This window comes from Heterodontus francisci, chromosome 26 (genome assembly GCF_036365525.1).
Source record: "Heterodontus francisci isolate sHetFra1 chromosome 26, sHetFra1.hap1, whole genome shotgun sequence".
NCBI classification, from domain to species: Eukaryota; Metazoa; Chordata; class Chondrichthyes; order Heterodontiformes; family Heterodontidae; genus Heterodontus; species Heterodontus francisci.
In genome coordinates this window covers 62030505-62318862 of record NC_090396.1, presented here as the reverse complement: position 1 = coordinate 62318862, position 288358 = coordinate 62030505, and the positions used below count along the sequence as shown (strand labels likewise).

Here is a 288358-nt window from a genome sequence, read left to right as displayed (position 1 = left end):
CAGTAGTACGCTGCAGCATTGCTGCAAGAAAGATTGAGAATAAATGTTCTGATGAAAGGTCATCGACCTGAAACATTAACTCTGCTTTTCTCTCCACAGGTGCTGTAAAGGTCTGGGCAGTTCTGAACCTTATTTGGGTCGTTGGACAAGTCAAAACATTTGGCAGATTTAGTAGTTCCGGTGCAACAAATTAAGAGGATTTATTAAGTAACAAAGTTATACTTAACAACCAGGCAATAGTTTACAAGTCACACACAGCCTTTACTGTCCGGAACAGCTTGGACACAGATAGACGCTAGTTCTGGTCTTATTTCTTACTACTTTCCTCTGAGAAACTGTGTGCTAAAGACTACTGGGCATAGTCTTTTAACCCTTTCTTGGAAGTTTACACCCCTAACCAGATGAACCTCCCCAGTTCTTTTGATTAGTCTCAATGCATATGAACACCTTCTCATTGTTTTCTTAAAGTGACAGACACCTAGGGGCAGCACTATCTATTACATGGTCACTCTGTTCTCTAGGGATAAGGGGTACATGTATTACAAGAAGTAGAGTCATGAGTTTTCCAGGAATCCTGCTTTTCACTGATATTCAGGATATGATATTCATGAATCCCAAATCTGAGATCATGTGGTTTCCAGAAAAAGATCTGTACAAATGGTTCTCCTAAAAATGAAATTGTTGTTACGAAAGTGCCTCTGTTTTGTTAAATATATTTTTGAGGATTCATTTTTGAAAGATTGAAGAAATGTTAACCCCCTTTGAAAACCCCAAAGTTTATGTAAAGGCCACTTGACTTTGAAAAACAGTTCCCGGAAATGTTTTATAAAAGGGGCACTGAGAGGTCTTGTGAGGAAAACACTCCTTTCCAGGAAACCATCTGACTTGCAGCTCAAAAAACAACAGAGAACTTTGGACACCTGGAGAAGTTGTTTACAAAGAAGTGACAGGTCAAGATTGATGGAGGTCAAAAGGTTGACCTCCTGTTGTCAGTTTTGGTTTTGAATGCTTTGAGTTGGGGTTGAACTGTATAAAAAGGGACAGAACTTCCAAGGAGAGAACAGAATTCCCAAGGAAAGAGAGAAGACCACAACCCAGCTCAGTTTTCCTGCACCTTTCTAAAAAGACCCTGAGAAGTCCACTATATCAACTCATCAAGTCTCCTGTCTTTGAAGAAAAGCCTGCTAAATTAATTCTCAACGACGCCTGAAAAGAACTGTTCTAAAAGATCCCAGTGACTCGGAGATCTGACTATATGCCAGTTTTGGAACACAACATATCCCATCTGCTTTTTCTTCAAGAATGAGCAAGTATTCAGACAAGGTTTTTTTTGTCTGTAATAAAGCTCTAAAAAAAGTTCCTTTTTTGTCTGGTTAACCAGTGTGTGTGTCTATGAATGAGAGGGAGGAACTAAAGTAAAAAGAGAACTTTAATGTCTCAATCTGCATTTATGCTTTACTTCTTTACTAGTTAAGACTTGTTTTATAATAAACTGATAATTTTGTTGTTCATTAAAGAAACCTGGTTGGTGTGTTTTATTCTGGGATAAAAATAGAGTATACAATTGATCGTGCTGGTAAGTGGGGAAAAAATGTCAATATATGTTGTGACCAGTGGAGAAGTGAAACTACAATGAACAGTGCACTCCTCCCACCTTGGTCATCACAATATCAAAGGCCAATAATGTTTTCAACCATGAGAAAGTTAAGGTGGTAAGTTACATAATCTCAAAACTAGAAGTGAGCTCATATAACAACTAGGAAGTATAAAAGGACTAATGTATTGTCATGGTTCTGTATTTTTTTTTCGGAATATGCGGTTTGCCTTTAAGATTTGCAAGGGATCAGTATTGCTTTAAGAGCCGGCAAGCCTTAGGAGTTTTAGGAAGGTGCATTTTCGTTGCCTTAGAAACAGCCACTGGGAGTAAGCCTGATGCAATACATTTGTTACAATTCAGTTTTGAACTGGCTGTTAGGAAGACAGTTTGTGCTGGCAGAACACAGACACAGAGGACACAGCTGTGGTGTTCAGACACCTGAAAAAGAGCTCTCAACCACAGTGGCGCAGTGGTTAGCACCGCAGCCTCACAGCTCCAGGGACCCGGGTTCAATTCTGGGTACTGCCTGTGCGGAGTTTGCAAGTTCTCCCTGTGACCGCGTGGGTTTTTGCCGGGTGCTCCGGTTTCCTCCCACAGCCAAAGACTTGCAGGTGATAGGTAAATTGGCCATTGTAAATTGCCCCTAGTGTAGGTAGATGATAGGGAATATGGGATTACTGTAGGGTTAGTATAAATAGGTGGTTGTTGGTCGGCACAGACTCGGTGGGCTGAAGGGCCTGTTTCAGTGCTGTATCACTAAATAAATAAAAAATAAATAAATAAAAATAAACTGAATAGGATTTTAGTCTGTTCAATTATCTCTCAAAATTCTAAAAAAAAGTTAAGCCAAAACAGAGATCTCTGGTAATTTAAATTGAAGAAAGGGAAGTTAGACTGTGACAATCTTTAATCCCTCAAAAACTCTAAAGTCAGATTGATTCTGTTGAAAGTATTTGCAAGTCGTTAATTGTTGAAATTTACTGGAGAAGGAAAGCAACGTCCTGTGAGGACTTCGAGCAACACTGGACTGTAAATTTGCAAGGCCTCAAATTTTTTCTATTTTAAATGCTGTTTATATCTTCTTAGTGTTTAAGAATTTAGTTCTAATTAAAGAGTTAATTTGTTGATTTAAAAGTTTGGTTAGCCTCATTCGGGGGTTAATAGATGGTACAATTTGGTTGGGTCTCTCTTTAATTTGGAAAGTTTTAAATGATATGTTAGCCGACCTGCGGAACGACAGGAATGAATTAACAGTGCATTGGTCCTACCACAATCAGAATCGTATATTTTGATTGGGGGCTTTGACAGGAGCAGTCAGTTGTAACAGTATAAAAGACTAATGCATAAAAATATGGTGTATAAGAATATTGCAGCAAGATTTCAAAATACACTTGATTTATCCATGTGTATGGATAAATTAATTGGAACATGGATCGCATTCTTTCAAATCAAGTGGGAGAACAAAAGAACAAACATGAGCATTCTCCAAGATACAGATATGCTAAGTATAGAGGCCATGATAACCTCACATCAGCTGAGATGAACGCGACACGTCATCAGAATGCCTGACTCACGACGACACAAACGGGCGCTCTACTCAAAGCTATGTCAGGGAGCCTGTTAACACGAGAGCCAAAGGAAACATTTCAAAGACAATCTCAAAGCCTTCATGAAGGTCAGCTCTATTACCAACACATGGGAAGCAGATGCCCAATCACAAGCAAAATGGCAATCCATCAAAAGTGGTGTCAAGATCTTCCAATCAACAGGAGCAGCCACTGAGAGAACAGCATAAGGAATGGATAGATAGGGCAGATACTCAAGCCAACAACGTGCCAGCACCTCTACCAGCCAACAACCAATGTCCTCACTATGGGAGAGCCTACAAAGCTAAGATAGTGCTCATAAGCCATCTGCAAACCCACAGCAACACTAACATCTCACTTTCACCCAACCATCCACAAAGAAAAATCATCCTCAACACGAGGGACTGACAATTGAAAAATATAGATTAACTTTGATTACATTAGCGTTTAAAACTATATGTACAACCAATAAAATGTGGATATTTGTTACAATCACACAATAATTTCTATTTCTAACAACACCTTTGCTATAGTAATAAAGCAGACATAGCCTGCTATTTGTTTGTGCCCAATTGAAACTTAAGTTTCCAAATAATTTGTGTTATTGGCTATAAATCTCGCCGTGTTTTGTGCCAAGCCAGTTCTCAGGATTTTTCTTAAATTGAGGCCTCTGCCCTCTGTAAACTGTAACTCGTGCAGAGTGCCACAGCCTGTCCCTTCACAAGTCTTGCACTTTGTTCATAGCCATCTATCTTCCCTTTCTCTTTAGGTCGTCTCTATAAAAGAAAAGACTGAAGGGTGACCCGAGAGAGGTTTTTAAAATCATGAAGGGGTTCAATAGGGTAGAAGCAGAGAAGATGTTTCTCTTATGGAGAATCTAAAACTAGGGATCATAAATATAAAGTAGTTAGTAATAACTCCAACAGGTAATTCAGTAAAACTCCTTTACTCAGAGAGCAGTGAGAATATGGAGAAGTGCTAACACGCAGAGTAGTGAGGTAAATAGCATAGATGCATTTAAGAAAAAGCTAGAAACATACATGTGGGAGAAAAGCATAAAAGGTTATGCTGATATGAAAAAGTGAGAAGAAGAGGTGGGAGGAGGCTCGTGTGGAACAAGAACACTAGCATGGACTTTTTCTGTGCTGTAAATTTCTATGCAATTCCCAACATTCCCCTTTCCCTAACCAAGATCTCTCCCAATGCCACTCAAAACTAGCATAAGGGTTGGAAGAATAAGGCCTAGCATTTATTTCGAGCCTCATCATGTCTCGGAGGCCCTACAAAAAGCCAATGGGGCAAGGAGAAAAGAAGATGCAACAGATCTTGAACAAAGCTGCAGGAGAATGAGTGGGGTAAAAAAACAAGCAGAGGAGGAGTAAAACTGGGAAAAATTGCATGGCAAGAGCTGTTGCAGCTACAACTTCTGACTCACAACAGGACCATAAATTGTGATTCAGAAAACCACAGACGGCCTATCCCCAAATAACAGGAAAGTATAAACACGCAGTATTGCCACAGCTTTGACAGTTGGCATCCTTCCATCTACAAAAGATAATGGACAAGCAGCAAACAATCCATTTAGGTGGGATGACTTCTCTTGGTGCACCTTTGGTAATGGCTGTGAAGGCCAATCCTTGAGAGGCAGGTTCTGCCACAAGTGCTGCACGTGAAGCTGCCAAGTAACACTGCGGGTTTTTGGTTTTGACGTTGGCACCTGTTGCCAAGCTGCTTAGCAACTGGTCATCGTGGTAGTGCACACTAGTCCACAGGATGTGTTGCCATTTCCCTCTTTCACCAGCTAGTGACTCCCAAGTGTGATAATTTACATTTGGGGCCTTCATGTCACACTTGCAAGCATCCATGAAGTGGAGCTTTGGGTGCTCCGCTAGTCGTCTGACCCCATTAAAGTAAACAGGAAAAAAGTGATGAGTTAGGTCAAAGCATCTGGATTCAGAGGACAAGTAGCAGATTAGATAGCAATCTGGCTAAATAATAGTTGGGATTAAAGCTAGTTACTCAGGCTGACAAAACATGGAACATAGTGCTCCACATGGATCAGTACTGGGATCGTTGTTGTTCACCATATGCATAAATGCACAAATGATTTGGACTCAGGAATCAGAAGTACAATTCCAAAATTTACAGACACCAACAAATTGGGGGATGTAATTAATAGAGGACTGTGACAAAACACAGGAAGACATTAATAAACTTGCAAAATGGACATGTAACTTGCAAATCAACTTCAATGTAGTTAAGTGTAACGTGGTATATTTTTGTAGGAAGAATAAGGAGGTCACATACCCCTTGGAAAATAAGTGTCTAGAGGATGAAGGCTCTGGGAGTCTGAATGGAATTTACCCTTCCCATGAGCAAATAATTCTCATCATGTTTACCTGCCCTGTTCCCACATCCCTTCATCCCTTTCCTTTCATCTACCTATCCAATCTAATCACAATTGTTTACAGTTTCTGCCTCAACTACTAACAAGGCAATGAAAAGCAAACAAAGCACTGGGGTCCATTTCTAGAGGAATAGAAATGGAAAGCAGTGAAGTTGTGTTAAACTTGTATAGAATTTTGTTTAGACCACACACGGGAGTACCTTGAATAGCTCTGGTTCTATTAGTAAAAGGATAGAGAGTCACTGGAGAAGGTTCAAAAGATTTACTAGAACGATACAAGAACTGAGATGTTATACCTATTAAAGACTGAATAAGCTGGTGTCTGTTCTCTAGAAAAGAGAAGACTGAGGGGATTCCTGATAGAGGTCTTTAAGATTAAGAAATGGTTTGATAGGGTAGACGTAGAAAGATGTTTCCACTTGTGGAGACCATCAGAACTAGGGGCTATAAATAAGATAGTCACTATTACATCCAATAGGGAATGCAGCAGAATCTTCTTTACCCAGAGAGTGGTTAGTGTATGGAACTTACTACCACAAGTAAGTGAGACAACTAACATTTAAGGGAAGCTAGGTAAACAGATAAGGGAGTAACAAATAAACGGAAATTAGAATTAGAACATTACAGCGCAGTACAGGCCCTTCGGCCCTCAATGTTGCGCCGACCTGTGAAACCATCTGACCTACACTATTCCATTTTCATCCATATGTCTATCCAATGACCACTTAAATGCCCTTAAAGTTGGCGAATCTACTACTGCTGCAGGCAGGACGTTCCTCACCCTTACTACTCTGAGTAAAGAAACTACCTCTCACATCTGTCCTATATCTATCACCCCTCAACTTGAAGCTATCTCCCCTCGTGTTTGCCATCACCATCCGAGGAAAAAGACGCTCACTATCCACCCTATCTAACCCTCTGATTATCTTATATGTCTCTATTAAGTCACCTCCTCCTCCTTCTCTCCAACGAAAACAACCTCAAGTCCCTCAGCCTTTCCTCGTAAGACCTTCCCTCCATACCAGGCAACATCCTAGTAAATCTCCTCTGCACCCTTTCCATAGCTTCCACATCCTTCCTATAATGCGGTACCCAGAACTGCACGCAATACTCCAGGTGCGGTCTCACCAGAGTTTTGTACAGCTGCAACATGACCTCGTGGCTCCGAAACTCGATCCCCCTACTAATAAAAGCTAACACACCATATGCCTTCTTAACAGCCCTATTAACCTGGGTAGCAACCTTCAGGGATTTATGCATCTGGACACCAAGATCTCTCTGTTCATCTACACTACCAAGAATCTTCCCATTAGCCCAGTACTCTGCATTCCTGTTACTCCTTCCAAAGTGAATCACCTCGCACTTTTCCGCATTAAACTCCATTTGCCATCTCTCAGCCCAGCTCTGCAGCCTATCTATGTCCCTCTGTCCCCTACAACATCCTTCGGCACTATCCACAACTCCACCGACCTTCGTGTCATCCGCAAATTTACTAACCCACCCTTCTACACCCTCTTCCAGGTCATTTATAAAAATGACAAACAGCAATGGCCCCAAAACAGATCCTTGTGGTACACCACGAGTAACTAAACTCCAGGATGAACATTTGCCATCAACCACCACCCTCTGTCTTCTTTCAGCTAGCCAATTTCTGATCCAAAGCTCTAAATCACCTTCAACTCCATACTTCCGTATTTTCTGCAATAGCCTACCGTGGGGAACCTTATCAAACGCCTTACTGAAATCCATATACACCACATCCACTGCTTTACCCTCATCCACCGGTTTGGTCACCTTCTCGAAAAACTCAATAAGGTTTGTGAGGCACGACCTACCCGTCACAAAACCGTGCTGACTATCTCTAATGAACTTATTCTTTTCAAGATGATTAGAAATCCTGTCTCTTAGAACCTTTTCCAACATTTTACCCACAACCGAAGTAAGGCTCACAGGTCTATAATTACCAGGGCTGTCTCTACTCCCCTTCTTGAACAAGGGGACAACATTTGCTATCCTCCAGTCTTCCGGCACTATTCCTGTCGACAATGACGACATAAAGATCAAGGACAAAGGCTCTGCAATCTCCTCCCTGGCTTCCCAGAGAATCCTAGGATAAATCCCATCTGGCCCAGGGGACTTATCTATTTTCACACTTTCCAAAATTAATAACACCTCCTCCTTGTGAACCTCAATCCCATCTAGTCTAGTAGCCTGAATCTCAGTATTCTCAACAACATTTTCTTTCTCTACTGTAAATACTGACGCAAAATATTCATTTAACACTTCCCCTATCTCCTCTGATTCCACACACAACTTCCCACTACAATCCTTGATTGGCCCTAATCTAACTCGTCATTCTTTTATTCCCGATATACCTATAGAAAGCCTTAGGGTTTTCTCTGATCCTATCCGCCAATGACTTCTCGTGTCCTCTCCTTGCTCTTCTTAGCTCTCGCTTTAGATCCTTCCTGGCTAGCTTGTAGCTCTCAAGCGCCCTAACTGAGCCTTCACGTCTCATTCTAACATAAGCCTTCTTCTTCCTCTTGACAAGCGCTTCAATTTCTTTAGTAAACCACGGCTCCCTCGCTCGACAACTTCCTCCCTGCCTGACAGGTACATACTTATCAAGGACACACAGTAGCTGCTCCTTGAATAAGCTCCACATTTCGATTGTTCCCATCCCCTGCAGTTTCCTTCCCCATCCTACGCATCCCAAATCTTGCCTAATCGCATCATAATTTCCTTTCCCCCAGCTATAATTTTTGCCCTGCGGTATATACCTGTCCCTGCCCATCGCTAAGGTAAACCTAACTGAATTGTGATCACTATCACCAAAGTGCTCACCTACATCTAAATCTAACACCTGGCCGGGTTCATTTCCCAGTACCAAATCCAATATGGCATCGCCCCTGTTTGGCCTGTCTACATACTGTGTCAGAAAACCTTCCTGCACACACTGGACAAAAACTGACCCATCTAAAGTACTCAAACTATAATATTTCCAGTCGATATTTGGAAAGTTAAAGTCCCCCATAACAACTACCCTTGTTAACGGGTTAACAGAAGAAGCATGGGAGAAGGCGCGTTTGCATCATACACACCATAGATCATTGGGCCAAATGGCCCGCTTCTGTGCTGTAAATACTATGTAAAAGGTATGATGGAATGGTGGTACAGAAGTATCCATTAGAATAAGAGGAAGTGAGCAAATTTGCAAGACTTTTAATGTGTACTCGTATACTGTCCCTGACGTTGCCCCAATCAATGCCTGGAAGACTTTTGTAGATCCAAGATGGCAACTAAGTTGCGACAAATAATTCAGCAACTTGTTCTATAAAGCCACCTAGTGCCAAGCCTGCAACTACAGTGTGATAGATGACAGCAACATTGAATTGAAAAAACTGGCGTAACAATTCACAAGGGTAAATATTGATCTAAAGTTCGACACGGAGGGGCTGAATGTCCAAACGCTATTCCTATCATGACAATGAACAAGGTTTGTGTAAACCAAGGCAGATTTAACTTTAAGATGGCTGGTTAACACCAGAGAAAGACCACCTTCTGGCTACTAGAGGCACTCCTTGTCCTTGACATTCACACTTGATCGATGCGAAAGTTGACTTTGGAAGGTCTTGTTTTATTCATTCCACTCTTCTTCGGCCTCCTTGTCTCGAGATACAATGGGTAAGCGCCTGGAGGTGGTCAGTGAAGCAGCGCCCGGAATGGCTTTAAAGGCCAATTCTAGAGTGGCAGACTCTTCCACAGGTGCTGCAGATAGAATTGGTTGACAGGGCTGTTACACAATTGGCTCTCTCCTTGCGCTTCTGACTTTTTTCCTGCCAACTGCTAAGTCTCTTCAACTCGCCACGCTTTAGCCCCGCCTTTATGCCCGCCAGCTCTGGCGAACGCTGGCAACTGACGCCCACGACTTGTGATCAATGTCACAGGACTTCATGTCGCATTTGCGGACGTCTTTAAAGCGGAGACAAGGACGGCCAGTGGGTCTGATAACAGTGACAAGCTTGCTGTACAATGTGTCCTTGGGGATCCTGCCATCTCAGGCGCCGCTGGCTTAGTAGGGTGTATATGCTGGGGATGTTGGCCGCCTCGAGGACTTCTGTATAGGAGATACGGTCCTGCTACCTGATGCCAAGGATTCTCCGGAGGCAGCGAAGATGGAATGAATTGAGACGTCGCTCTTGGCTGACGTACGTTGTCCAGGCCTCGCTGCCATAGAGCAAGGTACTGAGGGCACAAGCTTGATACACTCGGACTTTTGTGCTCTGTGTCAGTGCGCCACGTTCCCACACTCTCTTGGCCAGTCTGGACATAGCAGTGGAAGCCTTTCCCATGCGCTTGTTTATTTCTGCATCGAGAGACAGGTTACTGGTGATAGTTGAGCCCAGGTAGGTGAACTCTTGAACCACCACTTCCAGAGTGTGGTCGCCGATATTTATGGATGGCGCATTTGCGACGTCCAGTCCCATGATGTTCGTTTTCTTGAGTCTGATGGTTAGGCCAAATTCGGTGCAGGCAGCCACAAATCTGTCGATGAGTCTCTGCAGACACTCTTCAGTGTGAGATGTTAATGCAGCATCGTCAGCAAAGAGAAGTTCCCTGATGAGGGCGACACAGTGGCGCAGTGGTTAGCACCGCAGTCTCACAGCTCCAACGACCTGGGTTCAATTCTGGGTACTGCCTGTGCGGAGTTTGCAAGTTCTCCCTGTGTCTGCGTGGGTTTTCGCCGGGTGCTCCGGTTTCCTCCCACAGCCAAAGACTTGCAGGTTGATAGGTAAATTGGCCATTATAAATTGCCCCTAGTGTACAAATTTCTCTGCAGCATCTGTGGAAGAGCCTGTCACTCCAGAATTGGCCTTTATAGCCACTCCAGGCGCTGCTTCACAAACCACTGACCACCTCCAGGCGCGTATTCATTGTCTCTCGAGATAAGGAGGCCCAAAAGAAAGTGTAGGGAGGGGAATAAGGGGACAGGTGGGGATGTGGTAGGGATATGGGATTAGTGTAGGATTAGTATAAATGGGTGGTTGATGGTCAGCACAGACTCGGTGGGCTGAAAGGCCTGTTTCAGTGCTGTATCTCTAAATAAATAAATGAGAACTTTCCGTACTTTGGTCTTCGCTCTTCGACGGGCAAGGTTGAACAACCTGCCACTTGATCTTGTATGGAGGAAAATTCCTTCTTCTGAAAACTTGAACGCATATGAGAGCAACAGGGAGATGATCCCAAACAGTGTAGGTGCGAGAACACAGCCCTGTTTCACGCCACTCAGGATAGGAAAGGGGTCTGATGAGGCGCCGCTATGCTGAATTGTGCCTTTCATATTGTCATGGAATGAGGTGATGATACGTAGTAGCTTTGGTGGGCATCCAATCTTTTCTAGTAGTCTGAAGAGACCACGTCTGCTGACAAGGTCAAAGGCTTTGGCGAGATCAATGAAAGCAATGTGGAGGGGCATCTGTTGTTCACGGCATTTCTCCTGTAGCTGGCGAAGGGAGAACAGCATGTCAATGGTGAATCTCTCTGCTCGAAAGCCACACTGTGCCTCAGGGTAGACACGCTCAGCCAGCTTCTGGAGCCTGTTTAAAGCGACTCGAGCGAAGACTTTCCCCACTATGCTGAGCAGGGAGATTCCACGATAGTTTGTTGCAGTCACCGCGGTCACTCTTGTTCTTATAGAGGGTGATGATATTGGCATCGCGCATGTCCTGTGGTACTGCTCCCTCGTCCAGCACAGGTAAAGAAGTTCGTACAGTGCTGAAAGTATAGCAGGCTTGGCACTCTTGATTATTTCAGGGGTAATGTCGTCCTTCCCAGGGGCTTTTCCGCTGGCTGGAGAATCAATGGCATCACTGAGTTCAGATTTTGTTGGCTGTACGCCCAGCTCATCCACGACTGGCAGAGACTGGGCTGCATTGAGGGCGGTCTCAGTGACAACATTTTCCCGAGAGTACAGTTCTCAGACAGTTATAATACAAATCCACATTTCTGGTTGCAGTGAATTTGCTGTAAATTGAAAGCATATCTTGGAATACATTCGTCATTTTGCTTCTGATTTCTACTTATTTGCAGTTTTTTTGCTTTTTATGAAACAGGACATCACAGTTTCACAGTGGGACTGTAGGAAAAAGACCGAACTGTAAATGGGGTGGGGGAATGAGACTAACTGTCTGAGGAACTCTATCAAAAACTTGCACTAGAGGAAGATAAAATGATGCAAGAAACTTTCTAGATTTACTAGTGGAGCAGAATGTAGCTTCAACATTGCTAGCAAGTTAGCACAGTTGGGATGTTCTGTATGTAATGTGTCAAAATCACCATAAACAAACTTGGTAACTAGATCAATTAAATGAACTTCTGAGTTGTTACTACTTTAATTCATAAGAACAAATTTATTTTATACATCATTCTCAGTTACAATTTTTTTTAAAAACTTCTCCACCACTTTTGTTCCTTTTTTGAAAAAGGAAATTTCCTGAGCTCAGTTCTCTCGAAGTGAGTACCCATTCCCAATTTTCCAGTGTGTTCTCACTTGTCCAGATAAATTCACAACATACCCAGAAATTAAACAGAGAACCCTCTTTGCCTTACTTACTGTATGCCTTCAGAAGGCAGCAAAATAGCACTACACTAACCTATGACTAGGGGACATAATCACTGACCAACACAAACAAATGGACCGCTGGATTGAGCACTACCTAGAACTGTACTCCAGGGAGAATGCGGTCACTGAGACTGCCCTCAATGCAGCCCAGCCTCTACCAGTCATGGATGAGCTGGACATACAGCCAACCAAATCGGAACTCAGTGATGCCATTGATTCTCTAGCCAGCGGAAAAGCCCCTGGGAAGGACAGCATTACCCCTGAAATAATCAAGAGTGCCAAGCCTGCTATACTCTCAGCACTACATGAACTGCTATGCCTGTGCTGGGATGAGGGAGCAGTACCCCAGGACATGCGCGATGCCAATATCATCACCCTCTATAAAAACAAAGGTGACCGCGGTGACTGCAACAACTACCGTGGAATCTCCCTGCTCAGCATAGTGGGGAAAGTCTTTGCTCGAGTCGCTCTGATCAGGCTCCAGAAGCTGGCCGAGCGCGTCTACCCTGAGGCACAGTGTGGCTTTCGTGCAGAGAGATCGACTGTTGACATGCTGTTCTCCCTTCGTCAGATACAGGAGAAATGCCGTGAACAACAGATGCCCCTCCACGCTGCTTTCATTGATCTCACCAAAGCCTTTGACCTTGTCAGCAGACGTGGTCTCTTCAGACTACTAGAAAAGATTGGATGCCCACCAAAGCTACTAAGTATCACCTCATTCCATGACAATATGAAAGGCACAATTCAACATGGTGGCTCCTCATCAGAGTCCTTTCCTGTCCCGAGTGGTGTGAAACAGGGCTGTGTTCTCGCACCCACACTTTTTGGGATTTTCTTCTCCCTGCTGCTTTCACATGCGTTCAAGTCCTCTGAAGGAGGAATTTTCCTCCACACAAGATCAGGGGGCAGGTTGTTCAACCTTGCCCGTCTAAGAGCGAAGTCCAAAGTACGGAAAGTCCTCATCAGGGAACTCCTCTTTGCTGACGATGCTGCTTTAACATCTCACACTGAAGAGTGCCTGCAGAGTCTCATGGACAGGTTTGTGGCTGCCTGCAATGAATTTGGCCTAACCATCAGCCTCAAGAAAACTAACATCATGGGGCAGGACGTCAGAAATGCTCCATCCATCAATATTGGCGACCACGCTCGAGAAGTGGTTCAAGAGTTCACCTACCTAGGCTCAACTATCACCAGTAACCTGTCTCTAGATGCAGAAATCAACAAGCACATGGGTAAGGCTTCCACTGCTATGTCCAGACTGGCCAAGCGAGTGTGGGAAAATGGCGCACTGACACGGAACACAAAAGTCCGAGTGTATCAGGCCTGTGTCCTCAGTACCTTGCTCTATGGCAGCGAGGCCTGGACAACGTATGCCAGCCAAGAGTGACGTCTCAATTCATTCCATCTTCGCTGCCTCCAGAGAATACTTGGCATCAGGTGGCAGGAGCGTATCTCCAACACAGAAGTCCTCGAAGCGGCCAACATCCCCAGCTTGTACACACTACTGAGTCAGCGGCGCTTGAGATGGCTTGGCCATGTGAGCCGCATGGAAGATGGCAGGATCCCCAAAGACACATTGTACAGCAAGCTCGCCACTGGTATCAGACCCACCGGCCGTCCATGTCTCCGCTATAAAGACGTCTCCAAGCGCGACATGAAATCTTGTGACATTGATCACAAGTCGTGGGAGTCAGTTGCCAGCGTTCGCCAGAGCTGGCGGGCAGCCATAAAGACAGGGCTAAAATGTGGCGAGTTGAAGAGACTTAGTAGTTGGCAGGAAAAAAGACAGAGGCGCAAGGGGAGAGCCAACTGTGTAACAGCCCCGACAAACAAATTTCTCTGCAGCACCTGTGGAAGAGCCTGTCACTCTAGAATTGGCCTTTATAGCCACTACAGGCGCTGCTTCACAAACCACTGACCACCTCCAGGCGCGTATCCATTGTCTCTCGAGATAAGGAGGCCCAAGAAGAAAAAGAAAAGAAACCTATGGCTAGGCATTAACTCTCTAATTCTCTCCAAAGGTTTCCAGCATACTCTCCAATTTGAACCAGAGGAAAGAAATAACTTCCTGAAAAAAAAATGAAGTAAATTTAAATAATTGTGTGTAAACTTCAAAGCAGCAAATATGAATTCAATCAGATTCCAAAAGATTTTCTTTACTTACCCCATAACCACTCCCTTTAGCCTTGCACTATGAAAACTTTTGTCATCTAATCTCTCCTATCCTCTTTCCTTTTCCCACCCTCCCCACTTTCACTTGTTCAAAACCTTTTACATTTCTAACTTTTCCCAATTCTGAAGGGTCACAGGCTGGAAACATTAACTCTGTTTCTCTCTCCAGAGATGATGTCTGACCTGTTGAGTATTTCCAATATTTTCTGTTTCATTTCATATTTCCAGCATCCACAATATTTTGCTTTTGTCACAAAAGATTAATATTTGAAATGAATGGGACTCTTTATTCAGAACTATTAGTTCAAAATAAACGAGGGCAGTTGTGTGTGAACAAAGCAGTTTTTGAACCCCTTATTCATCAAAGCAAAACTAAAAGATGTCAATGTCAACAATAACTTATTTATATAGCACCTTTAACATAATGAAACATCCCAAGGTACTTCACAGGAGCATTATAAAGCAAAAATTAACCACAAACATATTAGGGCAGGTGACTAAAAGCTTGGTCAGAGGTTGATGTTGAGGAGCCTCACAGAGAAAGAAAGAACGGTAGAGAGGTTTAGGGAAGGAATTCCAGAGTTTAGGGCCTAGGCAACTGAAGGCATAGCCACTAATGATGCTGCAATTAAAATCAGGAATGAGCAACAGGTCAGAATTAGAGGGTTGTGGGGCTGGAGGAGATTAAACAGAAACAACTTGCATTTCTGTAGCACTTTAACATCCCAAGTTGCTTCACAGCAATATTATAAAGCAAAATTTGACACCAAGTAAAGGTAACGCAATATTAGGGCAGACAGCCAAAAGATTATATAAGAAAAACAAGCAGGAGTAGGCCATTTGGCCCCTCAAGCCTGCCCCAACATTCAATTAGATCATGGCTGATCTGCCCCAGACCTCAACTCCTCTTTTGTGCCAGCTTCTTATATTCCAGATATTTCAAAAGTCTATCCACCTCCTCTTTAAATACTTTCAGTGATCTAGCCTCCACAACTCTCTGGGATAGAGAATTGCCGACATTCAGATTGATCAAAGAGGTATGTTTTAAGGAACGTCTTGAAAGTAGAAAGAGAGGTGAGAGAGTCAGAGAGGTTTGAGATTACAGAGATAGAAAGGACTGAGGCCATATAGACAAAAAAAAGTAATTTCTTTCTCAACAGCAATGATTCTCTTTCCTAATCCTTACCATTCTCCACAACGTTTTCTATCAGTCTGGTTCCACATTCGCTGCAGAATTTGGGTGCTTTCTCCATAGTAACATGGGCACAACGGTGGCATTTCATCTTCAACCACTCGGTGTCCATCTCTATCAGGCGCAAGAACAAACAGTGAAACCCAACAAGAACTCCAGCAGCATCCCGCCTAACATCGGCCTTCAGAAAGCAGACTTTTGAAAGATTTACTCTGTTTTCTTTGTAATTTTTTCCCCTTTTGACCCGCTATTTACTAAGCGCGGCCTCTACATTAAAATGTACGCACACACTTGTCTGTTTATTATTGGTGAGGAGGGGCGTGGCCTTGCTGCCCTTCATAAAACCATTAGAGTCAGGCACCGCTACCGGCCCGAACTAACCGCCACCCATTCACCCGCGGGCGGGACACCAGACAGGAGACATTGACTGAATAATAACACTCCCAAATAATAACAAAGCGATGAAAAAGATGCCGGGCAACTGGGGCAAAACTCTATGTACCACAGCATCATACGCAAGCACAGACTCGCCCGGCGCACACCTGCGCAATCCTCTTCGGGAGGGGGCGGGAAAATATGACGGCGCCCTACAGGCGCATGCGCAAACGCGGCCGGCGCGCACCTGCGCAATCCTCTTCGGGAAGGGGGGCGGGGGAAAAGGACAACACCCTATAACCGTGGGCGCATGCGCAGACGGCGCACACCGGCACAATCAATCCATTCCCGGAAGAGGAGGGGGGAAAGTCGTGTATGCGCAAGCGCGTCACGATCCGGGCTGGAGGATTGAACGGGTGCGCGGTTTGTTGAGGCTGAAATTTATCGTGATTTAAATTACTGCGCTTGGCCTCAGCAGGTATCCCGACAACTTTAAGCTTAAACCTGGCGATCAGATTATTCATGCAAAACAAATAAGATGTTTTTTATGTTTATAAAAACCCACCTGGCGGAGCAGCCTGACGCCGGCTGCTGAGCAGGAATCTGTCTCCAGTGTATTTTCAGAGTTGCAAAATACTTTGCGAAAGTTGCAGCTCTCAGTCTCTGCCCAAGACCAAGCGCACCTCTCACTGCAGCTCTGGCCGCTTACTGACTGCAAGAGACAAGATAAGTTTCGTTTCATCACGAAATGCTACTTTACTTTCATTTTCGGAACGTCACCTGCGAGGAAACGACTGTATAACTGGAATTTGGAACACGACCGTTTTCACTTCATCACCCAGCAGAAAAAGGGGAAATTCAGATGTTTGCATCTCATAGAGATATACAGTACAGAAACAGGCCCATCGTGTCTGTGCCGGCCATCACGCACCTAACTATTCTAATCCCATTTTCCAGCACTTGGCCCGTAGCCTTATATGCTATGGCATTTCAAGTGCTCATCTAAATACTTAAATGTTGTGAGGATTCCTCCGTCTACCAACCCTTCAGGCAGTGGGTTCCAGATTCCAAACACTCTCTGGGTGAAATTTTTATTCTCAAATCACTTCTTAACCTCCTGCCCGTTGCCTTAAATCTCTGCCCCCTGGTTATTGACCCCTCCGCTAAGGAAAAAAGTTTCTTCCTATCTAATCTATCAATGCCCCTCATAATTTTGTATACCTCAATCATATCTCCCCTCAGCCTTCTCTGCTCTTAAGGAAAACAACCCTAGCCTGTTCAGTCTCTCTTCATAGCTGAAATGCTCCAGCCCAGGCAACATCCTAGTGTATCTCCTCTGCACCCTCTCCAGTGCAATCACATTCTTCCGAAAGTGTGGTGCCCAGAACTGTACACAGTACTCCAGCTGTGGCCGTACTAGCATTTTATACAGCTCCATCATAACCTCCCTGCTCTTATATTCTATGCCTCGGCTGATAAAGGGAAGTATCCCATATGCCTACCTAACTACCTTATCTACCTGTGCTGCTGCCTTCAGTGATCTATGGACAAGTACACCAAGGTCCCTCTGACCCTCTACTTCCTAGGGTCCTACCATCCATTGTATATTCCCTTGCCTTGTTAGTCCTCCCAAAATGCATCACCTCACACTTCTCAGGATTAAATTCCATTTGCCACTGCTCCTCCCATCTTACCAGCCCATCTGTATCGTCCTGTAATCTAAAGCTTTCCTCCTCACTATTTATGACACCACCAATTTTCATGTCATCTGTGAACTTACTGATCATATCTCCTATATTCTCATCTAAATCATTAATGTACACTACAGTACTCCAGCTGTGGCCTAATTAGTGTTTTATACATCCGAAGAAGGGTCACTGACCCGAAACATTAACTCTGCTTCTCTTTTCACAGATGCTGCCAGACCTGCTGAGTGGTTCCAGCATTTCTTGTTTTTATTTCAGATTTCCAGCATCCGCAGTATTTTGCTTTTATTTTATACATCTAATTGGGTTGTTCTAGTTTTTCAAATTTTGTTCATACTATCTCAGGACTCAGGGCAGCATTGCACAGGTCCTGTCCGTCTTGCACCGAATTATTGGCAGAAAATTCTAGCCCACCTAATATCAGGCCTGAATTTGCTCAGCACAAGCTGGAGGAAGAGCGACGGGGCACTTTGCAGCCTTCCAGGCTCAACAGTGAGTTCAAGAATTTTAGATCATAACCTCTGCCCCCATTTTTCTCTTTTTTTTGCTGGTTGGTCCCTCCCGCACCACACATTGTTTCTTTCTTAATCCCTTTACTTTGTGTTTGGGCAACTGCTGTCCTGTCATTTACACATCATCCAGACACATCTTTTGTTTCTGTCCCAATATGACTCTCCTTGGCTTTGTATTCTACCATGAAACCATTTGTCATTTAATGTGTCCTGCCCTCTGCCCTGTTGTGACCTTTTTTGTTGTTCTTCCCTACAAGATTATAACAGGCTTAGATAAATTAGACAAGGAAAAACTGTTTCCATTAACAAATGATACAAGGGGACACAGATTGAAATTTGTGGGCAAAAGATACAGGGGGAATATGAGGAAGCACTTTTTTACACAACGAGTGGTAATGACCACTGCCCACAAGGGTGGTGGAAGTGGAGACAATCAATGAGTTCAAGAGGAAGTTGGATAGCCACCTGAGAGAAATAGACTTGCAGGGCTATGGGAATTGAGCCTGGGACTGACTGGATAGTGGAGAGCTGGCATGGACTTGATGGGCCGATTGGCCTCACCCTGTGACGTAAATGACAACCTTCCCTGCTACCTTCAATGATTTGTGCACATATACCCCCAGGTCCCTCTGCTCCTGCATCCCCTTTAGAATTGTACCCTTTAATTTATATTGCCTCTCCTCGTTCTTCCTACCTAAATGAATCACTTCATACTTCTCTGCATTAAATTTCATCAGTCACTTGTCCGCCCCTTCTACCATCCTTTCTATGCTCACTTGAACTTTATCACTATCCTCTCCACAGTTCACAATGTTTCCAAGTTTTCTGTCATGTGCAAATTTTGAGATTGTGGCCCGTACACCCAAGTCTAGGTCATTAATATATATCAAGAAAAGCAGGGGTCCTAACGCTGACCCCTGGGGAATCCTGTTATATGCTTTCCTCCATTCTGAACAACAACCGTTCACAACTTCTCTCTGTTTCCAGACAATTTTTTATCCGTACTGCTACTCTCCCTTTTGTTTCTTAGGCTCTAATTTTGTTGACAAGCCTGTTATGTGGCACTTTATCAAATGCCTTTTGGAGGTCTGTGTACACTACATCAACTGCATTATCCACATCAACCCTGTTAACTCATCAAAAAACTCAAGCAAGTTAGTTAAATATGATTTGCCCTGAACAAATCTGTGCTGACTTTCCTTAAGTAATCCACATTTGTCCAAGTGACTATTAATTTTGTCCCAAATTATCATTTCTAAAAGCTTTCCCACCACCAAGGTTAAACGGACTGGCCTGTAGTTGCTGGGCTTAGCCTTACACCCTTTTTTGAACAAGGATGTAACAATTCTCCAGTCCTCTGGCTCCACCCCTGTATCTAAGGAGGATTGGAAGATTATGGCCAGTGCCTCCGCAATTTCCTCCCTTACTACCCTCAGTATCCTTGGATGCATCTCATCTGGTCCTGATGACTTAGCAACTTTAAGTACAGCCAGGCCATCTAATACTTCCTCTTTATCTATTTTTAGCCCATCCAATGTCTCAACTAGCTCTGCTTTAACAATGACTTGGGCAGCATTTTCTTCCTTGGTAAGGACAGATGCAAAGTAGTCAGTGAGTACCTTAGCCACACCCCTTGCTTCCGTGTGTAAATACCCATTTAGGTCCCTAATCAGCCCCACTCCTCCTTTTATCACCCTCACAACTATTTATATGCCTATAGAAGACTTTTGGATTCCCTTTTATGTTAGCTGCCAGTCTCTTCTCATACTCTCTCTTTGCTTCTCTTGTTTGTTTATTCATTTCCTCTCGAATCTTCCACATTCAGCCTGGTTCTCAATTGTATTATATTTTTTCTGTCCCTTTCATCTTCTAGGGAGCTCTGGATCTGTTTGCCTACCTGTGCCTCTCGTGGGAATGTACCTTGACTGTACCCAAACTCTTTAAAGGCAGATTAGTGTTCCATTACAGTTTTGCCTGCCAATCAATTTACCTAGGCCAGTCTGTTTTCACCCCATTGAAGTTGGCCCTCCCCCAGTTAATTATTTTTACTCTGGATTGCTCTTTCAGAGAGCCAGTGTGAACACGATGGGCCAAATGGCCTCTTTCTGCGCTGTAACAATTCTGTGATTCTGTGACATGACTCACCTCATTTCCCAGAACCAGATCCAGGTCTGCCTCCTTCCTTGTTGGACTGGATACATACTAATCTAGTGGAAAGGCCACTGTGTAAGGCCCTCCCACCATAGTATACCGAGGGGCTGGTAACCGCGTAAAACCCCTCAGACTATGTACCAGAGAATGTGTTTGGTATGTAATGCAAATGGACGTTGTATATAAGATGGAATGGCAAGAGTAATGAGGCACTTCATGTTCTGTATCAAAAGAAACTGATCTTTATTGCACTTTCTGAAATGTCCAATTTGAATTGTTTTGTAATGTATTTTTAATGAATTTTATGAATAAAGCATATTTTTGGAAAAAAAGACATACTAAAGTAGAAAATTCTCCAGAACACACTCTAGAATCTCTTGCCCCTCTCTGCCCTTGGGAGACAACTTTGTAGATACAGGTCCCTTCTTAACACTGATTTATTTACTTATCAATCAAATAAAATCAAATGTGGACCGACCGAGACAGACTGGACAAACTGTTACCATTCCTAATGTTATCAGATTGAAGCCATTGCACATCCCTGTTAAAATAAAGAACTTGCATTTATATAGCACCTTTCACGATCTAAGAATGTCCCAATGCACTTTACAGCCAGTGCGATATTTGAAAGGCAGTCATTGGTAATATTGGAAATAAGGCCGCAAAGCAGCATCCAGTAAGGTACTACAGAAATGTGATAAAGACCAAGTTATCTAATTAAGTGATATCTACTTGAGGGATAAATATTGGCCAGGGAGAACTTCCCTGCTCTTCTAAAATAGTGGCATCTGCCTAAGAAGGTCTCAGTTTAACATCCCATCTGAAAGACAGCATAGACACTACAGCACTCCCTCAGCCTAGATTTTGTGTTCAAGTTGCTAGAGTGGGGTTTGAGCCCATAGACTTCTAATACAGCAGTGAGTGTGCTACCACTGAGCCACGAGTACTAGCGAAACAAGTATTGAACATTTCATTGAACACAGCAAAGTCGAGTCTGCAATCTTTGTTTATTTTTTAACGGAATCCCCTCAAGAACAGGAATCCTGTAGAAATTGGAGTATTGGCAATCAAACTGGGAGTTCCTCATGTGTCCCTCCTGCATTTCTGTCAAATTGGTAAATCTGTTTTCAAGACATTAAAAGACCAGAAAGAGAAAGCGAGAAGCGTTTTGGGGAAATTGAAACTCATGATTTACTGTAATGACTGGTAAATACTTCACCTATGAGTCATGAACCACTGATGAATGTTATCCAGTTACTTAATCATATGATAAAAGCAAAATACTGCGGATGCTGGAAATCTGAAATAAAAACAAGAAATGCTGGAACCACTCAGCAGGTCTGGCAGCATCTGTGAAAAGAGAAGCAGAGTTAACGTTTCGGGTCAGTGACCTGAAACGTTAACTCTGCTTCTCTTTTCACAGATGTTGCCAGACCTGCTGAGTGGTTCCAGCATTTCTTGTTTTTATTTTATACTTAATCATATGAATTGAGATGACTCACCAATTATCATAAGAAACAAGATACTGTGTACCTCAAATGTGGCAAAATATATCTCACAAAAGCAGTTGAAGCTATGGATTCATGCTCAAACTGTATTCCTGTGGACCTGAACTGCTTCAGTACTGAGTGCAGATCCAGTACTGTTGCACTTCATCTGAGACTACCAGAGATTTGAGCATAAAATCTAGGCTGACGCTCCAGAACAGCTTTGAGGGAGTCCCATGCAGTTGGTGGTGCTGCCTTTCAGATGAGATATTAAATTAATGCTATGTCTGCCTCTCAGGTGGGCAAAAAAGATCCCATGAACATTATTCAAAGAAGAGCATGGGATTCTCCCAGTGTCCTGGCCAGTATTTATTCTTCAGCCAACATCACAAATTGCCCAGTCACTATCTCATTGCTGGTTGTGGGAGCTTGCGTGCGCAAGTTGGCTGCTGCATATCTTATGTTGTAACACTTGGCTTCATGGGTGCACCAAGTTGGAAACAAGTAGTAAAAGGATGAGGAGGTACAATATGTGGTGAGGTGGAGGAAGCTGGGAGATGAGCAGGGTTTTTGTGGGGTCTGGATTAACATTCCTGCTCCTCCTGACAATAAAAAATCCACCAGGCCCAAAACTCCCAAAAAGCACTAGGTCTCACCCCGGTACAAATAGGCAGAGTTTCTTTTTCCAAAATTATACTTTATTCATAAAAATCTGTAAAAAGAAATATTACAAAACAGTTGACATTCCAGAAAGTGAGTTGCCTCACAACCCTTCCAGTCCATTTTACATGCAATGTACATTTGCGTTACACAGCAAAACCATATTTTGGTGCATACAGCCTGAGGGGTTTTACACGGGTTCCAGCCCCTTGGTTCACTATGGTGGGAGCACCTGACACCATGGCCTTTCCCCGCTGAGCCTTTGTGGCATCTGCCCCAGGCTTTAGTGCGTCCCTCAGCACGTAGTCCTGGACCTTGGAATGTGTCAGTCTGCAACATTCTGTCACGGACAATTCTTTGCACTGGAAGACCAGCAAGTTTCGGGCAGACCAAAGAGCATCTTTCACCGAATTGACGGTCCTCCAGCAGCAGTTGATGTTTATCTCAGTGTGCGTCCCTGGGCACAGCCCGTAGAGCACAGACTCCTGTGTTACCAAGCTGCTCGGGATAAACCTCGACAAAAACCACTGCATCTCTTTCCACACCTGCTTTGCACATTCCAGAAGGAGATGAGCAACAGTCTCTTCCCAACCACACTCACCTCGAGGGCAATGTGCGGAGGAGGCGAGATTCCAGGCGTGCAGGAAGGATCGGATGGGGAGAGCCCTTCTCACCATCAGCCAAGCTACGTCTTCGTGCTTGTTTGAAAGTTCTGGTGATGAGGTGTTCTGCCAAATGGCTTTGGCAGTCTGCTTGGGGAACCATCTGACAGGATCCACCATCTCCTTCCTTTTCCCACAGGGCCTTGAGGACATTCCGTGCAGACCACTGCCTGGTGGATTGGTGGTCAAAGGTGTTTTTCTGCACCAACGTTTCCACGAAGGATAGGTGGTACGGCACAGTCCAACTGGATGGAGCGTTCCACGGCAATGTGACCAGACCCATCCTTCGCAACACCGGGGACAGATAGAACCTCAGCACGTAGTGATACTTGGTGTTTGTGTACTGGGGTTCTACGCACAGCTTGATGCAGCTGCACATGAGGGTGGTCATCAGGATGAGGGTGATGTTGGGTATGTTTTTTCCCCCTTTATGCAGAGGTTTGAACATCATGTCCCCCCGGACCCAGTCCATTTTGGATCTCTAGATAAAGTGGAAAATGGCTCGGGTGACCACTATGGCACAGGAGTGGGGTATGGGCCAGACCTGCACCACATACAGCAACAACGTGAGCACCTCGCACCTGATAACCAGGTTCTTACCCGCAATGGAGAGAGAACGCTGCTCCCACATGCTCAGTTTATGGTGTACCATAGCTACTCACTCCTTCCAGGTTTTGGCGCATGCCCCAGCCCCTCCAAACCAAATCCCCAGCACCTTCAGGTAGTCTGACCTGGCGGTGCAGGGGACAAAGGATCGGTCGGCCCAGTTCCCGAAGAACATGGCCTCACTCTTGCTGTGATTTACTTTGGCTCCCGAGGCCAGTTCGAACTGGTTGTAGATGCTCATCAGCCTGTGAAAGGACGACAGATCCAAGCAGAAGACGGCGACATCATCCGTGTACAGGGAGGCTTTAAACTGAGTGCCTCCGCTGCCTGGGATTGTCACCCCCCTTATGCCCGCATCCTTCCAAATGGACTCAGCAAAATATTCGCTACAGCAAACAAACAAGACAGGGGAGAGAGGACAGCCCTGTCTGACTCCAGATTGGATAAGGAAACTTTCTGATTCCCACCCATTGATTGAGACTGCGCTACTGATGTTTGTGCAGAGCAGTTTGATCCAATTGCAGATTCCCTCCCCAAACCCCATTTTGGAAAGCACGTCCATCATGTAGGTGTGCGATATCCTGTCAAAAGCCTTCTCCTGGTGCAAGCTGATGAGGCAGGTGTCCACCCCCTGTCTCGTACATAAGCGATCGTATCCCTGAGTAGCGCGAGACTATCAGAGATCTTCCTGCCAGGTACAGTACAGGTCAGGTCAGGGTGAATCACCAACTCCAGAGCAGACTTGACCCAACTGGCGATGACTTTGGGAATGTAGACCCAGTAAAAACACATATAGCAAAAACACATAAGAACTTAATTAAAACAAAGGGGCCAGTAACACAACAATTAACAGTGTATTGAAGTGGGACGAGTACAAAGTGGGCGGCACAGTGGCGCAGTGGTTAGCACTGCAGCCTCACAGCTCCAGGGACCCGGGTTCGATTCCGGGTACTGCCTGTGTGGAGTTTGCAAGTTCTCCCTGTGGCTGCGTGGGTTTTCTCTGAGTGCTCCGGTTTCCTCCCACAAGCCAAAAGACTTGCAGGTTGACAGGTAAATTGGCCATTATAAATTGTCACTAGTATAGGTAGGTGGTAGGGAAATATAGGGACAGGTGGGGATGTTTGGTAGGAATATAGGATTAGTATAAATGGGTGGTTGATGTTCGGCACAGACTCGGTGGGCCGAAGGGCCTGTTTCAGTGCTGTATCTCTAATCTAATCTAAAAGGGGAACAGCACACAGATAGCTGAGGAATTGTAGATATGATTAAAGGAAAGGCATTGAGGAGGATCCCAGAAACTGTCCTTGGACTTAGCAGATATAGGGAGTCGTCATGGACACCAGAGTTGATTAAACTCATAATAAATAATGGAAAACTGTGAAGTTTGAACAGGTTCTCACTGAGCCAAATAAGGAATTATCATTATGTCATTATACCAGACCCTTATGAGTAAGTAAGAGGGGCGGGTCTTAGAAACAAGATTTAACCCCTGACTGAAACTGAGGAAGGTACGTGAACCCCGGGGAAGAACTCTCGCGAAGATACCCTGAGCCAGGGGCAAGAGAACAGAAGAGCAGCCGCAAGTCTAAGACTGATCACTTCGTGTCTTGACGAGTAGTATACTGTACAAGTAGTGAGAGCTTGTACTTTGATGAGTTTTGATGCTGTACAAGTAGTGAGAGCTTGTACTTGATGATTTAGTGTGGGAATAAAGTATTGAGATACCTTTCACCAATCGGACTCCATGGATTCTTTAAGAGTAGCGTGCATGTGTGTTAGGCACAACAGGGAGAATCTTGTAGTCTACATTAATTTTTAATTTATTTTAGTTAGAGGTACAGCACTGAAACAGGCCCTTCGGCCCATCGAGTCTGTGCCGACCAACAACCACCTATTTATACTAACCCTACAGTAATCCCATATTCCCTACCACCTACCGACACGAGGGGCAATTTACAATGGCCAATTTACCTATCACCTGCAAGTCTTTTTTGGCAGTGGGAGGAAACCGGAGCACCCGGCGAAAACCCACGCGGCCACAGGGAGAACTTGCAAACTCCGCACAGGCAGTACCCAGAATTGAACCCGGGTCCCTGGAGCTGTGAGGCTGCAGTGCTAATCACTGCGCCACTGTGCCACCCAGAAAGCAGTGGGATAGGCCACCAATTTCTGATTTCCGCCCTCTCCCACTTCAGCTTGTAGATGAGGGTGATGATGCCTTTCCTCATGGATTCTGACATGCTGCCGGCCAGAAGCATACTCTCGTATACTTCCAGCAGGTCTGGCCCATCCAGTCCCACAGAGTCGAATACAACTCAACCGGTAAGCCGTCACTTCCGGGAGTTTTACCCATCTCGAAGGACCTGATGGCCTTTGCCAGCTCGTCCAGAGTTAGCAATTTGTCCAGACTCTCCCGAGTAGTCATCTAAGACCTCCGTGATAGATGACAGGAAAGACTGGGAGGCCATGCTGTTTGTGGAACAGGATGGCTCGGTGACGTCATCGCAGTCTGACATACTAATCCTTTTATGCTAGGCTGTATGACGTGAAGCCCACTAAAACCCCAACCAACAAGAAAACAACAACCACGGTAGATCTCCAATCCCAAAGGGCGAAATGCCGTAAAAACGGTGCTGAAAACCCCCCCCCCAAAAAAACCACAAAAAGAATACCTGCAGGATCAGAGCCCACAGAAATAGGCAGAGTGTGAGCGACACTTTCTCCAGCTTGTTGTATCTGAGAATTGCAAACAGGTTCCTACATATATAAGCAATTTCAGGCAAACGTGCTGTGTGCCTATTTACAAGCCTGCATATAAAGTACATCAAGCAGTAGCATTGCCAATTCTAATTGGACATATTCCTGGAGGTATCGTCACGTGACCTCCTGCTTCCAATTGCCCTGCCCCCACACTCCTGCCTTTGGTGGCCTGACATGTCCATACTCACAGTGCACCGCCTTCCCAGGTTGATTGGAAAGTGAATAGACCCTTCATTACCCAATTGGTGATTCTTGACTGTCAGCCAAACAGTTCTTTTTTCCAGTGTCCAATATTTTTATAACTAATAAAAAATTGTTCAAAGAAAATGAAAAAAGCACCAATTTTTTAAAAGTCCCTATGACCTTTTTTTCTCCAGGATTACTTGCTACAGTGTCTTGGAGATTCCTGAAGACTCCAGGGCAATCCTGAAGGGTTGGCAACCCTCATGCCTTCAATATCCAATGGGGCAGCCGAGGTGCACTCTCCATCTTTCACTGCCAGACACTTATTTTCCAGCAAGAAATAAATAGCTGTCAGTTGAAAAATGACCTTCAAATCGTGTAGCAGGAATGGAGAGATTATGCTCACTTTTCTCTGTCATTGTGCAGTTGTTCCTTAAAGTGTATAGTTTCAACAGTTGTTTATGTAGAATGTACAGCATGGAAACAGGCCATTCAGCCCACTGGTCCATGCTGGTGCTTATGCTCCACACGAGCCTCCTCCCATCCCTTTTCTTATTGGCATAGCCTTCTATTCCTTTCACCCTCATGTGTTTATCATGTGTTTCCCTGAAATGCATCTATGCTATTCGCCTCAACTACCCCTTCTGGTGGTGAATTCCACACTCTAACCATTCTCTGGGTACTGCTTTCATTAGTGACTATCTTAAATTTATGACCTATTGAACATGGAAAGCAATAAAGTGACAGGTTATCAGAAGTAGACAAGCAGGGGAAGAATGAATTACTCAATGCACAATTTAGTTGTTAATAGCAATAAAAGTAGCAATTTTCTGACAGGCAGCCATCATTGCTGGTGACTCAGTCACATCATGTGGACAAGCTGGCTAGTTGCTTCTTGTTGTATTCTACTTACCAGGACTGCTGTATTCAGTCACTGTTCATATTATCAATTGTGCAATGCTGTTGGAGCTCAAAAGTTGCATACCCATGTGGTCATTTATGTTTGTATTTTAGTATTTTGTATTTGCATTGGCTGCAAGCAGCTTTGTCTAACTTGAATTTAGCTCCCAGTTGTCTGATGCTTAGAGCACAAAAGAACACCGAATTTGCATTTTTGTACTACAAATGCCGGGAGCGCACTTAAGGATGGCAGTCTCCCAGAATGAGACCTAAGCAAATACCAGCATAAAACTGATCAATGAATAACCTCTCACCTGGTTTCAGTCAGTTTCCTCTGGTCTCTTTCCACCCCCCCACCACCACCACCACCACCACCAACAATAACATCACCTGGCTGCTGCCTGAGTGCCCTCGTAAAATTCTGCACCTTTTCATACTCTGTTCAGGATGAAAGTTCGTAGCTTTCGGGTGAATTTGGGGGTGTTGAGGGAATGAGATTGTGAATTTCAGACACACCAGCTATGGGTAGCTCTCTCAAGTAGTGTTACAAAAGCCTGAAGCCACTTATCAAACCCAATCACCTCCACCTGCGTATTTAGCACGTTGTGTATTACATTAAAGACTTCCTTCGTTCTCCAAGGCTGACCTGACAACATCATTTTTAATCCTGTGCCATCTGGACGCAATAGAATCTTTGTCCACCAAATAGCTGCTCATCCATTTACAACAACCCGGTTCTAACCCCGCCCTCGGCTCAAGATAAACAAAGCAGCGTATTAGCAGATGTGGCATTTTCTCTGCTGTTCTACTGCAAAGCCAAAAGACTTGCAGGTTGATAGGTAAATTGGCCATTATAAAATTGTCACTAGTATAGGTAGGTGGTAGGGAAATATAGAGACAGGTGGGGATGTTTGATAGGAATATGGGATTAGTATAAATGGGTGGTTGATGTTCGGCACAGACTCGGTGGGCCGAAGGGCCTGTTTCAGTGCTGTATCTCTAATCTAAAATCTAATCTAAAGAATTCAGAAGAAACTTATTTTCCCAGAGAGTGATTAGAACATGGAACTTGCTACCACTATCATTAGTTATGGGAAATGGCATTATTGCATTTAAGGGAAAGCTAGATAGATGAAGGAGGGGAAAAGGAATAGAAGGTCCTTGGGACCTGTTTCTGTCTATTATTAAAGGAAATTCTACTTTTTGCAAACTGATTGAGTTACTTATGCTTATAATTCAGGGTAATAACAAGCACCTGAGGTGTTTCTTTGGGTTTCATCAGTTCTGGCTCTGACCCTGGTTTCACACAAATGATGTATAGCTGTTTCTGTATAAATATTATCAAATCGCAGCAGGGCCTGTTTGGGACACTTCCACAGCATTTGTCTCACAGCTGCAGGTTAAAACAAAGCTCTTCATGTTTGACTGAATTCAACCAATTACATCATAGGAAACATCACTTAATTCAGACTTTTTATCACCAGATAGCTTCATTCCCAGGCAAGTCGCCACTAACTAGAAGCATTGGTAAATGTTTATGTCTGGGATTAATTATGATTCGAATCTTTACATTATAAGTTCTTCCAGATTGTATGGCACTGCATGCTATGGGCAGCAATTTGTGTTCTGATAAGAACTCCAACCCACAACGTGCAGTGGCTTTCAATACCATGAAGCAGATACAGGAGGTAGGAGCTGGAAGCAGTGCTGAGTGAAGAGGAGTCGTGCTGATCTTCATCCATGGATAAGCAGACACAGCTGTGGAAATGATTACCTGAAGGTGCTGGGGATATGGTTCGGAAGGGCCGGGGCATGCACCAAAACCTGGGAGGAGCGAGTAGCCAAGGTATGACAAAAGTTGGGCATGTGGGGGCAGCGATCTCTCTCCATTGTGGGTAAGAACCTGGTCATCAGGTGCGAGGCGCTCACGTTGTTGCTGTACGTGGTGCAGGTCTGGCCCATACCCCACTCCTGCGCTGTGGCAGTCACCCGAGCCATTTTCCGCTTCATCTGGGGATCTAAAATGGACCGGGTCCAGAGGGACACGATGTTCAAATTTCTGGACAAGGGCAGGAAAAATGTACCCAACGTGGCCCTCATCCTGATGACCACCTTCGTGTGCGGCTGCATCAAGCTGTGTGTAGATCTCCAGTACGCAAACTCCAAGTGTCACTACGTGCTGAGGTTCTATCTGTCCCCGGTGTTGCGAAGGATGAGCCTGGTCACATTGCCGCGGAACACTCCATGCAGTTGGACCGTGCTGTACCACCTATCCTTCGTGGAAAAGTTTCTGCGGGAAAACACCTTGGACCACCGGTCCATCAGGCAGTGGTCTGCACGGAATGTCTTCAAGGCCCTACGGGAAAAGGAGACGGGGGATCCTGTCGGATGGTTCCCCGAGCAGACCGCCAAAGTCATTTGGCGGAATGCCTCATCACCAGAACTTTCAAACAAGCACCAAGATGTAGTTTGGCTGTTGGTGAGAAGGGCCCTCCCCATCAGATCCTTCATGCCCGAAATCTCGCCCCCTCTGCACGATGCCCCCGCAGTGGCTGTGGTGGGGAAGAGACGGTTGCCCACCTCCTCCTGGAATGTGTCTTTGCAAAGCAGGTGTGGAAAGAGATGCAGTGGTTTTTGTCGAGGTTCATCCCAAGCAGCTCTGTAACACAGGAGTCTGTGCTCTACGGGCTGTTCCCAGGGACGCACACCGAGACAAACATCAACTGCTGCTGGAGGACCATCAATTCGGTGAAAGACGCCCTTTGGTCTGCCCGAAACTTGCTGGTCTTCCAGCGCAAAGAGTTGTCCACCACTGAATGTTACAGACTGGCACATTCCAAGGACCAGGACTACGTGCTGAGGGACGCACTAAAGCTTGGGGCAGCCGCAGCAAAGGCTCAATGGGGAAAGACCACAGTGTAAGGTCCCCCCACCAAGCTGAACTGAGGGGCTGGATCCATGGGAAACCCCTCGAACTGTATCGGAGAAATTTTGTGTGCTGTAAATGTAAAAATGTATATGGCATGACAATGAAATGGAAGGGTTGTGAGGCAACTCATGATTGTATAGAAGGTAACTGATCACCTTTGCACTGTCTGTATTCTTTGACTTGATGCTGTTTTAAACTGTTTGGGAATGTAATTTTTACAGATTTTTATGAATAAAGTATATTTTGGAAATAAAAAAAAAGCTGTGGAAATGCTGACTGTTCACACAATATACGATGGTTGCCATGTACTACCCCTCCACCACCCCCCCCCCCCCCCCCCCGCCCCTTACCCAGTTCTCAGAGGCACTCAGAGAAATGAAAAAACATTGGAACAAAGTGCCAACTGTTTCAACCAGATCCCACGGTGTGGTAAACAATGACAGATTTTCCACCCAAGGGAATAACTAATGTACATGTTTGAGCAGAAAGTGAACCCGTTCCAATTTTGTAGAAGGTGACACTGAATTTTGTAAAGGTGATTGATACAATTTCTACTGGGAAATCGCCAGCAAGGATAGAAATCATGGAAATTTACAGCATGGAAGGTGGCCATTCAGCCCATTGCGTCCATGCCGGATTTTAAGAATTTTGCTCCCTCTGTGCCTTTCACACTAATTCTATTCCAGTTAATATTAGGGTAGTTGAAATCTCCCATTATTACTGCCCTATTGATATGTGCACTTCTCTGAGATGTGCGTATACATTTTCTCTTCTATCTCCCTCTGACTGTTTTTTTGGGGGGGGGAGGTGTTCTGTAGTACACGCTCAGTAGTGTGATTGCCCCTTTTTTATTCTTCAGTTCATCACATATGGCCTCATTTGATGATCCTTTAACCATATAATCCCTCCTCACAGCTATAATTATTTCTTTAATCAAGATTGAGACCCCCCCCCCCACTCCTTTTTATCTGCCTCACTATCTCGTCTGAAAACCCTGTAACCAGGAATATTGAGCTGCCATTCCTACCTTTCTTTCAGCCATGTCTCAGTAATTGCTGTAATATCATATTTCCATGTGTCAATCTGTGCTGTCAGCTCACCTGCCTTATTCCTGAGACTTTTTGCATTGAAGTATATACCATTTAGCACTGTGAAACTCCCTTGTTGTCTATTTTCTAGCCTTTGTTTCCCCTGCTTTCCAAACACGCTTACTAGTTTTCTGTCTTCCATTTCCAACTTTTCTCTCTTCCTTCTGAATCTACTCTCAGGTTCTCATCCACCTGCCAAGCCAGTCTGAACCCTTGCAACAGCACTAGCAAACCCACCTGTGAGGATATTGGTCCCAGTCCTGTTGAGGTGCAACGCATCCGGCTAGTACAGGTCGCACCTCCCCCAGAAGCGGTCCCAATGTCTCAGGAATCTAAAGCCCTCCCTCCTGCACAATCTCTCCAGCCACATATTCATCAGCTCTATCTTCCTATTTCTGCACTCACTAATACACGGCACCCAAAGTCTTTCGGAGAATACTACCTTTGAGGTCCTGCTTTTCAATCTCTCTCCTGGCTCCCTAAACTCTGCCTTCAGGACCTCATCTCTCTTTGTACCTATGTCATCGGTGCCAATATGGACCACGACCTCTGGCTGTTCACCCTCCCCCCTCAGAATGTCCTGCAGCCACTCCATGCATCCTTGACCCTGGCACCAGGGAGGCAATATACCATCCTGGAGTCAAGCCTGCGGCTGCAGAAATACCTGTCTGTTCCCCTCAGTATCGAATCCCCTACCACTATTGCTGTTCCACTCTTCTTCCTCCCCACCCCATGCAGCTGAGCCATACATGGTGGCGTGGACCTGTCTCTGCCTGCATTCCACAGAGTAACCATCACTCACATCAGTATTCAGAATTGAATACCAGTTGGAGAGTGAGATGCACTCATGGGATCCCTGCCCTGCCTGCCTGGTCCTCCTTGTCCTTCCGGCAGTCACCCTTTCCCTCTCTGCCTGCACATTTTTAAGCTGCAAGTGACCAACTCCAGAAGCATGCAATACACAAAGCTCGCAGCCTCATGAATGTCCCGTAGTGACTCCAGCCACCCCACAAGCTTCGAAACCTGAAGCCCGAGCTGTTCTAGCTGATGACATGTCCTGCACATGTGGTCGTGCAGGCCATGAGAAGTGTCCAGGTTTACCCACATGCCTGAGGATGTATATTCCACAAGGCTAATGTTCCCTGCCGTGCCTTTACTTTCTAGATTATTATCTAGAAACACTTACCAGCTACTCACCAGGTCTCCTGTCTCCCGTTCCCTCATTCGGACCACAAAAAGGCCACAGCATAGTTCAGTATACACTCTGGCCAATTTCCAACAGCTTTTTCTCATATAAAAGGCACGGTGGCCAATTCCATTAACAAACTGAATCTCTGACAAATTGAATCCTGTGGTTCATATTCACTACTGTACTGTTAGCAGAACCTAATAATGACAACTTTACTTTGACATAGTGCCTTTGAGTAAAGCATCCCAGGGCACTTCACTGGAGCGTTGTTAAACAAAGTTTGACACCAAGTCAAATAAGGTGAAATTAGGACAATTAAGTGGTCAAAGAGGTAGGTTTTAAGGAGCATCATAACAGAGGAGAGAGAGGTTTAGGGAGTGAATTCCAGAACTTGGGGCGTAGGCAGCTGAAGGCCATTGGTGGATTGATGAAAATCCGGGATGCTCAAGTGGTCAGAATTGGCTGCACACCATTTCTCTGGTGTTTCTGTTGATCTTACAGCAAAGTTACAGTGGGAAATTGGGAATATTGCTGTGGAAATTACTGGTGTATGTCTTTATTTATTGGTTTTAACAAACTGGAAGAGGTTACCATGCCATCTCTGGAACATGTGAAAATAATAAGACTCCTTATTATATGTAATTAGAGGTAACAACACCATTTTGTGGAAGAATTATTTGCAACATGTACTTTTGCAGGGCTAACCATTGAATTCAATGGACTGATGCACTAGATTGTCACCAATTCAATGATTTTATTTCAAACAGATAGGTGGATAATAATCTGAACTAGATAATGAAATATCCTACAGTTCTACAAATATTTCCAGTTCTACTTTCGAAGTGGACTGCTTTGGTACATTATTGTATTTCATACCATATTTTGTGTCACTGAAATTAGTTGTTTTTTTATATTTACTTAATTGTATTACTTAAAGCTAGTTGCAAACTGTGAGAACAAATAAAACTGCTCTGTTTTTGATGAATCATAGACTTCCTCTTATCCTGTAGACCATCTGAATTGTAGACCATCTTATCCTGTAGACCTGTGAATTGTCAGACAAGAATCCATGAAACTGATAACTCTAATGAGATAGAAAGCTCTTTAGAATCAACCTAGGGGGAAGTAAAACAATTAAAACACTGACAAAACTGTAAAAGGAACCTTGAAAAAGCTTACAAGGAGTAAAGATAGCTCACTCCCAAATGTTTGGGTTAAACCGAAACTCATTGTTCATGACTGTGATAATTGAAAGATAAATACCTGCTCTGAAGAAGAAAAGATAACATAAATAAAATAAAATACTGCAGATGCTGGAAATCTGAAATAAAAACAGGAAATGCTGGAAATATTCAACAGGTCTGGCAGCATCTGTGGAGAGAGAAACAGAGTTAACGTTTCAGGTCAGAGACCCCACATCAGAACTGACAAATATTAGAAATGTAAAAGGTTTTAAGCAAGTAAAGCTGGGGTGGGGCAAGAGATAACAAAGGTGTTGATAGGACAAGGTCACAGAGAATAACTGACCAGAAGGTCATGGATCAAAGGAGAACGGTATGTTAATGGTGTGCTGAAAGACAAAGCGTTAGTAAAGAGAGGGTATGACTGATTGTAAAGCACAGAGCACTCCAAGCAGCAACATAAAAAAAATTTAAAAACCATAACAGTGGGTAAGCACAGTGGAAACAAACTGAAACACCTAAAATAAAATAACCAAATAAAAAAGGTAAAAAAAGAAAAAAAGGAAAAAATAACTAAGCATAAAAAGGGGGCTCCGTCATGCTCTGAAATTATTGAACTCAATGTTCAGTCCGGCAGGCTGTAGTGTGCCTAATCAGTAAATGAGATGCTGTTCCTCGAGGTTGCGTTGATGTTCATTGGAACACTGCAGCAATCCCAGGACAGAGATGTGAGCATGAGAGCAGGGGAGAATGTTGAAATGGCCAGCAACTGGAAGCTCGGGGTCATGCTTGCAGACTGAGCGTAAGTGTTCCACAAAGCGGAGGGAGACCACATTGTGAGCAGCGAATACAGTATACTACATTGAAAGAAGTACAAGTAAATCGCTGCTTCGCCTGAAAGGAGTGTTTGGGGCTTTGGATAGTGATGAGAGAGGAGGTAAATGGGCAGGTATTACACCTCCTGCGATTGCAGGGGAAGGTGCCGTGGGAAGGGGACGAGGTGGTGGAGGTGATGGAGGAGTGGACCAGGGTGCCACGGAGGGAACAATCCCTTTGGAATGCTGACAGGGGAAGGGAGAGGAAGATGCGTTTGGTAGTGGCATTATGCTGGATGTAGTGGAGGATGATCCTTTGGATCTGGAGGCTGATGGGGTGGAAAGTGAGGACAACGGGAACCCTGTCGCGGTTCTGAGAGGGAAGGGAAGGGGTGAGGGTAGAGGTGTGGGAAATGGGCCGATTACGGTTGAGAGCCCTGTCAACAACAGTGGGGGGGAATCCTCGGTTGAGGAAAAAGGAAGACATATCGGAAGCACCGTCATGGAAGGTAGCATCATCAGAGCAGGTGCGTCGGAGACGGAGAAACTTGGAGAATGGAATGGAGTCCTTACAGGAGGTAGGGTGTGAAGAAGTGTAGTCCAGGTAGCTGTGGGAGTCAGTGGGCTTATAATGAATATTCGTAGACAGCCTATCCCCAGAGATGGAGGCAGAGAAGTTGAGGAAGGGAAGGGAAGTGTTGGAGATGGACCATGTAAAGGTGAGAGAAGAGTGGAAATTCGAAGCAAAGTTAATAAAGTTTTCCAGTTCGGGGTGGGAGCAGGAAACGGCACTTATACAGTGATCAATGTACTGGAAAAAGAGTTGGGGGAGGGGGCCTGAGTAGGACTGGAACAAGGAATGTTCGACATATCCCACAGAAAGACAGGCATAACTGGGACCCATGCGGGTATCCATAGCAACACCTTTTACTTGCAGGAAGTGAGTGGAGTTGAAGGAGAAGTTTTTCAATGTGAGAACAAGTTCAGCCAGGCGGAGGAGGGTGGTGGTGGATGGGGACTGTTTGGACCTCTGTTCCAGGAAGAAGTGGAGAGCCCTCAAACCGTCCTGATGGGGGATGGAGGTGTAGAGAGATTGGACGTCCATAGTGAAGAGGAGGCGGTTAGGGCCAGGAAACTGGAAATTGTCAAAATGATGTAGGGCATCAGCAGAGTCACGGAGGTAGGTGGGAAGAGACTGGACCAGGGGAAAAAAGAGAGAGTCAAGATAGAAAGAAATAAGTTCAGTGGGGCAGGAGCAAGCTGAAACAATGGGTCTGTCGGGACAGTCCTGTTTGTGGATTTTGGGAAGGAGGTAGAAGCGGGCTGTCCAGGGTTGCAGGACTATGAGGTTGGAAGCTGTAGAGGGAAGATCTACAGAGGAGATGAGGTCAGTGACAGTCCTGTGGATGGTGGCTTGATGTTCGGTGGTGGGGTCATTGTCCAGGGGGAGATAGGAAGAAGTGTCTGAGAGTTGGCGCTGAGCCTCTGCAAGGTAGGGGTCAGTACGCCATACAACAACAGCACCACCCTTATCCGCAGGCTTGATGACAATGTCGGGGTTAGACCTGAGAGAACGGAGTGCGGCAAGTTCAGAAGGGGGTGCAGGTTAGAGTGAGTGAGGGGGCAGAGAAATTGAGACGGCCGATGTCTCGCCGACAGTTTTCAATGAACTACACTCCTCCACCTCCCCACTTCCTTTGACCAAGCTTTTGGTCACCCCAATACCTCCTTCTTTGGCTAAGTGCCATTTTTATTGGATAATGCCTCTAAGAATTGCATTGAAATGTTATTCTATATTAAAGTCGTCATATAAATGCAATTTGTTGTTGATAGCTAGGCCTTTAGAACACGTGCGCTTGAAATTTTTCAGCTTCAAAAAAAAAATTTACCTTCTGCCCACTTTGAACCCAACACCGGTGCACTAACATGCACTGGATGTTTGGGTTCAGAAATTTCTACATTGAAAATTGCCTTCTCACCTTTCGCGGCCCATTAACAAGCTCCTCTTGCCTCTTGCCTCTGCTTCCGGGCTCACTTCTTTGACCAGGAGTCCTCCCCCCGACCAGCAGAACCATTCACCCGCCTCCAGCATTCTCCCTCTACCTGGACATCTCCCCCTGGCCTCTTACCCGCTCTTGATCTTTTCAATGAAAACTGTTGGCGAGACATTGGTCATCTCAATTTCTCTGCCCCCCTCACTCACTCTAACCTGTCCCCCTCTGAACTTGAGACACTCCATTCTCTCAGGTCTAACCCCAACATGGTTATCAAATCTGCAGACAAGCGTGGTGCTGTTGTTGTATGGCGCACCGACCTCTACCTTGCAGAAGTTCAACGCCAACTCACGGACACATCTTCCTACCTCCCTCTGGACAATGACCCCACCACCGAACATCAAGCCACCGTCCAAAGGCCTCTCACTGACCTCATCTCCTCTGGAGATCTTCCCTCTACAGCTTCCAACCTCATAGTCCCGCAACCCCGGACAGCCCGCTTCTACCTCCTTCCCAAAATCCACAAACGGGACGGTCCCAGCAGACCCATTGTGTCAGCCTGCTCCTGCTCCACTGAACTTATTTCTTTCTATCTTGACTCTATCTTTTCTCCGCTGGTCCAGTCTCTTCCCACCTACATCCGTGACTCTTCTGACGCCCTACGTCATTTTGACAATTTCCAGTTTCCTGGTCCCAACAGCCTCCTCTTCACTATGGACGTCCAATCGCTCTACACCTCCATCCCCCACCAGGATGGTTTGAGGGCTCTCCGCTTCTTCTTGGAACAGAGGCCCAACCAGTCCCCATCCACCACCACCCTCCTCCGCCTGGATGAACTTGTTCTCACATTGAATAACTTCTCCTTCAACTCCATGCACTTCCTTCAAGTAAAAGGTATCGCTATGGGTACCTGCATGGGTCCTAGTTATGCCTGTCTTTTTGTGGGATATGTCGAGCATTCTTTGTTCCAGTCCTACTCAGGCCCCCTCCCCCAACTCTTTTTCCGGTACATTGATCACTGTATCGGTGCCGTTTCGTGCTCCCGCCCCGAACTGGAAAACTTTATCAACTTTGCTTCCAATTTCCACCCTTCTCTCACCTTTACATGGTCCATCTCTGACACTTCCCTTCCCTTCCTCGACTTCTCTGTCTCCATCTCTGGGGATAGGTTGTCTACTAATATCCATTATAAGCCCACCGACTCCCACAGCTACCTCGACTACACTTCTTCACACCCTACCTCCTGTAAGGACTCCATTCCATTCTCCCAGTTTCTCTGTCTCCGACGCATCTGCTCTAATGATGCTACCTTCCATGACGGTGCTTCTGAAATGACCTCCTTTTTCCTCAACCGAGGATTTCCCCCCACTGTGGTTGACAGGGCCCTCAACCGTGTCCGGCCCATTTACCGCACCTCCACCCTCACCCCTTCCCCTCCATCCCAGAACCGTGACAGGGTTCCCATTGTCCTCACTTTCCACCGCATCAGCCTCCATATCCAAAGGATCATCCTCCGCCATTTCTGCCACCTCCAGCGTGATGCCACTACCAGTCGCATCTTCCCCTCCCTTCCCCTGTCAGCATTCCGAAGGGATCGTTCCCTCTGCAACACCCTGGTCCACTCCTCCATTACCCCCACCACCTCGTCCCCGTCCCATGGCACCTACCCCTGCAATCGCAGGAGGTGTAATACCTGCCCATTTACATCCTCTCTCCTCACTATCCCAGGCCCCAAACACTCCTTTCAGGTGAAGCAGCGATTTACTTGTACTTCTTTCAATGTAGTATACTGTATTCGCTGCTCACAATGTGGTTTCCTATACATTGGGGAGACCAAGCGCAGACTGGGTGACCGCTTTGCGGAACATCTCCGCTCAGTCCGCAAGAAGGACCCTGAGTTTCCGGTTGCTTGCCATTTCAAGACTCCCCCCTGCTCTCATGCTTACATCTCTGTCCTGGGATTGCTGCAGTGTTTCAGTGAACATCAACGCAAGCTCGAGGAACAGCATTTCATCTACTGATTAGGCACACTACAGCCTGCCGGACTGAACATTGAGTTCAATAATTTCAGAGCATGACAGCCCCCAATTTTACTTTCATTTTTAGTTATTTTTTCTTTTTTTCTTTTTTACATTTTTTACAATCTTTTTTTTGCATTTATTTCATTTCATCTTAGTTTGTTCAGTTTGCTTACCCACTGTTTTTTTTTCAGGTTTGCACTTGCTGCTGTTCAATATTCAGTCCATTAACACCTAATCTGTACTAATGCTTTGTCTTTCAACACACCATTAACATATTGTTTGCCTTTGCTCCATGACCTTTTGGTCGGCTATGTGGCCTTGTCCAATCAACACCTTCTCCTTTGTTATCTCTTGCCCCACCCCCACCTCACTTGCTTATAACCTGTGACTTTTCTAATATTTGTCAGTTCCGAAGAAGGGTCACTGACCCGAAACGTTAACTCTGCTTCTCTTTTCACAGATGCTGCCAGACCTGCTGAGTTGTTCCAGCATTTCTTGTTTTTATTTCCTCTTGGAGCCTATTGGACCATAAATTGGATTGGTTCCCTGTTGTAGACCCAGTAAAAATACATAAGTACTTAGTTGAGACAAAGGGCTAGTCACACAACAATACACACAATGTGTTGAAACATAGGGGGATTGGGTAGAAAGGGGAGCATAGCACACAGATGGCCAAGGAATTGTAGACAGTACAGAAAAACAAGCTGAAACAAGAGAGATGCTGCCAGACAGTGGCCTTGCATATGCCAGATAAAGGAGTTGCTATGGACACAAGATATGATTAAACCCACAGTAGACAATGGGAGAGTGTAAAGAAACAAGAAGTGCGGACCAAGTTCTCACTGAACCAAATAAGGAATTATCGTTGTCATTCTACCAGACCCCTATGAGTAAATAAGAGGGGTGGGTCTTGGAAACAAGATTTAACCCCTGACTGAAACTGGAGACGGCATGAAAACCCCGGGGAAGAACATTCGAGAAGCCACCCTGAGCCAAGGGTTCAGAGAACAAAAGAGCAGCCGCAGGTCCGAGACTGATCACCTCATGTCTTGATGGGTAGTATACTGTGCAAGTAGTGAGAGCTTGTACTTGATGATTTAATGTGTAAATTAAACCCGTCCGCTTTTGTGAATTCTTTAAGAGTAAGTGCAGATTAAGCACAACACCGTTTCCCCGCTGCTCCCACTTCGAAAACTGTGTCGCATTCCGGAGGCAGAGGGATCTAGTGCCATCCTCCGGAATGTGATTTTCAAATCGTGACCATACCCTTTCCCGAGCCCGCCACTATTTGAAAATCCCGGCCATGGTATCAGAAATTGTGAAGTTTATGCTGTTCAATTACAGCATAAAAATACCAGCCTGATGGGTCTACAGTGCTACAGGCGTTTGGAAGCTGTGCTTGTTTACACTATAAAGTGCAACTAATGGAAGCAGACCCACATGCCTGCCATGGTTTGCTATGTTGTAAAAGCATCTTGGAAGTCCCCATCTATTATTTAATTCCTGCGAATTCCTCTTGTTGCAAAGTGCTGCAATTACCTCATTTTACAGTGCTTCTCGAATAATATATTTAAGTAATAAATTAGCTTTAGTTCCTGAGATAATGTAATTTAAAGAATGTTGGATTGACTATCAGTCAATCAGAAGAGGACCCTCATTCTGGGCCCTCATTCTGACAGCAACAACTGAACCTGGTAATGGAAACACGCTTGATTCATAGTTATATTTTATGATCCCCAGTAAATTGAAGATCATGTAAAAAAACTTAAATTTTGCTAGTGCCGTTAATGCAGAAAAACATCTCAAGGTGCTTGACAGAGGCACAATCAGACAAAAATGTAAGCTGTGCCAAAGGAGGAGATATTAGGAAGGGTGTCACAAAGTTTAGCCAAAGGGGTGGGTTTTAATGTCTTAAAGGAGAAGAGGGGAGGGTGAAAGGGTTTAGCGAGGGAAGGTGTGCAGGAACATAGAGCAATAGAGTTTGTAATGACATAAAATTGTACTTAAAACGAGGGATGCTGTTCATTTTTTTGGACAGTCGAAGGCGACAGCAACTCTTGGCAACTTCTTGATCTCCTGCCTCCAATTCTCCAGCATCTTGCACTGCTGCTTAATACAATTTATCAAAGCTTAGGCCCTGCACAAGCAGAATTTGTTTTGAAGGTCTTGTGGCAATGTCCATGAATGGAGCATAGAAGCATAAGCTGGGAAATTCCTCACAGTTGCTCCCACTCCGCTGGCATTACTTTGCTGGAAGTTTCCGCTGCACTGCCAGTTAATTTGGCCTCTTCCGGATGGTCACTAATTATTAACCTTCCAATCTCTGGTAGATACCAATTAATATTGAGATACTGTGAGGGTGAGGCTCTTTCAATAAGGCATCTTGTACTGTTTCCTTTGTGCCCATTCTTGTTTCTCCCCCCAGTCACACCGCTGAGAGAATGGAGAGGAGGTCTGCTCCAAGACCTGCCATCAGTGGGACGCTGAATCTCAGTGGTAGGAGGTGAATGTGTGAGTGCAGCATGTGGCATCTCTCCTGATCCCTCTGGGCATCTTGCCACCTCTCGGCACCAGTCCATGCCAGTATAGGTGGGATTGGGAACTGCATGAGTGAGTCAAATCAGGGGTATGAATGTGTGCCCACCATCCTGAGTCACATTGGTATGTGCACATCTCGACAGAGTTGCACTTTCTGACTGATGTGATTTTCTTTCAACATTCTAGAAACAATTTGCAAAAAGGTTATGTATGAATGAGTTTATTGTAATTGATACATTTCTCCCATAAGCATCATGCAATCAAAAATGTGCAATGGCTTCATAATCTACATGTAAATGTACAGTTAAATGGATAATAGCTTCACAAAATATATATGGAAATGCACTTCAGCGATAATTCAGTTAAAAGCACTATGTGTGTACAATGCTAACTTCAAACTCAGAGTCAGAGTTTATATATTTATAAAAAAAGACTTGTTATTTATATAATGCCTTTCATGACCATTAGGCATCTCAAAGCACTTTACAGCCAATGAGGTTTGTTGATTCTCAGGAAGGAACCATACTGTCAAGCAAAAGCTGTGTAATTTATTTTTATTCAGTTTGATAGCAAAGAGTTGCTCCAAGCAATTAGGTTTTTACTCGATGAAACTTGACTGTACTTACTTAGTATGTGTGCATGGACCAACAGGAGAGGCCAATTAATGTCCTTCACACCCATGTTTTCTCAATATATTTCCAGCTGTTTCATAACAGCAGCTCATTCAAGAAGAAGCACGATTACTCTGGGAAGTCAAACATTAAGGTATGAGGACAAGTTGACAGAAGTTGACTTGTTTTCACTGGAGAAAAAATAATTATTCCAGTTCAAATAATGAAAGGCACAGAAAATATGAAGGTTATTTAAATTAAGCTCTAACCACAGGACAGTGGTAGAAGTTCCAAATTGGCATGTGTGATTAGAAATGAGAAGAAAGTCTTGGATGTATCATTGATGAAATGCAAGCTGGTACAAACCAATATAAATGCTATATATTTCAAATATAATTTGATGTTTCTCATCCAAAACGTTGCTGCCCATATCCTAACTTGCACCAAGTCCTCTTCACCCATCACTCCTGTGCTTGTTGACTTACTTTGTCTCCCAGTCCAACAATGTCTCAATTTTAAAATTCTTATGCTTGTGTCAAATCCCTCCATGGCCTCATTGTCTCTGTAACATCCTCCAACTCTACAAACCTCTGAGATTTCTGTGGTCTTCCAATTCTGGCCTCTTGTGCACCTCCATATGTTTCACTCTAGCATTGACGACCATGCATTCATATCTCTGGGGCTCAAGCTCTGGAATTACCTCCCTAAACCTGTTTACCTCTCGGTCTGTCTCTCTCTTCTCCTTTAAGACCTTCTTTAAAAACTACCACTTTGACCAAGCATTTTTAGCACCTATCCTAATGTCTCCTTATTTGGCTTGGCGTGAATCTTTGCCTGATTACACTCCTGCGAAGTGCCACAGAACATTTAACTCTGTTTGAGGGACTATATAAATGTGAAATAAAAACAAGAAATGCTGGAAATACTCAGCAGATCTGGCAGCATCTGTGGAGAGAGAAGGAGAGTTAACGTTTCTGAAGAAGGGTCACTGACCTGAAACATTAACTCTGCTTCTCTCTGCACAGATGCTGCCAGACCTGCTGAGTATTTCTAGCATTTCTTGTTTTTATTTCAAACTTCCGGCATCTGCAGTATTTTGCTTTTACTATATAAATGTGAGTTGGTGTTGTAATCACACATACCCTCTTGATGAAACTTATATCGGTCATGGAGATTTTGTACTCTTATGAAATAAGATGCCTAAATGGCCATTGTATGAATTATGCTGCCTTTGAAAAGCAATTAGCATTTGAGAAGCAATGGGTTCTCCATTCAAGGCTGTATTTGGGAACGATTAGCATGGAGACCATTATTTTTCTAATTTCTTGTAAATTAGCATAACCACAAGCTGTAGTTAGAAGCAATAATAACAGGATGGCATCATCAGCAAACAGATCAATACTACTTACATTATCACATTACTAATGATAATGAGAAGCAAAGTGAGCTTGAGCACGTTTCCTGCTTCAGTAAAAGAAACGCTTGCTTATCATGACCTGATGTTTGCATCCTCTGAGAAAGTTGTATATCCAGTTCAACAGCTCACCATACTTGCTGTCTTAGCCCAGCTTCTCAATAAGACTGGGGTACGATGCTCCACTAAAAATTATTGAGATGCGAGGGCTGCAATTCAAACTCCATGCCGGGCTTCAAGAGCATCATTCTCTTTCTGATTGGGGCTATCACAATTTGCCCAATTTATAAGCCTATAGCAGGTTGTCGTGTTGAGATGTTGCAAGAGATTTTCGTTCAATGTGATTTCCATGTCCTTTCAGGCAGTAGGGATTAGATTAGATTAGTTTAGAGATACAGCACTGAAACAGGCCCTTCGGCCCACCGAGTCTGTGCCGACCATCAACCACCCATTTATACTAATCCTACACTAATCCCATATTCCTACCAAACATCCCCACCTGTCCCTATATTTCCCTACCACCTACCTATACTAGTGACAATTTATAATGGCCAATTTACCTACCAACCTGCAAGTCTTTTGGCTTGTGGGAGGAAACCGGAGCACCCGGAGAAAACCCACGCAGACACAGGGAGAACTTGCAAACTCCGCACAGGCAGTGCCCAGAATCGAACCTGGGTCCCTGGAGCTGTGAGGCTGCGGTGCTAACCACTGTGCCACTGTGCTGCCCTATTGGCTTGTAGGTGACAGTCTGACCCTTCATGTGATGATACAATATTTGTTCTTCTTTACTCAAACATGACAACACGAGTTGACAGGTAATGTTGAAAAAGATAAGACAGCTGGTAGCTAGCTCCTCAGATGGGGCTTTGATGCCTATTAGGCCAATAACCTTTTTTGGAATCAATCTTTTGAAGGAGGTGTTTAAGTTTCTTCTGCTTGATCTCTCCTGATTGGGAAGCCATTCCGTGATGGAAGCCTTGCAACCTAACCTTGTTTTTCAGATGACCTTTCAACAAATATCTTCATCTCATTCCCAGACCCACCCCTTCTTCATAGTTGGTTTAGGCCTGAAATTAGAAACACTCTTTCATCATCCACCACTAGTTTTTTGACAATTGTGTAGTTTGAACCCAATCTCAGGGACTGTTAATGGGACTCAGTATGGAGATTGGTTTCTTTGTCTGCTTGGTTGTCTGATCTTCCTGAGCTGCTAAAATATTTCTGTTGCTTTTTTCTAAAGTAGCCTTTTGTTAGAGTAGAACGATATATTAATTGCAATGTTTAGCCATTAGGATGGAATGTGCTGCTCTGCGGTACTAATTGGCACAAACTTAGTGAGCTCACCCTTTTATTTTACAAAGGGAAACAAGGATGTAGTTATAAGGTTGTGTTTTAAGACTATAGGGCTGACATGCAGAATTAGAATGATGGAGAGCAAACTGCATAGTATGGCATGTCTTATATATGATGAAAGGCTGCTTGATCAAGTACAAAATTATAAAAACTGTCCATTCTCCAGCACTAACATTTCCCACCTTGATGAATGGGGAAATTGATTTGACTGCAGAACAATATTCCAGTATGACATGACAAAGCCTACAAGTTTCTACTCTTACTGCGTGCAATATGATTTGCTGCCTGAGTACCATTATTTTGAACAAAGTATCTGGAGGCAGTGAACATGTCAGGTTGTGTGTGGATCTGAGTGATAACAAATCACGAGTCGCATTGGCAAGCACATACAAAGAAAACTGCATCAGCATTCAAACATGAGAGAGACAGGGCACTTTTACCAATATAAATTATTTATTAATCAATACAAGGTTTCCTACCTACACTGTACATGTACCTTTGCTGTACATGTATTATACATTGTAGGATTCTAACTACAATTTGAAAAAAGGTTTGTTTTTAAATCTTCTATACCAGTCACAGACACAAATTCATCTAAATATAATCTTACTTTGACACAACTATTTTAGTTCTGCACTGACAAAAGTTTTATTTGGGCAACAAGAACTATTGAGGGATGAAGTGTTGGGCAGAATTGAGCTAATTAAACTTCAGTCAAATATTTTCTCATGGGTTAACAGGGTATAATTGTCAGTCTAATGGGTAAAAGTTTGCTTGGATGGTAGCACAGATCAGGCCATATCACATCAGCCTGTTACACACCTCACCAGTTGTTCAATTCATTTGAAGTCAATGGAACTGACTGTCAGGCGAGGCGTATAACAGTCGGACTATATGGTGCCACCTACTTAGTGCTATTGCGAAAGACAAACTTTTACCCTTAAATATTTTTGTTAGTTGCACACATGGGAAGATTACCATGCCATGAATCACAACCTTTTACAAAGTGTTATCTACTTAATTATTCAACACCTCCTGGACAAGCACTGGGTAGCAGCATGCACCACACTACAATATGCACTAATACTGCATTCTTTGCAGTTCAATATTTTCTATGTAAAATTCGGAAAACCTTCCCATCTAGAGACAGCAGACAACACTATCTTTTTACAGGCCTGTGAATACTACTGGTAAAGAAGCTACAAAGAAAAAGACTAAAAGGAGACCTAGGGCAGAACTTCCACTTCCATATGAGGCCAAGTACAGAGGCAGGCGGGCGAACTCCCTGTGTTCATTTGAGAGTGTGGAGCTGTGCTTCCACTCCAATGGCCATATAAGTGGATAGTGTAACTTCACACCCTGCTCAGGCAACAGCTGAAATACTGTCAGGACCAGCCCAGTAACAAGGCAACTTATGTATATTCACTAACAGAAATGTCTTGTTAAAAAGCCTAAAAGATCACAACAAAATACTTGGTTATAATTTCCTACTTATAGTTATCAAAAAACTTGGTCAACATATTTGATGTTTTGCAACGTGCAAAGCAAATTGAGTTTGCAAAGTGTCGCCTATTCAAACGATCATTGCCCTGATATTCTCACACTTTCTTGCATTTGATCTTTAAGTGCAGAGGTTGGAGGAGCTGTTCTGAAAAATGACCCTAAAAGATACAGAGCCAGTGTACATACAAGGGTCTGTCTCTCATATGTTCAAACTGAATTTGGACAAAGACACACAAGATAATCCATATATTGTTTAGTGCATCAGCAACTGATTGGTTAATAGCCAAGCCAGTTAATAATATGGACACTGGCATGAACATCCTAAATCGATGTGTATGTTAGACGTTTTTTCTTACAAATGAAGTCTTGAGCTGTCACTTTTTCTAGTTTTATTGTCATTAAAATCAGAAAACTCATTATTTTGATTATGTCTCTGCAATTCACTGAAGGTTATGTTTTGGTAACTTTACATCACCTATTTATTCTTGCATTTCAAACATTGTATATTAGTTGAAGTAAACACCTGGACAATGATATAATCCATGGGTGTAAAAAAAAATACCTTTTATAGAAGGCCACAAATGGCCTCAATTTTTATTTCCACACCTCTTTGTAAATTATAAAGGTGGGTGGAATAGATCATTAATTATGTGATTTTGTGGTTCAGATAATAAACCACTGAAGTATCTCAACTGCTGAATTTTCTTTGTAATCGCTCCCATCTATCTCATATCATCTATGTAACAAAATATATAGTCCAAATTTGATTGCTAACAGACTCTAAATTGTTGAAAGACATAGGTAGGTAGGATTGTATATCAATGTTAAATATGTATAGATCAATCAAGGATTTTTGGAATGTCAGTAATGAGTGTGAGACGGCCCCTGTACCTTAAAGGACACATTTCAAGAAATGAGGGATTCCTTTTTTATAGGACAGCTTTATACTTTACTACATGCACTTTACTTACTGAGGTTGTTGTAGACACACCTCTTCCACAGAACAGAATCATTTTATTGCTTTAATCAATGATTGGTAAATTGGTTTAATGATAATGTGAAGGTAAAGGGAGTTATCAATCAGGTACTCTGAGGAACGTTTCTGGAGATTGGCCTGGAGGAGGAAGTCCCCTATTTCTTCAGTACTTTGATGGAAATCATATACGTGTTTTACATATGACCTGCCATCCTGCTTCACTTTTACTAGGATTGTTTTCTGAAAATTGACGCCTGCAAAGCTAACACTTTTAGTCGCTGGAGTGATTATTATCCTTGGCCTACCATCTTCAGGGTTGAAGGCCTGGACTGCTCCATAACCTGAATAAGAGTAAGAAGGCCTCACACTGACTGGCAGCCACCTTGGTGAAAACAGAGCATTCCAGGTGACCTTTTTGCTGGCATCATCATTACTAGGAGCGAGTTGGGTTTGGAAGCTTATGCTGCGATCATCTCGAGCTGGGTTATTGATCACCCAAAGGGAACCCCAGGAACCAGACAAATAATTTCTTGGTATAAATAGGCTACAATTGACATCAAAATATTTGGCAAACACCAGGGGAGTGGTAGAATGAAACTGGAAAGCAAGGAAAAATAATTTGTGGACCGAACTATAATATTCGCTCATGACGGAGGACTGCTTCTGAATGTGGAACAGGTGTTGGGGGCTGATCATAGTGTAACGAATTAATTTGAGAACAGTCTCGGCTACCGTGACATCGGGCTGGTTTTCCATTATCCACTCTTCGACTCCATAGTAAATCTCCAGTTCGTTTTCCACAACCAGATCAGAGCGTTGCAGCAAGGAGATCATCAGGTCGTCACTAATGGTTTGCCACTCTTTGCTGTGAATGACAGTGGACATATTCCAAGCCAGAAACCGCTTGCAACTTTCCTGCAGGCCTTCGTCTCCTATTCTGAGCGAGTAGTGGTACCAGCTGACCACATGACCTCGGGGAGAAGCTCTGGCGAGTTGTTGGCTCATGTACTCAGTAATGCCTTGCTGTAGGGCAGTAACATGGTACTTGCAGGCTAATTTATGCAGAGGAACGACTTGATTCAAAAGGATGGTGACTTCACCACAGTACAAGTATCTGGAAAACAAAGCAGAGTTTTCCTGTTACATTTTTTTGTATTTTATATATTTACACTAAACTGTAGTGCCACAAATAAAACTTAGTGACTATTTTCAGAACTGTATTTTACTGCTTCTATTTGCCTTTCACATAGTTAATGTAAATCCAGATTTAGACATGAGAAACAATTACATTCTGATGAATGTTTCCCTTCATGACTTAAACACTCAAGGAAAATACACTGTTACAGGTTTATGGCTGCAACCTTCAGCTCTGTAGAACCGCAAGTGCTGGGGCTAAAGAAGCCCGAAACTCAAAAAGTGTCGGCCAGAATGCTTCCAGCCACTTCCGTAGCAGCTCACTTGGTGCATCCTGAATGTGTGTATTAACTAATGGCATAAAGTGTAACAGTTTCCATTTGTAGTTTTTGAAATTTACCATCAAAAAAAGTTGGTCCAATCCACATTTGCGCTTACATTTAGTGACACACTTAGTGATTTTTTTTGTATTGTTAAGATGTTAATGATTGATTTAGGAGGTGTCTCAGATAATATGAAAGGGCATGGGGTCGGAGAATTGGTGACAGTGGGGGGAAGTCAGTGTGGGTGGGAGGGGGTGAAATCAGTGTCCAGGAAAGTGAAGCGGACTGTGTTCTTTTAATAAAAGCAAAATACTGCGGATGCTGGAAATCTGAAATAAAAACAAGAAATGCTGGAACCACTCAGCAGGTCTGGCAGCATCTGTGGAAAGAGAAGCAGAGTTAACGTTTCGGGTCAGTGACCCTTCTTCGGAACTGACAAATATTAGAAAAGTCACAGGTTATAAGCAAGTGAGGTGGGGGTGGGGCAAGAGATAACAAAGGAGGTCTAGATTGGACCAGGCCACATAGCTGTCGGCGAGACATTGGTCGTCTCAATTTCTCTGCCCCCCTCACTCACTCTAACCTGTCCCCCTCTGAACTTGAGGCACTCTGTTCTCTCAGGTCTAACCCTGACATGGTCATCAAACCTGCAGACAAGGGTGGTGCTGTTGTTGTATGGCGTACCGACCTCTACCTTGCAGAAGCTCAACGCCAACTCACAGACACCTCTTCCTACCTCCCTCTGGACCATGACCCCACCACCAAACATCAAGCCACCGTCCAAAGGACTGTCACTGACCTCATCTCCTCTGGAGATCTTCCCTCTACAGCTTCCAACCTCATAGTCCCACAACCCCGGACAGCCCGCTTCTACCTCCTTCCCAAAATCCACAAACGGGACTGTCCCGGCAGACCCATTGTGTCAGCCTGCTCCTGCCCCACTGAACTTATTTCTTCCTATCTCGACTCTATCTTTTCTCCGCTGGTCCAGTCTCTTCCCACCTACATCCGTGACTCTTCTGACGCCCTACGTCATTTTGACAATTTCCAGTTTCCTGGTCCCAACCGCCTCCTCTTCACTATGGACGTCCAATCGCTCTACACCTCCATCCCCCACCAGGATGGTTTGAGGGCTCTCCGCTTCTTCCTGGAACAGAGGCCCAACCAGTCCCCATCCACCACCACCCTCCTCCGCCTGGCTGAACTTGTTCTCACATTGAACAACTTCTCCTTCAACTCCACGCACTTCCTTCAAGTAAAAGGTGTCGCTTTGGGTACCCGCATGGGTCCTAGTTATGCCTGTCTTTTTGTGGGATATGTCGAGCATTCTTTGTTCCAGTCCTACTCAGGCCCCCTCCCCCAACTCTTTTTCCGGTACATTGATCACTGTATCAGTGCCGTTTCCTGCTCCCGCCCCGAACTAGAAAACTTTATCAACTTTGCTTCCAATTTCCACCCTTCTCTCACCTTTACATGGTCCATCTCCGACACTTCCCTTCCCTTCCTCGACTTCTCTGTCTCCATCTCTGGGGATAGGTTGTCTACCAATATCCATTATAAGCCCACCGACTCCCACAGCCACCTCGACTACACTTCTTCACACCCTACCTCCTGTAAGGACTCCATTCCATTCTCCCAGTTTCTCCATCTCCGACGCATCTGCTCTGATGATGCTACCTTCCATGACGGTGCTTCTGATATGACCTCCTTTTTCCTCAACCGAGGATTTCCCCCCACTGTGGTTGACAGGGCCCTCAACCGTGTTCGACCCATTCCCCGCACCTCTAACCTCACCCCTTCCCCTCCCTCCCAGAACCGTGACAGGGTTCCCTTTGTCCTCACTTTTCACCCCACCAGCCTCCATATCCAAAGGATCATCCTCCGCCATTTCCGCCACCTCCAGCGTGATGCCACTACCAGTCGCATCTTCTCCTCCCTTCCCCTGTCAGCATTCCGAAGGGATCATTCCCTCTGCGACACCCTGGTCCACTCCTCCATTCCCCCCACCACCTCGTCCCCGTCCCACGGCACCTTCCCCTGCAATCGCAGGAGTTGTAATACCTGCCCATTTACCTCCTCTCTCCTCACTATCCCAGGCCCCAAACACTCCTTTCAGGTGAAGCAGCGATTTACTTGTACTTCTTTCAATGTAGTATACTGTATTCGCTGCTCACAATGTGGTTTCCTCTACATTGGGGAGACCAAGCGCAGACTGGGTGACCGCTTTGCGGAACATCTCCGCTCAGTCCGCAAGCAGGACCCTGAGCTTCCAGTTGCTTGCCATTTCAACACTGCCCCCTGCTCTCATGCTCACATCTCTGTCCTGGGATTGCTGCAGTGTTCCAGTGAACATCAATGCAAGCTCGAGGAACAGCATCTCATCTACTGATTAGGCACACTATAGCCTGCCGGACTGAACATTGAGTTCAATAATTTCAGAGCATGACAGCCCCCCATTTTACTTTCATTTTTAGTTATTTTTTTCTTCCTTTTTTTTACATTCTTTTTTACATTTTTTACAATCTTTTTTTTGCATTTATTTCATTTCATCTTAGTTTATTCAGTTTGCTTGCCCACTGTTTTTTTTCAGGTTTGCACTTGCTGCTGTTCAATATTCAGTGTATTAACACCTAATCTGTACTAATGCTTTGTCTTTCAGCACACCATTAACATATTGTTTGCCTTTGCTCCGTGACCTTTTGGTCAGCTATGTGGCCTGGTCCAATCTAGACCTTCTTTGTTATCTCTTGCCCCACCCCCACCTCACTTGCTTATAATCTGTGACTTTTCTAATATTTGTCAGTTCCGAAGAAGGGTCACTGACCCGAAACGTTAACTCTGCTTCTCTTTCCACAGATGCTGTCCGTGTTCTTTTAATATGGGGTCGAGAGGATCACTCCTGCTCCTCCCAGCTCCACATTCAGCTAACTATAGGGGGTCTTCCTGTCAGTTAGTGTCATGTTGTGCTGTGCGAGCTCAGCACATGGCGAGTGAAACTGAATTTTCGTTTGAAAATCTACAACGGGCTCTGCAAGTAGTGCAGGACCCTTACTGCATTACTCTTCACTTTCAATATTCCTGGTATGCACTCCTCATATGGCGGGTGGTGCACTTCCAGCTAGGAAATAGCTGCACACTTCCTGTCTACCATATTGCAGCTTAGCCAGTTGGTTAGCACCCAAATGCTAGGCACTCCACTGCCCAATTTATAGGCCTGTAACTTTCAATGCACCATTCACTTGGTTCTGGCGAGTCCAAAACCCGTTAGAAAATTCACAGTGGATAAAATACTTGTTCGTTCTGGTTATATTTCAATACAGAATCACAGGGATACCTCAACCGAATTTACCCACCTGAGCAACTTCTCGAAAAGGGCAGCACATTCAGATGTTTCCCGTAAAATGAGTGTAGTAACACTTTGATTCAGCAAGAGGTCCTCAAAGACCTCGCTCTGCAGGATGAGAAGGAGATGATGAGTGTGGAACACCTTGACTTCATCCGAATTACCTGTGTAGACTTTCAACATGATGTCGCTGGAGTTGGAATTATGCAACAGGTCTTGGAGGTGATCAATGAGGATTGAAGAGTGATTAATTGTTGCCACGGAGTTATCTTCATTTAAATCTATTTTCTGAGCTATGAAGAAAAGGACAACAATGAAAAAGTTAATCCTTTTTTAAATGATTAACAAATTCTGCAAATTTGCTTTTATCATTATGTTATTTCATTCAATTTTTGAATAATGAGAGAACCAAACCACACGTAAACACACACACACTCAAATCATTTCCCACAGGAATAGTTGTGTGAGAACAATATACATAATTAGTCAGGATGTTCTTAGATTTCTTTTAACAGTTTCTACCATTTGCTACTGAATGTCTCTTTGAACTATCCATCATGAAATACAAAAGAGAATGATTTATATGTAAATTAAAAATACATTCTACCGATTTATGAAAATAGTTTTGTTGAGCACAAGAATCTTTAATCAGAGTAAGATCACTGGAGATTCTTGTTTACCATTGGTCCTTTCATACTGGACTGACCTCAGTCACCTAATCAATTGTTTATTTTTAAGAAAATCAGGGGGCAGGTTGTTCAACCTTGCCCGTCTAAGAGCGAAGTCCAAAGTACGGAAAGTCCTCATCAGAGAACTCCTCTTTGCTGACGATGCTGCTTTAACATCTCACACTGAAGAATGTCTGCAGAGTCTCATCGACAGGTTTGCGTCTGCCTGCAATGAATTTGGCCTAACCATCAGCCTCAAGAAAACGAACATCATGGGGCAGGATGTCAGAAATGCTCCATCCATCAATATTGGCGACCACGCTCTGGAAGTGGTTCAAGAGTTCACCTACCTAGGCTCAACTATCACCAGTAACCTGTCTCTAGATGCAGAAATCAACAAGCGCATGGGTAAGGCTTCCACTGCTATGTCCAGACTGGCCAAGAGAGTGTGGGAAAATGGCGCACTGACACGGAACACAAAAGTCCGAGTGTATCAGGCCTGTGTCCTCAGTACCTTGCTCTACGGCAGCGAGGCCTGGACAACGTATGCCAGCCAAGAGCGACGTCTCAATTCATTCCATCTTCGCTGCCTTCGGAGAATACTTGGCATCAGGTGGCAGGACTATATCTCCAACACAGAAGTCCTTGAAGCGGCCAACACCCCCAGCTTATACACACTACTGAGTCAGCGGCGCTTGAGATGGCTTGGCCATGTGAGCCGCATGGAAGATGGCAGGATCCCCAAAGACACATTGTACAGCGAGCTCGCCACTGGTATCAGACCCACCGGCCGTCCATGTCTCCGTTATAAAGACGTCTGCAAACGCGACATGAAATCGTGTGACATTGATCACAAGTCGTGGGAGTCAGTTGCCAGCATTCGCCAGAGCTGGCGGGCAGCCATAAAGACAGGGCTAAATTGTGGCGAGTCGAAGAGACTTAGTAGTTGGCAGGAAAAAAGACAGAGGTGCAAGGGGAGAGCCAACTGTGCAACAGCCCCAACAAACAAATTTCTCTGCAGCACCTGTGGAAGAGCCTGTCACTCCAGAATTGGCCTTTATAGCCACTCCAGGCGCTGCTTCACAAACCACTGACCACCTCCAGGCGCATATCCATTGTCTCTCGAGATAAGGAGGCCCAAAAGAAGAAAAAAAAAGAAAAAAAAAAGAAAAAAAAAAAAAAAAGAAAAATCTATATTTCCACAATCTGTTTAAAAATCAGTTGTTTACTGTCATAACTAAAGATGCAGTAATAGAGCTAAGATATACAGAACTTGCTTACAGTTAAAGTAATCTAAGTAAAGTAAAGTAAATCTTCCAAACCCGCGACCTCTACCAACTAGAAGGACAAGAGCAGCAGATGCATGGGAACACCACCACCTGCAAGTTCCCCTCCAAGTCACACACCATCCTGACTTGGAACTATATCGCCGTTCCTTCACTGTCGCCGGGTCAAAATCCTGGAACTCCCTTCCTAACAGCACTGTGGGTGTACGTACCCCACATGGACTGCAGCGATTCAAGAAGGCAGCTCACCATCACCTTCTCAAGGGCAATTAGGGATGGGCAATAAATGCTGGCCTGGCCAGAGACGCCCACATCCCGTGAATGAATAAAAAAAAAATATTTTACATAGGGTCAAATGCTTCAATTTTTGGCACAGAAGCCTTAATTTAAGCAGACCTGTTAAAACATCAGTGTAGGTTTTATGCTCCTGGTGCACATTTGAGCAGAGAGGTCAATAGGAGCTACAGCACCTTCAGTCCATTAAAGCTACATCAAGGAGCATAAGTTCATAAAATCACCCCCGACTGACTTCACATGGAAATCGGTTCAAGGTCAAAACAAATTGAAAGGCATTCTCTTCATGGCTTCTAGAATTCTTCAGTAGAATGTATTTGGGGAGTTTCAATCTAGTTCCCAGCAGATGCAATTTAATAGCAAGAAACTGTCCATTAAAGCACAGCAATTAGGGAATCTCATCTCCCAAGGCACTTAGTGGCTTGGTGAGGGAATTGGATTTATTTTTAAACATGCAGGGCTATGAATAAAGAGCAGGGAGTGGGACTAATTGGATAGCTCTTTCAAAGCACGATGTGCCTTCTCTGCTTCAGGATTCTACGACTAATGTAGAGAATGGATTCGGAATATGAGTAGTGATTGGTCAAAGGTGAAAGTCCAGATCAGTTGCTCTACCTGACCTGAGGATTCTTAGTGTTAATATTGAGCAAAAAAAAAAAATTGTCAGGGAAAATGATAGCTTAATGCGTGCAGACAGCAGTTGAGTGAGAAGCTATTACACTCCCATTGGTGCTGAGTTTAAATCCTGTTCGGGGCAGACTGTTAAAAATTAATTGATCTGAAGGGATATGTTTGAATTGATATAAGTCTGAGCACCTGGGGAATTTAAATAGTTCGTGAGCATTTTGGCTCTTCCAGTATCTTCTGGCAACATCTTTTAGCTTTTGGACTGTTTCAGAAAATCTGGCTCATTTGTACTGCTCTTGCCACATTGTGGGTTGAATCAGCAATGTTATGCTCATTTGAATATCCAAGGAAACCCTTACAGAAGCACATCATGGACTTGAATAGATTCAAACTCATTTGCATTGAAAACTGATTACACATCAGCCCCACATTTAGCTGAGAAATGCCTTTTACGTAAAGCAACACGACGATTGAGATTTCTGTTGTGATCAATAGCAGAACACTTGGCAAAGTAAGTACTTAATAAGCTGCAAGAAAAGAACAATTTAAATCCATTTAACTTTTGAGATGCAAAATAGGAGGATTTGAACTGACTTTCAAGTGATTTGGTTCTCATTTCTTTGCTGCCCACATTTCAGCTTTTCAATCAGTATATCATTGTATGGCATGTTGAAGAATGAGCATATTATTACTTAGCAGCATCAGCAATGTCTAATTAATCCCTTTGAGCCTATTCCAATCCATATATTTCAAATATAATGTGGCGGAAGTAGCATTGCCTAGAGCCCTGAAACAATTCTTACAGATCATGCTTACTAATGTGTTGCAGGGACTTACTTTAGTTTTTGTTCCTCTATATCTATAAGCAGATAGGATTCTCTTCCTCTCAATCTCAGCATCTGAGAGATAGCTAAACTGAGACACCCAACTTAGTAAATGCATGTTGTTCTTGATTAATTTCTATATGCAATAAATTTGGTGATATTAAGAAAAACACAAAACAAAAAAAGGTTACAATCGTTACTTTATTCAAGTGGTTCTAACTATGTTAATTATAGTTGCTTTCAAGTGTAAAGTCATACTTGTGGATTTGAGCAGCAGCAGGATGCTTAGTTGAAGTAGACCGGCTACATATTGGGTGGCCAGAACTTTGCTGAAGATGCTAAGGACATTCAATTGGTTCTGCAGTGGGGTATGTAAAGGCTGTCCCAACCCCTGGAACTCTGACTACCAATGTTTGGCAAGCCACAGTAACACGTACAGGAGGTCTGTGCTGACACATGGTATTCATCATGGAGACATATTAGTAGGTCAAACCAGCTCCCCCTACTGCACAGTGTTGAAAATTGTTTCACATCCTGTCGACTATCTGCTGTTTATTATAAATCAAAACCAAAAAAACTCAGTAGGTCAGACAGCATCGGTGGAGGGAGAAATGAAGTCTTCAGCCTGAGTCATTGGCCCCAATATTGTCAGGGGCAAGTTTAGTAAGGGGTGAGAGTGGGAGTGGGGTTAGGGAGGGAGTGCTAGGGTGGAGTTTCAGGACTCCACTGCATTCAACATTCCTCTTTGACAGGATCCCTGTCATGACGCCAACCAGAATGACAGGTTTGGCTTCCAGTCAGGTGAGAAGCACTCCGGAGCAGGCTGCAGCCAGAGATGACAGTGCCTGTCCCCAAGAGAGGGTCTAATCCCTGACCCTGGGGGTTTGGATCTGATCCGGGATTACTGATGGATTGGGGCTCCAATTAGGTCCCAGGGAATGAGATAAGCTTGGGGGTGCTAAGCAGAATCACTCCTGTTCCTTCTGGCTTACAAGCAGTTCTGTAGAAGCACTTAGCTTTGCCTCCTCTCTTGAGCTGCCAGGTTCCCTAAGGCCTGGAAAAAACGCAGCCGGCCAGGGTTAAACCTGTAAATCAGGTTAAATGTGAGGTTCCCAGCCTCATTATATAATTTAAATAGCCAGCCAACTACCTGGAAGTGGGTTGGCTACCTGCCCAGCCCACCTCCATTTAACCCGGAAGTGGGTGTGCTGGGGTTGGTTTCTGAGATATTAAAAATTTTGCTATCTCACCTGACCCCAACCCACCTGTTTTTGGGGCTAAAGTTATCCCCATTAACTCTGTTTCTCTCTCCACAGATGCTGTCTGACCTGCTGAGTATTTTCAGCATTTTCTGTTTTTATTTCAGAATTCCTGCATCCGCAGTATTTTGCTTTCATTCTTCTGCTGTTTATTGATGCCCACAAAGGCATGCCACAATGGCAGTGCCCTATTTCAGAAATCACTCCAGCACAGACTCACTTCTAGCCCAGGGAGATGATCTCCTGACTGCCATCTTATGCCTCAATGTATTCCAAGAAGTCACTTCTGGGGAAGGAATACTGGAAGAACCGTTATGATTTTCATCATCAACATTACTGTCGTTTTTGTTTGCCAATTTGGTGCTCTTTTCCTCCTCGACCAGAGGAGATTCCCATACTATTGTTTCGTCTGACATTGCGGGGATGTCAACATTATCGTTCTGTGTAGGAATTTCGCTGCTGGTTTCTGATTGGAAAGTGAATACTCCTAGTGATTTGCTGGAACCTACAGAAAACATGGAGAAATCCTTGAAAAAGTGAAATCTGACTTATGGCAATATTATTCAAAGATTTACAAGAAACAATGATGTTGCCTTGAGCTGAGAATTTATCTTTGCAGTTGTGAGCCCATCTTCTACATTCAGTAATTTGCTTTCTGGCCTCAGCTACCCTATAATGGAACAGGATAGGGCTCATGTGCACACTTAAACCAATACTTTTATGTATTAGGTTAAACTCTGTATTGTATCTATGCTTGCAGTTTGAGCCCATTACATATCATTTACATTTAACAGCTTTTAATACTAAAGACACCTGCAGTTGTGATGGTTCAGAACCATATTTGGGCAAACAATAAGGGTAATCTCAACCAAAAGCAACATCAGATAATGAAGCCGGACTTACCTTCATGAGTTCCTCCACATGAGTTCCTTTCTTACCTACTTCACTATTTTCTAAACCAAATTTGATTCCTGCAGTGATGAGTTGGCTGGATAGCCCCTTAGTCTGTGGCAGCTGTTCATCAATGCCTTGACCATCACTGGCAACTTATCGCTATCCATAACCTTACATCAATTCATAGCCTGGTATTTCTTCCCAGGCAAGTTCCTTGCAAAGCCTCCAACTTGTCTAGTGTTTGAATGGATGCCCCTTGTTGTCAGACTTCTTTATTTTTTTTTGTGTCTTAAGAAAAGCAAATCTTTGTACATTTATATGAAAAAGTTGAACTATTTACCCTCCCTTCCCTGCCATGACAATGACCCATTTCTGGCATCCATCGATCTCCTCCCTACTGGACATTTCTGCATCTGTTTTGCAGTTTGTACTCTATCCACAGTTAGTTTCTTGAGTTAGTTTTAAAAAATATACCTCAAGATAACAGGAATCTGACCTTTGAAAAGTATAATAAATGGGAAAAGTGTTCACAGTACAAAATCAAAAGTAGACTAACTCTACAGTCATCTGCAGATTCTCAAATAGATATGCCCATCTATTTCTTTGGGCGACATATGGACAGAAAAGCAATTAACAGAACATTGGAACCAAAGTTAGATAATCTCATGTAAGAACACACTCTTCACCAGCTATGGCATGGTTTTATATATCAGAGAGTCAAAGACAGTACAAAGGTAGAATATTTGATGTACTACATGCATTCTTAAAATTGTTACCCTTTTACAGCCCAACACTGTCCTAACTGGTTTAGACGTCCACCAGCACATCTGGTTGGACCACTTAAAACTCTATTGTTTCACCTAGAATGCAAAGATAACCTCCGTCTTCTTTTCTCTATTGTAAACTATCTTCATAATACCCTCTTCCCTGTCCCCTCCACTCTCAGCAAGTGTGAGGAGCTCATGGACTGCTTTGTCACTAAGACCGAGACCATCCATTCAACTGCTTCTGCTGCGTCCCTCCCTTTCACTAGCCCATCTGGCCAAACTTCCTATAATGTTCCCCCGGCCCTAGCCCTGAACTTGTATCTTTCTTTAGTTTCTCTCCTCATGCCCTCTCCGAGCTCATCTTCTTCATGTGACCACTACCCCTACCCCACCCCCCCCCCCAGCTCCCTCTGCTGACCGCCACCCGCCCCCCACCCCTCCACCCCCAACTTCCCCTCCTGTGCTCAAGGTTAGCTGATATTGTAAACGGTTCCTTTACTTCAGGTGTTGCCCCTCTCTCCTTTAAATTTGCTGTCATCACCCCTCGCCTCAAAAATAGCAAGCAACCAGAAGCTCAGGATCATGCTTGCAGACCAAGCAGAGGTGTTCCACAAAGCGATCACCCAATCATCGCCATGTTCTCATGCCCAAATTTCTGTCCTCAGCCTGCAGCAGTGTTCCAGTGAAAATCAATGCAAGCTCGAGGAGCAGCACCTCATCTTCCAATTAGGCACTCTACAGCCTTTTGGACTCAATATTGAGTTCAATAATTTCAGACCATGAGCCTCATTATTTTTTGTTTATTTATTATTTTTAGTTTTATTTTATTTATTTATTATATTTTCATATATATGTTTTATTCTTTTTAAATTATTTATTTTAATCATGTGCTAGTCATAAACTTATTTTTCCTGTTTTGCTTTCGTACAGAGCTGTTCGTTATTCTGCCATGAGCACCCTCTCTGGCCTCATGCTTTGTCTTTCGCTACAACTATTTAGTACTCCATTTGCATTCTATTCTATGCCATCTCTGTCATTTAATCTCTCCCCCTCCCTGCATCCTATCACAGTCCTTCCTTCTTGTTCTTCTTCCCCACTCCCCCCTTTCACTTGCTCAAAGACTGTTACATTTCTAACTTTTGCCAGTTCTGATGAAAGATGTTACGACCAGGTGAGGAAGGGGGCTCAGGCTCCCCTCTTGCCCCTTCTCGGGTTTGGCAGTAACAGGGTTTATATTTTAAAACAAGTGATTTTAGCTTATCACCTCAGTGAGCCCTTGCTCACTGCACTCTCTTTACAATTGCAAATGAACCAATCAGACAGGTCTTCTTCGGTTTAGACAAGAAAGATGTAAGTTTATAAGCCTTATCACTTTAACCTGGTTAAAATTACTAAAATACGCGACACAACCCGCTCGCATGCATTTGAGAGGTGCACACACACAAATAGATACAGAGGGGAAGAAAAAACTGGTGGGGTTGAAGTAGAGTTTGTAATAAATGGAATACAGATACGGTTCTTAGTGTCCTTGATTGAAGTGAAGGTCTTGGAGTCCTCGCTGGGGCCAGGTGCACAGTTCCAAGCTTGCTTCTCTGGCATCAGAAGGCCAAAGAAGGACTTTGTCTGTAGTCTTGAAGTTTAAGCTGCCACCGTGGGCTCACTGGGACTTTGCTGGAGAGAGAGACAGAGAGAGAAAGAGACTTTTCTTCTGCCAGTCCACTTGCAGTCTATTTCTTCTCTATGAGGCACAATTCAAAAATCCCCAGTCTGGCCAGCAGGTAGGTCATGTGACCATCTTTTTGTTTGAAACAGCAACTTCTTAGAGGGTTGTTGGATTTCAAAACTTTTCAGACACACTTGGTGAGGGGTGGAGTTCTGGCTCTTACACAGTCAAAGGATGTTGATCACCACTATTGACAAAACCCATCTCACTAATTGAATCAGCGAGCACTCCTAATGTCTCTCTATTTGGCTGTCTCTCAGCTATTCCTTGTCTTCTCAGAATGCAAATGTGCAACCATGTTTTCAGCTCGTCAGTTCAGCTTTTTTTAAACAAGTTATTTTCAATGTCCAGTAAAAAAGTTTCAAGCAGTGTCCCATATAAAATTAATGTTTCCATATGGCAGGTGTGATTTCTGTCACAAAGTGTCACAGACCTGAAACATTAATTCTGTTTCTCTCTACACAGATACTGCCAGACCTGCTGAGTATTTCCAGCACTTTCTGGTCTAATTTCAGAGTTCCAGCATCCACCGTATTTTACGGTTTGTAACCTTGGTGTCACATTTGACCCTGAAATGAGCTTCCGAACTCATATTTGTGCATCACTAAGACTGCCTATTTCCACCTCCCAAACATTGCCTGACTTCGCCCTGTCCCAGCTCATCTGTTGCTGAAACCCTCATTCATGCCGACCATTCTAATGCACTGTCAGATTATCAATCTTTAGGATTAACAATTTAGGAGGGACTGCTGCCAGTTTCCTATTAGCAGTGGTTCCTGCATCTGTTATAAACATGTAGGAAAATAGGAACTGTAAAATTGGATACTTGAGTACTATTGTTATGTTAAAATATAGCCATCGATCTGTATCGGAAAGTTGGGATTAGCTCAAAGAGCCTCAGGTAGTGAGAGGTTAGGGGCCAATTCTTATTTTAGCAGTCTTCAAGGATGTCTGAAAAATTGTACAACCCAATTTTGTGTGAGACATTTATTTAAATCATCCTTCGGCTGTAGGACATTGGTCCCTAGCTTTGAAACTTGTTGCACCCATTTTATTGGCATAAAACAGACTTAACATGGTCAAATTTCTTTGTCTTAATATCCTGTAATCAATATTGAGCTGTGTTCATTGTTTGAATGGCTGAAAAAGACATTTAATATTGTGCTCTTCTGTTTCCACTGAAGTTAAGCTACATCAGAATAGTCATGAAATATCACAATTGGGACATTTACTCTTGAGTTGCCAATCTCATTGTATAAGAACAGACACATTTAAACACAAGGACAAATTTACCATATTAAATTGTACAGCTCAAGATCTATTTGCAGTCTTTAGCTCTCTAACAACAGTGCACACCTATTCTTACCCCAAACTAAATTAAATATGGGAAAGCATAACTTATGTATGCTATCGGCATTTTACACAACACAGGTCCCAATCATGTAGAAGGAACTTCTAAGCTGACAAAGTTTAATGCGAGTCAAACAACATTTTGAAACTTTAGCCCTGTGAAATTAAAACATTCCTGATTAATCATTGTAGTTGAAAACAATGGTTGTGGGCAATCTTTTTGACTCGATTAATTATATATTCAGACAACATTTTGTCCATTATTATGATTTTTAAACTGGAGGGAAAATGGTTTAAAAAATTAAAGACTTCCACTTTCCAGACATTCATAAAGTCTTTCAAACATTTTTACACGACAAACAAGCCATCATTTCTGAGCTTCCCCCAAAAAGAAAATATTGATTGAAATTGCATCTCGCTGATACAACAGTGAAACATATGTTGAGCTCTGCTTCACCAACAAGGATTGATGTACAACGCTCTTCAGAGTACTCTACAAAGCAACAAAAGAATGATTCAAACTAGAGCGGAATATCTCCACAACATCACCCCTACCTCCTTCAGTGATGGCACTCAATATAATCAAAGTAGCAAAGGGAAGAAGACAGCTCATTTTGCTTAGACTTTTACTGTAGAACATTGTCACCATAAGCTTCTTCCAATGTCCGAGCAGAATAAAACCTCACTCAGAATACATCTGGATCACTGGACACTTATGTAGGACACAGCTCCTTTTCGGCTGCCCCTTGCTGAAATGGCTTCTTTTATTGGTGGAATCTGGCCTTTGCTGCCATGGTAACTGGTTCGATTCTGATTTCTGTTCATCGTTCCGCTGTGTTGGATGAATCTGCACAAAGGAATGTGGAAGAGAGTTAAAAAATGTGAATACATTCAGAATACGTAGAAGCAATCATTTTCTTTTCAAACTTTGGTAAATGAATAGGTAAGAAAAGCAGATTAGTATGAAAAAGCTGAATACAAATTAACACAAGGGACAAGTGCTACAATTATATTTGAATATTCAGTTAAACAGAAAATATGCTCTTTCACTGGCTGCTGCAGACTGCGTATAAATATTAGTACTAGCATTCCTACAAACTTTCACGTTGGTTTGCACTGGTGCTACTGTCAAAAACATTTAATTCACAACATTTAGATTTCAGTACATCCTCAGACAGCTAAGTGAACTTATATCTGATAGGAAATAATTTGCCTTTGCGTGTTCGATCTAGTTTCCAACTAAAAAGTTCAAATATGAAGTCTTGGAAGTTTCTAATGTTAGAAAGATTTTACTAACTGATTCAGAGAGTGTTTCATACACTTTAGAGCAGTGTGACTAGGGCATTGCTGCCTGCAATATGGACAGTAAAACCAGACCATTAAAGATGAGCCAGAATTGAGAAACACCCTGAAAGAAGGGGCAGGATTTTCCTGCAGGCTTCAGGACCCCGACATTAGGACTAACCGGGGGTCCTGAGCCTGCACTTTCCAGCAGCAAGGCCAGCAAGACGATATTCCTGGAGGTGGTCTCCTAATTGGCGACTTCGAGGCTTTCCATCCCATTAAGGACATTGGTGGGCCCCTGATACTGCTGGCGCAATCACAGGCCGGCAGCTCAGACACCTCGGCAGCCCCACAGGGAGAAGTAGGCACTTCTGAGGTAGGTCGGGGATCGAGAGGGCACCTCAACATGGAGGTGGCCTTGGAGGGACCAACATGCAGGCCCTTCGGATCAGGGGGAAACCCCCTCTGAATGTATCATTGGGTTTGCGGGGTCTGCCTTTCCTGCCAGTGACCCCTCTTTGGAGGGATAGAGCCTCTGTCTCCGATGGTCCCCACGATTGCCACAGAGAATGCCACTCCAAACTGGCAAAATCCCAGCCAGCACTCTAAATAGCCTCTAATTGGGGCCTTAAATGTGCAGATTGGCAGTCAATCTGTTTCCCCGCCTGCCTCTGGGAAACCTCCCTGGCGACCAGAAAGCATTGGGGAGCTCTTCTGACACGGCTTCCTGCTATTTTCCTGGGCCCCTCGCCTCCAACCCAGACCACCCTGAGCCTGGGAAAATTCAACCCAGGAAGTCCCAGTAGAACCTCCACTGGTATATTAATACATCACATCACAGAGCAATCAGATACCAATCTGCACATCAAAATATCACGGGCCAAATTGCTCCATTTGTGGAGCTCCAAGTAGCGAGTTCCAAATCTGCACTTGCTGAAGTTTGGGAAGGGGTCATCAGTCTTCCTTCTCCATCTCTAAGTAATGTTGAAAATTCATTTTTGCAGTGAATAATTAACATGTTTAAAAACTGACAACATAAAGGATATTATAGTGGTCCATTTTCCTGCCTCCTTCCCCTGCCAGGTACTGCACAGGTACAGCATTTGCAAGATGTGCTACACCTGTCCAGGCCAAGTTGGATTAACTTTGGTGTGCCGAGCCAATAGCATGGTCCAGTCCCAACCCTTGATAGAGGTTTGCCCTCTGTTAGGACATTGCTCTAGAAACTGCAGACAGAAAGTGTTGTATTATCTCTTTCTAGACTGCTACAAACAAAGCTGAAGGGCAGCTATAAATGTTTGAATGCAAAGTTTCAATGGAGACTTGATGTTGCTTCAGCTTACACGTGATAACAGGAGAACTGAATCACGTGATATTGCATCTCTTCCTGTAATGACATATATATTAGCATAATCATACATTTAAATGGTTATATTTAACATACTAACAAATACACTATCACAACAGTAATGGGTTTGCGGCAGGTGGTGAGGGAACCTACTTGACCTTGTCCTCACCAATCTACCTGTCGCAGATGCATCTGTCCATGACAGTATTGGTAGGTGTGACCACCGTACAGTCCATGTGGAGACCAAGTCCCGCCTTCACATTGAGGATACCCACCATCGTGTTGTGTGGCACTACCACCGTGCTAAATGTGAAAGATTTCTAACAGATCGAGCAACTCAAAACTGGGCATGTGGACCATGAGCAGCAGGAGAATTGTACTTAACAACAATCTGTAACCTCATGGCTCGGCATATCCCCCACTCTACCATTACCATCAAGCCAGGAGACCAACCCTGTTTCATTGAAGAGTGCAGGAGAGCATGCCAGGAGCAGCACCAGGCATTCCTAAAAATGAGGTGTCAGCCTGGTGAAGCTACAACATAGCACTACTTGCATGCCAAAGAGCGGAAGCCACATGCAATAGTCAGGGCTAAGCGATCCCACAACCAACAGATCAGATCTAAGCTCTGCAATCCTGCCACATCCAGTCATGAATGATGGTTGACAATTAAATATCTGACAGGAGGAGGAGGCTCCACAAATATCCCCATCCTTAATGATGGGGTAGCCCAGCACATCAGTGCAAAAGACAAGGCTGACGCATTTGCATCCATCTTCAGCCAGAAGTGCCAAGTGGATAATCCATCTCGGCCTCCTCCTGAGGTTCCCAGCATCACAGATGCCAGTGTTCAGCCAATGCGATTGACTCCACGTGATATCAAGAAAGGGCTGAAGGCACTGGATACTGCAAAGGCTATAGGTCCTGACAACATTCCGGCAATAGTACTGAAGACCTGTGCTCCAGAACTAGCTGCGCGACTAGCCAAGCTGTTCCAGTATAGCTACAACATTGGCATCTATCGGCAATGTGGAAAATTTGATTTGATTTGAAGATACAGCACTGAAACAGGCCCTTCGGCCCACCGAATCTGTGCCGACCATTAACCACCCATTTATACTAATCCTACATTCCTACCACATCCTCACCTGTCCCTATATTCCCCTACCACCTACCTATACTAGGGGCAATTCATAATGGCCAATTTACCTATCAACCTGCAAGTCTTTTGGCTGTGGGAGGAAACCAGAGAACCTGTAGGAAACCCACGCAGACACAGGGAGAACTTGCAAACTCCACACAGGCAGTACCCAGAATTGAACCCGGGTCACTGGAGCTGTGAGGCTGCAGTGCTAACCACTGCGCCACTGTGCCGCAGGTATGTCCTGTACACAAAAAGCAGAACAAATCCAACCAGGCCAATTACCGCCCTATCAGTCTACTCTCAGTCATCAGCAAAGTGATGGAAGAGGTTATTGACAGTGCTATAAAGCAGCACTTGCTCAGCAATAACCTGCTCAGTGACACTCAGTTTGGGTGTCCTGACTTCATCACAGCCTTGGTCCAAACATGGAAGAGTGATTGCCCTTGACATCAAGGCAGCATTTGACTGAGGATGGCATCAAGGAACCCTAGCAAAACTGGGCAATGGAAATCAAGGGAAACCCTCTGCTGTTTGGAGTCATACCGAGCACAAAGGAAGATGGTTGTGGTTGTTGGAAGTCAATCATCTCATGCCCAGGACATCACTGCAGGAGTTCCTCAGGGTCATGTCTTAGGCCCAACCATCTTCAGCTGCTTCATCAATGACCTTCCCTCCATCATAAGATCAGAAGTGGGGATGTTCGCTGGTAATTTCTCAATGTTCAGCACCATTTGCGACTCCTCAGATACTGAAGCAGTCCGTGTCCAGAGGCAGCAATATCCAGGCTTGGGCTGGTAAGTGGCAAGTAACATTCGCGCCACACAAGTGGCAGGCAATGACCATCTCAAACAAGAAAGAATCTAACCATCTCCCCTTGATGTTCAATGGCATTACCATCGCTGAATCCTCAATTATCAACATCCTGGAGATTACCATTGAAACTGAACTAGAGTAGCCACGTAAATACCGTGGCTACAAGAGGAGGTCAGAGGCTGGCAATTCTGCGAGGGTAACTTACCTCCTGACTCCCCAAAGCCTGTCCACCATCTACAAGGAAAAAGTCAGGAGTGTGATAGAATACTCTCCACTTGCCTGGCTGGTTGCAGCTCCAACAACACTCAAGAAGCTTGACACCATCCAGGTCAAAGCAGTCTGCTTGATTAGCACCCCATCCATCACCTTCAACATTCACTCTCTCCACCACTGACGCACAGTGGCAGCAGTGTTTACCATCTACAAGATGGGCGGCACAGTGGCGCAGTGGTTAGCACTGCAGCCTCACAGCTCCAGGGACCCGGGTTCGATTCTGGGTACTGCCTGTGTGGAGTTTGCAAGTTCTCCCTGTGTCTGCGTGGGTTTTCTCCGGGTGCTCCGGTTTCCTCCCACAAGCCAAAAGACTTGCAGGTTGGTAGGTAAATTGACCATTATAAATTGTCACTAGTATAGGTAGGTGGTAGGGAAATATAGGGACAGGTGGGGATGTTTGGTAGGAATATGGGATTAGTGTAGGATTAGTATAAATGGGTGGTTGATGGTCGGCACAGACTCGGTGGGCCGAAGGGCCTGTTTCAGTGCTGTATAAAAAAAAAAGATGCACTGCAGCAACTCATCAAGGCTCCTTCGACAGCACCTTCCAAACCTGCGACCTCTACCACCTAGAAGGACAAGTGTAGCAGATGTATGGGAACACCACCACCTGCAAGTTCCCCTCCAAGTCACACACCATCCTGACTTGGAACTATATCACCTTTCCTTCACTGTCTTTGGGTCAAAATCCTGAAAATCCCTTCTTACTCGCACTGTTGGTATACCTACACCCCAAGGACTGTAGCGGTTCAAGAAGGCAGCTCACCACCACCATCTCAAGGCCAATCATGGATGGACAATAAATGCTGGCATAGCCAGTGATGCCCACATCCTATGAACGAATAAAAAAAATGGAGCAGGAGGGTACAAGTGCCACCCACTTGTTGACCAATTTCAATCGGGGGTCCTACAAGCTGCATTGGAACCTCAATTTGCAGATGCTAGGCACCTAACACCTGTTTCAGGCAGGCAGGTGGACTGGACAATAGGGATCAACCGACATCCAATTTGGCAGCCTGCAATTTCTGGTGCGATCAGGGATGGGAGATTGCAACGTGAAATTTGTCCCCCAAATGACTTAAAGCTCAACAAATGGGTGCAATGATGTTGAATTTCTTCCCCTATATGGCACATTTAAGGAAATCACAGCACAAATATTTTGGCACACATTAATGTTTTGCATGAGTGCAATTCCTTTAAGTCATACTCATAGAGCACATCCCTTTTTTGTGGTTGTTTTGAACAGCATACTATAAAATCCCAAATTGCACTACATCAGAATCAAATTTCAAGAGAAGCTCATGGAGATCAAACAAAGTGTAAAACCAATTCTGCAGAGGAAAGAAAACATCCCCTTCCATCATTCCTCTTTTCTGTCCATTAATAAAATATCCTGGTGCAAACATTTTTAAATAGACCTTGTAATTTGGCCTTTAGGTGTCAGCTCTGGCCCAATTAGTACCACTTTTGCCTTGTAAGTCAGAAGATTCAGGGCTCAAGTTCCACTGCAGGACCTGAGGATAAAATTCCAAGCTGTCACTCCAGTGCAGTACTGAAGCAATGCTGCACTGTTGGAGGTGCTGTATTTTGGATGATACATTACACCAAGGCCCCTTCAGGTAGATGTAAAAGATCCCATGGCACTATTTTGAAGAAGAGCAGGGAAGTTATCGCTGGTGTCCTGGTCAATATTTATCCCTCAATCAGCATTACGAAAACAGATTATCTGGTTGTTATCACATTGCTGTTTGTGGGATCTTGCTGTGTGCAAATTGGCTGGTGCGTTTCCTACATTACAACAGTGACTACACTTCAAAAAAATACTTCATTGGCTGTAAAGCATTTTGGGTCATCCTGTTGCCATGAAAGACACTATATAAATGCAAGTCTTTCTTTTTTATTTAGGACCACCTATAAATTATAATTATGCACATGAAACCACTATTTCATGGAGATAAGAATTGAACTGAGAATTCTGCTGCTTTAAGTGCATTGACAATATGTTGTATTTTACTGTAATTTTTTTAAGGAATTATACAACAAACACTTCTTCTAAAAGACATGAGCTCCATGGGTACTAATCAATGTTAATCAGGTTTTGAACACATACAGGGACACGCGCTCTTGGTTATTGACTAACTGTCCACTTGTAAAGTAATTTCTTCTGGCAGATTTCTCCCATTCCTATTTGAGATAGATAATACTGCTATTGAGCTAAGCCTGATGTACCGAAAGCAACACCATACATCATATGCCTGTTTATTTATGCAATGCTAATTCTCATCTTTTCACAGCTTATTATTTAAACCTTTTTTTAGGTCAAGCAGATAGAAAACTGGGTTAAAAGTCAAAGAAAAAGTCTGATAACTTATATTTCCATTGCTGAGTCTCCCACCATCAGCATCTTGTGAATTAGAATTGACCAGAAGTTGAAATGGACTAATTATGTCAATACCATGGCTACAAAGGCAGGACAGAGGCTGGGTACTCTGGGATAACTGACTCACCTCCCAGCTTATTCACTATCTACAAGGCTCAAATCAGGAATGTTCACCACCCACCTGGATGGGCGCAGTCACAATAGAACTTTAAAAACTCAACACCATTCGGGACATAGCAGCCCTGTCTCCAGGCTAGATGTGCACCCCCCTCCAACACCAGCATACAGAGGCTACAATATGTTTGATGAACTGCAATGATTCACCAAAGTAACTTTGACAGCACCTCCCTCTCCTGTGATCTCAATTGCTGAGAAGAATACAAACAGAAATGTCGAAGGAAACACCATCTCTTCCAAGTTCCGTTCCAAATCAAAGATCATTCTGACATGGACATGTATCATGGTCCCTTCAGACAACACGACGTCAGTATCCTGGCACTTCCTATCTAACACCATTGTGGGTGTACACTCACCCCAAAAATTGCATCAACTCAAGACAGCCAAACACCCACTCTGAGGACACTGGAGGTGGACAATAAATACAACTCTGACAGAGGCAACATCCTGGAATAAATTTTAAAAATTGTAATAGGCAATAACTATTTATTCTAGTTGGATAGGAATGTAGCATTTTTGGCCAACATGCACTATGGGTTGGAAACTATGCAGAGACAAATGACCAGCTATCTATCAGCAATTTCTATGAAAGCTTCAGAAATTAAGTTGCAAAGGTCTGGAAGGGTCCCAGCTTTTTCAGTCAGTACTCCCTCTTCATTTTTACATAGTAACACAGGAGGATCTTTTCGGACTGCCATTATCAACTCAAATGTCTTGTCACATATTGAGAAGTAGCAACACAGGAGCTGAATGGTGACCAACCATGATGAATGCGCAATATGTGAACTCTAAAACATGACTAAGGGAGTAAAGAGAGGTCAGCCGTGTGAATTTCTGTTTTGGTATTTTATATGACCTTTCTTTTGACTTTCAGTTGTGATTGAATTAGTTATTACACATCTCATGGAATTCTGTAAAATTTGTGTTTCATATTTATCACAGAATCATATAATCATAGAAATTTATGGCATAGAAGGAGGCCATTTGGGCCGTTGTATCTATGCAGGCCAGAAAAGAGCTATCCAGCCTAATACCACTTTCCAGCTCTTGGTCCATAGCCTTATAGGTTACGGCATATTATATTATGCACTCAACCTGTTCCATTTTTACACACCAATGTATCAGAATTGTTGACCAGGGAAGGAAAGGTAAATATTTTGACTTTAAAAAGAATTAATTGATTGTGAATATTTGCACATTACAAAGGATTGCTTTATTGATTCTTAAAGAAAACCAGCTGCTAACAGTCACATACCTAAGCCAATTCCCTCAATAATTCCATCAGTTCCTACATTACGACAGTGACTACAGTTCAAAAGTATATAATTGGCTGGTAAGTGCTTTGCAACATTCTGAGATCATGAAATGCACAATCTAAATGCCAGTTTTTTTTGGTTCCCCATTGAAATAGAACTGTCGAAAGAGAAAATTAAAGGGTAGCAATGCTCTCTTAACAGAATGTATGACATTATATTTAAAACAACACTGTCTTCATGAAAGACATTTTTGGAAAACTTTTGTGGGGCTGAAATTGGTCTTTGCCTGCAGCGTGAAACAGACTCAAGGCAAATTGGCAGCCCTGTTTTACACAGCGCCCGATTTTCTTTTCCATTTCGAAGGTGCGGGAAGAAAGTCTTGATCAGCAGCTGGCTAAAAGGGGTTTGATATCAGGGTCTGATTTTATGGGTGCTGCTTCTATCAGGGAAGCCTCATCAACTGGCAGTGAATCATGGGTGCACAGCCCACAATTTTCTGTTCATTATGGAGCACATCACAATTATCAGGCTGGCAGGTGAGGCTCTCTGCAGTGGTACATTTTCCGAAAATTGGCAGAGAAATGTGTCCGTTAAATAAAGCGTGATTGCACCAACAGTGGATGTTCAGGAATTATGTCGAATTGAAAAGGATTTATAGCATAGAAACAGGCTATTCAGGCCAATAGCTTCACATTAAATGCATCTATACTATTGGCCTCAACTGTTCCCTGTGGTAGCAAGTTACACATTTTAAACACTCTTTGGGTAAAGAAGTAGGTTGAGACAAATTAGGTCATAGTTAATACTATGTTTTACTTTAGCCTATTCCCTGCTGGAATCATTGTTACATGTGGTGAAATGTAGGCCGGAATTCTACGCACCCCCCCCCCCACCGAAAGAGCGGGCTGGTGGCAGGCGTGGGGGCAGGGGTGAGGAATGGAGTGGGAGGCTGGGAGGCTGGGAGGGCCCTTCCCGTCCCGCTCCCACCTCTGCTTCCAATTAATGGCCACTTAAGGGCCTCCACCCGCCGCTACGGGGATTTTGCATTTGGCAGGCGGGCAGCTGAGTCCTCAGGAAAGCTGCCTGATAAAATTAGGCGGCCTTCTGGCAGCCTGCGGGGAGGGTGCCCTCCTGATCGGGCACCCTGCACCCCATGGAGGGCCGCCCCCAAAGCCCTAACCACCCCAACGCCCAACACACACACCCCCTGCCCCGCTAACCTTTGTCTCGCTGGGGCCTGACTGATTGCCCCAGCGAGGCCCCAACAACCTACCTCTTTTCCGGGGCTGGGTGTAGTCCCAGCAGTGACCACCGCTCCTAGTAGTGCTCTTGGCACTAAGAGCTGCCAGCCCACTGATTGGCCGGCAGCTCCATTAGGCGGGACTTCCTGCCTCAACGAGGTGGAAGTCCCGGCCAAGACCAATTAAGGGCCTGGGGACCGTAAAATCCAGTCTGGATCTCCAGGGTCAGCAGAGGCGCGATCACTACTGACTTTTTGGCTGGTGGAAGGGTCCCCCGCCCGTGCCCCCACCCCCCCACCCAGTGTAAAATCTAGCCCATAGTTACCATTATATCCAAAGCACATAATAATCAAGTCTCTAAACCACACTGAAAAAAATTGATATAGACAATAAATATTAGCTACTTTGAACAGCTAAAACAAATGAGCTCTTTTAAGGAACAGTTCACCTGCTAAATGGCTGCCTGCCAGCATTAAGTTCTGTCTGTCTTTCATCAAAGGATTCCTTGAGCTTCCTCACAATAAGATCATAAGAACATAAGAAATAGGACCAGCAATAGATCATTTGGCCCTTTGAGCCTACTCCATCATTCAATACGATGATGGTTAATCTTCTGCCTCAAGTCCACTTTCCCATCTGCTCCCCATATCCCTTGATTTCCTGAGAGACCAAAAATCTGTCTACCTTAGCCTTAAATATACTCAACGATGGAGCATCCACAACTCTCTGGGGGAGACAATTCCACAACACTTAGTGTGAAGAAATTTCTCCTCATCTCAGTCCAAAATGATTGGCCCCTTATCCTAGTACTGTGCCCCCGTGTTCTAGATTCCCAGACAGGGGAAACAACCTCTCAGTGTCCCTTCAGGATCTTGGTGCTGATTTAAAAGATTAATCCTAAACTGTCACAAAGTAAAATTATCCATGTTATCATTAGTTAGAATATATAATTGACTATCATTTTGCTATTTTTCATTCTCACTGAAACAGTGAAAAGTCAATCAGTAAATCAGTTTGAGTAAATCTGTTTCTCTTCCTGTTTCCTGTTAGTTCAGTTCAAAGAGACCTCAACCTTTGAAAAATGATTTGTATTTTAGCCAAATGTATTCCAGATGCCAAGCACTTCTAACAACATTAATTATGTTTAATTAAATTATTCCCTATTAAAGAATAATTTGTCAATATTCCCACTGCATTCCTTGGATCGTCAAAGACGCCAGGTGTTGTCATACTTCATCTATGTAGATAATTAACACGTTAATGTGTAAAGGATATGTTACAAATCATCAGAATTAGGTACATAATCAGACAAGACTAACTCAAAACTCAGAGACTTCACATACAGCATAGAAACAGGCCATTCAGCCCAACTGCTTCAGTCTGATGCTTATGGTCCACATGAGCCTCCTCCCACTTCTTACATCTACCCCATCAGTATAACCTGCTATTCCTTTCTTCCTCATGTGTCTATCCAACTTCCTCCTAAATGTATCTATGATTTTGTTTTCCATTTTGTTGAATTTATCCTCAAAACAAGATATGTTATGGAACATTTACCCCACCTTTTCTGCAGTCAGAACTAAGGACTTCTGGTTCTAACAGAGCCTGGATTTAGCTTCAGGGTTACGTTCCTTCTACAAGGGAATCAAGGGATATTAGTTTACAGCGGGAAAGTGAATTTGAGGTAGAAGATCAGCCATGATCTTGTTGAAAAGCGGTGCAGACTCGAGGAGTTGTATGGCCTACTCCTGCTCCTATTTCTTATGTTCTTATGTCACTGTTCCAACAATTCACCTCAACCACTGGTACATGTAACATTTCCCTTAGAGATTTGAAACAAATAAGATTTAAAATTTGAACAGACTGTGGACAATATTTAGCTCAGTTTAGTTGCCACCAAATTTTACAAACCAGGCTCTCCTTTATTCCTTTATTTCTCCTTTATTATTATCTCCTGTATTTGCAGAAGGCAGCTTCCAGGAGCCGGCCTGCCCCCCTTATGTGTTGAAACTTAACATTGGTGTGAAGGGAATGTGGTGAAAACCATGGTGAGCAATCTGTCCCTCGGCCCTAGGGCCACAATAGATATATAACAGATTGCTCCTGAGCATGCATCTGCCATTCTTGTGGAATCTGAACACATTTTCAGTGGGACGGGGGTTTCAACAACCGCAAGAATATATCCCTGGTTTTCTGAGGTTAGAAAACTGTAATTTTTAATTGGGCTTCCTGGAAAGGGATTAGGAGTTAGGCAGCACTGTACGATTGGCTGTGCTCCCTGTTCAATTTTTTTAAAATTGAAAATGTAAAAATAAATGCTGCTTCCACTACCCATAGCAACACGTGAGGCGGTGGGGGGGGGCGGAGACTTTATCCTTGAGCACAATGTTGCTATGGCATATTTTTGGCAACCTGTTACACTCATTTGCATACTATTACACCTGCCTTCCCAAATATATATAGAGATATTGTACGTTTCCTGTCACTTCCAGCAAGAACACCAGAAATGGCAGGGATGAGTGGAGCAGCTTTTCTCACCCAAGCCCACTCAAGTTAATTCTAAGGGGTTGCCATACTTTGAGTGGAAAATCTAGATCCTGATCTCTCTGATTTTCAGATAAACACCATGCTGATAGCCCATGCATTTCAGGCTAATCTACAAATTATTCAAATGGAGAAATAAATAAGCACAGGGAAACAACAATTTGCATTTACATAGCACCTTTAACGTAGTAAGATGTCTGAAGGCACGTCACAGAAGTGTTATCAAGCAAACTTTGCTGCATAAAGGGATATTAGGACAGTTGACAAAAAGTTTAGTCAAAGCGGTAGCCTTTAAGATGCGTCTCAAACGAGGAATTAGAGGTAGAGAAGCAGAGAGGGGGAATACTCCAAAGCTTTGGGTTTCAGCAACAGAAGGCTTAGCTGCCAATGGTGGTGAAAGGAAAATTGGGGCAAATGTGCAAAATGTGCAGAATTGTGGAAGCACAGAGATCTCGGAGGGTTGTAAGGCTGGAGGAGGTTAGAGAGACAGAGAGAGGTGAGGTCATGGTGGAATTTGAAGACAAAGATGAGAATTATAAAACCGAGCAGTTGGTGGATCAGCAGCCAATGTAAGTTAGAAACAAGTTAACCCTGTAGATTAAATTAGTAAGGGGTAGGAAGTGTCTAGTCTTGTCCAGGCATCATGATTGTCAGACAGGTTTGATGGACTAGCCCATCATTTTTGTATGTATTCCTTAATTTTCATCCATAAACACTGTAGTCTCTCCCCATCATAGTCTCTAACTGTTTGTAAAATGATTCCAGAGTTTTCCATCCATTTCTCAGAAGTCCATTCCATCTGTTGAAGAAGAATTTCCTGACATTAATCCTAAATTTGGCTTTCACTGCTTTGAACCTGAGTTCATATATATATCGCAACACACACACACACACACACACACACACACACACACACACACACACACACACACACACACACACACACACACACACACACACACACACACACACACACACACACACACACACACACACACACACACACACACACACACACACACACCAGGTGAGGATTCGTAAAAGCAGCCTGCAGTTATTTCTTTCACTGCCGAGGAACTGAAAACCTTGCTGGCATCTTATGATTAAGAAAAAAGGAAGATTTGCATTTGTGTTTGCATTTTATTAGCTCAGAATGTCCCAAAGTGTTTTACAGCCAACAAAGTACTTTTGAAGTGTAGTCATTGTTGTAATGTAGGAAGCCCAGCAGCCAATTTGTGCACAGCAAGATCCCACAAACAGCACCGTGATAATGATCAGGTAATGTGTTTTTGTGGTGCTGGTTGAGGGATAAATATTGGTCAGAATGGGAAACCAAAGGCACAATCAAAGAGGAAAGTTTTGAAGAGGGCTTTGAAAGCAGCAAAGTAGGTGACAAGGTGGAGGGAACTTGTTTGCAATTTTAGATGGCAGGAGTTCAGTTGTTGAATGACTACCAAGGGATGAGGAGAGTCTGGCATTAGAGGACTGGAGTTGTGCACATGGGAGATCACTGCAGCAGTGTAGGTGATTTGAAAACAAGGATAAGAAATTTGAAACCAACATGTTGAGGCGCAATGACTCAACGAGTCTTGGAGAGTAAAGTAACAATGAGAGTGTGTGACTTAGTGCTGGTGAGGACATTGGCTGCAGTGTTTTCGATGGGTTGAAGCTTGTCGAAGGTTGATGATGGGAAGCCAAATAGGAGTACATTGGTGAAGTCAAGCAGTGACATGATGAAGTCATGAATTAAGGTTTTGACAGTCGCAAGGGAGTAACAGAGGTGGTTAATGTCACACAAGAAAGTGGGACAAATTTCAGGAGGAAGCTGAGCTCAATGTAGCCTTGGTCCTGCCAATTTTAAGCTGGGCGAAACTCCTCCAGCTGGAAAGAAAGCAAAGTATAAAAATCAAATAAAAAGCAGAAAATGCTGGAAATACTCAGCAGGTCAGGCAGCATCTGTGGACAGAGAAACAGAGTTAATGTTTCAGGTCTGTGACCTTTCATCAGAACTGACAAAGGTTAGAAAAGAATTATGTTTTAAGCAAGTGAAGTGGTGGGTGGTGGGGGTGCAGTGGTTGGTGGGGAAGAGAACTAAAGGGTAGGTGTGTGATAGGGCAGGAGAGATTAAATAACAAAGCTGTCCTGGGACAAAGGCAAAGAGTGTGTTAATGCTTGTGGCGAAAGACAAAGCATTAGTCCAAAGAGAGTGTTAATGGCAGAATAATGAGCAGCTCTGACTACATGAAAAACAGGAACATGGTTAAAATATAAAATAAAAAATATAAAAATGTAAAAAAAAAGGTCAATCATGCTCTGAAATTATTGAACTCAATGTTGAGTCCGTAAGGCTGTAGAGTGCCTAATCAAAAGATCAGGTGCTGCTCCTCGCTTCGCAAAGCGGTCACCCTATCTGCGGATCACCTCCGCTCAGTCCGAAAGAGTGACCCTGAGCTTCCAGTCGCTTGCCATTTCAACACCACCCCCCACCGCTCTCATGCCCACATCTCTGTCTTTGGCCTGCCCAGTGTTCCAGTGAACATCAACGCAAGCTCGAGGAGCAGCACCTAATCTTTTGATTATGCATTCTACAGCCTTGCGGACTGAACATTGAATTCAATAATTTCAGAGCATGACTGGCCTTTTTTCACATTTTTATATTTATTTTATTTAGAGTCATAGAGTCGTATAGCATAGAAACAGGCTCTTCGGCCCACCATGTCCATGCCGACCATAATGCCTATCTATACTAATCCCACCTGCCTGTGTTAATTCCATATCCCTCTATGCCTTGCTCATTCAAGTACATGCCCAGATGCCTCTTAAATGTTGCTACTGTTCCTGCCTCCACCACCTCCTCAGGCAGCTCATTCCACATACCCACTATTCTTTGTGTGAAAAATTTACCCCTTTGATCCCCTTTAAACCTCCTCCCTCTCATCTTAAATCTATGCCCTCTAGTTTTAGTCACCCCTACCATGGGAAACAGACTCTGACTATCTACCCTATCTATGCCTCTCATAATTTGATATACCTCTATCATGTCCCCTCTCAGCCTCCTTCGCTCCAGGGAAAACAGACCCAGCCTATTCAATCTCCCTTTATAATTCAAGCCCTCCAAACCAGGCAACATCCTTGTGAATCTTTTCCGCACCCTCTCTCGCTTAATCACATCTTTCCTGTAGTGCAGCGACCAGAACTGCACACAGTACTCTGAATGCGGCCAAACCAACGTTATGTACAACTGTAACATGATGTCCCAACTCTTGTACTCAATGCCTTGGCCGATGAAGGCAAGCATGCCATACGCCTTCTTCACCACCCTGTCTACCTGTGTTGCCACTTTCAGGGAACTATGTACTTGCACCCCAAGGTCTCTCTGCCCAACAACACTCCCCAGGGCCCTGCCATTCACTGTATATGTCCTGCCCTGGTTTAACTTCCCAAAATGCATCACTTCGCACTTGTCTGCGTTAAATTCCATTTGCCAATTCCTTGTCCACGTTCCCAGTTTATCTATATCCTGTTGTAACCTTAGACAACCTTCTTCACTGTCCACTATACCACCAATTTTGGTATCATCTGCAAACTTACTAATCATGCCCCCTACATTCACATCCAAGTCATTAATATATATGACAAACAACAGAGGGCCCAGCACCGATCCTGCAGCACACCACTGGTCACCGGCCTCCAATCTGATAAACAACCCTCCACTACCACCCTCTGCCTCCTATCACCAAGCCAATTTTGTATCCAATTGGCTAGCTCACCCTGGATCCCATGTGTTCGAACCTTCTGGACCAGCCTACCATACGGGACCTTGTCAAAGGCCTTGCTAAAGTCCATGTAGACAACGTCCATCGCCCTGCCCTCGTCAATCCTCTTGGTCACCTCCTCGAAAAACTCAATCAAATTCGTGAGACATGATTTCCCACGCACAAAGCCATGCTAACTATCCCTAATCAGACCATGCCTTGCCAGATGCATATAAATCCTGTCTCTCAGAATCCCTTCCAATAACTTTCCCACCACTGATGTAAGGCTCACCGGCCTGTAGTTCCCTGGCTTATGACTGCTGCCCTTCTTAAATAAAGGCACAACATTAGCTATCCTCCAATCTTCTGGTACCTCACCCGTGGCTAACGATGATACAAAAATCTCTGCCAGAGCCCCAGCAATCCCCTCCCTTGCTTCCCATAGCATCCTAGGATACACCTGGTCAGGCCCTGGGGATTTATCCACCTTAATGCACTTCAAAACCTCCAACACCTCCTCCTTTGTAATGTTGATATGCTCCAGGATATCGCTGTTCCCTCCCTCGAACTCACTAGCTTCCATGACCTTCTCCACGGTAAATACAGACGAGAAGTATTCATTTAAGACCTCGCCCATTTCCCGTGGCTCCACACATAGATTACCACACTGATCCTTAAGGGCACCTACACTCTCCCTAACTACCCATTTACTCCTAATATACTGACAGAATCTTTTAGGATTCTCCTTTATCTTATCTGCCAGGGAAATCTCATGGCCCCTTTCCACCCTCCTAATTTCCTTCTTAAGTGCACTCCTACATCCCCTATACTCCTCGAGGGACTTGTTTGATCCCAGCTGCCTATACCTGACATATGCCTCCTTCTTTGTCCTTACCAGACCCTCAATATCCCTCATCAACCAAGGTTCCCGAAACTTGCCAGCCTTGTCCTTCCATCTAACAGGAACATACCAGCCCTGAACTCTTCCTATTTCACTTTTAAAAGCCTCCCACTTGCCAGACGTCCCTTTACCTGTAAACAGCCTCTCCCATTCAACTTTTGAGAGTTCCTGTCTGATGCCATCAAAATTAGCCTTCCCCCAATTTAGGACTTCTACTTGAGGACCAGTCCTATCCTTTTCCATGACTATCTTGAAGCTAATAGAGTTATGGTCACTGGTCCAAAAATGCACCCCCACTGACACATCAACCACCTGCCCATCCTCATTTCCTAAGAGGAGGTCGAGTGTAGCCCCTTCTCTCGTAGGGCCGTCCACATACTGCTTCAGAAAATTATCCTGGACACACTTAACAAATTCTTCCCCATCTGATCCCTTAACACTAAGGCAGTCCCAGTTAATATTAGGGAAGTTAAAATCACCGACTATTACAAACCTATAATTCCTACACCTATCTGTGATTTCCCTACATATATGTTCCTCCAATTCCCTCTGACTATTGGGGGGCCTATAGTATAATTCCATCAAAGTGATCACCTCTTTCTTATTTCTAAGTTCTACCCATATGGCCTCGCTGGATGTTCCCCCCGGGATATCCTCTCTACGTACTGCTGTGATGTCCTCCGTAATCAATAGTGCAATTCCCCCTCCTCTCTTACCTCCACCTCTGTCACGCCGGAAGCATCAGTACCGCGGAACATTGAGCTGCCAGTCCTGCCCATCCCTCAACCACGTTTCTGTAATAGCTATAATATCACAATCCCATGTTCTGGGTTCATCTGCCTTACCTGTAAGGCTTCTTGCATTAAAGTAAATGCAGTTTAGCCTACCAGACCTTCCACGTTCCCTGTTCTGCCCCATGTGCTTTTTAACCATGTGCTTGTTTTTATTTGGACAGAGGTGCTCATTATTCTGCCATTAACACTCTCCCTGGACTATTGCTTTGTCTTTCACCACAAGCACTAACACTCTCTTTGCCTTTGTCCCAGAACAGCTTTGTAATTTAATCTCTCCTGCCCTCTGCCTTATCACACAACCTCTTTTTTGTTCTCTTACCCACCAACGCCACCTCCCTCACTTGCTTAAAACCTAATTCTTTTCTAACCTTTGCCAGTTCTGTTGCAAGGTCACAGACCTGAAATGTTAACTCTATTTCTCTCTCCACAGATGCTGCCTGACCTGCTGAGTATTTCCAGCACTTTCTGTTTTTATTTCAGATTTCCAACGTCTGCAGTATTTTGCTTTTATAAAAATCAAATGTTATTAGAAACATAAGAACATAATTACATAAGAAATAGGAGCAGGAGTAGGCCATTCGGCCCCTCAAGCCTGCTCCATCATTCAACAAGATCATGGCTGATCTGATCTTTCACAATGTTAGAAGATTGTCTGAAGAATGTGTTAAACATTTTCTGTGTAATAAATATCTACAGTTGTTTTACGGATCTGTTTGAAAGACCGTGCTGTTTTTGAAAGATGAGAAAGGTGTTTCGATGCTTAAATGGATAAACAGGGTGAAAATTCTCCTGGTCCAATGGAATCCCCTGACTGGGACGTAAGCTGACATTTCCAGACAAACCTAGAAATTATGGCTGCCAATATTAAGAAAAAATATTTAACACATTTGTACAATGTTCGTTTCTCCATGGACTCAGTAGAGACACTTTTGTTTATTTTAAATAAGTTAATACCTACTGTTAAAATATTCTAAAATATTATACAAATGTGTTAAACACTTATTTGTAACAGTAATTTCTAGTCTGTAAATTCTAACGTGTAATTGAGCTTTCCTATTATGTCAACCTCTGCTCGATGCTTTCTTTTGTACATTAGCTGTATATACTAAACTGGTTATAAGATCTGTCCATTCGGTCATCATAAGTATCTCTAATAAATGCTAACAGATTGGTCTGATATCCCTCTACACGGGAAATCACTAGCTTCATCTTGTCCTCACAGAATCTCCATTCAATTGTCGGCTTTTTCAGCCTGTAGCTACAAATTCTATTACAGTTGCAAATTCTATTACAATGATATTGCGAATAGAAAAATGACATTTGTTTTACAAATTTTCTGTTTCAATCAAAAGAAGACTTTGCATGATCCCTTCTAAGAAAGGCAATTTTGCAGACTGTCGGTAAAGAATATTGCCAACATTCAACTAGAGATAGCTTAAATCGTTTTATTTATTTAGAGATACAGCACTGAAACAGGCCCTTCGACCCACCGAGTCTGTGCCGACCAACAACCACCCATTTATACTAACCCTACAGTAATCCCATATTCCTTACCACCTACCTACACTAGGGGCAATTTACAACAGCCAATTTACTTATCAACCTGCAAGTCTTTGGCTGTGGGAGGAAACCGGAGTACCCGGCGAAAACCCACATGGTCACAGGGAGAACTTGCAAACTCCGCACAGGCAGTACCCAGAATCGAACCCGGGTCCCTGGAATTGTGAGGGTGCGGTGCTAACCACTGCGCCACTGTGCCACCCAATGCATCCTTGATGTGCATCCTTGATGTGCTTATGTTATGATGCTGTCTCCATATTGTTATCTCATATTTTTGGTACGGTGGCACAGAAAGTATTATTATCTGTTTCTAACCTCATTGTGGAATGTGAAGGAGACATCATAGAAGGACTGCAGCAGTTCAAGAAGGCAGCTCACCAACAACTTCTTGAGGGCAATTAGGGATAGGCAATAAATGCTTGCCTGGCCAGTGATGGCCATATCCCATGAATCAATAAAAAAAATGATGGAATCATAGCACAGAAGGTGGGACGAATTTCGGGAGGAAGCTGAGCTCAATATAGCCTTGGTCCTGCCAGGCCTGTGTTGGCTGTTTGAAAGAGCTGTCCAATTTAGTCCCACACTCCAACATTTTCATGACAACCCTGCAAACTAGACCTCTTCAAGTACATGGCCTTTTGACTCCACCATCCTTTCAGGTAGTGTGTTCCAGATCACAATAACCCTGCTTGGGGAAAAATTCTCCTAATTCCTCTTCTGATACTTTTGCCAATTATTTTCAATTTATGACCTCTGGTTACCAACTCGCTTGCCAGAGGAAACAGTTTCTCCCTTAAGGTCTCCCCTTAACCTTCTCTGTTCTAAGAAGAACAATTCCAGCTTCCTCAATCTCTCAACATAACTCATTCCTCGTATCCTCCTGGTAAACCTCCTCTGTACCCACTCCATGGCCTTGACATCCTTCCTAAAGTGTGGTGCTTAGAATAATCTATATTCTAACTGAGGCTTAACCACTGTTTTGTAAATGTTTAGCATAACTTCTATGTTTTTGTGTTCAATGCCCCTATTTACAAAGCCAAGTGTCCAATATGCTTTCTCAACCATTATCACCTTGCCCTGCCACCTTCAAAGATTTGTGAATCTGCACACCCAGATCCCTTTTCCCCGCACCTCTTCAATATAGTACCGTTTGGATTATGCTGCCTCTCCCAAAGTGCATCACTTCACACTAACCCACATCAAATTGCATCTGCCATGTGTCTGCCCATTTCACTAGTCTATGTCCTCCTGAGCTCTGCTATTATCCTGCTCATGATTGACTACAGTTAGCAAGCTTTGTGTCGTCCACAAACATTGAACTTGTACTGCCAATACCCAAGTCCAAGGCACTTTTTTGTAAGAAGAAAAGCAATGGTCCTAAAACCAACCACTGGGAGACCTCAGTGCATACTTCTCTCCAGTCAGGAAAACATCTGTTCACCACTACAGTCTGCCTTCTATCCTTTACCCAATTACATACCCAAGTTTACATCATCTCTTTAATACCTAGCTTTTCTTTTCAGAATAAATCTTTTATGTGGTACTTAATCAAAAGTCTTTTAAAAATCCACTGATACATCTACACACTACCTTCACCAACTCTCTCTGTTACTTCATCAAAGAGCTTATTAAGTCAGTCAGGCATGATTTGCCTTTTTTTTATTCGTTCATGGGATGTGGGCGTGGCCACATTGCCCATTCGTAATTGCCCTTGAGAAGGTGGTGGTGAGCTGCCTTCTTGAACCGTTGCAGTCCTGAGGGTGTAGATATACCCACAGTGCTATTAAAAAGGGAGTTCCAGGATTGTCCCACCGGCAGGCCAGACCCAGCAGAGGTGGTGGCACAGTGGTATACAGTCGGGAGGGAGTTGCCCTGGGAGTCCTCGACATCGAATCCGGACCCCATGAAGTCTCATGGGCAAGGAAACCTCCTGCTGATTACCACCTACTGCCCTCCCACAGCTGATGAGTCAGTACTCCTCCATGTTGAACAGCACTTGGAGGAAGCACTGAGGGTGGGGGAATGTACTCTGGGTGAGGGACTTCAATGTCCAGCACCAAGACTGGCTCAGTAGCACCATTACTGACGGAGCTAGCCGAGTCCTAAAGGACATAGCTGTTAGACTGGGTCTGCGGCAGGTGGTGAAGGAACCAACAAGAGGGAAAAACATACTCGACCTTGTCCTCACCAATCTGCCTGCTGCAGATGCATCTGTTCATGACCGTATTGGTAGGAGTGAACACCACACTGTCCTTGTGCAGACGAAGTTCCGCCTTCACATTGAGGATACCGTCCATCGTGTGGCACTACCACCGTGTTAAATGAGATAGATTTCGAACAGACCCAGCAATGCAAAACTGAGCATTCATGAGGCGCTGTGGGCCATCAGCAGCAGCAGAATTTTACTCAACCACAATCTATAACCTCATGGCCCCGCATATCCCCCCAGTCTACAATTACCATCAAACTAGGACACCAACCCTGGTTCAATGAAGAGTGCAGGAGGGCATGCCAGGCATACCCAGGCATACCTACAAATGAGGTGTCAGCCTGGTGAAGCTACAACAGAGAACTACTTGTATGCCAAACTGCGTAAGCAGCATGCTAAAGACATAGCTAAGTGATCCCATAACCAATGGATCAGATCTAAGCTCTGCAGTCCTGTCACATCCAGCCATGAATGGTGGTGGACAATTAAACAACTAACTGGAGGAGGTGGCTCCACAAATATCCCCATCGTCAATGATGGGGGAGCCCAACACATCAGTGCGAAAGATCAAGCGGAATCATTTGCAACAATCTTCAGCCAGAAGTGCCGAGTTGATGATCCATCTTGGCCTCCTCCTGAAGTCCCCAGCATCACGTGATATCAAGAAACGACTGAAGGCACTGGATACTGCAAAAGCTATGGGCCCTGACAATATTCCGGCAATAGTACTGAAGGCCTGTGCTCCAGAACTTGCTGCGCCCCTGGCCAAGCTGTTCCAGTACAGCTACAACACTGGCATCTACCCGGCAATGTGGAAAATTGCCCAGGTATGTCCTGTGCACAAAAAGCAGGACATGTCCAACTCGGCCAATTACCACCCCATTGGTCCACTCTCAATCATCAGTAAAGTGATGGAAGGTGTCATCAATAGTGCCATCAAGCAGCTTAGCAATAACCTGCTAAGTGATGCTCAGTTTGGGTTCCACCAGGGCCACTCAGCTCCTGACCTCATTACAGCCTTGGTTCAAACATGAACAAAATAGCTGAACTCAAGAGGTGAGGTGAGTGTGACTGCCCTTGACATCAAGGCAGCATATGACCGAGTATGGCCTCAAGGAGCCTTAGCAAAACTGGAGTCAATGGGAATCAGGGAGAAAACTCTCCACTGGTTGGAGTCATACTTCATCTATGACCTTCCTTCAATCACAAAGTCAGAAATGGTGATGTTCGCTGATGATTGCACAATGTTCAGCACCATTCGCGATTCCTCAGATACTGAAGCAGTCCATATAGAAATGCAGCAAGACCTGGACAATATCCAGGCTTGGGCTGATTGGTGGCAAGTAACATTCGCGCCACACAAGTGCCAGGCAATGACCATCTCCAACAAGAGAGAATCTAACCATCTCCCCATGACATTCAACAGCATTACCATCGCTGAATCCCCCACTATCAACATCGTGGAGCGACCATTGACCAAAAACTGAACTGGAGTAGCCATATAAATACCATGGCTACAAGAGCAGGTCAGAGGCTAGGAATCCTGCGGCGAGTAACTCATCTCCTGACTCCCCAAAGCCTATCCACCATCTACAAGGCACAAGTCAGGTGTGTGATGGAATACTCTCCACTTACCTGGATGGGTGCAGCTCCAACAACACTCAAGAAACTCGACACCATCCAGGACAAAGCAGCCCTCTTGATTGGCACCCCATCCACAAACATTCACTCCCTTCATCACCGACGCACAGTGGCAGCAGTGTGTACCATCTACAAGATGCACTGCAGCAACACACCAAGGATCCTTAGACAGCGCCTTCCAAACCCGCGACCTCTACCAACTAGAAGGACAAGGGCTGCAAATGCATAGGAACACCACCACCTGTAAGTTCCCCTCCAAGTCACACACCATCCTGACTTGGAACTATATCGCCCGTTCCTTCACTGTCGCTGGGTCAAAATCCTGGAACTCCCTTCCTAACAGCAGTGTGGGTGTACCTACCCCAATTGGACTGCAGAAGTTCAAGAAGGCAGCTCACCACCACCTTCTCAAGGGCAATTAGGGATGGACAATAAATACTGACCTAGCCAGCGATGCCCATATCCCATGAATGAATAAAAAAGAAATTTGACCCAGCGACAGTGAAGGGACGGCGAGATAGTTCCAAGTCAGGATGGTGTGTGACTTGGAGGGGGACTTGCAGGTGGTGGTGTTCCCATGCATCTGCAGCCCTTGTCCTTCTAGGTAGTCGAAGTCGCGGGTTTGGAAAGTGCTGTCGAAGGAGCCTTGGCGATTTGCTGCAGTGCATCTTGTAGATGGAATACACTGCTGTTACTGTGCATCGATGGTGAAGGGAATGAATGTTGAAGGTGGTGGATGGGGTAACAATCAAATGGGCTGCTTTTTCCTGGATGGTGTCGAGCTTCTTGAGTGTTGTTGGAACTGCACTCATCCAGGCAAGTGGAGAGTATTCCATCACATTCCTGACTTGTGCCTTGTAGATGGTGGACAGACATTGGGGAGTCAGAAGGTGAGTTACTCACTGCAGAATTACCAGCCTCTGACCTGCTCTTGTAGTCACAGTATTTATGTGGCTGGTCCTGTTCTGTTTCTGGTCAATGGTAACTCCCAGGATGTTGATAGTTGGGGATTCAGCAATGGTAATACCTTTGAACATTAAGGGGAGATGGTTAGATTTGCTCTTGTTTGAGATGGTCATGGCCTGGCACTTGTGTGGTGTGAATGTTACTTGCCACCTATCAGCCCAAGCCTGGCTGTTGTCCAGGTCTTGCTGGACCTGGATACCGCTGCTTCATTATCTGAGGAGTTGTGAATGGTGCTGAACATTGTGCTATCATCAGCGAACATCCCCATTTCTGACCTAATGTTGGAGGGAAGGACATTGATGAAGCAGCTGAAGATGGTTGGGACTAGGACACTACCCTGAGGAACTCATGCAGTGATATCCTGGGACTGCGATGATTGACCTCCAACAACCACAAGCATCTTTCTTTGTGCTAGGAATGGCTCGAACCAAAGGAGAGTTTTTTTCCCTGATTTCAGTTTTGCTCGAGCTCCTTGATGCCATATTCTGTCAAATGCTGCCTTGATGTCAAGGGCAATCACTCTCACTTCACCTCTGGAGTTCAGCTCTTTTGTCCATGTTTGGAGAAAGACTGTAATGAGGTCAGGAGCTGAGTGGCTCTGGCGGAACCCAAACTCAGCAGTTTATTGCTGAGCAAGTGCCACTTGATGGCACTGTCAACGACACCTCACATCACTTTACTGATGATTGAGAGTAGACTGATCGGGCGGTAATTGGCCGGGTTGGACTTGTCCTGCTTTTTGTGCACAGGACATACCTGGGCAATTTTCCACATTGCTGGGTAGATGCCTGTGTTGTAGCTGTACTGGGACAGCTTGGCTAGGGGTGCGGCAAGTTCTGGAGCACAGGCCTTCAGTACTATTGCTGGAATATTGTCAGGGCCCATAGCCATTGCAGTATCCAGTGCCTTCAGTCGTTTCTTGATATCACATGGAGTCAATCCAATTGGCTGAAGACTGGCATCGGTGATACTGGGGACCTCAGGAGGAGGCTGAGATGGATCATCCACTCGGCACTTCTGGCTGAAGATGGATGCAAATGCTTCTGCCTTATCTTTTGCACTGATGTGCTGGGCACCCCCATCATTGAGGATGGGGATATTTGTGGAGCCTTCTCCTCTTGTTAGCTTTTTAATTGCCCACCACCATTCATGACTGGATGTTGCAGGCCTACAGAGCTTAGATCTGATCTGTTGGTTGTGGGATGGCTTAGCCCTGTCTTTCACATGCTGCTTCCATTGTTTGGCATGCAAGTAGTCCTGTGTTGTAGTTTCACCAGGCTGACACCTGATTTTAGGTATGCCTGGTGCTGCTCCTGGTATGGCCTCCTGCACTCTTCATTGAAGTAGGGTTGGTCCCCTGGCTTGATGGCAATGGTCGAATGGGTGATGTGCCAGATTTATTAATTGAATTTAAATTCAACCATCTGCCATGGTGGAATTCGAACCCATGTCCTCGAAGCATTAGCCTAGACATATGGATTACTAGTTCAGTGTCATTACCACTATGCCACTGGCTTCCCTTTAACAAATCTGCACTGACTCTCCCTTATTAACCCATGCTTGTCCAAGTGTGACTGAATGTTGTCCTTGGCGATGGTCTCTCGTAGTTTTCCCAGCACTGATACTAGATTGATTGGCCTGTAGTTATCAGGTTTATCCCCCTCCCCTTTTTTGAACAGGAGTGTAACATTTATAATCCTCCAGTCCTCTGGTACCATTACAATATCCAAGGAGGATTTGAAAGATTGTGGTCAGAGCTTCTGCTATCTCCATCTTAGCTTCCCTCAGCAACCTAGGATTCACCCCAACTGGACTGAATGACTTGTTAATTTTGAATGATTCAAACTATATAGCACCTATTTTCTTTCTATTTTTATCCTATCTAATATCTCTACTCCCCCATCCTCTACTGCAAAATTAACTTAATTCCCTTCTTTTGTGAAGCACTTATTTAGTAGCTCGGTCATGCCCTCTGCCTCCACAAGAAGATTTCCTTTTTTTTGGTCCCTAAATGATCCCATCATACTTTAACTATCCTTTTAATTTTTGTAGGTCTATAAAGATTGTGTGGTTCCCTTTTATGTTACCTACTTGTCTCATACTCTATCTTTGCCTTTCTTATCTTTTTTTCAATTTCCCACTGCGCGTTCTGTTCATTCCCTACTACTAGATCCAGCACTGCTTCATTCCTCATTGGGCAATGAACATACTGATTAAGAAAGTTTTCCTGTCCACATTTTAGGAATTCTCCACCCTCATTGCCCTTTACTCTGCATTTTTCCCAATCTCTATTGGGGTAATTGAAGTCTCTTACCATTACTGCATTATTATTTTTACATTTCTCTGAAATTTGCTGATAGATTTGTTCCTCTATCTCTTTCTCACTATTTAGGGTTCATAGTAAACACCCAGCAATGTAACAACTCCTTTACTGTTCCCGAACTCTAACCAAATAGATTCAACCTTTGAACTCTCTAGTATATCGTCCCTTTATGGAACTGTAATATTGGGCTGGATTTTAAGGAGCCCTTGATGTCGGGATCCGTGACGGGAATGCCTGAAGGTGGCCCTGGATGAGGCCCGCCACAGACCTCAATGCCGTGCTCTGCTTTTATACTTTTGGCTCTCTGCTCTCTCTGCTTTATACTCTCTGCTGTTTCTGCTTTAAACTCTCAGGTCTCCGCGCTTCTTGCTTTATATTTTTGCCTCTCCATGCTGTCTGCTTTACACTCTTAGGTCTCTGCAGTCTCTCTCTCTCCACTTTACACCCTTGAGGTCCCTCTCTTGCTGCTTTATGCTCTCGGATTTTATATCAGATGGGTGCTGGGCTTGAGGCAGTGAAATTGATTGACATACTGGCCCAAAGCTCAAGGTCCTGTAAGAAGTGATAGCATAGGCAGTGGGTGGCACAGTGGCGCAGTGGTTAGCACCGCAGCCTCACAGCTCCAGTGACCGGGGTTTGATTCTGGGTACTGCCTGTGTGGAGTTTGCAAGTTCTCCCTATGACCACATAGGGTGCTCCGGTTTCCTCCCACAGCCAACTTGCAGGTTGATAGGTAAATTGGCCATTGTAAATTGCCCCTAGTATAGGTAGGTGGTAGGGGAATTGAGGGAAGGTGGGGATGTGGTAGGAATATGGGATTAATATAGGATTAGTATAAATGGGTGGTTGATGGTCAGCACAGACTCAATGGGCTGAAGGGCCTGCTTCAGTGCTGTATCTCTAAAAAAAACTCAAGTTGAGATGTATGCTAGAACATTTCTCTGTATGAGGCTAGACCACTCACATCGATCACCTCAAAGAGTTGTCAATATTAAAGCCTTGTTGGGCTGCATTTGCTGACAACACCAGTAGGTGGTGCAGTATTTGCACATGCAAATGCAGCCTCATGCTCTGAAACATCAGTGTCTGTGACATTTTAGGCAGCTATCAGGATTAAAGATGGCACTGCTCAATTTATCACAAAAAACAAATTAAATTCAATTGCTGTGATCCCACTCCAAACAATATCCTGCTTCTCTTCCCCTGAGTTTCCTCTCGCCGCTCGCTTCCAGCCTCACCGCTACTTTCCCTCAGCCACTTGCCCCCCGCTTCAACCCCATCCCCCCCACCTGTCGGCCACTCACTCCCACTTACCGCTTCATCCCCATCAGCTGCTTGTTCCCACCTGCTCGCCCCCCCATCTCCCTCCTGCTTCGGCCCCTGCTCCCTCCTGCTTCTAACCCCACCCCCTGCTCCTGCTCCCCACAGGGGAAGCAGGAAAGAGGGAGGGAGAGTGGCAAGATAGGGATAGGCAGGGGAGGGAATGGAGACTGTGAACGAGAGACTGGGGGAAGGGAGGAAGTTGGGTTCCCGCTGGGTGGTGGGACTGGATGGCGTTCCAGGACGGCTACACGATGATGTTTTCCGAACGTTCCGCACGAACGTAGGCTGCGCATGCGCAGCACCTGACTGATAACAAGAGACCCTTCTGCACATGTGCACAGCTGGGAGTGCTCTGATGATATCAGTGTGCCGGATGCATTGTCAGGAGTCACTTCGTATAAGAAAAGGATTTTCCTTCGCCCTGCAGTGAACCTGATAGCTGTGCATTGACATGCACCAAACTGTTTGAAATCTCCATTTAAAAATTGTAGTTCTGACCTCGCCAGCCTGTTAACAAACTGCGAAAGGAGGTTAAAAGCAAAATACTGCAGATGCTGGAAATCTGAAACAAAAACAAAAAGTGCCGGAAATACTCAACAGGTCTGGCAGCATATGTAGAGAGCGAAGCAAAGTTAACGTTTCAGGTCTGTGACCTTTCATCAGAATTTTCTGATGCTTCACCTAGGGAGTTCAGCCAGAGCCAAGTCCATGGCACGGGTGGCTCAGCTGCACAGTGGGGCACAGGGAAGACTGGAAGAGCCATAGTGATAGGTGATTCAATAGTCAGGGGAACAGACAGGCGTTTCTGTGGCCGCAGATGTGAATCCAGGTTGGTGTGTTGCCTCCCTGATGTCAGGGTCAAGGATGTCACTGAGCGGCTGCAGAGCAGCCTGAAGGGGGACAGTGAACAGCCAGCAGTTGTGATCCACATTGGAACCAACGACATAGGTAGAAAGAGGGATGTGGTCTTGAATTCAGAATTTAGGGAGCTAGGTAAGAAATTGGCAAGCAGGACCTCAAAAGTAGTAAGCTCTGGATTACTCCCAGTGCCACGTGCAAGTGAACAGAGAAATAGAAGAATAAGACAGATGAATGTATAGCTGGAAAGATGGTGCAGGAGGAAGGGCTTCAGATTCATGGGACGTTGGGACCGGCTCTGGGGGAGATGGGGCCTGTACAGGCCAGATGGGTTGCAGCTGAACAGAGACGGGACTGAGTTCCTTGCGGGACTTATTGCCAGTGCTGTTGGGGAGGGTTTAAACTAGTTTGGCAGGGGGATGGGGACCTGAGGGTAGACTCAGCTGGGACAAAATCAGAAATTAAAATGGAAGACGGAAAATGAATGGATGAGTCTGGAAGACAGAGGAAACGAGGGTTAGAAAATAAAAAGAAGAGTTTGGCAGTGCTCAAGGGTATCTATTTCAATGCAAGGAGTATAGCAAATAAAGCAGATGAGCTGCAGGCACAGATAGACATGTGGCAGTATGATATCATAGCTATTACAGAAACATGGCTTAAAGAGGGACAGGAATAGCAGCTCAACGTTCCTGGTTGCAGGGTTTTCAGAGGCGATAGGGAGGAGGATAAGAAAGGAGGGGGAGTGGTAATTTTGGTCAATGAAACTATTACAACTGTGAGGAGGGATATGTTGGAAGATTCATCAAATGAGGCCATATGGATTGAGCTAAGGAACAAAAAAGGGGCAATCACACTGCTGGGAGTGTACTATAGACCCCTAAACAGTCAGAGGGAGATAGAAGAGAAAATATGTAGGCAAATCTCTGAGAAGTGCAAGAACAATTGGGCAGTAATAGTAGAGGATTTTAATTACCTCAATACTAACTGGGATATTTTTAGTGTGAAAGGAATTGAGGGAGCAGAATTCTTGAGGTACATTCAGGAGAACTTTTTTGGCCAGTATGTAGCAAGTCCAACAAGAGAGGGTGCAGTTTTAGACTTAGTTTTAGGAAATGAAGCTGGGCAGGTGGAAGGGGTGGCAGTGGGAGAGCATTTTGGTGGTAGTGATCATAATTCAGTCAGTTTTAACATAATTATGGAAAAGGACAGAGATAGAACAGGGGATGGAGTTCTCAACTGGGGTAAAGCCAATTTTACTAAACTGAGGAGTGATTTAGTGAAAGTGGACTGGAAACAGCTACCTGAAGGTGAATCAGTGTCAAAGGGGGGATTCAAACGGTTCAGAGTAAACATGTTCCCACAAAGAAAAAGGGTGAGACGGCCAAATCTACAGCCCCATGGATGTCAAGAAGCATACAGGGTAAGATAATGTAGAAAAGGAAAGCTTATGTCCGACACAGAGAACTCAATACTACAGAAAGCCGAGAGGAGTATAGAGAGTGGAGGGGTGAAATCAAAAAGGAAATTAGGAAAGCAAAGAGACGGCATGAAAGAATATTGGCAAGCAAAATCAAAGTGAATACAAAGATGTTTTATCAATACATTAAGAATAAGAGGATAACTAAGGAGAGAGTAGGGCCCATAAAAGACCAAAAAGGTAACCTATGTGTAGGAGCGGAAGATATTGGTATGGTTCTTAATGAATACTTTGTGTCTGTCTTCACAAAAGAGGGAGATGATGCAGATATTGTAGTTAAGGAAGAAGAGTGTGAAGTATTGGATGTGATAAACACAGGGAGAGAGGAAGCATTAATGGGATTAGCATCCTTGAAAGTAGATAAATCACCAGGGCCAGATGAAATGCATCCTCGGCTGTTAAAAGAAACAAGAGAGGAAATAGCAGAGGGTCTGACCATCATTTTCCAGTCCTCACTGGATACAGGTGTGGTGCCGGAGGATTGGAGAATTGTTAACGTTGTACCTCTGTTTAAAAAGGGAGCAAAGGATAGACTGATTAATTACAGGCCAGTCAGTTTAACTTCAGTACTGGACAAATTATTGGAATCTATTCTGAGAGACAGGATAAACTGTCACTAAGAAAGGAACACGTTAATCAAGGATAGTCAGCATGGATTTTTTTTTATTCATTCGTGAGATGTGGGTGTCGGTGGCTAGGCCAGCATTTATTGCCCATCCCTAATTGACCTTGAGAAGGTGGTGGTGAGCTGCCTTCTTGAACCGCTGCAGTCCATGTGGGGTACGTACACCCACAGTGCTATTAGGAAGGGAGCTCCAGGATTTTGACCCAGCGACAGTGAAGGAACGGGCGATATAATTCCAAGTCAGGATGGTGTGTGACTTGGAGGGGAACTTGCAGGTGGTGGTGTTCCCATGCATTTGCTGCCCTTGTCCTTCCAGGTGGTAGAGGTCGCGGGTTTGGAAGGTGCTGTCTAAGGAGCCTTGGTACATTTGTTAAGGGAAGATCTTGTTTGACCAACTTGATCGAAATATTTGAGGAAGTGACAAGGAAGATAGATCAGGGTAGTGCAGTTGATGTGGTCTACATGGATTTTAGCAAGGATTTTGACAAGGACCTACATGGCAGACTGGTTAAAAAAATAAAATCCTATGGGATACAGAGAAATGCAGCAAGGTGGATACAAAATTGGCTCCATGGCAGGAAACAAAGGGTAATTATTGATGGGTGTTTTAGTGACTAGAGGGTTGTTTCCTGTGGCGTTCCGCAGAGTTCAGTACTGGGTCCCCTGCTTTTTGTGGTGTATATTAATGATTTGGACGTAAATGTAGGGGGCATGATCAAGAGGTTTGTGGACGACACAAAGATTGGCTGTGTGGTGGATAGCGAGGAAGATAGCTGTAGGCTGCAGGAAGATATTGATGGTCTGGTCAGATGGGCAGAAAAATGGCAAATGGAATTCAACTTGGAGAAGTGTGAGGTGATGCATTTGGGGAGGTCAAACAAGGCAAAGGGATGCACGATTAATGGGAAAATACTGAGAAGTGTAGAGGAAGTGAGGGACCTTGGAGTGAATGTCCACAGATTCCCGAAGATAGCAGGACAGGTCGATAAAGTGGTTAAGAAGGCATATGGAATCCTTTCCATTATCAGCCAAGGTATAGAATACAAGAGCAGGGAGGTTATGTTGGAACTGTATAACTCATTGGTTAGGCTACAACTTGAGTACTGTGTGCTGTTCCCGTCACCTCATTACAGAAAGGATGAAATTGCACGAGAGAGGGTGCAGAGGAGATTTACGAGAATTTTGCCGGGAAAATGCAACTATGCAACTGGATAAATGCAGCTATGAGTAAGGCTTGGATAGGCTGGGGTTGTTCTCCTTGGAACAGAGAAGGTTGAGGGGAGATCTGATTGAAATGTATCAAATTTTGAAGGGCCTGGATAGAGTGGAGGTGAAGGGTCTAGTCACCTTAGCAGAGAGGTCAGTGACATTGGTCATAGATTTAAAGTGATTGGTAGAAACATGAGAGGGGAGATGAGGAAAAACTTTTTCATGCAGAAGGTGGTGGGAGTCAGTCTGGAACTCACTGCCTGAAAGGGTAGTTGAGGCAGAGACCCTCACTCATTCAAAAGAGTCTGGATATGCACCTCAAGTGCCATAATCTGCAGGGTTACGGACCCAATGCTGGAAGGTGGGATTAGAATAGGTGGATCGTTTTTCAGCCAGCACAGACACAATGGGCCAAGTGGCCCCTTTCTGTGCCTTAAACTTTCTATGATTCTATGATTCTAACATACTGCTGTCCTCAAGGTTCATTGTCAATAGTGTAATTTGCTGCACCCAATTTATAGCTGAGTCCTACCGATCGAGCCACATGGAGCAAAAAGAGATTAAATCAAAGAGCCTGGCTGACTGACAATAGTGCAGACATTTCATGCTGGTAGAAAGGAAAAGAGTGGAAGTATCTGGGAGTGAAAGACTTGCTCTGAAATGAGTTGTAGTGACTTGCATTGTTGGAGGTGTCCAGTTTTAAGCAACAAATTCATCATGAAACTTGATTCCAACAATAGCTGATTTCAGGACATATACTTTGCTTTGTTTATTGGATTAAAACTAAAGTAAACTAATCTAGACTAAACTAGACTAAATTCGGGATCTTATTAATGACAGTTTGGTAGAATTTTCTTTTAGTGTTACACAGACCATGAGGCACTCTCATAGAGGGGTGGAGTGGAATTTTCCCCATGGGTAACAACAGTCACGAAGCAGGAGCAGCATGGATATGAAATTGGCTAAGGGACAAAAAGCAGATGAGAGTGGTGAATGGTGCTTTTATTCAGACAGGAGGTAAGTAAACGATGATGTCTCCAGGGATTGGTATTACGAACATTGCTCTTTTTGATGTATATTAATGACCTGCACGTGGGTATGCAGGGCATAATTTCAAAGTTCGCAGATGACACAAAGCTTGGAAATGTGGTAAACAGTGCTAAGGATAATAAAAGACTTCAGGAGGACATAGACAGTCTGGTGGAATGGGCAGATACATGGCAGATGAAATTAAATGCAGGGAAATGTGAAGTGATACATTCTTTTGGGAAGAATGAGGAGAAGCAATATATACTAAATGGTACAATTTGAATGCAGGTGCAGGAACAGAGAGACCTGGGGGAGTATGTACACAAACCTTTGAAGGTTGCAGGACAAGTTGAGAAGGCTGTTTAAAAAAAACATATGGGATCCTGGCTTTATAAACAGAGGCATAGCATACAAAAGCAAAGAGGTTATGGTAAACCTTGATAAATTATTGGTTATTGGCAGGGATCAGTGCTTGGGCCCCAGCTATTCACAATATACATGAATCACTTGGTGAGGGAACTAAATGTAACATTTCCAAGTTTTCAGACGACACAAAGCTGGGGGGGATTGTGAGCTGTGAGGAGGATGCAAAGAGGCTCCAATGTGATTTGGACAAGTTGGGTGAGTGGGAAAGTGCATGGCAGATGCAGTATAACGTGGATAAATGTGAAGTTATCCACTTTGGTTGTAAAATCAGAAAGGCAGATTATTATCGGAATGGTGATAGATTGGGAAAGGGGGAGGTGCAACAAGACCTGGGTATCCTTGTACACCAGTCGTTGAAAGCAAGCATTCAGCTGCAGCAAGCAATTAGGAAGGCGATTGGTATGTTGGCCTTCATTGCAAGAGGATTTGAGTACAGGAGCAAGGATGTCTTACTGCAGTTATACAGGGCCTTGGTGAGACCACATCTGGAGTATTGTGTGCAGTTTTGGTCTCCTTATCTGAGGAAGGATGTTCTTGCCATGGAGGGAGTGCAAAGAAGATTTATTAGGCTGATTCCTGGGATGGCTGGATTGACGTATGAGGAGAGATTGGGTTGACTAGGCCTATATTCACTAGAGTTTAGAAGAATGAGAGGGGATCTCATAGAAACCTATAAAATTCTATCAGGACTAGACAGGCTAGATGCAGCGAGGATGTTTCTGATGGCTGGGGAGTCCAGAACCAGGGGTTACAGTCTCAGAATATGGAGTATGCCATTTTAAACTGAGATGAGGAGAGATTTCTTCATTCAGAGGGTGGTGAACCTATGGAATTCTCTACTGCAGAAGGCAGTGGAGGCCATCATTAAATATATTCAAGAAGGAGATAGATATATTTCTTAATGCCAAAGATATCAAGGGATATGGGGAAAAAGCAGGAACAGGGTACTGAATTAGACCATCAGCCATGATCTTTTTTGAATGGTGGAGCAGGCCCGAAGGGCCGAATGGCCTATTCTTGCTCCTATTTTCTATGTTTCAATGTTAGTCCCCAGCTGGAGAGCTGTGTCCAGTTCTGGGCACCACACTTTAGGCAGGATGTCAAGGCCTTTGAGAAAGGGCGGAGATTTACTGGAATGGTGCGAGGGATGCAGGATTTAAGTTATGTGGAAAGACTCGAGAAGCTGGGGTTAAAGATAGATTTAATAGAAGTGTTCAAAATCATGAAGGATTTTGATAGAATGAATAAGAGAAACTACTTCTAGTGGCTGAAGGGTTGGTAATAAGAGGACACAGATTTAAGACAATTGGCAAAATAAGCCATGAGCTCCACTACCTAGAAAGACAAGGGCAGTAGATGCAGGGAAACACCATCAGCTCCAAGTTGCCCTCCAAGTTACACAACATCCCGACTTGGGCATAAATTGCTGTTCTTTCTTTGACACTGGGTAAAAATTCGGGAACTTCCTAACATGCCAACACTGACAGTACTTTGGAAGTAATTGAGTGTAAAGCAGTTTGGGATATCCTTAGGATGTGAAAGGCGCTATATAAAAGCAAGTCTTTCTTTCCTTCTATCAGAAGGATGGCAGAATAAGGACGATTTTTTTCTACATTTTATTCTCTACAGGTGTTCCTGGTGAAATGCTTGGAATTAGTCCCCTGCACCAGTGACAATGGCAGCAACAGTAGAATTCTGCTCAACCCGACTTGGAGAACACGCTTGGGAAATGAAGAGCCATATACCATTTGATAGGTAAGGAATGCAACAGACTATTTGGGTTCTTCTGTAAGTGTAGCAGAGAGCTGGGAGCTGTGGATATTATTAGGTTAGGTTTAGATTTTTCTGCCCATTTTTAAGCCCCTAGGCATACATCTTGGTCAGGAGTGTCAAACTCATTTTCTATGTTGGGCCCAGTCTGATATCCTGGCACTTGGCATGGCCACATTCAGTAAAAGTTATTAAAATAGATAACGATAAAACATATTGATACCTACTTACATTTAGATTTAATTTCCCACATTTCAACCATGATTACATTTCAAAAGTACTTCATCGCCTGTAAAATTCTCTGGGATGTTACCCAAACTTTTGGTGGCAAAACGGGGAGTGCGAGGATTTATGGCCCCAGGAGTCCATAAAATTGTAACGAGCTTCGAAAGAATGACGATATTCACAGCAAGCCATAGTCAGTTTCCAATTTTCTATGGTTGTTCCCATAGCATTCATACTTAGAGCAGACTTTGTATGCACTTTTTATCAGTAACGTTCCACTTAGATATCAAAGCGCAAATATGGTTTAAGAGCATAGATCTGACACATACACAAAGCTCTGTGTACACGCACTCGCAATATGTACACACGATGCATTTTACAATTTCAGGCTATCTGGTTCCTGTGGCAGAAGATTTAGTGACACAATTCCCAAATAACGAATGGCTATTATAACCAATAAGCAAACCAACATATTAATCACAGCCAGTGGATTTATTCTGCAGCAATGGGAATTGTCCAATTTAAAAGCTGGCATTTATTCAAGGTGGATTCACTCTTTTTAAAAAACTGTCACAATTTACTCACTTTTTATATTCAACGAATTCATAGAAAGACAAAAGAAACAAGAACGTATTGTGTTCCTTTTGCAATTAAATTGCACGACTATCACTGACTACATTTTGTGTAATAAATACCTACATCACATCCATTGATTGAAAAGACGCTACGAGGTTCATTCCTCTATTTAAGCTCCCTTCCTCTCTCTTTCTCTTTGTAAATCTGTATTTTGGATAATGGAATTCTCCCAAAAATACACTTTTAAAACTAACTCCCAGTCAAGCAATGTTTTGATTTTAAAATTCTCATCTTTGTTTTCAAATCCCTCCATGGCCTTGCTCCTCCCTATCTCTGTAATCTCCCTCAGCCCCATAACCCTCCAAGATATCTGCTCTTCTCTAATTCTGGCCTCTTGTACATCCCTGATTTTAATTACTCCACCATTGGTCACCACGCCTTCAGTTGCTTAGGCCCCAAGCTCTGGAATACCCTCCCTACACTTCTCTGCCTTTCCACCTCAATTTCCTCCTTTAAGACACTCCTTAAAACCTACCTCTTTGACCAAGCTTTTGGCCATCTGACCGAATATCTCCCTTTGTGGGTCAGTGCCATACTTTGTTTTGTGATGCTCCTGTGAAGCGCCTTGGGACGTTTTATTGCATTAAAGGTGCTATATAAATATAAGTTGTTGTTGTTGTTTGTAACCACATAAAGAACTAGTCCAGATAGACAAGATTTAATTACATGGATCACCTATCCTTCTGCCTTATTTTCAATATTACATCTTTCCGTTACATTGTGCTTTCTCATGTTATTCTATCCACACTTCACACTGCAGGTTACCTTCAGTAGTGACCTATGTACTTAGCTGACAATTAAACTGATGCCAATGATCAAAGGTCCAGTTACATCACGTAAACATTTAACCATCACCAGGGAGCATAGGATGATTACAACGACTTTAGACTTGTTTGTTTCCAAATGACTTATTGAATGTTCCCATGCCATTTGTTTTTGTCATGCAGATGCAAGTATGCTTGACATACTTTGAGAAGCTGACTGCTTAATGCAGTTATTTACTTGTAAAATTCCTCCAACAGTGTTTTGCCAGAAAATTGCAACCAAGCAGTTTTATGGTGTGATCTTCAGCTCAGTCGGGATCTGGATGAGGCTGAGTGTAAAAATTGCTTCTTGATTATTCAGTAAATTACGTTGAGCAATTTCCATCTTTGCTGTTTGCTGCATTATGGGCATATCCCGGCAGGACACAACCATGAATGCAGCAGTCCTCGCAAAGGCAGAGCTCCCAAGTGTGTTACCACTAATCAAACAGAGGCGGCTTCGGTGGATTGGGCACATCCGCAAACATTTACACAAGGGCCTTCTGTATGGTGAGGTAGCTGGAGCCAGACAACCAGTGGGCCGCCCCAAGCTCTGCTTCAAGGATGCCTGCAAGCGTTACATGAAGGACCTAAACTTTGACTATCGCACCTGGGAGTTACTAGTTGACGAAAGAAGGCAACCCTCTTGTGGGCTGGCACGCACCTCCAGAATGACCAGTGGCTACAGCAGCTTGGCAACAGGCACCAACGCCAAAAGCAACAACCCAAAATCTCACCTGGCAGCTTCATGTGTGGCACTTGTGGCAGAACCTGTCTCTCAAGGATCGGCCTTCACAGCCATCAGTGAAGGTGCACCATATGAAGACACCCCATCTTAATGTACTGTTTGCTGCGTGTCCATCATCTCTCCTAAATGGAAGGATGCGAACCTATGCTGAGCAAACATAGTTTTATTAAATCTTCACAAACAAAGGTGTCATCATCAAGTAAATGATATCCTGAATACTTTGGGTTATCTTCATCAACTCAGTTATCATCACTGGGTCAAAGTCCTGGAACTCCCTATCAAACAGCACTGTGGGAGTACCTTCACTATACAGACTGCAGTTGCCCAAGAAGACCCACCACCACCTGCTCAAGGGCAACTAAGGATGGGCAATAAATGCTGATCTTTCAAGTTGTATTTAACAGTGACATTTTTTGAACTACATTCTCCAAAAAGTGGTTGAATAAGCCAATAAGCCATCACGTAGAAATCATGTAGAAATCTTCAGAAAATTTGAATGCTAAGCAAATATGTTAACACTTTCTTCATGTTATCGCAAACTAATTAATATGCTTTTGGTTATTAAATGTCTTAATAACAGGGAGCAGCTAGAGACAAATATAAACCTTACCTCTGATTCATTTCCCCTTATACTCTATCTGCCAGTGGAAGCCACGAGTCTCTATTCTCTCCCATTGTGACACACAGAAATCAGCAGCATGCTGACTGAACTCATATGCCAGTGTTACTAGGCTAACACACTATCTGCTATGCATCCCAGCCTCCAATATCTTTCTTCTCTTGGCACTCCACTAATTCTTCCTCAGGAACACAGGAACAGGTTATTCAGCTGCCTCAAATCTATTCCATCATTCAGTTAGATCATGGCTGCTCTGTACCTCAATTCCATTTACCCGCCTTTGATCCATATCCCTTGATACCCTTACCTAACAAAAATCTTATCTATTTCACTCTTGAAAATTTCAATCGAGCCAGCATCCACAGCCTTCTGAGGGAAGTAATTCCAGATCTCCACTGCTATAAGTTAGATATTTTGGACACTTTTGATTGCACTATCAGTCTCTATGTGTTATCATGTTGCTTTAGTCTGTTACAAGAGCACCTTGTGTGACGGGGATATCACTTGCCTTCTGAAGTAGTGTGGGGGTATATTGGAAATCCTACATGCAAATCCTGAGGCAGTAAGTGAATCTCTTGTTTGCTCAGGGCACACAATCCCAGATTACTTTGTGCACAAGGTCTCACTTTAATTTAAAGGAAGCACAGGCTTGTCTATGGGAGCTGACTCTTGCTTTGGGCACAAGGAAAAGTACCTGAGGAAGTCTGAAGCATGACTGAAGTGTTCACATACAAGCACTTCCAACATTTCATCAGAAGCAGTAAACTTTGCTGATATTGCTCCTTTATAATCAAGGTCACCTAGGCCAATTAGGGTACCTCTTGGCTGAGCTCAGTTAACTCGGATCTGACTGGGGATAGAACCTAAGGTTTCCTTGTGTGTATGCTTCAGTTACGCGTTTGGCAAGCTCACTGAGGGCATCTTCCCAATTTTATTTACACGGAAAAATCAACAGAAACACATCTGCCTGGTTAGTGGTGGCCTAGCATCTCTGAATTTGTTATTTTCAAGGAAAATTGGCAATCCAATTAATGGTTATGCTTCAAAACATATTGGGTGCTCTGGTAAATCATACACAAAATCACATCCAAGTTCATCTCGCTGGATATAGACTTTGATCTTTTCATTTTGGTGTGTAAAATATCATGCTATTGAAAGATCATCAGATATACAATGTAAACTGTTATCCTGTTGCAAGGCTGAAATTAAACACAAGTGAAGCTATATATGTAAAATAAATAAAACATTATAGCTTCTGTTGGTTTATTGTTCGATCTGCCTCATTAAATCTTTTGACCTCTGTGAGATTTTCACATCTTCTCCATTGTTCAAACTTCCTCCAAGAAGCTTACTTTCTTTCATGCCAAATGTCAACTTGGCATCAGGTGGCAAGACCGTATCTCCAACACAGAAGTCCTCGAGGCGGCCAACATCCCCAGCTTATACACACTACTGAGTCAGCGGCGCCTGAGATGGCTTGGCCATGTGAGCCGCATGGAAGATGGCAGGATCCCCAAAGACACATTGTACAGCGAGCTCGCCACTGGTATCAGACCCATCGGCCGTCCATGTCTCCGCTTTAAAGACGTCTGCAAACGCGACATGAAATCCTGTGACATTGATCACAAGTCATGGGAGTCAGTTGCCAGCGTTCGCCAGAGCTGGCCGACAGCCATAAAGGCGGGGCTAAAGTGTGGCGAGTCGAAAAGACTTAGCAGTTGGCAGGAAAAAAGACAGAGGCGCAAGGGAAGAGCCAACTGTGTAACAGCCCAGACAATCAAATTTTTCTGCAGCACCTGTGGAAGAGCCTGTCACTCTAGAATTGGCCTTTATAGCCACTCCAGGCGCTGCTCCACACACCACTGACCACCTCCAGGCGCTTACCCATTGTACCTCGAGATAAGGAGGCCAAAGAAGAACTCATCGTAAAATCCAAGTCCATCCAATGTTTGGAAACTATCTGGACAGAACTTCTCTCACACTTCCAAATGAGTTACAAATAAAGTTTGTCACCTTATACTTTTTACTCTTTCCCACTAAAACAAGAAGCGGAGAAATATTAAATGGGGAGGTGGTGGCGTAGTGGTATTGTCACTGGACTAGTAACCCAGAGTATTGTTATGTGGACATGGGATTTTATTAATTGAATTCAAATTCCACCTTCTGCCATGGTGGGATTCGAATTCAATTAATAAAATCTGGAATTAAAAGCTAGTCTAATGATGGCCATGAGGGCGTCACAGTGGCGCAGTGGTTAGCACCGCAGCCTCACAGCTCCAACGACCCACGTTCGGTTCTGGGTACTGCCTGTGCGGAGTTTGCAAGTTCTCCCTGTGACCGCATGGGTTTCCTCCGGGTGCTCCGGTTTCCTCCCACATGCCAAAGACTTGCAGGTTGATAGGTAAATTGGCCATTGTAAATTGCCCCTAGTGTAGGTCGTGGTATGAGAATTGAGGGTAGGTGGGGATGTGAGAGGGAAATGGGATTAATGTAGGATTACTATAAATGGGTGGTTGATGGTCAGCATGGACTCGTTGGGCCGAAGGGCCTGTTTCGATGCTGTATCTCTCTATGACTCTATGAAACCATTGTTGATTGTTGCAAAAACTCATCTAGTTGAATAATGTCCTTTAGGGAAGGAAATCTGCTGTCCTTACCTGGTCTGGCTTACATGTGACTCCAAACCCACAGCTAGTGGTTGACTCTTAAATGGCCTAGCAAGCCACTCAGTTGTATCAAACCGCTACAAAGTCGATAAGGAATGAAACCGGACAGACCACCCGGCATCGACCTAGGCATCGGAAATGACCACGGCAAACCCAGCCCTGTCGACCCTGCAAAGTCCTCATTACTAACAGCTGGGGGCTTGTGCCAAAGTTGGGAGAGCTGTCCCACAGACTAGTCAAGCAACAGCCTGACATAGTCATACTCACAGAATCATACCTTACAGACAATGTCCCAGACACGGCCATCACCATCCCTGGGTATATCCCTGGACAGACCCAGCAGAGGTGGCGACACAGTGGTATACATTCGGGAGGGAGTTGCCCTGGGAGTCCTCAACATTGACTCGGGCCCCCATAAAGTCTCATGGCATCAGGTCAAACAAGGGCAAGAAAACCTCCTGCTGATTACTACCTACCACCACCCCTCAGCTGATGAATCAATGCTCCTCCATGTTGAACATCACTTGGAGGAAGCACTGAGGGTAGCAAGGGTGCAAAATGTACTCTGGATGGGAGACTTCAATGTCCATCACCAAGCGTGGCTTGGTAGCACCACTACTGACCGAGCTGGCTGAGTCCTAAAGGACAGTGGTATACAGTCAGAAGGGAGTTGTTGGGTCTGCGGCAGGTGGTGAGGGAACCAACAAGAGGGAAAAACATACTTGACCTTGTCCTCACTAATCTGCCTGTCGCAGATGTATCTGTCCTTGACTGTGGTAGGAGTGACCACCGCACAGTCCTTGTGGAGACAAAGTCCCATTTTCACATTGAGGATACCCTCCATTGTGCTAAATGGGATAGATTTTGAACAGATCTAACAACTCAAAACTGGGCATCCATGAGTCACTGTGGGTCATCAGAAGCAGCAGAATTGTACTCAACCACAATCTGTAACCTCATGACCTGGCATATCCCCCATTCTACCATTACCATGAAGCCGGGGGAATCAACCCTGGTTCCATGGAGAGTGCAGGAGGGCATGCCAGGAGCAGCACCAGGCATACCTCAAAATGAGGTGTCAACCTGGTGAAGCTACAACCCAGGACTACTTGCGTGCCAAACAGCGTAAGCAACATGCGATAGGCAGAGCTAAACGATCCCACAATCAATGCTAAGTTCTGCAGTCCTGCCACATCCAGTCATGAATGGTGGTGGACAATTAAACAACTAACTGGAGGAGGTGGTTCCATAAATATCGCTATCCTCAATGATGGAGGAGCCCAGCACATCAGTGCGAAAGATAAATGCCGAGTGGATGATCCATCTCGGCCTCTGCCTGAAGTCCCTAGCATCACAGATGCCAGTCTTCAGCCAATTCGATTCACTCTGTGTGATATCAAGAAACGACTGAAGGCACCGGAAACTGCAAAGGCTATGAGCCCTGACAACATTCCGACAATAGTACTGAAGACTAGTGCTCCAGAACTTGCCACGCCCCTAGCCAAGCTGTTCCAGTACAGCTACAACATCTACAATATGGAAAATTGCCCAGATATGTCCTGTACACAAAAAACAGGATAAATCCAACCCGGCCAATCACTGCCCCATTAGTCTACTCTCGATCAGTAAAGAGATGGAAGATCGACAGTGCTATCAAGTGGCACTTGCTCAGCAATAACCTGCTCACTGATGCTCAGTTTGGGTTCCGCCAGGACCACTCAGCTCCTGACCTCACTACAGCCTTGGTTCAAACATGGACAAAACAGCTGAACTCAAGAGGTGAGGTGAGAGTGACTGCCCTTGACATCAAGGCAACATTTGACCGAGTATGGCATCAAGGAGCCCTAGCAAAACTGAAGTCAATGGGAATCAGGGGAAAACTGTCCGCTGGTTGGAGTCATACCTAACGCAAAGGAAGATGGTTGTGGTTGTTGGAGGTCAATCATCTGAGCTCCAGGACATCACTGCAGGAGTTCCTCAGGGTAGTGTCCTAGGCCCAACCATTTTAAGCTGCTTCATCAATGACCTTCCTTCAATCATAAGGTCAGAAGTGGGGATATTCGCTGATATTGCACAATGTTCAGCACCATTTGTGACTCCTCAGATTCTGAAGCAGTCCGTGTAGAAATGCAGCAAGACCTGGACAATATCCAGGCTTGGGCTGATAAGTGTCAAGTAACATCGCGCCACACAAGTGCCAGGCAATGACCATCTCCAACAAGAGAGAATCTAACCATCTCCCGTTGGCATTCAATGGCATTATGATCGCTGAATCCCACACTATCAACATCCTAGGGTTTACCATTGACCAAAAACTTAATTGGAGTAGCCATATAAATACTGCAGCTACAAGAGCAAATTAGAGGCTCGGAATCCTGTAGCGAGTAACTCACCTCCTGACTCCCCAAAGCCTGTCCACCATCCACAAGGCACTCATCAGGAGTGTGATGGAATACTCTCCACTTGCCTGGATGGGTGCAGCTCCAACAACACTCAAGAAGCTTGACACCTTCCAGGACAAAGCAGCTTGCTTGATTGGCACCCTATCCACAAACATTCACTCCCTCAACCACCAGTGGCAACAGTGTGTACCATCTACAAGATGCACTGCAGCAATGCACCAAGGCTTTTGAGACAGCACCTTCCAAACCCACAACCTCTACCACCTAGAGGGACAAGGGCAGCAGATGCATGGGAACACCACCACCTGCAAGTTATCCTCCAAGCCACACTCCATTCTGACTTGGAACTATATCGCTGTTCCTTCACTATCACTGGGTCAAAATTCAGGAACTCCCTTCCTAACAGCACTGTGCGTATACCTACCCAACATGGACTGGAGCGGTTCAAGAAAGCAGCTCACCACCATCTTCTCAAGGGCAATTAGGGATGGGCAATAAATATTGCCTCGTCAAAGATGCCTAGATCCCGTGAATGAAGAAAAAAAGTAAATAAACTAATCAAACTCGAAGACGATAAGACTTGTGGTCCAGAAGGACTGTATCCACACATTCTAAAAGAATCTAGGGAAGAGGTAGCAGAGGCACTTACACATACTTAATAATTCATTAGAAGAGGGTGTAGTGGCAGAGGACTGCTAGATCGCTGACATTATACCTATATTTAATAGGGAAGATAGGACATATCCTGGGAACCATAAGACTAGTCAGCTTACAATCGGTAGGAGAAATAGTAGAATCCATATTAAAGGAGAAAATAGAAAACATCTAGAAATGGAAAATATAATATGAATAGACAGCATGTATCTCAAAAGGGCAAGTCTTGCATGACCAACCCCGTTTAATTATTTGAAGAGGTAACAGAGAGAGGAGACAAGGGTAATCTAGTCAATGTAATATATTTAGATTTCCAAAAGGCTTTTGATAAGGTACCACATACTAAACTAATGAATAAGGTCATAGCATGTGAAGTCATGGGACAAGTAGCAGAATGAATAGCTGGCTGGCTGAAAGACAGAAAGCAGAGTAGGGGTGAAGGGCAGTTATTCAAAGTGGCAGAGGTGGGAAAGTGGAGCCCCACAAGGATCAGTGCTGGGACCACTGCCATTCACAATTTCTATTAAAGATTTAGACTTTGGAATAATAAAAAAACAATTTTGAAATTTGCAGCTAACACCAAATTGGGAATGACAGTCAACATTGAGGAGAACAGCAACAAATTATAAGACAACATTCATAAACTTGCAAAATGGGCATGTAGTTGGCAAATGTATTTCAACACAGATAAGTAAGTGATATTATATTTTGGTAAAAATAATAAGGATATCACATGTCATTTAGAAAATAAGAATCTAATTGAGGTAGAAGAGCAAAGGAATCTGGGAGTTCTTTTTTCTTTTGGGCCTCCTTATCTCGAGAGACAATGGATACGCGCCTGGAGGTGGTCAGTGGTTTGTGAAGCAGCGCCTGGAGTGGCTATAAAGGCCAATTCTGGAGTGACAGGCTCTTCCACAGGTGCTGCAGAGAAATTTGTTTGTTGGGGCTGTTGCACAGTTGGCTCTCCCCTTGCGCCTCTGTCTTTTTTCCTGCCAACTACTCAGTCTCTTCGACTCGCCACAATTTAGCCCTGTCTTTATGGCTGCCCGCCAGCTCTGGCGAATGCTGGCAACTGACTCCCACGACTTGTGATCAATGTCACACGATTTCATGTCGCGTTTGCAGACGTCTTTATAACGGAGACATGGACGGCCGGTGGGTCTGATACCAGTGGCGAGCTCGCTGTACAATGTGTCTTTGGGGATCCTGCCATCTTCCATGCGGCTCACATGGCCAAGCCATCTCAAGCGCCGCTGACTCAGTAGTGTGTATAAGCTGGGGGTGTTGGCCGCTTCAAGGACTTCTGTGTTGGAGATATAGTCCTGCCACCTGATGCCAAGTATTCTCCGAAGGCAGCGAAGATGGAATGAATTGAGACGTCGCTCTTGGCTGGCATACGTTGTCCAGGCCTCGCTGCCGTAGAGCAAGGTACTGAGGACACAGGCCTGATACACTCGGACTTTTGTGTTCCGTGTCAGTGCGCCATTTTCCCACACTCTCTTGGCCAGTCTGGACATAGCAGTGGAAGCCTTACCCATGCGCTTGTTGATTTCTGCATCTAGAGACAGGTTACTGGTGATAGTTGAGCCTAGGTAGGTGAACTCTTGAACCACTTCCAGAGCGTGGTCGCCAATATTGATGGATGGAGCATTTCTGACATCCTGCCCCATGATGTTCGTTTTCTTGAGGCTGATGGTTAGGCCAAATTCATTGCAGGCAGACGCAAACCTGTCGATGAGACTCTGCAGGCATTCTTCAGTGTGAGATGTTAAAGCAGCATCGTCAGCAAAGAGGAGTTCTCTGATGAGGACTTTCCGTACTTTGGACTTCGCTCTTAGACGGGCAAGGTTGAACAACCTGCCCCCTGATCTTGTGTGGAGGAAAATTCCTTCTTCAGAGGATTTGAACGCATGTGAAAGCAGCAGGGAGAAGAAAATCCCAAAAAGTGTGGGTGCGAGAACACAGCCCTGTTTCACACCACTCAGGATAGGAAAGGGCTCTGATGAGGAGCCACCATGTTGAATTGTGCCTTTCATATTGTCATGGAATGAGGTGATGATACTTAGTAGCTTTGGTGGACATCCGATCTTTTCTAGTAGTCTGAAGAGACCACGTCTGCTGACGAGGTCAAAGGCTTTGGTGAGATCAATGAAAGCAATGTAGAGGGGCATCTGCTGTTCACGGCATTTCTCCTGTATCTGACGAAGGGAGAACAGCATGTCAATAGTCGATCTCTCTGCACGAAAGCCACACTGTGCCTCAGGGTAGACGCGCTCGGCCAGCTTCTGGAGCCTGTTCAGAGCGACTCGAGCAAAGACTTTCCCCACTATGCTGAGCAGGGAGATTCCACGGTAGTTGTTGCAGTCACCGCGGTCACCTTTGTTTTTATAGAGGGTGATGATGTTGGCATCGCGCATGTCCTGGGGTACTGCTCCCTCGTCCCAGCACAGGCATAGCAGTTCATGTAGTGCTGAGAGTATAGCAGGCTTGGCACTCTTGATTATTTCAGGGGTAATGCTGTCCTTCCCAGGGGCTTTTCCGCTGGCTAGGGAATCAATGGCATCACTGAGTTCCGATTTGGTTGGCTGTATGTCCAGCTCATCCATGACTGGCAGAGACTGGGCTGCATTGAGGGCAGTCTCAGTGACAGCATTCTCCCTGGAGTACAGTTCTAGGTAGTGCTCAACCCAGCGGTCCATCTGTTTGCGTTGGTCAGTGATTATGTCCCCCGATTTAGATTTGAGGGGGGTGATCTTCTTGATGGTTGGCCCAAGAGCTCTCTTCATGCCATCATACATTCCTCTGATGTTTCCGGTGTCTGAGGCCAGCTGAATATGACTGCATAGGTGTTGCCAGTAGTCGTTTGCGCAACGCCTAGCTGTTCTTTGTGCAGTACTTCTGGCTGCTTTAAGTGCTGCGGATGTTAAATCGCTGGGGGCTTTCTTGTAGTTCAAAAGTGCAATGCGCTTAGCGGCTATGACAGGTTCCAGCTCTTCATTATGAGATTGAAACCAGTCTGCATTTCTCTTCGCACTTTTGCCGTAGGTGGTCAAAGCTGACTCATAGATGGCGTCTCTGATGTGGGCCCACTTGGTCTCAGCATCCCCTGTGGGAGTGTTTTGAAGGGCTGTTACAAGTGAATTTAGAAATTTTTGTAACAGCTGTGGGTGAGAAATTCTGCTCGTGTTGATGCGCGGGCGGCCCTTCTGCTTGGAATGATGCAACTTCTTTGGTCTGAGTCTAACCTTGCTGCACACCAGGGAGTGGTCGGTGTCGCAGTCCGCACTGTGGAAGCTGCGTGTGATTTGAACACTGTTTAAGGCGGCTCTGGGAGTATAAATACGCAAATCACGAAATGTTGCAAGTCAATATGCCAGGACAAAAGCAAACCAAGCATTAGGATTTATTTCCAGAGGGATAGAATTGAAAAGTAGAGAAGTTATGCTAAACTTGTATCGAACCTTGATTAGACCACACTTGGAGTACTGTGGCCAGTTCTGGTTGTTTTATTATAAAATGGATACAGACATTAGGGATGGTGCAACACAGATTTGCAAGGGTGATACCAGAAATGTGAGGTTATAACTATCAGGAAAGGATAAACAGTCTGGGCGTGAGGCATCTCATGTACTGTATTGCATGAAACTGCTCTGTGTTACACTTTAGGTAATGTCAAATCCGAACTGTTATGTAATGTACTTTTACAAATTTTATGGATAAAGTACATTTTTGAAAAAAAATAAACAGGCTGCGTCTATTTTCTTTTGAAAAGGGAAGGCTGAGGGGTGATCTCGTACAGGTCTTTAAAATTGTGAAAGGTTCTGATTGAGTAGACACAGACAGCATGTTTCCACTTGTGTAGAATAGTGAAGCTAGAGGTCACCAATGTAAGATAGTCACCAAGAAGTCAAATAGGGAATTCAGAAAAAACTTTTTTACCCAGCGAGTGTTGAGAATGTGGTATTCACGATCACAGGGGGTAGCCGAGGTGAACTGTATAATTGCATTTAAGGAGAAGCTAGTTCAGTATATTAGAATAGAGGGTTATGCTGATTGAGTTAGATGAGGAAGGGTGGGAGGAGGCTCAAGTGGAGCATAAACACCAGTATGGACTGGTTGGGCTGAATGGTCCATTCTGTGCTGGATATCCTATGTAATTCAATGTAAATGGAAGCCTAAGAAATAAAAGTAAAGGGATGCAATGTGTAATGTCTCCCAATGTCTGGTATAAAGTACTTTATATTGGCATGGCAGTACAAGATGAGCTCTGCACCACATGACTCAGTGGGTCATGTTATATCTAACAAGTGTGCTTTCAACTAGTACTGCATGCAAATATTTAACATTCTTCATTGTTTCCAGCACGTTCAACTCTAAACTTGATAAACTGGGTAGATTAAAAAGAACTAAAGTCTACAGATGCCAGGTGTGTCACTTGTATCAATAGTACATTTCTCGGGAAATTGCTGATCCCTTGAAAAGGGGCTAAAGAGGCTATCTTAGAATTCTACCTTCAACAGCTCTCAGATGACTCTGTTGTACTCCAGTTAAAACTACTGAAAATAATAATGTGCTATGAAAGCTACAGTGATTATTAATATGGGATTTTTAGTTAGTAAAACAAGTTTTGACTATGCATCTGGCATGGCCAGGCTTCATTCTGAAAAGTGAAAAGAACTGAATCAGTTTTATCAGCAAAGAGTGAATTTATTAAAGTTTTCACCTTTCCATCCTCGTGGAAACACCTTACATTAGCTATTGGCACAGCTGTTAAAAGTCATATTAGGAATAGCTTCATTACTCCACTAAATGGTTCTGCAAGTGATGACTAACTATGAAACATACTCATTTTTCATTGGAAAAGATTTCTTCCAAAATTCATCTAATTAACAAAATACTATGGAAATCTAATTCTGCTTGTTACATGTGAGACAAGGCTTAATTGTAATTTAAACTACAGTGTAGAACAAGATATAAAGAGCTATGCAAAACGGTTGCTGTCTGCATTATGCCACTTTAGACACAAAGGTAATAATTTCCTGTTACAATTTAGTGGTTAGTTTTGCACGCTCTACTTTTTTTTATTGCAGTGTGTCGTCATGCAAGAAGTTACACAATTAAAATAAAAAGATTATTGAGAAAGTTTTGAGCTATTCTACTGTTACCCGATGCAGGAAATGCACACCAATATCAGAGAGGTCAAGCTGAAGAGACTGGTAGGCCGCCCATAGTGTGACTGCTTGTAAAATGTCTCTTGATTCTGAGTATAACTTTGTAGAGTTTTGAAATAAAACCAGAAAATGCTGGGGGCAGGGGTTATGATCTGAAATTGTTGAACTCAATGTTGAGCCCTGAAGGCTGTAAAGTGCCCAATAAATATCTGCGATAACATTTTGAATACTTATCCTTTATCAACGGCCTGACGCCAAGACCCAGGAGCATCTGTTTATATAAAGGTAGTAGGCAGGAGCAGTACCTTACTTTTCAGTTTCAGTTTTGAAAGTACTTATTTCTCCTCCTCCTACTCTTTCGTCAATTTTTTTTGGTTGCGTATTTTTTGGGAACATTTTCCAGATTCCAGTTCCAGTGTTTTTTGATCCTAGGGGGTTCTAATAATAATAATTCTTTTTTGAAGAATGACACAGGATTTTGAGTGTGAGACCTGCAGTGTGTGACATCTATTCCTCTCTTCAGCACTTGGGAAATGCCTACAACACATGTAGGGTGTGGCAGCCATTGAAATGAGGCAGGATGGGGACCTTATTCGCAGTTTCCTCTCTGTAAAATGGATGGATTCCATTTTGAGGAGTGCCTGAAAAAGCTGATGATGGGCCTTACTCTTGGAGGTTAACATGCAGCAAGCCAAGGCTGGCCTGAGAAAGTAACAGAAACTTTCTCTTGCAGCTTCCCATACAAACTTCTCCAACATTGTCAGTGGGTCAAAAACCTGGAACTTCTTACCTACCACCACATGGAATGCAGCAGTTCATGAAGAAGTTGCACCAGCACCTTCTTGAGGGCAATAAATACTGGCCTTGCCAGCAACACATACATCCCAAGAATTAATTTAAGAAAAGCAGCCCTATTGTCCTAATGTGCCATTGCACCTGTCTTCCCAACTTTGTCCACTATTATAATGGAGGTGTATACCCATATGCTAATATCACTGAGAATTTTTATCTCATTCGTGTTTAAGTGGCCCATTAACATGAAGAAAGTAGGAATGTGACAAGACTGTTCAGCGATCCTACTCATTCTTGTCCTCTCTCTATTCAACACTACATTTTTCCATCTTCCTCCTGCCTGATATCAAGCTTGCCTCCTTGACTCCCTGTTAAGTGAAGAAATCAATCCTGTTTTTTTTTTGAAGGCTTCAAATGGAACCTGCATCACTGTTGGAGATGGCAATCGATTCCAGGACTTCAATAACTCTGTGTGAACTCGAAAATCCTCTGCATCTTTTGCTTGTGGCTTATTTAGCTCATTTCTCATTTCTGGTTCTCTTGTAGTTCAATACAATTCTTCCACACCCATCTACTCAGTCCTTTAATGATTCAGAGACTCGGATGGATTGCTTCCCTCCTAGTCTTTTTCCTTCCGAGAAAAGCTTTACTTCCTGGCATCTTCTCTTTGCTCATGAATCCAAGATCAGATACCATCCTCATTATTCTTCTTTGAACTATTTCCAATGTCTCTGTATTTCTTTGGAAATGCAAGTTCTTATACAAATTTGATGGGGAGTGGGGGAGAAAGATCCCAAAAATGACTGCAGAGGGGAGTAAAAATAAGGGGGAAAAGCTCATTATTATTTAAAGGTCATGCTTTTTTGTATTTGTATGGCAAATATTTTCATTTTACAGTATTAATATATTTCAAGATATTTATCCTTGCTTAGAAGCTTTAAGTGATGGTTGTACAGTTGCCTTGATTTAAAATTGGATTTGAAAGTTAATGGGACCACAGCACTCAGAGACAATTATAATGTTGCAATACTCTGATAAAGGTTTCAGTCAAACAGAAATGCCAAATCTTGTACTATATTACAGGCAGGGCAACAGGAAGCCAGGCCTGTATCTGTTCTGGCAATTAGTGCCTGTAAACATTCATTACGTGCTATTTGCTTTCCCAGAGGCACCATAGCCACTGTACTGTGAGCAAACGATCGCTGGTACCTTGAATTAAAATATCAGATCATGTTTCACATCAATGATAATATTAAAATTATAATGGATGGCAATGAATGAAAAGAACATTCAGAAGCACAAGAAATGAATGTAAGGATGGGTTGAGCGCCAAGCTCTGACCTGGACTATTCATAGAATTGTTGCACGCTTCATATTTTAGCCACTATTTTTGGTGGTGGACAAACAAGCAATTTTGTTTTAGGATTGTGAAATACCTTAAAGGTATTTTTAGTGGTTTCTCCAGGTGCAAAAGTCAGCCCATCTTTGAGAAACTTCACTGACATTATTCTGTATTAACAATGGGGTCGATTTTAACAAGCTGAGAACGGTGGTAAGGGCCTCAAAATGGGGTTGGTGCACTTATGGCTCCATTAACAGGGACACTTTGGCTGCTGCCATTTTGAATAACATTATAGACCCAAAAAAATCTGGCTTGATGAAAGTGCTGTCGAGTTACTGGAACCAGTTTCAGCAATCAGGGAGAAAGTCCCCTCGCTATTAAACAATTGGAGCTCTGCACACCACAATGGAGCCCAGTGTAAATGACACTCTAGTGAAAATATAAAGAGGAGTGAGTGAAATGGAGGTCACTTGCCCGAGTCAGGAAATGTGGGAAATAGGCAATGTGGATGTGCAACTCCTGCTCACTCCCTCTCCATTTCCATGACAACAGAAATAAGTAGCTAAGAGCAAGGAAACATCTTTGCAGGGGCAATTTTAGCAGTTCGATTCGCAATTTAGAAGACAGCTTCAAATTACAGCAGTTAATTACCAACGATTCTGCTCCAGGACACAAGTGGTAATATTTCAATGTGAATTTCGTATTAACGAAACATTGTCATGTAGACAGGAGGTGAATGTAGTTGACACAACAATTGCTGTTATGTTGCTTTTCTTTAAATAATTACAATAGTAAAACAAAATGATCCACTTAATACAACTGAGCTTTTATTTGCAGTATTCTGCAAAATAGGGATGAAGTGACAATCATCGCAAGTCGATCAGAGAGGCCAAAGAGACATGCAATGGAGCTGAAACCGGTGACAATAGTTGGAAAGTGTGTCGGGAAAGATGAAAAGGAACAAAGGAATAAGTAGAGGAATGGGTAGAGGAGTTAGACTGTGGCTGGATACCAAAGATACTTCTGACCAGAATAATAACATGGGGAAGTACTGGACAATTTACTCTGAAGCTATTTCTTTTATTTTAAACAAGGCAGTATCTGAACTATGTCCTTAAGCTGACAGATGATTTTAGATTCTGCTTCTAATGAATGTGCTGCGGGTGAGAGAAACTGTTTACAGTGGATTTGCTTTGGATTTTATCAGAGTAGGGATAGGAAAACTTGGCATCTTATTCATTCCCCTAAGTATCAAAATAGGTATAAATTTACTATCCGACACTTTAAAATGGTTCACTTTTTGCAGCTTCTAATTTTTATACATTTATCGCCTCACCCTCACTGTTTACATCATCTTGAGCAGAATTACCATCTTTTGCTTCAACTGCTGAATGCACCTGCAGCTTAACCCCACATTGTTAATAAATCACTTATTACCTATTGTGGAGAATTGAAAATGTCCTGATTTAATTAGTATAGACCATTGACTACTGAATAGACTGTTCAAAAGAATAAGCCAATGTTCTCTATAATTAGATTTGTCACCACTTTGAAATATTCTCAAGACAGCAAGGGCACATACTTGGTAGTCATAGGATTTATTTTAATGACTCAGTAGAACACAACTAAATTAAAACAATCAGAAGCAATATGGGTTATAAGAATCAGAAACCCATAAGATCAAATGGATGCTTCTTCCCTTCTGCCTCTTCCTGTTGATTAGTTTAATAACACACATGACTACAGCATTGCCATTCTTCCTCCACTTAACAACAGGAACAGAGTTTAGCCCTGACCTCCTGCCTAGGAAATAACATGAAGAAATAATGAAGAGCTGTTTGACTGGCCTCTCCACCTCAAATGCCACAATAATAAAGTTGAATATTAATGTTACAGGCATTATTAGTAGCGTTGGCCATGGCTCAATGGGTAGTACTCTTGCATCAGAAGCTTGTGGGTTCAAGTCCCACTCCAGAAATATGAGCATGAAAGTCTAGGCTGGCACTCCAGTGCTGTTGTTCAACTGAGACCCCATCCGCTCTCTCAAGTACACATAAAAGATCCCATGACACCATTTTGATGAAAAGCAGGGGAGTTCTCCCCAGTGTCCTGGCCAATATTTATCGCTCAATCAACATGACTAAAACAGATTATCTGGTCATTATCAATGTTCCCTGTAAATTTTTGTTGTGCGGAGCCAGTTTTTTTCAATGCACAGTACCTTTAAATTTTCTTCCATTGTCACGCATGCACTGTATTTAACCTGGAATAAGGCCTGTGCAGTTACTTCCAGTTGCCGTGCATGCGTGCAGCTTAATGGGAACATTGGCCGTTGTCATACTGCTGTTTATGGGAGCTTGCTGTGTGCAAATTGGCAGCTGCATTTCCTACATTACAACAGTGAGTACACTTCAAAAAGTACTTCAGCAGTCTTGAGATATCCTGAGAGTGTGAAAGGAGCTATATAAATGCAAGTCTTTCTTTTTTATATAAATGCAAATCACTCCTGGAAAACAAAACTGTGACTTGGGAATAAATTAAAATATTTTATAGAGAATTAATTCAACTGTATAATGATTGGTAAACAAACTAAACCTCTGAAGGTTACTTTTTCACTCAATTCTTTTAAATAGAAATTTACTCTTTCCATGTGTTATCAATAACTCTTTTGTACATTTGCTGAATAATTCAATTACACAGATTTAATTGAAACAAATAGATAAGTGCTTCATTAATTTCATATGCTCACTGTAATTAGTTATTTCTAAAGCTGCTTGTCTTTCTGCAACAGGATTACACATTTGGATTTTAGTCAGCTGCACCCTCCATCTCTTCATGTTCCTCTTCCTCCTCCTCTTCCATCATCACTAGTTCAGGAAGTAACTAGAGGATTCAAGACGTGACTACATCTTTTTTTTCTCTTTTGCATATTATGTGCTTGGCAAGAACAAAGATCTTTTGAGGGGGTAATGCCCGATCTTAAAGTGCATTCAGAAGAGCTTTTTGAGCCAGCACGTAGAAAGTCCTACATGGGAAGGGGCGTTACTGGACCTAATCCTAGGGAATGAGGCCGGACAAGAACTAGCAGGCAAGATAAAGGAAAATCCCAAGGCATTTTATAAGTATATTAAGGGGAAGAGGATAACCAGGGAAAGAGTAGGGCCCATTAGGGACCAAAGTGGCAATCTGTGTGTGGAGCCAGAGGACCTAGGTGAGGTTTTAAATGATTACTTTTCATCTGTGTTCACTATGGAGAAGGACGATGTAGGTGTAGAGATCAGGGAGGGGGATTGTGAGATACTTGAACAAATTAGCACTGAAAGGGAGGAGGTATTAGCTGTTTTAGCTGGCTTAAAAGTGGATAAATCCTCAGGCCCAAATGAGATGTATTCCAGGCTGTTATGTGAGGCAAGGGTTGAGATAGCAGGGGCTCTGACTTCTTTTTTCTTTTCTTTTCGGCCTCCTTATCTCGAGAGACAATGCATACGCGCCTGGAGGTGGTCAGTGGTTTGTGAAGCAGCACCTGGAGTGGCTATAAAGGCCAATTCTAGAGTGACAGGCTCTTCCACAGGTGCTGCAGAGAAATTTGTTTGTCGGGGCTGTTGCACAGTTGGCTCTCCCCTTGCGCCTCTGTCTTTTTTCCTGCCAACTACTAAGTCTCTTCGACTCGCCACAATTTAGCCCTGTCTTTATGGCTGCCCGCCAGCTCTGGCGAACGCTGGCAACTGACTCCCACGACTTGTGATCAATGTCACAGGACTTCATGTCGCGTTTGCAGACGTCTTTATAGCGGAGACATGGACGGCCGGTGGGTCTGATACCAGTGGTGAGCTCGCTGTACAATGTATCTTTGGGGATCCTGCCATCTTCCATGCAGCTCACATGGCCATGCCATCTCAAGTGCCGCTGACTCAGTAGTGTGTACAAGCTGGGGATGTTAGCGGCTTCGAGGACTTCTGTGTTGGAGATACGGTCCTGCCACCTGATGCCAAGTATTCTCCGGAGGCAGCGAAGATGGAATGAATTGAGACGTCGCTCTTGGCTGGCATACGTTGTCCAGGCCTCGCTGCCATAGAGCAAGGTACTGAGGACACAGGCTTGATACACTCGGACTTTTGGGCTCTGACACAAATTTTCAAATCCTCTATGGCCACAGGAGAGGTACCAGAGGATTGGAGGACAGCGAATGTGGTACCATTATTCAAGAAGGATAGCAGGGATAAACCAGGTAATTGCAGGCCAGTGAGTCTAACATCACTGGTAGGGAAACTATTGGAAAAAATTCTGAGGGACAGAATTAATCTCCCCTTGGAGAGGTAGGGATTAATCAGGGATAGTCAGCATGGCTTTGTCAGGGGGAGATTGTGTCTAACAAACTTGATTGAATTTTTCGAGGAGGTGACTAGATGTGTAGATGAGGGTAAGGCAGTTGATGTAGTCTCCATGGACTTCAGTATGGCTTTTGATAAGGTCCCATATGGGAGATTGGTTAAGAAGGTAAGAGCCCATGGGATCCAGGGCAATTTTGCAAAATGGATCCAAAATTGGCTTAGTGGCAGGCGGCAGAGGGTAATGGTCGAGGGTTGTTTTTGCGATTGGAAGCCTGTGACCAGTAGTGTACCGCAGGGATCGGTGTTGGGACCCTTGCTGTTTGTAGTGTACATTAATGATTTAGACATGAATATAGGAGACATGATCAGTAAATTCGCAGATGACACAAAAATTGGTGGTGTTGTGGATAGTGAGGAAGAACGCCTTAGATTACAGGATGATATAGATGGGCTGGTAAAATGGGAGGAGCAGTGGCAAATGAATTTAATCCTGAGAAGTGTGAGGAGATGCATTTTGGGAGGACTAACAAGGCAAGGGAATATACAATGGGTGGTAAGACCCTAGGAAGTACAGAAGGTCAGAAGGACCTTGGTGTACTTGTCCATAGATCACTGAAGGCAGCAGCACAGGTAGATAAGGTGGTTAGGAAGGCATATGGGATACTTGCCTTTATTAGCCGAGGCATAGAATATAAGAACGGAGAGGTTATGATGGAGCTGTATAAAATGCTAGTTAGGCCACAGCTGGAGTACTGTGTACAGTTCTGGGTACCACACTATAGGAAGGATGTGATTGCACTGGAGAGGGTGCAGAGGAGATTCACCAGGATGTTGTCTGGGATGGAGCATTTCAGCTATGAAGAGAGACTGGATAGGCTAGCGTTGTTTTCCTTAGAGCAGAGAAGGCTGAGGGGAGACCTGATTGAAGTATACATAGGATATATAGGAAGCAACTTTTTCCCTTAGTGGAGGTGTCAATAACCAGGGGGCATAGATTTAAAGGTAAGGGGCAGGAGTTTTAGAGGGGATTTGAGGAAAAATGTTTTCACCCATAGGGTGGTTGGAATCTGGAATGCACTGCCTGAAGGGGTGGTAGAGGCAGGAAACCTCACAACACTTAAGAAGTATTTAGGTGAGCACTTGAAATACCATAGCATACAAGGCTACGGGCCAAATGCTGGAAAATGGGATTCGAACAGAAAGGTGTTTCATGGCCGGCACGGACATGATGGGCCGAAGGGCCTATTTCTGTGCTGTATATTTCTATGACTCTAATAGGGGAAAAACATATGATGTAAAGAAAGAATGAAAGATCTTGTATTTCTAGCACTTTTCACAACCTCAGGATGTTCCAAAGTGCTTCACAGCCAATGAAGTACTTTTTTTGAACTTTAGTCATTGTTGTAATGTCGGAAACATAGCATTCAATCTGTGCACAGCAAGCTCTCACATACAGCAATGTGATAATAACCAGATCATCTGTTTTAAGTGTTGGTTGAGGGCTACATATTAGCCAGGACACAGTGTATCCTTTAATAAAGCATGGCATGGGAAACTGAATCATAAAATTTTAGAACGATACATCACAGAAGGAGTCCTTTCAGCCCACTGTGCCTCTGGCAGCTCTTTGAAAGAGCTGTCCAATTAGTCCACTCCCTGCTCTTTCCCCATAGCCCTGCAAATTTTCCCCCTTCAAGTATTTCTCCAATTTCCTTTTGAAGGTTACTTTTGAATCTGATTTCACCATGCTTTCAGGCAACGCATTCCAGATCATAACAAATCGCTGTGTAATTTTCTTTTCCTCATGTCGCCTCTGCTTCTTTTGCCAATAACCTTAAATCAATGTCCTCTGTTTATCAACCTTCCGCCATTGAAAACTGTTTCTCCTCATTTATTCCATCAAAACCCTTCATGATTTTGAACACCCCCTATAAATCTCCCCCGAGGAGAGCAATCCCACTTCCTCTAGCCTCTCCACGTAATTGAGGTCCCTCATGCCTGGTACCATTCTGATAAATCTCCACTGCACTTTCTCAAAGGCCTTGACATCCTTCCTAAAGTGTGGTTCCCAGAACTGGCCACAATACTCCAGCTGGGCACCAACCAGTGCTTTGTAAAGGTTTAACATAACTTCCTTGATTTTGTCCTTTGTGCCAAGAATTACATATGCTTTTCTAACAGCCTTCTCAACTTGTCCTGCCACCTTCCAAGATTTGTGTATGTACAGTCCCAGGTCTCTCTGTTCCTGCACCCTCTTTAAAATTGGACCATATAGTTTATATTACCTCTCCTCATTCTTCCTACCAAAAGAATCACTTCACACTTCTCTGTGTTAAATTTCATCTGCCATATGTCTTCCCATTTCACCAGACTGTCTATATTCTGCCGAACCCTGTTGCTGTCCTCCATTGTTTACTTCATTTCTGAGTTTTGTGTCATCTACAAACTTTGAAATTATGCCTGTACACCCAAGTCCAGGCCATTAATATATATCAAAAAGAGCAGTGGTCCTAATACTGACCCCTAGGAGATACCATTGTATACTTCTACTTCTCTCCAGTCTGAAAAACAACTGTTCACCACTACTCTCTGCTTTCTATTCCTTTTGTAGCCATGCAGCCACTGCCCCTTTCATCCCATGGGCTTCAATTTTGCTAACAAGTTTAAGATGTGGTACCTTATCAAATGCCATCTCAAAGTCCATGTACACAACATCTATTACATTACACTCATCAAAGAACTAAAACCACTTCACAAACTGAAGTCAGTGCATATCAAGACAGACATGAATTAGTTAAGATTTGTGATAAGGGGTTGGGGGACTAGAACCACGATGTGGGGGGATGTTTTTGAATGGGATGACCTGGGTGTCCATGCGAGGCTCCTTTATAGAAACATAGGAAATAGGAGCAGGAGTAGGCCATTCGGCCCTTCAAGCCTGCTCCACCATTCATTATGATCATGGCTGATCATCCAACTCAGTAATCTGTTCCCGCTTTCCCACCATATCCTTTGATCCCTTTTGCCCCAAGAGCTATCTCTAACTCCTTCTTGAAAACATACAATGTTTTGGCCTCAACTGCTTTCTGTGGTAGTGAATTCCACAGGCTCACCACTCTCTGGGTGAAGTAATTTCTCCTCATCTCAGTCCTGAAAGGTTTACCCCGTATCCTTAGACTATGACCCCTGGTTCTGGACTCCCCCACCATTGGGAACATCTTCCTGCATCTACCCTGTCAAGTCCTGTTAGAATTTTATAGGTTTCTATGAGATCCCCCCTCACTCTTCTGAACTCCAGCGAATATAATCCTAATCGACTCAATCTCTTCTCATACGTCAGTCCTGCCATCCCAGGAATCAGTCTGGTAAACCTTTGCTGCACTCCCTCTATAGCAAGACCATCCTTCCTCAGATAAGGAGACCAAAACTGCACACAATATTGCAGGTGTGGCCTCACCAAGGCCCTGTATAATTGCAGCAAGACATCCCTGCTCCTGTACTTGAATCCTCTCACTATGAAGGCCAACATACCATTCGCCTTTTTTACCGCCTGTTGCACCTGCATGCTTACCTTCAGCGACTTGTGTATGAGAACACCCAGGTGTCGTTGCATATTCCCCTCTCTCAGTTTATAGCCATTTAGATAATAATCTGCCTTCCTGTTTTTGCTACCAAAGTGGATAACCTCACATTTATCCACATTATACTGCATCTGCCATGCATTAGCCCACTCACTCAACTTGTCCAAATCACGCTGAAGCCTCTCTGCATCCTCCTCACAACTCACCCTCCCACCCAGTGCAAATTTGGAGAAAGTACATTTAGTTCCCTTATCTAAATAATTAATATATATTTTGAATAGGCGGCACAGTGGCGCAGTGGTTAGCACCGCAGCCTCACAGCTCCAGGGACCCGGGTTCGATTCCGGGTACTGCCTGTGTGGAGTTTGCAAGTTCTCCCTGTGTCTGCGTGGGTTTTCTCCGGGTGCTCCGGTTTCCTCCCACAAGCCAAAAGACTTGCAGGTTGATAGGTAAATTGGCCATTATAAATTGTCACTAGTATAGGTAGGTGGTAGGGAAATATAGGGACAGGTGGGGATGTTTGGTAGGAATATGGGATTAGTGTAGGATTAGTATAAATGGGTGGTTGATGTTCGGCACAGACTCGGTGGGCCGAAGGGCCTGTTTCAGTGCTGTATCTCTAATCTAATCTAATCTAATAGCTGGGGTCCTAGCACCGATCCCTGCAGTACCCCACTAGTCACTGCCTGCCATTCGGAAAAAGACCCATTTATTCCTACTCCTTGTTTCCTGTCTGCCAACCAATTTTCTATCCATCGGAATACACTATCCCCAATCCCATGCACTTTAATTTTACATGCTAATCTCTAATGTGGAACTTTGTCGAAAGCCTTCTGAAAGTCCAAATAAACCACATCCACTGGCTGTCCCTCATCAACTCTACTAGTTACATCCTCGAAGAATTATAGTAGATTTGTCAAGCATGATTTCCCTTTCGTAAATCCATGCTGACTCTGTCCGATTCTACCACTATTCTCCAAGTGCTCTGCTATAAAATCTTTGATAATGGACTCTAGAATTTTCCCCACCACCGACTGGTCTATAATTCCCTGCTTTCTCTCTACCTCCCTTTTTAAATAGTGGGGTTACGTTAACTACTCTCCAGCCTGTAGGAACTGTTCCAGAGTCTATAGAATCTTGGAAGATGACCACCAATGCATCCACTATTTCTAGGGCCACTTCCTTATGTACTCTGGGATGTAGATTATCAGGCCCTGGGATTTATTGGCCTTCAATCCCATCAATTTCCCCAACACCATTTCTCTACTAATACTGATTTCTTTCAGTTCCTCTCTCTCACTAAACCCTGTGTTCCCCAACATTTCTGGTATGATATTTGTGTCCTCCTTTGTGAAGACAGAACCAAAGTATGCATTTAGTTGGTCAGCCATTTCTTTGTTCCCCATAATAAATTCCCCTGTTTCTGACTGTAAGGGACCTACATTTGTCTTCACCAATCTTTTTCTCTTCACATACCTATAGAAATTTTTACAGTCAGTTTTTATGTTCCCCGCAAGCTTACTCTCGTACTCTATTTTCCCCTTCTTAATCAATCCCTTGGTCCTCCTTTGCTGAATTCTAAACTGCTCACAATCCTCAGGTTTATTGTTTTTTCTGGCAAATTTATATGCCTCTTCCTTGGATCTAATGCTATCTCTAATTTCCCTTGTAAGCCATGGTTTTCTTTCCCGTTTTACTTTTGTGCCAGACAGGAATAAACAATTGTTGCAGTTCATCCATGCGCTCTTTGAATGTTTGCCATTGCCTATCCACCATTATCCCTTTAAGTAACGTTTCCCAAACTATCATTGCCAACTCGCGTCTCATACCTTCGTAGTTTCCTTTATTAAGATTCAGCACCCTAGTCTCAGAATCAACTACGTCACTCTCCACCTTGATGAAGAATTCTATATAATGGTCGCTCATCCCCAAGGGGTCTTGCACAACTAGATTGTCAATTATTCCTCTCTCATTACACAATACCCAGTCTAGGATGGCCTGTTCTCTAGTTGGTTCCTCAGCTTATTGGTCCAGAAAACCATCCCGTGTACCCTCCATGAATTCCTCCTCTACGGTATTGTGACTAATTTGATTTGCCCAATCTATATGCAGATTAAAATCACCCATAATTACAGATGTTCCTTTATTGCATGCGTCTCTAATTTCCTGTTTAATGCCATTCCCAACACCACCACTACAGTTTGGGAGTCTATATATAACCCCCACTATCGTTTTTTGCCTCTTAGTGTTTCTCAGCTCTACCCATAAAGATTCCACATCGTCAGAGCTAATATCCTTCCCCACTATTGCATTAATTTCCTCTTTAACCAGCAATGCAACTCCACCGCCTTTTACTTTTTGTCTGTCCTTCCTAAATACTGAATACCCCTGGATGTTCATTTCCCATCCCTGGTCACCTTGCAGCCATGTCTCCGTAATCCCAACTATACCATACCCGTTTACATCTATTTGCACGATTAATTCATCCACTTTATTGCGAATGCTCTGCGCGTTAAGGGACAAAGCCTTAAGGCTTGTCTTTTTAACATTACTTGCCCCCTTCCCACTATTTTTCACTCTGGCCCTGTTTGATTCTGGCCCTTTATTTCTCTGCCTATCACTTTTCTTATTCCCCTTATTGTCTTTTGTTCTTGTCTTTGATCCCCCCTCCTTTGACTCCTTGCAAAGGTTCTCATCCCCCTGCCATTTTAGTTTATATTCCTGTTTTACATAAGTAATCGGAATTGCAATAATTGTTAGAATTCGCTGCTCACAATGAAAAAGACTCATAGAACTTGGTCGACTCCATTTGGGACAGATGGTCAGCATGTAACAGAAATGTAAGGTTATTTGGAAAAATGAGTGAAGACAACCTCGGCCCAGCTCCTAGCAGTTATCACAACGCCTCTGGGAAAAGGTAAAATCAGAGCAGTATGGGTGCCCTTCCAAGTTTGAGACAGAGTCACACTTCTTGGGTAGACTAGAGGGAGTTAACCAAGCTAGATCTAATCTTGGAGTTGGTCTAGAGTGGAAAGTATTTTATTTACTCGGACTAACTCCCTCACAATGTTGAGCATGATTTAATTACAAGTACTGTAATACTGAACATGGCACCTCAAGGTGAGAGTATCAAACCTGCCTGTTACTGGTCACTTAATTGCAAGTTAATGTAACATATTTTGCTTTTAGTTATCCTGCTTACAGTGAAGCATATTGAATTTACCACATTACTGAATGGAAAGTCACTGTTGCTGTGAAATGACTGTCTCATCCAGTGAAGGTCTGAATCTTAATCTTCTGCTGCTTAGTTCACATGGAGCAGGGGAATGTGACTCAACATTAATGAAAATGTTGGTGCCAGTGAATGAGCACTTAACATCTGTTTGTTCACTGACTGATTTTTGAAATTACACTTCTTAAAAGCATTGAAGACCAAAAACAGTAAGTCATGTCACAAATGCAACCTTGAAGTGATGACAGCTTGTCCTGGAAAAGCTGATTTCACCCTATAAAGGTTTTCACAATGTAACTAGAGGAGAAATACTCAGAAGCTGTTAAATTTTTCGAGGCAGCTCATCATATGCCTCATTTTGCCAAGTGCAATTTGAATAGTTTGTGTGTTGCAATCCACCAGCCCATCCAGCATTCTTGATGCAAACATTACAACATGCAATCATAGAGAGATACAGCACTGAAGCAGGCCTTTTGGCCCACCAAGTCTGTGCTGACCCATTTATACTAATCCTACATTAATCTCATATTCCCTTTCATCCCCACCTTCCCTTGATTCTACCACCTACCTATACTGGGGGCAATTTACAATGGCCAATTTACCTATCAACCTGCAAGTCTTTGGCTGTGGGAGGAAACCAGAGCACCTGGTGGAAACCCACGTGGTCACAGGGAGAACTTGCAAACTCCACACAGGCAGTACCCAGAACTGAACCCAGGTCACTGGAGCTATGAGGCTGCGGTGCAAACCACTGTGCCACCCCAAATATTAGAGCATACTTAACAGACTAAAATCAGAGAATCACTAATATCCCACATTAAAGTGTTCATACTCTATCATCATGCACAGTATAGTCTAAGCTCTAATTCTTAACATTTTTGTTGCCAACTTGAGACTAGTGTGAATGTGCTTGGAGACTATGGAGAGATGACGATGTTAATTTCTTTTGATGAAGGTAGGTGCAGATGGAGAATCCTTCCTTGTGTTGTGGTGTCACTGCTCTTGTTTGACAGGCCCGTACATTTAGTATTCTTCCAATATGCTGTCTTGTTTACTTTACCCCATAACCCTCAATGTGGTTTTGCTTTTCATACCTCTGTACTCTTCCCCTTGGAGTAGTGACAGGATTTCCAAACTGATCAACCATCTGACAGGTCACAACATGAGCTCCACTTTCATGGCTGTAACTATCGTTCTACCAGCTAATAGGATGGCTAGTCCTACACAGCAGACGCTTTTATGGCCTCCCATAGTCTATATAATGAGGAGAGGCAGGTCATACCCACCGGACATGAGTATCCTGCTTGATGCCTACTCTGAATTTAGAGCAAGAATTGTCTGGAGCAGAGTTCTGACCCAACACCTTCCAACCCAGAGGTGAGAGTACTCCTGCACAGCCCAAAAGCTTGCTTTATCCCCTAGGTGGGGAATTCATTACTTCTCATCCTCAGTAACTCATTCTTTCCAGGACATAAAAGCTGTGGAACTCTATTATATTCTCAGGATGTGGGTGTCATTGGAATTTATTTGTCCTTGAGAAGGTAGTTTTGTAAACATATTCAAGTTTCTTAATGCCTTACTTACAGGATAACTATAAGCAAAACTTGTAATTAAGTGACCAGTAACACGCCGGTTTGATAACGTTCACTAAAATCAAGCAACTAGTGATGGCAATGCCAGTGCTGAAATACTATGATATAAATGATGAAGTCACCCTGCAGCGTCACTGCAGTGAGACAGGTCTTGGATCAATCCCTAATGCAGCAAGAATTGCATTTGCATCCAGGGCATTAACACAAACGGAATGACACTATGCTCAGATCGAGAAACAGTGCCTGGCCATTGTCTTTGCTTGTGAACATTTTCATCAATGCCTACTTGGAAGAGACAAGGTGACAGTCGAGTCCGACCACAAGCCACTTCAAAGCATTTTTCTCAGGCCGCTACTATCTCTTCCAAAGTGTATGCAAAGAATGTTACTCCGGTTACAGAGATATCATCTGGATGTGACATACAAGCAAGGGAAACAGATGTACCTCGCTGACATGCTGTTGAGAGCTGCACTCCCTATGAAGAAAGAAGAGGATGCTACGATAGTGTGAAATCGTCCAGATCCAACTTGAAGCTGCAGCTCGACATGCCCTGGAAGTCATCAACCCAGCAGAGACATTGAATTTAACAGACAAGCGCCTTGCTCAAATCAAGTGAACTACCCAACAAGATGCAACTCTCCAAGTGTTGCAAGAAGTAGTGATGAAAAGATGGCCTGAAAGCATCAAGGACACTCCTGTGTTCACAAGAGCTTATTGGGCTTACAGAGATGAATTGACAGCCCAAGATGCATCTTGTACAAAGGAAATAGAGTCATTATCCCTCAGGAGTTGAGAGGAGAGATGCTAAAGTGCACTCATGCAAGCCACCAAGGAATTGAATCAAGTCTGAGGAAGGCAAGAGAAGTGCACTACTGGCCAAATATGAACAATGAAATCAAGCACCACATCAGCCAGTGCTGTGTGTGTAACGAGTACCAAGCTAAGCAAGCTAAAGAGCCGCTGATGACACATGACATCCCAGACAGATTATGGATGAAGCTGGAAGTAGACTTCTTCACTGTCGCAGGAACTGATTATCTTTTCACTGTAGACTACTATTCTGACTACTGGGAGGTAGACCAGCTGACCTCAACGACTACAGGTGAGATTGCAGAATGCCTGAAAGCACACTTCAGTAGTTACGGCATTCCAGACATTGTGATGACCGACAATGGCCCTCAGATCATGAGCGAAGAAATCAGTTGCTTCATAAAGGATTGGGAAATTCAACATCATACATCATCTCCACACTATCCCAGTCAAATGGAAAGGCTGAGATGACAATGAAAATCGCCAAAGGAGTCATAAAGAAGTCGAGCAAATACTGCACAGATGTATACAAGGCAATCCTCGAGTGGAGAAACACACCTACTGAAGGCATGGAAAGTAGTCCGGTACAAAGACTAATGTCACACCGCACCCAAGCCACTCTTCCAAGAGCAAAAAAGCTACTGAAGCCAGAAGTAGTAATAGGCGTGAGTGACAAAATCAAGGTGAAACGGCAAAAAGCCAAATTTCATTTTGACAAAACTGCCAAACCATTGCCAGAATTAGCATTGGAGAGCCAGTCAGGGTAGAAACCTTCAACGCTCACAACAAGAGTCAGCAGCCCAAGTGGCAACTTGGGACCTATGTAGGGCAGTTGTCACCTCGATCGTATGCGGTGGAAGTGAACAACCAGATACACCGTCTCAACCACAGGCACATACGCACAACGGGAAAAGCTGTTCTGTCACGGCAGGCGTCCGATCAGGAAGATGTGAACTCACCATCTGCACAGACCACAGAACAACCATCAGTCCCGGAGGTCCACAGCACCCCAAAAACGGGAATGGAGCAACAACAGTTACCATGGCAACAAGTGACACGGGGACGACACTCCCGGAGAAGGAAAATCAACCAGATGAGCAGCCAACGACAACGCACATGCATATCATTAAGAAACCGGCTCAATTTAAAGACTATGGGTTGAATTTTAATCAACGCGCCGCGCTCCTTGGCAGCGTGCTTTCAACTCAGCAGGCTTCCAACACGAAGTGCCGCCAAGGAGCCCCCGCGATATTATGCACAGGGACTCATTTACATAGTGGTGGTGGAGCGGCCGCCCCCAATGGTGAAGAGGGGGTGGCCGCCAAGTTCCCAGCAACAGCATCTGGTGCCACTGCGCTGGCGTTGGTGCCGTTCTTAAAGAGCTTTAATCCCTCAGCAGATATTTTCATTTTTAAAGGGGCCAGGATTTAAATTTTTAATAAAAACAGTACATTTCACATAATAGCGCCACTTCTACCATCCCCCCACAATGATCACACAATAAATTTATTTCCCTCTCCCCCTCAAAAACCATTCTTGACAGTCCCGAACTTTAAACCCCAAACTTTGCACTCTTTGCCCTTCAGCCCCTTCCCACTATCCCTACAGCCACAGCCAATAAAAAATGTTTTCCCCGCTCCTCCATCCCTCCCGCCCTGAAAATTTTATTCCTCCCCCTCCCCACCAGGTTCCCGCCTCAGAACTCTGTATGTGTTCGGAGTCAGCAAAATTGACGTGGGACATCTGCCGCCCGCAGGTATGTTTATTTGCATCTCATTTAGGTTCATTTGATTATGCAGAGGAAGGTCCTGCTACCAGGCAGCGGAGGAGGGTGGAGGGGGGGGGGGAGCGTGCCAAGGTCCCCCCACTGCCGGTAATATGTGGTGGGTCCTTCTCGACGTCATGGGTTGAGGCAGACTCTCCCTGTAAAATTTTACTAGCCCACATGCCACCACCCGCGGCGTTGAGGGGCTGGTAAAATTCAGCCCTATGTCAGCAATGCATGTGCAGAGACTGACGAGAATAACGAACTGCTAATGCATGAGAACAGTTGTGTGCATAGTGGATAACCTGGGCAACGCACAGTGTAAATGATAATGCATGCAAAGTTTTTTGCATGAAAAGGATGATGTTTGGGATAGAAATGCAATACTGTACTAATGTGCCTCCTGGCTTGCCATAGTCATGTGACCTCCACAATGAGGCACTCACTGCAGGCAGCCATCACAAGCTCAGTTCAATAAAGACACAGTACAAGCAAGACTGTTGTCCTGTGAGCTTGTAACAATGACATCTTGCAGGATAATAATTACCCCTCTTCAATGCCAATTAACAAGTAATAATGTTAGACACAGTAAGCACTTCAAGTAAAGAGGGAAGAGTTATCAATCTGGCACGTTTATTTTCAAAGCTATTACTGTGAAAATGGCCTGCACACTGTATCCACTGTTAGACCAGCAAGAAAAAAGATAAAATTCTCTAATTATATAATTGGAATAAAGGAAAACAAATGTCATAGGTAAAATAAGTATAAAATAAATAACATAAATATAAAATAAAATAAGTATTATGTTAACTAGATTTACTTCAGTTCGGTAACACATTAAGACATTTTATGATCCCTAGTGAAATATTCCATCATGTCAATCCAACTTTACAGTCACGTTATTCAGTCCTCCCAAGTAGTGTTCCAGTGAGGACATTTTGTGCTCTCAATCTTCTAAAATCATCCATGTATCTCATTATTCAAAGCTTCAATCTTGCCACTGACAAGATATTTATCCAGTTCCTTTAATTGCTGAGGAAAGGTTTTCCAATTTTTAACATCCGTTGAGGCTTATCAACTTTCTATTCATGTCTCCCAGTTCTGCATTCGCAATTAATTTAATCAACAACTGGCATTGTCATATCTATTCCTTTCATCATTTTAAAGAGCTATATTTTTCAATCTTTTCTGTAAAGAAACAAGCAAATTTCTGTCAGGTTCTTCTGAGAGTAAAACGTCTGGAATTTTGGGGGCTTTCCTGGTGAAGAAATGTCAGGTGAACTCAGATATGAGAAAGCATTCCTCAGCTCACTTGCTGCTGCAACCCTCATCCACTGCCTTCATTCAAATGCTCTCCTGGCTGGGCTCCCATCTTGCACCTGCTATAAACTTGAGCTCATCCAAAACTCTGCTGTCCTTATCCTAACTTGCACCATGTTCAATTCAGCCAACTCCCCTGTGCTAGCTGATGTACATTGACTTCCAGTCCGGTACCACCACGATTTTAAAATTCTCACCCTTGTTTTTAAATCTCTTCATGGTCTTGCCCCTCTCTATCTCTGTAATCTCATCCAACCCAACAACTCTCCAAGATCTCTGCACTTCTCTATCTCTGGCCTCTTGCGCATCCCTGATTTTCATTGTTCCATCATTGGCAGCCACGCCTTCAGCTACCTAGGCCCTAAGCTCTAGAATCCTTTCCTTAAACCTCTCCACCTCTCTACCTCTCTCTCTTCCTTTAAGACAATCTCTAAAATCTTCCTCTTTGACCAAGCTTTTGGTCACTGTCCTGATATCTCTTTACATAGCTCGGTGTCAAATTTTCTTTGATAATGTTACCATGAAAAGCCTTGGGATGTTTTACGACGTTAAAGGTGCTTCTAAATGCTTTTGGTTTAGGCTAAACTACAGTCAGAATTTTTTTTGGATTAGTCAGCAAAGCAGCCGGGGAAGGAACACCCATGCTAAACGGGTGTTATTGTGCTGTCTTCATTATAATGTTAAAAGGATTTGAAATGCATCATGAGCTGTGCCAACAGCATCTTTTCCCTGGTGGAACTTTATTCATCAGTTTGCAGGTCTCTGTAGGTGTGTTCTATATCTGTCAGTTTGTAGTAAAGATGAAGGGCTCTTTGTGTCAAACAAGGAAAGCAGCTGCATGAAATAAAAACAGAAAGTGCTGGAAATACCCAGCAGGTCTGGCAGCATCTGTGGAGAGAGAAGCAGAGTTAACGTTTCAGGTCAGTGACCCTTCTTCAGAATTGGCAGATATAAGAAATATAAAAGATTTTAAGCAAGTAAAGCGGGGGTGGGGCAAGAGATAACAAAAGAGAAGGTATTGATAGGAAAAGGTCACAGAATAGCTGACCAGAAGGTCATGGAGTAAAGGCAAACAATATGTTAATGGTGTGTTGAAAGACAAAGCATTAGTACAGATAGGGTGTTAATGGACTGAAAACTGAACAGTCACAAGCGCAAACATGAAAAAAAAATGAAAAAAAAATAGCGGGTAGGCACAGTAGAAACAAACTGAACAAGCTAAAATAAAATAAACACAAAAAATAAAAGAAAAAAGAAAAAATAACTGAAAATAAAAGTAAAATGGAGCCCGTCATGCTCTGAAATTATTGAACTCAATGCTCAGTCCGGCAGGCTGTGGTGTGTGCCAAATCGGTAAATGAGATGCTGTTCCTCGAGCTTGCGTTGATGTTCACTGGAACACTGCAGCAATCCTAGGCCAGAGATGTGAGCATGAGAGCAGGGGGGAGTGTTGAAATGGCCAGCAACTGGAAGCTCGGGGTCCTGCTTTCGAACTGAGTGGAGGTGTTCCGCAAAGCGGTCACCCAGTCTCCGTTTGGTCTCCCCAATGTAGAGGAGACCACATGGTGAGCAGCGAATACAGTACACTACATTGAAAGAAGTACAAGTAAATCGCTGCTTCACCTGAAAGGAGTGTTTGGGGCCTGGGATAGTGAGGAGAGAGAAGGTAAATGGGCAGGAATTACACCTCCTGTGCTTGCAGGGGAAGGTTCTGTGGGAAGGTGACGAGGTGGTGGGGGTAATGAAGGAGTGGACCAGGGTGTCGTGGAGGGAACGATCCCTTCGGAATGCTGGCAGGTGAAGGGAGGGGAAGATGCCTTTGGTAGTGGCATCAAGCTGGAGGTGGTGGAAATGGCGGAGGATGATCCTTTGGATATGGAGGCTGATGGGGTGGAAAGTGAGGACAAGGGGAACCCTGCTGTGGTTCTGAGAGGGAGGGGAAGGGGTGAGGGTAGAGGTGCGGAAAATGGGCCGGATATGGTTGAGGGCTCTGTCAACCATAGTGGGGGGAAATCCTCGGTTGAGGAAAAAGGAAGACATATGATAAGCGCTGTCATGGAAGGTAGCATCATCAGAGCAGATGCGTCGGAGACGGAGAAACTGGGAGAATGGAATAGAATCCTTACAGGAGGCAGGGTGTGAAGAAGTGTAGTCGAGGTAGCTGTGGGAGTCGTTGGGCTTATAATGGATATTAGTAGACAGCCTATCCCCAGAGATGGAGATAGAGAAGTCGAGGAAGGAAGGGAAGTGTCGGAGATGGACCATGTAAAGGTGAAAGAAAGAAGGGTGGAAATTGGAAGCAAAGTTGATAAAGTTTTCCAGTTCCGGAAGGGAGCAGGAAACGGCACCGATACAGTCATCAATGTAACGGAAAATGAATTGGGAGAGGGGGGCCTGAGTAGGACTGGAACAAGGAATATTCGACATATCCCATAAAAGGACAGGCATAACTAGGACCCATGCAGGTACCCATTGCAATACCTTTTACTTGAAGGAAGTGGAGTTGAAGGAGCAGTTGTTCAATGTGAGAACAAGTTCAGCCAGGCGGAGGAGGGTGGTGGTGGATGGGAATTGGTTGGGCCTCTGTTCAAAGAAGAAGCGGAGAGCCCTCAAACCATCCTGATGGGGGATGGAGGTTTAGAGAGATTGGACGTCCATAATGAAGAGGAGGTGGTTAGGGACAGGAAACTGGAAATTGTCAAAATGACGTAGGGCGTCAGAAGAGTCAGGGATGTAGGTGGGAAGAGACTGGACCAGCAGAGAAAAGATAGAGTCAAGGTAGGAAGAAATAAGTTCAGTGGGGCAGGAACAGGCTGAAACAATGGATTTTCTGGGACAGTCTTGTTTGTGGATTTTGGGAAGGAGGTAGAAGCGGGCTGTCCGGGTTTGTGGGACTGTGAGGTTGGAAGCTGTAGAGGGAAGATCTCCAGAGGAGATGAGGTCAGTAACAGTCCTGTGGACAGTCGCTTGATATTCGCTGGTGGGTTCATGGTCCAGAGGGAGGTAGGAAGAAGTGTCTGAGAGTTGGCGCTGAGCCTCTACAAGATAGAGGTCGGTCCGCCATACAACAACAGCACCACCCTTGTCTGCAGGTTTGATGGCAATGTCGGGGTTAGACCTGAGAGTACGAAGTGCGGCAAGTTCAGAGGGGAACAGGTTAGAGTGAGTGAGGGTGGCAGAGAAATTGAGATGACCAATGTCGCGCCGACAGTTTTCAATGAAAAGATCAAGAACGGGTAAGAGGCCAGAGGGAGGGGTCCAGGTATAGGGAGAATGCTGGAGGTGGGTGAATGGGTCTGCTGGTCGGGGGGAGGACTCCTTGTCAAAGAAATGAGCATGGAGGCGAAGGCGACGGAAGAAGAGCTCAATATCATGCCGAGTGCGAAATTCATTGAAGTGGGGGCGTAAGGGAATAAAACTGAGTCCTTTGCTGTGTACAGAACGTTCAGCGTCAGAGAGGGGGAGGTCAGAGGGTATAGTGAATACACAGCAAGGGGTCATATCAAAAGGGGTGGGATCAGAGGGAAATGAAGGGGAAGAAGGATCTGGAGGGGCATTAGTCCCCATTTGCTACTGGAGTTTGCGTTCCTTAACACCTGAAAGGAGGAAAAAAAGTTTTTTGTTCATGCGTCGAATAAGACGAAGGATGAAATGAAACTGTGGAGTAGAACAGCTTTGAGATAAGATGAGACGGTGCTTCTGGAGAGAGAGGTCGAGTGTATACATGTGGTGCCGCTTGGCACTGAGTGTGGATCTCAGGATGCGGTGAGAACAGCAGTCCGAGAAATGTTGTATTTCTCGGAGATACCTGTAAACCTGGGTGGATTCTAAACATGATGGGTGAAACTGCGGTTGGAATCCGCGTAGAATAAGTTGCAGCCAGCGACAGTCACTGAGGAAGGAGATGTGGCTGTGACCATGAACCATGCTTGATGCAAAAGTTCACAATTCTGAGATTTATTGGGTTATCCATCTTTGGAGTTCATCTTTTGGAGAGAAGGAGGAAATTATTGGAGTGGACCCTCAAATCAAAGCTCCATTCTTACAGCTTCTCATTCTTCTCACTTTACTCTGAACTTCCTCCACTGGTCTTTTTACAGATAAGCTGACGAAAAATACACCGAGTATTCTTTGTGGCCATGCCAATGATCTATACAATCCTGAATAATCTGTTCTCAAGGTAATGAAGAATGATGAATGTGGGATTTCTCACTGGCACAGCCTGATAACTGCTCATTCAAAATTAGAGAGTGAGGCACTTGCATGATGTGCGAAAAGAATACATTGTGTACATGGAACTTGTATAAAATTCAGGGAATCATGTATTATAGAATTATAATACATAATACAGGGAATTAAAGAATGCTGAATAAAGGTCATCAAATCATTTCAGACAGTAAAAAAGAGGCTCTATTTTGGTAGCATTGTGTTGAAACTGCTCATGGCTTGCCAAGAAATGTGTCAATCCAGTGACTTTCCCAACTGTGTCCTTTTCCTGCAGTAATTTGTCTGAACTCCATTCCTGCATCAATGTGTATAAGACATTAAGGGGGCAAGTTTCCCTTAATACTTTAGCCACTAAAGAGCCTCTGAAGTGCCCAAGATGGGGCTTAAGCTGCAATGGCAGTTTAGCCCACCTTTAACGCTAGGTGCCATATTGGTAAAGGAGTGAAGCCATGTTAGGAATGGCCGCCTGGAGGATCTTTCGGGGCTGATTGCCACCACTACACTGCTGGTGTTCATTAAAGACACTGCACAGCATTTTGGTGGATAGCGCATGATCTAACACCCTCTCCTAACAGCGACCAGCTGACTGGGAGTAAACAAGTCGTTTCCGAGGATTTCGAGCGTTACTCAACAGCATACTCACTTTTTTTACTGTTTATTTACTGTTGAGGTTTGAAGAGGCCTATCAACATTTATTCTGGGAATTCTCTGAGGACTTCACCTAAAAAGTGTAAGTGCTGTCCGACGTTACCTTATTGGACACCTTATAGGAGTCAACAGGAGAAAAGGAGTGCTTGGTCATGGGCATCTTGTGAGGGGTCTGACTTGATGGGCAGGAAGAATGGAAGAAGGACATAAGGCCAGGCAGAGACACACCAGCTGCTGCAGGAGAGAGGGACAGGTGGTCAAGGTGGACTCCTTCCGTCTGCACGTACACGGCATCCCTCCTCCTCTGGATCTCCTCCACAAGGCCCTCCAGCGCTGTGTCCTCTCCCTCACTCTTGACCCATCCTGAAACCTGCTGCTGTGTGCCAAGTAGCACACTCCATACCTTTAATGGAAGTGGGTGAGTGGAGTCAACATATACATTTTTTTTATTGTTTCAGGGGATGTGGGCATCACTGACAAGACCAGAATTTATTGCCCATCTCTAATTGCCCTTGAGAAGGTGGTGGTGAGCTGCCTTCTTGAACCACTTCAGTCTATCTGGTGTAGATACACCCACACCTTAGGAAGGGAGTTCCAGGATTTTGACCCAGCGACAGTGAAGGAACGGCGATATAGTTCCAAGCCAGAATGGACAAAGAATCACAGAATTGCTACAGTGCAGAAGGAGGCCATTTGGCCCATCGCGTCTGCACAGGCTCACCAAAAGAGCAATTCACTCAGTTCCATTCCCCTGCCTGCTCCTTGTAACTCTACCTTCCTTTTCATATAACAATCTAATTCCCTTTTAATGTTTCAATTGAACCTGCCTCCACCACACTATCAGGCAGTGCATTGCAGACCTTAACCATTCTCTGCATGAAAAAGTGAATGACTTGGAGGGGAACTTGTAGGTAGTGGTGTTCCCATGCATCTGCTGCCCTTGTCCTTCTAGGTGGTAGAGGCCACGAGTTTGGAGGCTGCTGTAAAAGGAGGTTGGCGAATTGCTGCAGTGCATCCTGTAGATGGTACACACTGCTGCCACTGTGCGCCGGTGGTGGAGGGAGTGAATGTTTAAGGTGGTGGATGGGGTGCTGATCAATCGAGCTGCTTGGTCTTGGATGATGTCGAGGTTCTTGAGTGTTGTTGGAGCTGCATTCATCCAGGCAAGTGGAGAGTATTCCATCACACTCCTGACTTGTGCCTTGTAGATGGTGGACAGGCTTTGTGGAGCTCGGAGGTGAGTTACTTGCTGCAGGATTCCTAGCCTCTGACCTGCTCTTGTAGCCACAGTATTTATATGGCTGGTCCAATTAAGTTTTTGGCCCATGAAAATTGCTTCTAATCAGTGTTTGAGTGCTAAACCTGCAGATGTCTGTTTCAGAATCTCCAGACAAGTTCAAATTCTGACAATCAGCAATTAGGTTCAAAATTGCATGCTAGAATCAGACTTTCAAATGGGTTGTGACTGGTGGGGTACCGCAGGGATCAGTACTTGGGCCCCAGCTGTTCACAATATATATCAACGATTTTTGGATGTGGGGACTAAATGTAATATTTCCAAGTTTGCGGATGACACAAAACTAGGTGGGAATGTGTGTTGTGAGGAAGATGCAAAGTGGCTTCAAGGGGATTTGGACAGACTTAGTGAGTGGGCAACAACATGGCAGATGGAATATAAGGTGGAAAATGTTAGCTTATCCACTTTGGTAGGAGGAACAGATGTGCAGAGTATTTCTTAAATGGTAAGAGATTAGGAAGTGTAGCTTTACAAAAGGACCTGGATGTCCTTGTCAATAAGTCACTGAAAGCTAACATGCAGGTGCAGCAAGCAATTAGGAAGGCTAATGGTATGTTAGCCTTTATCGCAAGAGGATTTGAGTACAGGAGTAGTGAAGTCTTGCTTCAGTTGTATAGAACCTTGGTTAGACCACACTTGGAGTACTGTGTGCAGTTTTGGTCCCCTTACCTTCGGAAGGATATTATTGCCATAGAGGGAGTGCAAGGAAGATTCACCAGACTTGTTCCTGGGATGGCGGGGCTGTCCTATGAAGAGAGATTGGGGAAACTGGGCCTGTATTCTCTAGAGTTTCGAAGAATGAGAGGTGATCTCATTGAAACCTACAAAATACTTAAAGGGATAGACAGGGTAGATGCAGCTAAGATGTTTCCTCTGGTTGGGGAGTCTAGAACCGGGGACACAATTTCAAAATAAGGGGGAAGCCACTTAGGACAGAGATGAGAAGAAATTTCTTTACTCAGAGGGTTGTGAATCTTTGGAATTCTCTACCCCAAAGGGCTGTGGAAACTCAGTCATTGAGTATGTTTAAAGCAGAGATTGACAGATTTCTAAATACAAATGACATAAAGGGATATGGGGATAATGTAGAGAAAAAGGCATTGAAGTGGATGATCAGACATGATCATATTGAATGGCAGGGCAGGGTTGATGGGCTGAATGGCCTACTCCTGTTCCTATGTGTGTCTTATTAGCACAGGAACCATTTAGCATCTGTTTTCACCCTTTCACTGAAATAACCGCCTAACACTCCTCCACTCTCAGCTGCTCAACGTGCTATAAAATTGCTTCTTTGGCTCGTGAACAGCTGCTCACTGCTGGTGTCTTTAGACAGACCTATTGTTGGTGTTTTACTTAAGGTCGCAACAAACACATAATGGAATTTTGCAAAAAATGGTGTTACAACTTCCTCCTGCAGAGTGGAATTTTTTTTGCCGCAAAGTCTGTGTTTCATACATTATAACAGTAACTACACTTCAAAAGTACCTCATTATCTGTAAAGCACTTTGGGACATTCTGAGGTTGTGAAAGGCACTATATAAATGAAAGTCTTTCTTTTCCCATGAAACACTGGTTGAAAATCAACCCAATAAAAGGCAAATAGCACCAACTCCTCTGGTGAATTAGTGAGTAAATGCACAGTGTAGTGTGATATTGCACCACACCGATTCGAAAGGTCCCAGGTTAAATCCACAGTGTGTGTTGTGTTAGCTGATCTCAGGATATCATTGGAGTACTAGAATTGGCTCTAGCACATCTTGGGATTGGAAAGGGAAAATGAGCCAATATTCTTACCCTTGATCAGTACCCAACAATAACAACAACTTGCATTTCTATAGTTCCTTTAACATAGTAGAACACCCCAAGTAACGTCACCAGTGTGTTATCAAACAAAACTTGACACCGAGTCACATAAGGAGATATTGGGACAGATGACCAAGAGTTTGGTCAAAGAGGTAGGTTTTATGAAGTGAGGTAGAGAGATGGAGATGGAACAATTAAAATCAGGGATGCTCAAGAGGCCAGAATTAGAGGAGTGCCGATAGCTCAGAGATCCATTGACCTGAACCATAAAACATGTTTGTGTGAACACTGGATAAGGACATTGTGACTGAATAGTGTATGTACACTCATGCCAAGCCTCACATATGAAAAATGACCATCTGGGTGAGGTGCTGGGTGAGACCTCAGGAAAGCAGGGGAGAAAACTGAACAGAAAAAGAAATAAGGACATCAAGAACAGTCTTCTGTAAAGAATAATGTTTGTAAACTTAGGGATCACCGTGGACAGTGGTACAAACTTCTACATGTAAAGAGCAGGATTAAGTGATTGCATTATTTAACCTATCAGAGTTCTTACTGATGACTTTGTCTTGATTTACAGATGTTTCTCCAGTACCTGTTTTATGTCTACATGACAGCTGAGTCTCCAAAATGAAAACAAATGAACAGCTATTAAGAAGTGAAAAACATAATAACTCATGGATATGAATGATGACATTACAAAGCAGGTTTTGGCAATTATTTTTTTAACTGCAGATGACCAAAGCCACTTAGAAACAAATTGACTCAGAAATAGAAAACTAATATGGCGATACCTGAGGCTAGCTCAGTGAGATTTAAAAGAAGCTGACATCAATAGTAGAATGCTAGAATCTATTATAAAGGATGTGATAACTGGACACTTAGAAAATAATGATAGGGTTGGGCAGTGTCAGCATGGATTTACGAAAAGGAAAAATGTTTGACAAACCTGTTGGAGATTTTTGAGGATGTAACTAGCAGAATAGATAAGGGGAAACCAGTGGATGTGGTGTATTTGGATTTTCAGAAGGCGTTTGATAAGGTCCCATGCAAGAGATTAGCAAGCAAAATTAGAACATGTGGGATTGGGGGTAATATACTGGCATGGATTGAGAATTGGTTAATGGACATAAAACAGAGAGTAGAAATTAACGGCTCACTCTCAGGTTGGCAGGCTGTGACTAGTGGGGTATTGCAAGGATCAGTGCTTGGGCCCCAGCTATTCACAATCTATATCACTGCAAGAGGATTTGAGTACAGGAGTAAAGAAGTCTTGCTGCAATTGTATGGAGCCTTGGTGAGACTGCACCTGGAGTATTGTGTACAGTTTTCGTCTCCTTACACAAAGGTTCACCAGACTGATTCCTGGGATGGCAGGATTATCCTATGAGGAGTGATTGAGGAGACTGGGCCTGTATTCTCTAGAGTTTAGAATAATGAGAGGAGATCTCATTGAAGCATACAAAATTCTTACAGAGATCGACAGGGTTGATGCAGGAAGGATGATTCCCCTGGCTGGGGCGGGAGGAGTGGGGGAGCAGGTCAAGAACAAGGGGACACCGTCTCAGAATAAGAGAAGGCCATTTAGGACCGAGATGAGGAGGAATTTCTTCACTCAGAGGGTGGTGAATCTGTGGAATTCTTTACCCCAGAGGGCAGTGGAGGCTCAGTCATTGAGTATATTCAAGACAGAGATCGATAGATATCTAGATATTAAAGATATCTTGGGGAGGCGGTGGCGTACTGGTATTGTCACTGGACTTGTAACCCAGAGACCCAGGGTAGTGCTCTGGAGACATGGGTTCAAATCCCACCACAGCAGAAGGTGGAATTTGAATTTAATTAATAAATCTGGAATTTAAAGCTAGTCTAATGATGGCAATGAAACCATTGTCGATTGTTGTAAAAACTCATCTGGTTCACTAATGTCCTTTAGGGAAGGAAACCTGCTGTCCTTACCTGGTCTGGCCTACATGTGACTCCAGATCCACAGCAATGTGGTTGACTCTTACATGCCCTCGAAATGGCCTAGCAAGCCACTCAGTTCAAGGGCAATTAGGGATGGGCAATAAATGCTGGCCTGGTCTGCGACGCCCACATCCCATGAAAGAATTTTTAAAAAGTAGATATTAAAGATATCAAGGGATATAGGGATAGTGCAGGAAAATGGTGTTCAGGTAGAAGATCAGCCATGATCTTGTTGATTGGCGGAGCAGGCTCAAGGGGCTGAATGGCCTACTCCTGCTCCTATTTCCTATGTTTTTGTTCTGGTGGTTAAATAGTTTACATGGTTTGGTGTGGTGCTCTGCATGAGTAACAAAACCAGCAAAACAGGCTAAGATTTTCTTTTTCTTTAAGCGAGTGAACGGAACAATTTTATATGAACATGTTACTGTATTATTAATATTACACATTGCACTTTCATCCCCCACAGGGAATTATCTTACAGAGAATTTAAAGTATAATAACCCTTTTATTTTGCAACCTTTCTATACATGCGTGTGTCCCTCTTCCTACTCATTCTTTAAACATTGGCTTAAGTTGGAAGTTATAGTAAATCTTTATAAATCACTGGTTGGACCTCAGTTAGAGTGTTGTATCCAATTCTGGGCACCACGCTTTGGAAAAGATGTCAAGGTGGTGGAGAGGGTAGAGAGGAAATTTACCAAAATGTTACCAGGGATGAGGGAATTCGGTTGTGTCGAAAGCCTAGAAAAGCTGGGATGGTTCTCCTCAGAGCAAAAAAAGTTAAGAGGAGATTTAATAGAGGTGTACATAATCATGAGGGGTTTCGATAGAGAGAAGCTGTTTTCACTGGCAACCAAAGGAACAGATTTCAGGTCATTTGAAAAAACCTGCAGGGAGATGAGGAGAATGTTTTTATGCAGTGAGTTGTTGTAATCTAGAGTGCACTGCCTGAAAAGGTTTTGGAAGCAGATTCAATAGAGGAATTGGACACAGCCTTAAAAACATAAAAATATAAAGGACTATGGAAAAAGGGCAAGGGAATGGGATTAATTGGTAGCTCTTTCCAAGAACCTGCACTGGCACTGATAGTCCAAATAGACTCCTTCTACCCTGTTTGATTCCATGGTTTGTTTATTTCTACTTCGTATGTGTAATTAATATTTTGACCGATTTTATCAAATTTATCTGAATTTGGAAAACCATCCGAAACACTAACAAAACTGCAGTAAAATTTTATAATTTGATTTTCACAGTTTGTTTCAAAACATCAGTGGGTGATCAAGTCAAATTCAGTCATCCAAATGCGACATTGTCAAGAAAGATAGACATATATTGAGACATGAGAATACCAGATTAACTGGGGCTTGTTGTCCATCAACTGCACTGCCAAGGACCACCATCGATTGTATGTTCTGTTACATTACAATGGCAGGTTTAACTCTAACACCAACTGCAATTATTACATAATTCATCAGGATCAATCTCAGCGTGGGCACCACACTTTGGGAAAGCTGTTGGAGAAAGTGCCGAAAAGATTCATGTCCGGGGATGAGGAACTTCAGTTATGAAGATAGATCGGAGAAGTTGGGACTATTTTCCTTGGAGAACAGAAGGCTGAGAGGTGATTTGATAGAAGAATTCAAAATCATGAATGGATTGGACAGAGTAGGTAGGGCGAAACTGTTCCCACTCATGAAAGGATCAAGAACGAAAGGGTAGAGATTTAAAGTAATTGGCAAAAGAAGCAAAATCGACATGAGGAAAAGCTTTTTCGCAGAGCACGTGGTTAAGGTCTGGAATGCACTGCCTGACAGAGTGATGCAGGCAGGTTCAACTGAAGCATTCAAAAGGGAATTGGACTCTTATCTGAAAAGGAAGAATGTGCAGGGTTATGGGGAGAAGGCGGGGGAGTGGCACTAGGTGAATTGCTTATTTGGACAGCCAGTGCAGACATGATGGGCCGAATGACCTCCTTCTGAGCTGTAGCAATTCTGTGATTCTGTGAATTTGCATTTGCCAAAAAGACTAATCATGATTTAGATTTTGGAAATATAAATTCTGTACCCCTCATGCAATTTGGAAGTGTAATGTTTAGTTTTGTACAGAGCAGGAAAGCAAAGCAAGAGAGAGGAGCCTTTAAATACAGCACAGGAAACACCAACAGTGGCAGAGCAGCAAAGAATAGAGGGAGAGAGGAGCCTTTAAATACAGCACAAGAAACACCGGAGTGGCAGAGCAGCAAAGCACAGCAGGGGAGAGGAGCAGCAGCGAGAGGCAGGGATATATTTCGTAGTGACATCACAGGCCAAGGAGTCACATGGGGTGAGTACACTGGTAAATTTTTAATTTTTAATTGTAATTTAGTTAAGTTAATCAACTACAAAGTAACGCTAGATCAATTAATTAGTATAAAACAAAAGCCATATTGATAATTTAAATTTATCCTATAATTACAATGAGTGTTCAATTAATTAATCAAATCTAGAGATAAAGTTAAAATTAAATAGAAAGGGATAGCAACACTAAAGGGTTACGAATTTTTCATTGAATTAAAATCTGAGGTACATAGATAAGAGTTAAGTAAAACATTTAAGTTAACCACCTTGTAAAATAAAGTGAGGTCAGCACAAGGGAAGCAGCTGATTGGTGAGTAGCTGGTGAGTCTTTATTTATTTAAGTCTTATTGGATCACTTTTCATATCTTGAGAGCCTCCTCTCAGCAATGGCACACATCGACGATGAAACTCAACATCGCCTCCAGTGTGCCAGTGCAGCCTTCAGTTGTCTGAGGAAAAGAGTGTTTAACAACAAAGACCTCAAACCTGGCACCAAGCTCATGGTCTGTAGGGCCGCAGTGTTACCTGCCCTCCTGTATCTGTTGGAAACATGGACACTGTACAGCAGACATCTCAAAGCCCTGGAGAGATATCACCAGCGGTGCCTCCGCAAGATCCTGCAAATTCAGTGGCAGACAGGCGCTCCAATATCATTGTCCTCTCTCAGGCCAACATCCCCAGTAATTGAGACACTGGTCATGGCTAGTCAGTTACGCTGGGCAAGCCACATCATCCACATGCCTGACGGAAGACTCCCAAAACAAGCTTTCTACTCCGAGCTCCGTCACGGCAAGAGGCTCCCAGGAGGGCAGAGGAAATGCTACAAGGATGTCCTAAAGCATCCCTGAAAAATGGAATCTCTTGCCCGAGACCGCCCAAAATGGAGAAGAAGCATCCGCGAATGTGCCAGCCAATTCAAACAATGTCGACAGCAACCAACTGCAAACAGCGGAAGGAGCGTTCAGAAATTCGAGCATCCCATTCATTCAGCTCATCAAACACCACCTGCCCCACCTGTGGCAGAGTGTGTGGATCCAGAATTGGACTATTCAGTCATGTAAGGACCCACAACCTAAAGCACTCTGAGGGGGGAAGATGAACAGTGCAGGAACCAAGGGGTTAACAACTGCCATGTTTAATCTGTTGTGACTATACCACTGAATAGACCTGTGCCAGTTATGGCCTGCTACGAATTACATGAGGTGCTATATTTTCAAAGTAGAATGCTTTTAAGTGATGTTGCGGTTATGCTTGGGAATAGCTATATTTTGTGTATGTATCAATGTATTATATTAGAATTAAGTTATGTACCTTATGTTTGGTATCATGAGAAATGTATATTTGTATGCTGTATTGGAGCGATGAGGAAAGACTGTGTTTTCTCGAGCAACAATAGCAGTGACATTTGATGACTGCCCTTCTCCATTTCAATTAAAACAGACTTAAGAGTATCAAGAAGCGATAGACTTGTAAGCCTCATTGGGATGGAAATGCAAGTAAAGGTATTCAGAGACCATTCACGACTGGAATGTTGATGGGGATAGCAAACTTTCCCCATTGTGTGACAATGACTTCGGCCATCAAACCATCTGTAGAGACAATGTTTGGAAGGTGAGGTCATACCTGACTAATCAAAAGGATTAAGGTGGAATGTAGCATAATATAGAATGAAGAAACTCTCGGGGGGCGTGAGGGGATAAATGGAAGGTTCTGAGGGACATCAGGGTGCACAGATTTGAAGAGACAGTCAACAGAACACTTAGAGAGAAGACTGTGCCACAGCAGCTCAGGAGGCAAAAACCGAGGACACTCTGCACTCTGCTGTATAACTATTGCCGTTGGTTAAGTATTGCGTGGTAAATACTTGCTGTGCTTAATAAACTCTCTATCTTGATTTAAGATACACACAAACACACAAAAATTTTACAAATTAATCTTACAACAGCCAGTGGTCGTGGTCCATATAGGTATCAATGACATAGGTAGAAAGAGGGATGAGGTCCTGCAGGCAGAGATTAGGGAGCTAGGAAAGAGATTAAGAAGCAGGACATTGAAAGTAGTAAACTATGGATTATTCCCGGTACCATGCACTAGTGGGTATAGAAATAGGAGGATACAGCAGATGAATGTATGGCTGGAGCGATGGAATTATTGTGAACTGTGAAGAGGATAGTCATAGACTTCAAGAGGATGTAGACAGACTGGTAGAATGGACGGATATGTGGCAGATGAAATTTAATGTAGAAAAATGTGGTGATACATTTTGTAAAGAAAAATTGAGAGCAGGCAACATAAAACAAAGGATACAATGCTTAAAGCAGGTGCAGGAGCAGAGGGACCTGGGGGTATATGTGCACAAATCATTAAAAGCGGCAGGGCAGGTTGAGAAAGCAGTTAATAAAGCATTCAGGATCCTGAGCTTTATAAATGGAGATATAGGACTGAATTTTATATCCCCGCCACCGAAATTGGCGGCGGGCGAAAACAATGGCCCCTCCTTGCGGGCCAAATGTCGCGAAGTCGCCGCAATCCTAAGCTTATTTGAATAGCTGGGGCAGGCCGCTCCCCCCCACTCCCCGATCACGTGGAGGGGGCAGGCTTTCCCTCTCCGGCAATGGTGTCAGCTGACTGTACGCAGGTGCTGACGCCATTTTTAAAGGGCTTTGAGCCCTACCGTTAAATTTAACTATTGAAAACAAAAGTGAATTAAAAAAAATTAAGGCTGCGTTTGCTGACAATACAACCACTAGGTGGCGCAGTACCAGTACATGCGCAAATGCAGCCTCTTCCACTGAAACGTCACTGTCTATGACTTCTCAGGCAGCTGCCAGTAATAAAGATGGCACTGCTCAATTTATCACAAAAAACAAATTCAATCTTCAATGGTCGCCATCATCACCTCCATCCCACCCCCAACAGTTCCCCGCTCCCCCCTGCTGTCACGCTTATCTTTGCCGCTCCTTCCTGCACCCGTCTTCTCGCTGCTCGCTTCCTGCTGCCTTCCCTTAGCCACTCGCTCCTAGCCTTGCTGCTTCCCCCACCTCCGGCCATTTGCTCCCTACTTCCCCTCTCCCTCCTCTGGCCACTCACTCCCCGCTTCAGCCCCCACCCTCCAGCCTCTCGTCCTCGCTTCCGCCGCCCCTCCCGCCTCTGGCTGCTCACTCCCCGCTTCCAACCACCCCTCTGGCCACTCGCACCCTGCTTCCCACCATCCCCCCAGCCACTCGCTCCAGGCTGTGCTGCTTGCCCCCTCTCGACCAATCGCTTCCACATCACCCCATCACCTCTGGTAGCCCACCTTGCTTCTTCGGGTGGCATGGCAGGGACCAATTGGCCAAGGGGAGGCAGGGAGCAGTGGCGAGGCCTGGTGCGAGTGGCTGAGTGGGGGAAGCAGCAGCTGAAGGGGGAAGAAGCCGGTGGGGGGGCGGGGGGAGGAGATAGCGGTGAGGGTGGGAGCGAGTGGCTGAGGCTGGGAAGCGGCAATTGAAGCAGGGATGGTGGGAGGGAGTGGGGTACTGTTCGGGTGAATGGAGACACTATTGAGGGATGAGGACATCATTGTGTGGTGATGTCATGTGCGCGCATTCATGCCAGCAAGCTGGCAAATGTTCACACACACTGATGACGTCCGCAATCACTCTGCGCATGCTCTGCATTGTCAGAAGTTACTTTGAAAAATTAAATAACTTATTTTGCCCCTCTCCCACCCCCTCCCAATAACAATTAAATTAATTACTTGCCCTCTCCCTCCCAAAACACTTGCCTTGTCCACCTGACCTCCTCCCCCCCCCACCACAAAGTGCATAAACTTTAACCTAAAACCCTTCCCACCATCCCCTGCACCAATGATGTTACTTTAACCCCGATCCCCTGCCCCCCCAACCCCACCCCTGCACTGAGAAATTTACCTCCTTCCTCCTCTCCACAAGTGTTCCGCCTTGTTTCCTTGAACGGGGATCTGAAGGCGCGGGAGTGCTGGCCAGCGGCAGGAAGTTCACAGAAGGACGGAAAGCGACAGCATAGGTATGATTAATTCATTAATTGTACTTTATTTAAATATGTTAATGAGGGTCCTGTCGCCGAGCGGCGGGGGGCTGCCATGAGGCCTTGCCGCCAGTGGCAATATCAGGCTGGGCCCTTCTGGAGCCTGTGTGCGTGGCGGCCCTCTCCCGGAGGCTTTTTCCGGCCTCCTCCACCACGAACCCTGATGTCGGGCAGGTCTGTAAAATACAGCCCGTAGAGTACAAAAGCAAGGAACCTTTATAAAACATTGGTTCAGCCTCAGCTTGAGTATTGTGTCCAATTCTGGGCACCACACTTTAGGAAGGAGGCGAGGGCTATGAAGAGTGTGCAGAAAAGATTTACAACAGTGGTTCCAGGGATGAGGCACTTCGGTTATGTGCATAGATTGGAGAAGCTGGGGCTGTTCTCTTTAGAGAAGACAAGGTTGAGAGGAGATTTGATAGAGTAGATAGAGAGAAATTGTTCCCATTGGTGGAAGGGTTGAGAACCAAAGGACACCAATTTCAGATGATTGGCAAAGGAACCAGAGGTGACATGAGGGAAATGTTTTCACGCTGTGAGTGGTTAGGATCTGGAATGCACTGCCTGACAGTGTGGTGGAGGCAGGTTCAATCGTGGCTTTCAAAAAGGAATCAGATAATTATCTACTGAGAAAAAATTTGCAGGGCTACAAGGAAAAGGTAGGCGAGTGGGACTAGCTGAGTAGCTCTTACAGAGAGCTGGTTTGAACACGATGGGCTGAATGGCCTCCTTCTGTGCTGTAACTATTCTATGATTTCTACATAGAATACAGGCTTTTTACACATTAGGCATCAGTGAACAGTAGTCTGTGAGCAAATAAAAACAAGAAATGCTGGAAATACTCAGTAGGTCTGGCAGCACCTGTGGAGAGAGAAGCAGAGTTAACATTTCAGGTCAGTAACCCTTGATCAGAACTGACAGAGGCTAGAAATGTAAAAGTCTGTGAGCAAATGTTAGTGTGTTTTGTGCATTTAGTTGAAAAGCCTACTGGGCGGACCTATAGAAATTATGACAAAAGTGCAGTCAACATTCTCAGTAAACACGAAATATCTTGCAATAGTAGTGAAACAAATCTTACTCTATGGATACAAGCAATCATGATTAATACATTACCTTTGAGATTTGATGAGTTGACAAGTTGGAATGGGCAGACAATCTTGGGGCAGAAAGAAAAGGTATAGCTTGCTGGAACTGAATTTGCATAATTCAATCAACAGCTGATCATATTTTAACAATAAAAATTACAGTCTGTTTATGAATAATTTACAAAAGGAATGAACAAGGAAAATAATAGAAATAGATTAAACTGTCAGTCAAATCCAATGGCTCCAGGAATTAATTTTTATTATTTTAATATACATCTTGTTTACTTTTCTTCAAATGAAATGAACTGTTTAAAGTGTGTTCTGTCTGTGAAGTCCTGGACAGTGATAAAAGCACAGAAACTGTGGATTCTGCCTGGTGTTTACAATTTTAAAGAATAAAAAAATTCAGAGTACCAGAACACACACAGTTTGCATCTGAATCTATACATATTACTAAAATACTGATGATTAATTTCCCCAGCAAGTTGCAAATATTGCAAGCTGTTGTTTGGTGCAACTAAAGGTTTTTTGCAGCGGCCTCTGATTATAACAAGCCCCGTTTTAAAGCAGGTTTCTGAGTGACTTTTCTCTCAGTCTCTGTCTCTTACGTTGAACCTGTGGGCGTTACTTCTCCATACAAGTGATGTTCTTTTTCCATATCGATTTGTTCTTCTTGTTGGGTTTCTTTCCCTTCTTCAGCCATTCAAATTTTCTTTGGACGGTACTCCAATCTCCTTCATCTCTTCCGATAGCACAATGCGTGCTCATGATCGAAGGACAGGATAAAGTTTCTCTGGAGATATGAGGGTAAGATTTTGCATAACTGACAATGCATTATTCAAAAACTGTACAAAAATTATGAACACCAAATACAAGCTAATTTATGCAAAAATAAATGATTGAGAAAGAATGTTTACATAGTAATAACTGTTTATATAGTTACATATAATTATTGCAATGTATATTTTACAATATAATCTGAAGTTGGGATGTGAGAAATATAACGATTTGACAAAACATGTGATGCTTACCAGAATCAGTGGGGGCAGAGTGTGTGTTAAGTTTCAGTTCCATGTTGTAGCTACCATTGTTTCTGTAAAATATTCTGGCGTTGACCACATCAGTGTCAGAGTCATAAATATTTGTGTTACTTAAATGCTGTGGTTGATTGAGACTTTGACTTGGACAATTCCATGTGATCTTGCTGTCATTTCCTGTAACTTCACCAGGCTGGCCAAGACAAATGAAGACAGCTCTGTTCATGCTAAACTAATGCTGGAAGCATCACTCTCCTCCCATACCATCAAGATGTTCCAATGCGCTTCATAGCCAATGGAGTACTTTTAAAATGTGTTTCTCCAAATAGAACTCTCTTTAAATTCCCTGAAAGTTTCAACAGCTGCCTTAATATACTGAGATTTTACAACTTTCATTCATTGGAAGCTTCTTCTAGACAAAACAGCCATGCAGGACTACTGCCAGATGTGAGCTCTGACCATTCTGATTCTTTCACACTGAACCCAACACCGCTATCCCTTTACTTCTGGTGTTTCCTAGAGTCTATAAATGGGGAATGGAAGGGAAATCATTATGGACCTTTTTTTGGAGGTGGAGTTTCATCAGGAAGCCTACCCACCCCATTTTTATTGGCAGACTGTGACAATACCACTGAAAACCAAATAGTTTTATCAAGAAAGATCCATTCTTTGATGTGTTTTCGACACTTTTCAGCTGTGCGTGATCTTCAGCACTCAGTTCATTTTTTAAGTAACAATTTTCAATTCTTGCCAACAACCTTGTACAGTAAAACAAGAAAGACTATCATTTATCTAGCACCTTTTACAACCACCGGATGTCCCAAAGCCCTTTTGAAGTGTAGTCACTGTTGTAATGTAGGAAATGTGGCAGCTAATTTGAGCACAGCAAGCTCCCACAAACAGCAACATGATAAAGATCATATCATCTGTTTTTTGTTATGTTAATTGATGGATAAATATTGGCCAGGACAACGGGGGTAACTCACCTGCTTTTCTTTGAAATAGTGCCATGGGATCCTTTACATCCACCCAAGAGGGCAGATGGGGCCTTGGTATAACGTCTCATTCATAAGGCAGCACCTCTGCAGTGCAGCACTCCCTCAGTACTGCACTGGAGTGTCAGCCGAGATTGTTGTGCTCAAGTCCTGGAGTGGGACTTCAACCCACAACTTTCTGGCTCAGGGGCAAGAGTACTACCAACTGAACCACAGCTAACACATACATTTCTCATATGGATTTCTTACTTGGTGTGGCAAAATAAATTGATAAATTGTTTCAAAATAATCGTGTGCTGTGTGTCAAAGCCATTGTCCTCCAACTGTGAGAAATGGAGCAGACATGGCGCTTGCTTGGGTCAAGTGGTTTAAGGAACTTGTAAGTATATTTTTAAAGAGCTGACTTTTGACTGGATGCCATGTTTCCCTGCTCTTAGAATTAAGTGGTGAATGATACAGTGAAGAACTGTAGGCTGAATTTTCCCAGCTGGGGGGGGGGGGGGGGTGGGAGGGCTGGTAATATGGCGGGGAAAGGCATCGGGCTGGGAGCCCGACGTTTTCCCACTTCCATGGCATGTTACCAGCGGCGGGAACCTCAGAGGCGTGGCTGCCCGCCCACCGGGAGGCCAAGTGAGCTACTTAAAGGCCTTATTAAGGCCCAATTCCCGCCCCTGCTGACATTTTGCCGGAGAAGGAGGGCCCGCTGCTTTGGGGGGAGATCACCAGGTAAACCCTGGCAGCCTCACAGTGGGTTCCAGGGAGTGGGGAGGGTCCTCCTTGATGGGAGCTTCATGGCCCATGGAGGCACCCACCACCACCCCCCCAACAATCCGCCCCCCCCCCCCCCCCCCCCATCCCGGCACCCCACCACTGGCAATGGCTGACCTGCACCCAAGTCACCACCACTGGAATAACGGCCACCACCTCCCCCAAGAATCACTGGGGTCTGCCTGGCTGGCTCCGGCTTCCTCAAAAACCTTACATGTCTTCGAACACAAGGTGCCCTCTCCTTCGTGCTGCAGCCTGAGCACTGGCCACTGCTTGTGGTGGTGCTGCTGAGGCTGCTGAGCTGCCGGCCCTTCTGATTGTCCTGTTAATTGGCTGCCGCGGTAAAAGGCTACCCTAGGGTTCCACCGCCCACCGGAGTAGGGTTATCTCCCGGTTTCAGCTCCGGCAGCGGGACTTGATCCTTGATGGCAAAATTCAGCCCATTGGGTGGATTATTGTCTACAATAGTGCCTAAAATTATATTTAAGAGGAAATTAGATCATACTTGAAAATAAAGGGCACAGACCAGCGAAATGCAATTAGATTAGAGGGCTCTGACGTTGAACTACCAGAACCGGTATGAGGGGCTAAAAGGCCTCCTTCTGTGCTGACATTTCTATGATTCTAAATCCAGCCAAAGTGCCTTTCCACCTAAAATCAGGACAATTCATCCCAATTCTGCAGAACAGTGATTGCCTATAAAGTGAACTCATGATTCCAGAAGTGTATAAAACCAGCTATAAATCACAACACTCAATTTACAATTTAAATATCAATGATGCTATGTGGATGAATGCACTGACAAATTGTACACAATTTACATCGCAAATTTACAGACATTTTAAATATGAAATGCAGTATCATTTTTCATACATTTGTTTAATTTTGTAGTGTACAGAGTCAAGTTATAATTGTTGCACAATGGCCAGCAATGACAGCCTTCTCTGATTTATGAAATTTCAGATTGTTTAAGATTTGCTGATCCATGCTCAGGGGCTAAACCAACAAGAACACGATTTGCTTGATTGACTTGTCCCTTGGTGACAGCATGTATTCATGCTGCAAATTGCATTCAGCCTCGTTTATGGTACTGTGTGGACTCTCACCTTTTTAACGTTTAATTGCCTGCATCTTTGCACCCTCCTTTTGCTTATCATCATTACAGGCTAGCGACGAAAGCAGCAGAGAGGGAGCTGCTCTATTGATTTAGTTCAGTGTCTCCCACACCAATCTTGTATTGCTTCCAACCATCCAAGTCTCAAGTGTTAACTATATTTGCAGTCACGATCTATCTGGCACGAAAGGAACTGTCCGAAGGTTTGTTCTTCTTCAAAATTCAGGGACCATTCAACTTTTCAATCCATCGCAGAGATTAGAGCTGCAATGTACTGCTTTTAAAAAAAAAAATTGCTACAGTGAAGCTGGTAGTTGAAGGGAAAAAAATGAGCCCTACTAACTTGACAAGGGATTACAGCTGGCAAGCAGCAGAGGTAGGTGACTTCTAAGTCTTTTAAAGATAATTTTTTACCTCAGTCTTTCATAGAGTTTATTTTATGCACTGACGCTGCTGAAAGAATAGAGGGAGGACAATGGCGAAATAGTGGGTCCGAGTACCAAACGTCAGCTCCTGGCTAATTCTGAAATGTTATAGCCCCTTCAGAAATGAGTTTTTGTTTGTTGTGATAGAAAAGTATGAATGTGAAACATTAAACATTTCTCGACATGTCCTCTGTTTTTTCAGCTAGTTTGGGTGAGATGTTACATTTCTTAGGGAATCATGCTTACATATTATCAAAATTCTAAATTAGTGACTTGCTTCCACTTTGCTTGTAGAGCTATTAACACCAGGCAAGATTCCTGTTGTATTTGTGTGGGGATCAGATACAGAGCAGCCAGTTCATATAACATTAATATAGATAAATTCAACACTTTCCAACAGATTTTATAATAGCATAGCAATACAATTGGAGGAGGGTGAACACCAGACAAGGTGGAATGAAATATTGTCTTCAAGCCTCTGAAGCTTAAGTATTATTGTTGATAGCACAGAATAAACTCAAAGAGCTCTTATGTGCACTGTTGCATAACATACCTTGTTAGGCCTACACCTTACTTTTACCATGCTGTATCAATCACTCCATCAGTGGCGGCCATGCTTTCAGCTAGCCAGGCCCTAAGCTCTAGAACTCCCTCTGTAAACCACTCCACCTCACTCTCCTCCTTTAAAAAGTTCCTTACCACCTACCTCTTTGACCAAGTTTTTGGTTATCTGTTCCAATAACACCTCATAGGGCTCGGTGTCAAATGGTGTTTGATAATTGCTCCTGTGAAGAGCCTTGGGATGTTTTACTACATTAAAGGCGCTATATAAATGCAAGCTGTTGTTGTTGAAGTGAGCATATTGTTGTGGGCTGCAGTGATGGTGATGTATGTCTTCACTTAATGTGGTACAGCTACAATCTAATTCAGAAGGTCCAGGTAGACCTAGTTAATGTCAAAAAAGCACAAAATGCTAATGTTTATGCACATTAAAAATATTGAATTGAGTTCTCAGCATTTAGGTAAAATTTGAATGAAAAGAAAATATTCAATACATTCTGAGGTCTGCATTCAAAATTCACCTTGCGGTCTTCCCAGATCAAAAAGTTAAAATGCCATTGTGACACAGATAAATGGGGTTGAGGTACAGATTAGCCATGATATAACTGAATGGTAGAACAGGCTCAAGGGATGAATGGTCTGCTCCTGGTCCTAATGTTCCTATGTCCTGAATTGTTAGTAAAGATGGGGGGATGGGACTGTCACAATGCCCCTCCACCAATCCAGCGGGAATGGTATAGCTGGGGTGGGAGAGGGGCAAAAATCTAGACCTATATTTCATGGCAAGCCATTCAAGACAATGGTATATCACTGTAATTACTTTCTACTCATTTGCTGTGCCTGTAAATTCCACTCCATTATGGTGGAGGAGCTTATTCTCATAGTAATTGCCTTGGCTTTCTGTTGAAAGGTAGCAAGAACATAGAGAGGGCTTTAAACTAAATAGTTGGTGGGGGGGGGGGGGTGGGGGTGGGGGGGCGAGATGTGAGGGTTCACGTGAGGGGAGATTTGGAAAGTTAAAGAGAAAGGACAAGGAAACAGTGCAAGGTAATGGTACGGGTTATGAGAACCAGTGTGTGGCAGGAAGAGAAAGAGCATACAAACAATCAGCAAATAAGGTCAGATTAGGGAAAAATGGTTAGACAACAGAATTAAAGGCTCTTTATCTGAATGCTCGCAGCATTCGTAACAAGATGGATGAATAGATAGCACAAATAGAAATAAATGAGTATATGATAGTCATTACAGAGACATGGTTGCAAGGTGACCAAGGCTGGGACATGAATATTCAAGGGTATTTAACATTTCGGAAGGACAGGAGGAAAGGAAAAGGAGGTGGGGTAACTCAGTTAAGGAAGGGATGAAAGAAGTCACTGGTGGGAGTAGTTTATAGGCCCCCTAACAGCTACAAACTAGGCAGAGCATACATCAGGAAATAATGAGGGCTTGTAGGAAAGGGATGGCAATAATCGTGGGTGATTTTAATCTTCACATCGATTGGACAAATCAAATTTGCAACGGTAGCCTGGAGGATGAGTTCATAGAGTGTAATTGGGACAGTTTCTTAGAACAATACATCCTACAACTGACCCATTAGCAGGCTATTTTGGACCTGGTAATGTGTAATGAGACAGGATTAATTAAAGACCTCAAGGTAAAGGATCCTCTAGGCAAGAGTGATCTTAACATTTTAGAATTTCATATTCAGTTTAAGGGTGAGAAATGTGGGTCCATAACTAATGTCTTAAACTTAAATAAAGGCAATTACAAGGATATGAAGATGGAGCTAGCTAAAATGGACAGGAAAAGTAGTGAGCAGAGGAGTAGTGGGAGACATTTAAGGAGCTATTTCATAACTCTCAACAAAGACATATTCCATTGAGAAAGAAAGACTCTACTAGAAGGATGCACCATCAAATTGGTATCAAATTCAAAGAAAAGGCGTACAATGCTGCAAAGATTAGTGGTAGGCCAGAAGATTGGGAATATTTTAGAATCAGCAAAGGATGACTTTAAAAAACGAGTGAAAAATTGGAATATGCAAGAAAACTAGCAAGAAATATAAAAAGAGACAGTAAAAGCTTCCACAAATATATAAAAAGGAAAAGAGTAGCTAAAGTGGGCATTGGTCTCTTAGAGGGTGAGACTGGGAAATTAATAATGGGAAACAAGGAAATGGCAGGGGCTTTGAACAAATATTTTGAATCCGTCCTCACAGTAGAAGACATAAAAAGCATCCCAAGGATGATAGAAAATCAGGAGGCAAAGGGAGGGAATACTAATGGGACTAATTATTAAAGTTCTTTGAGGATGTAACAAGCAGGATGGATAAAAGGGAACCAGTGGATGTAGTGCATTTGGACTTCCAAAAGGTGCCACATAAAAGGATGCCACACAAGATAAGAGCTCATGGTGTTGGGGATGATATATTAGCATGAATAGAGGACTGGCTATCTAACAGGAAACAGAGAATCGGAATAAATGGGTCATTTTCAGGATGGCAAACTGTAATTAGTGCAGTGCCACAGGGATCAGTGCTGGGGCCTCAACACTTTATGATCTATATTAATGACTTGGATGAAGGGACCGACTGTATTATAGCCAAATTTGCTGACGAAAGGAAGATAGGTAGGAAAGCAAATTGTGAGGAGGATACAAAGATCCTGCAAAGGGATATAGATAGGTTGAGTGAGGAGGCAAAATATTGGCAGATGGAGTATAATATGGGAAAATGTGAGGTTGTCCACTTTAACAGGAAGAATAGAAAGACAAAAAGACTGCAGAATGCTGCAGTACAGAGGCACGTGGGTGTCCTTGCACATGGATCATAAAAAGTTAGCAATGCAGGTACAGCAAGTAATTAGGAAGGCAAGTGGAATATTGCCCTTTATTGCAAGGGGGACGGAGTGTAAAAGTAGGGAAGTCATGCTACGACTGTACACCTACTGCGAATGGTTTTGGTCACCTTATTTAAGGAGGGACATAATTGAATTGGAAGCAGTTCAGAGATGGTTCATTAGGCTGATTCCTAGGATGAGGGCTTTGTCTTATGAGGAAAAGTTGAGCCTATACTCATTGGAGTTTAGAAGATTGGGAGGTGATCTTATTGAAACGTATAAGATTCTGAGGGGGCTTGGCAGGGTAGATGCTGAGAGGATGTTTCTCCCTCGTGGAGGAATCTAGGACTAGGGGAGACAGTTTCAAAATAAGGGGTCTCCCTTTTCAGATGGAGATAAGGAGGAATTTCTTGTCTCAAATGGTCATTAGTGTTTGGAATTCTCTTCCTCAGTGAGCAGTGGAGGCTGGGCCATTGAACATATTCAAGGCTGAGTCAGACAGATTTTTGATTGACAAGGGAATAAAGGGTTATGGGGACATGCAGGAAAGTGGAGTTAAGGTGACAAATCTGATCAGTCACAATCTTATTGAATGGGGGAGCAGGCTCGAGGGGCCGAATGGTCTACTCCTGCTCCTATTTCTTCTGTTCTTTTGTTATGTTCATATTCCACATTGAAATTGGCTACTTACATGGTTTGTGTGTTGGTGAACAGCTGCTTCAGGGCATTTTTGCTGAGGATGAAATCACACATTTCCTTTCGAAGGGCCAGTCCTGTATTTTGAAGAGCTCATGGACAGCACCTGATCCATGATCAGCACCAGTAGCATGTTTTGTGTTTTATATCATGGAATAAAAGGTTATTAGTATTACAAAGGGAAGATTTCTCCTGTGCAGATGTTTATAAAGAATGGGGTTTTCAATTTTGTTGTATGCAGAGGAACTCTTCATTGGTAATCTTTCATATATCAGCTTTTCAAAGTGATCATGGAAGGATTTATTTCAAAGATCTTTGTACTGTATCATCAGGTTCGACCCAATCTTTTTGTGCTGTTATTTGTGTAAAATGTATCGTGGACTAAACAGCCAAATAAAGAACTCTATTTTTAATAAGGCAAGCCTGTTACAGCAATCAGTCTAGAGTAGTTAGGGTATGATAGCATAGTGATTATGTTACTGGCCTAGTGATTCAGGGGCCTGCACTAATGATCCAGAGACATGAGCCTAAATCCCACCATGGCAGTTGGGGAATTTAAATTCAGTAAACAAATAAATCGGGAATAAAAAGCTAGTATCAGTAGTAGTGACCATGTAACTACTGGACTGTCTGTCATAAAAAAAACATTTGGTTCACTAATATCCTTTAGAGAAGAAAAAGTGCTGTCCTTGCCTGGCCTATATGTGACTCCAGACTCACAGCAATGTAGTAACTCTGAGCTGCCCTCTCAAATGGCTTAGTAAGCCACTTGGTTAATGATAATTAGGTATGAGTAATAAATGTTGGCCTTGCCACTGATACTTATATCCTCATTCCTGTGAATTAATGAAAAATAAATTGGGCGCCAATTGCAATGGAAGGTTTGCTTATGTCAAGAATTGGTTTCCACTGTCTCTTTAAGATTCTGATTAGTTTGTGAAGAGAAATGTCTTTCCTACACTTGTCAAGAAAGCTGCTTTTCACTGTTGTTAATTGACCTTAGAACTGACCTGTGGGGTGAGACCAGCTTCTAAATCATGCACTTTGGAAGAGCCTTAGTCTTCATATAAAGTTGTCTTTTTCCATTCGTTTATGAGCATGTGATGCAGCAACATAAACAATGCATTATTATGTCACAAGCATGTGACTAAACCCCAAAGTGCCACTCTCAGCTTTTCCCTTCTCCCTCCAAAGCCCCACTCCCAGTCTCCCCCTCCTTATCTCTCCTCTTCATTGTCACCCATTTCCTTCTCCCCTATCTTCCCCCTATCCTATCCCCTTCATTTCCAACTATTCTGCTTTCCTTCACCCTTTCACTGCCATTTCCTTGTCCCTCTCCCCTCGATGTCACTCCCACCTGAGTTTTTCATAATGTCGATGGAGAGCCCTGTTCCTGTGAGAAAACCCACCTCTCGTAGGTAGCTGCAAGGATCATCTCAATTAGCAACAGGAGTCTCTCTCATAGAAGCAGCACTAAGGGGAGACAGGCCCAGAATGTGCTGATTTTTATTAGTACACACTGACATTTGGGTTCAAAAATGCTGATGGCTGGCAAGCATGAATGCATTAGTGTGTTTATATGCTAATACTGAGTCATCTATATTTGCAGTATTTTGTGGGTCAAAAAATCTGCACAGTAATAACATGGAGCCCAATTTTAACACTGTAGGTTTCTGAATGAGTTAGAATCGGGCCCAATGGTGTGTAAATAAGAATACAATATTTTAATAAGTATTTTGATTTTGTTTGTATGAACAGAACCTATTTACAAATCTAATTTTATTCAGCCTACTCCCATAGTGGGAACATTTTTGCCACTTAATCAATTCCTACAACTCTTGGGAGACAGGTAGTTAAGAACAAGCATGACTGCATCCTGTAAAAAAAATGTCAGGGTGTCTGGACCACCAGACTGTAAAAATGAATGTGGGCCAGTGTTAAAAGCCCATGTTGGAATAACTCAGGTGGTAATATTTACAGAACACTTTGGAAATTTCAATTATTTTCAGCTGTATTAATCATTCCTCACAAGACCTCTTTCATGATATCCTAATTATTATGGAGATTTTAAAACTTGAAATTTTGACTTTCAAATACTGAATGTCCTTTCTTGCTCCCTAAATGAGGGACTACGTTCAATACCTATAAAATGATATTTTCTTGTCGTAAAAGTTTCACCGTACAAGTTCTCATTCATGCTCACCAAAGTCTACGACTGGGATTTTCAGTTTCCATTTACTACTGTTGTTGAGGCAAATTTCTACACTGAATTTTGTGTAATTGTTAAAAATAACACTGAAAACTAGGAGCCATATTTCTAATTGCCCCATTGGAAGTAATAATGAAGAGCTGTCTAATTCTGAGTAACTGATATTAACAAATACATATTGCAATTTCTGAGAAATCTGTTTTGTTGCCGTTCTGCTATTCTGACTCACCTGAGAAGTACCATTATTTATGAATAGGTTCCTTACAGATATAAAGCATAATCAAGCTTACTTTTGTGGTCGAGTTTGGTGATTGATAATATTAATGAATTAAAATTAAAAGAAATTTGCTAAAAGCAAATCATTGCTTTAAATATGTGTAATTTAATTGAGCAAATATGGAACAATACCTATGTAAATAAATTACCTGTGATAGCCTCTGGAGCTTTAGACATTCAGTTGGTATTGCGCAATATGTAAACAAAAACAGGACACAGCATTCACGGAGTGAACTGTGAAATTATTATTCTGGCTTGTGCATTTTAAGAAATGCTACTGCAACCCTGAATGAACTGGGTTAGGTAATAAAGAACCCTGCAGAAGTAAGGGTTTTTAAAAAATTAGGTGTGATCTGATTGCAATGGTCACAACAACAACTTGCATTTATATAGCACCCTGAACATAATAAACTGTCCCAAGGCGTTTCATGGAGTGTTATAAAGCAAGATTTGACACCGAGCCACATAAGACGATATTAGGGCAGATGACAAAAAGCTTGGACAAAGATATAAAAACAAGAAATGCTGGAGATACTCAGCAGGCCTGGCAGCATCTGTGGATAGAGAAGCAGAGTTAACATTAGCTTGGACAAAGAGGTAGGTTTCAAGGAGGGAAGAAAGGTAGAGAGATGGAGAGATTTAGAGAGGGAGTTCAAGAGCCCAAGGCCTTGGCAGCTGAAGACATGCCTGTCAATGGTGGAGCAACTGAAATCAGGGATGCACATCAGGAATATTACATCAAAAGGCCAGAATTAGAGGAACACAGATATCTTGGAGTCTTGTGGGACTGAAGGCAATTAGAGAGATAGGGAGGGGTGAGGCCGTGGAGGGATTTGAAAACAAGTATTTTAAAATTGACTCGTTGCTTAACTGGGCACCAATGTAGGTCAGCAACAACAGGGGTGATGGGTGAACGGGACTTTGTGTGAGTTAGCACACAAAACAGCAGAGTTTGAGATGGCTTCAAGTTTACAGATTGCAACAGTCATTCAGATGCATTGACAGTCTCTTCCATTTTCACCACATGTCATTACCAAATGTTCTTTACTTTACAGGTGCTCTAACGTGCTTCCTGACAAAGAACATGATTGAAGAGCACAATAGCACGTTCCCGGACTCCTGGCAGGAATTAGGTGAATCAAGCTCTGAGAGATCACCATGTGTGTTGGGAGTTGTTCCCATTATTTACTATAGTGTCCTGCTGTGTCTGGGTTTACCTGGTGAGTGTAAAAATCATCCTTTCATATCAGTCTGGCTCATGTCATTATTTGGAGGCTAAGAAATTCAATTGTTTTCCTATCAATATTCACAAGTTAGTACAATTTAGCAATGTCACTTTTTCAATCACAAAGAGAGAAATCAGTTAGTTCAACAACAAGAACTTGGATTTATATAGCGTCTGTAATGTAGAAAAATCTCCCAAGGCGCTTCGCAGAGGTGAAATCAGACAAAAAAGGGACAAAGAGTATTAGGAGGAATGAGTAAAAGTTTGGTCATAGAGGTGGGTTTTAAGGATGGCTTTAAAGGAGGAGTTTGGGGAGGAAATTCAAAAACATGGGGCCGAGACACCAGAAGGCACAGCCGCCAATGGTGGGGCGAAAGGAAGTGGGAGACTTAGAAGGCGAGACTTGGAGTAAAGGAGCACTCATGGAGGCAGGTTGTAGGGCTGAGGGAGGTTACAGAGATAGGAAGGGGCGAGTTTGTGAATGGATTTAAACACAAGAATCAGAATTTTAAATTGGAGATATTAGGGGACCAGAAGCCAATATAGGCAGCAAGGACAGGGAGATGACAACAAGTAAACACTAAATACTATAAATGATCCTTGTTGTCCTGCCCAGCAGATTATTGGTTATGATAACATATCTCTATGGTTGATAAATGAAGTGGCAACTGTAATTGTTGCCGTATTCCTGGGTTGTGAAGGGCTTCCTATTCCTAGAGCTTATTCAACAATGACTGCTGGAAAATATGCATGTGTGTCCCACTCTGTCTTCACAACTATTATCCACTAGTGTCAGCTGAATCTTGTGGGAGGTAGAAACTTGTGAAATTAGAAGACATTGATACAGACAGCGTTTGGCTCACAATCTTGAATCTGTCATTACTGTCATTTGCAGCCTTCTGAGAGTGGCATCAGGAATGTGCTTTATAGCTGAAAATGAAACGATTAAATTAGATTTTAAAAATCCATAATAGGTTAAGGTTGTTATGTAGGTCACACATTGCGCTGGATTTTGTGTAGGAGGTGAGGCCCCTGGCTCCAGGCCCGAAAAGATGAGGGAACCCTAGCTCTGCCTTTTCCTGCCCCGTCCCCCACCCAGAGGGATACCCTGGTCTTTTTACATGAAAGTTCCACAGACCGGGTTCTCCTTCCCTTTAAAGGCATGGATCCCACCTCCATGATGTGCTGGCCAATCAGAGGGCTGGCAGCTCAGCAGTATTGGCTGCGCCACCGGGAGCCGTGTGTCATTTTTTAATTCATTCGCGGGATGTGGGCGTCGCTGGCTAGGCCAGCATTTATTGCCCATCCCTAATTGCATTTGAGAAGGTGGTGGTGAGCTGCCTTCATGAACCGCTGCAGTCCATGTGAGGTAGGTACACCCACAATTCTGTTAGGAAGGGAGTTTCAGGATTTTGACTCAGCGACAGTGAAGGAACGGTGATATAGTTCCAAGTCAGGATGGTGTGTGACTTGGAGGGGAACTTGCGGGTGGTGGTGTTCCCATGCATTTTCTGCCCTTGTCCTTCTAGTTGGCAGAGGTCGCGGGTTTGGAAGGTGCTGTCTAAGGAGCCTTGGTGCGTTGCTGCAGTGCATCTTGTAGATGGTACACACTGCTGCCATTGTGCGTCGGTCTTGGAGGGAGTGAATGTTTGTAGATGGGGTGCCAATCAAGCGGGCTGCTTTGGTCCTGGATGGTGTCAAGCTTCTTGAGTGTTGTTGGGGCTGCACCCATCCAGGCAAGTGGAGAGTATTCCATCACATTCCTGACTTGTGCCTTGTAGATGGCAGACAGGCTTTGGGGAGTCAGGAGGTGAGCTACTCACCGCAGGATTCCGAGCCTCCGACCTGCTCTTGTAGCCACGGTATTTATATGACTACTCCAATTCAGTTTCTGGTCAATGGTAACCCCTAGGATGTTGATAATGGGGGATTCAGCGATCGTAATGCCATTGAATGTCAAGGGGAGATGGTTAGATTCTCTCTTGTTGGAGATGGTCATTAAAGGCCTGCTCGGGTCTGTAAAAAAAAAACTGACCCGAGACCGACAGAACCAGAACCACGTCCGACCCGAGCCCGACCCGGCTCGAGCCCTTCCGTTTTTTCCCATGCCCAACCCGACCCGACCCGACCCGACCCGACCCGACCATCAGTTAACTTACCTTCCGTTTTTCACTTTATTGCTGATCTGTACAAGCTTAAAATAGCTGTAACAAAACCAACTTTCTAGTTCAAAAATTAAATTAACAGTGGAGCCACTTACCTGTGATAGAGCGTGTCCGATCTTGCCCGACCCGAGCCCGAATGCTGGACCCGGAAGTGCAACCCGACCCGACCCAAACCCGACACATGTCGTCGGCTCCCGTCGGGGTTCGGGTTGGGTAGCAGGCCTTTAATGGCCATTGGCTGGCACTTGTGTGGCGTGAATGTTACTTGCCACTTATCAGCCCAAGCCTGGATATTGTCCAGGTCTTGCTGCATTTCTACACGGACTGCTTCAGTATCTGAGGAGTCGCGAAAGGTGCTGAACATTGTGCAATCATCAGCGAACATTCCCACTTCTGACCTTATGATTGAAGGAAGGTCATTGATAAAGCAGCTGAAGATGGTTGGGCCTAGGACACTATCCTGAGGAACTCCTGCAGTGATGTCTAGAGCTGAGATGATTGACCTCCAACAACCACAACCATCTTCTTTTGTGCTTGGTATGACTCCAACCAGCGGACAGTTTTCCCCCTAATTTCCATTGACTTTAGTTTTGCTAGGACTCCTTGATGCCATACTCGGTCAAATGCTGCCTTGATGTCAAGGGCAGTCACTCTCACCTCACCTCTTGAGTTCAGCTCTTTTGTCCATGTTTGAACCAAGGCTGTAATGAGGTCAGGAGCTGAGTGGCCCTGGCAGAACCTAAACTCAGCATCACTGAGCAGGTTATTGCTAAGCAAGTGCCGCTTGATGGAACTGTTGATGACACCTTCCATCACTGTACTGATGATTGAGAGTAGACTGATGGGGTGGTAATTGGCCGGTACTGCAGAGCCCTTAGACCCAGCCCCAATGCTGGAATCCCCGGGCCAGAGGCAGGTGAGGTGGGGTCGCCGGGGCCATCTGAGAGGGACGAGGGGGTGGTCGTGCAGTCGGGGGGAGGGGCGTCCTGGGAGTTGAAGTGGCTCCTGGAGGGGGGGGGGTCCTCCATGGGCTACAGATTGCCCATGAAGGAGCGACCCACCTCACCCCCACACAAATCTGCAGGGAGGGCACCTTGTTTTACAAGGCACCCTGCCTGCGTGGTAGAGACAGCCCACCACTGGTAAGATTCTAGCAACGGTGGGAAGAGGCCTTTAATTGGCCATTACCAGGCCACTTAAGGGCCTCAATTGGCCTTTGGGTGGTAAGGCTGTCATTGGTCTACCCGCCCCCCGGTAAGATTGCTTTTGCAGACTGGTGGATGATGGAATTTAATACTGGCAGGTGTAAGGTGGCGCATTTTGGAAGAAGGAATATGGAGAGGCAATATATACTTAATGGCACAATTCTAAAGAGTATGTAGGAAACAGAGGGACCTGGGGGTGCAAGTGCATCGATCTTTGAAGGTGACAGGACAAATTGAGAGAGTGGTTAGCAAAGCATATGGCACCTTGGGATTCATAAATAGAGGCATTGAGTACAAAAGCAGGGAAGTTATGCTGAGCCTTTATATAGCTTTGGTTAGGCCCCAACTGGAGTTCTGGTCACCACACTTCAGGAAGGATGTGAGTGTCCTTGAGATGGTGCAGGAGAGATTTACCAGAATGGTTCCAGGGATGGGGGATTTTAGTTACAAGGTTAGGTTGGAAAAGCTGGGTTTGTTCTCCTTAGAACAAAGGAGATTGAGGGGAGATTTAATAGAAGTGTACAAAATTATGACAGGCTTAGATGAGTTAGGCAAGGAAAAACTGTTCCCATTAACTCATGGTACAAGGACTAAGGGACACAAATTGAAAGTTTTGGGCACGAGGTGCAGGGGGAATATGAAGAAGAACTTTTTATGCAGCGAGTGTTAATAACCTGGAACTCACTGCTCACAAGGGTGGTGGAAGCAGAGACAACCAATGGTTTCAAGAGGGCATTGGATGGCCAGTTAAGGGAAATAAACATGCAGGGCTACAGGGATCGAATGGGGGAGTGAGATTGACTGGATAGCTCTGTGGAGAGCTGGCATGGACTTGATGGGCCTAATGGCCTCCTTCTGTGCTGTAAATGACCCTATGACTCTATCTTAACTCTACCACTTCACCAAATCTATTTATCCTCTTTTTCATCAGAAACACATCTGGTTATCTTTTCATTCATATTCCATTAAGGGAATTGGATATATACTTGAAAAGGAAAAATCCACAGGGTTTTGTGGTGTATAGCAGGGGAGTGATACAAAATGGATAGTTCTTTCAAAGAGCCAGCACAGTCAGAACAGGCTGAATGGCCTCTTTCTGTGATGAATCATTCTGATTTCACGGCTATTCCGGGTAACCTAATTATTTCTGTGTGGAGTGCTCCTATCTCCACATTACATTAGGTGAAGTTGGATACTTTCAAACTATTAACAAAGATGCTTCAGAAAGATTAGCAGCTTCATTAATTATAAGATTGTGTCTACTGCCACAAATAGCATTAAGCGGGAGATTAGAAAAAAATTGCCTCACGCAGCAGTGGTTAGAATGTGACATTTTCTGCTGGAGGGAGATTTATAATTATAGAGTTTGTGGCTCATCATTACAGATAGATCTGCAGCATGGTTATTAAAAGTAGCACATAAATACGTCAAAACTCAGGCAAAGATGCTGTGCACTGCTCTGGGTTCCTCGAATGAATAGTAGCATTTGTTTGCTGATGACTTTTTAAACTGCTGGATCTTAATGCATCACACAAGTACCAGTACTCACATGTGCTAGAATATTAAAGTTGGAATCTGTAAATCCAATTTATTGCACGTCTTCCACTGAGCCAGTGGCAACACATGTGGTGAAAGCCAAATCGATAGCTGGCTGAATATCAGCCATTTGATATAGATCACAGAAGATGCGAAGCAATAAAATAAATCAAGAGAGAAAGCTCATCGCTGTGACGAATGGGTACAACGATGAATATTGCAATTCTTCTTTAAAGCGTTGTTTTTCTTCAGGATTTTAAAAGCAATAGAGGTTGAGAGTTACTTATCAATAAACATTTTGTTGGAACAGCTAGCACTGACATTCATGCTCATCAAATTCGATTTGAGCCGACAGCGAGATGTCTTTGATACAATAGATGAATGCGAGGGTGTCCCAGAGCACAGAACACACATAATGGATCCAAAGGTCACATTATGTTCCAGGTTCTGACGGATACATTAATACTTCCTGTTCTAAATCTATAACTGGACTTATATTTGCAGTTTACTGATGTAAAACCACGCTCCTGAGCCCTTCAGGTTTAATATTCATTTAACTGAGATGAGAAATGACACACACACACACACACACACTGCACTTAATGATTATGTCGATCCAAAACTACAACTTGAGCAATACAGCAATAATGTTACAAGAGACAGTATACATGCAACCACCTAAATGATCAGTTCAATGTCAATTGTAGTCCTTGCTGGATGAGGTGACTGGCCAAATCACCTCCTTCCAGCTGCAGCAATAGGTGCTCATTTTGCATCATCATTTATACCCTTTTTCAGGGGTGCACCTAGTTTGTTAGATTGACAGGGCCTTATTGTCCTATAAATGTTTTCCTTAATCTGCAATAACCAATAGGGCATTGAGTGCTTTGTTTAAACCATGGAGTGAAAGCCTGCCCTGACATTGTCCACCTTCTACAAATTTCTGGGGCCATAATCAATCAGGTTTTTCCTGATCTCCCACGATCAGTTTTTATGACTTCCTTCTAACATCCCATTCCTGTCCTTCAAATCAACCTACAGTGGTTTCATTGTTCATATCAGCATGTTATCAGTTATTTATGTTCGGGACTGTTTATAATGGTTATTCAATCCAGCCATTCTCATTTCTTATTAAAGTATTGAAACAGAAGTATTTCACTAAGGCCGACACACTAATTAACTTTTACATTCCAGGAAGCATTCCTTAATCAGGCACTATTTAGCTGAAAAACATGCAGCTTTGAAGTGTGATTGTTTGTTGTGTTTAGCTTTCTTTGCATGACAGTGGGCCTCACAGATGGACATACCATGGCCTCGAAAGTGTTGTTTCCCAACTTAGCCCAGCGGTTCTTGCTTATCTGTGTAAAAGCAGCCTGCAGCTTTTAGCAGGTCACTTTATTTCGAAAAGTCTCTTGGTCTTGCAAAGCATGCTAGTGAATTTGGTCTAGTTTCTGTACAACTGGCTGCAGTAAACAACACTTCATATCCCAACTAAACTGTCGACGCTCCCGGGTTGGATAGCTTTCACAAGTCTCAAGCACAAGTTTCGAAGTTACTTGAGAGTATTACAGTTTCTTACACTGGCTGGCTCAGTAGTTAACCAATTTGGTTATGTGCTTTTTACCTTTTTTATTTGAAAAAATTTGTGAGAAAGAATCTTGTGCTCATTAAAGTGACAAATTGTTGCAGATTTTCTTCTGTGAACATACGTATTCTACAAGCCAGTTTGAAAAAGGTTATGTGAAACTTTTAGAGACAACAGGGAAAGGAGACCTTCATCCCCTCAGTCTGAGCTGGACGTGAGCTCAGTTTCCAGAGATGGGTCAATTATAAGTCCCAGGCAGGAATGGGGCTTACTGAGTGACTGGCCTGTCCAGGATTTTGACTACAGGGCTTCATTACCGTGTGACCAAGACAGCAGCTGGGGGCCAGAGGGAAACAATCCCCTAAGGCAAGTCTTCAGGAGCAGGAAGGGTCTACCAATGGCCGTAGTCAGGAGAGGAGGACAGATGCTCAGGGTACGGGAGACCCAACTGGTACCTGAAGGAGGATTTTTGCTCCTCCTGGCCCACAAGGAAATTTAAAAGCCACTACGGCTCTTCCGCTCAGGTTAATATTCCAGTCAAACTCCAGTGGCATCATCTGTATATTTAAAGAAGGACCCCATCGGTTTAGGCATGTCCTTTCTGCCTGCAGTTTAAAGTTAGGGCAGTAAGCCAGTGGTTAAGCCTCCCCACTTCATTTTAACTGCCCCCATCCCTCCTGCCCATTCAGCTTGGCTTCCATTGGATATAGGAGGTTAAAATTCCCTGTGGGAAAGTCAGCACAGCAGCCCACATGTAGCCACATCCCTCTACCCATGTATTGCTGATTCTAAAGCTTAAAGCATAAAGGCCTCTATACAATAAAACAAACTTGAAACTGAAGAGAAGCACTAGACTGGCAATAGACACTGTCACATGATATAAGCAAGGGGGTGGAAGGTTATCGGGGATAGGTGTAAATGTGGAGTAATCAGTTCAGCCATGAACTTATTGAATGGCGGAGCAGGCTCAAAGGGCCGAGTGGTCTGCTCCTGCTCCTAATTCGTATGTCTGCATAATCACCAACAGGATGACATTGTTTCTTTAAAAATGCATGCAATTTAAAAAACGTTTTTTCAAAGGGTCTTATTGAAGCACAGAGAGAACATTAGCCAGTTTCTGTCCTTCTGTAAATCTAAATTCAGATAGACAAAATTTAAACTCCAATTAAATTAGTAAGTTCAACCCTAATTAATTCCATTTGGGAGTATCACAATTATCCGTATATACAGATTATAAGCAAGTGACAACTCTTAAACTGCACCAGCTTTTCTTACAAACCCAATACCATTCCCCTTGATACAAGCTTTACCTTTTGGTTGATTATACATAGGATCTACATCTCTTCTGTAAGATGCACACATCAATGAAAGTCAGGTATTCTCAGGAATTGAAGAGTGCATAAAAGAAAGTTTAAAGGGCCAAAAAGAAGAGTAATTCAGATTGAGGAATCTCTATGATATTTTCCAGAAAGCCAGTTGATGAAGGATAGAACTGGAGCCAATCTTTGCACTCTTTTATACACATTTATTTACAGAGTTACACATTACAAGCAAGTAGCTCCTAACCCACCAACCACAGTTTCAGTCTGTGTCTATTTGTAGGGGTACAAGTGAATCCACTTTAATGCCAGGGTTGGGGCCGACCATGACTCATGGCCCTCCTGCCTTGGGCGCTATGGCGTTGGAAGGATGAATGAGAACGGGCAGAGACTGCTTGAGTTGTGTACCTATCATAACTTCTGCATCACCAACTCGTTCTTTCACACTAAACCCTGTCACCAGGTTTCATGGAGGCACCCAAGATCGCGTCATTGGCACCAGCTAGACCTCATTGTCACAAGGCGAGCCGCCTTAAACAGTGTTCAAATCACACGCAGCTTCCACAGTGCGGACTGCGACACCGACCACTCCCTGGTGTGCAGCAAGGTTAGACTCAGACCAAAGAAGTTGCATCATTCCAAGCAGAAGGACCACCCGCGCATCAACACGAGCAGAATTTCTCACCCACAGCTGTTACAAAAATTTCTAAATTCACTTGTAACAGCCCTTCAAAACACTCCCACAGGGGATGCTGAGACCAAGTGGGCCCACATCAGAGACGCCATCTATGAGTCAGCTTTGACCACCTACGGCAAAAGTGCGAAGAGAAATGCAGACTGGTTTCAATCTCATAATGAAGAGCTGGAACCTGTCATAGCCGCTAAGCGCATTGCACTGTTGAACTACAAGAAAGCCCCCAGCGATTTAACATCCGCAGCACTTAAAGCAGCCAGAAGTACTGCACAAAGAACAGCTAGGCGTTGCGCAAATGACTACTGGCAACACCTATGCAGTCATATTCAGCTGGCCTCAGACACCGGAAACATCAGAGGAATGTATGATGGCATGAAGAGAGCTCTTGGGCCAACCATCAAGAAGATCGCCCCCCTCAAATCTAAATCGGGGGACATAATCACTGACCAACGCAAACAGATGGACCGCTGGGTTGAGCACTACCTAGAACTGTACTCCAGGGAGAATGCTGTCACTGAGACTGCCCACAATGCAGCCCAGCCTCTACCAGTCATGGATGAGCTGGACATACAGCCAACCAAATCGGATCTCAGTGATGCCATTGATTCTCTAGCCAGCGGAAAAGCCCCTGGGAAGGACAGCATTACCCCTGAAATAATCAAGAGTGCCAAGCCTGCTATACTCTCAGCACTACATGAACTGCTATGCCTGTGCTGGGACGAGGGAGCAGTACCCCAGGACATGCGCGATGCCAATATCATCACCCTCTATAAAAACAAAGGTGACCGCGGTGACTGCAACAACTACCGTGGAATCTCCCTGCTCAGCATAGTGGGGAAAGTCTTTGCTCGAGTCACTCTGAACAGGCTCCAGAAGCTGGCCGAGCGCGTCTACCCTGAGGCACAGTGTGGCTTTCGTGCAGAGAGATCGACCATTGACATGCTGTTCTCCCTTCGTCAGATACAGGAGAAATGCCGTGAACAACAGATGCCCCTCTACATTGCTTTCATTGATCTCACCAAAGCCTTTGACCTCGTCAGCAGACGTGGTCTCTTCAGACTACTAGAAAAGATCGGATGTCCACCAAAGCTACTAAGTATCATCACCTCATTCCATGACAATATGAAAGGCACAATTCAACATGGTGGCTCCTCATCAGAGCCCTTTCCTATCCTGAGTGGTGTGAAACAGGGCTGTGTTCTCGCACCCACACTTTTTGGGATTTTCTTCTCCCTGCTGCTTTCACATGCGTTCAAATCCTCTGAAGAAGGAATTTTCCTCCACACAAGATCACGTGGCAGGTTGTTCAACCTTGCCCGTCTAAGAGCGAAGTCCAAAGTACGGAAAGTCCTCATCAGAGAACTCCTCTTTGCTGACGATGCTGCTTTAACATCTCACACTGAAGAGTGCCTGCAGAGTCTCATCGACAGGTTTGCGGCTGCCTGCAATGAATTTGGCCTAACCATCAGCCTCAAGAAAACGAACATCATGGGGCAGGACGTCAGAAATGCTCCATCCATCAATATTGGCGACCACGCTCTGGAAGTGGTTCAAGAGTTCACCTACCTAGGCTCAACTATCACCAGTAACCTGTCTCTAGATGCAGAAATCAACAAGCGCATGGGTAAGGCTTCCACTGCTATGTCCAGACTGGCCAAGAGAGTGTGGGAAAATGGCGCATTGACACGGAACACAAAAGTCCGAGTGTATCAGGCCTGTGTCCTCAGTACCTTGCTCTACGGCAGCGAGGCCTGGACAACGTATGCCAGCCAAGAGCGACGTCTCAATTCATTCCATCTTCGCTGCCTTCGGAGAATACTTGGCATCAGGTGGCAGGACTATATCTCCAACACAGAAGTCCTCGAAGCGGCCAACATCCCCAGCTTATACACACTACTGAGTCAGCGGCGCTTGAGATGGCTTGGCCATGTGAGCCGCATGGAAGATGGCAGGATCCCCAAAGACACATTGTACAGCGAGCTCGCCACTGGTATCAGACCCACCGGCCGTCCATGTCTCCGCTATAAAGACGTCTGCAAACGCGACATGAAATCGTGTGACATTGATCACAAGTCGTGGGAGTCAGTTGCCAGCATTCGCCAGAGCTGGCGGGCAGCCATAAAGACAGGGCTAAATTGTGGCGAGTCGAAGAGACTTAGTAGTTGGCAGGAAAAAAGACAGAGGCGCAAGGGGAGAGCCAACTGTGCAACAGCCCCGACAAACAAATTTCTCTGCAGCACCTGTGGAAGAGCCTGTCACTCCAGAATTGGCCTTTATAGCCACTCCAGGCACTGCTTCACAAACCACTGACCACCTCCAGGCGCGTATCCATTGTCTCTCGAGATAAGGAGGCCCAAAAGAAAAAGAAAGAAAAGAAACAAGTGAATCCCCAGTTAATGTGACCAACTGTATACAATTAAATACAATTAATATACAATTAACAGATTCCCATTTCTCTTTTTAAATAAAATTTAGAGTTTTTATGTATGACCAAAATTTCAAAACAAATTGAATCTAAAACCTTCATATTCGGTACAAACCATTACATTGTGAGACATCCCTCTTCTAGTACCACTAACAATTTCTTTGTACATGCATTTCTTTTTGTAAAACAATCAGACAGTTGATCACGTGCATCCACCCATTTAATTTTAGAGATATCCTTTCTCTCCAGCATTTGTTTCAAGCCAGCAAGGTCAGTCCATAACCTTTTCTCACTCACACTTTTTGCAGAGTATACATTATCCCAAATGAACAATTATCTACATAACATTCAATGGGTATACCTTCTTAGATATGTCCATAGTACAGAATTGCACTTAAAATATTTGACAAATAGAATCCTATATCTACTGCCTCCACAAGAGTCAGTGTTTCAGCAGCTAAAGTACGTTTAACAACACTTTTTATTTTCTTAGCTTACCAAGCTGAAGAATATTTCCTATTTTCACCCATAATAAATATCATGAAATGATCTGCACTAGAACACCCATTAGGAAGATTAGCATGTGAACATCACTAAAAATGACTAATTTTATTATCTTTGGTCATCTAAGGATGGTGTGTATTTCTCCAGATTTAATTTTTTTAATGTTTTATTTGCCCTTAAAACATTCTCGACTTTAGGATGCTTCATCATAGTACTTAACTCCAATACGTCAAAACTGGTATCTGGTCTAGTCTGAGTGCAGAACCAGTGCAACTGACCAATCAAGATTCACAATTGCACTGTCTCTTCTTTAGATATAACAGCATCTTTCAGTGATGACCTAGCACGATTAACCGGGATAGGAGTAACACTCTCTAAATAGGATTGTTGATTTATAATTATTCCAGACCTACTCTGCTAAAATATCTAAACCAACATATTTAAAAGCCCACAAGCCTACCTCCCAAATTTAAATTCTACTCTAATCTTCTTAATAACATTTTTCAAATTCTGCAGTACCACCGCATAAGAAACCATCAATGTGTATCATAAAGATGCCTGAAAACTTTCCTTTATGATACCAATGAAACATTGCAGGATCTGCTTTTAGTTGAGCGCAACCTATTTTCAGCAAAACAGATCATGCTGAAAAATACCACACCCTGGAAGTGTCATTCAGACCTTAGACACATTTGTTTACTTTCCATGCTTTCCCTTCTGCATCTGCTGCCTTTTTGGGCAGTTTCATATACACTTCTCTCTGAAAAGTAGAACCCTGCAGAAATTCGGCTTTTGTGTTGATTGATCTACACTCCCATGAATACGTGGCCAAAAGAGCCAAAATGATTTTCAAAGATTACTTTTCCGGCTGTGGGAGCGTCCGCTCTAACATCTGTAAAACCCAGTTGCTCTTCAAAACCCCTTGCCTTACTTTAGTCTTACAAGTCCCATCTGCAAGGGCATTTTCAGTAGAAATTCACCTCTGTGACAAAACTGGTTGCCCTTATCTGGTATCTCAGAATAAACTCCAAACTCCCTCCAACTATTGAATTCTCTTTGTTTTGCCTCTCTTATTAGTTTATCCTCCTGTTTATTGGAAGCCACCAAAGCTTCATGATCATGAGGACTTCTGCTTCCAGTTCTGCTCTGAGATTGGTCTGTGGTCTTTATTCCATTGTGTAATAAGAACATAAGAAATAGGAGCAGGAGTAGGCCATTGGGCTGCTTGAAACTGCTCCACCATTCAATAAGATCATGGCTGGACTGTTTGTGGCCTTAACTCCACTTTCCTGCCTTCCCCCAACCACCCCTCCCCCCACCCCCCCCCCCACTCCCCCATCATCACCCTTGACTCCCTTGTAGTACAAAAATTTGTCTAACTCAGCCTTGAATAAATTCAATGACCCAGCCTCTCCTGCGCTCTGGGGTAGAGAATTCCAAAGATTAATGACCCTCTCAGAGAAGAGATTCCTCCTCATCTCTGTCTTAAATGGGAGACCCTTATTTTGAAACTGTGCCCCCCAGTTCTAGATTCCCCCAGGAGGGGAAACATCCTCTCAGCATCTACCCTGTCAAGCCCCCTCAGAATCTTGTACGTTTCAATAAGGTCACCTCTCATTTTTCTAAACTCCAGTGAGTAAGGCCCATCCTGGTCAACCTTTCCTCATAAGACAACTCATTCATCCCAGGAATCAGCCTAATGAACCTTCTCTGAACTGCCTCTAGGTTTGGTCTCACCAATGCCCTGTACAGTTGTAGCAAGACTTCCCTACTTTTATACTCCATCCTCCTTGCAATAAAGGGCAACATTCCATTCTCCTTCCAAATTACATGCTGTGCCTGCATGCTAACTTTTTGTGATTCATGTATGAGGACACCCAGATCCTTCTGTGCCGCAGCATTCTGTAATCTCTCTTCATTTAAATAAATTTTGCTTTTCTATTCTTCCTACCAAAGTGGATAACCTCACATTTTCGCACATTATACTCCATCTGCCAAATTTTTACCCACTCACTTATCCCTTTGCAGACTCTCTGTCCTCCTCACAATTTGCTTTCCCACCTATCTTCCTTTCATCAGCAAATTTGGCGACTATACACTCTGTCCAAGACATTAATATAAATTGTAAATAGTTGAGGCCTCAGCACTGATCCCTATGGCACCCCACTAGTTACAGTTTACCAACCTGAAAATAACCCATTTATCCTTTTTCCTGTTAGTCAGCAAATCCTCTATCCATAATATATTATCCCCAACACCATGAGCTCTTATCTTGTGTAGTAACCTTTTCTTTGGCACCTTATTGAATGCCTTTGGGAAATCCAAATACACTACATCTACGGGTTCCCCTTTATCCATCCTGCTTGCTACATCCTCAAAGAACAATAATAAATCTATCAAACATGATATCCCTTTCATAAAACCATATTGACTCTGCCTGATTGTATTATGATTTTCTAATTGTCCTGCTACTACTTCCTTAATGATGGATTCCAGCATTTTCAGAATGACAGGCGTTAAGCTAACTGACCTAAAGTTTCTTGCTTTCTGTCTCCCACCTTTCTTGAATAGGGCCATTACATTTGTGGTTTTCCACCGGGACCTTACCAGAATCCAGGGAATTTTGGAAGATTACAACCCATGAATCCACTATCTCTGCAGCCACTTCTTTTAAGACCCTCGTAACTATTCAAGCTATGGCCTCTACTTCCACTTTTATGTCTGTTAGGACTACGACTGTGAGATCTCCCTCTTGCACTATTGGAGGGTCTTTCTCCAGTACGTGATAATTTTCTAACGCAAGATTCACTTCCGGAGCCACTATCAGTACTTGCACTGCGCTTTTTTACTCTCCACTCTTTCACTCCATTTTACCAGTCCATGGACCTCGCCTCTTGGCCAAACATTCTGAACATTCAACTAATATTTAAACTTGCCAGCAGCTTTTCCTGCATCTCCCACAATTGTCACATCCCACCATTCACTAGATCCCTCTGGAATATATGTCACCCGAGTACCCACTCTGGGCAATTGGTCTTTGGATGTGACAGCTCTGTCCTATGTGGCATGATTACACATATTACCACTCTCCAGCACCTGATCCACCATATTCTGTTCCTCAGGACCTTCACCACAAAACACAAGAGCATTTGAGATACAAGGTGCCTCATTTACTTCCATCAGCTGCTCAGAGTCCGACTAATTCCGACTAATCATGAGGAGTGAACTAACAGTCTGATTGCTGTGCTTGATAACTGCTGTCTTACCATCATGAACCTGTTACCATTCCATTCCCTATATCTGTCTCTTTTATAATATGCCAAACCTACTGAAATAAATTCTGTCTTGGATGGTCTTATACAATACTTCAGTGCCCTCTGAATTTCCTCTGAGACCTTCAGTCTTGATGAAAGCCCGTCTCCCTGCAGGTAAAGCATTCAAACATGCAGAAGATATTGAACTATTTGCAGTACCTTCTAGAGCAGGAGGATTATCGCACAGCACAGAAGGAAATTTGGGATTTCACCCATAGACTAATTGATAGGGGCTACATCCTCCATCCATCTGGAGTGAATTATTTTCATGATCGTCCCATGCCAAGGCAGTTGTCAGTGGCAGTCTGGTTGATCAGCTAAAATTTTATGCAGCATTTCATCAATGATTCCTCTTTGGTAGGTATGTAACCCTTATCAACATATCTGCTTCATTCTTCCACTGGTCATATGGTTCAGACTCCAGAACATCATAGGGTAATCATGCCCTAACAATTTACATTTGCTTTCTGTCATTTTCCACAATGACTACTAGGACTGTAATTTTCTTTCTGAATTTTTTCTAGCTTCCAAACTTCAACTTTAGGCCACCATTCGTTGCTACCCTCTTATATTCCAGAAAGCCAGTTGGTAAAGGATAGAACTGGAGCCAATGTTTACACACATTTACAGGCATTTATTTACAGAGTTACACATTAAAAGGAAGAATGTATAGGGTTATGGGGAGAAGGCGGGAGAATGGCACTAAGTGAATTGTTCACTCAGAGAGCCGGAGCAGATACGATGGGCCGAATGGCCTCCTTCTGTGCTGTAACAATTCTGTGATTCTGTGGGAGAATGGAGTAGGGTCCTTGCAGGAAGTGAGGTGTGAGGAAGTGTAGTCCAGGTAGCTGTGGGAATCCGTGGGCTTATAGTGAATATTGGTTGATGGCCTATCCCCAGAAATGGAGACTGAGAAATCGAAGAAGAGAAGGGAGAGGCGGAGGTGGACCATGTGAATGCAAGAGAAGGGTGAAAATTGGAAACAAAATCAATGAAATTTTCCAGGTCAGGGAGAGACATACATGTCACCGATACAGTCATCAATGTACCAGAAGAAGAGGCGAGGGAGGGGGCCTGAGTAAGGCTGGAATAAGGAATGTTCCATATATCCCACAAAAAGGCAGGCATAGCTAGAACCCAGACTTTAGGAAGGATGTGAGAGTCCTTGAGAGGGTGCAGGAGAGATTTACCAGAATGGTTCCAGGGCTGGGGGATTTTAGTTACAAGGTTAGGTTGGAAAAGCTGGGTTTGTTCTCCTTAGAACAAAGGAGATTGAGGGGAGATTTAATAGAAGGGTACAAGATTATCACAGGCTTAGATAAGTTAGGCAAGGAAAAGCTGTTCCCATTAACAAATGGTGCAAGGACTCGGGAACACAGGTTGAAAGTTTTGGGCAAAAGATGCAGGGGGAATATGAAGAAGCACCTTTTTACACAGCAGGTGGTAATGGCCTGGAACTCTCTGCCCATAAGGGTGGTGGTAGTGGAGACGATCAAAGACTCCAAGAGGAAACTGGATGACTACCAGAGAGAAATAGACCTGCAGGGCTACGGGATCGAATGGGGAGTGGAACTGACACCATAGCTCCGCGGAGAGCCGGTATGGACTTGATGGGCCAAATGGCCTCCTTCTGTGCCATATATGACTCTATGACAAACAAGCATCTCCTAACCCACCAACCACAGGGCTGAGTTTTGCCACCAGGAATCAAGTCCTAATGGCCGGACTGAAAGTGGGGCTTGACCACCTGCGGGCAGGCAGCAGGATCCTGGTTGGCATTTTACATGCAGCAGCCAATGAAGAGACTGCCACTGAGACCACCATCCAATTGAAGAGGACGACCATCTCTCAGAGCTGCCGGCCCAATCAGAGGGCTGTTAGAGGTGACCACTACTGAGGCAGCACGAAGAAGGAGAGGGTACCTCCATGTCAGGGCACCCTCAAAGCCCAGGTAAGTTTTGCTTTTAATCTTGCCGGGGCCAGGTTTCAAGCCCTGACGATTGGGCTGGGGAGGGCAGGCCCTTTCTTTCATCGGTGGCACCGTATTCACAGGGGCAGCCATAGCCACCAAGGTTGGTGGGGGAGGGGATCCCCTCTGTGGGTCATGGAGCAGCCATAAAGGACGGCCCCCATCCTAGGAACCCACTGGGAGGCTGCCAGGGTATACCCTGCGCTCTTCAGTAAAATGCCAGCAGGGGTGGGAAGTGGCCCTTAATTGGGTACTTAATTGCCTCAACTGGGCAGCGGTGCCGCTGAGGTTCCCACCACTGGTAAAATGCCATGGGGACAGGAAGACATCGGGATTCTCTCCCAATGCCTTCCACCACCATTTTACTATCTTTCCCGCTTCTCGGCCTGTCTCCAGAGGGCTGGTAAAATCCCGGCTACAGGTTCAATCTGTGTCTATTTATAGGGGCACACACTGAATCCCCCAGTTAATACCTACATACAATTAACCACAATTAATGTACAGCTAACATCCCATTAGGTAATTCAGCGGTGGAAATCCAGTTTAGAGGTTATTTCTAGCCTATTTTTTTCTACTTGTGGCAGTCAGGTTCTTATGAACCTTTTTGCTGTTATTTTCCTGCTTTACATCCCCAGTAACATTATTTCAACTAATGGGTTTCCCAATGAGAATTCCTCAACCTGAGGTGCTTGAAAAAACACTATTGAAGATCTGTTTCCCCTTGTGGGAGAATCTGGAACTAGGGGGCACAGTTTCAGCATTAGGGGTCTCCCATTTATGACAGAAGTGAGGATGAATTTCTTCTCTCAGAGGGTCATTAGTCTTTAGAATTCTTTACCTCAGAAGCTGAGTCATTGAAAACATTCAAAGCTGAGTTAGACAGATTTTTAATTACAAGGGAGTCAAGGCGGCAGGCGGGAAAGTGGAGTTGAGGCCACAATCAGATCATCCAGATCTTATTGAATGGCGGAGCAGGCTCAAGGGGCTGAATGGCCTACTCCTGCTCCTATTTCTTATGTTCTTATGTTTTAGATGTCGTATACTTGGATTTCCAAAAAGAATTCAATAAGGTGCCACACAAAAGGTATAAATGCAAGATAAGGGTTTATGGAGTTGGGGGTAATATATTAGCATGGATGGAGGATTGGTTAACGGACGGGAAACAAAGAGTAGGGATAAATGGGGCATTTTCAAGTTGGCAGACTGCAACTAGTGGAGTGCCACAAGGATCAGTGCTGGGGCCTCAGCTATTTACAATCTATATTAATGACTTAGATGAAAAGACTGAGAATAATGTATCTAAGTTTGCTGATGATACAAAGCTGGGTGGGAATGTAAGCTGTGAGGAGGACACAGAGATGCTGCAAAGAGATATAGACAGGTTAAGTGAATGGGCCACAAGGTGGCAGATGGAGTATAATGTGAGGAAGTGTGAGGTTATTCACTTTGGTAGCAAGAATTGAAAAGCAGAATATTTTTAAAAAGGCATGAAACATCTAAATATTGCTCAGAGAGACTTGGGTGTACTTGTACAAGTAACACAGAAAGTTAGCATGCAGATACAGCAAGCAATTAGGAAGGCAAATGGCATGTTGGCCTTTATTGCAAGAGGACTGAAGTTACAAGAATAAGGAAGTCTCGCTACAATTGTGTAAGATTTTGGTGAGACCACACCTGGAGTACTCTGCGTAGTTTTGGTCTCCACGTCTAAGAATATATTTGCATTGAAGGCAGTACAGCGAAGGTTCACTAAATTGGTTTCTGGGATGAGAGGGTCATCCTATGATGATAGGCTGAGTGAATTGCTGTCTGGAGTTTAGAAGAATGAGAGGTGATCTCATTGTAACATACAAGAGTCTGAAAGGGCTGGATAGGGTAGACACTGAGAGGTTGTTTCCCCTGCTGGGAAATCTAGAACATCTGGGCACAGTCTCAGGATAAGGTGTCGATCATTTAGGACTGAGATGAGGAGAAATGTCTTCACTTAGAGGGCTGTGAATGTTTGGAATTCTTTACCCCAGAGGGCTGTGGGTGCTCCATTATTGAGTATAGTCAAGGCTGAAATAAACAGATGTTTGATCTCTCAAGGAATCAAGGAAAATGGGGAGTGGGTGGAAAAGTAGAGTTAAGGTAGAAGATCAGCCATGATTGAATTAATGGTGGAGCAGGTTCAAGTGGCCATACAGTCTACTCCTGCTCCTATCTCCTTCATTCTTGTATAGATGTTCTCTGCCCATCCACTGTTGCCTACATCTGCCGAAAGGTGAGTAGATCCTGCTTTGGCAAATGATTAGTGAATGTGGAGTCTCCAACAAGCAAGGTAGGTTGTGACAGCAGCCACAATGCCACAGATGTGTGTGTGAAGGTCTGACTAACTGTTACATGGTTCTTCAGGAGCAACCCACTCATAGCTTATCATGCTATACATGGTGCTGCATGTAAAAAAGCATGACAGAGTTGTCATCAACCAGTGCAAGTTGATTGGCAGGGAATTAAGAAGTGATAACAAAAATTAAGGGAAATTTATGTGTGAGGTTGACCAGTAGAGTATCTGCCTCTGCCAACCCTGGAGTACATCTAAGTAAAAGGAATCTTACAGCAGATGCTGCTGCTCTGCTTCTGTCTTGTTGTTGACTCAGAAACTATGATGACACTTCCCACTTCTGTTTCTAGTCAGTGCGACAATACCTGCAAATTTGGTTAGTGGCATCTTGGTGGGTGTGACCAATCAGCTTTTACATGTCATATACATCACAGAAACATTTGGCCCAACTGGTCTGTGCAGGTGTTTATACTCCACAGGAGTCTCCTGCCATTTCATTTACCTCAACTCAGCCTTTCAGCATCTCTTTCTATTCCCTTTTCTCTCATGTACTCGTCTAGTTTCCTTTTGAAAGAGTTTAAGCAATTTGCTTCAGCCACTTGCTGGTGGTGATCACTCTGGCATGTTTTCTTCCATGCAGTACCACAATCAGTGCTGGGAATGTCTACTAATTGGTTGAACTACCTTTTGAGCTTAACACACACACACCAATGTTTTCCTGTTTATTTCTCTCTCTCCCTCTCAGTCATGATATCACTGAAATGGATTTCACATTGACACCAATGAGTGTCTTCTGCACAATGTCTGTTCCTTGCGTGATTCTGGTCTGCACTTTTACAAAAATGACATTACAATTTGACTCAGAGTCACTAGTGGATCTATAGACTATAACATTCAGGATTAATTGACTATTCCTAAGGATACGCTACTTTCAATATTCATTAACTAAGTTCAGATCTATTGTCTCTATAGTTAAACAACTCAGATGTTATTTGCTTAAACCTGCACTGTGGACCGATGGAACTTATGACTAAAATAAACAGGAAATTTGTAAATGATCCATACTGGATGATATATATTCCACTGGTTAATGTTAAATCTCAGACAATATAGAGGAAGGTGTAACTAACCTAACCCATTTAGAAGGAAAATAACATTTTCAAAGAGTGGACTATTAAATTGTACTTAACTGACTCACTGATTAGAGACCACAAAGCATAGAAAAAATAACAGCTTATTCCTGACAAAATGGTGAGTCTGTCATAGAAATTATTGAGTGAAGTATATTAAACTGCAGCTAATTTTAATGAATCATTTATTGGGAGGGATTATTTCCTGAGTGACCTCTGTTTGTCTGGAGCTATACTTACTGGATGATGAAGTTTTTAACGATCCACTGTTCACTCAAAATTACATTTCCAGTGAAAAGCTAAAGGTGCCTGACTGCCAAGTTATGTTCTTACTGGATTCAATGTGAATGCTGGACACATTCTCACATCAGAAACCCAATTTTGGGCCTGTAGAGTTTGTGTATTCATATGACTGACCTTCATTCTTTGCTCTTAAATTCTCACCTATTACAGAACCAGAAATCAGAAACACTTGTGTCAATCACACTTTGCCCATTCCTCAAACTCAGCATCCGCTGCAAAATGTACAATATCTGCAGGACAAATCGTGAAAGGAGATATATTCTTAGGATGAAGCATTTATCACATGCCTGCTTTCTCTGATGAGAATGTTTGGTTGAGAAAAAAGAAAGACTTACATTTATGCAGCGCCTTTCACGACCACCAGACATCTCAAACCCCTTTACAGCCAATGAAGTACTGTTTGAAGTGTTGTCACTGTTGTAACGCAGGAAGTTCCGGTCATCCTATTCAGCAATCTCCATGGCTCAGTGGTTAACTGCAGTGTGTATGTGCCACTAAGACACACTGGCCAGAAAGGCTCGTGTTGGGCTGGATTTTGCAGAAGAGGTGGGGCTTCCGGCACAAGCTGAAGAGACAGGGCGAACCCTGCCTTGGCCTTTTCGTGCCACCCCAGCATGATCCTCTGTTGTTCCGGAGGCGGTTTCTGGCACTGGGATCTCTGACTCTTTAAAGATGGGGATCCCGCCTCCAGGAGCAGCTGGCCAATCAGAGGGCCCGTAGCTCAGCAGTATTGGGGGCGCCACTGGGAATGGTGTCCACTGCAGGTACTGCAGAGGCCTTGGACCCAGGTCCAGTGCTGGAACCCCGGATCTCAGGTACTTGACGTGTGGTCGCCGGGGTCAGCTCGGAAGGCCCTGGTGAGGGGGTGGGGGGGTGGGAGTGAAGTCCAGAAGGAGGGGATCCATGAAGTTGTAGGTTTTGCCAGCGGGGGTCCTCCATGGGCCACAGATTGCTCACGAAGGAGGGACCGCCCCCCCCCCCCCCCCCAAGCCCACAGAGAGGGCACCTCGTTTTACAAGGCACCCTCCACGTGTGGCAGAGACCCCCCACCGCTGGTTAGATCCCAACAGTGGTGGGAAGAGGCCCTCAAGTAACTGTTAATAGGCCACTTAAGGGCCTCAATTGGCCTCTGGGTGGAAAGGCCGTCGTTGGCCTATCCCACCCCCAGTAAAAAATCGCTTGGCAATGGCGTGGCAAAGGGCCCTCTGCCCCCCACCACCTATCACAGTTCTATGAGCCCCCCCACCTCCGACCCCATCTCGGGGGGGCCCATAAAATCCAGCCCATTAAGTCCACCGTCTGTGCTGTTGGCTGATGCCAGACACGGCAGTACAGCTGGTCTCAGTATCTACGGCCTATGAACATATATCAGGCAATATTTCCATTCTTCATGGTGGTTTGAAAAGTACATGTGTGTGAACACCAGGTGAGGATGGGCTTGTGCTTGACTGTAAAAGCCCAGACTGTTGCCTAGCTTGCAAACACTCACTGTTTCAGCTCATACACAAAGAATAGTCATTTAGGTGAGATGCTAGAGGGCTGTCAGCATTACAAGTCAGGGTGGCAAATTACCTTTCTTTAAACTAGCATGTATTTATATACTAGCCGATGTTCTGTGCCATTGAGGTCTGGAACATGGTTGTTATTATATCTATTAAGATGGAGTGATGCTTAGCTTGATCTGTACCTGAGAGATGTGGTCTACAAGGGTAATTTCTGAGGTTAGTTAGAAGTGTGCGAATCGCTGGATCCTACCCTTGGAGAGATGCAAGATGAATACAGTCAGAAAAATCAGCAGGAAATGCCTGACTTTCTTTCTGTATTTTTACCATTTGTGACAGTTTGAAATGTGATGTCAGAAGTGTGATGGGAGAACCCTAGATTTTTTATATATATCAATGTATGCATGTAAGGGAGTTCTAGCTGTGAGCAAACTACAAATAAAATTCAGTCTCATGCCATTATCAACAAGTTGCATTTATGTAACGCCTTTAACATAGTAAAATGACTCAAGTGCTTCACAGGAGTGTTAACAGACAAAACCTGACACTGAACCACATAAAGAGATATTAGGACAGGTGACCAAAAGCTTGTTCAAAGTGATAGATGTTAAGGAGTGTCTTAAAGGAGGAGAGAGAGAGACAGTGATGCTTTAGGAGGGAATTCCAGGGTTTAGGGTCCGGACGTCTAAAGGCACAGTCGTGTTGGAGGGGCAATGAAAATCAGGATGAGCAAGAGGCCAGAATTGGAGGAACGCAGAGATGATGATATCTATAATACTTCACATTACGGCAGGGTAGGGGGTGAAAATGGCGAAACAGGCTCGTAGCGAATCAGCAGCTGATCTTTCACCACAGCAGTTATTATTTTCCACTGGCTTGGAAAACATTGCCAAGATTTTTAATTTCAAACCAAGTAAAAGTTACAGTGAGACCAAGAAACAAATCTCCAAAAATCTACTGTTCTGTGAACTTCAGTGGAAAGTAGATTGGGTGCGGTGAAAAATCAATTCGCTATGAGCCCATTTCACACTACCGGTTGACCCATAGACCAAGTTGACCCCTGTATGTCTTACAGGTTATGATAAAACATGGTGCCACCTGCTGCTTCAGAAGCCTCTGTTGCTACTGTACAGTGGCCTTTATCCCTGTGTCGATCTCTTTTCAGGTCCAACGATTTACCTAAATCCACTCGAAGGCAGATCTGCCAAGAATGCAATGTGACATTTTTAAGGCTCTTGTTTTCTCTTTAACACTCACATTCTCTCGAGCTGAAATGCGAATCTTTCCAGGTTATCATTTTCTCTTTGAACAAAAAATTGGAGAATTGGTGTTTTTAACTGAAATTTATTGCAATTTGTTAACTGTGATATTGTTAATGGGAATGAGAAAAAGCAACTAATTGTAACACACCTGTTGGATTTCTTAAACAGCTAACAAGCCACTTGATTGGTAAAATCCAATCCTGGTTTGCAATGACCTATAAAATTCTGAAATCCATAGATTCATACAGTGCAGAAGGAGGCCATTTGGTCCATTGTGCCTGTGTCGATCCCCTAAAAGAGCTATCCAATTACTCCCACTCACCTGTTCGTGCACGATAGCCCTACATGTTTTTCCTTTTCAAGTATATATTTACATAAGTATTCACATGAAGCCCTACATGTGAATGTTTACTTCCATTATTTCCCCACTTACACCATGAGCTGAAATTTATGTTGCTGCCGCTGTGGGCGTAAACAATGGGCTTTGCGGAGCTGTCGTGATATTAAATGCGGTGGCTCATTTAAATGGGCAGGGCGATCCAACCCCCCTACCCCCGTGATGTGGAGGAGGCAGCAGCCCGGCCCCCAGCGATGGTGCCAGGCGCAGGCGCCGATTAAATTTTTATAGGTCTTCAAGCCCTACATTGCAATTTAAATTTTTAAAGAGATATTGAATTAAAATCTATTGGAAAAAAAATGCTTCTAGCCCCTCTCCCATTCCCCCAATAACCATACAATTCATGCTTTGCCTTCTCCACCCCTCAAAATACTACCTTGTGTACCTGACCTTCCCCCCCACCCCCACAATGTTCATAAACTTTTAACTTCACCCCTTCCCACCATCTCCTACACCAATGAGATGAGTTTAACCCCGCTTCCCCCCCTCCCACACTGAAAAACCTACCTGCTCCCCCCTCCCCACCAGTGTCCCGCTTCAGATCTCCGAACGGGTATACAAAGGCGCGGGAGTGTCAGCCACTGGCAGAATATTGGAGCGGAATTGACAGCGGGAGCGGCTAAGTACTTAATTTATTAAAATAAATGAATTAACATATTTAGATTTGGCTCCCATTGCCGAGCGGCGGGTGCAGGGGGGGGGGTTGCCGCCAAGGGCTGGGCCTTCCCGGCATCGGGGCCTGTAGCAGGCCTCTCCCAGAGGAATTTTCCACCCTTCCCCACCCCCGCCATGACCCCCGACATCGGGGGGGGTTTGAAATCCAGCCCCGTGAGTTTTAATTTTAATATGATACTACAAGGACCCTGCAATGTGGAAAGACGCGGGGCAAGATTTAAAAGTGGAGCAGTGAGATTGGCAATATGTTCAATATCCTTTGAGGATCAATGATCATTCATAAGGAACTTTCCCCCAGGAGATAGAATGAATGGAAAATCAGTGATAGGGCAGTCTTGGATGGATTGTGGAAGGAGCACATTTAATGGAATAAAGTGCTTTTTTTATTCTGTGCTTTCTTATTTTCCTGTATGTAATAAATACCTTAAAAAATATTGTGCCAAATAAGTTTCAGAGAACAGACATGCATTGTAATTTATCTAAGAAACAAGTGACATGAAGTATTTTGATTAGGATAAAGTCACTTCATTTCTTCCAACGGATACTTTGGACTTGTTTTGCAATTATGAGAATTCTTGAATTTAAAGCCATACAAGGTAATTATTCAGAAGCTAGTAACTCACTCAAGCAGCTGTGCTTAGAGGAGTAGAATTAATCTTCAGCCACATTGATAATGGGATTTAGGAGCATTTCCACTGTGGAGACATTTATCAGATGCCTAGTGACAGTCACTGACTGAATTAATTGCACACCTCAGCACAGCAGATGTAATAAATGACTTGAATGATATTGGTGCAGCTTGTAAGTTATCGAGGATGAACACGAGAAAGGGCTAAAGGTGAGTGCAGGAGAAGAAAACCTACATTAGAAGCAGTGAAGTTGGAAACCAAGTTCAGCAAAGGATTAAAGCATAACAACCTGCAAGTAAGCTTTAAATGAGAATGGCAATAGCTTGGCACTGAGAGCAGTGTGCTGTTGTTAAATGCACAATTGAGTTAGGATGGAATTGAGTAGATGACAATTTTAGTTTGGAATTCTTTGCATTAAATTTTTAGAGACGGACTGTTGCTCCTTGTAATTCTGCAATGCACTGCAGTCTCCTTGAGAATATTGTATAGCTGCACACATCCCTTTAACACTTCTTTCAATATAAAATAATGCCATCACATAACAATCCTACTGCATCATCTGCCCCATTACGCCACATGCAGAACTTAACTGCCAAGTTAAAATAAAAAGTTACTAACATGCTGTTTTTTTCTTTCAGTAAATATCCTGAATGTAATTGTCCTCTCGCGTCTGGCCATCAAGACACAGAAATCCTCCTATTGCTACCTCCTAGCCCTCTCTGCTTCAGACATCCTCACTCAGTTTTTCATCATATTTGTTGGCTTCATATTGGAGACAGCCATTCTCCACCGAAAGATCCCCGCTACAATGGTGCACACTGTCAGCATCCTGGAGTTTGCAGCCAATCATGCCTCCATCTGGATTGCAGTGCCAATGACAATTGACCGTTATTATGCTCTGTGCCACCCACTGAAATATCGCATGGTGTCATACCCTGAACGCACCCATAAAATAATAGCAATGGTCTTTGTAATGTCTTTAATCACAGGTGTCCCATTTTACTGGTGGTCTGATCTTTGGCGAGTCAGTAACCCCCCCACCATTTTGGATCAAGCACTGATATGGATGCATTGTTTTATTATATACTTTATTCCATGTACGATATTTTTGATTGTCAACTCAATGATCATCTACAAACTCAAAAAGAAGAAAGCACTGACAAGTCGTTCAGGAAAAACAACAGCTATTCTCTTGGCAGTTACAACTGTCTTTCTCATCCTTTGGGCACCTCGGACCATAGTCATTATTTACCATCTGTATGTTTCATCAGTTAACAAGAACTGGAAAGTTCACTTGATGCTGGATTTGGCCAACATGCTGGCCCTGATGAGCACTGCAGTCAACTTTTTTCTGTACTGTTTTGTGAGCAAGCGATTTCGCACGACAGTGAAGGAAGTCATCCAGTCGTTTTTCAAACAGTGAGGAACATACAACTGTTCTGTCACAACTCTAATCCACAAACTACCTTGAAGCTTAAGACTTTACAAAGATGATAAGAAGATATTAAAACCAACATATGATGCTTTAGAATAACACACACACCATTGTTGTAACATGTCAAGTGAATGCCTTATTGCAGAGGTTGCATATTAATCAAAGCAAAAACTATTGTTATATTTTAAGATTGTTCAAACACAATGCTCATTGAAGGAGATAATAGTGGTGAGATTGGAACAAGATGCCGGGAAGACTGGAAGAACTTATTCATATCCATTTTACAGCTGACATTCTTATTGCATGCAATCAACATTTTTCATCAACGGCTTAAATAATGAAATAATCTAAATAATTCCAATCAGGATTTTAATGGTATGCAACTTATTAAAGTACCATTAAAACATTGATCGGAAGAATAGAAAAGCAAAATATTATTTAAACGGCAAGAGACTACAGAATGCTATGGTACAGAGGGATCTGGGGTCTTATGACTATTCAGAAATCCAGATTCTTATATACAACAATTTGCATTTGCATAGTGCCTTTTATGAATCACAAAAAGTTAGCATGCAGGCACAGCAAGTAATTAGGAAGGCAAATGGAACGTCGGCCTTTATAGCAAGGGGGATGGAGTATAAAAGTAGGGCATCTTGCTCCAACTGTACAGGGCATTGGTGAGACCACACCGATAGTACTGCATCGAGTTTTGGTCTCCTTACTTGAGGGATCTACTTGCATTGGAAGCAGTTCAGAGAAGGTTCACTAGGCTGATTCCTGGGATGAAGGAATTGTCTTATGGAGGAGAGGTTGAGCCGGCTGGGCCGATACTCATTGGAGTTTAGAAGAATGAGAGGTGATTTTATTGAATCATATAAGATTCTGAGGGGGCTTGACAGGGTAGATGCTGAGAGGATGCTTCCCCTTGTGGGGGAATCTGGAACTAGGGGGCACAGATTCAAAACAAGGCATCTCCAGTTTAAGGTGGAAGTGAGGAGGAATTTCTTCTCCCAGAGCGTTGTTAATCTTTGGAATTCTCTAGCCCAGTGAGCAGTGAAGGCTGGGTCATTGAATATATTCAAGGCTGAGTTAGACAGATTTTTGAACTATAGGGGAGTAGAGGGTTATGGGGGACATGCAGGAAAATGAAGCTGTGGCCATGATCAGATCAACCACGATCTTATTGAATGGCGGAGCAGGCTCAAGGGGCAAATAGCCTACTCCTACTCCTATTTCTTATGTTCTTCTGACTATTCAGAAATCCAGATTCTTATATACAACAATAACAACTTGCATTTGTATAGTACCTTTTACATAGTAAAGCATCCCGAGGCACTTAATTAAAAATAATCAGAGCTCATGGTTTCAAAGCTTCCTGGAAAAATACAATGAACACTTAACTGACCTACATTCAGCAAACAGATTAGCAGAAAAGTTCGTAGATACTTTTAAACAGAAGCTAGATAAACATGTCAGGGAGAAAAGAATAGAAGGTTATGCTCATAGGATTAGATAAAGAAGGGTGAGAGGAGGCTTGTGTGGAGCATAAACATTGGCATGGACCAGTGGGGCTGAAAGGCCTGTTTCTGTGCTGTACATTCTATTTAACTTATGTAACATCGTTTTCAGGTTCCTCTCTCCAGGTCAACAAAGATGATTAAATGTCAGAAGTTCTAAAAGCTAATTGAATGCCTTTTCCTTGGTGTGTAAGTCTTTATGGTTGCACACACTCATATGATCAGTCAGCTATTTAAGACAGCTCAGCATCACCATTCCAGTTAACATTCTGAATACATGTGTGAACATTGGGCTATGCTGGCTATGCAACTTGGAACTGCAGTTTCCTCTGCAGGAGCATGGTGAGTTTTGTTGCATGATGCATTGTGTGGATGCAGTGTGTGTGCTGTATTGATCCACAGTGGGTGGTTGAGGTGTTGCAATGGAGGTGAGGTCATGCTAATTCACAGGGAGACTATTACCTTAGATAGGTCACACTTCTGCTTCCACAGCTAGCAGTAACATAGGAACAGGGCGGCACAGTGGCGCAGTGGTTAGCACCGCAGCCTCACAGCTCCAGCGACCCGGGTTCAATTCTGGGTACTGCCTGTGTGGAGTTTGCAAGTTCTCCCTGTGTCTGCTTGGGTTTTCTCCGGGTGCTCCGGTTTCCTCCCACAGCCAAAAGACTTGCAAGTTGGTCGGTAAGTTGGCCATTATAAATTGCCCCTAGTATAGGTAGGGGTAGAGAAATATAGGGACAGGTGGGGATGTGGTAGGAATATGGGATTAGTGTAGGATTAGTATAAATGGGTAGTTGATGGTCGGCACAGACTCGGTGGGCCGAAGGGCCTGTTTCAGTGCTGTATCTCTAAACTAAACTAAACTAAAGGGATAAAAACAGAAAATGCTGGAAATACTCAGCAGGTCTGGCAGTAGCTGTGGAGAGAGAAACAGAGTTAACGCTCCAGGTCAATAACTTTTCAACAGAATGAAAAATCAAAATCTGATGAAAGGCCATCAAACTGAGACATTTTAACTCTGTTTCTCTCTCCAAAGATGCTGAGTATTTGCAGCATTTTCTGTTTTCATTTCAGATTTCTAACATCCTCAGTATTTTGCGTTTGTATTAGGTATAGTAGTAGGCCAGTCAGCCCATTGAGCCTGTTCCACCATTCAATTAGATCATGGTTGATCTACATCTTGACTCCTTCTACCTGTCTTGGTTCTGTAATCCTTAACATCAATGACTAACATTGGATTGTAGATTTACACTTTGGTGCTGCATTTACCATGATAGCAGCCATAACGTGGCTCTAACTATGAGTACAAAAACACCTATAAAACAGTGTTAATAGATATTGAAGATATGAAACTTATTCCAGAAAAAGCCAAACACAACAATCAAGTTTAGATCAGGAAAGAAGATTTTCCACATGTGTAAGATAAATCAGGTGCTAACATTGTATATTCTATTTATTCAACCAATGTGAGGATGATTTTGATTGAGCTAAAAGTAATTTAAGTTTTTTAGTTCAATGTACTTTTTAAGGGAAACACATACAGACACAGGGAAGATCTTGGTGCTTTTCATTATATTCTATGATTTGCTTCTGTCCAATGCTCACCAGTTGCCATCTGGAAACCCTCAAAGCTGAAAGCAAAATTCATGGGGTCGTCTTGCAACCAAATGCTATTTCTTTTATCATTGAGTCATGGATGTGGTAGGAATATTTAGTCCTGTGACTTTAAGTGAAGAAGAAAAATTTTCTTGTGAAATGCACAGCTGACTGTTTCGGGCCCATACATTAGATAGTAAGTGTAAATCAGCCAATTATGATAGATTTAGGGCAGTAGTAAGGGAGTTCTGGTCACGATGTTGTCATGCTGCAGTGCAAACAGATTCTATGGGCTGCAAAATGATGTCAAAAATATTCTTGCTTAATTAAGTCTATCCATTATGGAATAGGCTGTGAATATCTAAAGTCACATCAGTTGTGACAGTCAACCACTGTTAGTATTAGGTTGTACCCATCATTGGCTCCATGGATATATAAGTGCAGGTATCCGGGGGTGATTACATTGATGGCGACAACTGTGCCATACAGCTAATAAAAAACATTGTATTAATGGCTGAAAGGCATAGTTAGATATTCGTTGCCACATCATCAAATGTTACTAACAGATAGATAAGTGAGTTGTGCCTATGTGGATTACTGATTTGTTTCTTGGAGTGAATACTTCTAGTAAATAAGGGTTCAGCCTCTGATAATAAATACATCACCTTGCACTGAGGAATACAGCCAGAAGCTAAACTAAATCATCCCTGAAAACTGGTGCAGGGATCGCGATGCGATGATTGAAATTGCAGGCAGCATTCCAACTTTGTGCTGCCTGCTCATTACAATGATTCCAGTGTCAAGCCAGGGCAAACCACATGATTGGTTGGATCAATGCTGTGAGTGGCTAGCACCACTTAAAGCTAGCCTGCACCTCTTAAAGGGGAGGAGCACTGTGGCTGGAGCAGGGGCAGGCAGTCATGCAGGAAGTGACTCCAATCTGGGAAACATTGAAGAATGCAACAATGTGGAAGAGAGCCAACTCCAGGATTTTCAGACACTGCACTGAAGGCCTTGGTAGAGGAGGTGGAAAACAGGAGAGATGTCCTGTATCCACCTGCAGCCAGGAGACCCTCCAGACAAACACTCAGAAGGTAGTGAGAGCAGATAGCCATGGAGGTCAATGCTAGGAGTCAAGCCCCGAGGACCTGGATGCAGTACCGCAAGAAATTCAATAACCTCACATGGTGGTCAAGGTCAGTGGTCAGTGAATGTATCTGGAAATGCCATAACCTACCAACTGCTATACTAGCCTCTGATACTGTCAAATACTGGACCCATTAGTTAAATGGACTGAAAGAATGATAGCTCCTGCATGGACTCCTACTCACTGGCTGTTTGGTTGTCTGGTTTTCCTATTGTTCAGACCCTCCTCCGTCCCAGTTTTTGCGTACTATTTTCACTGTATCATTTGGCACCAAATATGAACCTTCACTCGCTTTTATATTTTGCCATCATTAGGCACATACAGAGTACACATGCACACAAGTACATGAATAGCTGATTCTCAAAAACTGTCAACTGCTACTGTTTTGGACTACTTGGATGTCTGAGAACTTTGTGATAGCTTAATGAAAAGCAACAAAACATGTAAATTCTAAGACTTTCTTTCAAATCTGGTGTAGATGCGTTGCTTTCATCAGGTTATTGTGGTGGGTCAAAAAGACAATGCTTTACATATTTTCTCAATTAATTATATGATGACAGAAAATATATTACCTTTCATTGAGATGGTACACAGCTCAATTCACCACACCCCCATCACTCACCTACAAACAATCCAATCAATCAGGACTCATACTTAAACTTCATAAGCTCCAAAGCACCCTCACACACTTAGCACTGCTGCAAGCCGCACACTCACATTTCACATGAATAGCTGGCACACACTGCCAGCTATTCAGCCATGACAGCCACATCAGCCACAAAGATTGCCCAACACTCACTGACAACACTTCCCTCTCTCTTGCAGATGGCGCAGGACCAGAGGCAACAGGAACCATAGGCGCATGTCTGCATATCTTAAACCCCAAGGAAGAGAAGGCAATGGTCATTATTGGGATGGCCATTGCTGAGGCTAAGGTCAGTAGTAGGGCTGAAACCATCGAAGCTGAAGGTATCCTCATACCTAATCCCCCTTCTCACATCCCACCTGCATGTGTTACGCACTGGAGTCATCAGCCATGCCATCAGCAGATAGTCCTTGTTGCCCTTTAGCCACCTATAGGTTTGCACTGGTGGCTCAAATGCAGATGGCACAACAGACTGCCACAGAATGAAGGCATCATCACTCAGCATACTGGGCAGTGACATGATTCACTGCCTATGGTCACACACCAGCAAGATTTTGAGGGAGTGGAAACTGCGAGATGTTGCAAATATCTTCAGTCTGGAAAGAAACAGATGCATAGAAGTTCATTGCCATGGTCACCATCACAGCCACTGGCAATGTGCTCCCCACCCTGCTGTGAGGTTGCAGTTAAGGCTGCTTCAGGTGAACATCCTTACCAAAGTGCAGGCGTTTCGCATACAGTTCCTTGCTCAGGTTCAGGTGGCAGAATTGCTCCCTGAACACGCTGGGTGGATGAGCCCTCCTGGTGAGAGCCCTTCTCCCTTCCTCTTCCTCCCTCTTTCAGCACCTTGTCCTGCTCTGTGTGGCTTCTGTTCATTCTCCCAGTCATGCTTTATTCCCAGGGGAATGATGACTAGTGCAGCCATGTCTGGGAGAAACTGATATGTGCAGAAGCTTTGAAGTCAGCAAAATCTCTTTCAGCTCTTGCCACACAACTCCCAGAAGTCTTTTGCAACTTTAAACAACTATGCAAAGCAACAAACACATAAACAATTGCGCGCAGCAGTCAGAAGAAATCAACCAGCAACTAATCTGTAAGTAGTTGATAATCCCTTTAAATGATGCTGGTGGGGAGGTCCTTCCAACTGCTGCACATGCATCTATAGACTACAAAGTTAAGAGAGGGCGTTAGCTGGATCATTAAGCTCAAAAATGGCACCACTGTTGTCAAATCATTGCACACTGATTGACCCTTTGATTGGCCTGCTCTGCTTACTTTTGGCGGACATTCACTGGGTGCGTGGTAATGCCCTCACCAATATAGCATCCAGCACGATGTGCCCCATAAGCATGGATGCACCACGGTTGCCATTTTGGAGCTTTAAGGGCACTCGTAGCGCCCAAAGGGTGCACACGATCCTAATTTCCAAACCCCCCAACTCTGATTTTTAGTCTGAGTTAATTGAATTTAGCCAAAGTAGGAGTAGGAGTGCTACAATAGGCTTTGTGCACCGGGATAGGGAGGAAAAAATAATCACTCAGAATTCCTGCTTTGGACTGTTCTCTAATGGATGGTGTGGGTGTGGAATGAGGACAGAACCCCACCTCCCCCATCAAATAACCTCCCAACACTCACTCTCTGGTCTCCTATGTGAAGAACAGCCAACAGGATGAGATACAGGAGAGCTGCTGTCATTTGTGGAAACATATTTTAGCAGGATTCAGCACATTCAGGAGAGGAGGTTTCAGGAGATAATGGGAAAAAGGAACTTTAAAAAGGCTCCACATTGATCAACGTCATGAAAAGGCTATTTCTAGCCCTGCCAATGTGGGTGCAAACAGAATTCACCAGCACACTCAGTTATCTCAGCTTTGATTAAATGTATAACACATCTCAGCCTTAAGCACTGAACCACACGCGAGACATATATTTTCGAACAATGAAATCCAGCTGTCACAAATATCAGAGTAGTTTATTGAAGTTGCCTATTTGATCGTTCCATTGACTAACCAGTCAATTACTGGACCCATTAATTAAATGGACTGAAAGAATGATAACTCCTGCGTGGGCTCACGGACAGGTAGTACTTACTGGCTGTTTGGTTGTCTGGTTTGCCTCCTGCTCTGACCCTTCTCCATCCCACTGTTTGCGTACTATTTTCACTGTGTCATTAGGCACTCAATCTGAGCCTTCGCTAGTTGCCTTTCACATGTTGACATTATTAGGCACATATATGCACACAAGTACATGAATAGCTAACTCTCAAACACTGACTACTGCCACTATTCCTGACGAGATGGATGTCTGGGAAATTTGTGACAGCTTATTGCAATGTGACAAAAACATGCCAATTCCAACACTTCCTTTCAACCCTGGTGTAGATGCGTTGCTTCTATCAGATCATTATGGTGGGTCAAAGAATTAATACTTTAAATATTTTCTCAACTAGTCATATGATGACAGTAAACATATTTCCTTTTATTGAGACTGTACACTTGATGCATCTAATTAACAGGAACAAGTGATAGCACTTTCTTACCAACCTTAGTTTTCACTACAAGCTGTATTGTTTTCTTTAATCTAAGAGGATTTATGCTGTTGAAAATGTGATTACAAAGATTTTTCTAGCAATGTTTAATATTTTAATTTATTGATAGAAAGGTTTTCTTTGTGCAATAACTCACATGAAATTGTGAACACATTTTGTTAAATCTAGCACACAGAGGAAGTCTTCACCCCATGTGTTCCTTTCCAAGTGAAAAATGACAATATAAGAAATTATTTTCCTCTTCAGACACAATTTCCACATCAAATACCTCCAGAGCAGTATCATATAATGCAATTCCAGCTCCTTAATTCCATTCCAGCCCCTTTGTTTCTGCTTTTTATTTGTTCAACAGATATTTACACTGAATAATCTTGTATTGCCTGAAGCACACTTTAGTGAAAGAAATCACATCTAAAAGTGGATTCATAGAGATAATGGCAAAACTGTCCTTCAAACTCTTCAGATGAACAATTATCCTTAAAGTCTTTCAGTTGTCCATCTTTCTCCAACTGTTTTACCTCAATTGCTAAAACCTTTTTCTGTACTTCCTTGCAATACTTTAATAATTTCTGAAAAGTTGGTGATTGTTCAGAAATTAGGAAAGTTAATCAAAACTTTTTCAGGTGGTATTTCATTTCAATTTTCCAAGGGTTCTGGGAACCAATTGGTATTGGTAGCAAATAGGACATCTGGAAGTTCAGATAAACCAAAAAAAAAAGTCTCTCTTGTTTCTCATTCACCCTTGCTGGCAATCAGGAATGCTATTTACAATTTTTAAAAAGGTCATTCCTTCTGCAGTCATTTTGCTCTTTATTACGGTCTAAAATAATGAAAAAAAAGTTTAAAAGCAAAATATTGCAGATGGCACAAATTTGAAATTAAAACACTCCAAGTGTTCCCAACATTTTTAACAATAAACAAAAGTTGTTTCCCTGAATTAAACAAAGAAAACAAATTCTATTTTTTTGGTTTAAAAAACCTGATAATGTCTGGTCCCTAATATTTAGCCCTGATTCACCTGAGTAATTTTCTTTTTGGTTTCATAGTGCAAAATGGCCATGACATGAATCTTCTGTGCACTTTACATTCTTGTTGAATTTTTACAACACTTTACTTAGTAAGGTTTCTACAAAATTAATCACTGAATGTGAGATCTTATTAGTCTCTCAGTAGTGTCATTTTCACCTTAAATTCAGGGAGTACATTCAGGCAGTGAGGGGGCGCAGTGAGAAGAGGCATTTGCCTGAGTGAGACATTTGCCAGATTGAAGTTGAAAATTTAGTGCATGTGGGAATTCGGTGCAGATGGGCTCTTTTTCCTATCTTTTCAGTATCCAGCAGTTGGTGAGTCTTCTTCCTTTGACTCCAAGGTAGGTGAGTGCAACTTTCCATTACTTCAGCTTGAATTATTAACTAATTGACTAATTAAAAGAATAAGGTTGTACAGAGATGGCAGGGCCAGTGGTGTGCTGCAACAGCAGCATGTGGGAATCTGTGGAATGCACTGCAATCCCGGACAACCATGTCTGCAGTAAGTGTCTGCAGCTTGCACGACCTCAGCTCAGAATTGCTGACCTGGACACTGAGTTGCAGACATTGCGGAGCATCAGGAAGGGGGTGGGTTACCCGGACACTTTGTTCCAGGAGGTGGTCACACCTCTTAGACTAGGGAGAACATTAGAGATGGCCAAATGTCAGGGACAGGAGGGTGTGAGTGTGAGAACATAGAACATACAGCACAGAACAGGCCCTTCGGCCCACAATGTTGTGCCGATCCTTTGTCCTCTGTCAAGGACAATTTAATCTATACCCCATCATTCTCCTTTATCCATATACCTATCCAAAAGCCTTTTGAAAGTCCCTAAAGTTTCTGACTCAACAACTTCCCCGGGCAAGGCATTCCATGCCTCGACCACTCTCTGGGTAAAGAACCTTCCCCTGACATCCCCCTTATATCTCCCACCCTTCACCTTAAATTTATGACCCCTTGTAACGCTTTGCTCCACCCGGGGAAAAAGTTTCTGACTGTCTACCCTATCTATTCCCCTGATCATCTTATAAACCTCTATCATGTCACCCCTCATCCTTCTCCGTTCTAATGAGAAGAGGCCTAGAATGTTCAGCCTTTCCTCGTAAGACTTATTCTCCATTCCAGGCAACATCCTGGTAAATCTCCTCTGCACCCTCTCCAAGGCTTCCACATCCTTCCTAAAATGAGGCGACCAAAACTGCACACAGTACTCCAAATGAGGCCTTACCAAGGTCCTGTACAGCTGCATCATCACCTCACGGCTCTTAAATTCAATCCCTCTGCTAATGAACGCTAACACCCCATATGCCTTCTTCACAGCCCTATCCACTTGAGTTGCAACTTTCAATGATCTATGCACATAGACCCCAAGGTCTCTCTGCTCCTCCACATGCCCAAGAACCCTACCGTTAACCCAGTATTTTGCATTCATGTTTGTCCTTCCAAAATGGACGACCTCACACTTTTCAGGGTTAAACTCCATCTGCCACTTTTCAGCCCAGCACTGCAACCTATCCAAGTCCCTTTGCAGACGACAATAGCCCTCCTCGGTATCCACAACTCCACCAACCTTTGTATCATCTGCAAATTTACTGACCCACCCTTCGACTTCCTCATCCAAGTCGTTAATAAAAATCACAAACAGGAGAGGACCCAGAACTGATCCCTGCGGCACGCCACTGGTAACTGGGCTCCAGGCTGAGTATTTACCATCTAAGACCACTCTCTGCCTTCTATCAGTTAGCCAATTCTTAATCCAACTGGCCACATTCCCCACTATCCCATGCCTCCTGACTTTCTCCATAAGTCTACCATGGGGGACCTTATCAAATGCCTTACTAAAATCCATGTACACCACATCCACTGGTTTACCCTCATCCACTTGCTTGGTCACCTGCTCAAAGAATTCAATCAGGCTTGTGAGGCAAGACCTACCCCTCACAAAACCGTGCTGACTGTCCCGAATCAAGCAGTGTCTTTCCAGATGCTCAGAAATCCTATCCCTCAGCACCTTTTCCATCAACTTGCCTACCACCGAAGTAAGACTAACTGGCCTGTAATTCCCAGGGTTGTTCCTATTCCCTTTCTTGAACAGGGGCACAACATTTGCCACCCTCCAATCACCTGGTACCACCCCCGTCAGCAGAGAAGATGAAAAGATCATTGCCAGCGGCTCTGCAATTTCATCCCTTGCTTCCCATAACATCCTTGGATATACCCCGTCAGGCCCGGGAGACTTGTCTATCTTCAAGTTATTCAAAAACCCCAACACATCTTCCCTCCTAACGAGCACTTCCTCGAGCTTACCAGTCTGCTTCCCACCGTCCTCTTCAGTAATACACCCCTTCTCATTCGTAAATACCGAAGAGAAGTACTCATTCAAAACCTCACTTATCTCTTCCGGCTCAACACACAGTCTCCCGCTATTGTCCTTGACCGGACCTACGGTCCCCCTAGTCATCCTCATATTTCTGACATACGCGTAAAAGGCCTTGGGGTTTTCTTTTATCCTACCCGCCAAGCATTTTTCATGCCCTCTCTTAGCTCTCCTAATCCCTTTCTTCAGATCCTTCCTGGCCATCTTGTATCCCTCCAGAGCTATGCCTGTGCCCTTTTTCCTCAACTTTATATACGCATCCTTCTTCTTCCTAACAAGACTCTCAACCTCTCTTGTCAACCACGGTTCCCTCACATGACCATCCCTTCCCTGTCTGACAGGGACATGCTTATCAATGGCCCCTACTATCTGCTCCTTGAAAAAGTTCCACATTTCGACCGTGCCCTTCCCTGCCAGCATATGCTCCCAACTTATGCTCCTCAGTTCCTGCCTGACAGCATCATATCTACCCTTCCCCCAATTGTAAACCTTGCCCTGTTGCACATACCTATCCCTCTCCATTACCACAGTGAATGCTACAGAATTGTGATCACTATCTCCAAAGTGCTCGCCCACCAACAGCTCTATCACTTGCCCTGGTTCATTACCTAGTACCAAATCCAATATTGCCTCCCCTCTGGTCGGGCAGTCTACATACTGAGTCAGAAAAGCTTCCTGGACATACTGCACAAACACTACCCCATCCAAACTATTCGATCTAAAGAGTTGCCAATCAATATTTGGGAAGTTGAAATCCCCCATAATTACTACCCTGTGACTTCTGCTCCTTTCCAAAATCTGTTTCCCAATCTGCTCTTCCACCTCCCTGCTGCTATTGGGGGGCCTATAGAAAACTCCCATCAAGGTGACTGCTCCTTTCCTGTTCCTGACCTCAACCCACAGTGCCTCAGTCGGCAGATCCTCCTCGAAAATTCTTTCAGCAGTTGTTACACTATTTCTAACTAACAATGCCACCCCCCCACCTCTTTTACCACCATTCCTAATCTTATGAAAACATCTATAACCAGGTACCTCCAAAAACCATTCCTCCCCCTCACCTATCCACGTTTCAGTGATGGCCACAACATCGTAGTCCCAAGTGCCCATCCACGCCTTCAATTCACTCACCTTATTCCTGATGCTTCTTGCGTTGAAGTATACGCACTTTAACCCTTCTCCGTGCCCATCTGTCCTCTGCGACAGTGCTACCTTCCCCAATACCTCACTACACTCTTTGTCTTTCTGAGTGGACCCACTGGTCCCTGGATTACAAGTCCGGTTCCCATCCCCCTCCCAAACTAGTTTAAACCCTCCCGAACAGTACTAGCAAACCTCCCTCCCAGGATATTGGTGCCCCTCTGGTTCAGATGCAGCCCGTCCTGTTTGAACAGGTCCCATCTTCCCCAGAATGCAGTCCAATTATCCAAGAACTGGAAGCCCTCCCTCCTACACCATTCCTGCAGCCACGTGTTCAGCTGTGCTCTCTCCCTATTCCTAGCCTCACTATCACGTGGCGCCGGCAACAAACCAGAGATAACAACTCTGTCCGTCCGAGCTTTCAGCTTCCAGCCTAACTCCCTAAACTCACTTCTAACATCTGTGCCACCCTTCCTTCCTACGTCGTTGGTGCCAATGTGCACCACGACCTCTGGCTGCTCCCCCTCCCCTTTAAGGATCCTGAAGACGCGATCACAAACATCACGGACCCTGGCACCAGGGAGGCAACAAACCATCCGTGCGTCTCGCCTGCGCCCACAGAACCGCCTGTCCGTACTCCTCACCATCGAGTCCCCGATGACTAGTGCTCTCCCATTCTCCCTCCTTCCCTTCTGAGCCACAGTGCAGGACCCCGTGCCAGAGGCCCGGTCACTGCAGCCTGCCCCCGATAGGCCGTCCCCCCCAACAGTATCTAAAACTGTATACTTGTTGTTGAGGGGAACGACCACAGGAGATCCCTGCACTGACCTCTTCCCACCTCTAACTGTTACCCAGCTGCCTTTGATTTGTGGAGTAGCGACCTCCGTGTAGCTTCTATCTATCAACCCCTCAGCTTCCCGAATGATCCTCAGTTCATCCAGCTCCAGCTCCAATTCCCTAACACGGTCTGATAGGAGCTGGAGACGGATGCACTTCCAGCAGGTGAAGTCGGCAGGGCCACCGGAGGTTTCCCTCACCTCGAACATTCTGCAGGAGGAGCAATACACTACACTGGCTGCCATTTCTTTTATTCAATTACCCCTTAGTTAAGTACAACTATAGATATTAACAAAAACAGTAAATAGCTTACCTGCTCAGTCCTTTTTGGTTAGAGGAGGAGGGTAAAAAGGGTCTTATTATTAGGTTAGAGGAGGAGGATGGGTGGGAGACACTACATTTGTAGTGGCTCGGGTTTACTCAGCTCCGCACCTTTAAGGAAAATACCTACCCAGGAGTCCTCGCTGCCGACCAGCTTCCGGTTCCTCCGGCGCCAAAAGAAACTCAAAGACAAGGAAAACAGTAAGTAAAACAGTAAGTACTTACTTTTAAAACACAGCTCCTGATGCCTTCACTCACCCACCGAAGAGTCGCTACCTTCTCCTGCTGCTCCGCCGGGAAATGAGGCCGAGTCCACGGAGCTCCGCACCTTTAAGGAAAATACCTACCCAGGAGTCCTCGCTGCCGACCAGCTTCCGGTTCCTCCGGCGCCAAAAGAAACTCAAAGACAAGGAAAACAGTAAGTAAAACAGTAAGTACTTACTTTTAAAACACAGCTCCTGATGCCTTCACTCACCCACCGAAGAGTCGCTACCTTCTCCTGCTGCTCCGCCGGGAAATGAGGCCGAGTCCACGGAGCTCCGCACCTTTAAGGAAAATACCTACCCAGGAGTCCTCGCTGCCGACCAGCTTCCGGTTCCTCCGGCGCCAAAAGAAACTCAAAGACAAGGAAAACAGTAAGTAAAACAGTAAGTACTTACTTTTAAAACACAGCTCCTGATGCCTTCACTCACCCACCGAAGAGTCGCTACCTTCTCCTGCTGCTCCGCCGGGAAATGAGGCCGAGTCCACGGAGCTCCGCACCTTTAAGGAAAATACCTACCCAGGAGTCCTCGCTGCCGACCAGCTTCCGGTTCCTCCGGCGCCAAAAGAAACTCAAAGACAAGGAAAACAGTAAGTAAAACAGAGTGAGGCAGGTAGGGGGAATCAGCATATAGTGATGGAGGACCCTCAGCCCCTGACCTTATCCAACAGGTACGAGGTCCTTGCTACCTGTGTGGATGAAGAGAAGGACTGCAAGGTGGATGAGCGGACTGACCATGACACCATGGTGAAAGAAGCTTTTCCAGTGGAGGGAGTGAAGAGGAATGTGTTAGTGATGGAGACAGTATTGTCAGGGGGATAGATACTGTTCTCTGTAACCATGACAGGGAGCTTCGACGGATGTGTTGCCTGCCCGGTGCCGGGGTTAAGGACATCTTCTTGCAGCTGGAGAGGAACCTGGAGTGGGAGGGGGAGAATCCAGTTGTTGTGGCCCATGTGGGAACCAATGACGTGGGTAGAACCAGAAATGATCTTCTGCTTAGAGAATTTGAGGAGTTAGGGTACAAACTAAAACACAGAACATCAAAGGTAATCATATCCAGATTGTTACCCAAGCCACACGCAAATTAGCACAGGGTCAAGCAGATTAGAGAACTAAATGCATGGCTCGAAGAATGGTGTGGGAAGAAGGGGTTTCGATTCTTGGGGCACTGGCATCAGTTCTCAGGGAAGGAGTTATTCCGTTGGGATGGGCTTCACTTGAACCGGCCTGGAACCAGTGTCCTGGCCAATCGCATAACTAGGGCTGTGGATAGGGCTTTAAACTGTCAAAGGGGGAGGTTTTGGGTAAAAGGAAATTTAGAAATCCAAAGAGAGAAATGAACGCATTGGAGCAGGATAGTGATGTGGGTAATTCCCAACAGAATGGGACAGGAAGGGACAGAGAGTTAAACAAAAATTGTACATCAACAAATAAAATCATTGAAGGGAATTGAGGTAAAAATTGAAATTAAAGTTCCTTTGTCTGAATGCACGAAGCATCTGTAATAAGATAGATGAACTAGTGGCACAAATAGAGGTAAATGATCCAGATCTAATTGCGATTTCTGAGACATGGTTACAAGGAGATCAAGGTTGGGAAATTAATATTTCAGGGTACACAATATTTCGGAGAGACAGACAGAATGGCAAAGGAGGAGGGATAGCCCTGATAGTAATGGATGACATAGGACATTAGTAAGAAGGCATCTGGCCTCAGAAGATCATGAAGTAGAATCAGTTTGGGTGGAAATTAGGAATAGCAGAAGTCAGAAAACACTGGTGGGAATAGTTTACAGGCCCCCTAACTGTAGTTATATTATTGGACAGAATGGGAAATTACTGGAACGTGTAGAAAAGGTAATGTATTAATCGTGGGGGATTTTAATCTGCATGTAGACTGAGACAATCAAATTGGCAACAGTGATCCAGAAGGTGAGTTTGTAGAAAGTTTTCGTGACAGTTTCTTGGAGCAATACATTGTAGAACTGACTCGGGATAAAGCTATCTTATATCTCATATTATATAATGAAGCAGGGTTAATAAGCAATGTTGTAGTAAAAGATCTACTGGGAAATAGTGATCATAATATCATTGAATTTCATGTTAAGTTTGAAAGTGACACATTTCAATCACAAATAAGAATCTTAAACTTAAACAAAGCCAATAACAAAGGTATGAGGGGAGAACTGGCTAAGGCTAATTGGGTAAGTAGACTGGAAGGTATGGTGGTAAATGAACAGTGGGAAACGTTTAAAGAAACAATTCAAAGGGTTCAACACAAGAACATTCCATTCAAAAACAAAAACTCGTCATCTGTGGCTCACTCAGGAAGTTAAGGAGAGTATTAGAGTAAACGAGGCTTACAACGTTGCAAAAAAATTGTAGCAAGTCTGAAGATTGAGAATGTTTTAGAAACCAGCAAAGGGCCACCAAAAAGTTGATAAAAAGAGAAAAAATAGAATGAGAGTACACTAGCCAGCAATATAAAAACAGATTGTAAGAGCTTTTATAAGTACATATAAAGGAAGAGAGTAGCTAAAGTAGACGTTAAACCCTCAGAGGCAGAGACAGGAGAAATCATCATGGGGAATCACTAAATGGCAGAGGCATTGAACAAGTATTTTGTGCCTGTCTTCACAGTAGAACACATAAGTTCCATACCAGAAATAAACAGTAACCTAGGGGCTAATAAGGATATTGATATCAGCTGAGAAAAAGTATTAGAGAAACTTGAGGGACTAAAATTTGACAAGTCCCTGGGACCAGATGGCTTACATCCTAGGGTTCTAAAAGAGATAGCTGCAGAGATAGTGGATGCGCTAGATATGATTTTCCAGAATTCCTTAGAATCAGGAATGGTCCCGACAGATTGGAAGTTGGCAAATGTTACACCGCTTTTCAAGAAAGGAGGTAGAGAGAAAACGGGGAACTACAGGCCAGTTAGCCTAATATCAGTCATAATAAAAACAAGAAATGCTGGAAATACTCAACAGGTCTGGCAGCATCTGTGGAGAGAGAAGCAAAGGTAATGTTTTAGGTCAGTGACCTTTCATCATACCCTAACATCAGTCATTGGGAAGATGCTGGAAACTATTATTAAAGAAGTCTTAACAATGCATGATTATATACGTATTATGATTAGACCAAGTCAGCATGGTTTTACTAAAGACAGATCCTGTTAGACAAATTTATTAGAGTTTTTTGAGGATGTAACTAGTAGGGTAGATAAAGGGCAACCAGTAGATGTAGTATACCTGGATTTTCAAAAGGCATTCGATAAGGTACAACATAAAAGATTAATAGGCAAGATAAGGGCTCATTGTATTGGAGGTAATATATTAGCATGGATAGAGGATTGGTTAACATACAGGAAGCAGAGAGTGGACATAAATGCGGCATTTTCAAGTTGGCAGGCAGTGAATAATGGAGCGCTGCAAGGATCAGTGCTGGGGCCTCAGCTATTTACACTCTATATTAATGACCTGGATGAAGAGACAGAGAGTAATGTATCTAAGTATGTTGATGATACAAAGTTTGGTGGAAAGGCAAGCTGCGGAGAGGACGTAGAAAGCTGCGAAGAGATATAGACAGGTTACGTGAGTGGGTAACAAGATGGAAAATGGAGTATAGTGTAAGGAAGTGTGAAGTTGTTCACATTGGTCGTAAAAATAGAAAAGCAGAATATATTTTAAAAGGTATAGAACTGGTAAGTGTTGATGTTCAGAGAGACTTGGGGGTACTTTTACAAAGTTAAAATTAAGGTGCAGCAGGCTATTATGAAGGCAAATGGCATGCTGGCCTTTATTGCAAGGGGGTTGGAGTGCAGGAATAAAGAAGTCTTACTAAAATTGTACGGGGCTTTGGTGAGACTGCACCTGTAATACTGTGTGCAGTTTTGGTCTCCACATTTAAGAAAGGATATACTTGCACTGGAAGCGATATAGAGAAGATTTACTAAATTGGTCCCTGGGATGAGGGGGTTGTCCTATGATGAGAGGCTGAGTAAATTAGGCCTATATTCTCTGGAGTTTAGAATAATGAGGGGCGATCTCATTGAGACATACAAGATTCTGAAAGGACTTGATAAGGAAGCTGAGAGATTGTGTCCACTGGTCGGGGAATCTCGAATGCAGGGGCACAGTCTCAGTCTCAGGATAAGGGGCTAATCATTCAGGACTGAGATGAGGAGAAATTACTACACTCAACGGTTTGTGAATCTTTGGAATTCTCTAACCCAGATCGTTGGGGATGCGCCATCGTTGAATACATTTAAGGCTGGGATAGATTGAATTTTGGTCTCCCAGGGAATCAAGGAATATGGGGCATGGGCAGGAAAGTGGAATTGAAGCCCAAGATCAGCCATGATCATATTGAATGGCGGAGCAGGCTCGATGGCCATATGGTCCACTTCTGCTCCTATTTCTTGTGTTCTTGTTAATACAGTTTCTTGTGATATATCAGAGACTGCATTTCAAACATAATTAATTGGATGAGAAGTGAGAAGTCCTGGACATATGATATGGTTCGATGTAAATGCAGGTTCTCTCTTTCTTAATTACAGGAGCATTTTAATAGATGGGAAATCAAATGTTCCCTCATCCAAACTGGAACTAGAGATACCAACAAATTAATGTTATAATACCCCTGGGTCTACCACGATAAGATTTGTTTCATTCTAAAAATTGAAAAGTCAAAATTACTACTATCTCCACAACAATGGGACATTGCTTTCTCCCAGTTGTTGAAAACTGAGTGGATTGATTTTGAAGTAAATTTGACAATCTATGTAAACCTTAGAGACAGAATGGTTTGTCTAGGAGCAATCATTGTATCTTCTTTGAAAATGGATTGTGATGACGTCTTGTTCCCCTTATGTTCCCCAGAAAGTTTAATGAACTACCCACTCACTGCCTTGCATGTACTTGTGCACAAATCAACATGATGTAAATTAGCAGATCAAATGGCCAGACACCAAATAACACTGCAGCCCATTTTATCATCGAGGTAGTTCTATTTGGTTAGATAATGCAGATTGAATATTGGAGAAGAAAGGAATTGTACTTTAACAGAAATACTATAATAAACAGCAATATCAGTGCAGTTTTCCTTCATCAAAAAGCAAGCTCTTCATTACTTTCTTTCAGAGGTGTAAGTGTAAGTACTACACTGTTCGTGTCCAAAATGTGGGCCATTTCAACTTAAAACAAACCAAAAATTACTACATCACTCCTGATTAGCAGTTGCTAATGCAAGGCTGCTTCCCCAAGCTGTGAATCTCACCCAGACATCTTTTCTACCTGGAACTTTGACCCTATGATGCAGTGTTAGCCATCAGTTGCTGAACTAGTGTTGTTGCAGTTGTTATGACCGAGGAGGGAGGAGTGCACTGTTAATTCAGTCCCACTTCTCCACAGCTCACAGCATATCAATAAATTTTCCCACTTACCGAAACAGTCAATTAGATACTCTATTTGTCCCCAGAATAAAGCACACCAACCAGGTTTCTTCAAGAAAACAACAAAACTATCCATTTATTATAAAACCAAGTCTTAACCAATAAAGAAGTAAATATATACGCAAATCAAAATATTAAAGCCTCGTATTATGACCCTAGCCCTCAAGCACATGCACATACATCCAAAAACCCGTTAACTGAGAAAAAAGGGATTTTTGTTTACAACTGTTTCAAAGTAATAAAAGGAATAACAAAAAAACACTTAGTCTGAAAAGATCTGGAAGGAAGTCCTTTGGTTTGACAAGGTGTCCCAAAGTCGAATCGTTGGCGGCCACGAGGAGTCTTTTTAGGCGAGGTTGAGGAACAGTCTGTTTTGAGTAGGCATTCAAAGAAATTCAACTGCAGAAGCTCCACATAGGTCTTCCATCAGGTATCAGCAACAAGTCAGTTTTTGCATACATTCGATGCAAAAGTCCTTTTTAAAAGATGTAAGGTTTCTGCAAATATTCAGGATTTCTTAAAACACAGGAGGCAACAGTACAGCTAGCTGCAGGGATTCTGCAGAACCAGGAGAAAATAAGAATCTGCCACATTTGAAACACAGGATTTCTTCTCAAGAGATGCAGAATTCCTTTTCAAAGAGAAAGGTGGGCAGTTTTTCTCCTCTCCAGACAGAAACAACAACCGACTGTCTCAACAGTTCAAATTGAAACAAAACTTTCCAGAAACAAGTCCCATGGCCACCATAAATCACTCCTTTCTCATTTGCTTGTAAACATCTGTCCCTTTAGGTCAGAAAACAACCCCCCTGTTGGGTTCTTTGCAAACAGATGTTTTCCAGTAACTGTTTACATTCCACTCTCAGATCAAACTCAGTCCCAAACCTTTTTTTAAAAAAAAACACAAAGTTCAGCCTTCTCGAGATGATTCAATGTCCACGAAAATCCTTTTCAGTTTTTAAAATATATATTCTCAAGTTTTAACAAAAAGATATGGAAACCCTGGTAACACAGTGAACATTAGGATCTGCAAAATCAGCAACCTGTCCATTGCGACCTGACTACTAGGGTTACCAACATTCCAGGATTGTTCTGGAGCAGTTGAAGCAAATAGTGCAGATGCATTTAAGGGGAAGCTCGATAAGTACATGAGGGAGAACAGAATGGAAGGATATGCTGATAGGGTTATAGTTTCTCAGCACTCCCAGGAAGTTTATGTTAATATTGTATGACAATTTTCCTCATGACTATTGTCACTGGCTGTACCCATCTGATAGGCTACCCAATTTAAAACACAGATATTATCTATATAGACATTTGAAAATTGCAGAACTACTTTTCCAAATCAATATAAAAGGAACATACCACCAAAACTTCACAACACACAAATGCTGGGGAGTCCAAATGACTGCTCTTTTTAGAGGATAGTAATTAAGCTGGTGAAACCGGTGACTTCTAGTTACCATATGTACCCGAGCTGAAGAGATGCACGTGTTCAACATGATGCTCTAACATGTTTGAGAATGACATTAGTGGGCTGACTTCTCAGCTTTTCAAACATACAGTCTGTCAATTCTCTTATGACACGTGGAGCTGCTCATCCAAAGCAAAGGAACTTTATACAGATATTGTAAAATGGTGCGATTTTAATAATGCTGCAACTAAGGTAACAATTTATGTAAGCGTGAGATGCTTTGCCTATATTTATTATTTTTTTGACCTCCCTCATTCAGAATGAATCCTATCCACCTGGGTTAAATAGAATGTAACTGAAGGTAACTTATTTTGATAAATCTCACATTGAGAAAGAAACACACTCCATGGGCATGCTTTTGGCTTAGCTTCACAGCATTTATTGTACATGAAATGAGAGTTGATTTTTTTTCTTCCTACTTTTATGCATCCCCATTCCTTTTGCCTCACCACTGGTTGCCATGCCTTTTGCTGTCCAGGTCCAAAGCTCTGGAATTTCCTTTGTAAATCTCTCTGCCTCCTTCCCCACCATTAACACCATTTTAAAAATTCACCTCTTTAACCAAGCTTTTAGTCACCCCTTCTAAATATCTCCTTCATCAGCATGGTGTCACTGTTTCTCTGATTATTCTTTGATGAAACCCCGAGCGATATTTTGCCACGTTAATGGCTGGATTTTGCAGTCCCGCTGCCGGGAGTGGCGGCGGTCACAGAAAATGGCAGCCATCCGCTGCAGGACCCACGCCACCAAACCACTGAGATTCTGCGACGGGGGCCTCCCCCCAATCACAAGGTGGGGGTGGTATTGGCGACAGCGTTCACGGCATCACTGTAGCAGAAGTAGGTGCTAGCGCCATTTCTAAAAGGCTGCCAGCCCTGCAGACAGTTCAACAAAGTGCAGAGTTCGCCCCTTCCCCTCTTCCCTATACACAAAGTGCAGAGTTCACCCCTTCCCTGTACACAAAGTGCAGAGTTCACCTCTTCCCTATACACAAAGTGCAGAGTTCACCCCTTCCCTGTACACAAAGTGCAGAGTTCGCCCCTTCCCTATACACAAAGTGCAGAGTTCACTCCTTCCCTATACACAAAGTGCAGAGTTCACCCCTTCCCTATACACAAAGTGCAGAGTTCACCCCTTCCCTATACACAAAGTGCAGAGTTCACTCCTTCCCTATACACAAAGTGCAGAGTTCACCCCTTCCCTATACACAAAGTGCAGAGTTCACTCCTTCCCTATACACAAAGTGCAGAGTTCACCTCTTCCCTATACACAAAGTGCAGAGTTCACCCCTTCCCTGTACACAAAGTGCAGAGTTCACCCCTTCCCTATACACAAAGTGCAGAGTTCACCCCTTCCCGTCTTCCCTATACACAAAGTGCAGAGTTCACTCCGTCACCCCTTCCCCGCTTCCCTTTCCACAAAGTGCAGAGTTCACCCTTTCCCTATACACAAAGTGCAGAGTTCACCCCTTCCCTATGCACAAAGTGCAGAGTTCACCCCTTCCCTATACACAAAGTGTAGAGTTCACCCCTTCCCTGTACACAAAGTGCAGAGTTCACCCCTTCCCTATACACAAAGTGCAGAGTTCACCCCTTCCCTGTACACAAAGTGCAGAGTTCACCCCTTCCCTATACACAAAGTGCAGAGTTCACCCCTTCCCTATACACAAAGTGCAGAGTTCACCCCTTCCCTATACACAAAGTGCAGAGTTGACCCCTTCCCCTCTTCCCTATACACAAAGTGCAGAGTTCACCCCTTCCCCTCTTCCCTATACACAAAGTGCAGAGTGCACCCCTTACCTATACACAAAGTGCAGAGTTCACCCCTTCCCTATACACAAAGTGCAGAGTTCACACCTTCCCCTCTTCCCTATACACAAAGTGCAGAGTTCACCCCTTCCCTGTACACAAAGTGCAGAGTTCACCCCTTCCCTATACACAAAGTGCAGAGTTCACCCCTTCCCTATACACAATGTGCAGAGTTCACCCCTTCCCTATACACAAAGTGTAGAGTTCACCCCTTCCCTATACACAAAGTGCAGAGTTCACCCCTTCCCTATACACAAAGTGCAGAGTTCACCCCTTCCCCTCTTCCCTATACACAAAGTGCAGAGTTCACCCCTTCCCCTCTTCCCTATACACAAAGTGCAGAGTTCACCCCTTCCCCTCTTCCCGAAACACAAAATGCAGAGTTCACCCCTTCCCCTCTTCCCTATAAAGTGCAGAGTTCACCCCTTCCCGATACACAAAGTGCAGAGTTCACCCCTTCCCGTCTTCCCTATGCACAAAGTGCAGAGTTCACCCCTTCCCGATACACAAAGTGCAGAGTTCACCCCTTCCCTGTACACAAAGTGCAGAGTTCATCCCTTCCCTGTACACAAAGTGCAGAGTTCACCCCTTCCCTGGTGGAGTTGTGGATAGTGTCGAAGGGTGTTGTAGGGTACAGAGGGACATAGATAGGCTGCAGAGCTGGGCTGAGAGATGGCAAATGGAGTTTAATGCGGAGAAGTGTGAGGTGATTCACTTTGGAAGGAGTAACAGCAATGCAGAGTACTGGGCTAATGGGAAGATTCTTGGTAGTGTAGATGAGCAGAGAGATCTTGGTATCCAGGTACATAAATCCCTGAAAGTTGCTACCCAGGTTAATAGGGCTGTTAAGAAGGCATATGGTGTGTTAGCCTTTATTAGTAGGGGGATCGAGTTTCAGAGCCACGGGGTCATGATGCAGCTGTACAAAACTCTGGTGAGGCCGCACCTGGAGTATTGCGTGCAGTTCTGGTCACCGCATTATAGGAAGGATGTGGAAGCTTTGGAAAGGGTGCAGAGGAGATTTACTAGGATGTTGCCTGGTATGGAAGGAAGGTCTTACGAGGAAAGGCTGAGGGACTTGGGGTTGTTTTCGTTAGAGAGAAGGAGGAGGAGAGGTGACTTAATAGAGACATACAAGATAATCAGAGGGTTAGATAGGGTGGATAGTGAGAGTCTTTTTCCTCGGATGAGGATGGCAAACACGAGGGGACATAGCTTTAAGTTGAGGGGTGAAAGATATAGGACAGATGTCAGAGGTAGTTTCTTTACGCAGAGAGTAGTAGGGGCGTGGAACGCCCTGCCTGCAACAGTAGTAGACTCGCCAACTTTAAGGGCATTTAAGTGGTCATTGGATAGACATATGGATGTAAATGGAATAGTGTAGGTCAGATGATCGGCGCAACATCGAGGGCCGAAGGGCCTGTACTGCGCTGTAATATTCTAAAAAAAATTCTAAATTCCCTGTACACAAAGTGCAGAGTTCACCCCTTCCCTGTACACAAAGTGCAGAGTTCACCCCTTCCCGATACACAAAGTGCAGAGTTCACCCCTTCCCCTCTTCCCTATACACAAAGTGCAGAGTTCACCCCTTCACCCCTTCCCCGCTTCCCTTTCCACAAAGTGCAGAGTTCAACCCTTCCCTATACACAAAGTGCAGAGTTCACCCCTTCCCCTCTTCCCTATACACAAAGTGCAGAGTTCACCCCTTCACCCCTTCCCCGCTTCCCTTTCCACAAAGTGCAGAGTTCACTCCTTCCCCTCTTCCCTATACACAAAGTGTAGAGTTCAACCCTTCCCTATACACAAAGTGCAGAGTTCACCCCTTCCCCTCTTCCCTATGCACAAAGTGCAGAGTTCACCCCTTCACCCCTTCCCCGCTTCCCTTTCCACAAAGTGCAGAGTTCACTCCTTCCCTTCTTCCCTATACACAAAGTGTAGAGTTCACCCCTTCCCTATACACAAAGTGCAGTGTTCACCCCTTCCCCTCTTCCCTATACACAAAGTGCAGAGTTCACCCCTTCCCTATACACAAAGTGCAGAGTTCAACCCTTCCCCTCTTCCCTATACACAAAGTGCAGAGTTCACCCCTTCCCTATACACAAAGTGCAGAGTTCACCCCTTCCCCTCGTCCCTATACACAAAGTGCAGAGTTCACCGCTTCCCCTCTTCCCTATACACAAAGTGTAGAGTTCACCCCTTCCCTATACACAAAGTGCAGAGTTCAACCCTTCCCCTCTTCCCTATACACAAAGTGCAGAGTTCACCCTTTCCCTATACACAAAGTGCAGAGTTCACCCCTTCCCTATACACAAAGTGCAGAGTTCACCCCTTCCCTATACACAAAGTGTAGAGTTCACCCCTTCCCTGTACACAAAGTGCAGAGTTCACCCCTTCCCTATATACAAAGTGCAGAGTTCACCCCTTCCCTGTACACAAAGTGCAGAGTTCACCCCTTCCCTATACACAAAGTGCAGAGTTCACCCCTTCCCCTCTTCCCTATACACAAAGTGCAGAGTTCACCCCTTACCTATACACAAAGTGCAGAGTTCACCCCTTCCCTATACACAAAGTGCAGAGTTCACCCCTTCCCCTCTTCCCTATACACAAAGTGCAGAGTTCACCCCTTCCCTGTACACAATGTGCAGAGTTCACCCCTTCCCTATACACAAAGTGTAGAGTTCACCCCTTCCCTATACACAAAGTGCAGAGTTCACCCCTTCCCTATACACAAAGTGCAGAGTTCACTCCTTCCCAATACACAAAGTGCAGAATTCACCCCTTCCCCTCTTCCCTATACACAAAGTGCAGAGTTCACCCCTTCCCATCTTCCCTATACACAAAGTGCAGAGTTCACCCCTTACCTATACACAAAGTGCAGAGTTCACCCCTTCCCCTCTTCCCTATACACAAAGTGCAGAGTTCACCCCTTCCCCTCTTCCCTATACACAAAGTGCAGAGTTCACCCCTTCCCCTCTTCCCTATACACAAAATGCAGAGTTCACCCCTTCCCCTCTTCCCTATGAAGTGCAGAGTTCACCCCTTCCCGATACACAAAGTGCAGAGTTCACGCCTTCCCGTCTTCCCTATGCACAAAGTGCAGAGTTCACCCCTTCCCGATACACAAAGTGCAGAGTTCACCCCTTCCCTGTACACAAAGTGCAGAGTTCATCCCTTCCCTGTACACAAAGTGCAGAGTTCACCCCTTCCCTGAACACAAAGTTCAGAGTTCACCCCTTCCCTGTACACAAAGTGCAGAGTTCACCCCTTCCCTATACACAAAGTGCAGAGTTCACCCCTTCCCTGTACACAAAGTGCAGAGTTCACCCCTTCCTGATACACAAAGTGCAGAGTTCACCCCTTCCCCTCTTCCCGATACACAAAGTGCAGAGTTCACCCCTTCACCCCTTCCCCGCTTCCCTTTCCACAAAGTGCAGAGTTCAACCCTTCCCTATACACAAAGTGCAAAGTTCACCCCTTCCCCTCTTCCCTATACACAAAGTGCAGAGTTCACCCCTTCACCCCTTCCCCCGCTTCCCTTTCCACAAAGTGCAGAGTTCACTCCTTCCCCTCTTCCCTATACACAAAGTGTAGAGTTCAACCCTTCCCTATACACAAAGTGCAGAGTTCACCCCTTCCCCTCTTCCCTATGCACAAAGTGCAGAGTTCACCCCTTCACCCCTTCCCCGCTTCCCTTTCCACAAAGTGCAGAGTTCACTCCTTCCCCTCTTCCCTATACACAAAGTGCAGAGTTCACCCCTTCACCCCTTCCCCGCTTCCCTTTCCACAAAGTGCAGAGTACACTCCTTCCCCTCTTCCCTATACACAAAGTGTAGAGTTCACCCCTTCCCTATACACAAAGTGCAGTGTTCACCCCTTCCCCTCTTCCCTATACACAAAGTGTAGAGTTCACCCCTTCCCTATACACAAAGTGCAGAGTGCAACCCTTCCCCTCTTCCCTATACACAAAGTGCAGAGTTCACCCCTTCCCTATACACAAAGTGCAGAGTTCACCCCTTCCCCTCGTCCCTATACACAAAGTGCAGAGTTCACCGCTTCCCCTCTTCCCTATACACAAAGTGCAGAGTTCACCCCTTCCCTATACACAAAGTGCAGAGTTCACCCCTTCCCCTCTTCCCTTGACACAAATTGCAGATTTCACCCCTTTCCCCCTTCCCTATAAAGTGCAGAGTTCACCCCTTCCCCTCTTACCGAAACACAAAGCGCAGAGTTCGCCCCTTCCCCTCTTCCCTATACGCAAAGTGTAGAGTTCACCCCTTCCCCTCTTCCCTATACACAAAGTGCAGAGTTCACCTCTTCCCTATACACAAAGCGCAGAGTTCACCCCTTCCCCTCTTCCCAATACACAAATTTCAGAGTTCACCCCTTCCCCTCTTCCCTATACGCAAAGTGTAGAGTTCACCCCTTCCCCTCTTCCCTATACACAAAGTGCAGAGTTCACCCCTTCCCGACACACAAAGTCCAGAGATCACCCCTACCCCTCTTCCCTATACACAGTGCAGAGTTCACCGCTACCCCCTTCCCTATAAAGTCCAGAGTTCACCCCTTCCCCTCTTCCCTATACACAAAGTGCAGAGTTCACCCCTTCCCTATACACAAATTGCAGAGATCACCCCTTCCCCTCTTCCCGATACACAAAGTGCAGAGTTCACCGCTACCCCCTTCCCTATAAAGTCCAGAGTTCACCCCTTCCCCTCTTCCCTATACACAAAGTGTAGAGTTCACCCCTTCCCTATACACAAAGTGCAGAGATCACCCCTTCCCCTCTTCCCTATACACAAAGTGCAGAGTTCACCGCTACCCCCTTCCCTATAAAGTCCAGAGTTCACCCCTTCCCCTCTTCCCTATACACAAAGTGCAGAGTTCACCCCTTCCCCTCTTCCCTATACACAAAGTGTAGAGTTCACCCCTTCCCTGTACACAAAGTGCAGAGTTCACCCCTTCCCTATACACAAAGTGCAGAGTTCACCCCTTCACTATACACAAAGTGCAGAGTTCACCGCTACCCCCTTCCCTATAAAGTCCAGAGTTCACCCCTTCCCCTCTTCCCTATACACAAAGTGCAGAGTTCACCCCTTCCCCTCTTCCCTATACACAAAGTGTAGAGTTCACCCCTTCCCTGTACACAAAGTGCAGAGTTCACCCCTTCCCTATACACAAAGTGCAGAGTTCACCCCTTCCCTATACACAAAGTGCAGAGTTCACCCCATCCCCTCTTCCCTATACACAAATTGCAGATTTCCCCCCTTCCCCCCTTCCCTATAAAGTGCAGAGTTCACCCCTTCCCCTCTTCCCTATACACAAAGTGCAGAGTTCACCCCCTCCCTGTACACAAAGTGCAGAGTTCACCCCTTCCCCCCTTCCCTATAAAGTCCAGAGTTCACCCCTTCCCCTCTTCCGTATACACAAAGTGCAGACTTCACCCCTTCCCCTCTTCCCTATACGCAAAGTGCAGAGTTCACCCCTTCCCTATGCACAAAGTGCAGAGTTCACCCCTTCCCCTCTTCCCTATACACAAAGTGCAGAGTTCACCCCTTCCCCTCTTCCCTATACACAAAGTGCAGAGTTCACCCCTTCCCCCCTTCCCTATAAAGTCCAGAGTTCACCCCTTCCCCTCTTCCCTATACACAAAGTGCAGAGTTCACCCCTTCCCCTCTTTCCTATACACAAAGTGCAGAGTTCACCCCTTCCCTATACACAAAGTGCAGAGCTCACCCCTTCCCCTCTTCCCTATACACAAAGTGCAGAGTTCACCCCTTCCCCCTTCCCTATAAAGTCCAGAGTTCACCCCTTCCCCTCTTCCCTATACACAAAGTGCAGAGTTCACCCCTTCCCCCTTCCCTATAAAGTCCAGAGTTCACCCCTTCCCCTCTTCCCTATACACAAAGTGCAGAGTTCACCCCTTCCACTCTTTCCGATACACAAAGTGCAGAGTTCACCCCTTCCCTATACACAAAGTGCAGAGTTCACCCCTTCCCCTCTTCCCTATACACAAAGTGCAGAGTTCACCCCTTCCCCTCTTCCTGATACACAAAGTGCAGAGTTCACCCCTTCCCTATGCACAAAGTGCAGAGTTCACCCCTTCCCCTCTTCCCTATACACAAAGTGCAGAGTTCACCCCTTCCCCTCTTCCCTATACACAAAGTGCAGAGTTCACCCCTTCCCCCCTTCCCTATAAAGTCCAGAGTTCACCCCTTCCCCTCTTCCCTATACACAAAGTGCAGAGTTCACCCCTTCCCCTCTTTCCTATACACAAAGTGCAGAGTTCACCCCTTCCCCCTTCCCTATAAAGTCCAGAGTTCACCCCTTCCCCTCTTCCCTATACACAAAGTGCAGAGTTCACCCCTTCCACTCTTTCCGATACACAAAGTGCAGAGTTCACCCCTTCCCTATACACAAAGTGCAGAGTTCACCCCTTCCCCTCTTCCCTATACACAAAGTGCAGAGTTCACCCCTTCCCCTCTTCCTGATACACAAAGTGCAGAGTTCACCCCTTCCCTATGCACAAAGTGCAGAGTTCACCCCTTCCCCTCTTCCCTATACACAAAGTGCAGAGTTCACCCCTTCCCCTCTTCCCTATACACAAAGTGCAGAGTTCACCCCTTCCCCCCTTCCCTATAAAGTCCAGAGTTCACCCCTTCCCCTCTTCCCTATACACAAAGTGCAGAGTTCACCCCTTCCCCTCTTTCCTATACACAAAGTGCAGAGTTCACCCCTTCCCTATACACAAAGTGCAGAGTTCACCCCTTCCCCTCTTCCCTATAAAGTCCAGAGTTCACCCCTTCCCCTCTTCCCTATACACAAAGTGCAGAGTTCACCCCTTCCCCTCTTTCCGATACACAAAGTGCAGAGTTCACCCCTTCCCTATACACAAAGTGCAGAGTTCACCCCTTCCCCTCTTCCCTATACACAAAGTGCAGAGTTCACCCCTTCCCCTCTTCCTGATACACAAAGTGCAGAGTTCACCCCTTCACCCCTTCCCCGCTTCCCTTTCCACAAAGTGCAGAGTTCACTCCTTCCCGAGACACAAAGTGCAGAGTTCACCCCTTCCCTATACACAAAGTGCAGAGTTCACTCCTTCCCGAGACACAAAGTGCAGAGTTCACCCCTACCCGATACACTAAGTGCAGAGTTCACCCCTTCCCCTCGTCCCTATACAGAAAGTGTAGAGTTCACCCCTTCCCTATACACAAAGTGCAGAGTTCACCCCTTCCCTATACACAAAGTGCAGAGTGCAACCCTTCCCCTCTTCCCTATACACAAAGTGCAGAGTTCACCCCTTCCCTATACACAAAGTGCAGAGTTCACCCCTTCCCCTCGTCCCTATACACAAAGTGCAGAGTTCACCGCTTCCCCTCTTCCCTATACACAAAGTGCAGAGTTCACCCCTTCCCTATACACAAAGTGCAGAGTTCACCCCTTCCCCTCTTCCCTTGACACAAATTGCAGATTTCACCCCTTTCCCCCTTCCCTATAAAGTGCAGAGTTCACCCCTTCCCCTCTTACCGAAACACAAAGTGCAGAGTTCACCCCTTCCCTATACACAAAGCGCAGAGTTCACCCCTTCCCCTCTTCCCAATACACAAATTTCAGAGTTCGCCCCTTCCCCTCTTCCCTATACGCAAAGTGTAGAGTTCACCCCTTCCCCTCTTCCCTATACACAAAGTGCAGAGTTCACCTCTTCCCTATACACAAAGCGCAGAGTTCACCCCTTCCCCTCTTCCCAATACACAAATTTCAGAGTTCACCCCTTCCCCTCTTCCCTATACGCAAAGTGTAGAGTTCACCCCTTCCCCTCTTCCCTATACACAAAGTGCAGAGTTCACCCCTTCCCGACACACAAAGTCCAGAGATCACCCCTTCCCCTCTTCCCTATACACAGTGCAGAGTTCACCGCTACCCCCTTCCCTATAAAGTCCAGAGTTCACCCCTTCCCCTCTTCCCTATACACAAAGTGCAGAGTTCACCCCTTCCCTATACACAAATTGCAGAGATCACCCCTTCCCCTCTTCCCATACACAAAGTGCAGAGTTCACCGCTACCCCCTTCCCTATAAAGTCCAGAGTTCACCCCTTCCCCTCTTCCCTATACACAAAGTGTAGAGTTCACCCCTTCCCTATACACAAAGTGCAGAGATCACCCCTTCCCCTCTTCCCTATACACAAAGTGCAGAGTTCACCGCTACCCCCTTCCCTATAAAGTCCAGAGTTCACCCCTTCCCCTCTTCCCTATACACAAAGTGCAGAGTTCACCCCTTCCCCTCTTCCCTATACACAAAGTGTAGAGTTCACCCCTTCCCTGTACACAAAGTGCAGAGTTCACCCCTTCCCTATACACAAAGTGCAGAGTTCACCCCTTCACTATACACAAAGTGCAGAGTTCACCGCTACCCCCTTCCCTATAAAGTCCAGAGTTCACCCCTTCCCCTCTTCCCTATACACAAAGTGCAGAGTTCACCCCTTCCCCTCTTCCCTATACACAAAGTGTAGAGTTCACCCCTTCCCTGTACACAAAGTGCAGAGTTCACCCCTTCCCTATACACAAAGTGCAGAGTTCACCCCTTCCCTATACACAAAGTGCAGAGTTCACCCCATCCCCTCTTCCCTATACACAAAGTGCAGAGTTCACCCCCTCCCTGTACACAAAGTGCAGAGTTCACCCCTTCCCCCCTTCCCTATAAAGTCCAGAGTTCACCCCTTCCCCTCTTCCGTATACACAAAGTGCAGACTTCACCCCTTCCCCTCTTCCCTATACGCAAAGTGCAGAGTTCACCCCTTCCCTATGCACAAAGTGCAGAGTTCACCCCTTCCCCTCTTCCCTATACACAAAGTGCAGAGTTCACCCCTTCCCCTCTTCCCTATACACAAAGTGCAGAGTTCACCCCTTCCCCCCTTCCCTATAAAGTCCAGAGTTCACCCCTTCCCCTCTTCCCTATACACAAAGTGCAGAGTTCACCCCTTCCCCTCTTTCCTATACACAAAGTGCAGAGTTCACCCCTTCCCTATACACAAAGTGCAGAGTTCACCCCTTCCCCTCTTCCCTATACACAAAGTGCAGAGTTCACCCCTTCCCCCTTCCCTATAAAGTCCAGAGTTCACCCCTTCCCCTCTTCCCTATACACAAAGTGCAGAGTTCACCCCTTCCCCCTTCCCTATAAAGTCCAGAGTTCACCCCTTCCCCTCTTCCCTATACACAAAGTGCAGAGTTCACCCCTTCCACTCTTTCCGATACACAAAGTGCAGAGTTCACCCCTTCCCTATACACAAAGTGCAGAGTTCACCCCTTCCCCTCTTCCCTATACACAAAGTGCAGAGTTCACCCCTTCCCCTCTTCCTGATACACAAAGTGCAGAGTTCACCCCTTCCCTATGCACAAAGTGCAGAGTTCACCCCTTCCCCTCTTCCCTATACACAAAGTGCAGAGTTCACCCCTTCCCCTCTTCCCTATACACAAAGTGCAGAGTTCACCCCTTCCCCCCTTCCCTATAAAGTCCAGAGTTCACCCCTTCCCCTCTTCCCTATACACAAAGTGCAGAGTTCACCCCTTCCCCTCTTTCCTATACACAAAGTGCAGAGTTCACCCCTTCCCTATACACAAAGTGCAGAGTTCACCCCTTCCCCTCTTCCCTATACACAAAGTGCAGAGTTCACCCCTTCCCCCTTCCCTATAAAGTCCAGAGTTCACCCCTTCCCCTCTTCCCTATACACAAAGTGCAGAGTTCACCCCTTCCCCTCTTTCCGATACACAAAGTGCAGAGTTCACCCCTTCCCTATACACAAAGTGCAGAGTTCACCCCTTCCCCTCTTCCCTATACACAAAGTGCAGAGTTCACCCCTTCCCCTCTTCCTGATACACAAAGTGCAGAGTTCACCCCTTCACCCCTTCCCCGCTTCCCTTTCCACAAAGTGCAGAGTTCACTCCTTCCCGAGACACAAAGTGCAGAGTTCACCCCTTCCCTATACACAAAGTGCAGAGTTCACTCCTTCCCGAGACACAAAGTGCAGAGTTCACCCCTACCCGATACACTAAGTGCAGAGTTCACCCCTTCCCCTCGTCCCTATACAGAAAGTGTAGAGTTCACCCCTTCCCTATACACAAAGTGCAGAGTTCACCCCTTCCCTATACACAAAGTGCAGAGTGCAACCCTTCCCCTCTTCCCTATACACAAAGTGCAGAGTTCACCCCTTCCCTATACACAAAGTGCAGAGTTCACCCCTTCCCCTCGTCCCTATACACAAAGTGCAGAGTTCACCGCTTCCCCTCTTCCCTATACACAAAGTGCAGAGTTCACCCCTTCCCTATACACAAAGTGCAGAGTTCACCCCTTCCCCTCTTCCCTTGACACAAATTGCAGATTTCACCCCTTTCCCCCTTCCCTATAAAGTGCAGAGTTCACCCCTTCCCCTCTTACCGAAACACAAAGTGCAGAGTTCACCCCTTCCCTATACACAAAGCGCAGAGTTCACCCCTTCCCCTCTTCCCAATACACAAATTTCAGAGTTCGCCCCTTCCCCTCTTCCCTATACGCAAAGTGTAGAGTTCACCCCTTCCCCTCATCCCTATACACAAAGTGCAGAGTTCACCTCTTCCCTATACACAAAGCGCAGAGTTCACCCCTTCCCCTCTTCCCAATACACAAATTTCAGAGTTCACCCCTTCCCCTCTTCCCTATACGCAAAGTGTAGAGTTCACCCCTTCCCCTCTTCCCTATACACAAAGTGCAGAGTTCACCCCTTCCCGACACACAAAGTCCAGAGATCACCCCTTCCCCTCTTCCCTATACACAGTGCAGAGTTCACCGCTACCCCCTTCCCTATAAAGTCCAGAGTTCACCCCTTCCCCTCTTCCCTATACACAAAGTGCAGAGTTCACCCCTTCCCTATACACAAATTGCAGAGATCACCCCTTCCCCTCTTCCCGATACACAAAGTGCAGAGTTCACCGCTACCCCCTTCCCTATAAAGTCCAGAGTTCACCCCTTCCCCTCTTCCCTATACACAAAGTGTAGAGTTCACCCCTTCCCTATACACAAAGTGCAGAGATCACCCCTTCCCCTCTTCCCTATACACAAAGTGCAGAGTTCACCGCTACCCCCTTCCCTATAAAGTCCAGAGTTCACCCCTTCCCCTCTTCCCTATACACAAAGTGCAGAGTTCACCCCTTCCCCTCTTCCCTATACACAAAGTGTAGAGTTCACCCCTTCCCTGTACACAAAGTGCAGAGTTCACCCCTTCCCTATACACAAAGTGCAGAGTTCACCCCTTCACTATACACAAAGTGCAGAGTTCACCGCTACCCCCTTCCCTATAAAGTCCAGAGTTCACCCCTTCCCCTCTTCCCTATACACAAAGTGCAGAGTTCACCCCTTCCCCTCTTCCCTATACACAAAGTGTAGAGTTCACCCCTTCCCTGTACACAAAGTGCAGAGTTCACCCCTTCCCTATACACAAAGTGCAGAGTTCACCCCTTCCCTATACACAAAGTGCAGAGTTCACCCCATCCCCTCTTCCCTATACACAAATTGCAGATTTCACCCCTTCCCCCCTTCCCTATAAAGTGCAGAGTTCACCCCTTCCCCTCTTCCCTATACACAAAGTGCAGAGTTCACCCCCTCCCTGTACACAAAGTGCAGAGTTCACCCCTTCCCCCCTTCCCTATAAAGTCCAGAGTTCACCCCTTCCCCTCTTCCGTATACACAAAGTGCAGACTTCACCCCTTCCCCTCTTCCCTATACGCAAAGTGCAGAGTTCACCCCTTCCCTATGCACAAAGTGCAGAGTTCACCCCTTCCCCCCTTCCCTATACACAAAGTGCAGAGTTCACCCCTTCCCCTCTTCCCTATACACAAAGTGCAGAGTTCACCCCTTCCCCCCTTCCCTATAAAGTCCAGAGTTCACCCCTTCCCCTCTTCCCTATACACAAAGTGCAGAGTTCACCCCTTCCCTATACACAAAGTGCAGAGTTCACCCCTTCCCCTCTTCCCTTGACACAAATTGCAGATTTCACCCCTTTCCCCCTTCCCTATAAAGTGCAGAGTTCACCCCTTCCCCTCTTCCCTATACACAAAGTGCAGAGTTCACCCCTTACCTATACACAAAGTGCAGAGTTCACCCCTTCCCTATACACAAAGTGCAGAGTTCACCCCTTCCCCTCTTCCCTATACACAAAGTGCAGAGTTCACCCCTTCCCCTCTTCCCTATACACAAAGTGCAGAGTTCACCCCTTCCCCTCTTCCCTATACACAAAATGCAGAGTTCACCCCTTCCCCTCTTCCCTATGAAGTGCAGAGTTCACCCCTTCCCGATACACAAAGTGCAGAGTTCACGCCTTCCCGTCTTCCCTATGCACAAAGTGCAGAGTTCACCCCTTCCCGATACACAAAGTGCAGAGTTCACCCCTTCCCTGTACACAAAGTGCAGAGTTCATCCCTTCCCTGTACACAAAGTGCAGAGTTCACCCCTTCCCTGAACACAAAGTTCAGAGTTCACCCCTTCCCTGTACACAAAGTGCAGAGTTCACCCCTTCCCTATACACAAAGTGCAGAGTTCACCCCTTCCCTGTACACAAAGTGCAGAGTTCACCCCTTCCTGATACACAAAGTGCAGAGTTCACCCCTTCCCCTCTTCCCGATACACAAAGTGCAGAGTTCACCCCTTCACCCCTTCCCCGCTTCCCTTTCCACAAAGTGCAGAGTTCAACCCTTCCCTATACACAAAGTGCAAAGTTCACCCCTTCCCCTCTTCCCTATACACAAAGTGCAGAGTTCACCCCTTCACCCCTTCCCCCGCTTCCCTTTCCACAAAGTGCAGAGTTCACTCCTTCCCCTCTTCCCTATACTCAAAGTGCAGAGTTCACCCCTTCCCCTCTTCCCTGTACACAAAGTGCAGAGTTCACCCCTTCCCTATACACAAAGTGCAGAGTTCACCCCTTCCCCTCTTCCCTATACACAAAGTGCAGAGTTCACCCCTTCCCCCTTCCCTATAAAGTCCAGAGTTCACTCCTTCCCGATACACAAAGTGCAGAGTTCACCCCTTCCCCTCTTCCCTATCAAGTCCAGAGTTCACCCCTTCCCCTCTTCTCTATAAAGTCCAAAGTTCACCCCTTCCCTATACACAAAGTGCAGAGTTCACCCCTTCCCCTCTTCCCTAAACACAAAGTGCAGAGTTCACCCCTTCCCCTCTTCCCTATAAAGTCCAGAGTTCACCCCTTCCCTATACACAAAGTGCAGAGTTCACCCCTTCCCCTCTTCCCTATACACAAAGTGCAGAGTTCACCCCTTCCCCCTTCCCTATAAAGTCCAGAGTTCACCGCTTCCCGATACACAAAGTGCAGAGTTCACCCCTTCCCCTCTTCCCTATAAAGTCCAGAGTTCACTCCTTCCCGATACACAAAGTGCAGAGTTCACCCCTTCCCCTCTTCCCTATAAAGTCCAGAGTTCACCGCGTCCCGATACACAAAGTGCAGAGTTCACCCCTTCCCCCTTCCCTATAAAGTCCAGAGTTCACTCCTTCCCGTTACACAAAGTGCAGAGTTCACCCCTTCCCCTCTTCCCTATAAAGTCCAGGGTTCACCCCTTCCCGATACACAAAGTCCAGAGTTCACCCCTGCCACCCCCCCCATACCCGAGTGCAGTGTTTACCCCTTTCCGACCTCAGTGGCACCAGCTTTCCCTGGACAGGAAAATGGAAATGTGTGAGTGCCGCCCGTCGCGCTGAAGATTTACAGTCAAATTAAACATCTCCTATAAAAGCTAAATCCTGCAGATTTTGGAAATCTGAAATACAAACAGAAAGTGCTGGAAATACTCAGCAGGTTAGGCAGAATCTGTGGAAAGAGAAACAGAGTTTTTTTTAAATTCATTCATGGGATGTGGACGTCACTGGCTAGGCCAGCCTTTATTGCCCATCCCTAATTGCCCTTGAGAAGGTGGTAGTGAGCTGCCTTCTTGAACTGCTGCAGTCCATGTGAGGTAGGTACACCCACAGTGCTGTTTGGAAGGGAGTTCCAGGATTTTGACCCAGCGACAGTGAAGGAACGGCGATATAGTTCCAAGTCAGGATGGTGTGTGACTTGGACGGGAACTTGCAGTTAACATTTCAGGTCTGTGAAATGTCATCAGAACTGGCAAAGGTTAGAAAAGAATTAGGTTTTAAGCAAGTGAAAGGGGCCGGGGTGGGACGGGTGGTGGGAAGAGAACAAAAGGGAAGCTGTGTGATAGGCAGAGCGCAGGAGAGATTAAATAACAAAGCTGTCCTGGGACAAGGGCAAAGAGCGTGTTCATGCTTGTGGTGAAAGACAAAGCAATAGTCCAGAGCGAGTGTTAATAGCAGAATAATGAGCAGCTCTGTCTACATGAAAAACAGGCACATGGTTAAAAATATTTTTTAAAAGGCCAGTCAGGCTGTGAAGTTATTGAACTCAATTTTGAGTTCACAAGGCTGTAGAGTGCCTAATTGAAAGATCAGGTGCTGCTCCTTGAGTTTGAATTGATATTCACTGGAGCAGGCCAAAGACAGAAACAAAAACAAGAAATGCTGGATTCACTCAGCAGGTCTGGCAGCATCTGTGGAAAGAGAAGCAGAGTTAACGTTTCGGGTCAGTGACCCTTCTTCGGAAAGACAGAAATGTGGGCATGAGAGCAGCGCTGCGGGGGGGCGGGGGGATGTTGTAATGGCAAGCGACCGGAAGTTCGGGGTCATGCTTTCGGACTGAGCAGAGTTGTTCTGCAAAACGGTCACCCAAGAGATTATGGTCTGAAATTGTTGAACTTAATTAAAAGCAAAACACTGCAGATGCTGGAAATCTGAAATAAAAACAAGAAATGCAGGAAATACTCAGCAGGTCTGTTAATGGTGCGGTGAAAGACAAAGCGTTAGTTCAGAGTGTGTTTAGTTTGTTTCTACTGTGCTTACCCATTGTTTCTGTTTTTTAAAAAAAATTTTAATGTTTGCGCTTGGAATGCTTTGTGCTTTACAGTCTATTCACACCCTCTCTGTACTAATACTTTGTCTTTCAGCACACCATTAACATAACATGCCTTTGTTCCATGACTTTCTGGTCAGTTATTCTCTGTGACCTTGTCCTATCAACACCTTCTCTTTTGTTATCTCTTGCCCCACCCCTCGCTTTACTTGCTTAAAATCTTTTACATTTATAATATTTGTCAGTTCTGAAGAAGAGTCACTGACCTGAAACGTCAACTCTGCTTCTCTCTCCACAGATGCTGCCTGACCTGTTGAGTATTGTTGAACTTAATGCTGAGTCTGGAAGACTGTAAAGTGCCTCGTCAAAAGATGAGGTGCTGTTCCTTGAGCTTACGTTGACCAAGCTTACTTTAAAATTACCATGCCTCCGCAATTTGCAGAGGAATCTTTACAACAATTTTGACTTAAATCAGTATTAACCAGCTGACAGAAGCAAAGATGGATTGTAAATATACGAATGAATGCAGCTCATCAAAGTGCATACATGCCTTTAATAAAACTACTCACTGGGGCCTGTTGACAGAGTTATACATGCAGCAAATAAAATTTTAAATAAGATATACAATAATGTCCGCTGTGCTTGCAAATGTAGAAATGTCTTACCCACTGGTATTAATAGCGAAGATCTTAATAATTAGTATCATCTTCTCCACATACACCTTATCTTGCATTGATTGATTACCAACTTTATTAAATTCCTCCAACTGTATCACAATTAGTTTATAACAGAAGATTACTCCATTCTTCATTTTCAATTATCATTTCTGCAGGCATGCCCTACAAGATTTATCATTCGTTGTCACCTGCAAACCTTTGAACTTTACGGGGATGTGAATAGAATACTGTCCAATGATAAATTATTTCATTATAATCCTTTCATCTTCTTCATGTGTCTGTGCTTTTCAAAACTTACACATTTGGATGACATTCAGTAATTTAATAAATTAAATCAGTAAAACGCAACAATTTTAGACTTCCCTCAAGAAGGTCAAACTTACTTGGGGTCTAGATTCTGAATCAAAGACTCTTCATTGGGAATGACCCACAGCCATTCCATAAAGGAAATATGTTCTCAGCTACTCACAGTTCAATAAGAAGCACATTTTGTATTTTGATGAATAATGAATTGACTAACCTTATTTAATATATGAAAATCAAGGTGGCGACTGCAATTCATTTCCTAAATGCTTTTTAGAGTACAAATTTTGTAGCGTGAATGAATATGAATTACCCTATTCAGACGCACCTGTAATAATCACCTGTTAATAATAAACACTTCTTCAGCATCCAATGCTGGGATTTTACGTGACCCTGTGAGAGGGAAAATGCAGGACTGGAAGCGGATGACGCTGGCATTCCCGCTCCTATCCCCGTTCTCGGAGCAATCTTGCACCGGCCGGCCAATTGACAGTCAGCAGGATGGGTGGCTGACCATTCACCAGCCGGATCATCAGTTGGTGCAGCCGGGTGTGCTGGTGCCAGCTTTAAGGGGCTGAGCCTTGCCTTAGACCTTCCTGCCCAGCAGTCTGTGACCAACTGTGTATCATCCTTAGAAGACATCCGGCTAGTGTGGACCTGTCATTGGGAGAGGGTGAAGAGGTCACCGAAGCGGCCTTCTGCTGCTTCCCCATCCTGAGGTTTCCCCTGCAGGTGGCCACGAGGTTGCTGCTGACTGGATCCGTGTGCCCGCACCTCCCTCCCTCTCAGGTTCTCTTCCTCGCTGGAGGACCCACCTCCTGAATGGACGATTCCCATGGCACTTGGGCACTCCTGTCTGAAGGCCCACTCTGTCAGTTGCTTCTTCAACACTGCCGACCCCACCCACCTCTCAGCTCCCGCACGATTGATCCCCGTGCCAGGGGCTGGATGGCACAATGGAGTCTCGACCCCAGATCCCTGGATCCTCAGCTCCCCTCCTCCATGTTAAACACGTCTGTGAAGGCAAACTCCCTGACTCCACAGCTGATGCCCTTAAATACCTGCCGGAGCTCTGATGCTTCATGGCCACCCCCCCACCCCCACCACCCCGTATATGCCTCGTGAAATTTGAATGGGCAGGTAAACTACCATTTATTTGGGTCTTCAACAATCTTAACAAGCTTTCAATTGCTGGTTTTGAAAAAGCACACCATTCTCACTCGACTTGCCGTCTGCTGCTGGTAAATTGCGGACCGGGCGTGATGACGTCGGTGGTCTGTCCTGCCACCACCCCACACGATTTTACACCTCACCTGCAATGCCATCCACTTCTTCGGCCTCCTTGTCTCGAGAGACAATGGGTAAGCACCTGGAGGTGGTCAGTGGTTTGTGCAGCTGCGCCTGGAATGACTATAAAGGCCAATTCTAGAGTGACAGACTCTTCCACAGGAGCTGCAGATAAAATTGGTTGTCAGGGCTGTTACACAGTTGGCTCTCCCCTTGCGCTTCTTTTTCCTGCCAACTGCCAGGTCTCTTCGACTCGCCACTCTTTAGCCCCGCCTTTATGGCTGTCCGTCAGCTCTGGCGATCACTGGCAACTGACTCCCATGACTTGTGGTCAACGTCACAGGACTTCATGTCACGTTTGCAGACGTCTTTAAAGCGGAGACATGGACGGCCGGTGGGTCTGATGCCAGTGGCGAGCTCGCTGTACAATGTGTCCTTGGGGATCCTGCCAACTTCCATGCGGCTCATATCGCCAAGCCACCTCAAGCGCCGCTGGCTCAGTAGGGTGTATATGCTGGGGATGTTGGCCGCCTCGAGGACTTCTGTGTTGGAGATACGGTCCTACCACCTGATGCCAAGGATTCTCCGGAGGCAGCGAAGATGGAATGAATTGAGACGTTGCTCTTGGCTGACATACGTTGTCCAGGCCTCTCTGCCATAGAGCAAGGTGCTGAGGACACAGGCTTGATATACTCTGACTTTTGTGTTCTCTGTCAGTGCTCCATTTTCCCACATCCTCTTGGCCAGTCTGGACAGAGCAGCGGACACCTTTCCCATGTGCTTGTTGATTTCTGCATCGAGAGACAGGTTACTGGTGATAGTTGAGCCCAGGTAGGTGAACTCTTGAACCACTTCCAGAGTGTGGTCACCGATATTGATGGATGGAGCATTTCTGACATCCTGTCCCATGATGTTCGTTTTCTTGAGCCTGATGTTTCGGCCAAATTTTTTGCAGGCAGCCGCAATCCTGTCGATGAGTCTCTGCAGACACTCTTCTGTGTGGGATGTTAATGCAGCATCGTCAGCAAAGAGGAGTTCCCTGATGAGGACTGTCCGTGCTTTGGTCTTCGCTCTAAGACGGGCAAGGTTGAACAACCTGCCATTTGATCTTGTGTGGAGGAAAATTCCTTCTTCTGAAGATTTGAACGCATGTGAGAGCAGCAGTGAGAAGAAGATCCCAAACAGTGTAGGTGCGAGAACACAGCCCTGTTTCACACCACTCAGGATAGGAAAGGGGTCTGATGAGGCGACGCTATGCTGAATTGTGCCTTTCATATTGTCATGGAATGAGGTGATGATACTTAGTAGCTTTGGTGGACATCCGATCTTTTCTAGTAGTCTGAAGAGACTACGTCTGCTGACGAGGTCAAAGGCTTTGGTGAGATCAATGAAAGCAACATAGAGGGGCATTTGCTGTTTGCGGCATTTCTCCTGTAGCTGGCGAAGGGAGAACAGCATGTCAATGGTGGATCTCTCTGCTCGAAAGCCACACTGTGCCTCAGGGTAGACACGCTCAGCCAGCTTCTGGAGTCTGTTTAAAACGACTCGAGCGAAGACTTTCCCCACTATGCTGAGCAAGGAGATTCCACGGTAGGTGTTGCAGTCACCGCGGTCACCCTTGTTCTTATATAGCGTGATGATATTGGCATCGCGCATGTCCTGAGGTACTGCTCCCTCATCCCAGCACAGACAAAGCAGTTCATGAAGTGCTGAGAGTATAGCAGGCTTGGCACTCTTGATTATTTCAGGGGTAATGCTGTCCTTTCCAGGGGCTTTTCCACTGGCTAGAGAATCGATGGTATCACTGAGTTCTGATTTTGTTGGCTGTCCATCCAGCTCATCCATGACTGGCAGAGACTGGGCTGCATTGAGGGCGGTCTCAGTGACAACATTTTCCCTTGTGTACAGTTCTAGGTAATGTTCCACCCAGTGGTCCATTTGCTTGTGTGGTAGGCATGGTAAATAAAACAAGAAAAGCAGCGAAAAAATTTCAATTGCCCCATATTTGAAGAAAAGCAGGGCAGTTGTCCTGGTGTCCTGGCCAACATTTATCCTTCTACCAAAAACAGATTAACTGGTCATTCATTTCATCGATGTTTGTGGCAACTTGCTGTTTGCAAATTGTCTGCATTTGCCAAACAGAGACACTGAATATAATTCAAAAGTAACTCAGTGGCTGTAAAGTACTTTGGGATGTCCCGAGAATGGAGAAGGCAGCATAGAAATGCAAGATCATTTTTTTCCTCTTTAAATCAAAGGTTCAAGGGAGGACAAATTGAAACAAGAATTTCTGGTTCGGTGATGCTAAGTTTAAGTCTTAACCCTTCATCAGTTTTTTGTACACTGTGAACTCAACCCTCTGAACCACCTATCTAACAGGGTACTGAGTTTGGATGATCAGCCATGATCGTATTGAATGGCAGTGCAGGCTTGAAGGGCCGAATGGCCTACTCCTGCTCCTATTTTTCTATGTTTCTGTGTATCAGCAATGAGCAACAGGCAGCTGTCAATGCATGACTGACAGTCGCAGGTAAGGTAAATGAGGCGGGGTGTACACTGAGTAGTCGAATGGAGGCGGTGGCGTTGGAGTAATGACACTGGACTAGTAATCCAGAGGCCCCGGCTAATGTCCTGGGGGCACAGGTTCAAATCTCACCATGGCATCTGGTGGAATTTAAAATTCAATTAATTAATAAAAAATCTAGAGTTGAAATGAAAAATTGGAAAGCTAGTCTCAATAGGGGTGCCATGAAACTATCGTTAATTGTCGCAAAAACCCAACTGGATCACTAATGTCCTTTAGGGAAGGAAATCGGTCATAATTACCTAGTCTGGCCTACATGTGACTCTAGACCCAGAGCAATGTGGTTGATTCTTAACTAACCTCTGAAATGGCCTAAAAAGTCACTCAAGTCAAGGGCAATTAGGGATAGGCATCAAATTCTGGCCTAGCCAGCGATGCCCAAATCCCATGAAAGAATATTAAAAAAGAGAACCACTGCTGTCTATTCATTTCCCACCTGGCAGAAACAGTTGCAACTGACCACAAGTGCTCTTGCTAGATTGACTTCGATGTGCTGGCTGACCTTTCTGCCCTCTTGCCCAGTTTGTTCAGTTTACCAGCAGTGTTTAAGGTTCCTGCAATTCTTGTTCTTATCACAGAATTGTGGAATAGTATAGCACAAAAGGAGGCCATTCAGCCCATCAAATCTGTATTGGCTCTTTCAAACAGCAATCCATTTTGTCCCACTCCCCTCCATATCCCTGTAATTTTTTGTCTTCCAAGTATTTATCCAATTCCATTTTTGAAAGCTACTATTGAATCTAAGTCCACCACCCAATCAGGCAGTGCATTCCAAATCCTAACCACTTCTTGTGGAAAGATGTTTTTCCTCATGGCGTCTCTGGTTCTTTTGTCAATCACCTTAAATCTGTGCCCTCTGGTTATCCATCCTTCAGCCATTAGCATACTCCATCTGAGCCCTTCACCCCTATCAAATTTCCTCTTAGCCTTCTCTGCTCTAAGAAGGATATTGTGAGACTGGGTTTTTATTCCATATAGTTAGACTGGAGAGGAAATAGTACAATTGTATATTGCACTGCTTCATGTGGACCACATTTACATTTATGTCAGGTGTTCATGCCAACAGCAATGATGTTTAAAATCTGAATTTCCCGTTAGGCAAGAAAATGTGTATATTTCAGTCTGTTTTGTCAGAATCTGACATTATTTATTTTATAGCTTACCTGTAATCTCTGTAATGGTAAATAATCATTAGTCCCCACACAAAGATATTGCTGCCTTCAGTATCTGATTAAACAGCAATAGCAGAAATATATCGGGGTAAAAATGAGAAATGATTTCCAACTAATAACTTATTGCTTGTTCCAGCAAATTTATTTTTTCATCGTTCATCCCTATATGTTACATACAAATCCTTAGTTTCATATACTATTATTTTCTTGCTATTATTTAATTTCCTAAGGTGACTGAGTTGTTTAAAAGCACAACGATGTTAATTGTTACTGTTAGAACACATTAAACATAGTTTCTCACACTCACTAAAAACAAATCCTTCTGTGTTGAAGAACAATTCCAGTCTGTATTAATGATTTTATGTTACTGACCTTTTCCTCATACCTCTCGTTATTTTTCCACCTTTATTAATCAAGTTGTCATTCCTGGACTGAGTTTAGGTTTGTCCTGTGGGCAATACATATTTAAAATTTTAACAAGGTGGAGAACACTATCAAAGAAAGGCTTTCATTTATATTGCCCCTTTCATGACCTTAGAATGTCCCAAAGACCTTAACAGCCAATCGAGTACCTTTCAACTGTAGTCACTGTTGTAGTAGAGTCATAGAGTTATACAGCACAGAAACAGGCCCTTTGGCCCATTGTGTCTGTTCCGGCCATGAAGCACCTATCTATCCTAATCCCATTTTCCAGCACTTGGCCCGTAGCCTTGTATGCTATGGTGTTTCAAGTGCTCATCTAAATATTTCTTAAATGTTGTGAGGGTTCCTGCCTCTACCACCCCTTCAGGCAGTGCATTCCAGATTCCAACCACCCTCTGAGTGAAAGATTTTATCCTCAAATCCCCTCTAAACCTCCTGCCCCATACCTTAAATCTATGCCCCCTGGTTATTGACACCTCCGCTAAGGGAAAAAGTTTCTTCCTATCTACCCTATCTATGCCCCTCATAATTTTGTATACCTCAATAAGGTCCCCCCTCAGCCTTCTCTGTTCTAAGGAAAACAACCCCAGCCTATCTAGTCTCTCTTCATAGTTGAAATGCTCCAGCCCAGGCAACATCCTGTTCAATCTCCTCTGCACCCTTTCCAGTGCAATCACATCCTTCCTATAGTGTGGCGACCAGAACTGTACACAGGACTCCAGCTGTGACCTAACTAGCATCTTATACAGCTCCATCATAACCTCCCTGCTCTTATATTCTATGCCTTTGTTAATAAAGGCAAGTATCCCATATGCCTTCCTAACCACCTTATCTACCTGTGCAGCTGCCTTCAGTGATCTATGGACAAGTACACCAAGGTAGCTCTGACCCTCTGTACTTCCTAGGGTCCTACCATCCATTGTATGTTCCCTTGCCTTGGTAGTCCTCCCAAAATGTATCATCTCACACTTCTCAGGATTAATGTGAGAAGCATGGCAGCCAATTTGCACACAGCAAGATCCCACAAATATATATGTGATAGTGACCTGATAATCTGACTAGTAATGTTGGTTGAGGGATAAATATTGGCCAGGCCACCAGGAAGAACTTCTCTGCTCTTTTTCCAAATAGTGGCAGTGCATCTTTCACATCCACATGATGGGGCAAATGGGGCTTTAGTTTAATGTTTCATCTGAAAGAGGGCAACTCCGGCAGCACAGCACTCCCTCAGTACTGCTCTGATTATGTGCTCAAGTCTCTGGAGTCGTTGAGTAGTCTGCCAAAACATCCACTGATTGAAATGCACAACTGTGGGTGCGAAGAGAGGACAGTATTGGACTGCTCTGTAATGTATCTCTGGTTGAACAACCTGTCAATGCTCACTGTCAAGACTCACATGACTAATGGCCATCGTGGGGGGATAGCCAATCAACATCTTCAGGAGGAGAGGAAAAAGGAGAGAAAATTGGCGAGAAGTAAAACAAAATAAAGCAAATAAGACTGAATCCAGCCTTAGAAGAAGGAAGAAGCAGTAAACTGATGCAGAACTGGGGCAGGAAGATACTGAAGGAACTTTTTCGTTACCATAGTCAAAGTGTGAGAAATATTTGCTGCTTTGAACAGCTCAAAATAGTTTGTTCAATGTTTAATTGGATTCTCCAGAATGATTCAAAATAATTCAGAAAATACTTCGGAACGCTGCAACATTTCCCCAAAACTCATTTTAAAATAACAATAGTAATCATTAGGAAAAAATAGTGATATTAATAATAGACTAATAGTGAGATCGAATGGTACAAATAATGTATTCAGGGAAATAAAATCATAAAGTGCTGGAAATACACATTAGGTTTGCCAGTATCTATAAAAAGAAAAGCTAGATTAATGCTTTGAGTTTAGGTCCTTCATCAAAACATCTTGATAAATTCTGATGAAAGTTTAACGCCTAATGGGTTAATCTCACTTTAGAGGTACTGATGGACCTACTGTGTACTTCCACAGTGTTCTCATTTTGTTTACTGCACTCCAGCATTTCATGGAGTGAAATAAATAACATTCCTGCACAAAATAAAGGGGTCTCCGCCAGAACAGAATGTGAAGTAGAGCAACTGTATTCTGCTGACCCTCCATTCAAAACTTTGCTTTTCATTCAAATTGGCTCAGCTTTCTGTTGCTTGCAGGCAAAATGCACCAGGCTATTTGTGCACATAGGATTTAATGATAAGCTCTTCCCTTTGAATTAGCAGAGTGAACCCAACATCTCCAAACTGGCAAATGTTGTAACTGAGCACTCGGTTAGATTATTTATAAAGGTAAAATACACAGATTTGCCTTGTGGGATAGTGTTGTCATTTTGTTCTGAAATATTACACTGCGTTAAGAATGCTGAATAAAAAATGTATAAGGAATGCTTCACTGAAAATAAAAGAATTTGAAATCTGGGATAAACAATACAATTCTTCGAAAGAACAAAGGCAACTAGGACAGTTTCATGTCCCTGCCTTTTCATCACATCCTGAGTAGCTTCTTTCTTCGGAAACTTATCTACGGCCAGACATTTGCCTTGCATTATATTGATCCATTGGAGACAGTTGTGTCCCCACTATCCCTTGGTTCATGGGATAAATGTAACAAATGGGGGAATTTCTGACCATGAACTGACTCTTTGTTGAACCCATTTGCTCCATCTACCTCCCTGCTTAATGAGGTTGGCATCCTCAATTGTGAATATCACAATTAGAGCTCCTCCATATACAATACTTTAAATTCAATGATTAGCTACAAGCGTGGCTTCAGCGACTTGACATGAGTTTTCTAATATCATAGACCCTTTCTTCACTTGGAAATATTGCTTTAGAGATAATCAACCCTCACTCGAAAATATGTCTTTAATTTCCATAGATTGTCAGAACTGACAGAGGTGATGGGGGGGTCAGAAGGTTGAGTCCCACTCCAAAGATTGAGCATAAAATCCAGGCTGACTCCTCAATACAATACTGAGGGAGTGCTGCATTGTCAGAGGTATCATCTTTGATTGAGATGTTAAACTGAAGTGCTCTTAGATCCCATGGCATTATTTTGAAGAAGAGGGGCGTTCTCCCCAGGTATCCTGGCCAATATTTATCCCCCAACCAACATCATTAAAACAGATTATCTAGTCATTATCTCATTGCTGTTTGTGGAATCTTGCTATATGTAACTTGGCTCCTGTGTTTTCCTATATTACAACAGTGGCTACACCTCAAAAGTACTTCATTGGCTGTAAAACGCTTCGGGATATCCTGAGATCATGAAAGGGGCTATATAAATGCAAGTTCTTTCTGTCAGATACATGCTACAACACACTTATGTCAAATTCTTTGATTTATTATTTTAGGAGGCATTAACTCATTTTTTTAAAGATTTAAAGCTTTTAATATCACAAGTATAATTTTCAGACTATAAATGGGAATCAAAATTCATATCGTTTCCAATTTTGTATGTTTCCATGTGACAGGGAATTGAAGGAAAATGATTGGCAATGTATAAAGCTCAAGGAATAAAACTGCTATCATTTCACCAGCAATTTAATTATGATTTTATGTTTGTCAAAAATCTCTAGAATAATGCACTCACAATGCCCGTTTGATATTGCAATAGGTAAAAGTATGAAGTGGGATCACCTGCTGGACAATAAGTACAATTACAATTGTAAAAAAACAAATGAATAGGGAAATAGTCAAGAAAAATTTTATTTGTCAAACTACTTTCTTGATTGGGGACAGAGGAGAGCTAAAACACCCATCCACCATTTTTATTATGTTAGGATTAGTGTTCGGTTTAGGGTTAGGGCCATAAATCATCTCATTAACAGGGTCCTTACAACATGAATTACAAGACCTAAATGGCTGTGGCGGGAATAATTCACATTAACATTGTAAATTTTAGATTTTGGTAAGGTTAACTTCAATAGGATGAGATGGAGTCTGACAGCAGCAAACTAGTCAAAACTGTTATCAGGTAAAATTACAGTTCAACAGTGGGAAGAGTTCGAAAAAAAAATTAGCTTAATACAGGACCAGTATATATCTCTAAGAGGCAAGAGATCTATTACCAAATAAAACAGCCTTGGTCGACAAAACAGCTGAGAGATAATATAAAACTATAGGAAAGAGCATACAAAAGTGCAAATAGTGGAGATCTAAGGACTGGGATAGATATACAGAACAGCAAAGGAAGACAAAAAAATACCAAGAGCTGCAAAAAGGAATGCAAAAATAAATTTGAAAGGGATATCAAAATTAACACGAAAAAAAGTTTTTACAATTATATTAGAAAAAAGGATAGTCATGGATAAAGTGGTCCCTTTAAAAACAGAACGGGTAATATTGCCAATGAAAATAAAGAAATGGTAGACCTGTTGATTAACTACTTTGTGTCAATCTACTTAGTTGACATTTCAGGGAAACTAATAATGAATCAACTGGAACTCACTAAAGTTAACTTTAGCAAGAAAACAGTATTAGAAAAAATGATGGCATTAAAGACTGACACATCCCTAAGACCTAGTGGTTTCCACCCCAGTGTTTTTAAGGAAGTAGGTGAGGAAACTGCAGATGCTTTAGCCATAATCTTCCAAAGCTCTTGATTCAGAAATTGTCCCTTTAGATTGAAAAATTACAAGTGCAACTCTATTATTTAAGAAAGGTGAGAGAGAAGCCAGGAAATTATAGACCTATTAATCTAACATCTGTTGTGGGGAAGTTATTGCAATCTGTAATTAAGGACAGAGTGATGGAGCACTTAGAGAAATTTGAGGTGATTAGAGAAAGCCACATGGATTTGTAAAGGGTAGGTCACATCTAACAAATCTACTTAACTAAATAACTAAAATAGTAGACAGAAGAATTTCTATGGATGTGGTTTATATGAACTTCCAGAAGGCATTTGATAAGGTTCCACGTAAGAGACTGTTGGCTAAACATGAAGCTCATCGAATTGAAGGCAAATTATTGACCTTGCTAGGAGATTGACTAGGTGCTGAAGACAGAGAGTAGGGATAATGGCTGAAATTTAATGCCCCCCACCACCACCACCCCCACCCCACCGGGAGCAGGCTAGGAGGTGAGCGGGTTGTAAACGTGTGAGGTGGGGGAGCAGTGGGGAGGCATGGGGGGTGGTGGGTTGGTGGGGGGGCACCTACCCTTCCCCACTGCTATTTTACCAGCAGCAGTGGAAGAGGCAAATGGTTGCCTGCCCCAGGCCAATTGAGGCCATTAAGTGGCTAATTAATTACCACTTTAAGGGCCTCTTCCCACTGTCGCTGGTATTTTATCAGTGGTGGATGGGCCCTTCAGTACCTGAGGAGGCTGCCCAGTAAAACCTGGCAGCCTCCTTGTGGGCTGGGGGCGTGCCCACCTGATTGGGCACGCTGTGCCCCACGGAGGGTCTCCCAGCAGCACGGGCTGCCCCTGCTAAATCTAACCCCCCCCCACCCCCTACCCTCCATCCCAACCTGCTCTCCGACTCCCAATCCCTTCACCAGGGCCCAGCCAGATTGTCCCCGGCAAGGCCTGAACCCACTTACCTTTTTGAAGGGCAACGTCCATCATTCCTCTTCTTGCTGGCTGCGGCCACTGCTGGGACGGAAGAACTGCAGGCCCTCTGATTGGCCGGCAGCTCTTGGTAATGGTACTTCCTGCCTCAGAGAGGTGGAAGCCCCAAGCAAGGCCAATTAAGGGCCTGGGCCACGCAGAATTGTAGCATGGCTTTCAGGCCCAGTGGAGGCCAACTTTAAAGCCAGTTTAAAGCCACTGTCACAGTGTTAAATTCCGAGCAATGTGTATGTACTTGAATTGGAATGAAGTGACTAGTGGTTGCCCACAAGGATTTGTGCTGTGGCCTCAACTATGCACTATGTTAATTAATGAATTAGATCCATATATCCAAGTTTGACGATGACACAAAGATAAGTGGTATAGCAAATAGTGTAGATAGGAGCATAAAATTAGAGACATTGATAGATTAATTGAATCGCAAAACTGTGGCAGATGGATTTCAATGCAGGCAAGTGTGAGGTCATCCATTTTAGACCAAAAAAGGATAAATTAGAGCATTTGTAAATGGTCAAACTCTCAGAACAGTGGACGTTCAAAGAGATGTACACACATAAATAAAATGTAGTTGTCAGATACAAAAAAAGATCTAAAAGGCAAATGGAATGTTAGCCTTTTTAAATGGAGGGTTAGATTATAAAGGGGAGAAAGTTTTGCTACGGTTATACAAAGCGCTGGCGAGGCCACATCTGGACTATTTGTACAGTTCTGGCAAGCGCACCTTAGGAAAGAATGCAGCACAGATTCACCTGAATGTTACAAAATCTCCAAGGGTTAGATTATCAGGTGAAGTTACATAAAGCAAGCTTGTATTCCCTAGAATTTTCAAGTTTAAGGGGTGATTTGATTGGGGATTTTCGAACTTTGGAAGGAACTAATAGGGTTGATAGTCAGAATCAGAACACAGGCAGCTCTTTCAAAGTGGAAATGTTTCACTTCCAGAAACCACCATTGGGTGGCAAAGACACCAACTGAATGGTGTTGAACATTGTTGTATATTAGAGTCAGTGCCTGTTAATGGTACAGCTGGAAATGCATATACATAGATGTTAGGCAAAGACAGGAGGTCCCTCACACTCACTGTCTAGGCTCACAAAAGAGTGGTCACTTGGCTGATATACCAGGGGGCAAGTGGTGTTTGTACCTCAGATTTTCAGCATCGAGTTCAGTTTCTTTCTTTTACCTTCACTGGTGTATCACATTGATGGGATGTAGTTACACAGCTAACATTTCTTCCCTATTATTTCTCAGTGACCATCACCTAACACAACATGAAAGCTCTATTGAATGGCACTGCAATTCAAATGATGGAAAGAGAACTGTGAACCTTCCAAAATAAATAAAAAATAAAGACTTGTATTTATATAGCCTCTTTCAAAACCACAGAATGTGCCAAAGCGCTTTACAGACAATGAAGCACTTTTGAAACTGTTGTGACATAGGAAAAACGGCAGCCAATTTGTGCACAGCAAGCTCCCATAAACAGCAATGTGATCCTTTTGACCTCCTTGTCTCGAGAGACAATGGGTAAGCGCCTAGAGGTGGTCAGTGGTTTGTGAAGCAGCGCCTGGAGTGGCTATAAAGGCCAATTCCAGAGTGACAGACTCTTCTACAGGCGCTGCAGCTAATATTGGTTTGTCAGGGCTGTTACACAGTTGGCTCTCTCCTTACACTGCTGTCTCTTTTCCTGCCAACTGCTAAGTCTCTTCAACTCGCCACTCTTTAGCCCCGCATTTATAGCTATCCGCCAGCTCTCGCGCTCACTGCCAACTGGCTCCCACAACTTGTGGTCAATGTCGCAAGACTTCTTGTCACGTTTGCAGACGTCTTTAAAGCAGAGACATGGACGGCCGGTAGGTCTGATACCAGTGGCGAGCTCGCTGTACAATGTGTCCTTGGGGATCCTGCCATCTTCCATGCGGCTCACATGGCCAAGCCATCTCAAGCGCCACTGGCTCAGTAGGGTGTATATGCTGGGGATGTCGGCCACCTCGAGGACTTCTGTGTTGGAGATACGGTCCTGCCACCTGATGCCAAGGATTCTCCGGAGGCAGCGAAGATGGAATGAATTGAGATGTCGTTCTTGGCTGACATACGTTGTCCAGGCCTCGCTGCTGTAGAGCAAGGTATTGAGGACACAGGCTTGAAACACTCTGACTTTTGTGTTCCGTGTCAGTGCGCCATTTTCCCACACCCTCTTGGCCTGTCTGGACATAGCAGTGGAAGCCTTTCCCATGCACTTGTTGATTTCTGCATCGAGAGACAGGTTACTGGTGATAATTGAGCCTAGGTAGGTGAACTCTTGAACCACTTCCAGAGTGTGGTCACCAATATTGTTGGATGGAGCATTTCTGATCTCCTGTCATCACCCTCATGATGTTCATTTTCTTGAGGTTGATGCTGAGGCCAAATTCGTTGCAGGCAGCCGCAATCCTGTCGATGAGTCTCTGCAGACACTCTTCTGTGTGGGATGTTAATGCAACATCGTCAGCAAAGGGGAGTTCCCTGATGAGGACTTTCTGTACTTTGGTCTTCGCTCTAAGACGGGCAAAATTGAACAACCTGCCATCTGATCTTGTGTGGAGGAAAATTCCTTCTTCTGAAGACTTGAACACATGAGAGAGCAGCAGGGAGAAGAAGATCCCAAACAGTGTAGGTGCGAGAACACAGCCCTGTTTCACACTACTCAATTGTGCCTTTCATATTGTCATGGAACGAGGTGATGATACTTAATAGCTTTGGTGGACATCCGATCTTTTCTAGTAGTCTGAAGAGACCACATCTGCTGACGAGGTCAAAGGCTTTGGTGAGATCAATGAAGCAACGTAGAGGGGCATCCATTATTTGCAGCATTTCTCTTGTAGCTGGCGAAGGAAGAACAGCATATCATTAATGGATATGTTCAATATTCAGTGTAGTCACACCTAATCTGTACTAATGCTTTGTCTTTCAACACACCATTAACATATTGTTTGCCTTTGCTCCGTGACCTTTTGGTCAGCTATGTGGCCTGGTCCAATCTGCACCTTCTCCTTTGTTATCTCTTGCCCCACCCCACCTCACTTGCTTATAATCTGTGACTTTTCTAATATTTGTCAGTTCCGATGAAGGGTCACTGACCCGAAACGTTAACTCTGCTTCTCTTTCCACAGATGCTGCCAGACCTGCTGAGTGATTCCAGCATTTCTTGTTTTTGTTTCGGATTTCCAGCATCCGCAGTATTTTGCTTTTATACCATTAATGGATCTCTCTGCTCGAAAGCCGTACTGTGCCTCAGGGTAGACACGCTCAGCCAGCTTCTGGAGTCTGTTTAAAATGACTTGAGTGAAGGCTTTCCCCGCTATGCTGAGCAGGGAGATTCCACGGTAGTTGTTGCAGTCACCGTGGTCACCTTTGTTTTTATAGAGGGTGATGATATTGGCATTGCGCATGTCCTGTGGTACTGCTCCCTCATCCCAGCACAGGCATAGCAGTTCATGTAGTGCTGAGAGTATAGCAGGTTTGGCACTCTTGATTATTTCAGGGATTATGCCGCCCTTTCCAGGGGCTTTTCCACTGGCGAGAGAATCGATGGCGTCACTGAGTTCCGATTTTGTTGGCTGTTCATCCAGCTCATTCATGACTGGCAGAGACTGGGCTGCATTGAGGGCGGTATCAGTGACAACATTTTCCCTGGAGCACAGTTTTAGCTAGTGCTCCACCCAGCGGTCCATTTGCTTGCGTTGGTCAGTGATCGTTTCCCCTGATTTAGACCTGAGGGGGCCGATCTTCTTGATGGTTGGCCCAAAAGCTCTCTTAATGCCGTCGTACATTCCTCTGATGTTTCCGATGTCGGAGGCCAGCTGAATATGACAACTTAGATGTTGCCTGTAGTTATTTGCATAGCGCCTGGCTGTTCTTTGTGCAGTGCTTCTGGCAGCTTTAAGTGCTACAGATGTTAACTCGCTGGAGGCTTTCTTGTAGTTCAACAGTGAGATTGAAACCAGTCTGCATTCTGCTTCTCACATTTGCCAAAGGTGGTCATTGCTGAGTCATAGATGGCTTCTCTGATGTGGGCCCACTTGGTCTCTGCATCCCCTGCCGGAGTGTCTTGAAGGGCTTTTTCAAGCAAATTGAGAAAGTTTTGTAACAGCTGTGGGTAAGAAATTCTGCTAGTGTTGATGCACAGGCGGCCCTTCTGCTTGGAGTGATGTAACTTCTTTGGTCTGAGTTTAACCTTGCTGCACACCAGGGAGTGGTCGGTGTCGCAGTCCGCACTGTGGAAGCTGTGTGTGATTTGAACGCTGTTTAAAGAGGCTCGCCTTGTGACGATGAGGTCCAGCTGGTGCCAACGACGTGATCTTGGGTGCCTCCAAGAAACCTGGTGACAGGGTTTAGTATGAAAGAATGAGTTGGTGATGCAGGGCAGGAGCAGGGAGCAAGCGGGGGGTGGGGGGGGGGAGAAGTGGAGAGCGAGCGGGTGGGGGGCAGCAAGCCGCCGGAGAGAACGTGGGGGGAGTGGGGAGCAAGCGGGGAGGGGAGGAAAGCGGGGAGCGAGTGGGGGGGAGGGGGCAGAAGCGGGGAGTAAGGGAGAGGGAAGCAGGGAGCGAACGGATGGGGGGAGCAAGCAGCCGGAGAGAAGGTGGGGGGAGCAGGGAGCGAGCGGGGGGTGGGGAGTGGGGTGGGGGAGCGAGCTGGGGGACGGAAGTGGAGAGCGAGCGGGGGGGGAGCAGGGAGTGAGCGGGGGGGAAAGTGGGGGGGGGAAGTGGGGAGCGAGCAGGGTGGGGGTGAGAAGAGGGGAGCGAGCCATGTCTACTCTACTTGTTAGGGCCCCTGCTCAGGGATAGGAGCCAGCAGCCCCACTGCCTTGTGGGGCGCCTCGGGAAAGACTAAGGCTAAGTGAGTAAACCTTAATAGAAAATCCGGAGCAGAACCCCTAAGGCGGTCATGTGTCACCTTTGGCATGTTTCCGGCAGCTCCTGCAGCCAAACTGGTGTCAAACATCGTGCTCTGCACTCCTTTGGACCCCACCAGGAAGGCTGAGAGGGGGGTTTTGACAGTGAGGCCATTCACAACCTCCATACATTCTGCCCAGGCATGCACCATGGAGAGGTCACTCCATAGTCACCTCACAGCGACCAAAACAACACGGAATGCAGCAGTTACGGGTTCTAAGTCCAGCTCAATTGGTGTAGAGATTGGGCGCCACGGGTTCCCATTGTTGGTGGGAGAGGTCATCGCATCTCATTGGACAGCTACCGCCCGCCTCAAACCGGGCAGCCCCCGGTCAGTAAGGTTCTGTCCTGCCACAGTCCACCTGCTTCAATGGGTGCTTGGAGTTCAGGGTCATTGCCCGACAAGTGGACTGTAACACCACACCAAACAGCGCGGCAAAAAAAAAGGAAAGGTGGTACCAGCCCTTCATTTTGCAAGCTGGAAGGTCAGAACTATGTGTCCTGGCCTGTCGGAAGATCTTACACAAATCAATGACTCTCGGAAGACCGCCATCATTAACAACGAGCTCAATAGACTCAATGTGGACATTGCAGCAATGTGCTAATGACCAGATAATCTGCTTTTGTGATGTCAATTGAGGGATAAAGATTGGCCAGGACACCAAGGATAACTCCCCTGCTCTTCTTGGAAATAGTGTCATGGGATCACAATGTTGTCAATGAGTAGGTGTGAGAGTAACATCCTTAACACCAGTAATGAAATACCAAAAGTTACTTGGTCTGCAGAAGGGCCCAAGTGACATCAATTGTTAAACCGATCTGGTTTGTAATCTTTAGACAATGTCTTTGTACACACGAGTTCAGAGACATGATAGACAAGCTTGGCATGGCTGAATTCACTCTGCTGGAGTCTGTGTCTTTTCCAAGGAAGAGAGTATAATGTTTACAATAGCAATAGCACCTCTGTGTTTATACAATCCTCTCTACAGACGAACATTCAACAGAATCCCCAAAGCTGCCAAAGATTATGGAGAAAAGCACCGCAAGATGAAAAATCCCTATTATCACCAGCAGGGGGAATGTAGACAAGTGAGTCAACTGGATCAAGGAGACAAGCAAGATCAGCAAAATCTGCTGGGGAAGCAAAGACTGCAAAAACAAGATGGAAAAGGCAAATGGTCAGAACATAGACACAAAAGGCCAAGCTGTTGCAATGATGGCTCTTCACCTCCCAGAATGGATCAAGTGCTCTGCCAGACCCACACTTTGATCTCTCTTTTGTAAGTTTTGTGCTAATCATGATAACAGCTGTTAATCCTGTGGACTGGAGATCTGTATATCAAGACCATCGTAGAGGGTCAGCTGGTGCAGTCCAGGTGCCTGTAGCTGCCACCTAACCTGGCAGCACCAGCGCAGGCTGCTGTCTTCCAACAGCAGGAAAGGTGTCACCTGTAGACAACAAGCTGCTTGAGGCAGCTCAGGATCTCCCTCCTGGGACACAGGCAGCAGCAGCCCTGGTCCAGGAGAATACAGCCATCAGCATCTATCAACTACAGGTTCAAGAGTCATCAGTCCAGCATCATTCTACCATGGCCCACCTTTCTGATGCCAAGTATACTAGTACTCAGGGGCATGGGATAAACTGTCTGAAAGGTTCATTAGGCACAAGGGCCAAAATGGGGTGCAGTGAGGGAGTAGGAGGCATTTAATTTCTGTCTCTATTGTCACCCCTTTCTCCTTCTTTGTCACGAAGTGAAGAAGCTACCGGGCTGGAACATTCTGAATGTCATTGTCATGACCCTCTTATTATTTTTCATGTGTTAGAAATGTCTTATTTCAAAGAGTTAAATGTTTATTTAAGCCTTTCAAAGGTTGCAAAAGTTGTACAACATTTCTAAAGTTTATATTGTTTGAGCTGAGGTTTGCAACGGTTCATAAGGTTTACTATTGTTGATCAAAGGTGTATTCTTGTAAATAATCCTTCAAATTCCAAAGCTGTGCTTAACATTGAAAACAAAAAAACGGATGTATTTATGCAAATTTGGAATTTCTAGGTTTAGTTTAACTTTTTCAGTGAACAATTGTATATTTTTGGAACAAATTGCTCTTTAAATTATGAAACATTTCTGAAATAAAATACTGAAGTTCAACAGAGCTGGGTCAGACCTTTCTTCTAGTTGTGACCTCTGCAGAGGTGGATGCTCGTTGGGTAAAGGCTTGAACCACACGCACACAGATTTCCCTGCCCTGTCAAAGCAATGTCTCCTGTGATTCGTCATGTCCCTTGTCTCTAGTTCCCATAATCTGGTATTTCCAAACCTTTTGCGATGGCAGAGTTGTTCAGGATACAGAACATGTTGACTATCCTTGCTACCCTCTCTGGGGAACATTGGAGAACACCCCTACACCTTCCCCTGATGGTGCTCTTAACAACTTGTCTTGTGGACGCATGTACCTGATGACAGATCTCTGCATGCAGCACCTTCACCTGCAGGAGGCACAGCTCAGCACTGCAGATCATCTGAATGATTAGGGAGTGGAAGCCCTTTCTGTTCATGTAGCTTTGTGGGGTCTGAAGGGGAGCCTTGAGTCCCATATGCGATCCATTAATCTGCCTCTCTTCCTCCTGTTCCTCCACTTCCATTATAATATAAAGCAAGGGTAGATCTAGCAAAACAGCCACTTTAAAATGTTCATTCTAAAATTGAGTGTGAATTGACTGCAGTATCCCAAGAACATCGTACCTTCAGTGCTGCCTATATCAACTCAGATGAGCCTGTTTCAGCTGGGTACAAGTGCTTGAAAATCTGGTCACAACTTGTACAGAGCCTCTGAACAAGTGCTATTGCAGGATACTCACATCTGAAAGTTAGGGTGTGGCCAATTTCCTGGGTGGAGAGGTTCATAGGTGGCTATAAAAGTTCAAGAAGATTTGGGCGTTTTGTACTCGCGTGTGTAACTCACTCATGCCCCAAATTACACAAATTTTAGGCCGTGCAATTGATTTGCGCCTCAGCTATGCAGGTCTCTGGGCACAAACACACAGGACATGCAGAGCCATAATATGATTAGAGGCAGCATAAAGCTCCTTGTACTCTGTCATACTGTGACTCAGCCTCAACCTCACATTGGCCGTGTGACATTATTTGATTTCCCGCATCAAACATTGTGCAGCGTCTCTGAGTGGTATTGCTCATTTAAGGTCAAGCTAGGAGTAGTTCTGTCCTATTGGCCCAAATACTACAAGCTTGCTGAAACCCATCTCCTATAGGATCCTACAGATTAGAGCTTTATTCCAGCAAACTCAGCTGCACTTGGACACAGGCTCCAGAGTGAAAGATTTGAACCACTCATTCCTGTTAAGACCATGTTTAAACTGAGATCTGGAGCCACAACCCATCCAGATTGAGTGGAGCTGCCTTCTTTACCTCACTGGTTCTCAGTAGCAAGTTCAAACGGATAGTTCTTTTTCCTCTATATGTGAAGATTTGTCAGCTGATGTTTGTCTGTTGAGATGTTGTTTATATGCCTGTGTCAGACATCTGCGTATACACCAGATACATTTCAGAGGTTGGGTATATGTTGGATGAGGGGTGTATGTGTTGTCACGCCAACTTGCTTTGTTGAATGATAATTTTCTTTAATCCACTGACTGGAGATCTGAATTTATATTTTTTGAAAAAATTTAAGAGAGAACAGATGAAGGATGGCTTTGCTAGCAGGTTAGGATGGCCACCTAATTTGCAACACTGTATCCTACATTGCAAGGACAGTGAGGTGGAGACAAAATGGCCGCTCATCCCAGCAAGAACCAAGACACAGGAAGTTTAGGGGAACCACCTGTTTTTTTTAGCAAGAAGGGAAAAACTGTTACCATGTTTGAATCACGGGGTGACTGTCATGTGACAAGCCCCTCCCCATCTGTGGTTTTAAGCTTGTGTTTCTCTGCAGCAGCAAGGAGAAGCTTCTGGACTCTGACATGTGCAGACCTAAGTGGGGTTCCCTCTCTCTTTCTCTCTCCATTTCAGCTTACAAGCTTCAAACTCTGCCTGTTGACTGACTACCTTTGCATATTCCGGCTATATTCAGAAACCCCATTGGAGGAAATCATCCATATCACTGTCTCCAAGAGACCCACTGAACCAGTCATCTACATCTTCAAACCAAAAGCCTCAGGACCACCAAATTCAGCTAGAAGCCAGCCGAATCAGCAAACGCCACAGACTGTATACCTTTTTTTCTATGGCCTCTAACTCAACCAATCTACCTTTCCCCACTCTGTAATCTATTTGTGTGCATAAAAACCTCTAGTGTGTATGTGTGAGAGAAAGTTGGCACATAATTTATTATTTTTATTAGTTCTGTTTCTTTGTTAAACTCAAAAAACCTGTCCAATTGGTTCTTGTTATGATCATAGCAAGTAAGTAATCAAACACCTACTGAATTGACCACTACATCCACTTTAAGAAAGTATTAAATCTGTTGTGGTCTAACAAGGAGAGGGAAAAGAGGGAAGCCCTTCGACCTCTCCTCGCCTGACCATAACACTGTGTGCACATCAAATACCAAGTCAAACTGGAATTATTTCTTACCAGGGTGCACATAGCAGCAAAACGACCATCATAGGAGACTGAGTGGAATGGAGGAGAAGGTCAGAACACAGTGAGATGTGCCAAGCAGCACCAAGTAATGTAGCTGGGAATCCGTGACTGCTTGCACAATGGTACATTTGAATCGGTCCCAGCGTGAAGCCTACCTTGCAAATGAGGTTGAAGCTGAGATTATTTCAGCACATGCAATTTAAAGAATATACAGACTATAACAGATAACTAGGCAGTGATCTCCCAGAGTGATTCAGTTATTTCATACATATCTCAAATTCAAATATGAGATTGCAGCTTTGCTAATGCTTCCGTATACCTGCTACTTTTAAGAATTTGGAACTGGTGAGTCAGTTTTATTCTATTTTCTGCCCTTTTTTAACAGAAATACATGTGAGCTGAGAATATTTCTGTTTTTCGAACAAGCTGTATGCTCACAGTATTTACATTTGCTGCAGAAATGCTGCCTAGCTCTCCTAAGGTTTGTGGATAATGCATCTGTCAGACAGTTTTGTTTGTTACAATAATATAGGATTTTTTTTTAAAGTCTTGTATTTATATAATGCCTTTCACAACCTAAGGATGTCCCAAAGTGTTTTACAGCCAATGACGTACTTTTGAAGTGTTGTAACGGTTGTAATGTAGGAAATATGGCAGCCAATTTATCCACAGCAAGCTCCCACAAACAGCAATGTGATAACGACCAAATAATCTGTTTTAGTGATGTTGGTTCAGAGATAAATATCGGCCAGGACATGGGGAGAGCTCCCCTGCTCTTCTTCAAAATACTGCCACAAAATTTTTTATGTCCACCTGAGAGGGCAGACAGGGCCTCAATTTAATAACCCAACTGAAGGATATTAACGTTTTGAGTAACAGCTACCCATTTTCTTACATCGACAAGCAGCCATGCATCTGTGAATTTCCTCACAAAAAAACCGCTAAACATAGAGGGTTACAGAGAATGAAGGTATAGTTTAGAGAATTCCTCTTTTCGGCTTTGAACTCAGAAGCAGTGGCTGAATGACTCTATAGTGAAGGAGCGATTTGAGAGGTTATGCTCTTGTAAAATTTGAGAGGTTACGTTCCTCCCTTCCATCTGCAATTCACACTGCGATGTTGTAATGGAAAAATGTGATAATCATGTTGATGTTGTCACACAATCAATTACTGAAACATCAGGGTTACAGCACAACCACAGTGGGAGGAAAAGGTGGGAATAACCGGTGCTAAAAAAAAAAATCTGTGGTTGTTCTTCTTATTCCCCGTTCCATCTGAATTCCCTTTGCTATCCCTTCTAACTCTTTATGCTAGATTGTACCTCCAATCATTCTGATTGATTTAATCAAATAAAACATCAACAAAGCCAGGATTGTAAGCCAAATCTTTCCATACGTTGTACTTGTCTACAAAATTTCAGGACTTTGTAGTAATATGCCATGTTAGTCTAACTTGTTAGAGTAAAACTACCTAACTCTAAAATACAAACACAAGGACACAATTCAATTTGGTAAAAAAAATACTGGCTGGGGTATAAACACTGGCCACTCTATATAATTTACTTATTCAAATAGCATAACATCAAAAATATATTTGCTATAATAACCTTCCTGGAAGTGTAAACTCTTTTTTTTCCAAGGACATGGTTATCATTTTAAGACTTTTTAAAATATTTTATATGAATCATTTAAACTGCATATTCGAAATTCCATTTGTTGTTATTATAGGTAGAGGTCATCATCTTGCAGTCTTCTCTGCTCGATATGTTTGGGGCTAATTGGCTTTAAGGGAACGCATTTTGAAAACAAAAGAAATTGCTGCTGCTGCAAATGATGTAATTTGGGCATTTGGGGGAAGTATTTAATGAGACAGCCTCATCCATTATCATTCCGTTTAAAAATCAGTTATAAAGAATTGTGATTAATTTTATCATCCTTTCCTGCCTATTTCTGGTGATTTTTTTTGGGAATGTTTTAATATCTTTGTATTTTTAAATTCTGGTGTATAAGAATTTTTTCTATTCTTTATTACTGACTCTTTCTCTCAGTCCCAGTTGCCTTATACTTCACAGGCCTCTTAGAGCTTGTCCTACAGTTTTAATGAAGTCATGGTATCTGAAAAAAAACTTCCTCTACTAGATTGCAAGATAAGCCAAAAGAGTTTCTTATCATTATTTATAATCTCTTGGGTGGTCTTTCCATTTCTTACAAATATCTCCTGCTACACAATGAGTTTAAAAGGGAACATCTGATCAACCAGTTAAAGAGTTGAAAACAAATGCTGAAGACATTGAAATAATGAGCTAATGAGAACAGATTCAACAAATAGCTGTTATAGAATAGAATCATAGAATGGTAACAGCACAAAAGGCGGCCATTCGGCCCATTGAGCCCATGACGGCTCTCTGCAAGAGCAATTTAGCTAGTCCCACTCCCCCACCCTTTCCCCACAGCCCTGCAATTTTTTTCCCTTCAGGTGTTTATCCAATTCCCTTTTGAAAGCCATGATTAAATCTGCCTCCACCACACTCTTAGCCAGTGCATTCCAGATTGTAACCACTCGCTGCATAAAAAAAGTTTTTACTCATGTCGTTTTTGGCTCTCTCGCCAATCATTTTAAATCTATGTCCTCTATTTTGTGACCCTCTCACCAATGGGAACAGTTTCTCCCTATCTACTTTGTCTAGACCCCTTACGATATTGAACACTTCTATCAAGTCTCCTCTCAACCTTCTCTAAGGAGAAAAACCCCAGCTTCTTCAATCTATCCACATAACTGAAGTCCCTCATCCCTGGAACCATTCCCGTAAATCTTTTCTGCACCCTCTCTAAAACCTTCATTCACATCCTTCCTAAAGTACAATGCCTGGAATTGGACACAATACTCCAGTTGAGGCCGAACCAGCGTTTTATAAAGTTTCACCATAACATCCTTGCTTTTGCTATGCCTCTATTTATAAATCCCAGGATCCCATTTGCCTTTTTAACCACTTTATCAACCTACCCTATTAATGAAACAGAAAGCAAAATATTGCAGATGCTGGAAATCTGGAGTCAGGTTAATGCTTCAGTAATGTTTCTGTTTCAAGATTAACCCCACCCCCGCTTCCTCACTCCACAGATGCTGCCTAACCGGCTGAATGTTTGCAACATTTTCAGCATTTAATTCAGCTACGATTGATTTTAGCATTATATTTTCTATTTGTTGGCCTTTCCATTACCAGTGTGAAAACTGAATCTATATGTGATTCACTATTATTGAAGAGGTCATGTAGTTCACTCCAGGCAACCTGTGCACAGATTCAGGAATAACCTGCCTCAAATTTCTGCTTTCATTTCATTATGCTGGTACCTACATGAAGTCCATCACGGTGCACATTTTTGCAATGCGGATTTCCAACTTTTATTTTGATATGTGCATTTTATACTCAACAAGGCGAAGGATGTCAATGCTGGGGAAATTACACTGTATTTCTGCTCAATGTCAGCACTGAACACTCCCAGATCAGGTCTAGGACAGATAGATGTGGAGTAAACTTCCCTCTACCCTGCCAGAATAATGTGCCTTAAGTCCAACATCAGAAGAACAGCTTCTGTTCACCACTGAAATTTTTTGTATTGATTGCATGAACCCACATGCATTCCATATTCCTTACACCCAGCAGAGACAGAAGACTTCATTATTGATCTCAGCTGGATTTAGAGTGAAATGCACTGCACCACCTATGCCTTCACAGATCCTAAATATATCATTTATTTTAATTAATATATAAGAATTATAATCATCTCAATGTAATTCAATCTTGTGTTTGAAAATTAAAGCATAAAAAATAATTTCCTCTCAACCTTTTCTAAACTAGCTAATTGCAACTCTGCAACTCAGCAACTCCCCATGGCTTCTTCGACAGCACCTCCCAAAGCTGCGATGTCTACCACCTCAAAAGACAAAGGCAGCAGGCGCATGGGAACACCACCACCTCCATGTTCCCCTGCAAGTCACAAACCATCCTGACTTGGAAATATATTACCATTCCTTCATTGTCATTGGGTCAAAATCCTGGAACTTCCTGTCTAACAGCACTGTGGGAGTACCTTCACCTAATGGACTGCAGTGGTTCAAGATGGTGGCTCACCACCAGTTTTTCAAGGGCAATTTTGGATGGGCAACAAATATTGGCCTAGCCAGAGATGTCCATATTTTTTGAATGAATGATCTCAATTGGTGTGCTACAATGGTCTTTAGCTCCCCTGGTGTTGGAGGAGAGAATGACGGGGGTTCCCATTCCTCATTAGTATCCAGTGATATCCATTAGTATCCCCGCTGGGATTACGTGTGTGTGGAAGTCAGGCAATGACAGGACAAGGCTGGGCTGTAATGTTTCCTACAGTCCCAATAGCCGACTTACTGAACGATGGTCAGTTGGGCAAGGTATGTTAGGACAACCAGACTCAATGAATCCAAAGCTCAGCAAGGGGACAAAATCTTCAGGGAAAGTCGGGAGGGTGGAGAAAATCTGAGAATAGAATGTCACCTGTCTCTGCATATAACTTAAACTAAAGAGAAAGTTCTGAACAGGTACTCCTAAATCAAGTGCTCAAGCTGATCCTAGGCATGTTTCACTTGCAGAATGGTACAGAGCTCTTAAACTAAAACCAATGTTCTTTAAAAGTAGCAGATGGCAAATTGCTCAAGAGTGACCCAGACCCAGGAAAATGTGGCTGAAAGAAGCCATCAGCTCCTCTGTAAGAAAGGTTGTTTGAAAACAGGGACTGAGCTGGATACCAAGCATACGTCATGGTGATGTCAATGTACGGGCTCAGCTGGAGGTAGAAAGTGGGAGAGTCAGTTATTCATTGTGTGTGTCTCTGCATTACCTAAAGTCTTCAAAAGCTGCTTTCCGCTGCAATATTAACAGGACGAATATCTATCCCTTTACAATCATCACAAAAACACCGAGAGTGCATTGAAACAAGTGCGTGCATTGGAGCAGGACTTTGTTTTGTTGTAGGCTCCCAGTTTCTCATTAAGACTTTGCCTTGTTTTCTTTTGGAAGGAAGGCGCCGTGCGGGTCGGCTGCTGCTCCTGGGGCGGTGGGACAAGCGGAGGTAAGAACCCGGGCACAGGCTCACTGTGTGTGTGTTTTTGCAGAAACAGTTTCAACAATCGCTGCAACAAGCAACCCCCCCAGCACGAATATCTGGTGTAAATTTAGAGATTGCATTAATATCACAAATTGCAATTTTGTCAATGATTCACAGGAATTACCAGGTCCTTAAGGCGGGAGGAACAAGGTGCAGCAGTATAATGCATGCGCTTTTAAAAATAAAGCATGTTCGGAGTTTTGAAAGTGAAACCTTTGATTCTTTTTGTGAGACTGAATGTACCTTTTTTCCGCTAGTGATTGAATACACACAGTTCAGTATTGTCTCTGCTGTACAGAGGCGCAGAGAGCACTCAGAGTGGCTCAACACTTGAGGACTGCATAGCCAACCTGAATTCTAAACTCGGTCTTTAAATCATGTAGAGTAAGTTTCTACTTTACCCAACCTGTTCTCCACTTTCCCTGCTGTTTCGTGGTGCTTCCATTGGCAGTGTAACTTTCTCAGATCAGGAATGGTGTTCAGTGGTCCCAATGAGATGGCAATATCATTTTTCAAAGCAGAAAGATTCTCCCTCCTGGCTACTTCTAGCGAATTGTAATTCCCTTTTCATCTTGCCGTTCTCCCCTCCCTACCTCTGTAATCTCCTCCAGCCCCACAATCCTCTGAGATATCTGCACTCCTAATTCTGCCCTCTTGAGCATCCTCGATTTTAATCACTACACCATTAGGGCCGTGCCTTCGGCTGCCAAGGCCCTAAGCTTTGGAATTCTCTCCCTACACCTCTCTACATCTCTTTCCTCCTTTAAGACACTTCTTAAAATCTACCTCTGTCTAAGCTTTTGGTCATCTGCCCTAATATCTCTTCATATGTTTTGGTGTCAAATATTGCTTTATGATGCTCCTGTGAAGTGCCTTGGGACATTTTATTAGTTTAAAGGTGCCATGTAAATATAAGTTGTTGTTAGGTATAGCTTGGCTGTGCATACAATGGACTAACTCTTCGAAACTAGAAAGAATTTACATTTCTGTTGTGCATTTAATATTATCAGGACATCCCAAAGTGTTTCAGTCAGTAAATTACTTGTGAAGTTTGTTGGTGATTCCTTTGCAGGCAAACGTGGAAGCCAATTTGCGCACAGGAATGTCCAAACACCAGTGAGATAAATGCCCAAGTAGTGTTTTGTAATGTTGATTGACCTTTGCACGGTGACCAGGTCACTGGGAGAAGTTCCTGTTCCTCTTCAATAGGATGAGAGTTTTTACAGCTATTTGAACAGGCAGACAGAGCTTTAGTTTAACATCTTACCTGTAGTATTCCCTTAGCACTCCACTAAGGAGTAAGTCATGATTATGTGCTGAAGTCACACACTGATCCCGAACCCAAAACTTTCAAACTCTGAAGCAAGGGTACCACTGGTGTGCTAGGCTAACACTTTTCAGAAAGTACCTTCCCCCAAACAGTTGATTCCTCACCTCCAAAACTGGACACTGAGCAAGTTATCCAACTATTGGGAAAGCATAGCAAAGTCTGACCCTGTTCTTCACAGTTTACATATGCACATCTTTCAATCGATAATGAATACTGGATAAAGGTCATGGATAAGCACCTAGATATGTTATTTTTCTCTTCCTACTTCTGGAGTATTGAGTCCATTTTTTTATGCGCTTACTGCTGATTTTGGTTTAGATTAAGTTTTTACTTTGTCTAATATGTTATCATTCTGGGCAAAAGTAAATTTCATTAAATCTGACTTTTTTTTTGTTCATTGTATGCCACATTTTGCTTTTTTCATTGATCAACAAAAAAACTGTTCTAAAAGTGTAGGACAAGATGCAGTCTGCTTTGTACTAGATAGTAACACAAGAGTTCAGCTTCTGTAACTAACTGAAAGCTGAAGAACAAGATGTTCGGCACAATTCAACTGTGTGTTATGCATTAGGACACCCTTCAGCATATCTGTACAATATACAGAAGTATAAATATTTCTTACCATCCTCTGTTTTTATGTGGTATCTGTTAAAATGCCAAAGCGAATGGGCACAGAGTATAGGGGACTGCTGTGGTCTAATCTGTTAATAAGTAGTGATATTAAGATTTGTATTACTCCCTATTGGCAATGAACAGGCAGCTTGCAAATCTAAGTTCTCAATGAAGGGAATTGGACATATACTTAAAAGGGGGAAAATATTACAGGGCTATGGGGAAAGCGCAATGGAGTGGAATGAATTAGCTCTTTCACAGGAACAATGGGCCAAATGGCTGCTTTCTGTGCTGTAAGATTCTACAGGGTAGATCTTGACTTTGAGCGATCCTGTAAAACAGGTTGGCAGTCGGTTTTACATCCCTCATGCTTTTTATTTCCCTTGACTTCATTGAGGCATAAAATGGGCTGCCAGCTATCACAAAGTCGAGATCTACTCTATGATTCTAATGTTTTTCCACACGTTCACTTCCAGATTTTAGAACCAATTAGATGAAATGGGCAGCACAAATCTTAGCCTTCAGAGTACCATATTGCATGGGCAATTGTGACAGAAATCACTGAAGCTGCTGGTTGACCTGGAGATGGTCACTTGGGAGGGGAATTTTTTTACTCACTAGGAGACTGTAACTACGGTTACACACAACACTGTGTTCTTAAGTGACTGTGAAATCGAGCAACCCTCATGTGTAAATAACAGACTGGGACCTGCTCTATAAATATATGTACATTTGTTTTTGTTTTCATTATTTGAGATTCTAATGATCAAGCTTTAATTTCAAGTCCCAGCAGCAGGATGTGGTAGAGAAGGTTTTCCTCAGTTGGGTTCCTTGCTAATACTGAAGATGTGCTGTCCTTTCGCAAAGTGCTTTTCAATTTTTGTTTAAGTTTGTAAATTACTGAACGATAACATTTACTTTGGACACTCAGCATTTGAGCATTACTACGGTCAGCTCAAATTTCTGTGGAATTTCAGATTAACATTTTATCCATTAGATCTGGACTGGTCATTTGGGTTAGGTAGACACCAAAGGACATTATTGCCCATGCAAATGTAGTCCTGTGTGACTCAGCACCCTCAGAAAAGGGCTGAGGAAATATGCCAGGGGAATAAGCAGGGGAAAGAAAGACTGGCAGCCTACTCCTTTGGTAACATAATTGTGTTCATGTATGCATGAAGACTTTTGTACAGGGAATTTGTAGTACAAGAGTACTTTTATTTTAAAAAATCTGACTTGGCAAATATCTATTTTAAAAATAATGAGAAAACATTCCTAAGTGTGCAATAAATTGTTTTATCCCAATACCTGGTTAGAATTTAAATTGTCATGATCTGTTTTATTTTAAGATTGGCAAAAATGTTCATAGTCACTCTAAACAGTTCAACCCTGTTCACTTCTTACTACTTTAGACCCAATCCAGTCATCTATTGATGACAGAGTGCAGTGTAATTTGATAACCTATACTCCGTGCTCTTTCCTTTTCTAGGTACGTGACGAAATCCATTTTCAGATCGGCCAACTTGATTGGAAGATGAGGCCGAGCACAATGCAGTTCCCTTTGTGGATCAATCTCCTCCCTGTGACTGCAGCTGCTGTTCCAGCGGGTTGTGCTGCTAGCCTTGACTCATTGTATTTCAACCTCTGTGATTTATCAGCTGTGTGGGGGATTGTGTTACAAGCTCTAGCCAGTGCTGGCATTCTAAGTTGTTTTGTGCTCACGTTGGTTTTAGTAGCGAGCATTCCCTTTATTCAAGATGGCAAAAAGAAGAGCACAATCGGAATTCAGCTTTTTTTCCTTTTTGGCACGTTCGGGCTCTTTTGCCTGGTTTTTGATTTCATTATCAATAGGGATTTTGCAACCTGTGCGTCCAGAAGGTTCCTGTTTGGGGTTCTTTTTGCAATCTGCTTTTCCTGCTTGTTGGCACACTCTTTCAGAGTTAATTTGCTTGTAAGGAAAAACAATGGTCCTAAAGCTTGGCACATCTTTACCCTGGCACTTTCTCTCACCCTTGTGGAAGTGATAATAAATACTGAATGGTTAATAATCACCATTGTAAGGTATAATGGCACCAGTTCTGCACCGCTTGGAGATCCTTGCAATATTGCTAATATGGACTTTGCCATGGCTTTAATTTACGTTATGCTTCTGATCGTAGTTACATTTGGTCTTGCTGTGTCCACTCAATGGGGTCATTTTAAACACTGGAAGAAACATGGCATATTTATCCTTGTCACAGTTGGCTTCTCCATTGCCATCTGGATTGTATGGATTGTGATGTATATTTATGGGAATGAGAAGGTCGGAAACCAAACCTGGAATGATCCAACACTGTCAATTGCATTGGTCGCCAATGCCTGGGTGTTTGTCTTTATTTACACCATCCCCGAGATCTGCCACCTGACCAAAGCTAGTATGGAGCAGAATTATGTTGAAGAGGTGTATCCAACGAGAGGAGTGGGCTACGAGACCATCTTAAAGGAGCAGCAAGCTCAACACATGTACATCGAAAACAAGGCCTTTTCAATGGATGAACCCAATGCAGGTTAGAGAATTTTGTTCTGAGTCCTTCAAAGTTCAAGGTGTAGATACCATTTTTCTTTAGTTGACCATCTGAGCTGGGGTTGTCTCTATTGGAACTCTGCACCAAGTAGCCTAGTATGAATTAACCAAACTTCTTTCAGCTGTAGCAGGCGATTGGTTTGATTGCCAGGCAGTCTTATGTGGCTTCACCTCATTTTAGCAGCAGAAATATCAGTCATCATTGCTGCATGTAGTTCACTGTAATTGCACTAGCATTTGGAAAATATTTTATTTAACAATGCTGCTGCAGTTAATTGAGTAGCCAAGACAATTCGCCAGTCAGTAAGCAGAGTGCAGCAGTACGATGAGCACCAGCATTAAAAACAGAGAGCTATATTGCAGAAGTTTGCATTATAGTTTTTACAAAATGAAGCTTCTGCTGTGCCCTGAACCTTGCAATTTCTCCAAGGCCAAGAGGGAACAGATTACATGGACATCTCACAATGGACAGGTCAGAAAAATGAGATTCCTGAAATCTTCCAAAATTGAAGTAACATTTAAAAAAAAAAATCATTCTTATAATTTTTTTTCTTTTTAAAGTCAATAATTTGGAGTTTGCTGTCTCAGATTATTGAAGATCTCTTTCCCAACCAGAAGTTCACAAGCTCACGTCCCAGAGTTGCCAGTCACTCAAACTTGCTTGCGCTCAGTTGGATGTGTTCTTCACAGGGCTGCAAGACTGAGCAAAGTGTTCCATCTTAAAAAGAGAGGTCGACTAGACGTCTGCTTCACCCTTTGGGAATGATGCCCCATGATGGTCAGTTTTAGGGGTATTGTTATAAAAGAGGACAGAGCTCAGGCCTTCTACTCTGCAGTCTGTAAAATTATGGAGGAAGCAATTTAACATAAAGGGAACATGAGAAAACAAATAATCTATAAAAAAAAAATTAGGATTTTCATCTGGTTGGATGGTTTTAGGCAGTTATTAATGCTGAAATTATTATCACCCGTTATAACGGTGGGGGCAGGGTAAATAGAACCTGTGGAAATGAGAGTAGAAACATAGGAGCAAGAGTAGGCCATTAATCCTGCCCCGCCATTCAATTTGATCATGGCTGATCATCCAATCATCCACTTCAATTCCTTTTTCCCTACACTATCCTCGTATCCCTTTATGTCATTTGTATTTAGAAATCTGTCAATCTCTGCTTTAAACATACTCAATGACTGAGCTTCCATAGTCCTTTGGGGTAGAGAATTCCAAAGATTCACAACCCTCTGAGTAAAGAAATTTCTCCTCATCTCTGTCCTAAGTGGCTTCCCCCTTATTTTGAAATGTGTCCCCTATTTCTAGACTCCCTAACCAGGGGAAACATCTTTGCTGCATCTACCCTGTCTATCCCTTTAAGTATTTTGTAGGTTTCAATGCGATCACCTCTCATTCTTCGAAACTCTAGAGAATACAGGCCCAGTTTCCCCAATCTCTCTTCATAGGACAGTCCCGCCATCCCGGGAACAAGTCTAGTGAACCTTCATTGCACTCCCTCTATGGCAATAATATCCTTCCGAAGGTAAGGGGACTAAAACAGCACACAGTACTCCAGGTGAGGTCTAACCAAGGTTCTATACAATTGAAGGAAGACTTTACTACTCCTGTACTCAAATCCCCTTGCGATAAAGGCTAACATACCATTAGCCTTCCTAATTGCTGTTAGCTTTCAGTGATTTATTGACGAGGACACCCAGGTCCCTTTTGTATATCTACACTTTCTAATCTCTTACCATTTAAGAAATACTCTGCACATCAGTTCCTCCTGCTAAAGTGGATAACCTCACGTTTTTTCACATTATATTTCATCTACCATGTTCTTGTCCACTCACTAAGTCTGTCAAAATCCCCTTGAAGCCACTTTGCATCTTCCTCACAACACGCATTCCTACCTAGTTTTGTGTCATCCGCGAACTTGGAAATATTACATTTGGTCCCCACATCCAAATCATTGATATATATTGTGAACAGCTGGGGCCCAAATACTGATCCCTGCAGTACCCCACTAATCTCAGCCTGTCACCGCGAGAATGACCCGTTTTTTCCTACTGTTTGCTTTCTGCCTGTTAACCAATCCTTAATCCATGCCAGTATATTACCTCCTATCCCACGTGCTTTAATTTTGCTAACCAACTCCTGTGGGGGAGTTGATCAAAAGCCTTCTGAAAATCCAAGTATACTACGTCCGCTGACTCACCTTTATCAATTCTGTTAGTAACATCCCAAAAAAACTCCACCCAAACATGATTTCCCATTCATAAATCCATGTTGACTATGCCCAATCAGATCATTATTATCCAAGTGTCCATTTATCACATCCTTTAGAATAGATTCTAGCATTTTCCCAATGACTTATGTAAGGCTAAGAGGTCTGTAATTCTCTGTTTTCTTTCTCCCTCCCTTCTTAAATAATGGGGTGACATTTGCGACCTTCCAATCTGCAGGAATCGCTCCAGAATCTATAGAATTTGGGAGATGATCATCAATGTATCCACTATCTCCATAGCTACCTCTTTCAACACTCTGGGATGTAGAATATCAGGTCCTGGGAACTTATCAACCTTCAGCCCCATTAATTTCTCCAATACAACCTTCTTACTGATACTAATTTCCTTCAATTCCTCAATCTCCCTAATCCCTTGGATCTCTAATTCTGTCAGATTTCTTGCATCTTCTTCAGTGAAGACAGACACAAAATAATCATTTAGCTTCTCTGTCATTTCTTTATTCCCCATTATAAATTCTTCTGACTCTGCCTGTAATGGACCCACATTTGTCTTAGCCAAATGTTTCCTTTTTACGTACCTGTCGAAGCTTTTACAGTCAGTTTTTATATTTTGTACTAGCTTACATTCATATTCTATTTTCCCTTTATCAGTTTCTTCATCCTCCTTTGCTGTATTTTAAAATCCTCCCAATCCTCAGGTTTATTACTATTTCTGGCAACTTTATAGGCCTTTTCTTTTAATCTTAAACAATCCTTAACTTTCTTTGTTATCCACGGTTGACTGCCTTTACTTTTGGGGTTTTTGTGCCATGAAGGAATATAGATAGTTGTAGACATCATGACCTTAAGTGTGGCCAGATACAAAGCATTTCTCACCTGAGTTTTTCTCACTGTCTCTTTCTACCTCTCTGCCCTTTAGCAAGGGGCTGGACTCCTGTATCAAAGAGCAGGAGGTTCCAACCATGCCTTAAACTAAATCACTGGTAACCAGAAAAGATTAACCCAGAGCGAGGAGGTAATTCTAAATCCCATTTCTTTTTTATCCTATTTACGCACGTTATTGGTCTGATCATCCTAAACCCTGGACTAATTGAGAGAATGTAAATTCAAATAACATGGCTTTTTGCGAATTTTTCATTTCTTTTAAATTTGGAAATAAAAAGCTGGTGCCAATAAAATATACATGAAGCTCTGCTGTCGTGCGTTGTAAAAACTCAACTAGCTCACTGATTTCCTTCAGGGGAGGAATCCTGCTGTCCTCGCACCATCTGGCCTATATGTGACTTCAGTCTCACACCAATGTGGTTGACTTTTAACTGCCCTCTGAAGTGGCCTAGAAAGCCACTCAGTTGTTTAAGAAGAAAGCCCAGCACCACCTTGGCCGGACCATCCCTAGTTGCCCTAAGAATGTTACATATCCTAGGAGCAAATAAAAACACAGTGTTGGATGCACTCTGCTGCTGGTCCAAGTGGCCATTATTTATGTCTAAGCTTTGGCAGTGGATGCCAGCACACTATGAAACAGCAGAGGGCATCACAACTGGCCCTGATCCTAACCTCCTGCGTGGGTTAATAGACAACCATCAGAAGCAGAAACCCTGACCAGTTTTCCTGACCCTAACTCAAGAACACCAGGGCCAATTGCAGCACCCCTAACCACCACCCCCCCCTCCCCCATCAGACTGAATTTAGCTAACTCAGTACACATCTGGAATTCAGTTTAAGAACTTGTGACCTATATGGTTAAATTACTCGAGGGATAAACTCGCTGAGAGCCAAATTACTTTTAAAATAAGTGGACGATTGCTTTTTTTCTTGAAAATATGACTGTCTGCTTATTTTCCCAGCAAACAAGCCCACATCACCTTACAGTGGTTACACTGGTTACAATGGACAGCTTCGGAACAGCGTCTATCAACCAACTGAGATGGCATTGATGAACAAAACCAACGTAAGTTATCTTAATTTATTGGCATTTTGAGGATCAAAACTACAAGGTTTCTTTTCATATGTCTGGATGTAAAGCACAAATAATGTATTGCCATATAGCAATGGTCAAAAGAGGTGTGACTGGTAAATACGAGTACAGGCTTTTTCTGCACAAAACGGCCTTTAAATTTATTATTGATATTGTCCTACCGGATTTACCAGCATTTGTGTACTGAAAACACAATTGTTAACATGTTAATCATTAGCCCGATGGTCAGTGTATATGGAGAACTGCTGACTATAGCTGGAGAGCTTTAAAAGCAGTTCTAGGAAAATCGAAATTATGACTCGCAAAAAGACATACTACTTTTACTTCCATCTCACCATAGCCCATGCTTGTGATGGCACGCTGTGCTCTGATGTACAGCTTCAAGCGCTGACACCAATTTCTGCTGCTGGGCACAGTTTGTTCAAAAGGGGGCATTTGAACTCATCATATCCAATGTCTTTGGGCTAAATGTGCATGTGAAAATAAGACCAGGTATTATTATTGGACTCTTAGCTTCTGGACTAGAGAAAAGCAAGAAAAGGCATCCAGGGTCCTGGTCCTGATTATTCTACAAACAAACCTGCTGGAACTTGTGCATTTATGAATGTTGAGTGAGAATCGGGTTAAGCTTAGTTGAATTTAGCCTCCACAGTTAAATAATCTCCTATCTGTCCAGACTCTCCAAGGTATAATAGGTTCTGGTACCAGAGGGCAGCGGACACCCAGGGAATAGTACACCAGCAAGAGAGTAGAAACTCTCATTGGCAAAGTTCACATATGAATGTTTAATGCATTCCTGCTTTTAAAAAAGCACATAAAGGAAATTAGAGTGAGTCATTAAGTGTCCATATGTGAAAAGACAGAGAAACTCTGTGCCTTCACATTATATCAGAATTAGTTAGTGTTGGATTAAATTTGCAGTGTGCTGCACATTAGTAAATGGCTGCTAAAAACAGCAACTCTGAATCTGCCTACTCTAGTTAAAATTACCACTACATGATCTGCATACAGTTGAAACTAGAATAGGCAGTACTTTGCTGATTAATAAATGCTGCATTGTCAGAGCTGCCATCGGAAGAGACATTAAACCAAGGTCCCCCTCGCCTGCCCTCTTGGGTGGATGTAAAAGGTCCCTTGGCACTGTTTAGAAGAAATACAGGGGAGTTCTCCCCAGTGTTCTGGCCAATACCTATCCCTCAAGCATCAATAAAATGTATTATTTGATCATTATCTTATTGCTGTTTGTGGGAGCTTACTGTGCACATATTGGCTGCTGAATTTCCTACATTACTGCAGTGACTACTTCATTGGCTGTAAAAGTACTTTAGGACGTCCTGAGGTCATGAGAGGTGGTATAGAAATGGAAGTTTGTTCTTTACCAGCTTTTCTGTTCTATTCACCGCTTGGGCAGTACTTTTATGTTCAGGCAGTACAGATGACAATCCACTCCCACATAACTTGCCACTGCCCACTGATTGCACCTGCTATCTTCCTGGTTGGCCTTGTTCAGGGTTGGAGACTTCACCTCTGAGCCACCAATTGTGCTTTTTAAAATAAAGATGAATTTTTAATATGCTGTTTGATTAATTATTGATTGACAATGAAGTGTGAGCTTGTGGCAAAAAGGCCATTAAAAGTAATAAAGTTTTTTAAAAATCTATGGGTCAACTGTAAAATATCTGGATCTGAAAAGTAGGGAAGCAGTGTAGCATCTCACCTCACTGTTTAGATATAAACTTACAAAGAACATTTTTGGATTTGCCAGTCAAAAAGAAGGTTAGAGGTGGGATGGTCTCGCCATAAAACTGTTAACACATCACATCGCGCACCAACTGTAGTCCATAATTTGCATTTGACAACAAGTGGGTTCAGACAACTAGGTCTGATGTTGAAACCAGATAAACAGTACTAGGGCATACATAATAAACTTTTCCAAATTAGGAACAAATCTGTATACGTTGAAATATTTATAGCATCTGTCAAGGTGAGTTTATACAACAAACACAAATTTGGAGAGAGATTATGTGATGTCAGGAATCCTGTCTGAGAAATTGAACACAGCCGGAGTCTGATTGCTCACTTTAATTATCTGTTTCAGTAGGAGAGAGCTGTGTGTGTTAGCTTTTGATGTGAAAGTCTGTTCTTTCTGATGTGAAAGTCTGTTCTTTCTGATGTGATGTACCCACCCCAATGGTTCACAAGAATTATGTCTTTTTTCCCAGCTATTTCTTTCCCCTTCTTCTTTAGCGCTGCTGGCATCTAGCTGCTGTTCTTGTCTGCCGTACTCTTGTGTGTCTTTATCGTTTGTTGGCACTTGTCAAAAACCTTGGCTGCAGAATGCATATTATTAGGTTTGACCTATTGTGTGTAGGAAGATGAGATGCTGTCTTATAACCTTGAAGCTGATGTTGGTACATTGCAGCATTACCTTTTCTCAAAAGTCTTCTTAGACAGGCACTGTTCTTCTGCCTCGATAAATAGCATCATCCACCATAATCAGTCTCAACACAAGAAATGGAACAAGAAAAAGAAAGTCAGTAACATCTGAATCTCTTTCCCCCCCCCCCACTACAGTGAAGATCTTTAATTTAATTTCAATTTAGCATTTCTCTTTAGGCTCCTCTGTATCAAGATGTCACTTACTGAGCTGGGGAAGGACCCAGAGAATCTGTTCTCACACCTCTCACTAAGTTTCACTTCAGCCAAGAGCCAGGAGCTGTAGAATATTGACACAATGATAACTTACTCTCTGAGTGCCTCTTCCCATCCTCTGCTCTGCTTTCAGCACTTCCCAAATGAGATTGTGAGCTTGTCATGGGACTGAAATCGTGAGCATGATCCTGTCTGTTAGCTGTGCTCATTGCATCAGTAACACAAGTCATGGCATCACTGGACACTTGTTGCAGTTCAAATATTTAACAAGACACTAAACTATGCAACCTGACACTACTTTGACCCTTGCAGAGGTTTGCTACAGGAAGTTAATGACAAACGTTTGCATTGACGTATAATTTTCTTTGATAACTTAGCATTTCATTTAAGAAACAGCTGGGGGAAGGAGAAACTGCTGCTAATTTTGCTGGCTTTATTCATTTATAGAAAATCACTTTAGTGACATTCAATGACCATTGTGCTGTGTACAACAAGTACTACTTGTATTTATATAGAAATGCAGCCCAAGGTGCTTTACAGAGGAATAATGAGAGATGATATTGGGAGGATTGACCAAAAGTTTGGTTAAAAGAGGTGGTTTTAAGGAGGAGCTTTAAAGGAGGGGAGGGAGATAAGAGAGTCAGAAGGTTTAGGAAGGGAATGTGAGCAGTTTGGGGCCTAGAGGGCTGAAGGCAGTAGTGAGGTTAAAGGAGGCAGGGGATCAGAAAAGGCAAGGTCAGAGGAATGGAGAGTTTGGGGATGGCTGTAAGACCGGAGATAGGGAGGGGTATGGCAATGAAGGGATCTAAATATGAGAATTTTAAATTGGAGCCTTTTGGGAGCCAGAAGCCAACATAGGTCAGCAAGGACATGGGTCATTGGTCAACAAGACTTGATGGAGGATAGGATACAGGCAGGAGGATTTTGGATGAGCTGAAGTTTATGGAGGATGAAAGATGGGATGGCGGTCAGGAATGGTTAAGAATGGAGGTGACGGGAGGTTTCAGCAGCTGATGAGTTGAGGTGGATGATACAGAGTTGGAACTAGGCAGCTTTGGTGTGAAGAGAATGTCGGGCCTGTTCTCACCTTGAGGCTGAATAGAGAGATGGCAAAAAGTTTGATTCAGTGCGAGACAATAACCCAGGAGAAGGATGCTGGTGAGGGTATGGTGTGTGTGGTGAGGGACAAAGACAATGGCTACAGTCTTAATGTTTAACTGGAGACAATTGCAACTTATCCAAAGTCAGGCAAGTGTTCTTACCACGCTGAGGCAATGAAGGGGTTTAGAGAGGTGGTATAAAGATGGAACTGGATATTGTCAGCATACGCATGGAAGCTATTCCCCATGTCTTTGGATGTTGTCATCAAGGGGTATCGTGAAGGGAAGCCCTTGATGGAGATGATCAGGCTACAATTGAATAGATAAAAGTGGAGCCAAGCAAGTGCAGTCCCACACAGCTGGACAATGGAGGGAAGTTTTTGGAGGTGGGGTACTGTTTAAAAAGCTGCAAATGAAACAGTCCATTTTTGAAATGGTAACATTACACAGGCACCTCTGTCTTGCTATATGGTATTAAATGCATTCTCATGTGAAAAGGAAGAACATGGACAGCTATAGAACCACAAGTCTCTGAAAGTGTCAATGTTGTAGTGCTCCAACTTAAAAATTCTATCAAGGGAAAGAACATCTTTTTGTAAAAAACTTGTGACTGTTCTTTTTCCTGACATTTAAAGGAAAATGTATATCATCAGTGGGATGGTTAATGCAGTTTGCAGATGTTGGTCAGGTGCCCTGCTGGAAGCACAGCTCTAAACTGGAAGGGTTTACATGACCTTGGATAAGTGCTTATTTACTGTGCTTACTTGACCAGCCGAACCTAATGCAACCTTGGGTTTGATGGATCTTTAAGGTGAGGGAAGGCCATGTAAACTATCTACTCTGACATTTTCGTCTGAACTACTACCGTAGCCTTTCAAGGATGGCCGCATACCTGCGTCACACATTTTTAATTGCATAGCCTTTGTCATCCACAGCAGAACAGACTCCTGGATATGTGTTGCAGTAAACTTTACCGAGCAGAAAATAGGCACAATGCTGAGAAGCCTGTTATCAACATATGGACTCAGCTGGGAGCTCCGTTTATTTTCCATGACAGTGTAAAATCAGATGAACTCAGCTCAAGATGTCTGCAATTGGATCTTTTTACATAGTGTAATGATAACAGCACATTTATTGATTATTTTGATGAAGGCTTGCTTTATTTTCCTCGATTTGCACTGCTATTTCTTTGCCTTGCTTATGCACCCTTCACCCTTTCATCACTCCTGCCAAAGTCTGCTGGCAAGGAACAAAGAGATACTGTAAAAGCGAAGTATAAACTCGCCCCAAGACTTAATGTCGGATGTCCAATTTCAACAAACAAGTACTTTCATTTTGGAAACCTTAACAACACGGGCCAGCTCAGGTATTCCCCTCTCTTGATATAGTTCTCTGGTATTGGTTCTGACCTTGCTGATTATACCTGATATTAAACACTGCAGCAATTGTCAGAGGACGAGATGCTTATGCCTGATAGCAAAAGCTTCAATTGTTGCAAATGTGTATTCCGTTTTGTTAGATCATGGAAGCCCTGCCAAATTTTCACCTTTAATTTCAAGGACAAGAAATGTAACAGATATTTTTAAAGTATCAGCGGATATTGGACAATAAATAGGCGACACTGGGTTAGGTGCAAGAATTTTTATAAATCAAATAAGTTTTTAAACTGCTATAAAAATGTATAGGTCGTCTGTTTTACTACCCATTGTAACCAGATTGAAAATAAATCCGTTCTTAAGTTTTTTTAAAACAAGGTTAGTTCATCTGAGGTAAGGAATAGAAGGAGGCGTGAGCAATTAGTGGGGTCTGACCTGACACAGGATACTTGGTCAGAACAGCTTGGATGCCATGTTTACAAGTGTGACAAGCACAGCTCCACTCCTGCTACAATCGGATATGCTGGCCTGAGAAATCTGAGTGCTTCCTTTGCTGGGTGCTTGGTGGGTGGGGAGCAGGAATCACTCCTTGGGGCTGAATGGTGAAGCCAGAGGAGCACCCAATATTGGTCCTCATTTCCATCGAGCAGGCCAAATGTCGACACCAACAGGCAGCTCACTGAGGATGCGCGATGGAAAATCTGCTGGTGTCACAGCGGCCTTCAGGTAAGTGAGGAAGGGGGCATTCGGGTTGGGAGGTAACGACAGGGGTTGGGGGTGTTGCGAGTTGGGTTCAATGCCCAGCAGCAGCCTGTGTTCTTTGTATGTGGGTCAAAAGGAACACGCAGTTAGCTACGTCTTAAAATCCTGCCTTGGTGTTTGCGTCTGCAGAGGTCCCTTTAAAGTTGCCGGTAGACCTGGTTTTCATGAGTGCAGCCAATGACAGGCAAACTTGAGGACAATCCAGACCTGCAGTGGGGCTGGCTGAGGATGGAGAGGGAAAAAAATGGCAGAGTTCCAACTCTGCTATAAATGAGCATGTTTGGACATTGGGTGAGGGCAGGGTGACCTTTGACTCTGGTGACCTCTTCCTCCCACAGTAGCCTGCGATTGTTCACTACCCAGTCTCATACCTGAGTAATGACAACTGGAGGCCTCTCAGTAAGTAAACATAAAGTGACGCCTTAAAACCTAGAACTAAATTCTGCAGTTATACAGAGGAATGACTGATAACATTCCTACATATATGCTACAATCGTTCTTAATTATAGTTCTACAACATATGTACCAAAATGCAAACCATGTAATGTCAGTTGGCTTTCTTAATTTACACACGGACAATTGTTTAATATTGGCATTTTACAGCTGATCGATAGTTTTAGAAATGTTTATTTTCATTACACACCCACGTTATGGGTGCTTACGCTGTAACCTCAGTATATTCATAATTTTTCTTTATTTGTAGATTTTTTCCTCACTCCTTTTGTTTTGTTCTTCAAGCCGTTAGAAAATCCCTATGACCATTATATCCCGAGGGTCACCATTAACCAGTCGGCATTTTCCAGTAACGCCTCCACTCTCCGTGCAGAGGATGTATTTACAGCTGGCAGCAGGCAGCCGGCCCAACAAGAGGGCAGCAATGGACGGACATTTTAACACCTACTTGCATGGCTGCAGAGAAACAACCAACGAAATGTATGGCTTTGAATCTGTGTGTGTGTGTGTGTTTGTGTATGTGGCTATCCTTGGGATGCCTAGGCAACATGCAGATGAAGTTGTTAGCCAAGTAGAACTAATTGACAAAGTGTCAAAGGTCAATGCAGAGGGATGGCCAGAGGAGAAACAAAGATAATGTGCTGGTGTTGGGGGAGAAGGCTATTGGGTATGTCTTTAGGCTGGTTTTTGGTGGGGGGATGGGTATTGGGTATATCTTTGGGCTGGTGTTGAGGGAAAGACTATTTGGTATGTCTTTGGGCTGGTGTTGGGTAGGAGAGGGGGGGAGGAAGACTATTGGATATGTCTTTGGGCTGGTGTTGGGTGGGAGGGAAGACTGTTGGGTATGTCTTTAGGCTGGTGTTGGGTGGGGGGGAAGACTATTGGATATGTTTTTAGGCTGGTGTTGGGTGGGGGGGAAGACTATTGGGTATGTCTTTAGGCTGGTGTTGGGTGGGAGGGAAGACTATTGGGTATGTCTTTAGGCTGGTGTTGGGTGGGAGGGAAGTCGATTGGGTATGTCTTTAGGCTGGTGTTGGGTGGGAGGGAAGACTATTGGGTATGTCTTTGGGCTGGTGTTGGGTGGGAGGGAAGACTATTGGGTATGTCTTTGGGCTGGTGTTGGATGGGGGGGAAGACTATTTGGTATGTCTTTGGGCTGGTGTTGGATGGGGGGGAAGACTATTGGGTATGTCTTTGGGCTGGTGTTGGGTGGGAGGGAAGACTATTGGGTATGTCTTTGGGCTGGTGTTGGATGGGGGGGAAGACTATTTGGTATGTCTTTGGGCTGGTGTTGGATGGGGAGGAAGACTATTGGGTATGTCTTTGGGCTGGTGTTGGATGGGGAGGAAGACTATTGGGTATGTCTTTGGGCTGGTAATCCAACACTTTAGACTAGATCTTCTATAGAGGTCTAAAAATATCTCCTGTCCTTGCTGTTTTTTTCTCTTTGAGGGCCAGCTGCTTCTTTTCAGCTGAGGCACTAACTTGTTCTCTCCAAGAATATAAAACTGTGGAACTCCTTACCCCTCCTGCAACTTGCAGGCTTTTAAATCCCAAGCTGCAGCACCTAATCTCATTACAATTTACCTTATCTATTCTGGACCATCCACATAACTATTGTGGCTACAAGAGCAGATCAGAGATTGGGAATCCTGCAGCGAGTAACTCACCTCCTGACTTCCCAGAGCCTGTCCACCATCTATAAAGGCACAAGTTAGGAGTGTGATGGAATACTCTCCACTTGCCTGGATGGGTGCTGCTCCAACAACATTCAAGAAGCTGAACACCATCCAGGGCAAAGCAGCCCACTTGATTGGCACCCCATCCACCACCTTCAACATTCACTCCCTTCACCACCGACGCACAGTGGCAGCAGTGTGTACCATCTACAGGATGCACTGCAGCAACGCATCAAGGCTCCTTAGCACCTTTCAAACCCACAACATCTACCACCTAGAAGAACAAAGCGCAGCAGATGCATGGCAACACCACCACCTGCAAGTTCCCCTCCAAGCCACTCACCATCCTGACTTGGAACTATATCACCATTCCTTCAATGTCGCTGGGTCAAAATCCTGGAACTCCCACCCTAACAGTACTGTGGTTATACCTATACCAGATGGACTGCAGCGGTTCAAGAAGGCAGCTCAGCACCACCTTCTCAAGGGCAGTTAGGGATGGGCAATAAATGCTGGCCTTGCCAGTGATGCCCACATCCCAAGAACAAATAAAAATAAAGCCCCAGTGATGCCTAAACTATGGACCTAGGCTATTCATCTGAAAAAAAAGACAGGTGCCTCCATCAAATCCCCACCATGTGCTTGTTTAGGACCTGGCCTGTAATGGGCAAAGGGACTATGCTGGCTTCCAGTGACAGGTCCTAAACAAGCACATGGTGGGGATTTGATGGAGGCACCTGTCTTTTTTTTCAGATGAATAGCCTAGGTCCATAGTGACAAAACGATGTGTTACAACTGTGGGGCATTTGCTCGTTGAAGTGAGGGACAACCAGGCTTTACATGAAACTTTTGGAATGCTATATGAGGGGCCCCCCAACCTCCCTGCCTTTCCTTAAGGTCATGTGTTTGTTTATTATTTAACTGTAACTAGTATATTTGGAAAATCTGCAATCGATTAAAGGTTTTCAATTTGTCCCAGTCCTCTTTTCAATCTACTCCCGTGGTCCATTTGTGGATCAAAATCTTCAGGCAAAAATCCAGATAAATGCACATTATGTCCTTCTGCTCTTTGCTGCTAAAACGCAGCACAGATTTCAAGGGCAGTTAGGAATGGGCAATGAATGCTGGCCTTGCAGAGGCACCCACATCCCAAGAAAGAAGAAGAAATAAAAAAGACGCATTCACATAATTGCTGGTGCTCCTACTTCACGTTTGTTCAGGCTAACAGGAGGCAGGAGCCAGGCATCACTATAAAGGGAAGTGGGTTAGTACAAGTCGCAATGTGTTACCACTTTTACTGAGTAACTCATGCTGTTTAATTTGTATTCTAATCCTGTTCTCTTCCAGGTTCTTTTAAATTCCTAGAAGTGCTCTTAAATTGTGCGTAACAACCCCACATGGTGCAGTGAACAGTGAACTTAGATAATTGTAGATACCAAACTACTTACATCGACTTTTTTTAAAAAAGAACATTTCAGTATCAGTACTCAGTGTATTTTTTGGACTGAACAATCAGCTTAGTTAATATTCTGAATTGCAACTGTAGCACTTCCATTTGGTCCTGTATTTATGTTGGCTTGGTTTTCTACTGGGCCACTTGACTATTTTCCAGAATATACTTGCAAATTCCGTCCCCCTGCCCCAGTTAAAAATTAAACCACAAACATCAGATGAAAGTTCTTTGTTTGTACAGGGATTCACTGCCCTGTCGCCGGAACTTGGGATTTGTGCTGCTGATGTGTGAGATTCCGTGCCAGTTGCAAATTCGTAAAATCTACCCTCAGAATATATGCATTTTTTTTAAAAACCTGCTTATTAAACTTTTTGTTACCTACACAACAGGGATAACTATCTGTTTTTTTTATTTAGAGATACAGCACTGAAACAGGCCCTTCGGGCCACCGAGTCTGTGCTGACCAAGAACCACCCATTTATACTAACCCTACAGTAATCCCATATTCCCCACCACCTACCTACACTAGGGGCAATTTACAATGGCCAATTTACCTATCACCTGCAAGTCTTTGGCAGTGGGAGGAAACCGGAGCACCCGGCGAAAACCCACACAGTCACAGGGCGAACTTGCAAACTCTGCACAGGCAGTACCCAGAATTGAACCCGGGTCCCTGGAGCTGTGAGGCTGCGGTGCTAACCACTGCGCCACTGTGCCACCCGCAATGTGTGCCATGTGTAGAAATATCATAAATGGGTTTGTGAAGATAAAGGGCCACATTTTCCCCTCTCATTCAAAATACAGATGTAGATGACTTGTGCGATTTTGCTGCCAAAAATGAGTGAAATTGTATACCCGTTCTTTTCGAATGCTCGTTTTTCCTAGTGACAGAGGAAATCTTCACAAAGGCACTGATGACCCTCAATAAACAAATGTAGACCAGAGAAATGCTTAGCCCATGGATTTTGTGCTTTTTGCTTATATGAATGTGTCATATTCTCACTATAACCATATTGGCTATCTAGTCTAGTGTTTGTTCTGAACAAGCATGTGGGAAATAGCAACATGTTACTAACTTGAATGTTTTATTTTATAGAACACTCTTCTAGTAAAATGAAGTCAGCTTTTTTCTTCCCCTTCTATCCCAACTGGCTTAAAAACCAATTTTTTCACTTGATTTAAACAGGTCAGCTCCCAATATGGAAAATCTCTGTGGTGAAACAAGTCTCTCTATCGACCATTCATGACGAAAACCAAAAACTGAAACTTCAAGCCTTTCTTGATATTTTTTTTTTTTATCCTGTAAGCGACAGTGGATTAGAGGGAGGAAAATCCTTTTGATGGGGCACAACTGAAAATGAATTGGATAGTTTTTTGAAGAAAAACCCCCATGCGACTGGGTTTAAGTATTTGACTTAGTAGCTATAGGTCAAGCCACAGTGAAAGGGTAACCACACAAGGCAGCATGGGGACTGAACTGTCATTGCGTGTCCTCTATGCACATTAAGCAATATCCTCATAGTCTTTATGAACTCCGCTGAACAGATTTCCCAAAGCCCTGACTTCTACCACCTTGATGGACAAAGGCTGCAGGTGGTACCCCCACCTCCAAGTTCCTCTCCACGTCGCACGCCATCCTGACTTGGAACTATATCGTCATTCCTTCATTGTCATTGGGTCAAAATCATGGAACTTCCTCCCTAACAGCACTGTTGGGTGTACCTTCACCACACGGACTGCAGCAGTTCAAGGCGACGGCTCACCACCACCTTCTCAAGGGCAATTGGGGATGGGCAATAAATACTGCGACGCCCACATCTCATGAATGAATAAAAAATTGTAGAAGTTATGTAATAAGACAGTAATCAGATGGTGACAATAACCTTTCCAGTGCAACACCTTGTAAATTTGATTATGGCAACCTCCGCATTGCTTTCCTGCCTCCTGAATTACAAGCAGGGAGATGCGGGATACAGATTTTCATCAAAAGAGCAATGAAGGCACGTTCGCTGAGATTGAAAAGGAAGCCAGGTTCCTCACTTGTAAAAGGGAGATGGGTAATGGTTTGGGTGGTCTCTTATCAGACTGCAGTTTGTTTCTGTGATCTAATTCAGTCACAATACTTAAAAATGAAACAGTCCACTTTGAAACCATCTGAAGAATATCTGCTGATGGAATGTAACACATGTTTAGGAATGGTTTATCCTTCAGGTTGAGGTTGTGCTGTGTCGAGACTCAGACTGCTGTTCCCTTAGTCTTTTGGACTCGTACAGAATTTAACTTCTGCTTTCTGCGGAGCAGGCTCAAAGCATAGAGCCTGCAGCAGAATCTTAAGATGCAGGTCACTAAACAATCAAAATTAATCAAACCAAAACAAACGTATTTTTCAATGCAAAGTGCTGCTTTCTGAAACAACGATGTTCAATTTTGTTGGCAAAAAATTTGCATCTTTCACTTGTGTAAGCATCTTTGCATTATGTGTACAAATGATGACGTGACACTCTTTATACTGCATGGGAATAGCCTATAATAGTCTATACTGTGACATGGGGGTAGCCTCATGTCTAAATCTATCACTGAAGAACATGTTTGAGAGATTCTAGGCATTTCTCAGGGTCATATTTTCCTCTGCCTGTAAAATGTAACAAAAGAATTAGATGTGAGTAAACAGTGGAATGATAACAGAACAGAGCAGATACCAAACTCCTCTTCTGTTTTGATTCTGTATCTCACTAAAGTGCATTTACAAAAGTTAGCCTGAAGGGAAACCTTGCATTGCCAGTGGCCTGGGTTCATTCAGTGCTGACTTCTGCCTCTAACTGAATAGTGAGCATGCAAGACTGATTTTCGGCATGTGCACTCAGAACATATAAAGAAATTATTAACACATGTTAAGAAATCCTGGGCTGGCTGGAGAATTGTGCAGAGTGTTCTCGTGGTTCACTGATTTGAGCCCCTGACTGCTGATACTTTGCACCAGGCGTACCCATTCAGATTACTGGCTGTATCTAGGCTTTAACTTCAGGAACTATGGGGGTGGTAGTTGGCACTGAGACAAATGTTCTTCCGCTTTTGCCCTGTAAAAGCTCAGTTCTCCCTCTTCTCTGAAGATAGCAGATAGCACAGTATTACCACCTAAACACTGTTCCCTATTTGGGTATTGTCTTTTCATCACATGATCTATTAATCACTTGTATTGGTGGACACTTATCATGTTAAAAAAAGATAATGTCCCATCTGGCATTGCATTCATTTATTTGACTTAGCATTGCATTTATTTCATTGACATTCTTAACAACTCACATTTAAAAGCATCTGTTTGATATCTTATTCTTCATACTGATTGTGATATTCATGCCTGGCGTTCTTTTTCAAATACTGGAACTTCTTACAGACTTCCTAAATATTTTTTATTGCAAAGCTGGTAACCGAGTTGTTAATGTTAAGTGTCAACCTGCTACCTTAATTTTTACGTCCAGTGTAGGTTTTTGTGGACTAAGCCTCCTCTCACCCCACCCTCATTCTCTAGTATGCAATTCACAATCTATGGAGGACTCCATTTTCTGAGCACTGCATTGGGCGTTTTACTTGAGTTCCTTTTACAATTTCGTTGCGAGCAATAAGCTGACAGTTGGCGCTTTTCCTTTCTGTCGATGGAGGTGTGATTCACACCTGGTAGCTTACCACCTGCACCAAGAGTGGAACTCAGCCGCTCTGTGGTGGCTGTGTCATTTTGAATGAGTCTCTTGCACTCCCAAGCTTGGTGAGGACATCATTTTGATTTATATAGTTAAAGGTTATAGTTTGGACACTTGAGAATTATGTAAATAGCAATAATACAGGTGTGTTGTGTTTGGCAGCTTGCCTTCGATTCCTGATAATCCAAGTTGGGTTAGCAACAAAGTCATCCACTTGCTGTCTTCGTTTGTGATTACCATTTTCTATAAGAGGAAAATATGGCCCTTAGTTATTTTTTAAAGAAACTAAGAGCACAGCAATAATTTTTCTGTTTTCCTCACCCCAAAAGTTGGTTTAATAGGTGTAAGTTTTAAGAACTTCAGTATCTATATACATACCTATGTTAGCCAAAGAAAACACCTTGTTAGCAGTATATTCTACGGCATTTTAGTGATTATGCTTTTTTATGTGTTTTACATTTAGAGCTTTTTTATTATATTTTAACAATATATATTTTATCATCTGCATATTTTGCTGTAAAATCTAACGTGCAAGTTGCAGCAGTATAGAAATCACCCCCTTGTTTTTCATATATATTGCTTAAATTCACTCTGATGTGTAAATCACTCCCTATAATTCGAGGACTTGAAATAGGCATCCCATTGCCACTTTTATAACAGAATTTTTTTGTATTTATTTTGTCACCATTGTTAACATACACTAATATTTACATATGGTAGGATTGATCAGACTGGCATGCTGCAGTTCTGAGTTTTCTCTTAGCAATGCATCTTTGAACTAATTATTCGTAATTCTGTGCGAGTATCAGTGGGAATGAACACAAAACATACATTTCTGCTTTTGCCATATTGTATTTTTGTTTCTGTATTTGTCTCCTGCCCCTTCCCCTTAGAATTAACATTAGAGTTATATAGAGTTACATAGAATTTAGGGCACAGAAACAGGGCATTTGGCCCAACTGGTTTATGCAGGCATTTCTGCTCTACATGAGCCTCCTTCCATCCCTCTTCATGTAACTATCAGCAAATCCTTCTATTCCTGATGTGTCCTGTCCACTGAGCTTGGTTAGAAAGGGTAGAACGTGATACACCACCACTATTCCACTAAAGAAACAAATTTGCAGGGGTTCTTCTCTGCTTCTTTCATCATAAGGAAAATGAGAAGGAGGAAATCCTGGCCCTATATCAGTAAAGTCACGTTTTCCAGTTCGGGTCTCTTGATCGAAAATTCAACTTGACTGGATGGGCTAGCTTGTCTTATTCCATATTTATGTTGCAGGATTGTGTAGCTGCTGCAGTTTTAATAGAGATAATTTAGAGTAGCAATTGTGGCCGTTTTCCTGGAAACTCAAAATTTGAATTATAGAACTCGGTTGGCCCATTACATCTGCTTGTAATGGAAACATTTTCTTATCCAATGATGAGTGAAATTCAGAGTTCCTGGGTTATTTAAGCTTTACTTGTGATTGGAATAAAAATCCTTTGTTGCTATTATTATATTGAATAACCACAATATATATTTTTCAGCTGTTATAGTGTGTTTCTTAAAGGAAGTCACTTCACAAATGACTAAAAATGTTATGAAACATCACTGGGATGTAACTAGACAACAAAGACATCTAAATATGAAGATAAATGATAAAGTAAAGCCAAGATATCTAGATAATAGTCTTGACTGTGTTGTACTACAGGGGCTGTTCCTACTTTAAAGCTACATTTTTGTTAAAATAAACCCTTCTTTACATTGCTTTCTCCAGTCGTTTGCTTCTTTCACAGAGCCTCCTCTGAACAAAAACAATACATTTCCATAATGCTCTTCATATTGAATGGTGTCTTTACAGGGCAGAGAGAAAAAAGGCAGACATCGAACAAGGCTGAAATGGAGAAACGCGGTGAGTTGGAGCAAGAATGGTATGGTCGAAAAGAGCAGATTTTAAGTGCCTTTTTAAAATAAAGGGACATGGCAAGAAGGTGAGACTTGAGGGGCTCCAGAGGGCAGAGACATAGAGCTGAAAGAGCAACTACAGATAATAGATCAGGGAGTAGGGAGCAAGGAGTACAGTATTGGAGAAGCAAAGAGCACGGGGAACAATGAGTGCGAGTATTGGAAGAGGTGGCTATTAGGAGTTTCTAGCTCATCACCATCTAGAAAATACTCAGACCTATATTTCTTGGGTCCAAAGTGAAGGACATCACACTTCCCCACATTGAACTCCATCTCTCACAATTTTGTCTACTCACTTAATCTATCAATGTACCTTTGTAACTTTCTGTTCCCATTTAGAGATACAGCACTGAAACAGGCCCTTTGGCCCATCGAGTCTGTGCGACCATCAACCACCCATTTATACTAATCCTACATTAATCCCATATTCCCTACCACATCCCCAACTTCCCTCAATTCTCCTACCTACAATAGGGGCAATTTATAATGGCCAATTTATCTATCAACCTGCTGTGGGAGGAAACCAGAGCACCCGGCAGAAACCCACACAGTCACAGGGAGAACTTGCAAACTCCACACAGGCAGTACCCAGCACTGAACCCGGGTTGCTGGGGCTGTGAGGCTGCGGTGCTAACCACTGTGCCACCCTATTTACCCTAGTTACTATGCCACCTAACTAGATGTTGTCTGCAAACTTGCCTATATGTTTCTCTATTTCTTCATCTGAGCCATTTATAAATAGAGTGAAAAGCTGCAACCCTAGTACAGATCCCTGAGGACACCACTAGTCACATCCTGCTAATCAGAGTATATATGCATTATCCCTACTCACTGTTTCTTACCTAGCTAACCGATTCTCTATCCATGTCAATTGGGTGTCTCCAATTCCACAGGCTCTTATTTTTGTTAAATATCTTACATGGAGCCTTATCAAATAGCTTCTGGAAGTCCATAGAAATAACATCTACAGTTACTCCTTTAGCACATTAATTACCACGTGAAAAAAATTAGGTTTGTTTGACATGACATACCCTTTAGAAATCCAACCTTTTAGGTACCAGTCTTCGCTCAGTTGATAACATTTTGAGCCAGATGGGTGTGGGTTCAGAACCCATTCCAGAGATGAAATCCCATAATCTAGGCTTGCAGTTCAATGCAGTACTAAGGGAGTGACCCACTGTTGGAGGTGCCATCTTTCGGAAGAGGTGATGAACTGGGGCCTCATCTTCCCTCTCAGGTGCACATAAAAGATTCCATGACATTTGTACAACGAAGAATAGAGTATTTTTCCTGATATCCTGGTCATAATTTATCCCCTGTTGTATATCAATTGGTGTTTAATTGTATTCAGCTGGTGGGCATTAATTGGGGCCCACCTGAGCAGGCTGAAAGTGTAGTTCAAAAGCAAAATACTGCAGAGGCTGGAAATCTGAAATAAAACAGAAAATGCTGGAAATACTCAGCAGGTCAGGCAGCATCTGTGGAGAGAGAAACAGAGTTAACGTTTCAGGTCAGTGACCCTTCATCGGAACAGTTTTGATGAAAGGTCACTGACTGGAAACAGTAACTCTGTTTCTGTCTCCACAGAGGCTGCCAGACCTGCTGAGTGTTTCCAGCATTTTCTATTTTTATTTCTGAAAGTTTGGATTATGGATTGGAGATGCACAACATGCGAAGTGTGTTTCTTTAAATAAAAGCCTGTAAGTGAATAAATACTAGGCTCCAGTTCGATACTTCACCATCTGGTTATCTAAGTTCTGAAACCCTCAATCAATGCTTAAAACAGGTGATCTGGTCAATTATCAGATCGCCGTTTGTATGACCTTGCAGTGTTGCATTTCCTGTACTTCCTTGGCTGTAAACCATTTTGGGACATCCTGAGGTTGTGAAAGGTGATATATGAATGCAAGATTTTCTAGGGATGAAATGCATTTGAGGGCTGATGAGGATGGGGAATAAACTGCAGAGTAGAGTGGAGACTTGAGGCACAAGGAGAGCAAGGATGAAGGCAAGAAGAGGATGAATGAGGCAAAGGCAGTTCTGCAGATAATCTGACCTGAACGAAGTCTGAAAGTAATATGGGTGGCAGTTGGTAATTTGTGGTACTTGAACTTAAAAAAGGTGGCTGATGAGGGAGGAGATGCGTTGGTGTTAATTTTTCAAAGTTCGTTGGATTCTGGAAAGGTTCCATCCGACTGCAAAGTAGCAAATATAAACCCCTCTATTCAAGAAGGGGGGAGGCAGAAAACAGGTAACTATAAGGCAGTTAGCTTGACATCTGTCATGGGGAAGGTGTTAGAATCGATCATTAAGGATCAAGGTAATCGGGAATAGTCAAGCACGGCTTTGTGAAAGGAAAATCATGTTTAACCAATTTATTGGAGTTCTTTGAAGGAGTAACATGCGCCGTGAATAAAGGAGAGCCCGTTGACGTACTGTACTTGGATTTCCAGAAGGCATTTGACAAGGTGCCACATGAAAGGTTATTGCGCAAAGTAGGAGCTCATGGTGTAGAGGGTAACATATTAGCATGGATAGAAGATTGGCTGGCTGGCAGAAAACATAAATGGGTCCTTTTCTGATTGGCAGGATGTGACGAGTGGAGTCCCGCAGGGGTCTGTACAGGGCCATCAACTTTTTACAATTTATATCAATGACTTAGCTGAGGGGAGCAATGGCATGGTAGCTAGATTTGCAGATGACACAAAGATAGGTAGGAAAATATGTTGTGAAGAGGACATAAGGAGGTTGCAGACTGGTTTAGATAGGTTGAGTGAGTGGGCAAAAATCTGGCAGATGGAGTATAATGTGGGAAAATGTGAAGTTGTTCACTTAGGTAGGAAGAATAAAAAAGCAGAGTATTACTTAAACGGAGAACAACTGTAGAATTCCGACGTGCAGAGTGATCTAGGTGTTCTAGTGCATGAGTCACAAAAAGTTCGAATGCAGGTACAACAAGTAATAAAGAAGGCTAATAGAATGCTATCCTTTATTATGAGAGGAATTGAAAATAAAAGTAAGGATGTTATACTTCAGTTATACAGGGCTTTGGTGAGACCGCATCTCAAATACTGTGTGCAGTTTTGGTCTCCTTATTTAAGGAAGGATGTAAATGCGTTGGAGGTGGTTCAGAGGAGATTTACTAGATTGATACCTGGAATGAACGGGTTGTCTTATGAGGAAAGGTTGGACAGACTGGGCTTGTTTTCACTGGAGTTTAGAAGAGTGAGGGGAGACTTGATTGAAGTATACAAGATCCTGAACGGTCTTGACAAGGTGGATGTGGAAAGGATGTTTCCCTTTGTGGGTGAGTCCAGAACGAGGGGTACTATTTTAAAATTAGGGGTCGCCCTTTTAGGACAGTGATGAGGAGACATTTTTTCTCTGAGGGTTGTGCGACTTTGGAACTCTTTGCCTCAGAAGGTGGTGGAGGCGGGGCCATTGAATATTTTTAAGGCGGAGGTAGATCGATTCTTGTTAGGCAAGGGAATTGAGGGTTATTGGGGGGTAGATGGGAGTGTGGAATTCAAAACACAAACAGATCAGCCATGATCTTATTGAATGGCGGAGCAGGCTAGAGGGGCTGAATGGCCTACTTCTGCTCCTAATTCGTATGTAACTGAAACGGTTATTTTTGTTTCATATCAGGCTTTTCCTTATGTGTGTTTATTTAAGGAGCAGAAATGTGAAGTATAAAATGAGACAGCTTAAGAAATTTAACACAGAACTGGAATAGAAGTAGTATCAAGCATATGTGGGATTGTTCTGGCAGGAGGATGTTGCATTATTGCAGCAATAAAGAATGGTCACATTGGGTGTGACTGAGTCTAAACACTGCAAATTAAAGGGTGAGAGGACTAACCAATTACATCATTAGGTGTGTGGGCATTTTAGATGCTTAGCCTGATGGCTCAGCAAGTTTCTCCTGTAAGTAGCTGATCCATGCTTCCTAGGAAGGTCTCTGGTTCAATCCCTGCACTCTGCTGGTTTTACTGAGCCAGTCAGGGTGGTATTAGAAATCGCAAAATTGGCATCAGTGTAAGCAGGCAAGGAGAGAAATAATCAGCCAGAGATCATTATCTTACTGGACGTGCATGTGTGGACTGTCATTTCATGGCTCATACTACTGTTACCTACATCAATGCCTCACAGTCATGGACTGTGCCATTCCTTCACCAGCATTAATGATACATACACCAGTACCTCACTGATTCAGGTCATTCATTCAACCACTGTCAGTGCAATTTTTTGAAAATTTGTCCCATGGGATGTGGGTGTCGCTGGCTAGGCCAGCATTTATTGCCCATCCCTAATTGCCCTTGAGAAGGTGGTAGTGAGCTGCCTTCTTGAACCACTGCAGTCCAAGTGGTGCAGGTACCAACACAGTACTGTTGGGGAGGGAGTTCCAGGATTTTGATCCAGTGACAGTGAAGGAATAGTGATACATTTCCAAGTCAGGATGTGTGTGGCTTGGAGAGGAACTTGGAGGTGGTGGCATTCCCATTCGTTTGCTGCCCTTGTCCTTCTAGGTGGTAGAGGTCGAGAGTTTGGAAGGTGCTGTTGAAGGTGGCCTGGTGAGTTGCTGCAGTGCATCTTGTAGATGGTGCACACTGCTGCCACGGTGTGTCGGTGATGGAGGGAGTGAATGTTTAAGTTGATGGATGGGATACTCATCAAGTGGGTTGCTTTGTCCTGGATAGTGTCGAACTTCCTGAGTGTTGTTGGAGCTGCACTCATCCAGGCAAGTGGAGAGTATTCCATCACACTCCTGACTTGTGCCTTGTAGATGGTGGTCAGGCTTTGGGGAGTCAGGAAGTGGGTCACTCACTGCAGAAGTCCCAGCCTCTGACCTGCTCTTGTAGCCACAATATTTATATGGCTGGTGCAGTTCAGTTTCTGGTCAATGGTAATCCTCAGGATGTTGAAAGCATGTACATCACACAATGTTTCCCTGTCCTGTCTTAACCTTCATGAACTGCAAAGGACACAGGCAGTCTCTTTGCATAGCTCACTTATGCACCAAGGTGTTGTGTAATGCAAGTTGGTAGGACGTGAGTTCCTGGTCTGACCTGTGTCTATACTTTCCTGCAGGAAGATGGGAAATGAAGGATAAATCTGGACAGTTCTCCTTGGCATCCAACTACGTAGTTTGAGAGCAAAGTTGACAGAGGCATAGGAGCAGGATGTCCACCAAAGTTGGCCAGGGAAATGGTGTGTCATGTGGAAACAGTGTAATTGTAAAGTAGCGACAGGATCAACCTGGTCACTGTTTTGGATAAAATCACATGATGGGGGAAAGGGAGGGAATATTTCCTTTGTTCTTTGTAAACAAGTTTGCAGTTATGTTACACAGCTCAGAGGAAATAACCACAATCTTTATGAAGCTGTTTTGTGTGCAAAAGCTGGAAATGTTACTTTTCTGTCATTATAAAACTGATTGACAATACTGTTATTTTGAACTTTAAAGATATTTTCATCTAATTTCTATTAAATATTTTATGAGGTTCTTGTCCCTACAACAAAACGGGCTCCATGATCCTGCTCACAGCCATAAAGCTGTTCTTCTACAGCTGATATTTAAACATTTATAACAGTTTTACATTCACCTGTTGTAAAAGAATGAGGATAATCCTCCTGCTTTACATTCTAGTTTCAGGAGCAATGTGCAACCTTGGATGTGATGGCTAGTGGGGAAAAAAAGCATCAATCTGTAAACCATGAAAGAACAGTGGCACAGTGATGCAGTGGTTAGTACCGCAGCCTCTCAGCTCCAGCGAACCGGGTTTGGTTCTGGGTACTGCCTGTGCAGAGTTTGCAAGTTTTCCCTGTAACCGCATGGGTTTCCGCTGGGTGCTCTGGTTTCCTACCACAGCCAAAGACTTGCAGGTTGATAGGTAAGTTGGCCATTGTAAATTGCCCCTAGTGTAGGTAGGTGGTAGGAGAATTGAGGGAAGGTGGGGATGTGGTAGGGAATATGGGTTTAATCTAGGATTAGTATAAAGGGGTGGTTGATGGTTGGCACAGACTCGGTGGGCTGAAGGGCCTGTTTCAGTGCTGTATCTCTCTATAACTGGAAGAGTTACCTCAAAATCTAGACTAGTAGGAGAAGCACTGTGATGTCAGAATACCTAGATATGTAAAAAAGAAAGACTTAACTTTCGAAAGCTCCTTGCATGACCTAGCATGTCCAAAAGCACTTTACAGCCAACAAAGTACATTTTGAAGTAAATCTGCTGTTTAATATAGGGAACACAGCAGCCAGTTTATTTATTTATTTTTTTTATTTAGTGCACAGCGCTCCCACAAACAGCAATGAGATAATGACCAGATAATCTGTTTTTAGTGACGCTGTTTTAAGGAATAACTATTGGTCAGATCACCGAGGATAACTCCCCTGTTCCTGGATCGTGCCCTGGGATCTTATACGCCCACCTGAGAGGGCAAACAGGGTTGTGGTTTAACATCTCATCCAAAAGACAGCATCTCTGACAGTGCAGCACTCCCTCAGTACTGTACTGTGTGGTACTGAGACATACAAACCAGAAAGGTGTCTACTTCAGTATCTGGTCTTTGCTACAAAGAACAAAGAACAGTACAGCACAGGAACAGGCCATTCGGCCCTCCAAGCCTGCGCCGATCTTGATGCCTGCCTAAACTAACACCTTCTGCACTTCCGGGGCCCATATCCTTCTATTCCCTTCCTATTCATATATTTGTCAAGATGTCTCTTAAACGTCGCTATCGTATCTTCTTCCACCACCTCCCCTGGCAGCAAGTTCCAGGCACTCACCACCCTCTGTGTAAATAAAACTTGCCTCGCACATCCCCTCTAAACTTTGCCCCTCGCACCTTAAACCTATGTCCCCTAGTAACTGACTCTTCCACCCTGGGAAAAAGCTTCTGACTATCCACTCTGTCCATGCCGCTCATAACTGTGTAAACCTCTATCATGTCACCCCTCCACCTCCGTCGTTCCAGTGAAAACAATCCGAGTTTTTCCAACCTCTCCTCATAGCTAATTCCCTCCAGACCAGGCAACATCCTGGTAAACCTCCTCTGTACCCTCTCCAAAGCCTCCACGTCCTTCTGGTAGTGTGGCGACCAGAATTGCACACAATATTCTAAGTGTGGCCTAACTAAGGTTCTGTACAGCTGCAACATGACTTGCCAATTTTTATACTCTATGCCCCGACCGATGAAGGCAAGCATGCCGTATGCCTTCTTGACTACCTTATCCACCTGCGTTGCCACTTTCAGTGACCTGTGGACCTGTACGCCCAGATCTCTCTGCCTGTCAATACTCCTAAGGGTTCTGCCATTTACTGTATACCTCCCACCTGCATTAGACCTTCCAAAATGCATTACCTCACATTTGTCTGGATTAAACTCCATCTGCCATTTCTCCACCCAAGTCTCCAACCGATCTATATCCTGCTGTATCCTCTGACAATCCTCGTCATTATCCGCAACTCCACCAACCTTTGTGTCGTCCGCAAACTTACTAATCAGACCAGCTACATTTTCCTCCAAATCATTTATATATACTACAAACAGCAAAGGTCCCAGCACTGATCCCTGCGGAACACCACTAGTCACATCCCTCCATTCAGAAAAACACCCATCCACTGTTGCCCTCTGTCTTCTGTGACTGAGCCAGTTCTGTATCCATCTTGCCAGCTCACCTCTGATCCCGTGTGACTTCACCTTTTGCACCAGTCTGCCATGCGGGACCTTGTCAAAGGCTTTACTAAAGTCCATATAGACAACATCCACCGCCCTTCCCTCATCAATCATCTTCGTCACTTCCTCGAAAAACTCAATCAAATTAGTAAGACACGACCTCCCCTTCACAAAACCATGCTGTCTCTCGCTAATAAGTTCGTTTGTTTCCAAATGGGAGTAAATCCTGTCCCGAAGAATCCTCTCTAATAGTTTCCCTACCACTGACGTAAGGCTCACCGGCCTATAATTTCCTGGATTATCCTTACCACCCTTAAACAAAGGAACAACATTGGCTATTCTCCAGTCCTCTGGGACCTCATCTGTAGCCAATGAGGATGCAAAGATTTCTGTCAAGGACCCAGCAATTTCTTCCCTTGCCTCCCTCAGTATTCTAGGGTAGATCCCATCAGGCCCTGGGGACTTATCTACATTAATTATTTTCAGTCCAGGAGCTGGTGGATGTGCCGCAAGATTCAGTGTTCCTGATCTGGGGAGGAAGGAAAGAAATCGGGTCCAAAGATCCTATCTCTGATTGCATTCCAGTGACAGCAGCTAGAAAGTGGATGGTGACTGTATAATGCTCAGTTGTGGTGGCTCCAGTGGAATAGCTTGCTGACACCCAGTGTCTCAATATGGAAGAGAGACACCATGCATTTTTTTTCTGTGCCCTCTTATCTTCCACATTTTCAAATATTAAAACAGTGACTGTATTTCAAATGTACTTCATTAGCTGTAAAACGTCTTGAGATCGTGAAATGCAAGTCTTACTTATTTTCACTCCAATTGTAGTGAAATATTTGTGATCCACAGGCTCTATTGGCCTCTATTTTCTCCAAGCAGACATCCTTTGGTGAGCTAGATAGTGTCAGATCTGTAATAAAAATAGAAGAGCTGAGACAGTTATTGAGAAAAAAATCGAGGGCAAACTCTACACATTACAGTCGTGAAATTCACACTGTTGAATGAACTGTGAGGAAAAACTGGACTTCGCTCCAATATGTCATTTTCCTCTCAAAGATTTTCACCAGGGACTGTCTTACAATAAAATGAGCCTGTCCCTCTCTGTAGTGACAAGGATTGCAGTCATGTGGAGATTTTCATTGCTCTGCCCATTCAGTAGAAACAGCCAATTCTAAGAACTTGCACATCAAAAATACTGGAAAATCAGCACACCAATTAAATTTCAGTCTCAGTAAATCTTTTGACTTTCAGCAGGAGGGTTTAAAGGAAGGTTCAATATGAACTGAGATCAGCCAGTACTGTTAAGAGCTGTGGGTAGCTATTGTGCTTCAAAGGTGATCTCCAGGATTTTGGATAAGGGGTCAATAATTTAGAAATGAGGTGAGAAATTTCTTCACTCAGAGGGCTGTGAATCTTTGGAATTCTCTACCCCAGAGGGTTGTGGGTGCTCAGTCATTAGACCGAGATAGATACATTTTTGGACATGAGAGGAAGCAAGGGGTCAGGTGGGACAGTGGAGTTGAGGTCAAAGATCAGCCATGATCTTATTGAATGGCGGAGCAGGCTCGAAGGGACAAATGGCCTACTCCTACTCCTTATGTTCTTACATATCCTATAAGAGAAAAAGGTTCAGCATAACACACAGAAACCAGGACATGGGGGAATTATTATCTGAATCCCTGGCAATATACTTTTTTTGTGAACAGTATATAAGTATAAATTAACTGGATTTTTAAAATTACTTTTAATTGCATTGAAAGAATGGAGCTACTACAACAATGCAACTGTTTTAAGACTGTTGCTCCCTGCACATGCATATTACTGAGTCTATTATCCAAACAGTTTATTACAACATCCAGACAAACAGGGTTGCACGCTGAAAAGTTATTCTTGGAAATTAGATATAATGTGAGAAGTAATTCCACTGAAGACGTTAACTGAGTTCCCCCTCCCCCACATCACTGCCCCAGTAGGTAAATATACCATGTGCAATGGTTACCTATAGTGACCAGGATTCTTCCTTCAATGCTGGATCAGCTGTTGTAGCTATGGCAACAGCTTTGCCTCTTCTGTTAACCTGCGTTGCACTGTCCTGCAGTGCTCCCTGGGAAATGCAGGCAGCCCCTTTAACCATGGCCTTAAAGAGTTTACTAATACAACTATGTGATTTAATAAAGGAAACAGCCCACAATTTCAGTTAGAATCGTAGGCTGAGTGAGCGATATCTGATTGTGTTTCACTCACAACGTAATGTACTAGGAATCCCTGGTATTTCCTGAGGGGAAATAAAGTGTTGTTTCCTGTGTTTACCTCTCCGAGAGGTCAGGGGTCCAGATAACTATCTATAAATAATCAGAGCTGTGCAAAGTTCATTCTCAGTGGATAAGGGCACAATGCAGCTTTACTCAGCAGTTGATGATTACAAGGTGAATCTGTAAAGCCTCATGGGAAGCAATCCCCTCACCCCCCACAGATGGCCCCGCCTGGTGGTACTGAACTGGTTCCCACTTTTAATCCCTGGTCTGAATGGGCTGACCTCAATACATTAGAACACAGCTCCCCTGGGCAAGGGAGGAGTGGGGTGGAACAGCCAAGCTTCTTGCTTCTGATCACAAACCATTGACTCCTGCTGAAAAGTGTGCATGCGCACGCATGTGTGTGTGTGTGTGTGTGTGTGTGAGCATGCATGCCTGTGCATGATTGCGCATGTGTATGCGTGGGTGGGGGTGTGCATGTGCATATGAGTGTTGGTGCATGTGTACATGTCTACATACATGCATGCATGTGTGTTGGGGCACGGGATGTGTAGTGGAACAGTATAGCCCTGTCAATATTCGCTGTCAAAGCTCCTGTGTCAAGAATGGCAACCTTAAGCGAGATGCTTTACTTGGGGAGGGAGCTAGAAATTTTTTTAAAATAAACAGTCAGCGTGATAGCTGCGGATATTTATTCCAAACTGATGGCTATAGATTGATCAACGGAACACTGAATTTGCAGATATGCAGCAGCACAGCATTGACTAATGCATTATCCCTGCAGCTTTTATGGAGCATTACAAAGTTGAATTGCAAGTAAATCTAAACAAAAACTGTAAGCAATGCTACCTGCTAATTCCGTCCACATAATCCACATAACAAAAACAAATAATGGAAGATGCTGCAAGAGTAATTAATCACATTATTTTGATTTGTTTTCTCCTATCTTTTTTGAGCTCCCTGACCTTGCCTAACTGGCCAAGAGGTTGTGGGAAAATGGCGCACTGACACGGAACACTAAAGTCTGAGTGTAACAAGCCTGTGTCCTCAGTACCTTGCTCTATGGCAGTGAGGCCTGGACAATGTATGTCAGCCAAGAGTGACATCTCAATTCATTCCATCTTCGCTGCCTCCGGAGAATCCTTGGCATCAGGTGGTAGGACTGTATCTCCAACGCAGAAGTCCTCGAGGTGGCCAACATCCCCAGCATATACACCCTACTGAGACAACGGCGCATGAGATGGTTTGGCCATGTGAGCCGCATGGAAGATGGCAGGATCCCCAAGGATGCATTGTACAGCGAGCTTGTCACTGGTATCAGACCTACCGTCCATGTCTTTAAAGACGTCTGCAAACGCGACATGAAGTCCTGTGACATTGATCACAAATCGTGGGAGTCAGTTGCCAGTGATCGCCAGAGCTGGTGGACAGCCATAAAGGTGCGGCTAAAGTGTGGCGAGTCGAAGAGACTTAGCAGTTGGCAGGAAAAAGACAGAAGCGCAAGGGGAGAGTAACAGCCCCGACAATCAATTTTATCTGCAGCACCTGTGGAAGAGTCTGTCACTCTAGAATTGGCCTTTATAGCCACTCCAGGCACTGCTTCACAAACCACTGACCACCTCTAGGCACTTACCAATTGTCTCTCGAGACAAGGAGGCCAAAGAACCTTGCCTAAGAGAGGATTGCCTGCTGAGATCAATTGTAACAGTGTGCTGGTATAAGCAAATAATATTGATTTAAAGGGTAATTCAAATACTCTCTAAAGAATCTCCTCTTTTCACCATTTCTTACATTTGTAACCCTGACTGCAAATTTGGCAGAGGATTTTGATCTTGAGACAGAGAGTTTCCTGGAAGTGAACTAAAATCTGTAGTTAGAAAGGGAAGAATATTAAGGAGAGTGGAGATACTTTCTGTTCAAAGCACCTTTCCCCAGCTCTGTCTAGAAAAGGTTTTAGCAAAGTCCAGTAGTAAGTCAACTGACATCATGCTAATTTCGGGAAGTCCAGAGTGGACTGAAAATTCTGGAGTTTGTTTCAGGTTCAGTCCATCAAAGACTAGAAGCTTAAAATCAACCAATAAACCTTGACACTTATGAATCCTGTTCATAAAGACGTAACCTTTTCAAATTTCATGACTGATTTATAATGGTAAAGTGCAGAAATGATTATAGAGTTTGGAATCTCATTTCATGGATAATGTATCTGCCAAATTGTACATTGATTCCTATTGTGAATCTCACAGCAGCATGTAATGGAGTCACAATAGGGTGTTATACTCCAGCTTCAATCTCATGCATTGTAACTGTGCTCGCACCAACAGCTGCCAGCTTTTGGTACTCAGTCTGTTGCTAATTAATCCACCCAATACCTTTTTCACTGGCGTGGAGTAGGGGGAGATAAGAAAGGAACAACTTGCATCTATATAGTGTCTCTCATGACTTCCCAAAACACTTAACACAGTTAATGATGTACTTTTGAACTCTTATAGGAAATGTGACAGACAATTTGCACAAATCAGAGTTCCACAAACAGCAAAGAGATAAATGACTGGGTAATCCATTCTGGCAATGTTGGTTGAGGGATTAAATATTAACCAGAACACTGGGGAAAGTGTAATATTACTTGTTCCTTTGGTGTGTGAATTCTTGTAAGATTCACAAGAACACAAGTAATATCCAAAGAATAAGTGGGTTTTTATTATAACTTAACCGGAACATGCATATATCCAGCTGCTGCACGAGCACATCTATACACATCTCACTCTGTCGGGTTACACCCACAACTCCCTGGTCATGTCTGACGTGACATCACTTCCTCCGCTAACCTTCACGTACAACCCCCGAAGGTGGTCCCACATCTCACAACATCCCCATTTTCTCCTAAGATAAAAACATATGTACAGTATATAATGATGTTGCGGTTCGGACTAACTATACATGATTAAAACAAAACATTATTTACAAGTAAGCAAGTTTATCACTCTCTAAAACATAGAGGAGGTTTGCTTATTTATCCCATCTTGTTATCGTAAACCTCTTCCCAGAGCTGAGCTTGTCTTGATGACTCCTCTGAGACTCAGTGCTCTGGTTAGCATGTTCTTCCTCTGTGCTCATAGCCTCTGTATGTTCATCTTCACACTTTGTCTTTGAACATGTCCATGATGCAACAGAGTTGTCACATGTAGTGTTGTCATACAGCTGTCTGAGTTGACTTTGATTCTGTCTGAGAATCATACCATTGAGTGTCTGGAACTCATACGATCTGGTCTGGTCACATATCCTAGCAAACTCTGCAGGATACCAAATTTCGGTGCATGATTGAAGACTCTGACCTTCTTGCAATTGAGCTAATTCTGGTCCAGCTTGCCTGTCGCATGATGCTTTCATCTTCCCTTGTTTAAAATGTTTTCAAAAATGATGACTGGTGATATCACCAATCACCAGCAATCCCTTTGGCCTCCAGATACCTGCTGCAACAAACTGAAGCCCGAGGAGAGACTCCTGGTCATTTCGCTTTTTTATGTCAAAACTCCTAGCCCTTGTGTCGTCCTTTACATGGACCGACCCGATACACTCAACCTGGAATTTTTCTACCATCTTCGGTGCGTTAGTAACTTCATGTATGATGACAATTCATAAATCTTAGCATACTGGAAGTCCTGTGACAGCTGGTCCAGTTATGTCTATAATATAAAACATTTGTGGTATTTATTTGTAGTTCCCATAGCTGCACTGCAAGGTTATCATTCCAATGCACGTGATTGGAGAACCATTGTAGGCAGTCAGCCTAGCCGTGATGGGTGGCACCATAGATCCCCATTTCTTTAGGTACATGTCCTTCAGTATACAGATGGGCATAATATTTGCACTTGCTCCGGTGTCGATTTTCTGAGATAATGCTCGCCAACTCTTCTGCAGACATATAATCTCAATCATGGTGAATGCCTCAGGTTGCATAATAGCATTGACATGTTGATCCAAATTAACTATGGGAAATGCTTGCTCGCTGTTCACACAAGTGCATTCTTCACCCGTGTCCTCCTGGTAATCTGTCTCTCTGCTGACCTGATGTACCTGCTTGGGCTTTTGTTTTCTGTTGGCGTACCTTTTGTTGCATCTACCATCCTGTCTTGCAGATGTTGTCTCTGAATGATATCTGCACCATTCCTCTGTCCAGTATCTGAGCTCAGCCTTCTGCACTGCCTTGTCCAATGTCCTCGCATACCACAGGCTTTGCATTGGTCCTGGTATGCCGGACAACTGCGCATTGGGTGAGTCAGACCACATTTGCCACAAGCTTAGTAGATGTCTTAGCCTTTGTTACCATAGCAATTGTTATAGCTGCCCCTGACTCTTGTAACTGTTGCTGCCCAGTCATGATGGCTTCAAATTTCCTTCCATCATTGAATAGTGCATCTATGGTGTGCCCTTCTTTTCTAGCAGGTCTTTCGGAAAGGTATTTATTGGGGTAGATGCAATTATTTTCTATGTTTCTATTTGCTCTATAATCTGTTCCGACTATTTGATATCTGCGAAGTTACATTCTTGAACGTTGTCTTGATGCCTTGCAACAAACTGGTCAATGGACTCATCTTGCTTTTGCAATAAGTCATAAGGTCAAGCCTATGTAACTCAGAAATTGATCTTTACCTTGAGTAGATTTTCCAGAAATGCCTATAGATTGCTAAGGTCCTTCTGATCCTCTGCTGACATACCTGATGTGTTGATTCATTTCAGGCCCTCGTTGCTCAGTGTGATCTTGATTTTCACAGCATTTTTCTCTGGTTTGCTCACTTCTTGATCCAGGAAACACAGTTCCATCCGCTTGCGAAACAGTTTAAACTCAGACGTTACGTCTGACGCCTTCCAATCCATAGCTGGAAACCTGAATGCCATTTTCTAGATAACCCTGCTTTTTTTTTTTTTACAGATCTAGGACATTTCACAGGTTTTCTTTTTCACAGGCACAATTCTTTTACAGGCTGTCTGCTTTACAGGTTTTCTATCTCACAGGTACAGCTTTCGGTTTCCTTTTTAAGACTGGTTCATTTTTTTGCAGGCCTGCCCCTTTTAAGTGTAAGACAACAGCAGGTTTTTGTGTACACAGTTCATTTTTTTTAAAACTGAGAGCAATTTTTTTTCTCTGTAG

General features: G+C 43.8%; 4 protein-coding genes across 7 annotated transcripts in view; 2 read left to right on the top strand and 2 right to left on the bottom strand.

Moving 5' to 3' along the window:
• rnf213a (ring finger protein 213a) overlaps window positions 1-16653 on the bottom strand; it is a 237406-nt gene extending 220753 nt beyond the window's left edge. Inside the window, exons 1-2 of the mRNA XM_068058651.1 lie at window positions 16517-16653; window positions 15571-15690 (exon numbers count right to left, since the gene is read on the bottom strand). Of these exons, the coding sequence (XP_067914752.1) occupies window positions 15571-15688 (118 nt within the window). The 5' untranslated portion in view covers window positions 15689-15690; window positions 16517-16653. The remainder of the gene's footprint in view (window positions 1-15570; window positions 15691-16516) is intronic.
• Window positions 16654-45270: 28617 nt separating this feature from the next.
• Window positions 45271-249995, bottom strand: LOC137384397 (BTB/POZ domain-containing protein 17-like). The gene is made up of 5 exons (XM_068058376.1): window positions 249840-249995; window positions 62241-62532; window positions 57172-57456; window positions 52004-52286; window positions 45271-48307 (listed from the first exon to the last, which is right to left on the bottom strand). Exons 2-5 carry the CDS (start codon window positions 62332-62334, stop codon window positions 47227-47229), a joined length of 1743 nt encoding a protein of 580 aa, XP_067914477.1. The 5' UTR covers window positions 62335-62532; window positions 249840-249995; the 3' UTR covers window positions 45271-47226.
• Window positions 159111-185611, top strand: gpr142 (G protein-coupled receptor 142). The gene is made up of 2 exons (XM_068058650.1): window positions 159111-159246; window positions 184827-185611. Exons 1-2 carry the CDS (start codon window positions 159111-159113, stop codon window positions 185609-185611), a joined length of 921 nt encoding a protein of 306 aa, XP_067914751.1.
• Window positions 249116-273073, top strand: LOC137384398 (G-protein coupled receptor family C group 5 member C-like). Of its 4 annotated transcripts, none has more exons than XR_010977581.1 (5): window positions 249116-249397; window positions 252865-253921; window positions 258023-258126; window positions 262841-263271; window positions 264782-264866. XR_010977581.1 is itself a non-coding variant. In XM_068058378.1 (5 exons), exons 2-4 carry the CDS (start codon window positions 252910-252912, stop codon window positions 264935-264937), a joined length of 1272 nt encoding a protein of 423 aa, XP_067914479.1. In that variant the 5' UTR covers window positions 249121-249397; window positions 252865-252909; the 3' UTR covers window positions 264938-264976; window positions 268815-273073. The 4 variants fall into 4 exon arrangements, 2 of the variants coding, with proteins under 2 accessions (XP_067914480.1, XP_067914479.1); XR_010977582.1 differs by lacking the exon at window positions 264782-264866 and adding an exon at window positions 264747-264761; XM_068058378.1 differs by lacking the exon at window positions 262841-263271 and adding an exon at window positions 268815-273073 and having other exon boundaries at window positions 249121-249397; window positions 264782-264976.
• Window positions 273074-288358: the final 15285 nt, after the last annotated feature.

Excerpts from the sequence above, each read along its gene's own strand:
- LOC137384397 (XM_068058376.1), bottom strand. The coding sequence starts at position 62,334 with ATGGTGACAATGTTCTACAGTAAAAGTCTAAGCAAAATGAGCTGTCTT. Across the intron at positions 57,457-62,240 it reads GAGTGCCATCACTGAAGGAG|GTTCCAGCAAATCACTAGGA; the intron begins GTAGGGGTGATG and ends TGTTTTCTGTAG. Across the intron at positions 52,287-57,171 it reads ATCATCTCCCTGGGCTAGAA|CTCAGAAAATAGATTTAAAT; the intron begins GTGAGTCTGTGC and ends TTTTCTTCATAG.
- LOC137384398 (XM_068058378.1), top strand. The coding sequence starts at position 252,910 with ATGAGGCCGAGCACAATGCAGTTCCCTTTGTGGATCAATCTCCTCCCT. Across the intron at positions 253,922-258,022 it reads AATGGATGAACCCAATGCAG|CAAACAAGCCCACATCACCT; the intron begins GTTAGAGAATTT and ends TTATTTTCCCAG. Across the intron at positions 258,127-264,781 it reads CATTGATGAACAAAACCAAC|CCGTTAGAAAATCCCTATGA; the intron begins GTAAGTTATCTT and ends TTGTTCTTCAAG.
- gpr142 (XM_068058650.1), top strand. The coding sequence starts at position 159,111 with ATGATTGAAGAGCACAATAGCACGTTCCCGGACTCCTGGCAGGAATTA. Across the intron at positions 159,247-184,826 it reads GCTGTGTCTGGGTTTACCTG|TAAATATCCTGAATGTAATT; the intron begins GTGAGTGTAAAA and ends TTTTTCTTTCAG.